General features: G+C 44.7%; 3 protein-coding genes across 3 annotated transcripts in view; all 3 read left to right on the top strand.

Annotated features, from left to right (window-relative positions):
- Positions 1–3,024, top strand: part of JAGN1 (jagunal homolog 1) — a 29,389-nt gene extending 26,365 nt beyond the window's left edge. Inside the window, exon 3 of the mRNA XM_082265513.1 lies at positions 2,293–3,024. Coding sequence (XP_082121639.1) covers positions 2,293–2,755 — 463 coding nt within the window. The 3' untranslated portion in view covers positions 2,756–3,024. The remainder of the gene's footprint in view (positions 1–2,292) is intronic.
- Positions 3,025–68,802: 65,778 nt separating this feature from the next.
- Positions 68,803–190,005, top strand: IL17RE (interleukin 17 receptor E). The gene is made up of 16 exons (XM_082265784.1): positions 68,803–69,163; positions 128,654–128,669; positions 134,060–134,197; positions 144,975–145,081; positions 150,279–150,402; positions 152,972–153,108; positions 159,750–159,812; positions 162,480–162,546; positions 164,343–164,512; positions 169,756–169,803; positions 174,333–174,378; positions 177,210–177,364; positions 178,923–178,982; positions 181,676–181,730; positions 187,625–187,732; positions 189,292–190,005. The coding sequence occupies exons 1-16, from the start codon at positions 69,035–69,037 to the stop codon at positions 189,957–189,959; spliced, it is 2,091 nt and encodes a 696-aa protein (XP_082121910.1). The 5' UTR covers positions 68,803–69,034; the 3' UTR covers positions 189,960–190,005.
- A 30,812-nt stretch (positions 190,006–220,817) lies between these two features.
- IL17RC (interleukin 17 receptor C) overlaps positions 220,818–288,358 on the top strand; it is a 126,822-nt gene continuing 59,281 nt past the window's right edge. The window contains exons 1-2 of the mRNA XM_082265783.1: positions 220,818–220,980; positions 285,587–285,608. Of these exons, the coding sequence (XP_082121909.1) occupies positions 220,858–220,980; positions 285,587–285,608 (145 nt within the window). The 5' untranslated portion in view covers positions 220,818–220,857. The remainder of the gene's footprint in view (positions 220,981–285,586; positions 285,609–288,358) is intronic.

Below are 288,358 nucleotides of genomic sequence, written 5' to 3'. Positions count from 1 at the left end.
ATCGGGGTGCAGGCCAGTCACGTTCCTCCACCCCGAACTCGCTCATCCATATCTTTATGGACCTTGCTTTGTCCACTGGTCCAAATCATTTGATGGAGGGGGGATTATGGTGTGGGGTTGTTTTTCAGGGGTTGGGCTTGGCCCCTTTGTTCCAGTGAAGGGAACTCTTAAGGCGTCGGCATACCAAGACATTTTGGACAATTTCAGGCTCCCAACTTTGTGGGAACAGTTTGGGGATGGCCCCTTCCTGTTCCAACATGACTGCGCACCAGTGCACAAAGCAAGGTCCATAAAGACATGGATGAGCGAGTTTGGGGTGGAGGAACTTGATTGGCCTGCACATAATCGTGACCACAACCCCAGAGAACACCTTTTGGATGATTCAGAACGGAGACTGCGAGCCAGGCCTTCTCGTCCATCAGTGCATGACCTCACAAATGTGCTTCTGGAAGAATGGTCAAACATTCCCATAGACACACTCCTAAGGCTTCATGCACACAGGGCGTTAGCAGTGGCTCTGCAGCTCGTTTTTTCTAACGCCAGGAAAAAGCAGCGGTAAAAACGTGCTTTTAGTAGCTTTTTCCATTGGCGTTAATGCACGTTTAGTCACGTTGGCTTTTAGCAGCGTTTTTCTGCCTCTAATCAAAATCAATGGTTGCCTACGAACCATCTTTGATAGGGCTTTCAGCTCATTGATTTGAATAGAAGTCCCATCCAAGTCGGATCAGGATGATCCGACTTGCGGTGTGAATTGCGATCTGAGGATCTTGAGGGGGAACTCCATGCAAAAATGGGGAAAAAAATGGTGCGGGAATCACCCCCAGGTTCCAAACCAGGCCCTTCGAGTCTGGTATGGATTTTGAGGGGAGCCCCACGCAAAAAAATGGCGTGGGGTCCCCCCCCAAATCCATACCAGACCCTTATCCAAGCATGCAGTCCGGAAAGTTGAGGGGACAGAAATATTGCCTCTTCCTCTACTCCTTAGTTAACAAGCATGTAACTTTTGATGTCTTTATAAAAAAAATTAAATAAAAACACCAGGTTTTGCTACCATATTCACCTTCAGTGCAGAGCTGTCGTCCCCCCCCCCCCCCCCCCCAACAGTGATATTTTTTCTCCACTAGATGTCCCTGGTCTTCCTGGTTCAATATCAGGTCAGATCCAAGCACTTATGCTGCTTATGTATAGTGGTGTATTAATGAATATTTTTATTTGTGTCTTTTATCTCTGCCTGAAGTTCAGCTTTAGAGTCCATTCACACTGCCGTGACTTGTGAGGCGACTTGTGTGCCCTCAAGTCGCCCCAAGTCGCTTGACATAACAAAAGCAATGTTAATCAATCAGTACCGTCTTAATTGGCACTACTGAAGTTGCTCCGACTTCAGAAAAGGGTCCTGTACTACTTTGAGGCGACTTGTATCCGACTTGTCCCATAGACTTCAATGGGAGTCGCCTCCTTATCTTATTTGAAGTGACTTGTTATCCGACTTTTTCCATTAAAATGGTCCTGAACCAGAAAAAAAGATAATTTTTCTTAGAATTTTTAGTAGCGCAGGAATGGGGCTCCACTCCACCTGGGCGTTTTTGTTGCAGGCGTTTATCAGGCATTTTTTGGGCGTCTTTGTAGGCAGGTATGACTTTTTTTGGGATTTAGTGTCTGGGGGGGTCTAAAAAGTGTACCTGTGAAGTTTCAGCTCTGTAGCATGTCCAGAACAAGAAAAAAGGATAATTTTTCTTAGAATTTTTAGTAGCGCAGGGATGGGGCTCCGCTCCACCTGGGCATTTTTGTTGCAGGCGTTTATCGGGCATTTTTTGGGCGTCTTTGGAGGCAGGCATGACATCTAAACTTCTGTATAGGGGTATATACACACACACACATATATGTATATATACACATACACACATTTAGGTGTGAAAGGAGAAATTATCTTTTTTTCTGGTTCTGGACATGCTACAGAGCTGAAACTTCACAGGTACACTTTTTAGACCCCCCAGACACTTAAGAAATCTCATTTTTTTTTTTTTCAATAATTTTTTCAATAATTGGCTCTCTATCAAAAACGACAATTTTTAAGTTTTTTTTTGTGTGATTGAGCATGACCCAGAACCATCATATTCTGATTGGCTAAATACAAAGTCGTAAAAAGTCGTCTATCATACAAGTTGCGCTGAAGTCGCGCTAACAAGTCGCCCCGTATGAGGCGACTTTCTGGTCGCGGCAGTGTGAATGGGGTCTTAAAATGCTAATGTGCTTCTGTCATAGTCTCTGATGGATTGTCTCTTCTTTTTTTAGTGTGTCTCTGAAGAATGAAATTAAGAAGCTGATCTACGCCCACATTCTCATCTGGGTCCTGATAGCTGCACAGATCGGCGTGGCCCATATGAAGTTGGTGTCGCACAGTTTGGTGGCCATGCCATACCAGTGGGAGTACCCGTACATGCTCAGCATCATCCCATCTCTATTGGGCCTGTTCTCTTTTCCTCGTAACAACATCAGCTACTTGGTCATCTCCATGATCAGCGCCGGCCTCTTCTGCATCGCACCCCTCATCTATGGCAGCATGGAGATGTTCCCCATGGCCCAGCAGCTCTACCGACATGGCAAGGCCTACCGATTCATCTTTGGCTTCTCCGCCGTGTCCGTCTTATACTTGGTAATGGTGGTGGCTGTGCAGGTTCATGGCTGGCAAATCTATTACAGCAAGAAGTTGCTGGACTCTTGGTTCACCAGCACTCAGGAGAAGAAGAAGAAGTAGCCAATGAGGGTGCGGGATGGGACAGTAGGGAGAGACCTGACTCTGCTGAGGTGCATGATGTCCACTTGTACATGACTGATCCAAGCTAAGGGGGGACATGCTATAAGGAGGCCTATTAAAAATTGCATTCACTTCTGCCAAGGCTGCACAGAACGGACTCAGACGTCCATAAAGGGAATCATTTGTGTTCGTGCCACCATCTGTCTGTGAGCTTTCTGTGTTCTTTTAAAAGAATGTACATGATGAAATAAATTATCTTCTTGTATGAAGCTTCAGTGAATATACTTGTAAACAAAATGTTATATGTTGACTCAGTAATGTGCCATGTTTGTGTTACAGCCCTCAGATCATTAGGTTTCATGCAGGAGGTGAGGGCTGCCTGTTGCTGTAGGGGAGGTGCAGAGCTTCAAGAGGGTCAAATCAGTCCGGTAGTCTTTATGTACAGATTAGCTGATCAGACAGATGAATAAAACCACCACCGACACTCCACCAACCACACTGCCTCTTACCATCCGGCTGACATCATTAGAGCATCTTGTATATCCCACATCAGGCTCATCCGGTCTCCTTAATCCCAGGTCACACTCTCATGGATAGGTGGTATCTCCAAAAACTCCAAAGGAGGACAGCCAGAATCCCAAAGGAGAACACTCAGAAAAAGCCTAGAGATAAGAGAATGGCTCATAGAGTAGTATTTTTTTTTTAAAAAAAATTATTAATAAGCAGCTGATAAACTCACATAGTTGTTAAAGTGGCAGATCTGGGCGCCATTTGCTGTGGGGTGCTTGCTTTAAAGAATTTACAATTGTAGAGAATCTTCACATAAAGCTGTTCTGACCGCTCTGTAATCTGAGGGTCATAATCCTCTGGTAAGCCTTCACTTCACACAAGGGTGGTGTGCACTGGTGTGGCTTCAGGGGTCACTTTCTGGACTTAGGTTTAAGGCCCCTTTCACACAGGTGGACCGTTCAGATCCGCCTGTTTGTTTTTTTGGCGGATCTGAACGGTCCCCCCATGCATTCCTATGGGGCGTCGGATGTCAGCGGAGACATGTCCGCTGACATGCGACCGGATCAGTCAAATCTGGACGGATGGAAATCCTATTTTCTATCCGTCCAGCGGATCGGATCGGATGAGAACGGACCGATGTTTTCCGTTCCCATCCGATTTCCCCCATAGAGATGCATGGGAAACTGTGTCTCTGCACACAACGCAGAGACACAGCTGTCATCCTCCTGCTCAGCAGGGGATCGGCGGCTCGATCCCCCGCTGAGAAAAACGGAATGCGTCCGACGGACGGATAGTGTGAAAGGGGCCTAAGTCATTGAGAAGATTGGAAACTTTTTAAAATTGGGACTTTTTTTCACATTCATTTCTTGGTTTTATTTACAGTATGTATATATTCGTTTAAAGTGTTGTTCCAGCCTTTTCCATGTTTATTAAAAGTCAGTAGCTACAAAAAGTGTAGCTGCTGACTTTTATTAAACACACACTCCCCTGTCCTATGAACCAGCGATGCAGCCGGCGGAAGCCTCGCTCCTCTCCCTCTCCTCTCGGCGACGCCGGCATCACTAGTGTGGGCACCCGGCTATGACAGCTTGCAGCTTCACAGCCGGGTGCGCATTGTGTGAGTTGCGCTACGCGTCTTGATTGGCCGGCAATCTTCTGGGACCTCTGACATGTTCAAGATGATTTCAGGGAGGGAGGGGGAGAGGAGAACTTCTGCTCGGGGCGCCACGGCACTCAGAGTGGAAGTGGGTGCAGGTACCTGTCAAAACCCCCCAAAAAAAAAAAGACATGCCAAATGTGGCATGTCAGGGGGTTAGGACTACTCAAAGCTTTGGGTGGAGCTCCACTTTAAATCTCACTGGATAACGGTTGTTATTTAATATTATGATTTTTTTTAAAGATTTTTAACCACTTGCCGACCGTCCACAGTAGATTTACTGCGGCAGTCAGCCCCTCACAGGCAAAGCGACGTAGGACTAAGTCGCTAGCCTGTGAGGCTCTAGGGGGGCGAGTGCGCGCCGCCGCAGGCGCGCTCCTGCCCCCGCTTGCTCCTACACATCCCCGTGCGTGTGACCGACGGACCCGATGTCCGCCGGTCACTCGCGATCGTCCGATGCAGAGGGAGAAAGGCAGGCGGCTGATGTAAACAAAGCCACCTGTCATTCTCCCCTGTGTAAGAACAGAGGTCATAAGGTCCTGCTGTGTAGGATTGTATGTCTCTGTTGTTACACCACTAGCCACGCCCATTTACAGTTAGAAGCACGCCCCTAGGGACACACTTAACCCCTGGATGTCTAATAAAGTTAACCCCTTCCCTGCCAGTGCCATTTTTACAGTAACAGTGCATATGTATAGCACTGATTACTGTAGTAATGTCACTGGTACCCCCAAAAGTGTCAAAAATGTCAGTCAAGGGTCCGATCTGTCTGCCCCAATGTCGCAGTCCCGCAAAAAAAAACGCAGATCGCCGCCATTACTCGTTTAAAAAAACAAAAAAAACAAAAATGACAAAAATAATTGTATGTGTGTGGGTGGTTCCTGCGCTATCAAGGGGGGTGGTTTTGATCCCTTCCGACTGCTGCACCACTAGACTGGTACCAGAACCCAGTAGGTAAATCTAAGTATGGGGGTGTGTGGCGCGCTTTCAGAAGTGTAAAATTAAATAAATAAATATTTGCTGTGATTAAATATGTGATAAATAAATATTGTGTTGTATTCTCTCAATTCCTTATTCTCGTGAAGGAGGAGCAAGCCAAAATAACCGGAAGTGACGTTACGGACCGGAGCCAAGTTTCTCCAAAAGCTACGCAGAGTTAGACTACGCTCATACCAAGTGGAAATATTGTAAGTGCAATGATATGTTTTATTAATAAAGTGGTTTTAAAGAAATACTGCACCATGATGGCACTTTATGTTTAAATGAGCCCTGAGGTCGCGCTAGGAGACTAGGACCCCTAAGGACCATAATACACCGAGGCGAACCCAGAGAAGGATTTCGGGATAAGGACTAGGAAGCCGCAGGCAGCGAATCCAGGCTTACCAACACCAAATCGGGGGTTCATGACATACATTCAGGCGATTTAATCACTGTATGAAGGTGAGAGTTTTGTACACCTAGAGGTGACACCTGGTGGAGGATTGAGGCACAGCACCTTTATTGCACAGAAGCACTTTAAGATATAAGTTGAAGATACACAAGAGAAATTTATATATAATTATTTAAAGTGGAAAGAAAGCACGAGCACTTATTTGAAGACTGCATTATTGACTTTATTGATTCATTGAACATTTTTGAAGATTGATAACACCCAGTTTGATTTAAAGAATTTATTGTATTATGAAATTTATTGGATCGAAGCACCTTATAATCAAGAATATTTGATTTTAACACTCTGATGATTGATTGTACCTCATTTTAGTTGTTTATATATTTTTGAAAATCACGAGAATAAGGAATTGAGAGAATACAACACAATATTTATTTATCACATATTTAATCACAGCAAATATTTATTTATTTATTTAATTTTACACTTCTGAAAGCGCGCCACACACCCCCATACTTAGTTTTAAAAATGACAAAAATCTTTCCCTTAGTTAGTAAACGCAATAATTTTTGCGCAAACCAATCAAAATACGCTTATTGCGATTTTTTTTTTTTTTTTTTTTTTTTTTACCAAACATATGTAGCAGAAAACAAATTGGCCTAAAATGTTAAATTTTGATTTTTACATTTTTTGGGGAATTTCATATAAAAAAATTTGAAAAATATTATTTTTGCAAAATTTACGCTCTTTTTTTTGTTTATAGCGCAAAAAGTAAAAATCGCACAGGTGATCAAATACCACCAAAAGAAAGCTCTGTTTGTGGGGAAAACAAGAACGTCAATTTCTTTTAGGTACAGCATCGCACAACTGCGCAATTGTCCGTTAAAGTCACGCAGTGCCGAATCGCAAAATAGGGCCTGGTCAGGAAGGGGGTAAAATCTTCCGGGGCTTAAGTGGTTAAAGCTTTGGGTGGAGCTCCACTTTAAATCTCACTGGATAATGGTTGTGTTTTAATAATATGATTTTTTTTTAAGATTATTAATATAATTTTTTTTATTAAGCTGAGCCATTGTTACTGGATAATATCTGAGATTGCATTGGTATTTATACATGTAGCACCCTCCTAGATAGGTGCTAGGTTAAAAGCATTATTATGCTCCATCTGCTTATCAGGGGAGCCTGATCTGTTAAGTTGCCTGTTGCATGTCTCCAGGTGTGAGTCACTTGGTCTGAGGGAGTGTCCCCACTGTATCCAATAGGTGAACCTGTTGGACAGTGGAGGAAACCTAGCCATGGCAAACGGGCTTTTGTGACAGTCCCAGTGGGAGGACACAACCGCAGTGCATCCTGGGATTGCTCATAAAAGCCAAGGGCACATGTGGCAGGGCGTCTTTGGCAGGAAGCAGAGTCCCAGGAGGAGGGTGACGGCTGTCTCTCCTTCTGTATGCTGAGGAAAGTGGTTACAAGCAGTCGGCCTAGTGAACCAGGTGTGGAGCTGAGCCTTGAGGGTCCTGGAAAAGCTGACGGTGGAGCTGTGGACAGATCTACGTGGGAAAAACAGTGTCCGTGAGTACCAGGGGACTTGTGAAGGGGTCTGCCCAGGAAGGGGGACCACTCCAGTGAGGTCAGTGGACAGAAGGTCAGCTCGCACAAGCAGTGATAGTAAAGGGGGTGCCAAATTGAACCCTGAAGTATAGAGTAAAAAGGGGTGTCAAGTGGAACCCTGAAGAGTAATCTACCAATTAATTCGCCTTTCTTATACTTCACTTCAGGAGCAAGGTGAAGCAGCGGCCTTGCCGCACTCAACATAGATTGAAGTCCTAAAAGTTGTGCATAGTTATCAAGTTGGAGTATCCCACTCATCCTTTCTACTATCCCAAGTTCTAAAACAAAAACCACAAAAACCAAATCCCCTGGACTGTTTTCTGACTTAGCCGAACACCTATAGTACTAAGAATTTACAAGTCGTTGCTATGGGTAACCCAGGGGAATCCGCTTCAAGCAGCTCTTAAGGGAGTAGTGCTACATACATTTCGCAATTGATTATAACTTTTTATGCACTGCACTTTTTTATACATTAATTGGTGTGCCTAGTGTCAAGGTATTGTGTCAGCTGCAGGTTTTTATATAGTGGACTAGCGCGGATTATTTTTCCTTTTTAACACAAATTCTCTATTAATAGGTAAAGGGTAAGTTCACCTGATTACAGAAAATGAACTTACACCCTCCCCGCCCCACCCCAGTCCCTGCTGCACTTACCTGGGTGGGCGATTAGCCATGCAGCGGTCTAGGGATTTGAAATCCCTGTTTTTCTTGCCGGTCTTTCCTTGGGGCTTTTGGGGCAGATCCGAGCAATTCCCATTGATCACAGTTGTCATGTGCCAGCACGTGACCAATTGGAATCGCTCTGATCTGTACTGGAAGCCCAAAGGAAAAAACGGGGAAGAAGAGCGGGGCTTTGAGATCCCTGGACTGTTGCACTGGCTGTAGAGCTTCACGATTCTGGATAAAATGAGAATCACAATGGAACAAAGGAATAATCACGCTTGGAATAAAGATCACAATTCTCTCATGATTCTTGGGCAAGTTCACCTTTTCACAAAAAAAATGAGAAGTTGAACTAACGCCGTACACCCTCCGTACCCGCTGGGTCCTCACTGTACTTACCTCCGAGGGCTATTCATTGTCAGTGCCCATACAGCCAGTTAGAGCTGTATGATTAATCGTTAAAAAATCGTGATCTCGATTCAACCCCCCCCCCCCCTCACAATCTTAACCACTTCCGGACCAGCCACTGTGTATTTTTGTCGCTACTTTGACGTTAGCTGCCATAGCCCTGGTATTTTTCTACACGGCTGGCGATCCTTCACACATTTTCACATTTCACTCTCTCTGGATGAACTGCAGAGATCTACAGCTGAGGTGGGAGACTCTGTCCATAGGACAACAATCAGTCGTATACTGCACAAATTTGGCCTTTATGGAAGAGTGGCAAGAAGAAAGCCATTTCTTAAAGATATCCATAAAAAGTGTCGTTTAAAGTTTGCCACAAGCCACCTGGGAGACACACCAAACATGTGGAAGAAGGTGCTCTGGTCAGATGAAACCAAAATCGAAGTTTTTGGCAACAATGCAAAATGTTATGTTTGGCGTAAAAGCAACACAGCTCATCACCCTGAACACACCATCCCCACTGTCAAACATTGTGGTGGCAGCATCATGGTTTGGGCCTGCTTTTCTTCAGCAGTGACAGGGAAGATGGTTAAAACTGATGGGAAGATGGATGGAGCCAAATACAGGACCATTCTGGAAGAAAACCTGATGGAGTCTGCAAAAGACCTGAGACTGGGATGGAGATTTGTCTTCCAACAAGACAATGATCCAAAACATAAAGCAAAATCTACAATGGAATGGTTCACAAATAAACATATCCAGGTGTTAGAATGGCCAAGTCAAAGTCCAGACCTGAATCCAATCGAGAATCTGTGGAAAGAACTGAAAACTGCTGTTCACAAACGCTCTCCATCCAACCTCACTGAGCTCGAGCTGTTTTGCAAGGAGGAATGGGCAAAAATTTCAGTCTCTCAATGTGCAAAACAGATAGAGACATACCCCAAGCAAGTTACAACTGTAATCGCAGCAAAATGTGGCACTTCAAAGTATTAACTTAAGGGGGCTGAATAATTTTGCACGCCCAATTTTTCAGTTTTTTATTTGTTAAAAAAGTTTGAAACATCCAATAATTTTTGTACCACTTCATGATTGTGTTTTTTTTTTTTATATCTATACATAATTGCTTTGCTTTTTGTTTCTATTGGAAAACTGAATGGGTATTTTTACAAGGTGATTGTTTACATACACTTTTATTTCACCGGGTGATCCTGCCAGCAACACACTTCCTGCCCTAGGGTGACAACGCTCACTCACTGTACTTTATCTATGGAGGAGCGGCATTATCCCTCTAGGACAGGACTATGGAAAACCTTTCCCTTTTCTCATTTCCACAACATAGGGAGGTGTTCTGTAGTTCTCAGAGATGAGAACTGGGCAGTGCTGATAATACTGCAGAAAGGACCTGAACTTTTGGCAGGATTAACTATTTTATTTTATTTTTTTTAACCACTTTAAGACCGGAAGATTTTGCTGCTCAATGACCAGGCCACTTTTTTCAACTTGGCACTGCGTGACTTTAACTGACAATTGATGATGATCAGGGAAGAGAGGCAGCGGGAGCGAGCCTCTGGCGGCGCGCGCGCGCCGCCAAGATCACTAGGAGTCCAGCAACGTAGGTCTAGGTCCCTGGACCCAGGGGAGCCGACCTGCCGCAGTAATATTACTGTGAGCAGTCGACAAGTTGTTAAACTGATATAAAAAAAATTTTTTTTATGGTATGTGAACAGACTAAAAGGGAGCAAACAAGAGATGTTGATTATTGGGCTTAAATACATCTTAAATATAGAACACTGAAGCACATGTAAAGAGAAAGTAGGTCAGTACGACACTTTATTTCCCCTTTATTGGGGCTGACCCAGTTCTCTGAGCGCTGCTTTTACTGCCGAGATTTCATATGAGGCTTAAACCAGCAAAAATTTGCTCCCTACGCAGGTTCTTTTTTTATTAGAAATAATGCCTGTAGACTTTTATTTCTTTTACTCATTTATATAACACAGCCCACCATCCAAACCTGTCCCTGACTCACAAAGGAGTTCAGAGAGTCTCATGTCCCCACATGTATGTACAACCTTCCGGTTGAAGTCAAATAACACGCTGTTTTCCGAATGTAGTCGGAAAGTGGAGTACCTTGGGGTGCATCGCATGGGGGAGATATGCAAATCCATGCTGATGGTAAAATCGGTGGGAAGTAAAGCCGGTACTCCAGAGCAACCACTAAAGTGCCTACAGGCATTGGTTGTCGCAGGTCAGAAGGACCCAGGGGCAGAGAGGCTCGCTCCTGCTGCCTCTCTTCGCTGATCGTCGGGGAAAGTGTGAGAAGATCCGCCTGCTTATTTAAACAAAGCAGGCGGATCTTCTCTGTGACAGACAGGGAGAGATCACAGCATCACTTTCGGCCCAGGGGGCGAGTACAAACCAGAGGTCCATGGTGCAGCGACTTGGCCCCCCACCCACTCTCCCTCATCCCCTCTCCCACTCTCCCAATCCTCCTCCTGACTCCCATTCCAAGCTGAAGCCCTGCTCCAGATACTCTCTACTTACTGGCTATATCCGGGTTCCCAACCTGGCCAGCAGGGGAAGGTTGGGGGGAGCTGGGACAGCTTGGTTAGGGCTGGCCGGGGCAGAAGAGTCTCGAATGGAGCATGGAACTGACTTCTGCTCAGACACAGTTTACACCATCCATGCCTGGGGGGGGGAGGAGGGTTTGTACTTTGTCCTTGTCTTCAACCCACACTCAGTAGGTCAGTGGTAGGGAGTTTTTACTTCTCTTCACCAGGAATTATTTAGACATGTCTGCGGCAGAAGCAGTGCAGCCTTTTTATGGGGCATCAGAGTGGCCCAGGGGGCAATTGCCCCCCTGCTCCCTGCCCCAGTCCTCCCCTAGAAGGACCCAATCCCAAATTGGTGGGATCTCGCAGTAAGGGCTCGTTGACACGTGCCTTGATCTCTGAGAAGCAATCTGCGTTCAAATCACTCTTCAGAGAGCAATTGACAGGCATTGAGGAGATGTTATACTGCCTTCATCGCCTGCCCTTGAATCCCGCACTGGTGTGCCACAACCAAATTCATTGCACTGGGTTGCAGGAGCTTGCAACGCTTGCTGAAAGCAACAGGGGGAATATGGTTGGGTGGGAGGGAAGCCTATCATCAAATACTGGCACGATCCCCTACAGGTGAAGTGTATTGAAAGGGGGTGTAACAAGGGCATTTCTCAGCTGGAACTTGGTGGAACTCAGTTCCACCACCTCTGGCTCAGGCCCTCTGCTCCCTGCTCACCACTATCACTTGATCTGATCTCCTGAATGGCTTACTACTGAGTGCAGGATGGGGACAAGGGATATGCAGATGCCCGGGCATAGTGTGGATGTCTACACCCCTACTGGATGATCTCCCTGCAAGTGAGAGAGGTCGGAGATCATCCAGCTTAATAAAGGAATAAAAGTAAGACATTTGCAAGATGGTGGAGCTTTAACCACTTGCCAACCACCCCACGCAGATTTACTGCGGCAGGGCGGCTCGGCTGCACGTAATCACGTAGATCTGTGTGATTATGTGCATGTGGTCTAAGCGGCGCGCGTGCGTAGCACCGGAGCTGCGCTCCCGCTGTGATTAGACACAGTGGGAGCCAGATCACGGGAGGAGCGGGATCGATCGCCTCCGGCCTCCCGCGTTCTTCAGGGAAACTGACAGAAGAGCCGCCTGCCTATGTAAACAAAGCAGGCGGTTCTTCTGTCAGACAGGCACACTGAGATCGTGTGTTTCATCTAAGCTGAAACACCGATCTCTGTGTGCCTGTCACAGAGCCCTCCCCCCACCACCACACTTAACCCCTTGATCATCCCCAGTATTAACCCCTTCCCTGCCAGTGTCATTTATACAGTAACAGTGCATATTATTTAGCACTGATTACTGTAGTAATGTCACTGGTCCCCAAAAAGTGTCAAAAATGTCAGTTAGGGGTCCGATCTTTCTGCCGCAATTTTCATTCATTTTTATTTCATTTTCAATTTTTAATTTATTTTATTTTTATCTCCGTTCCCCTCTTTTTTCCAGACTTTCCTCCCCCCCCCCCTTTCTCCTTCCCCTTCCTTTCCTCCCCCTCCATTAACCCACCCCATTGCTTCCCTCATTTTGGGCTCCTTCCTTTCCATTCCATGTCATTGCAACATACTACATCAAACTATTCTGTTAACGGTTCATGTCATTGCAAAAATTCTTATCTTTACAGAACTGTTTTAATGGACTTGGCTATTAGCTGGGCGCGTTTTGTTTTGCTTTTGGATCAATCACTGATTGCCAGAGTATTTATATATACAAAAAATGATTGCGACCTGTGTGCCCAACATACTGTTATAATGATTATAAGTGATTCTTTGTTTTTCCTTTTTGTTGTCTTGTATGTATTGTATTGCATATTTATCAGGGCTTACAATTCATAATTGTTCATAATGATATTTTTCTCTCCCTCTTGCTCTTGTCACCGGCCACTGACCCGGATGGGGGCGGGATTACTTCTCCCACGGCGGGCAATAAATATAAATAAAAAATGAATCTACATTTTATTGATACAAAATTTAAAAGCATATATGATATCATATTCATCAGCATAAATAATATACGACCATTCTGTGCAAACAATGCATAGGGAAGAATTTATGGATCGTGGATCGACGTGTTTCGTCCAAAGCATGCGGGGGAGGGGTTGACTTCTTCAGTATCCAGTTTGCAACATTAGTAAATCTGATAACTTCTGGGAAGATTAGAAGTATATACATCAGCCATTCACCATGCCTGATAAAAAAAAAAAGATATCCAACAAGGAAATATGTGTTTAGGATCATATGAGTAAATGTTAAAAACAAACAGAAAAAAAGAGTCGCCCACATGTATGCATCATCAATGATCTAGAGATAATGGGACTCAAATAGGTGAAAAAGTATGTGGAAAGCTAAGAAAATCCATACAAATGTGACAAAAAAAACCCCCAAATGCACAAGATAGGACCAAAAAAAGGGGGACAATAAGAAAAAGGTCAACTCTATTCCAAAACTTCTTCAAAAGTGACACAAACACCACCGTAATGGCGGATCACATGTGCAGCGCTATGTGGCAATGCCACATACAAGGGGAAAAATCCCTGCCGCGGCCACAAAGCAAAGCATTGTGGCTACGGCATGTTTACACCCCCATCCGCTGCCTCTGTGGTTAAAAGAAGTAGCTGCTGGGGGGAGGTAAAAGCATGGGTCAACTGCGGGTTGAGCCCCTCCCCCCCATCCTCACATGTTAATGAGCTTTGGTGGCCAGAAGTTGTTAAAAACAGGTGGTTAAGACATGTCTTTACCACCCCCCGGCAATTGTGAAATTACAACTGGGCAGGAAAAGGTGGCTATAATCCTACATACATACATACTTGTACGTCAGCCCACATTGGTGGCTCCTGCGCTAGTCACACAGCGCCCGCACCCGTGAGCTCGGTGCGCCACGCAGATCAGCTGTGACAGCAGAGAGAATGGTGGCTGCAGCCTGTCACAGTGCATGTACACTCACAGACTGCAGTGTCAGCCTGCCCCAGTGTCCCTGATCTCTGCCACAAGTCTAGTAATAATAAACAATGCAGCCAGTCCGTGTCACCAATCCCAGTGTCACCAGTACTCATAGTACCACCGCCATACACCATACCAACGCTCTGATCACCGCTATAATTAACCTCTTCAGCTCAAAGAGGTTTAACTCCCTTCCTGACCAGCCCATTTTTCGAGATACGGCACTGTGTTACTGTAAAGCGGAGTTCCAGCCTAACACACTCACCTGTCCAACGGTCCAGCGATGCGGCCGCCCGAAGCCTCGCTCTTCTCCCTCTCTGTTTTGCGGTGCCGGCATCACTGGTGTGGGTACCCAGCTGTGACAGTTGTTGGCTTCACAGCCGGGTACGCACTGCGCATGCGGAGTTGCGCTACGCGTCATGATTGGCCGGCAATTTTCTGGGACCTCTGACATGTCCCAGAAGATTGCATGGAGGGAGGGGGAGAGGAGAACTTCCGCTCAGGGCGCCGCAGCGCTCTGAACGGAAGTGGGAGCGGGTACCTGTCAAAACTAGGTACCCCCCCCTCCCCCCCAAAAAATGACATGCCAAATGTCAGGGGGTTAGAACTACCTAAAGCGGAAGTTCCACTTTTGGGTGGAACTCCGCTTAACTGACAATTGCACGGTTGCGCGACGCTGTACCCAAATACAATTGATGTCTTTTTTCCCCACAAATAGAGCTTTCTTTTGGTGGTATTTGTGGATTTAATTTTTTTTGCGCTATAAACAAAAAAGAGCGACAAATTTGAGAGAAAAAAAAAACAATATTTTTATACTTTCTGTTATAAAACATGTCCAATAAATTTTTTAAAAAAAAAAATCAAATTTCTTCATCAATTTAGGGCCAATATGTATTCTGCCAAATATATTTGGTAAAAAAAAAGAAATCCCTATAAGCGTATATTGATTGGTTTGTGCAAAATTTATAGCGTCTATAAACTATAGGATGTTTTTATGAAATTTGTATTTAGGCTACATTCACACCTGAGCGTAGCGTTTTCGCGCGTTTTTTACAGCGATTTTACCGCGATTTTTACCGCGATTTACAGGCGTTTTTTGTGCAGGCGTTTTTATATTGAATAGAAACCAATGGAAAACGCCTGTAATCTGCCCAAAAAGAAGCTCATGTACTTTTTTGAGCGTTGGGCGTTTTGCTTACAGCGTCAAAACGCTCAGATGTGAACAGGGGCCATTGAAATGAATAGGATTTGTCTTGTTGGGCGTTTTGAGAGCTGATCCTAGAGCAGAAAAACTCCCCAAAAACGCCTACATGTGAACGGAGCCTTACTTGTATTTTTTTTTACCAGTTATGGCGGCGATCAGCAACTTATAGTGGGACTTCGACATTGCGGCGGACAAATCGGACAATAAGTGACACTTTTGACACTTTTTTGAGGACCAGTGACACTAATACAGTCATCATTGCTAAAGAATATGCACTGTAACTGTACTAATGACACTGGCAAGGAAAGAGGTTAATATCAGTGACAATCAAAGGTTTAAATGTGTCCCCTGGGAGTGCTTTCTAACTGTGTGTGTGGGGGGGGTGCTTGTACTGTATGAAGACAGAGATCCATGTTCTTGCTTAGCAGAAACACAAGATCTCTGTCTTCTGTCACAGAGCAGCGATCTGCATTGTTTACATAGCCAGACCGCCGTTCTGTCTGCCTCGGGAATGATTGGCGATTTGGCGGGTCCAGGCGGCGCCCCTGCCAGACCCAGGAAACGAAATCATGTACAGGTACGTGATTTCACGCTGAAGGGCCGCCCTGCTGCAGTATATATGCATGGGTTGGTCGGGAAGCTGTTAAATTCACCAAAAGAAAGCTCTATCTGTCTCAAAAAATATGATAAAAATGTAATTTGGGTACAAGGTTGCATGCCTGAGTAATTGTCACTCAAAGTGTGACAGCGCTAAAAGCTGAAAACTGGTCTGGACTGGAAGGGGTGAAAGTGTCCAGGCTTGAAGTTGTTAAAAACATATTACCCCGTCAGCTCCGGAAGGTTTTACCCCCTTAATGACCAGGCCATTTTTTGTGATTTGGCACTGCGTTACTTTAACGATAAATTGAGCGGTCATGCGACACTGTACCCAAATACAATTGATGTCCTTTTTTTTCTCCCGCAAATAGAGCTTTCTTTTGGTGGCATTTGATCACCTCTGCGGTTTTTAGATTTTGCGCTATAAACAAAAAAAGAGCGACAATTTTGAAAAAAAAAAAGCCATATTTTTTACTTTCTACTATAAAACAAATTTAAGAAATCACATTTTTTTATCAGTTTAGGCCAATTTGTATTCTGCTACATATTTTTGGTAAAAAAAATCCCAAAAAGCGTATTTCAATTGGTTTGTGCAAAAGTTTTAGCGTTTACAAACTATGGGATAGATTTTTGGAATTTTTATTTATTTTTTTGTTTTTATTAGTAATGGCCGCGATCAGCGATTTTTAGTGGGACTGCGACATTGTGGCGGACAGATCAGACCCCTAACTGATATTTTCGACACTTTTTGGGGACCAGTGACACTAATACAGTAATGAGTACTAAATATTATGCACTGTTACTGTATAAATGACACTGGCAGGGAAGGGGTTAACACTGAGGGTGATCAAAGGGGTTAATGTATGCCTAAATGTGCTTGCTGACTGTGTGGGGGAAGGGTTCTGTGACAGGCACGGAGAGATTGAAGTTTCAGCTTGGCTGAAAGTGCTGATCTCTCTCTGCCTGTGTGACAGAAGACTCGCCTGCCTTGTTTACATAAGCAGGCAGGTCTTCTGTCAGTTTATCTGAGGATCGCGGGAGGAAGGTTACGATCGCCCGCGGCCCGCCAACACCTCGTGCACGAAATCACATAGTACTACGTGATTTTGCGCAGCCGAGCCGCCCTGCCTCAGTAATACTACGGTGGGCGGTCCTCAAGAGGTTAAAAAATTAACCACTTGCTGATTGCCCTACAGCACGTTTACTGCTACAGGGCGGCAGCTGCGCGCAGGTTCATGTATATAATGTAGGTGATTGTGCACTTCCGCCTGCAGAGGGTGTGCACGCGCTGTCGGCGTGCTGCTTCTGCTGTAATTCTGCTGTAATTATTTACAGCAGAAGCCTATCTGCAAGTGCCGGGCACTCGATGTCCCCTGGCACTTGCCGATCGTCGGGCAGAGACTCAGAACGGAGCCAAACAAGGCAGAGTTCCATTCTGACAGAGGAAAAGAGATAGATTCTGTGTTTCTGCAAATCAGGGACTCAAATCAATCTCTTCCCCTAGTAAAAGCAAGCAGCACATATAGTAAGTGCAAAAACACTGGCTAGGCACACATTTAACCCTTTGATTGCCCTAGATGTTTAACCTCTTCCTAGACAGTGCCAGTGCATATTTTTAGCACTGATCACTGTATTAGTGTCATTGGTTCCCGCAAAGTTTCAGATGGGTCAGTTAGTGTTCAACTGTCCGCCGCAATATCGCAGTCCCGCTAGTATAAAAAAAATAATTCCAGTATATATCCCATAGTTTGTAGATGCTATAACGTTAATCTAAGCCATTCAATAAACCAAAATATATATATATATATATATATACTGTATATATACACACACACATATATAAAATTTATATTATTATATATATTTAAAACATTTTTATTGGATATTTTTTTATAGCAGAAAGTATAAAATTATTGTTTTATTTTTTTTCAAAAAATGTTATTTGTATACAGTGTCGCATTCCTGCGCAATGGGGGGGGGGGGGGGGGATTAGAGAGCACCAAGTTGGAAAGCTACTTACCTAATACTGAATTTGGCCAAAAACAACAAAAAAAATCTCTTTCTCTAAAATACTGAAAATCACCTTTTAACCACCTGTTGACTGCGCACAGTATATTTACTGCGGCAGTCAGCCCCGGCCAGGCAGAGTGACGTAGGTCTACGTCGCTCGCCTGTCACCGGGTTTTGAGATAATAGCGGGCGAGCGTGTGCCCACTGAGGCGCGCGCCCGCTGAGGCTCGTTCACAGAGGAGTGCGGGCGTGTGACCGGCGGACCCGATGTCCGCCGGTCACACTACGATCGTCGGTACAGCGGGAGAAAGGGGGGGTCCTTTAAAGTCACTCAGGAAAAAATCGCAAAAAACCCCCTGGTCAGGAAGGGGGTAAAATCTTCCGGGGCTTAAGTGGTTAATAAAGATAGAATTCATTGTAAAAGAGACATTTCTGTGGTTATATGTGGGACGTACGGCTGCCCTTTAAATAACGCTTGGCGTGCAGAAAGATTACATTTGTCTGCATGAAACTTGCCGAATCTAAAAGGAAATACGTCTGATTATACATAGAAAAATTCTGCACTTTTCCACAAACCTTTGAGTTTTTCTTGATATTCTTACTATGATTTTAATATATATGATTTTCATGTCCTGGCAAACCTCTATTGTATATACAGGAAACCAGAAAAAAAAAAAAACCTGTCTTCGTTTTATACAGAGCGTGCCGCGTCTGGCGAGTATGACACAGATAAACGACCAACGATTAACTCTTTTGGTGCTCGAGAAGTTGACAAAATCTACTTAAAAGGACCTTTATATTTTCACAGATTAGCTGACGAGATACACTATATTACCAAAAGTATTGGGACGCCTGCCTTTACACGCACATGAACTTTAATGGCATCCAAGTCTTAGTCCGTAGGGTTCAATATTGAGTTGGCCCACCCTTTGCAGCTATAACAGCTTCAACTCTTCTGGGAAGGCTGTCCACAAGGTTTAGGAGTGTGTCTATGGGAATGTTTGACCATTCTTCCAGAAACGCATTTGTGAGGTCAGGCACTGATGTTGTACAGGAAGGCCTCCGCTCTAATTCATCCCAAAGGTTTTCTAGCGGGTTGAGGTCAGGACTCTGTGCAAGCTGGTCAAGTTCCTTCACCCCAAACTCACTCATCCATGTATTTATGGACCTTGCTTTGTGCACTGGTGCGCAGTCATTTGGCAAAGGGGGGATTATGGTGTGGGGTTGTTTTTTAGGGGTTGGGCTTGGCCCCTTAGTTCCAGTGAAGGGAGCTCCTAAGGCGTCAGCATTCCAAGACATTTTGGACAATTTCATGCTCCCAACATCCATAAAGACATGGATGAGCAAGCTTGGGGTGGTAGAACTTGACTGGCCTGCACAATCAAGGGTGAATAGTTGGGTGAATTGATGGAGGGATGGAAGGATGAATAGTTGGGTGAATTGATGGAGGGATGGAAGGATGAATAGTTGGGTGAATTGATGGAGGGATGAAAGGATGAATAGTTGGGTGAATTGATGGAGAATGGAAGGATGAATAGTTATGTGAATTGATGGAGGGATGGAAGGATGAATAGTTGGGTGAATTGATGGTGGATGGAAGGATGAATAGTTGGGTGAATTGATGGTGGATGGAAGGATGAATAGTTGGGTGAATTGATGGAGAATGGAAGGATGAATAGTTGGGTGAATTGATGGAGAATGGAAGGATGAATAGTTATGTGAATTGATGGAGGAATGGAAGGATGAATAGTTGGGTGAATCGATGGAGGGATGGAAGAATGAATGGTTGGATGAATTGATGGAGGGATGGAAGAATGAATAGTTGGGTGAATTGATGGAGGGATGGAAGGAGGAATAGTTGGATGAATTAATGGAGGGATGGATGGATGGATGAATAGAGGGCTATGATGTGCATGGAAGGGGCTGAGCTAGGGAATTGGCTAGTCGCTTTTTTTGGGTGGTAGAACTTGACTGGCCTGCACAGTCAAGGGTGAATAGTTGGGTGAATTGATGGAGGGATGGAAGGATGAATAGTTGGGTGAATTGATGGATGGATGGAAGGATGAATAGTTGGGGGAATTGATGGAGGGATGGAAGGATGAATAGTTGGGGGAATTGATGGAGGGATGGAAGGATGAATAGTTGGGTGAATTGATGGAGGGATGGAAGGATGAATAGTTGGATGAATTGATGGAGAATGGAAGGATGAATAGTTGGGTGAATTGATGGAGAATGGAAGAATGAATAGTTATGTAAATTGATGGCAGAATGAATAGTTGGGTGAATTGATGGAGGGATGGAAGGATGAATAGTTGGGTGAATTGATGGTGGATGGAAGGATGAATAGTTGGGTGAATTGATGGAGAATGGAAGGATGAATAGTTGGGTGAATTGATGGAGAATGGAAGGATGAATAGTTGCGTGAATTGACGGAGAATGGAAGGATGAATAGTTGGGTGAATTGATGGAGAATGGAAGGATGAATAGTTGGGTGAATTGATGGAGAATGGAAGGATGAATAGTTATGTGAATTGATGGAGGGATGGAAGGATGAATAGTTGGGTGAATTGATGGCGAATGGAAGGATGAATAGTTGGGTGAATTGATGGAGAATGGAAGGATGAATAGTTATGTGAATTGATGGAGGGATGGAAGGATGAATAGTTGGGTGAATTGATGGAGGGATGGAAGAATGAATAGTTGGGTGAATTGATGGAGGGATGGAAGGAGGAATAGTTGGATGAATTAATGGAGGGATGGATGGATGAATAGAGGGCTATGATGTACATGGAAGGGGCTGAGCTAGGGAAATGGCTAGTCACTTTTTTTGGGTGGTAGAACTTGACTGGCCTGCACAGTCAAGGGTGAATAGTTGGGCGAATTGATGGAGGGATGGAAGGATGAATAGTTGGGCGAATTGATGGAGGGATGGAAGGATGAATAGTTGGGTGAATTGATGGAGGGATGGAAGGATGAATAGTTGGGTGAATTGATGGAGGGATGGAAGGATGAATAGTTGGGTGAATTGATGGAGGGATGGAAGGATGAATAGTTGGGTGAATTGATGGAGAATGGAAGGATGAATAGTTGGGTGAATTGATGGAGAATGGAAGGATGAATAGTTATGTGAATTGATGGAGAATGGAAGGATGAATAGTTATGTAAATTGATGGAAGGATGAATAGTTGGGTGAATTGATGGTGGATGGAAGAATGAATAGTTGGGTGAATTGATGGAGAATGGAAGGATGAATAGTTGGGTGAATTGACGGAGAATGGAAGGATGAATAGTTGGGTGAATTGATGGAGAATGGAAGGATGAATAGTTGGGTGAATTGATGGAGAATGGAAGGATGAATAGTTATGTGAATTGATGGAGAATGGAAGGATGAATAGTTATGTGAATTGATGGAGAATGGAAGGATGAATAGTTGGGTGAATTGATGGAGAATGGAAGGATGAATAGTTATGTGAATTGATGGAGAATGGAAGGATGAATAGTTATGTGAATTGATGGAGAATGGAAGGATGAATAGTTATGTGAATTGATGGAGGGATGGAAGAATGAATAGTTGGATGAATTGATGGAGGGATGGAAGAATGTGAATAGTTGGGTGAATTGATGGAGGGATGGAAGGAGGAATAGTTGGGTGAATTGATGGAGGGATGGAAGGAGGAATAGTTGGATGAATTAATGGAGGGATGGAAGGATGAATAGTTGGGTGAATCGATGGAGGGATGGAAGAATGAATAGTTGGGTGAATTGATGGAGGGATGGAAGAATGAATAGTTGGATGAATTAATGGAGGGATGGATGGAAGGATGAATAGAGGGCTATGATGTGCATGGAAGGGGCTGAGCTAGGGAATTGGCTAGTCGCTTTTTTTTTTTTTTCAAGTAGTTGATAGTAAATAAAATATAATTAAAGGAAAAGAAAAATGCTGCAAGTAAGTATGTAAAATACTTGATTTCTCAGTGATCTTACCTGTAATTAATAAAAGAGAAGTACAACCAAAGCTCTTTTGCTCATACTTCTCTTGTGGCTCACTGTTGACATCACAGAGCCGTTCCTGACTCTGCAAGGATCCTGACCATAATCCACCCAGATGCCTAAGCAGCAGCTGGCTCAGCCTCTCAGCATTCCTTGGAGAGCCTAAACCAGATTCCCCCCCCCCCCCCCTTCACAGCCCGACACTCCATTGATCACTGGAGGTGCAGAACAAAGAGCCGGTGACTTACAGTTCAAAGCGGAGAGGAGAACTGAGTGATCAGAGGTCATGAGATTACTCAGTTCTCTGTGTTAGAGCAGGCAGGGTACATCTGCAGCATTAAATTGATGCTGCAGCAGCAGGAGGTAAGAACTGTATATGTGGTTGTTTTCTTACTTTTCTCACATTTCTCTAAGTTGGTGACAGGGCCTCTTTATCTTTTATTGCCCTTTTAGCTGCGTGTGCCACTCATATCTTTAGATCTGTACACTGGCATCTGGGCTCACTTACATCACATGTGGGTGGGTGACGTTTTGCAATTTTGGTTGGGGAGGTTTGGGGAAAACCCTTGTCTATCACCTTCTGTTCGCTGTGGCATGTGGGTGACATAATGGCTGAGGTGGCTTCCTTTCCTCTGACTGTGCCAGCTCCGGGTCTACACCGTAATCTCTACAATATCACAGGATCTAATGGCTGCCGTGACCACCTAGAGCAGGGGTCTGCAAACTTTTTAAACAGGGGGCCAGTTCACTGTCCCACAGACACTGTTGGGGGCCAGACTATAGTTTGAAAAAATATAAACAAATTCCTATGCACATATTTTATTTGTAATGCACAAAAAACAGTACAATATTTAATACCATGGCCTCAGGAAGTGCAAGCAGTGCAGACAAGTCCCTGTATGAACCCTTCAGAGCTGAAGAGACCTGATTTACCCCCCCCCCCCCCCCCACTAGTGAATGACTACAAGTCCCAGCATGAACCCACAAGCTCTAAGGGGTCATATTCCTAAATCTCAGGGGCTCATGCTGGGACTTCACTAGTTGGGGGGCTGTCATGTCCTCAGCTCTGAGTGGTTCATGCTGGGACTAGTAGTCCTTCACTTTTGGGGGGTGGTTAAATTCTTAGATTTCAGAGGGTCATGTTGGGACTTGTAGTCCTTCACTAGTTAGGAGGGGGTGTCACGTCCTCAGCTCTGAGGGGTTCATGCTGGAACTTGCAGTCCTTCACTTTTAGGAAAATCATACCTCCCAAAATTAATGGACTTCAAGTCCCAGCATGAACCACTGAGATCTAAGGATCAATGCAGCGTCACCAGTGCCCATCAGAGCAGCCTCAGCAGTGCTCATCAATGCAGCCTCAGCAGTGTCCATCAATGCAGCTTGATCAGTGCCCATCAATGGAGCCTCACCAGTGCCCATCAATGGAGCCTCACCAGTGCCCATCAGAGCAGCATCATTAGTGCTCATCAATGCAGCCTCAGCAGTGTCCATCAATGGAGCCTCACCAGTGCCTATCAGTGCAGTCTGATCAGTGCCCTTTAGCTCAGCTTCATCAGTGCCCATCAATGCAGCCTCACCAGTTGGTCCTGCAGGCCGCTGGCCTGTAAGTTTTGCTGGGAGCTAGCCATGGCCTGTGGGTCCTGCTGACCTGTAAGTTCTGCTGGGAGCTAGCCATGGCCTGTGGGTCCTGCTGGCTGCTGGCCTGTAGGTTCTGCTGGAAATTGGCCATGGCCTGTGGATCCTGCTGGAAACTGGCCATGGCCTGTGGATCCTGCTAAAAACTGGCCATGGCCTGTGGATCCTGCTAAAAACTGGCCATGGCCTATGGGTCCTGCTGGCCATGGCCAGCTCCCAGCTTGGGGTGCAGCACCAAAACCATGGCCAGCTCCCAGCAGGACCTACGGGCCAGCAGGACTCAGTGGCCAGCAGGACCCATAGGCCATAACCAGCTCCCAGCAGGATCCACAGGCCATGGCCAGCTCCCAGCAGGATCTACAAGCCATGGCCAGCTACCAACAGGATCTACAAAACATGACCAGCTCCCAGCAGGACCAACAGGCCATGGTCAGAAGGACCCACAGGCCATGGTCAGCAGGACCCACAGGCCATGGTCAGCAGGACCCACAGGCCATGGTCAGCAGGACCCACAGGCCATGGTCAGCAGGACCCACAGGCCATGGTCAGCAGGACCCACAGGCCATGGTCAGCAGGACCCACAGGCCATGGCCAGCAGGACCCACAGGCCATGGCCAGCTCCCAGCAGGACCAACAGGCCATCGCCAGCTCCCAGCAGGACCAACAGGCCATGGCCAGCAGGATCTACGGGCCAGCAGGACTCAGTGGCCAGCAGGACCCATAGGCCATGACCAGATTCCAGCAGGATCCACAGGCCATGGCCAGCTCCCAGCAGGATCTACAAGCCATGGCCAGCTACCAACAGGATCTACAAAACATGACCAGCTCCCAGCAGGACCAACAGGCCATGGCCAGCAGGACCCACAGGCCATGGTCAGCAGGACCCACAGGCCATGGTCAGCAGGACCCACAGGCCATGGTCAGCAGGACCCACAGGCCATGGTCAGCAGGACCCACAGGCCATGGCCAGCAGGACCCACAGGCCATGGCCAGCTCCCGGCAGGACCCACAGGCCATGGCCAGCTCCCGGCAGGACCCACAGGCCATGGCCAGCTCCCGGCAGGACCCACAGGCCATGGCCAGCTCCCAGCAGGACCAACAGGCCATCGCCAGCTCCCAGCAGGACCAACGGGCCATGGCCAGCAGGACCAACGGGCCATGGCCAGCAGGACCAACAGGCCATAGCAAGCACAGGACCTGACAGCCAGACAGTGTTGGGGATTATTTCATGTTACTGGGTGGGCAGGGCACTGGGGCAGGGTAAATGGGGTGTATGTGGGGGGGTGAGATGGGATGTGGGGGTGTCAGGGTGCCTCACCTCAGTGATGCCGATGACAGCTCAGCAGGTCCTTGCTCGGCTGGGGGTGATGACCACTTCAGGCTTTAGCCAGTGCCCAGCCAGAGCCAGTAACAAGCGACCCCTGGCAGGCTGGCGCTCCCTGCCTCCAGTCCACAGACTCTCGGTCCAAAGTAAGCTGCTCTCACTCTTTCTAAAAACTTCATGCTGCACTGTTGCAGCCATCCAGCGATGAGCCTGAGCGGGTCATGTGATGTGCGTAACCTGTTCCCTATTGCGCCGTGTGCCCCGCCTCTGCGTGCCTTCAAAGTCTTCGGGAGTTGTAGTTTCTTGCTGCGTGCCCCTGCTCAGTTCTCCACACCCACCGCCACAAGGAACTTGAGTGCGGTCAGGACTACAACTCCCAGAATGCAGCGCGGCAGTAACACAGCCAATTGGCAGCCGCCGCAGACGATTTCCTGCACACAGAAAAAAAAAAAGTAATGTCAGCAGACAGCAGCCGTGGAAATCTCCACCCTGCCCTGCAGCCCAACCCCTGGTTCTGCAATTGCTGGTGGGCCGGGTTCACACCATAGAAACGCAGTCCGGATACGTTCCAGATGCTTTTCTGCATGCGCATTTTTGATGCAGTCCAATGCATTTTTTACCCTCTCTTTTCTCTTAACCTAGCATTATTCCCGAGTGTGGCTCGGGGTTAATTTTCAGTACCAAAAGCGATAACCCGGAGCCACACTCAGTATTACCCCAGAATCACACTCACCTTCCCTGCGATCCCCCGCCGTCCTCCTCATCATCCTCTCCGTCGTCCTCCAGCCGTCCTCCCGCTGTCCTCTCGCTCTGCAGATGCCGGCACCTGTCTTCCGGTTCCCTTCCCTGTGAGCGTTGCGACACAGGGGGTGGAACCGGCAGCAAATTCATGCTTGTGGAATTTGGGAAATATATCACATGATTCTTCAGAATTTCCAATGGAGCGATGTGCCAGAAAGAGACTTCAGAATTGTCGCTGTCGTCACGTTCCGTACCCGATGACAAATTGTCCCACGAATCGCTATCGCTCAGTTCCTCAAGTAACTCAATTTCGCTGTGTCTGTTTTCCAGTTCGTCTAAAAGCGCTTTTGCGCAGAAAGAACACTTTTTGGACACCATGGTCGTTCTCTATTTTCCAGGCACAAAGAACTGGAAAAGCACAGGCAGGGCAATACTGCGGTGAAATGGGATGATACAGTGTAATCTGTTAGGATAACAGCTTTGTATCATTTCATTTGGTGTATTTACATTTTTGAAATTGCCGCCGGTTCCACCCCCCTGTGTCGCAACGCTCGCAGGGAAGGGAACCGAAAGACAGGTGCCGGCATCGGCCGAGCACACAGCGGGAGGACAGCGGGAGGACGGCTGGAGGACGGCGGGGGAGGACAGCGGGGAGGACGGCGGGGAAGGACAGCGGAAGGACGGCGGAGGAGGACGGCGGGGGATCGCAGGGGAAGGTGAGTTTTAAAATATAAAACAACAGATTTCCATGCAAAACAATGTACCGCTTTAAGCACAGAAATCTGCACATAATCACCGCCAAGGAGGTAAAGGGCCAGTTCACACCAGTGCGGTAATTTCCAGTGCATTCCAATTCCAGAAAAAAAACTAGAACATGTTGCATTTCTTCTGCATTGATCTGTACTGGAACGCGGTAAAACGCATAAAAAAATGCACCGGAAACCAACCAAAATGCATCAAAAACGCACCAGAACACACATGTACTTATTTAAGGTATAGAAAAATGAGGGGGGAAAAAATGCACTGAAACGCGTCAAAAACACATCACAAACACACCAAAATGCATCAAAAACACACCAGAATGCATAAAAATGTGTCAAAAACATGCATGCAAAATGTGTTTCTATGGTGTGAGCTGGCCCTAAAGGTGAAGAAAAAAGAGGGGGAAAAAATGCACCTGAATGCGCCAAAAACGCATCAAAAACGCACTGGAATGCATAAAAAATGTGCATACAAAAAAGCCTCTGGAACGTATCCGGACTGCGTTTCTATGGTGTAAACTGACCCTAAATAATGATATATGTTTTTCAGTGCGTTTTTGGTGCGTTCGAGTGTGCTTTTGATTTTACAGCGTTCCAGTACAGTCCAGTACAGGAAAAATGCAGCTTGTGCTACTTTCTTTCTGGAACTGGAATGCCCTGAAACTGCCCGCACTGGTGTGAACTATGCCATTGAAAACCATATAACCTACTTTCCATGCGTTTTTGATGCAGAAAAAAGCACTGGACTGCATGTGGTGAGAACCGGCCCTTAAAGTGGCTAGCGGCAGATCTAATGGAAATTGAATAATCAGATTGTATAGCATGTGGTCAGTTTAAAGCTGACCATACACGGTTCAAATCCTGCTGGTCCTGCTGAACCAGCTGAGATTTGAACTGTTAATGGGAAAACTGAATGTACCATGTTGATCGACCGATCAACTTGGGTACAACCAGCCTGCTGGATTCTCTTGCGATTATCGCTAGCTAGCGGCTATAGCCACTGTCTTCTTCCAGCCGGGACGGCTCCCCCTCCCCCCACCTTTGGGAGAAGACAAGAAGAAGAAATTTGCTCTGTGCATGGCTTGCCTAGGAGATTCTGTCATTTTCCTGTGTTAGGCTTGCTTCACACCTACAGGTGTTTTTTCCCTATATAACAAAGCCCACAAGGACGTTTAATCATGTGAACCACACAGTTGCTGAAACATAAAAAAAAAAAAAAAATGTCAAATTCTCGTCCACTGTGCGGAAGGGTGAATGTACTCTTCTTTATTAAAATATTGTGATCCCCGCCCTATGTAGTGTGTGGAATGCAGTGCCGGGACAAGGTCACCCAGTACCCAGGGTAAAGATGCCAAACTGCGCCCCCCCCTTCCTTTAGGGCTAGTTTCAGGGCACCCCCATCCCTGCAATAAACCATTGCGCCCAGGGCAGCCGTCCCTCCTGCCCACCCCTTGTCCCGGCTCTGGTGGAATGCATTTTCCAGGACTGCTGCTGAAATGTAAGGTGTATATTCTTCTTGGGTATTTTTATGTGTGTACCCAGCGCTGTCTAACCAATAAGTGCTTAATATGGATCTCTGTTCATTATTTGTGCAGAAACTTAATATTTAAATCAACAATTCATAATACTTTTTAAAAATTAAAGTGCAATCACTGCAAAAACTGTGCATGAACAAAAAGTCCTTTAACCACTTCAGCCCCGGAAGTTTTTAACCCCTTAATGACCAGGCCATTTTTTGCGATTCGGCACTGCGTTACTTATAACTGACAATTGCGCAGTCGTGCGACGCTGTACCCTAATACAATTGCTGTCCTTTATTTCTCCCACAAATAGAGCTTTCTTTTGGTGGTATTTGATCACCTCTGCGGTTTTTATTTCTTGCGCTATAAACAAAAAAAGAGCGACAATTCTGGAAAAAACAATATTTTTTACTTTCTGCTATATGACATTCCCAATAAAAAAAATTTTTAAAATCTAATGTTTTCACCATTTTAGTCAAATTTGTATTCTGCTACATATTTTTGGTAAAAAAAATCCCAATAAGCGTATTTTGATTGGTTTGCGCAAAAGTTGCTGCGTCTACAAACTAAGGGAAAGATTTATGTCATTTTTATTTTTTTATTTTTTTTTACTAGTAATGGTGGCGATCTGCGATTTTTAGCGATACTGCGACAGATTGGACCCCTAACTGACATTTTTGACACTTTTTGGGGGACCAGTGACATTACTACAGTAATCAGTGCTAAATAATATGCACTGTTACTGTACTGATGACACTGGCAGGGAAGGGGTTAACATTAGGGGTGATCAAGGGGGTTAGGTGTGCTCCTAAGGTATGCTTTCTAACTGGGGGGGGGGGGGGGGGACTTGATCACAGGCAGAGAGAAATCTGTGTCTCAGCTTAGCTTAGCTGAGACACAGGATCTCCCTCTGCCTGTGTGACAGCTGAGCCGTCTGCCTTGTTTACATAGGCAGACAGAGCTTCTGTCTCTCTGGCTGACGATCGTGGGAGGCCGACGGCGATCGTGCCCGCCCCTCCCGCGGTCCGGCTCCCGCTGTGTCTAATCACAGGGGGAGCGCGGCTCTGGGGGCGCGCGCCCATCCCCTGGAGCCTTAAAGGCATATCACATACATATAAGAGAATATGCGCAGGAGGGCCGCCCTGCCACAGTATATCTGCGGCGGGCGGTCCTTAAGTGGTTAAAGTGCTGGTTTTCTTATTCTTTCAGTGTCAGTATGTTCCATCAAGTGCCGTGGTGTGATGGGTTAAATGCCTGTGTTTCAGAAATAATCCTCCAGTGGCAAAAAATTTTTTTTTCTTTCTTTTGTGACTCCGGCAGGTAGGTCAGAGAACCTCCTATGAGCAGTGGCGGCTGGTGCTCAAAATTTTTTGGGGCGCGCAAACAGAAAAATCTAATAGGCATTGCTTTTCAGCAAAAAACACAGCAAAAAGTTGCATGACTTTGAGGTCACAAAAGTGTGAAAGGGGCCTTCAGTAATCAAAGTATAGTGTGCCCCCATTCAATGGAGTTACCACAGCATGCCCCCATTCAATGCAGAGTTAGCACAGCATGCCCCCATTCAATGAAGAGTTACCACAGCGTGCCCCCATTCAATGCAGAGTTACCACAGCGTGCCCCCATTCAATGCAGAGTTACCACAGCGTGCCCCCCATTCAATGCAGAGTAACCACAGCGTGCCCCCATTCAATGCAGAGTTACCACAGCGTGCCCCCATTCAATGCAGAGTTAGCACAGCGTACCCCCATTCAATGCAGTTACCACAGCGTGCCCCCATTCAATGCAGTTACCACAGCGTGCCCCCATTCAATGCAGTTACCACAGCGTGCCCCCATCAATGCAGAGTTACCACTGCGTGCCCCCATCAATGCAGAGTTACCACAGCATGCATGCCACCATCAATGCAGTTACCACAGCGTGCCCCCATTCAATGCAGAGTTACCACAGCATGCCCCCATTCAATGCAGAGTTACCACAGCGTGCCCCCATTCAATGCAGAGTTACCACAGCGTGCCCCCATTCAATGCAGAGTTAGCACAGCGTGCAGAGAGACCAGTGCACTTACCTGATGCAGCGGCGGCTTCTCATCAGTCCTCCGCATCTCCCGAGTCCTCCTCCTCCTCCTTGGCCAATCGCAAAATTTCGCCTTTTGGCCAATCAGGAAATGGGTCTCGGATCCGCTGCCTGATTGGCCGGGAGGAGGATCCGTGTGACAATAGCAAATATTCATTCCCTATTGTCACACAATGGGTGGGCTCGGGGCGCACTGCTCTGCGCCCCAGGTCCACCCTTTTCTGAAGCCTATTAGAGCCTTTGGCTCAAATCACATGCTTCAGAAGAAAAAAAAACCCCATTGAACTCCATGCGTCTGGCGCCCCGCATGCAGATTAGGGGGCCGGACGCATGGATGGGAGGGCGACGCCCCTGCGCCCCCAACGCACCGGCTGCCACTGCTTATGAGTGTAGGGAGATGGAATCAGGAGAAATCCATAGTGTAATTCCATTATTATTATTAAAAAAAACATATAAAAGCCAATTGCGCACTTACAAAACTCTCCTCTTGCATGTGAGCATGTAATGACGCTGTTCTGGAATTCAAAAGTCGCTGGGGGATTCTGGTATCTGATTTTATATTTATATGGTTAACTCCTCCTACTACACCCATCACTACTTCCTCCTTTACCTATTACACCAATACTTACTCCTTCCCGTTTGCTCGATTATTTCCCTCCCATCTGCAGTCACTTTCTCACCACACTGCGTGACTACATTGTATGGATTTTCTTTTGCGTCACTATTAGTTATTTCTGTAATGTACTCTTGTTTATGTTAGAGCGTGCATACAGGACAGACAAGGACAACATACCGGTTTCCTTGGACCCAAGAAAGTCATCAGTACATTCATCCTTTCTTTTAGAATAGTAATTATTTACAATTCTATCCCTTAGGCCCTGTTCACACCTGAGCGGATTTCAGCTCGTAAAACGCTAATCTCTGAAGTTCCAAAACACTCAACAAGCGAAATTCTATTCATTTCAATGGCCCCTGTTCACACATGTCATCTGAGGCACAACGCCTGAAGCTCAAAAAAGTACATGAGCTTCTTTTTTGTCAGATAACAAGCGTTTTTGGTCAGATAGCAATGCTTGCCTCCAAACACCTGCGAAAAATGCCCAAAAAAGGCCTGAAAAACGCCTAAAAAAACCACCCAAAAAAATGTTTGAAAAACGCATTAAAATAGGCCTTAAAACAATACGCTCAGTTGTGAATAGAGCCATTGGCTGAATGGAGCCTTAGGCTTCGTTCACATCTAGGCATTTTTGGGCGATTTTCTGCTCTAAACTTCAGCTCTAAAAACGCCCAACAAGACAAATCCCATTCCAATATATCGGGGAAAGTGCATATTGGCCCTCGATATATCGGCTTTGCCGATAATCGGTTGATCCCTAGTATAAAGGTCCTTTGCACATGGTAGTGCATGCATCTCTGTACAGATCCCAGCTTTGATATCTGTGCTCGTTCAGTTTTTGTGTCTGCAAGAGTCCTGTGTTGGATCAATGGGCAGCCAGATGAAAACAGACTTGTGTCTGTTAATATCAGGTTATCTTTGATCCTTCGCGCTTAGGTACGTGAAAACGGAAGAGGATCCTTTCAGTTTTTTATTTCCAGACCTAGATGGACTCGGAATTAGGCGAGTGTAAACCAGAGGCGTAACTAGGGTGTCCAGCGCCCTTGGCGAGGAGCTGCATTGGAGCCCCCCCCCACCCAGAGAAAGAGAGAGACAGAGGGGGAAGACCTGACAGAGAGATTGGGTGACAGAGAGAAAGGGGGGGGTGACATAGAGAGGGGGGTAACAGAGAGAGAGAATTGGTGACCGAGAGAGAGAGAGAGAAGGGGTGACAGTGAGAGAGGAGGGAGAGAGAGGGGATGACAGGGAGAGAGAGGAGGGGTGACAGGGAGAGAAAGAGAGAGAGGGGGGGATAACAGGGAGAGAGAAAGGGGGATAACAGGGAGAGAGAGGGGTGACAGAAATAGAGAGGGGGGTGACAGGGAGAGAGAGAGAGAGGGGATGACAGCGAGAGAGAGAGAGGGGGTGACAGGGAGAGAGAGAGAGGGGGGTGACGGAGAGAGAGAGAGAGGGGGTGACAGGGAGAGAGAGAGAGGGGGTGACAGGGAGAGAGAGAGGGGTGACAGGGAGGGGGGTGACAGGGAGAGAGAGAGGGGGTGATAGGGAGAGAGAGTGAGAGGTGACAGAGAGAGAGAGAGGGGGTGACAGGGTGAGAGAGAGGGGAGGTGACAGAGAGAGAGAGGGGGGGTGACAGAGAGAGAGAGGGGTGACAGGGAGAGAGAGAGAGAGAGAGGGGGTGACATAGAGAGAGAGAGAGGGGGTGACAGGGAGAGAGAGAGGGGAGGTGACAGAGAGAGAGGGGGTGACAGGGAGAGAGAGAGGGGGTGACGGAGAGAGAGAGGGGGTGACAGGGAGAGAGAGAGAGGGGGTGACAGGGAGAGAGAGAGAGAGAGAGAGAGAGGGTGACAGAGAGAGAGAGGGGTGACAGGGAGAGAGAGAGAGGGGGTGACATAGAGAGAGAGAGAGAGAGAGAGAGGGGAGGTGACAGAGAGAGAGAGAGAGGGGGTGACGGAGAGAGAGAGGGGGTGACAGGGAGAGAGAGAGAGGGGTGACAGAAAGAGAGAGAGAGGGGTGACAGGGAGAGAGAGAGGGGGGGTGACAGGGAGAGAGAGAGAGAGAGGGTGACAGGGAGAGAGAGAGGGGGTGACAGGGAGAGAGAGGGGGGGTTATAGGGACAGAGAGAGCCAACCCCACGGTACGCCCCTGGTGTAAACACATCCACCTGTCCATAGACTTGAATCGAGGTTCTGATCAGGTCTGCTTGAAAACTGACAGGTGGTCCATGATCAGAAAGCCGATGTGATGATAGGAAGGTTATCCTCACCTTAAGACCATCCCCTCTAACGCGTTTCACCTAATAGTGCTTAGTTGTAGAGTCTTTATGACTAATCCCTTTTGTGTAAAACGCTTTACAGGGGGTGGTCCTAGGTGGGTACTGTCATTGCCATGCTTATGGAGGTCTTACACAATAAACTTGGATTCCAGTAACCGATCCAGTTTGAGATGGCCCTTTCTTTCCACGTTAAGTATGTGAGCGGGGACGGCTCAGCTTTAACTTCGGCACCTGGATTTTGAGTGACGGCAGAAAAGAGCTCATTGGAGTTGCTGAGAGCAGAGAGTCGCTTGTTTGCTGTAAACGCAGATGACTTAACACAATAAAAAAACAACTACAACTAAAGAAAAGGAACAGTGAAAAGACAAGGATGATTATATAATAATCTCCTTTATTACTCATCTAATCTGGGTATTAGGCCTTTCCGTCAAACTACATCTGGGAACTGTTTTTTTTTTTTTTTTTTTTTTTAAACAGAAGACTGGGAACTGTTTAACCCATTCATTTCAATCTTCTGCATTTTTATTTTAGCAGATCCTCCTGGGAACCAGAATGAGAGGTGTGGTAGTACAAAACGTAAGAGGAGAAGCTCTAAGGAGACAATTACTGAGACTCTCCAAACAATAGGTGCACAGGATATAATCCACAGTCTTTCATTGGTAAATCTCAATCCTGCTAACCTTCTGATATGAATAAAGATTTGGGGTTTTGCCCGAAACAAAAATGAATAGATTTCAAGTGATTCAAGATATGTGTAGCACCCTCCCAGGTAGGTGCTAGTGAGCAGTGGTGGCCGATGCATTGGGGGCGCAGGGGCGCCGCCCCCCCTATCCATCCACTAATCTACATGCAGGGCGCCGGACGCATGGAGTTAAATGGGGTTTGTTTTTTGTTTTTTTCTTCTAATAGGCTTCATAAAAGGGTGGGCTCGGAAAGCAGAGCACTGCTCCCCGAGCCCACCCGGTTGTGTGATAATAGCGAATGAATATTCACTATTGTCACACGGATCCTCCTCCTGGCCAATCAGGAAGCAGGTCCTGAGACCCGTTTCCCGATTGGCCGAAAGGCAAAGCCATGCCATTGGCCACAAGGAGGAAGAGGGAGGACTCGAGGAGACGCAGGGATCTGAGGAGAAGCCATTGCCGCTGCTGCCTGCCTGCCCGTCCTTCATGGTGAGTGAGCCAGCGTATGGTGTACAGGCTGGTGTGGTCCGGAGGGGCGCGGGGATGGCGTGGTCCGTCTGCCTCCCCCCCCCCCCCCCCCCGGCCCATGGAGCACCACCCACCACTGCTAGTGAGAAAGTATAGTTTGAGCTTTGTCTGCTTACCAGAGGGATTGCATGTAATTCTATATTGCTCTTTGCCTACCAGAGAACAGAATCTGTTAGTGAGGTCTGCTCATTGTGCACAGATGCAACTCATTCTGTCTTGAGAGCGTTTCACACTGGTCCAACAGGGAGGCATGTTGAACAGTGGGAGGAAACCTGAGGAATGGGAGCATTTTGATACAGTCCTGATGATTGGCAGAGGGAAAGTGCCTCTGTGCATGCTAGGATACTGTATAAAAGCCAAGAGCACATGTGCTTGAGGTCTTTCATCTAGATAGGGGAGTCCCAGAGAGAGGGGGGCAGCTGCCTAATCCTCTGTAGAGGTGCCATGCGGCCTCAGGGGGTTGTCCTGAGGGCCTGGAGTAGCAGTGAGGAACTGAACTCAGAGGTCCAGAGAAGCTGACTGAGAGGGGAGACACTGGAGGATCTGTCTCTGCAGTACAGTGAGTATGGGATCTCTTGTCAAGGGGCCTGACCTGAGGGGGGCCACCCCTGCTCCTAGGATAGTGAGTGGACGGGTGTCGGTTGAAAGGGGATGCTAGAGAGAGTGTCCTGAAGATAATAATGCCATAAATGCGTTGTCCTGACGACAGCCTTCTAAAAGATTGCTACACAGAACATTGTTGCTATCCCCTGGTGTCCCGACACGCACCGCATTCTGTGACCACAGCGGCCGTGAGATCTGGTGCGCCGTCCGGAAGCTTTGGCTACCCATCCTCCCAGGATTGTCCAGGGCATCTTTGGCTGCCATATACATCCCTGGCTTTTTGTACCTTATTGCATCCTTGCCTGCAAAATACATCCCTGGCTTTTCCACATGCCAGTAGTCCATCATTGCGGTTTTTCACCATATCCTTTATACAGCATCTGCTTTTCTCCATCTGGGAGAACGAATGGTTTTACCTGGGAAGACGATCTCCTCTCTCCCCTCCAGAACCTGCTTGATGAATGGTATGTAATTTCAGCTTTTCAAGTCACGTCTATGTGGGATTATTGCAACGTGTGATTGACACTTAGGCCCCTTTCACACATGCTGTCCGTTTGTCCGTTTTTCATCCATCCGTTGACGAATGAAAAACGGACATCAATGCATTCCTATGGAAAAATGGATGTAAATGGTCATTCATTTAGTTCAGTTTTCATCCGCTTCCGTCAACATCTGTTTTTTTTTTTTTTGAACGGATGAAAGCCCTATTTTTTCATCCGTTAAAAAAGTGGATCGGATGAAAAACAGATGACAATGGATGAAACGGATGAAAAATGGATGACAACGGATGAAAACGGATGAAAAACGGATGACAGCAGATGACAACGGATGACAGCAGATGACAACGGATGACAGCAGATGACAACGGATGACAACGGATGACAACGGATGCAAAACAGATGACAATGGATGACAACAGGTGAAAACGGATGAAAACATATGAAAAACGGATGACAATGGATGAAAGTTGGATGAAAATGGATGACAACAGATGGCAACGGATGACAACGGATGACAACGGATGAAACGGATGAAAAATGGATGAAAAACGGATGACAACGGATGAAAACAGATGACAACAGATGACAACGGATGACAACAGATGACAACGGATGAAAACAGATGACAACAGATGAAAATGGATGACAACGGATGAAAACGGATGACAACAGATGACAACGGATGACAACGGATGACAACGGATGAAAACAGATGACAACGGATGACAACAGATGACAACGGATGACAGCAGATGACAACAGATGACAACGGATGACAACGGATGACAACGGTTGCAAAACAGATGACAACGGATGACAACAGGTGAAAACGGATGTAAACATATGAAAAACGGATGACAATGGATGAAAGTTGGATGAAAACGGATGACAACAGACGGCAACGGATGAAAAACGCATGACAATGTATAAAAGATGGGTGAAAACAGATGACAATGGATGAAAACGGATGACAACAGATGACAACGGATGAAAACAAATGCAAAACAGATGACAAAGGATAACAACAGATGACAACAGATGAAAAACGGATGAAAACGGATGACAAAAGGATGAAAAACTGATGTTGACTGAAAAAAACGTGACTGAAGTGATGAAGTATGTGTAAGGGGCCTAACACGGTCCAGTCTGTTCACATAGGAGCCTTTTTATATTTTTTAAGTTTGTTTATGGACCAATAAACATTTTATATATTTGCATTAACTGTGGTTTTGGTCTTTCACCCATGTGGAACTACAATTACCAGCCACCAGCTTTCACAACACTGGTTTGTGGCTGTACAGACTCATAGAACCCCTCAGCGCTTTCATTGAGGATCTTTGTGGTTGAAGTGTTATGCTTGGGCATCATAATTGGTGCTCAGGGTTTCACCTCTCAGCTGCGAGGGATTTTTTGCACAGCGCCTGAATTGTCTATTTTGTAATTTAAATGTGATTTGAACAGGAATACGGTGCGATTTCTGTCCAAATCACATGTGGTTTCCTGCACCGCATCAGTGTGAACCCAAGCTGAAGTCACTATGACAAGCCTGGACTCGCACAGGAGCTGTGCGGGAATCCGCATTCCTGTTCAAATCACATGCGTTTCTTTGCAGTGCGATTTGAATCGATTTATTTTGTATGGGTTCAAATCGCACCGCACGAAAAAAGAATCAGTTTTAGGTATCGGAGCATTTGCACCGATACCGGTATCAGTGCAACACTAGAATAAACTCCACAGTCAAGTACGTTTAATTCATTTGCTGCCGGACCCATTTAAAAAAAAAAAACTTGTTCAATACAAGGTAAAACGCATTTTTAGGGCCTGAAGATTAATTAAATCCTCCAAATATTATATATTTTCTGAAAGCAATGAGCATAAAAATAAAACCGTGACAGTTTCTTTTTTCATTTTACACAATATTGCTGTTGCTTGTGAAATCTTCTGAAAAAAAACACACTCAAATTAGTTGTACTGCACACAAGCGAAACGTAATACCCATTTTTTGGGTAAAATATAAAAGATGTGGTTGTGCCTAGTAAACAGATACCAAATATGTCAACCTGCTGATGTACAGAGCCTTGAAAAAGTATTCATACCCCTTGAAATTTATACATTTTGTCATGTTACAATCAAAAATGTAAATGTATTTTATTGGGATTTTATGTGATAGACCAACGCAAAGTGGCACATAATTGTGAAGTGGAAGGAAAATGATAAATGGTTTTCAAAAATGTTTACAAATAAATATCTGAAAAGTGTGGGATGTATTTGTATTCAGCCCCCTTTACTCTTATACCCCTAACTAAAATCTAGTGGAACCAATTGCCTTTAGAAGTCACCTAATTAGTGAATACAGTCCACCTGTGTGTAATTTAATCTTTGTATAAATACAGCTGTTCTGTGAAGCCCTCAGAGGTTTGTTCGTGAACAAACAGCATCATGAAGGCCAAGGAACACACCAGACAGGTCAGGAATAACGTTAAGGAGAAGTTTAAAGCAGGGCTAGGTTATAAAAAAATCTCCCAAGCTTTGAACTTCTCACGGAGCACTGTTCAATCCATCATCTGAACATGGAAAGAGTATGGCACAACTGCAAACCTACCAAGACATGGCCGTCCACCTACACTGACAAGCCGGGCAAGGAGAGCGTTCATCAGGAAAGGAGCCAAGAGGCCCATGGTAACTCTGGAGGAGCTACAGAGATCCACAGCTCAGGTGGGAGAATCTGTCCACAGGACAACTATTAGTCGTTCAATCCACAAATCTGCCCTTTATGGAAGAGTGGCAAGAAGAAAGCCATTGTTGAAAGTAAGCCATAAGAAGTCTCGTTTGCAGTGTGTTAGAAGCCATGTGGGGGACACAGCAAACATGTGGAAGAAGGTGCTCTGGTCAGAGGAGACCAAAATTGAACCTTTTGGCCTAAAAGCAAAATGCTATGTGTGGCGGAAAACTAACACTATCACCCTGAACACACCATCTCCACTGACTGTGAAACATGGTGATGGAAGCATCAGGTTGTGGGGATGCATTTCTTCAGCAGGGACAGGGAAGTTGGTCAGAGTTGATGAGAAGATGTATGAAGCCAAATACAGGGCAATCTTAGAAGAAAACCTGTTAAAGTCTGCAAAAGACTTGAGACTGGGGTTTTAGAAGTTCACCTTCCAGCAGGGCAACGACCCTAAACATACAGCCACAGCTACAATGGAATGGTTTACATCAAAGCATATTCATGTGTTAGAATGGCCCAGTCAAAGCCCAGACCTAAATCCAATTGAGAATCTGTGACAAGACTTGAAAATTGCTGTTCACAGACGCTCTCCATCCAATCTGACAGAGCTTGAGCTATTTTGGAAAGAAGAATGGGAAAAAATGTCCCTCTCTAGATGTGCAAAGCTGGTAGAGACATCCCCAAAAAGACTTGCAGCTGTAATTGCAGTAAAAGGCGGTTCTACAAAGTATTGACTCAGGAGGAGGGGGGTGGGGGGGGTGAATACAAATGTACACCACACTTTTCACATATTTATTTGTAAAGAATTTTGAAAACCATTTATCATTTTCCTTCCACTTTACAATTATGGGCCACTTTGTTTTGGCCTATCACATAAAATCCCAATAAGATATATTGATGTTTTTGTTGTAAAAAAAAAAGAAAAAATAATGAATTAATGAAAAAATGTGGAAAATCTCAAGGGGTGTGAATACTTTTCCAAGGCATTGTATCCAATTTAATATTAATATACAGTATAAGTGGATACATCCACTTACTCCAAAGGGTTAATTGATAAATAATTAAAGGAGTATTGATATGTTGAACATACAGTGGCATTTAGTGTCCTCGGTACTATACAATTTACCTATGATGCAGAAGGATCAAATTTACCTGCCAGGAAAACTTGTTGTTTTGAATATGTTCAAACATAGCAAAGTCATTGGATAAGATATTATATCCCCTAATCTGCAAAACTTAACCTTACATTAGGGATACAGGTCATTTTTAAAAAAATAAAATGCATACATTTGCAATCCCAGCTGAGCCAAATTTTGGTCACCTAAAATGTAGCAAGTCTCTATACATTCAGTAATCCAGAAATAAAATTGAGATGTATACTGATACACAGACTGTTTTTTTTTTTGTTATAGAACTTTGAGCGCCGGTTCACACTGCAGCGACGCTACTTCACACCGCGACAAGCCGGGGTCAAGTCCAGGAGTGGGTAGTACTCCAATCCGGGGGTCGGATCCAGAAGTGGGTAGTCTGCCAAAGGCGTATCCTCTGTCAAAGCCGGGTCAAAAGCCAGGAGAGTCGTCAGCCGTTGGCAGGTCGAGAGCTAGGAGAGTCGTCAGCCGATGCCGGGTCGAGAACCAGGAGAGTTGTCAGCTGATGCCGAGTTGAAAGCCAGAAGAGTTTTCAGCCGATGCTGGGTCGAGAGCCAGGAGAGTCGTCAGCCAATGCCCGATCGAGAGCCAGGAGAGTCGTCAGCCGTTGCCAGGTCGAGAGCCAGGAGAGTCGCAAGTCCGATGCTGGGTCGAAAGCCAAGAGAGTTGTCAGCTGATGCAGAGTCGAAAGCCAGGAGAGTTTTCAGCCGATGCCGGGTCAAGAGCCAGGAGAGTCGTCAGCAGATGCCGGGTCGAGAGCCAGGAAAGTCATCAGCCAAGTCAGGTTATGCATGGAGGAAAACAGAGAACAAACGACTGCTAGCAGAGATGCACCTTGGAACACAAACACAAGGGCAATGATTGCAACCCTGCAGGTGATAGATATAGTCAGGTGTGTGACATCATCAATGTGCGACGCCCAGGCAGCAGGAAGTGATGATGCAATCAGAGTCTATAAGAGGCAGCAGTCTGCACATGTCAAAGATGGATGCCAACAGGAGGAAAAGGTAAGACCTTGACAGAGCCAGAGCCAGCTGTCAATCAGGCACCTGGGGGCTCCCAACAATATGGTTGTGATCGTTCCAGAGCCTAGGGTGGCTCTCCGGCATCAGTTGATAGCGACCTTTAGCCTGCTGTTGGCTGATTCTGAGCCGCAGGAGGACAAAAGTAAGTGCACTCCTGTGACCCACAAGAGAAGTATGACCACAAAAAGGCCTTGGCCATGCTTCTCTTTTTAAGTATGGTTTTGAAAACAACCATTTTTGGAGACATTTTTCATCTACAATTGAGTGGAGCAGCGATAGGATGTCACTCCTTCTCCATGCCAGTGCTTTTATGAACATGGTAAAAAAGAAGTACGTCTATACAAAAGTTGGTTTTCAGGAACAGTCATCCTTGGCTGAGATTTATTGATGACATTTTTATGGTATGGATGGGTGACCTGGCTTTTCTAAATTAATTTAATCAGGTGCTGAATAGCTGCTCTAATGCGCTAAAATTCAATATAGAATGCAGCGCACATAGTGGTATTTTCTTGAACACTAAAATGTGTTATCAACAAAATAAAATCCAGAGTGATCTACACATCAAACCTACATATAGAAGTCAGATTACAGTAGTTTCCTTCCACAAACAGTATTCAGATCAATACCTAAGAGTCAGATTGAAAGAGTAGATCAGATTGTTATTGATTTAGAAACTAAACTAACATGAATCATGGAAAGGTGAGACAGATGAAGCATAGGGGTTACCCCAGTGATATGCGTAACAAAGAAAATAATGAGTTTTTGAGACAACAAGATAGATAAGATAACAGAGGAACAAGAAAAATTGATTTTTTTTTCAATTGTTTATAAACATTGCTGCACACTTAAAGGGATTGTAAGGTTTCACGTATACATAAATGACAAAAAGTGAAATATAAATCAGTGCAACCAAATCCAAAACCAAGTGACTGAAATCAATACCAACCAATTGATACACTAAAAAGAACCATGAATAAAACAGCGGCTGCTGACACCAAATATGTTTTCACTACATACACTAATCAGGTATAATATCAAAACAGTACTGCACCACTTAACCACTTAAGCCCCGGAGGATTTGGCTGCTAAAAGACCAGGGGATATTTTGCGATTCAGCGCTGCGTGACTTTAATGGACAATTGCGCGGTCGTGCGACGCTGTACCTAAACGAATTTGACGTCCTTTTTTTCCCACAAACAGAGCTTTCTTTTGGTGGTATTTGATCACCTGTGCGATTTTTTGATCACGCGCTATAAACAAAAAAAGAGCGTCAATTTTGCAAAAATAACAATATTTTTCACATTTTTTTATATGAAATTCCCCAAAAAAAAAAGTAAAAATCAAAATTTTTTAACATTTTCGGCCAATTTGTTTTATGCTACATATGTTTGGTAAAAAAAATCGCAAAAAGCGTATTTTGATTGGTTTGCGCAAAAGTTATCGCGTTTACTAACAAAGGGAAAGATTTTTGTCATTTTTGTTGTTTTTTTTTAACGCGTAATGGCGGCAATCTGCGATTTTTTTTAGCGGTACTGCGACATTGGGGCGGACAGATCGGACCCTTGACTGACATTTTTGACACTTTTGGGGTTACCAGTGACATTTCTACAGTAATCAGTGCTATATATATGCACTGTTACTGTAAAATTACACTGGCAGTGAAGCGGTTAACTTTATTTGAGAGGGAGGGGCTGTGTGTGTCCCTAGGGGCGTGATTCTAACTGTGATTGGCTGTGGCTTGAGCTGTAGGAACACTGATCAACGGTCCTACATAGTAGAACCGTATGATCAGTGTTTCTACACAGGGGAGAATGACAGGCGGCTTGTTTACACAAGCCGCCTGCCTTTCTCCCTCTCCCCCGACGATCGCAGAGTGAGCGGCGGACATCGGGTCCGCCGGTCACACGCGCGGGGGTGTCCGTGACTTCGCGGGAGCGGGAGCGCGCCGCCGGCAGCGTGCGCTCGCTCCCCAGAGCCTCACAGGCTAGTGACGTATATATACGTCACTTTGCCTGTGAGGGGCTGACCGCCGCAGTATATCTACTTGCGGCGGTCGGCAAGCGGTTAACCAAGTACAAATGTGCAAAAAAAAGTGCATATGTAAAAATGGTATTTCTCACAGCTTTTTATAATATTTCTATGATATCACTTTTTTTTAGATATATCACCATTTTAACATATGCACTTTTTTATGCACATTTGTACTTGCTTAAGTGGCGCAGCACTATTTTGATATTATTCAGGTATACATAGCCTACCATGATTTTACTGCGATTTTTGACACGTTTTGTGTCTGGCGGTCAAAACGCTCCTATCCTGAAAGTGATTCTTCCACGTTCCGGAGAGGGAGGTTGAAGCTCCGCTAACCACAGCAGCTCCTAAACGATTCTAAAAGCCTATGTGTACATGAACATAGGCTTTTATGGAGTTGAGGATCCCTGGACAGGTAAGTGTCCTTATATTAAAAGTCAGCAGTTGCAATATTTTTTGGGGAGCCTGGAACTCCACTTTAAGGTAAAAAAAAACCCTTTTACTTTTACAAACACGGATTAATGAGTTTCAGATACCACCTTTGTAACCTTTCACAGAGGAAGAACAATAAGGGATAGAATAATAAAGAGATACTATTGCAAAAGAAAGGAAGAACATACTATTACATTTCTTGGGTCCAAGGAAACTGGGATGTTGTCCTTTTCTGTCTGTAGCACTGCCCCCTAGGGAGCTGCTGAGAATTACACTTCTTGGGTTCCCCTGGGTTACCATTATCAACTGAAAGCAGAAATCCGGCTTTCTTGGCAAGTTCTTGGCTCAGACAATGAACAGTCCAGGAAATTTGTTTTTTTGTATTTTATTTTAGAACTTGGATGGGAGAAGGGAATGAGTGGAATACTCCAACTTGAACAATGCCCAATTCCTGAGGACAACTGACTGTAGAATGCAGCAAGGCCGCTGCTTCGCCTTGCAACTGAAGTGAAGATAAAGAATATGTACTCTCACTTAGATTACTCTTCAGGGTCTAACTTAGCACCCCCTTTCTCACTGACTGTGTGCGCTGACCTTCTGTCTAATGACACCCTCCTGGAGTGGTCCCCTTCCTGGGCAGATCCCCTGGCAAGCTTCCCAGTACTCACGGACACTGTTTTTCCCTGGGTCGCTCTGACTCCAATTCCCTTGTCAGCATCCACTGGACCTCCTGGCTCAGCACCACACTTCTGGTCCACAAGGCCGACCGCCTGTGACTACCTTCCTCAGCAGCAGGAGGAGAGACAGCCATCACCCTCCTCCTGGGACTTGGCTTCCCGCCCAAAGACACCCTGTCACATATGCCCGTGGCTTTTATAACATATCCCAGGATGCACCACTGTTTTGCCTACCCACTGGGATAGTCATAAAAGCCTGTGTGTCACTGGCTGGGTTTCCTCCACTGTCCAAAGGGCTTCCCTATTGGAAACAGTGGGGACACTCCCTCAGACCAGATGAATCACACATAGACACATGCAACAGCCATAACTACTGATCAGGCTCCCCTGTGAAGCAGGCAGAGCAAACTGTACTTTTCCTAGCACCTACCTAGGAGGGTGCTACATGTCTTATATCCACTGCTCTAACATGAGCAAGAAGAGTACATTCACCCATCTGCACAGTGGACAAGGATATAAAATTACATTTTTGAGCAGCTATGTGGGAGCAATCAAAGACCGCTGATCATTCAGTTCTTGGTCTTCACTGAGCAGAGAGCTGGTGACTGTCAGTCACCAGCTCTCTGCTCTGCCCCTCCAGTGCTCACTGGAGCATCAGGCTGTAAAAGTCAGGATTATTCCAGAGCCTGGACCGGCTGAGTGACGTCAGCCGACAGCGGGCCACAGTGAGTGAAGAACTAAGTGCACTCATGTGACCCATAGGAGAGGTACAGCCAAAAGAGCTTTGGCCATACTTACCTTTTATATGTCCTTGTCAAAAAAATTATCAAAACATTAAATCCGTTACAAACCCTTACATGCTGTATGCCAGGGGGCTTCAAACTATGGCCCTCCAGTTGTTCAGGAACTACAATTCCCATCATGCCTAGTCATGTCTGTGAATGTCAGAGTTTTACAATGCCTCATCGCATGTGTAGTTCTGCAACAGCTGGAGGGTTGTAGTTTGAGGATCCCTGCTGTATACTAAGTGAAAAGACTGTGTAAAACATATCCTCCTCAAATAAAAAAAAAAAAAAACATACCTTTCTGCATAAGTTGTACCTGTCTGTTTGTAGTCTTCTCTTCTTTACCTCCGTTCAAACTCCAGAATTTAAAAAGCTTGTCTGAGCTGCTTTCTTGTTCAGATAAACATTTAAAAGAGAATGACTTAATGTAAAAGTGATTTTGTTAATGCACTCAAAACTATTTTGCATGTCTAGTATATAATTACATTATATATCCAAAAGTTTTTAGACACCTGCCTTTACACAAACATGACCTTTAGAGCCGGTTCACATTAGCGCGACTTGTCAGGCGACTTGTCAGCCTGACAAGTCGCGCTCCCTCGCGGTCCATTGACCGCTACAGGACCCGTTCTAATAGGAGCGACACAAGTCGCTCCGACTTAGAAAAAGGGTCCTGTACTATTTCGGGGCGACCTCGGAGCATCTTGCATAGACTTCCATTATGTGAAGTCCCTGCAAGTCGCTCCGAAGTCGTAGTGCAATGTAATGCACAAGTCGCCCCTGAAGTAGTAAGGAGTCGTGTCGCCTCAGTGTAAACTGACTCTGACTGGCATCCCAGTCGTAGTCCGTAGGGTTCAATAATGAGTTGGCCCACCCTTGGCAGTTATAACAGCTTCAACTCTTCTGGGAAGGCTGTCCACAAGGTTTAGGAGTGTGTCTATGGGAATGTTTGACAATTCTTTCAGAAGCCCATTTGTGAGGTCAGGAACTGATGTTTGATGAGAAGGATTTGCTCGTAGTCTCCGCCCTAATTAGTTCCAAAGCTGTTCTATCGGGTTGATGTCAGGACTCTGTGGAGGTCAGGACTCTGTGAAGGCCAGTCAAGTTCCTCCACCCCAAACTCGCTCATCCATGTGTTTATGGACCTTGCTTTGTGCACTGGTGTGCAGTCATGTTGGAACAGGAAGGGGTTTTCCTCAAACTGTTCCCACAAAGTTCAAATTGTCCAAAATGTCTTGGTATGCTGATGTCATAAGAGTTTCCTTCACTAGAACTAAGGGGCCAAGCCCAACCCCTGAAAAACAACCCCACACTATAATCCCCCTTCCAACAAATGATTCGGACCAGTACACAAAGCAAGTTCCATAAAGACATGGATGAGCGAGTTTGAGGAGGAGGAACTTGGCTGGCCTACACATAGTCCTGACCTCAACCCGATAGAACACCTTTGGGATGAATTAGAGTTGAGTAGAGACTGCGAGCCAGGCCTTCTCGTCCACATCAGTACCTGACCTTACAAATTAACTTCTGGAAGAATGGTCAAAAATTCCCATAGACACACTCCTAAACCTTGTCGACAGCCTTCCTTGGGTGGGCCAACTCAATACTGAACCCTACAGACTAAGACTGGGATGCCATTAAAGTTAATGTGTGTGTAAAGGCAGGCGTCCCAATACTTTTGGTGATATAGTGTAATTATATACTAAACATGTGAAATAGTTTTGAGTGCATTAAGATTTTTACATTAAGCCAATCTCTTTTACATGTTTATCTGAACAAGAAAAAGAAAAGAAAATCGTAATCGGTCTCCCTTAAATGCCCTTTACATAATTCTGTTTCAAAGAATTTAAAGAGCCCAGAGAAGCACACACTCTGTGCTCTTTAGACTTGCACACAGAGTCATGGCATTATCATAGAGACTGGTGATTTAGCAAATAATCAGAAAAGAATTTATGAACTTTTTGTTATGTGTTTAGCTCTGGGTTGTTTTTCATATTTATTTTATTATTTACATACCCATTGTACTCACATGAGCTCCCTGGGGACAGCTGAAGGTTTGTCACACCTCAGATGTCATATATTTAATAAGTTGCGAAATGAGATCCTGCTCAGGGCTGTTACTTTGAACCAGGCACTTGTCTTGGGCAGCTTGGTAAAAGGGGCAACCTTTGCTTTTCTTATTTTGCAGTCATTGGTGTTCAGCGATATTCACTTGCATTGACTGTTGCATCCTGCCCTGGTCAGAGCCAAAGGATTCCATCTTATCTCCTTTACTCTTGATTTAGTGATCTCTTTCCTCACTTTGTGTATGCCCCCGACCCTGTCCACATTTTTAAACTTTGCTGGTTGTCATGAGTGATGTTTACAAACAAAATGGCAGTTGAGGTTATCCCAAAAAAACTGCCACTGATGTCCTTTTCTTCTTAGAATGCAGGTTGTCTGGCTGACATTCCTATCCAATGAACAGAAAAACAGTGGAGAGAAGAGAGTGTCTTAGGCTCCATGTACACGGGACGCTGGAAATGGCCGTTTAGGAGCAGTTGGGCGTTTTTTTCAGAAGCCCCTGAACCCATCTACATGTTATCTTATCTGTCCATGTACACAGGGTCGTTTACAGTCATTTGCAGGCAGTTGCGTTCAGGGACTGTTTTTAGAACGCAATTATTTGCGTTCGAACGAATGCTTCCCAGCGTTTCAAACGCACAAACGCGTCAGAACGCGTCCGAACGCGTCCGAACGCGATGACCCGCGTTTAGCGTTCGCGTTTTTCCATTTTAAAGGGGAATAATTTTTTTGACCTCTAGGAACGGTTCTAAACACAAACGCCCGCAAACGCTGCTAAACGCCCGCTAAACGCGGGTACAAACGCGACCGAACGGACGTTTCAAACGTCCTAAAAATTTCAGCATTCAAAGGGACTTTTAACAACGTCCCGTGTACATGGAGCCTTAGATGTGTTTGAACTTGAAAGTCAAGTTTGTGTGTTTGATGATTACTAAAATTTCAGCAAGCATCCAACATGTTTCGGGAAATCATCATCCAAATTCATCAGGGCTTATAAGGATAAGAAAGACCAGATAACTGGACCAAAATCCATTCACACTCAAAGTGGAATTTGTTAGATAAGTGATAGCTCACTCTTTGGGCTGTTACACTAGCGACCTGAATGAGCCCTTACGTGTTCCACAAATTCTGTTTGGAATTCAAACAGATTTTGGTATAGTTATCCAACTCTTTGTTATCCTTATAAACCCTAATGAAGATTAAAAAAACCCAAAATGCATTGGATACTTGCAATAAAGTTGTGATGAAAAGTGAAAAGGAACTTGACTTTTTAACCAGCGCTCTCTCTTCTGCCTTGTTTTTTTGCTCATTGTATAGAAGTCCTATCAGGGCCCTATGGTCTGTAGAGAGCTGCCCCTGTCTCAAATCTTTAACACCTAGATAGACTAGAATTACTGACAATAAACAAGTATGCAAGTCATGAGCTCTAACTTCACTGGCTGCATGATTGTTCTGTGCCAGTTGCTCAGAAAGTACTAAAGCCAGTGACGGCCAATCATCTATCATTTTCAGCATTCCAATATTTTGTCTGTGAAGGTTATAATTTATCCAGCTAATGGTATATCTAGTAGTATGATAGCCCTGATACTGTCATTCAGACGAAACATGTTGGGCGGAACTTAATGATCCGGGAAAAAGAGAGAGAGAAACACTGCGGACTGCCGGCTCGTAACTTGAGATGTGCTTTTTGCTATACATGCAGTGGAGCCCTTGTGACTGGCGGTCAGGTAGCTTTCTAAACTTTGTGAACCAAAATTTATGTCAAAATGTTCTGCCCCCAGTGTAGAAACCTTGAGTGACGAAACAAATATATATATACTGTATAATAGAAAATAGCAGCAGTCACTGGTACCTAAATACTATACCTTTAAAACATGAAAATAAAATTTGTGTTGTACTATACCTCTAGGCCAGTGTTTCTCAACCTTTTTTCAGCCATGGCACCCTTTAAAATTATGGACAATCTTGAGGCATCCCATTCTAAAATGTAAAAAACTAAACTAATTGTAAAAGGACGGCAAACCCACGCTGTGTTTGTGGGCTTCCATCAGTATACGGCTTCCTCCCAGTCTTGAACATAGATATCAGATATTACAGCCGCCCCCATACACAACTAGCCGTAACTTAGCTTGTATAAATCTGCAACAACCTTTAATGAGCAGACTCAAACACAATATATACCGAACAGGACATCCCCCTCCTGATCAGATTACCCAACCAGGTCAGGTGCCTGATTACATTATCATATGCTGATTAAATTGTGTACAGAAATATAATTAACATATCTAAGGAAAAACCAACACAAACAGTATTCTACTTTCCCCTCAGCAACTAACAGATGACATTGAGTTAGTTAACTTGAGTTAATTAACTAGCAGACTTGATGTCATTAAGCTAACAAAATACAATACACATTATTATAAGTGTTAACATATCCCCACAGTGGACAATAGGTGAGTAAATCAGTATAATCAACAATGTGTGGAAGACAGGTGGTTGAGCTGATGACATTAGCATCTGCTATGAGTCTGATTGTGTGGAGCAGTCCCCTATTGGCAATAGGCAGCTAGGCCTTTAACATGGATCCTAGGCCTAGAGTCCCAGAGTCTTCATCTATTCCTTCAGGTATATTGTTGATAAATATTACTGTCCCATTTAAAGTAACCCAAACCATATTCTCAGTGTCAATTAAGTAGCTGTCCCTCATTTTCTCGGTCCCCCTGTGCCCCTAATAGACACAGGGTGACTTACACATAAGAGGGGCCTAGGGAGCTGAGAGAGGGATTTCTCAACCTCTCGAAGGTAAGCTGGCTCCACGGGCCCTCCAACCAAAGTGACTCCCGTCACACTAATAGTTTTACATAACAAATCAACATCCACGCATATAGGACCCCCAACTTTAAAGGTGATTTATTCTTACAAAGCAAATAGACCTTTGTACACTGGTAGTGACTAGTATTCCAATGTTTCTCTTCTCTCCCTCATTCAGCTAATGTTACATCAGTGCTGATGGAGAGGGGCAAACAAGGATGCTGTGCAGGCGCCCAATGTCCTCCTTATCAACCAGTGATTGGTTGTTAGGATGCTGTCAGCTAGAAGGTTATTTTTGGACAATTTTTAGGCATTTTTCTAAGGCACCCCTGAAGAAACCTGAAGGCACCCTGGCTGAAAAAGGCTGCTCTAGACCATGCCTCATTGTATCATCAGTCTCTATGATGAAACACATAAGATGAAGCATTAGCAGTGACGTCATCATGCATGCAGGTGGATCGGAGCTGGACAGTTTTATCTGATGTTTGTTTTTATTGAGGTTTGTAAGTACCCAATTTAATGAATAAAACAGGAGATTTAAGTTTTTATTGGAGTCACATTTTGGTGCATATTGCACTGGCACTGTTTATTCATCAGTGGACCGACTTCTAAAATATGTTTGTTCATTCATCTAATGTTTCCATAACTTTCTAGATTTATTGGTTATGATTACGGTTTATGGTCTAGAGCAGTGGTCCCCAAACTTTGGCCTTTTGCTTGTCTTTATCCGGCCCTTAGGGTACTTTTCCTTCCACTGACACCAATGATGGGGCACTATTCCTCCCACTGACACCAATGGTGGGGACCTATTCCCCCCCCCCCCCCCAATAACAAAGATGCCTTGTTTACTCCCACTGACACCAGAACAATTTTTACTCCCAATGCCCACAGTCCAGCCCCCTTAAAGCGTTTGTTACTCCAACACTTCATAATCCTGATATGTGCCTGCTGTACCATGTACTTGTATGAGAAACTATCCTGTTCTCTTTGCATTCCTTCTTTTATGTGAAATCCCTGGTGTTACTGCTAGTCCCTCTGCTTTCCTAGTAAAAAACTTACCACACTAAGCAGGGGAACACACCGTAGTCAATTATGAAGCAATGCTGGGAACTCAGTATGCTCTCCTCCAAAGACCAGACTTGTCTTGACATGCCCCCATTGCACAGCCATTTACTGGGAAGCACAGTGTACTGCTATTTCTCCCCCCCCCCCCCCACTCTTATGCAGCTAAGAAAAGAGGGAATGTGATCACTTATAAAAAAAGGGAACTCATAGTTGCCAACATTTGAAAAAAATTTCCAGGGACACTTTGCAGCACAGCTATCAATTACTTACCACACCCACTTCCCTGAAGCTCCGCCCACTCCACATAATTAATCTCCGCCTACTTACCATCAGATCATAGGGTTTACTCAATAAAGAGAGAATTACAGGAAATTGAAAAGGGAATTTCAAACTTAAGGCCAAAGTAGCAGAGTTGGAATAATTCTCCCATTCAGCTGCACTACTTCTGCCTAACGTTTAAAATTCTCATCACAATTCCCTGCAATTCTAAAGTGTGAAATGTGCTCAGGTGTGACCATAGAAAAAATGGAATATGGAAATATAAATAAAGTGCAAGGTGTAAATAAGTACCTTGCCGGCACAATGTAAATTACCCGGGACAGGATCCTATTTGCCGGGACTGTCCCTGCAAAAACAGGACAGTTGGCAAGTATGGGAGCTGAGTGGCTTGGAGCTGTTGTTGGTGCTGGCTGAGTCCATTACCCCTGTTGATGGTCTGTTAAAAGCTTAATCTATTAACCTTTGAAAGCATACATCTGTGACCATAAATCTGCTTTGGTTCTTGTCTTCCTGCTGGTTTGATCTTTGTAGCGAGGGTCAAAAGAAAGGTGAACGCACACCTAACGTTAATCGGTGGAGGCTTTATATCGCCATATTTTTCCAGATGGAGTTCGGACTTATCACAGTTTGACACAGACCTTTGCTTCTTTTACTTTTTTCATTTCTTGATCACTTTTTTCATTTTTTATGACAATTTTTTGCATAAGTCACTATCATTTTGTTGTATATTGGTTAGGTTTGTGATTTTTATTGATTTTTGATACACATAAGAGAGTGCAGCACTTCACATGCTTTTTTTATATCTAGTAATAGTTAGTCACGTTCAACCAGACTTGCTATGTAAGGTTGAAGATGTTTTGCAGCCTCTTCTTCGGTTCTAATGAATTCCAGGAAGATATCCCCAACGTTTCTGTTCACACAGGTAGAACCAACACCTCAACCAACCACCAGAGAACCAGATGTTATTGTCCAAGACCATGATGCTAGGCGTGAAAGTCTTCCAAATGTAATGCAATTTTAACATCTCTTCTCTCCTCATCTCTTTTTTAACATCTCTACCCCGATTTACTAACAACGATTTACAATTTACACCTTCAGCCATGTAAACTTGAAGGATCAACACCTATGCAGACTTCCTAGCATTTAGGTTGGGATTATGTAACTAGAACAGGGTGGTTCCGCACCTTTTACTCTTCCCATTCTGTTCTTGGACAAACAACATCTACACATTCCATGGTGATTGGAGGAAGGTTTTGGTGCTACCTGTGTAGATACTGTATAATGCTGGGGTATCTTACTGACACTCCTTAGAACTGAAGAAGTGTCTTGGATTAGCTACTAAACGCCTTCAACAATACAGAACAAGTCCAGTTGAATGTGACTAACTACTACTAGCTGTAGAAATCCTAATATATTAGAAATCATACAATAACTACGGGTCAGTTGTAACCGTGCTGCAAATGGTGGCATGCAATAGACATGTCAGGATTAGAGATGAGTGAACTTTTGGGCAAAATTTCACCATATTGGCAAATTGCTTTAGCATTAATGGGGGAAAATGTTTGATGTTTTTAAGGGAACAATGGACTTTAAGTGGCTCCTAAAGGGCTGTACATACGGGCCAAATATCGGGTGGCATCGGCCGGTACAATAGAAACAGTCTATACACCTTTAGCCCATGTGTATGGCAGCCAGTCCGACAGAAGCCAGACATTTGGCCGGCATGACCGAAAAAGGTCTGCCGATAGGCATCAATGGCTGAGAGCGCTGGCCGGTGTGTTCTGGCGGTGGGGCTGTCCCCCTGTCAGAACAGAATAGCACAGGAGGGGGGATCGCTGTACTAACATTGGATCGTTAGTACAGCAGCTCCTCCTGAGCTCTTTAGTTTTTTTTTTAGTTCAGGCTCGGTTCACATATATGCGATGCGGGAAGGCTGCGAATTCACAGCCTTTTCCCGCATCGCACACGCACCCCCGGCAGTTCACACTGCCATATGCGATACGCTGGGGGTGTCAATGTAATCTTAACGACACCCCCAGTTTGATCGCATATCGCAGTGCGATTGTGCAGTTCGCACAGGATCGGATCGCACAAGTGTGAACCGCTGTGCGATCCGATCCTGATGCGGCAGCAAAAATGCCTCCTGTGCGTGTTTGCTGCGGGTGCGATGCGAATTTAGCCATACAAACTGTATGGCTAAACTCGCACCGCACAGCTGATCGCATGTAATGCCATTACATGCGAACCACGCACACGCACAAGTGTGAACCGGGGCTCAGGCCGCTGGGTTGAACGAAAATAACTGTTGGTGTGTACCAGGATTAAGGGTTCACATATGTGCCGCTGCGGTTTGCAGTCCGGGGTCCGGTGCGTTCCTGTTCATCAGTTTGGGTGCCACTCAGGTGCAAATTTTTGCCTGAATTCCAAGAATGCACAGGACACCTTTTGAAACGGCAATGCAGCCACCCCGGACATCTGTGAAGCGCCTCCATTGAGAGGCGGTCACATTTATATGTCATGCAAATAGGATGCTGTTTAAAACGCATCCAATTCGCATATATGTGTGAACCCAACCTAAGGGTTTCTGGAGCTTGTTTTAGCTGGACCTGATTTAGTTCCAAAAATAATGGCTCCCCATTAGCATTAATATTTAAGAAATATTTATATTAAGAAAACAGCCAGTGAAAAGTAAAATAAACAATGTAAGCGCCGGTTCACATACACGCGACGCTACTTCCCGGGGCGACCTCCGAGATCGCGGTGCGAGCAGCGCGCCGCGACCTCGGAGCGGCCGCCACAGACTTCATAACATTGAAGTCTATGGCGGTCGCCTCCTGGTCGCCCCAAAGAAGCTCCGGACCCTTTTTCTAAGTCGGAGCGACTTGTGTCGCTCCTATTAGAACGGGTCCGCAGCTTCCCTATGGGAGGCGACCTGCGGCGACCTGTGAGGCGACCAGGTCGCCTCACAGGTCGCCTTAGTGTGAACGGGGGCTAAGTGACAGCAAAGTAATAACTAGCACATACAAACAAACAAAAAATAAAAGCAAATACACATAACAATACACAAATTAAAAGACTCAAAATATACCCAACACATCCTCTAAATCAGTGGTCTCCAAACTTTGGCCCACAGGCTGGATGTGACCCATTGCTTGCCTTTATCCGGCCCTTGGGGCACTATTTCTCCCACTGACACCAACAATAAGACACTATTCCTTCCACTGACACCAACAGAGGGGCACTATTCCACCCACTGACACCAGTGATGGGGCACTACCCATATGAAAGAAAAATATATTTCCAATATATTTAGAGAAAACATTTTAGAAATATATTGAATATGGCCAAAATTGTAGTATTTCAAATATATTTCCAATATATTTGGAAAAATAAATCAAGAATGTTTGTTTTTTTAAAATATATTTTAAATATATTTTGCTTCCATGTGGGTATTCCTTTAACTGATAAAATTATGGAGCATTACTCCTCCGACTGACACCAGAGATGGGGCACTATTCCTCCCAGTGATACCAATGATGGGGCGCTATTCCTCCTACTATAATGAGTCACTATTCCTTCCGCTAATACCAAGGATCGAGGACTATTCTCCCCACTGACACTAACAATGTGGCACTATTCCTTCCACTGACACCAATGATGGGGTACTGTTCCTCCCACGGACATCAATAATGGGGCACTATTCCTCCAACTGACACCAATGATGGGGCACTGTTCCTCCCAGTGATACCAATGATGGAGCGCTATTCCTCCCAGTGACACCAATGATGGGGCACTATTCCTTCCACTACAATGAGTCACTATTCCTTCCACTAATACCAAGGATGGAGGACTATTCTCCCCACTGACACTAACGATGTGGCACTATCCTTTCCACTGACACCAATGATGTGGCACTGTTCCTCCCACGGACATCAATAATGGGGCACTATTCCTCCAACTGACACCAATGATAGGGCGCTATTCCTCCAACTGACACCAATGATGGGGCACTGTTTCTCCCACGGATGCCAATGATGGGGCACTATTCCTCCCACTGACACCAATGATGGGGCACTGTTTCTCCCACGGATGCCAATGATGGGGCGCTATTCCTCCAACTGACACCAATGATGGGGCACTGTTTCTCCCACGGATGCCAATGATGGGGCACTGTTCCTCCCACGGACATCAATAATGGGGCACTATTTATTCCACTGACACCAATGATGGGGCACTACTCCGTCCACTGACACCAATGATGGGGCACTATTCCTCCCATGGACATCAATGATGGGGCACCATTCCTTCCAGTTACCAGTGATGGGACAGGAGTCCTATTTTTTTTTACTACTACTGACCACCAAGACTGAAGCATTGTTTACTCCCATGACGCTAGGGCATTTTCTACTCCCATAGACCACAGTCTTTCTCCCCTAAAGTCTGAAGGCCAACTGCTCAGAGAGAGAAATTAAGAGATTCTGCTTTTGTGAAATTTTTCTGACGGCCAAATTTCGCTGAAATCACTTAGATTTTTTCTACTGTGCACAAATGGAGTAGAGGTGTAGTTATACCCCTGGACCTTGAAGAACTCAATTTGGAGTTTGACTCTTTAATTGACTCCCTGTGGTCGCAGTACGGTCGTACCAAGAAAAATTCTCAACAGTGGAATCGATGAAGTTATATTGCCGTCTGTACAGTTATAGGAAACTGTGGGAGGAATTCTCTTTCAAAGCTTTCACCTCCTGCCTGTCTCCAAGGCTGAGAGAATTTACTGTCTGAGAAACAATCAGCCTCCATCCTCCAAGTCTTCAGAACTAAAACTCATCAGCAACAAAAAAATCGAAAACATTTTTTTTTTTGTGGTGTCTATAAAGTTTACATCATTGTTTTGACTCCTGAGAGCTCATCTATTGTGTATGGTAATGACAGACGCGGTTGCTATGAATATTTCAAAGGGTCTGTCATAACACCCACTCAGCAAAAAAAAAAAAAAAGGGAAAATTGTGTCAAAGTTGTGAAAGCACCAAGAAGGGGTTTCCGAAATGACACAGATGACACCGCATTGACTACCCGTACATTGTGGGAAAATACCCCTGATTAAACAATGGCAATGTTTGCTTCTGTAAACCTCAGGTGACTTGTTTAACCAGTTCTGGACCGGAAGGATTTGCCCCCCTAATGACCAGGCCATTTTTTGCGATTCAGCACTGCATTACTTATACAAAAAATTGCGCAGACGTGCAAAACTGTACCGAAATAAAACTGATTTCCTTTTTTTTTCCCACAAATAGAGCTTTCTTTTGGTGGTATTTGATCAACTGTGCGATTTTTATTTTTTGCGCTATAAACAAAAAAAGCGACAATTCTGGAAAAAAAAAAAAATATATATATATATATACTGTATATATTTTTCACATTTTGCTATATAACATTCCCCAAAAAAAATGTAAAAATCAAAATTTTTTAGGCCAATTTGTATTCTGCTACATATTTTTGGTAAAAAAAAAAAAATTGCAATAAGCGCATTTTGATTGGTTTGCGCGTTTACAAACTAGGGGAAAGATTTGTCATTTTTATTTATTACTAGTAATGGCGGCGATCTGCGATTTACAGTGGGACTGCGACTCTGCGGCAGACAGATCAGACCCCTAGCTGACATTTCTGACACTTTTGGGGGGACCAGTGACATTACTACAGTAATCAGTGCTAAAAATATGCACTGTTACTGTAATAATGACATTGGCAGGGAAGGGGTTAACCTAGGGGCGATCAAAGAGGTAAGTGTGAGTCTAGAGGAGTGTTTACTAACTGTGAGGGGGATGGGCTTGTGAAATTATCATAGAGACCTGTGATCCTATACAGAGGCGTAACAAGAACCTTCAGGGCCTCGGTGCAAGAAACCTTGCAGGGCCCCCCGGAAACCTGGCCGGTGCCCTTCTCTTCAAGCCTGGGGCTCCTCCCACTGATCCTGGGGCCCTTCACTCTTGTTGTGGGGCCCTTTATTACGGTCCCGCAGTGGGACCCTTTCACAAGTTCTGCAGATGGCCCAGTGGGGGGGGGGGGGGGACCAAGGGAGCACACAGGGGCCCAGAGACGACAGAACACAAGTGAACTGGATAGGAGGAGTGGCAGGGGCAGCATACAGAGGAACCAATCTCCTCCATTTTCCTCCTGCAGCTACAGGAGGAAAAAGGAGGACAGTGATTTCTCTACATGCTGCCCCCGCCTCCCCTCCTATCCAGGTATACAGTGGAGCTGCACGGGCCCCCTGGAGCATGGGGCCCGGTTGCAGTTGCAACCCCTGTAGTTACGCCCCTGATCCTATATAGAAGGATCACAGGCACTCTGTGATCATTTCAGAGAGAAGAACGGTCTGCTGTGTTTGCAACAGCTGACCGTCGTTCTCTCTTTTAGCGGGGAGCCATCGCGGGTGCCCTGTGGCAATCACGGCCACTGACCCCGGGGATCGGCATCCCTGCTGCCTAGTGGGGGGTGGGAGTGCGCCAGCAGTGCCCCCCTCAGCACCACGCACCTGATCGATGTAGGGCTATGCCGGTCTGCGCGGGAGAGCCAGCCTGCCGCAGTAAATTTGCGGCGGGCGGTAAGCAAGGTGTTAAAGTTTATCCCTCACCTAAACTTTTTGTTTAAGATAGAATAAAGAATGCTTAAAGCTGAACTCCAGCCTTCCCTTCAGTCTTGCACAGTTTTTCAGATTCTTCTCCTGGACTGAAATTTTGTATTGTAATTTCACTGCACTCTGTGAGCTTCTCACAATGTGCATTAGAAGGTGAAGCAAGTTAGAGAGAACCTGCTTCATTTCCTGGTTGAAGGACAGTCCCAGCCAGACTGTCCCTGTCCAAAGGATAAATGACTACTGCGCTTAAGGAGTTTTCTTAGGGTGGGTATCCTGAGAATGCGATTCAGGTTTAACCACTTTGCCGCTGCTCACTAGAGCTCTACTGCGGCAAAGTGGCTCGATAACGTCTGGCGATGTAGACCTACGTCGCCAGACATTCCCCTCTCTCGGCGGCGCGCGCGCGCCACCGGAGGCTCGCGCGCGCCACCGGAGGCTCGCTCCCGCTGTATTCAGTCACATCGGGAGTCGGGCCAGGGGAGGAGCGGCGGCGATCGCCGCCGCTCTTCCCCGATCGTCGGGGAATCGAGTCTGGAGATCTGCCCGCTTGTGTAAACACAAGCGGGCGGATCTCCTAAGTGACAGGCAGGGTCAGATTGCAGGGTTCAGCATAGCTGAACCTGCGATCTGTCCTTTGTCACTCAGTCCCCTCCCCCCACACACGTCAATAAGCACCAGGCATACATTAACCCCTTGATCACCAATAAAAATTAACCCCTTCCCCGCCAGTGTCATTTTTACAGTAACAGTGCATATTTATAGCACTGATTACTGCAGTAATGTCACTGGTACCCCCAAAAGTGTCAAAAATGTTAGTCAGGGGTCCGATCTGTCCACCGCAATGTCGCAGTCCCGCCAAAAAAAATCGCAGATCGCCGCCATTACTCGTTAAAAAAACACCAAAAACGACAGAAATCTTTCCCTTAGTTAGTAAACGCAATAACTTTTGCGCAAACCAATCAAAATACGCTTATTGCGATTTTTTTACCAAAAATATGTAGCAGAAAAGAAATTGGCCTAAAATGATAAAAACATTTTGATTTTTACATTTTTTTGGGGGGGGAATTTCATATAAAAAAATGTGAAAAATATTGTTATTTTTTCAAAATTGTCGCTCTTTTTTTGTTTATAGCGCAAAAAGTAAAAATCGCACAGGTGATCAAATACCACCAAAAGAAAGCTCTGTTTGTGGGAAAAAAAGGACGTAAATTTTGTATGGGTACAGCGTTGCATGACCGCGCAATTGTCAGTTAAAGTCGCACAGTGCCGAATCGCAAAAAGTGGCCCAGACGTAAGACAGCAAAATCCTCCGGTGGTAAAGTGGTTCATGGACGTTGTCCCAGCTGTGCTGCCACTCTCAACAGGTCGTGGTAACCCAAACAGACTCTAGAAAAGGAACGAACAGAGGGCGCACCAGCCTAGCGCATTATCTTTAAAACAATTTATTAAAATGAAATAATATACACATTATACTCACAAAACAAATGTAAAACACGGGCAAGCATGTGCAATAAAGGACCACCAAGAATCTCCACTGAGCATCCTCTGCCGATGCAGGCCGTGGTGGGATGTGGACCTCCAAAAAAACGCTTTCACGTTTCGGAGTGTCACCCCTTCGTCAGAGCCCTGGCCTGCCCCTTTCATTGGATTCCAGCTTTACCAATCATAGAGGCTCAACATCATATGTGGTCATTGCCTAGGGTGGTCTGTATTCAAATTTAGCTTCCTAGGAACCCCACTTCTCTAGACTGACATCCACTGATCAAGGTGCTTTGATATTTGCTTAACTCGTCCTAGGAGTTGGCCCACTGCTTGGATTTGTGCTCCATTGAGAACTTCTGTACGAGTTATTCTGCAGTGGTGCCGAATTCAAATAATGACAGGATGCTGAGGGAGAAGAACCCCTTGGTTCTGTTAGGGGAGGGCTGATTTGGGGCTGCAGACTGAAACCATGTTTCATGTGAGCCAGGTACACAAAGGCCAAATGTCAGGAGACAACAGCAGGTAAAAAATAAAAATGTCTAAAATTCGGCCCATGTGTATGCTGTTCTGCCAGCTTCTGTTGACCGTGCATGCTGGAAAACCAGCAGCCGACCGATTCCCGATCAGAGCTCTCAGAGTGTTCTGGCTGAGGGGCCGTCCCCATGTTGGAACACAACAGCTCAGCGGGGGAGATCGCTGAACTAACCTCGCATTGTTAGTACAGCGGTTCCAACCAGAGCTGTCAGTTGTTTGGTTGCACGAAAAAAAAAAAACTGTTAGTATGTACCTGGATTAAAGCAGCCATTCTCAACCAGGGCAGCATACTCAAAGAGGCACTGGGAACGTTTAGACTTGCAAATAAAGTCAGATTCCTAAAAAAATTCAACACTTCTTAACCAGGGTTCCATAGAACCCTAGGGTTCCTCCATAGGTTGCTGGGGTGTTCCTTGAATTGTGGATAATTGATCTCGCATTTGATGGCTTCTGCACAGTTCCAGGGCCAACGCCACTAGAACTTTTGGCTAAGTTTAAGTGTAGTATCTGTTCTTATCAGTTGGTATGGACCTTGATGGTTAGTATCGGCAGGGGCTGAAATGAACCGGGGCGCCCTGGGCGTAACTGGGGGACCGGGAAGTAGGCACTGTCAGAGAAAGCCGGATGGGTCCGCTGCCTTCTGATTTGAATGGGTCCGTGTCTACCAGTTTGAAGGGAGCGAGAAAGCCGGCTTGTCCAACCGGTTAGTACTGCTCCTGGATGTGATTGGTAAGGAATGGCGGATGGCGGTAGGAGAGCCTTTCCTCCTGGGTTGAATCTGGCCTTGCAAAAGGCTTGTCCCCAGTTGAAGGCAGGTTCTCCCTAAGCTGTCTAAAGTTCTGATGCCTCCTGGTAGGATGGGCTACACTGGGTCTGGCCGGGGGCCGAGACCGAAAAAGCCTGTGGTGTACGTGCCCCTGGGGTGGCAGCCCAGGGGTGCCTTAATTCTCACTGGTGAGGGGCAGCTCGCCTTGAGTTTTTCGGCACCTTGGTCACTGCACCACACACACCTTTTCCACACCTGCCTCTTGGGACAGGCCTTTTGGCTCGGACCAGAGGAATTTTCTATTCCGGCCGGAAGGCCTGCCTTGGTACCTCACATGGCACCATAGCACTTACCCCACTTACCCTTCCCCCACTTCTTTGTTTGTGTGTGTTTTTTTTTTCTTTGTTGTTTTGTCACTGCACTATCACTTTTTTTCCTGCACGATTTGTAGGGTGTGGGTCCTTGGGTCCAGCCTTGAGAGTCTTGGGAGGGGGTAGATATAGCCTTCTGGCTTAGTTCGCCCTCTCTCATGGGGTCTCCCTTCGGGGGAGCCCCACCTAGTACTTGGGGTGGGCTGTTTCGGCAGTCCCCCTGGAGAACGGGATTTGTCTGGTTCCGGCCAGACAGACCATAGGAAGTACCTTAGTCCCTGTCAGGAGTCTTGCGCCCCGGGGGATTGAGGTTAGGGTCCTACCTCTTCGGAGGGAAGACTATTTCACACACCCTGTGCACTTTTTGTGTTTCTCATGTTTGCGTGTGTGCACTTTTTTATGCACCGGGTGTTAGTCTGAGTGTGTTTCACACACCACGGGCTAAAAAAAAAAATAAAAAAATCTGTTTTTATCAGAGTCAAGTAGTGGTGCTTGCCATCATTCTGGCCTTTTGATAGGAATAGCTGGCTGTATAGTACCTCTGCTGGTATTATGGGGTCCTAAAGAGCCTTCCCAATAGGTGAGGAATTTGAATGAGCATGCATCACGTAAGGTGTGGGTTGGTAGCACTCCCTTGGTGTGGAGGGTTCCTTGGTCTGGCCATGGGCTTGAAAGGCAGAGAACCTGTAGTCAGGGCTGCTGTTAGAAATCGCGAGGCCCCGTACAGACTACCTGGCAGGGCCCCCCAAGAAAATATTAAAGATATATTTAGCTAAAAAATTAGCTAAAATTACAACAAAATCACTATTATCAGACACAAATATAACACAACTCACATAATCCCTGCTAAATCTAAAAAAAAAAAACTACTATAAAAAAGAAGATGAGATGAGAAAAATATACAGGCTGGGCAGTTGGAGCTCAGAGATCAGAGAGACAGAGAGAGAGAAACAAAGTTACAATTTACAAATAAACTCCTGTGCAGAGATAACATTAGAGCCAGTGCTGGGAGGGGGGCCCACACAAGAGAGGGGGATTAGTGAGAGACCACTGTCTCTTTCTCAACAGATAAAAGCTGATAGCAGGGAGAGGGACAGATCAGATTCAGGTGCTGGAGAAAGATTTCTGTAATTGTTGTCCATCACTAATCCCCTCTCTGTGTGGGCCCCCCTGTGTGCTTGGGCCCCCTACAAGAGGGCTGGTGGTCCCCCCCTATCAGCGGCCCTGACTGTAGTGTCAGTGCCCCCTGGGAGTTGGTCACTTGGGTGTGGGAAGCCCATAGTGAGAATGAGCACAAGGCCACGTCACCTGTTGCTTTTGTTTGCACAGAGCCAGAGTAGAGTCCAACTTCTTTGAGAGGTGGAATAGAGACCTTACAGGTGTTTTTGTGGAATAGAGACCTTACAGGTGTTTTTGTTCATGTACACCACCGCGGGTTAAAAATAAAAAGGGCATGACACCAATGTTTTTCTTTATTAGCAATCTGTAAGAGTGGCATTCTAACCACCACTTTGGGGTGGGAATTGTTCCCAATGACCACCAATGTAAGAAGCATTCTCCTAATGAACCCACATTAAACTATGAAAATTATTTCAAAGGTCCCAAGATAAAAAGTTTGAGAAAGGCTGCTCTAAAAGCGAATTCACATGGGTGACCAGGAGACAGTAAAAACAGGTGGCTGAACTGTGGTTTTACTGCTTCCCAACCGACCACTTAATCAAGGACATACAGCCACTCGGGAACATACACCTGCAGTAACTGAGAAAAAAATCGAACCCCCTGTCGTGTATGACCGTGGGGCCACCCCACAACTACAATGCAACTGCAATGCTTTTCAGGTTTAAAAAAGGCAATGAGGAGGCGAAGTAAAACCTCCCTACTGCCTGTCAAATGGCAAGGACTGCCTGGAATATGGGTGTATATGTAAATTAGTCTGAAAAATGTCTTATCTAATGACTTTACAAATTACGTGTTGGGACCTGTGTAGCATCAAGAGTCTTTTTGGAATTAAATTTAGGATCAGAATGAAGGTAAGGGTATGATATGGTGCATGACACCGGGCTTTATCAGGAGCAAATGCAGGTTTGGCTGGAGAAAGTTTGCCCATCTGACCTACTAATTTATCTAAACAGATTTGTCCTAACATAGTCCTAAACTGTCAGCGTTCCAAGAACATGCTATCATCACAGACTGGATAATCATCTGTCCCACATTTTCTCTTGGGCTGCAATAAATATATATTTTCTTTGTAGGACTGGTGATAAAGACTAGACAGGTGAAAGTTCAAACCCAGTTGTTCTATATCTGAAGACAAATCCCTCTGTGCTTCTTGCACTTACGGTCATCTCAATACATTTAATGCAAGGCTCTGCATAAATAAACCTATTCAATGTTGGCGAGCTCCCTGATGGGGAGATTTATACCTATTTCTTGTCTTTTTTTATTGGTCAGAAAGAACAGGAAGTGAGTGGAAATCTCCTGAAATGGGACATGCAGTGCTGGGATATAGGTAGTTGAGGGGGGGAGCGCACATACATTATATTGCCAAAAGTATTGGGACACCCCTTCAAATAATTGGATTCAGGTGTTCCAATCACCTCCATGGCCACAGGTGTATGGAATTAAGCACCTAGGCATGCAGACTGCTTCTACAAACATTTGTGAAAGAATGGGTCACTCTTAGGAGCATAGTGGATTCAAGCGTGGCATCGTGATATAGGATGCCACCTGTTCAATAAGTCCATCTGTGAAATTTCCTTGCTAGCTACTAAATATTCCATGGTCAACTGTTAGTGGTATTATAACAAAGTGGAAGCAACTGGGAACAACAGCAACTCAGCCGCGAAGTGGTAAGCCACCTAAAATGATAAAACGGGGTCAGCGCATGCTGAAGAGCACAGTGCACAGAAGTTTACAGAGTCAATAGCTACAGACATCCAAACTTCATGTAGCCTTCATAATAGCACAACGACAGTGTGTAGAGAGCTCCATGGAATGGGTTTCCATGCTTGAGCAGCTTCATCCAAGCCTTACATCACCATGCAATGAAAAGCGTTGGATGCTGTGGAGTAAAGCACGCAGTCAAAGGACTTCAGAGCAATGGAGACGTGTTCTCTGGAGGGACAAATCAGGCTTCTCTGTCTGGAAATCCAATGGACGTGTCTGGGTTTGGCGGTTGCCAGAAAACCGGTACTTTCCTGACTGCATTGTGCCAAGTATAAAGTTTGGTGGAGGGGGGGTTATGGTGTGGGGTTGTTTTTCAGGGGATGAGCTTGGCCCCTTAGTTCCAGTAAAGGGAACTCTTAAGGTGTCAGCATACCAAGACTTTTTGGACGATTTCATGTTCCCAACTTTGTGGGAACAGTTTGGGGATAGCCCCTTCCTGTTTCAACATGACTGCGCAGCAGTGCACAAAGCAAGGTCCATAAAGACATGGATGAGCAAGTTTAGGTTGAAGGAACTTGACTGGCCTGCACAGACTCCTGACCTCAACCCTAAAGAAAATCTTTGGGATGAATTAGAGCGGAGACTATGAGCCAGGCCTTCTCGTCCACATTAGTGCCTGACCTCACAAATGCGCTTCTTGAAGAACAGTCAAAAATTACCATAGACACATTCCTATACCTTGTGGACAGCCTTCCCAGAAGAGTTGAAGCTGTTATAGCTGCAAAGGGTGGGCCAACTCAATATTGAACCCAACAGACTAAGACTGGGATGCCATTAAAGTTCTTGTGCATGTAAAGGCAGGCGTCCCAATACTTTTGACATTATAGTGTACCTCGGAATGTTTTCATGTGAAAGGTGGCAGGAGGGGCATGAGGTGAGCCTAGTACCAATGCTCCGTCCCCCAGATCCGATGTTGCTGATTCTGCTCCTCACAAAGGATGTCAGCAAATCTTCCAAACCTTCCTGCAATTTTAATCCGAGCCAATGATCAGCCTGGGAAAACAGCAGAGCCTTCCTTTGTCCCACAACGTGCTCCCTGCTTCAATATCAATCCCTGCACTGTGCTGCTGAATTGTGGGAGGAGGAGTTCTATGTGCCAGAGGACATTTAGTCCCTGGAGTCTACTGCTAGCAGGCTCTCTGATGGAGGTGTACTGACAGCTCTGCAACCAAGTCAGTACACCTCAGTTCAGGCAGCTTGCAGCGGTATCATTGACTCCAAATACACTAAACCCCTATCCCAAACTTTAGACACATTACCAGCATTACTAATTACTGCAGGAGAGGGTGGTGGCTTCAGGATCAGGAGTGTTGGATCCAGAAGAAGAGCTCTAAGAGCCGGTTCACACTACTCCGACTTGGGACACGACTTGTGTGCCCTCAAGTCGTCCCAAGTCTCGTCATCACAACTTCAATGTAAATGAATAATAGCCCTCTTAATATGCACTACTGAAGTCGCTCCGACTTTAGAAAAGGTTCCTGTACGTGCCGGTTCACACTAGGTCACTCCGACTCTGGGGGCGACCTGTGAAGTCGCGTGCACCGCGACTTCGGCGCGACTTGCACGGACTTCATATAATGAATGTCTATGCAAGTCGCTCCGAGGTCGCCCGAAGTAGTACAGGACCCTTTTTCTAAGTTGGAGCAACTTGTGTCGCTCCTATTAGAACAGGTCCTGTAGCACTGCATGGACCGCGACATACCGCGACTTGTCGGCCTGACAAGTCGCTTGACAAGTCGCGGTAATGTGAATGGACACTAAGAGTCTCGTGAGCAGAACATGCCTCTTCTTCAATTTAATGGCAACATTAGCGAGGCCCCCCCCCGGTCACAACTCCTCCCTCCAACCCCCTTCCATTACAGTCAATCCAAGCCACTGACCCGATAGGGGGGCTGGGGCTGAGCCGTGCTGTGTGTGTCTGTGGACCGAGCCTCAAAGTTGCTTCCTATGGCGGCATTTGGCAGGGGGAGGAGCCAGGAGTGCCGGCGGGGGAACCCTATAAGAGAAGGGTTGGGGCTGCTCTGTGCAAAACCATTCCACAGAGCAGGAAAGTATGACATGTTAATTATTAAAAAACATTTGTCTATAATCATTTAAAATTATTTAAATTTTTAAAATAATTTAAAATGTTCTTATTTTTTTTTTTCTTTTGAATTTCTCAATAAAAAAAATATCTAAAAATAAATGGATATATAATCTTATAGGAAGATTTTTAAGCTCTTCCCGTTGGCTTGCTAATGGTCCAGTGGAACTGTGCTACATTCCTATTGTCAGGGCAGCTGATAAGGCAGTACAGCCAGCCCTCCTGTACTGGGCCCGGGCATCATCCGTTCAAAAGGGGGGCCCAGGCAGCTATACTGTCTTATTGCAGTCACTGTTACTCTTCTGCCTCCTGCAGTGCTGCCAGCTTCTCTTCCTCTTTCTCTCTCTGGCTGCACTGTAGGGGGATTGGTCCTAGCATATGTGCCCCTTCCATCTGCTGCCCCGACCCCCCTGTGTGCCCCTTTCCCCTCTACTCTCCCACCGGCAGTTACTGCGGGCACAAAGGGAGATGTTCCCGGATAGAGAGTGAGGCAAGGGGGCTAGTAAATACATCATTTCCTGGCCCATTCCTTTCCTGAATGAGCACAGTGAGCAATCCGTACCAATAACTCCTGTGTCCATTCATCACTGAAGCATAGTAAATTGTGTAAACTATACTTCAGTTTGTGAATGAGCAGGAAGCCTCAGAGTGTTTCATATTTATTATTCTAAGCTGCTGAGGCTGCAAAGAAAGGGCCTGATAAATCTATGTCCTCTGTCATTTTTGGCCAGGAAGGGGGGGGGGAGGGGCCCAGGAAGGGGGGGGGGGCTGTCAGGTAGGCTGTATGGGGGTCCCATGATTTCAAACAGCAGCCCTGCCTATTGTCATAGGAGGTACTCAGTCATCTGTTATTTTGATTTTATCTTCATCAAAGCAGAGTGGAGTGCTCCGGGCATGATACACACTAAACGTGACATTATTAGCCCTAAGTTCTGTGTCGTACTCTCAGTCTCATCATAAACATTTTTTGCATTGTCTTTTGGGGAGTGGGTGAAAATATTTATTTTCTTTTACGTCTTAGTTTTAAAATCTGCGTCACCTGTGCCAAAACCTTTTATTTAAAACGTATAGATTAAGTCCCGGTTTACACTGGGGCAACTTGTCAGGTGACTTAGCCGCCTGACAAGTCACGTTCCATTCAGTGCACTGGAGCCATTCTAATCGGAGCGACTCAAGTCGCTCTGACTTAGAAAAAGGTTCCTGCACTACTTGGGGGCGTCTTCGGAGTGGCTTGCATTGACTTCTATTAGAGAAGTCGTTTGCAAGTCACGCTGAAGTCGCGCTACACAGGGCAGCTTCGGAGTTGGGCGACTTTGAAGCCGCCCCAGTGTGAACCGAGCTTAAAAGTCTGTCTGCCCCACAGGATGTTACTATTTTGGTACATATGTATCAGTTGAAGCACCTGGCAGCTTCCTCTTCCTCTCGGGATTCCAAAGGTGACATCCCCCGCGGGATGGATGGCTGGCCGGCCAGCCGGCCGCGTAGCCAGCATTCTTACCTCCTCCTTCCCGGATGGCTGAGTGGCTGTAATTCTCCTCCGGCCGGACGTCTCCTCCCTCTTCCTGGCAAATGGCCAGTAAAATTGCTTCTCTTTTCAACCAATCGGCAAAGGGGACCCGTTTCCTGATTGGCTGGGAGGAGAATCAGTGTGATAGTGAATATTTATGCGTTATTGTCATACAACTGGGTGGGCTCAGGGTGCAGTGCTCTGCGCCCCGAGCTCGCCCTTTTTTGGAGCCTATTAGAGCCTCTGGCTCTAATCATGTGCTTAAAAAAAAAAAAAAAAACCCTATTGGAATTCATGCATCCGGTGCCCTGCATGTAGATTGGGGGGCCAGATGCATGGATGGGGGGAGTCCGCCACTTGCTTAAAGGGAATTATAAGAGATTAATGGAAACTGCCTTTACTGACCGTTCCTTTTGCAAAATGCTGGATCCCTGGCTGCCATTGTGATGCTTTGATTTTATTGTTGCCTAAAGCTGGTCATACATGGTTAGTTTTTTTTTTCATTCGGCCACAAACGAGATGTATGTAGGAATCCCCAACCACTGGGAGATTCTATTGTATTGTCTTGCTGGAAAAAACACAAAAATTGTCATACGGAAAAATTGCCATACCTAAAATAGCGTAAATTTTCTTTCATTTAGCGCTCGTAGTAAAGAGCAGGCTGCTAGGTAAATTTAGTTTAGCTCTCCTGTAATCAATGAAGCAAGGGTTTGATTATTTAGGGCTTTTCAATGTCTCAAAGGCTCCTGCTCTGTTACTTCCCCCTTTTTTCTAGAGGATATCAGAATCATAGTGGGAGAAAGGACTGAGCATGCAGCCTGAGTATTCATGGAAATCTAGCAAATCCCTGGGAAGGCGTGCCCAGTAGGTGGCTGGAGGTCCCAAAAATAGTGGAAGGCCTGGGCAGCAGTGTTTAGTGTTCTTGGGTCCAGTGCTGCAGGAGGAGACCCATGTGAGGGGGCTCTGCCACCTGGTGCTGGAGCCTTGAGGAAAAAATTAAGGACCCAACTAGGCTTCTCTGAGGGGCCTATGACCAAATTGGGTCTGGAGAGGCTCACTGGAGAGAGCAAGGACGATATTGGTGATAAGGGTCAAGCTGTCCTATGGTGGCATAAGTCTACAGCTCCCTGACCCTGATGGATATTGGCACGATAATCCTGTGGCTATGTGAGTAGATGTTCCCAGTGCTGAAGAATAATGATTGCGTGTAGCTTTTAACTCTAGAAGTACAGGTCACCAAAAGCATAGGAGATCCTTTGGATCATTTTGTTTGTACAGTGCAGCCAGAAATTAAGGAGCCCTCAAGTTTTTCAGTTTTGCAGTTCATTGGGATATCTCATGTTCCCTACCCCTTATCTGGAACCCCCTAGACCAGTGATGGCGGACTTTGGCAACCTAGATGTTTTGGAACTACATTTCCCATGATGCTCTACTACACTGCGGAGTTTATAAGCATCGTGGGAAATGTAGTTCCAAAACATCTTGGGTGCCAAGGTTCGGCATCACAGCCCTAGATTGTTCTTTGGAGCCAGTGGAAGAGTGCTGAAAATGCAGGGTGCCTGGCTGTTTGTGCTCTAAGGGGGAAATTGAACCAAATTCATCAGTGGCTCCTACTTGGGTGCTGCAGTTTTCCAGCTCCTGGGGAGCCACAGGTGGTGCGTGCACCTGGCCGTAGAAGTGCATGGCTGTACATGCTGCCTTGTACTCGTGTAAATGCTGATGCTCTTTTGCACTGACGTTTACTCGCACATGTGCGTATGACATTTTTCCCAAATGCGGAAGTTTTACACATGGGAAGTTAAACGCAGGTGCAGGAGGGCATTTACAGGAGTACAAGCGCGAACAACGATGCATGTCTAATATCTGCCAGGTTTTTGTGCCACCTTCTGCTCCGTGGGCATGGGAAATGCCAGGAGTTTTACGGTCCCTTGCACCTGTCAACATCAGAATTAGTGTAAAGTCAGAACTCCTGATGTGATACTTATTTTAGAACGTGACTTGGAAAATATTGCAGACAGAGAATGAGCATGACGGCTATGCTTTTATAGTAGGTGGTCAGAAATGGCAGTTCAGGAATTTCTCCTGTGACAGGTTCTCATGGCAGCGGAATTCTGAGACAGCAGCATATCATTGCTCAGATAGGTGTGAGTCAGAGCAATGCTTTCCTGCCATGGTGCTCTGCAGGCAGGTGGGCCCCCAGCCGTAGGCGGCTCCCCGTCCCCTGCAGGTAAGAGTCATCTCTGGGAGAGGCTTACACCAGGAAATCTACTTTGTACTCACGCAGCACAGAAATACAAGTGGGTGGAAATATTCTGACTATGAGTAAAGGAGGAGCAGGCCCTTGAGGTGGAGTTATCACAGCAGCCAGAAAAAAAACTAAGTAGGTTAAAGTCAGAAGGGAGGTGACAGGGATGGAGCTACACAGGTGACAGAGAGAAAAATGTGGCCTGGCCAGCTATAGCCAGATATCTTGTACAAATCACCTGCAGAGAGCGTACAGGTGATGTCTTCTCCAACATGGAGCTGGATGTATACCTCCAGGTGGGATAATTGTACTTCGTCATGAGCTAACCTTGGAATCCATGGGGAGTCTGGGATCTGGAACCTGTCCACTGCTGGTCATCGTAGCCCTGCACCTACTACTCCTGCGGAGCCCATGTCAGGGGTTAGCAGGATTTGAAGATTCGCCAAGACAAATCAAGGCCAACTTTGTAAGAAATTTTTTTATTGCTTTAATATTTTGCTAATATTGAGAGAGATACTGAGACAGTTATGATGAGATAGACAAAGACAGGGGAAGAGAGAGAGAAAAAAAGAAAGAAAGAAAGAAAGAAAGAAAGAAAGAAAGAAAGAAAGAAAGAAAGAAAGAAAGAAAGAAAGAAAGAAAGAAAGAAAGAAAGAAAGAGGGGAGAAAGAAAGTGAGAAAGAAAGAAAGAAAAAAAGAGGAGAGAAAGAAAGAAAGAAATAAAGAAAGGGAGAAAGAAAGAAAGAAAGAAAGAAAGAATGGAAGAAAGAAAAAGAAAGAAAGAAAGAAAGGGGGGGAGAAAGAAAGGGAGAAAGAAAGAAAGAAAGAAAGAAAGAAAGAAAGAAAGAAAGAAAGAAAGAAAGAAAGAAGGGGAGAAAGAAAAAGAAAGAAAGAGGGGGGGAAGAAAAAGAAAGAAAGAAAGGGGGGAGAAAGAAAGAAAGAGGGGGAGAAAGAAAGAAAGAAAGAAAGAAGGGGAGAAAGAAAAAGAAAGAAAGAGGGGGGGGGGGGGGAAGAAAGAAAGAAAGAGGGGGAGAAAGAAAGAAAGAAAGAAAGAAAGAAAGAAAGAAAGAAAGAAAGAAAGAAAGAAAGAAAGGAACTGTTACTAATCCGCATTACATGTACAGTAAAGCTGCTTTCACACTGCTTCTTTGCAAAAAGGTAGTAAACACACATATGCGTTTTTGCTACATTTCCGGTGCGTTTTTCGGTTGCCTGCACCTGTGAAAAAGGACATAAGGACAAAAAAAGCATAGTTGAGTTTTGATGTGTTTTCAATGCATTTCAATGGGGATGTGCGTTTTTTTTACCGCACCAAAAATGCAAGACTTTTAAAAATGCAACTAACCCGCAGTTGACTGTTGTGAAAAGTTCCATAGGACTTAATGGTCATGGATTTTTTGTAAGGTAAAAACTGAGGAAACTGATCAGTGTGAAAGGGCCCTAAAAGCGAACAGTTGCACAAATATGGAGCATTGTGCTATCAATAAAAGTTAATTGCTACTACATGGTACACTACATTGTCCAGTAGAAGTAGCGATCGATAATGCCTAGCAACTAATTTATGGGCAATAATGGACAAATTTAGTAGCGTGATTTCCTTAGTAAAGATCATCCACAGACACCCAGCTGGATGGAGGAGAAAGAGGAGAGATAAAGACAGTGGCAATGTGGCAAGGGGGGAGAGAGAATGAGAAATAGAGAGAGGGGTAAATGGGGAAATAGAAATGGAGGGATAGAGAGAGCAACAGAAGGAGAGAAAGAGTGTAAAATAGAGATGGAGAGATATAGAGATGTGGAGAGAGAGGAAGAGAGATAAAGATGGAGGGATACAGAGACTGATAGAGAGAGAGAGAGAAAGTAGAGGTGGGAAAATAAAAGGGGAGACAAGGAGAATTAGAGATGATGGAGTTATACAGGGAGAGACAGTGACAGAGATGGAAAATATGAGAAAGAAATAATGACATAGAGATAGAGGGATAGAAAAAGGGAGAGAAAAACAGATAAAGGGAAAGAGAGAAATAGAGATGAATCAGGAGAGAGAGAGAGGGGTGCAAAGGAAGCAAAGATGATAGAGAGAGAAATAGATGTAGAGAGAGAGAGATACGATAAAGAGAGAAACAAACATGTACAGAGAAAGTAAGAAAAAGGAGAAAAATAGAGAGATGGAATGAGAAACAGAAATGTGGAGCAGGAAATAGAGATTTGGATAGAGAGAGAGGAAGAGGGATGGGAACAGGAGAGAAAAAGAGATGTAGGCAATGGCATATAAAGAAACAGTGATGAAGGGAGAAAGAAATAGAGAAGAATCAGGAGAGAAAGAAAGAGAGTGAGAAAGAGAAATTAAGAGAAAAAAAGATGCGGAGAGATAGAAAATATTGAAGATGTGGAGAGAAAAATAGAGAGAGAGAGAGAGAGAGGGATGGCAAAAGGAGGAAAAAAGAGATGTGATAGAAAAGAAAAAAAGAAGAGAGAGAGAGAGAGAGAGAGAGAGGAAAGTAGAGAAAAAGAGATGGAGAGACAGAAAAAACAGAGAAGAAGGTGAGATAGAGAAAGAAAAGCAGGAAAGAGAAATGGGAAAAAAGAGAAAAAAGGGAAAAAAGAGATAAAGAGATGGAGAGAGAAAAGAAGAGTGTGTGTGTGTATATATATATATATATATATATATATATATATATATATATATATATATATATATATATATATATATATTATTATTATGTAAAATGGATTATTGAACTGGACAAATAATAACATACATTTTACAATTAGCAGTCACCTTCCATGGCTTCATTGTGTGCGAATACAAACTTTAGTGGGATTTGTTTATTAATTATATAATATTGTTATAATATATGTATATAATATTAATTATCTCAATATGTAGCGTGTTCATAGATTCAATGCTGTTTGCATTTTCTTGACATGCATCTGTTAAGGATAAATTAAGGACACCTGTTTCTGTGTATTCCCTGAAACCCCTGATAGAGCAAATCATATAAATACTAATAATAATAATTTGGGACGCCTGTCTCAATGTTGATTCATCCTGGAACCTTGGACAGGAATGTCAGTTGATAATGTTGACAAACCCTGAATCTTTTTGTTATAAATATCTGGATCTCCTATTAGTGATAAAAGACTGAATTACTGATGCTGGTGACAGATTTGATTGTAAGCTCTGGCAGTGCCAGGACCTTGGCCTTTATTTGTGTAATAATAATGATTACCAATTCTGTAAAGGTGTTTAGTTATTGTTATATGTTGTTTCCTTTGTGGCATTGAAGTTGTATACAAGCAAACCTTTGTGTGATATTGTGCTTTGTGATGTGATGGATCTTTATTAAGTTTTATGGTGGTGTGGGCGATCATTTGCATTTCATCTATAGGAGCCAATATAACTATAACTATAACTATATATATATATATATATATACACTTTTACAACACCTGTCATAAGGAAATTCTGGCTAATGGCAGCTTGAGTCATATAAAGAATAGCCTGGGTAGGACAGTTTATAGTCTGAACGTGCCTGGTGTCCCCGGTTGTCTGACTTCGCTGAGATTTCTGGATTTGTTCTTATTCAACCACAAAACAAATTTTCTTTACATTATCTCAGTTTTTATTATCTATATGGCTTTTTTTTAGGATAAGTATATAGAAAAATGTTTTATGACTTCTTTAGCAAACGTTCCACTAAGTGGACCTGTCATTAGATATATTTTCTTGATTTTAAAGAGGAACTTCAGTACCTCATAATTTAAAAGTCTGGGATGTGCACAGAAGGTCTCTGCCTGGCCGTTGGGACCCAACAGAGACCTGCAGCACATTTGCGCATGGGGTTTCCCGCACATTTTCTAAAGTTACTTATATAACGCCATCAATTTTACATATATATTATACAAACACATCAATCAGTCCCTGCCCTCAAGGAGCTTACAATCTAAGGTTCCTAACTCATTTATACATACACATACTAGGCCCAATTTGGACAGGAGGCAATTAACCTTTCAGCATGTCTTTGGAGTGTGGGAGGAAACCCATCCAGGCACAGGGAGAACATGCAAATTCTGTGCAGGTAGTGCCACGGTTTGGATTCAAACTGATGACTCTAATGCTGCTGGGTGGAAGGGCTAACCACTTAGCAACTCCCAAGCACATGCTCCCCGCACATGCAAACACCCTCAGATCCTGGACCTCAAATCTGCATTGTTTTTGCCCATGTGTGGGAAACCTTCGGCACATGCATTTCTCATCACATTTCTCCATCAGCTCCCAAAACCCTGTGGCACCTCTGCACATGTGCAGAATCGACACTGTCAGAGTGCCTGCCGAGTGCAACATCATTCTCTCCAAGTGCTCCCCTGCAGCACAAAAGTATTGGAAAGACAAAAAAAAAAAATACATATCGTAATGTAATTGTAGAAGTGGGAGGAGCCAGGTTCAAATAAATTACTTTATTGGGTGAAGGTCCCCTTTAAGTGCATGAAGGCTAAGTAATGTGTAAGTAGAAAAAGAAAAAGCAAGCGAGGAGAGCCGCAAAAAAGAGGCAGCACCTCCGAGCTAACCCTTTAGAAAACGAGGGACTTTAAATGTGCCAGAGACAAAAAACTATACTCTATAAAAATTGATATTTATTTAGAATCTTTAAAAACTTAGCGCCATCTTTAAAAATATATCAAAAAATGATACTGATTGAATTTAAATAATACATGACATAATGATACGTCATTCTACAATCAAACGTTTGGAATCGATGCGTTTCGTAAAGAGTAGCTTCTTCAGGATTCCAGCTTGAAGATGGCCAACTAAAAAGAACAACAACAAAAATGCATAATATATACAAACAGTTTAATAAAGAACACAAAGAATAAAACATTGTACATGAATAAACAAATAGGATAAAGAAGAAAGGGAACAGGGGAAAAAAATTACATGTATACAGAAAAAATGCATATATATATATATATATATATATATATATATATATATATACACACACAAATATATATATGCATGTATATACATATCCTCATCCGGGGGGACCCAAAAACCAAACAGAAGGGGGACAAATCCTGAGGGGGGAGGGGGGGGGGACATAAAACAAATGAAGGGGCCACAGATTGGGCATCCAAGGGAGCATTCCAAGGCACTTAGGCCCCTTTCACACTTGTGTGACCTGACAGTCGCGCGACTTTGACACAATTTTGCCGCACTACTTTATTGCATTTTGAAGCAATGCCTGTATAATCTTGAAGTCTATGGACCTCAATTCGCATCAAAGTCAGACCAAAGTAGTGCAGGGACTACTTTGAAGTCGCTGCGACTTAAAGTCGCACAGATATGAAGGATACTCATTGGAAATCATGGAGTACGACTTGTTATGGGACTTTGCAGTCCCAAGTCGCAGGACAAGTCGCACAAGTGTGAATCTAATTCACCTAAATCATCATGAGTTAGCAAAATGGTTTCTGACAATATAAGGAGAACTATGGAAACTCCCTAGGATACCATCTGGGAGGCATTCCTGTGAAATCACATCAATTTATCATAAAATCATTTATGGAGGCTCTTCCTGATTAGATTTCTGCCCCACGGTTTTAGATGGGGCGTTTAAAAATAAGGTTAGTGCCTGTGATATTCATTCTAACAACAAACATTTACAGGTATATTTGTGCGATTTCTGTGGACATATACAGTATATGTATGTATTATGTATATACTATGTTTCGGTTTTAGACTCAATTGGTTACCTATTTTTGGACATAGTGCTTGACCCATTGCGCCCCCTGTGGGACAGCCATTTATTGTACATCTGTAGTTTTCTGATAACTCATGATGATTTAGGTGAGTTAGTGCGTTGGTATGCTCGCTTGGATGTCCCATCTGTGGCCTCCTTCATTTGTTTTATGTCCCCCATGAGGATTTGTTCCCCTTCTCTTTGGTTTTTGGATCTCCTCAGATTAGGATATGTATATACATGTGTATATATCAGAGGTGGGGGACTCGAGTCACATGACTTGACTTGACTTAAGTCAGACTTAAGTCACCAGTTTGAAGACTTGAGACTTGCTTTACTAAAATTAATAAAAGACTCGACTTGACTTTGACTTGGTATTCATGACTTGTGTCTTGACTTTGACTTGAGACACATGACTCGAAATTACTTTACTTTAAGTTATTAAATATTAGCATTTTCTCAAGATGTGTTAAAGCAAAATGAATGTGTCTGTTATGTTTCTGACACCACAGTCACTTAAAACACCTCAGTGTGTTCTGATTTGTAGGACACTGGCTGTTAAAAAATGGAAATACTTAACATGTTTTATTAAATAAGGATTTTGAGCTGTTTGGGCATTCAAAGTTTCTTTAATATGCCAAGAAAAAAGCACTAAGCAGTTTTGTTAATGTTGAAAAGCAAAACCTTTCCTGATCACTGACCTTTAACTGATTTAAATGTGAAAATTGGGGTAGATCAGTATTTTGACTTGATTTGTGACTTGACCAAAATAAATGACTTGACTTGACTTGCTTAAATTCTGGCAGGGACTTGACTTGCTTGCTTTTCGCCACAGTAACTTGGGACTTGCTTGAGACTTGAAGGTTAAAGCGGAGTTCCGGCCGCAAAATCGTTACTTTACATTTTGTGGCATCCGCTTCCTTATTGTAACCTGAAAAAGAATTGGATATTCCCGATTTTTTATTTTTTTTTTACTTACCTTGTTTCAGTAGAAAATATACTCACCTTTCCTTCCACTTCCTCCCTGTGTGGTCGCGACCTGCGCCGTCACTTTCTGTCCCGCAATGCGTCCTGGGAGCTCTTACTCATCACTCCCAGAAGTCAATGGGCAGTGACGTAGGCGGCTGACCGCTCCTCTCATCGCGTTATTTGCAAAAAGGAAATGACGCGATGATATGGAAACCGATCGCATAGTACTGCGCATGCGCGAGATTTTGCACCGCATTCTGCATACACAACCAGAAAGAAGGGAAGACATCTATAGACTGTGGCTTCGTATAACCCCAGCAAAGATGGCCACGCTCAGCAAAAGATTTTAAAAGTAAGAATTTCTGATGAATAAAAACATATAAAACAATTAACTACCGGATTAGCGTATATATTAAGGGCTAAGGATCACTATTTGGGCAGTATTTCTCAACCTTTTCAACACAGGGGAACCCTTGAAATAACTTTTCAGTCCCAGGGAACCCCTGCTAAAAACGACTATATCTACAACTCATGATACCAGTGGTGGCCCCTCCATTGGGTGGCAGAGGGGCACCACCCCCCTATCCGTGTGTCCGGCCCTCTCATCTACATGCACGGCGCCGGACGCATGGATTCCAATGGGGGGTTTTTTTTTTTTTTTGGTTTGAAGCACGTGATTAGAGCCAGAGGCTATAATAGGCTTCAAAAAAGGGTAGGCTCAGGGCGCAGAGCACTGCGCCCTGAGCCCACCCAGTTGTGTGACAATAGAGAATGAATATTCGCTATTGTCACACAGATTCTCCTCCTGGCCAATCAGGAAGCAGGTCCTGAGACGCGTTTCCTGATTGGCCGAAAGGATAAGCCACGCTATTGGCCAAGGAGGAGGAGGAGGGAGGAGACGCAGGGAAGCCCGACCCACGGAGGAGAATGATGGGGAAGCCGCCGCTGCCTGCCCTCCACATGTTAGTCCAGGGTGAGTGAGTCGGCGACCAAGGAGGGGGGGGGGGGTATGGTGTGCGGACTGGAGCTGGTGTGGTCCGGGGGGGCGGGTGTGTGGTTCGTTTGACGCCCCCCCGGCCCATGGAGCACCAGCTGCCACTGCATGGTACATTGGTATGATGATCAGTGGGAAGAATGCTCCTTACACGTGAGGTCATTGGGAAGAATTGCCCCCTTACAGAGAGCTAAAAAGATCAATGGTGTCAGTAGGAACTTATCTGAGAGGCAGAGATTGCTCATTGCTCAAGGAACCTCTAGCAACCTCTGGAGGAACCCTGGTTAAGAAACCTTGGTCTAGAAAATGATAATGGTGCATAATGAAAACCTGTAGCTTTGTGTAACTAAAAGGCCTCATCCACCTGCTGGCTTGTATACAATTATTGATACATTTTTAGGCATTTTGCCAAGGCACCCTTGAAGAAACTTCATTTTGCCTGGGCACCCTGGTTGAAAAAGTCTGCTGTAGAGCACTATAATGATACTTTTGTGTATAGTATTTTGATGAATTTTTCACATGTGTTTGATTGTTTATTAAGTAATATTGGAGCTTGCACTGCTGACCATATAGTCATATTTCTTCTGTGGTAACCCAATTGACATCACACGACTGCTAGTGGCTTGCAGCAGCCTTAATATGTATAATATATGTAAATTTTAATTTAATTTAATTTTATATTGCAAATTCCATCAATATTTTTTTGGCGTGAGTGTATTTATAGAAAACACTAATGGCCCCACAAGTCTAGAACAGTGGTCAGAACAGTTGGGGCCGGAAGTGGCCCTTTGCTTGCCTTTATCTAGACCTTGGGCGCTATTCTTCCCACTGAGGCCAATGATGGAGCGCCATTCCTCCCATTAAAACCAGTGATGGGGTATTGCTTTCTGCTTACCCCTTGCTTATTAGGGCATTTTCTACTTCTACAAGCCACAGTCTGGCTCCCCTAAAGTGTGGAATGTAGTAAACTGGCCCATTGTTTAAAAAGTTTGGAGACCTCTGGCGGTGTTCTGCAAACTGTGGCCCAGGGGCCGGATTTTGCCCTTTGCTTACCTTTATCCGGCCCTTGGGGAACTATTCCTCTAACTGACAGGAGATACTATGCTGCCAACTGACACCAAAAATGGAGCAACATTTCTCCCACTGACACCAATGATGGGACACCATTCCTCCCCCTAATACTAAATGCGGGGATGTTTACTCCCACTGATGCCAGGAAAATTTATATCTCCGCTGGCCACAGTGCGGCCCCCCCTAAAGTCTCATGGACAATTAACCGACACTTTGTATAGAATGTTTTCAGACCCCTGGTTTACAGGAATCAGACAAAGCATTTAACACTGACAGGGGTGACTACAATGATCAGCTTTTATGTATTTATCTAAAACCTTTATCCCAAAAATGTTGCTGTAACTGATTATAAAGTGTGAGCTGGAGTTTGGCTTTAATTTGTTAGTGTATTTAAATCTGCTAGTCCATCTAACACTCTCCTCCGTCTCAGGCTGACAATTCTGCAGTCTGCTGTGCCCCCTGTGCTCCTTTATCCAGAGTGGGAAGGGTGCTCTAATACAGGAGGTGTGTTACTGGTCAGATCACCAGGTGAAAACAGAGGAGAAAAAAGCCTAAAAAAAGAAAATTAATGCAATCACCACATCTAATGATTGGTAAGCTGAAATATATTAAATTTTTGGTTTTAGGTTATGTGGTGACTGCATTCAATTTTTTTAAGCTTTTTTTTTCTTTATATTTACCTGGGGATTTGGCCAATAACACACTTCCTGTCTTAGGGTGTCTCCATTTTATATGAAGGAGCTATGGAGACAATCTATTCCTGGGCGGGCAAAGGGGTGGTAACCTAGAATTAGCAGTGTGCCCTGGGCATGGGACCCCCAGGCTGACTTGCAGAACCATCTCTTCCAGGGCGACCCAACCTGGTTTAGCTGCAGTGCAGGGACAAGGTCATCTAGAGCCCGGGGTAAACATGCCAAACTGTGCCCTCCCCAAGATGTATGAGCATTATGTGTCAGTAAAAATCACCCCCACAAAAAAAACTGAGCACTTATCTGAACGCTCACCCCCTAAGCATAAATCCCCCCTCCTCCCAGTAGAAATCCACCCCACTGCTGAAATTCCTCCCCTCCCAGCACAAATTTCCCCCTCCCATCCCCCAAATCTCCCAGCTTAAATGCCTCCCACCTGAAAAAAATTACCCCTCCCATCTCAAATTTTCTACCACTAAAATTTCCCCTCCTAGTACACATCCCCCCCCCCCCCACTCCAAATCCCCCACTCCCAGCACAAATACCCCCTTGATCCCCCTCCTAGCACAAATCTTCTTCCTTCCATCCCCCCTCCCAACACAAATCCTCCTAAATCACCACTCTTAGCATCCCCCTAGATTTCCCCTCCTAGAACAATACATCCCCTCTGTTGTTCCCCACCCTGCCCCCATGAGCACACATTTTTGTTCCAGGAAATGTCCCCATATAGAGGTGGAAGGAAGAATAATTCCACACAAAGAAATACTTATCTACTATTTACTGAGTTAATAATAGCAAGGACATTTACACACGTCAGCTATCCCTTGAAGGTGGAAACCCACAGCTTGAAGTTACAAACAGTTTAGCTTAGAGATGTGGAATGAGAAGAGAGAGACCCATTGCCTCCAGAAGGTAGAGTCATATACCCCATGGAGAAATCCCAAAAATCCATAAAGTTCTTATGCTGCTCTAAGGGTTCAATATTGAGTTGGCCCACCCTTTGCAGCTATAACAGCTTCAGCTCTTCTAGGAAGGCTGTCCACAAGGTTTAGGAGTGTCTATGGGAACGTTTGACCATCCATGTCTTTATGGACCTTGCTTTGTGCACTGGTCCAGATCATTTGGTGGAGGGGGGATTATGGTGTGGGGTTGTTCTTCAGGGATTGGGCTTGGCCCCTTAGTTCCAGTGAAGGGAACTCTGAGACCCCATTCACACTGGGGCGACTCTACTTGCCGGGGCGACCTCACAGGTTGCGGTGCGCAGCTCGCACTGTGACCTCGGAGTGGCCGGCACAGACTTCATATCATTGAAGTCAATGCAGGTCGCTCCAGGTTGCCCCAAAGAAGCTCCGGACCCTTTTTCTAAGTTGGAGCGACTTGTGTCGCTCCTATTAGAACGGGTCCACAGCTACTCTATGGCAGGCGACCTATGGCGACCTGTCAGGCGACCAGGTCGCCTGACAGGTCGCCCCAGTGTGAACGGAGTCTTAAGTTGTCAGAATACCAAGATATTTTAGACAATTTCATCCTTCCAACTTTGTGGGAACAGTTTGGGGATGTCCCCTTCCTGTTCCAACATGACTGCGCACCACCACTTGAAAGATAAAGGGCCCTTTCACACGGGCGTTCCGCATGTCCGTATATCATCCTATTTTTTTGGAACGGAACAGAACCCTATTTTTGTTCCGTTTAAAAAACGGAACGGATGCAAAATCGGATGTCAGCGGTGTCATCCGCTGACATCCGCAATGCCCATAGACTTACATTATGTCCGTATATCATTAGCAAACGGATGGGATGATATGCGGACATACGGAGCGGATGACACAAAAAAAAAAAGTGCCGGAGCGGATCGCAATGCGGTCCGCTCCGTGTGAAAGAGCCCAAAGAGTGCATTTTTTACACAGCTATATAGATCAGACCACAATTAGGGACAAATGAGGAGGAAAAGAGGGACGGAGGGACTTTGTTCTAAATCAGGAACAATTGAGAGCTATGTGTAAACCCAACATTTCATATTTCTGATATGTGCCTACTGTAGCATGTACTTGATTGAAAAAGTACTCTGTTCTCTCTGTATTGCTTCCTTTGTGTGAAATCCCTGGTGTTCCTGCCAGTTCCTCTACTTTGCTATTAAAAACTGACCACACTAAGCATGAGAGCACACCCTGGTCAGTTCTCTAGCTGTGCTCTCATCCAATGATCAGACTTATCCTGGCACCCTTCCTCCCCTCTGCACAGCCTTTCACTGGGAAGTTCAATGTACTGCAGTTTCTCCTCCCACAGCTCTTATGGAGCTGAGAACAGAAGGAATGTGAAGGTATATATAATGTTTTTTATATGCATACACAAATGTTTTGCCTTTAATTTCTATTTTAAACTGAATTGGTTGTTTTACAAGGTGAGGGTTTACAGTCTCTTTAATGCACCACATGTGACTGCGTGACACAACACTCATTAATGCAACACGTAAGAATGGGAAAGTGTAGATGGGCTCCAAAACAAATAAGCTGTATCAGACTTTCCCTTCTAATGTCTACTTTCTTTACTTACCCAAAGACTTCAGTACTTTATGAGCCTCTAAGGGCTCCCTTTCTCTCTTCTCTCTCTCTCTATCTCTCTCTCCCCCCCTCTCTCTTTCTTCCTCTCTCTTACTACCCCCTCTCTCTTACTACCCCCTCTCTCTCCCCCTCTCTCTCTCTCCTTCTCTCTCTCTCCCCCTCTCTCTTTCTCTTCACCCCCCCTCTCTCTTTCTCTTCACCCCCCCTCTCTCTCCCCCTCTCTCTCCCCCTCTCTCTCTCTCCATCTCCCTTTCTCTCTCTCCCTCCCTCTCTCTCTATCCCCCCTCTCTCTCTCTCCCCTTCTCTCTCTCCATCTCCCTTTCTCTCTCTCCCTCCCTCTCTCCCTATCCCCCTCTCTCTCTCCCCCTCTCTCTCTCCGTCTCCCTTTCTCTCTCTCCCTCCCTTTCTCCCTACCCCCTCTCTCTTTTCCCCCTTTCTCCCCCTCTCTCTCTCCCTCCCCCTCTCTCTTTTTTCCTCTCTCTTACTACCCCCTCTCTCTTACTACCCCCTCTCTCTCCCCCTCTCTCTCCCCCCTCTCTCTCCCCCTCTCTCTCTCTCTCCCTCTCTCTTTCTCTTCACCCCCCTCTCTCTCCCCCTCTCCCCCCCTCTCTCTCCCCCTCTCTCCCTCTCTCTCTCCATCTCCCTTTCTCTCTCTCCCTCCCTTTCTCCCTACCCCCTCTCTCTTTCTCCCCTTTCTCCCCCTCTCTCTCTCCCTCTTTCCCCCTCTCTCGCTCTCTCACCACCCCCCCTCTCTCTTCCCCCTCTCTCTATAGGCAAGGTAGGCGCAGGCCTAGAGTGCACGTCAGTCAGGGGCGCTACCAGTGGCGTAGCATGGGGGGACAGGTGGGTTCCAGGAGTTTTGGGAGTCCAGGTTCGGTGGCGCAGCAGGCGACTGGGCATCCATCTCCACTCCACGCTGCGGGTATTTGGCGAGAGGCGGAGGGCATTAAGTCATGGAGTCCAGGTCCAGTGGTGGGGAGCTCCCCTAGCATTCGCTACTTGCTAGGGTAGAGTCAGGGGTGGAGCCAGGGGGGCAGCAAAATGAGGTCTCGCCTAGCGTGTCAAAAATCCTTGCACCAGCGCCGCTTGCAGGCAACAGCATGTGGTAAAAATTGTGTTTTCCCACATTTTACATATTCCTCTTTAAAAATGGGCATAAACAGGGGTTACCTCGTTTACACGTGACAAGCATTTGACGCCTAAACTACATTCCTGAATGCGATTTTCCTGTGAATGAGACCTAACCTGGAACAGTCATGCAGCCATTAAATTTGCAGGGAAGTCAGAGCTCCTGCTTTGTATGCTTATTGCAGGTCAGTGACATTATTGGGCAGTATTGAAGCCGCTGGATCACCAAAACCTTAAACAAGGGTTGTCTTCCATAGCCAGAGCCATCATCAGCCCAATGTATGCCAGGACTGTCATAAGAGGAAGAATCTAAAACTAAGAGAATCATGGAACCTGCTTTTGCTGTCCTTGCCTTGAAAATGCAAGGTGTCTGGCTGCCATGTTCTCCTAGGTCAGCTATTATGAATTCTGCCGGGCAAATAAGGGGGGGAGGGGTGATTGGTGGTATTTAAAAATTCCAGTTTAAAATTCCATTTAAGGGCCAGACTCATAGCCAGTATATTATGCTTCAAAGATAAGCAATGGGCCTAGATAGAAGCTCAGATGTCTTTGCCAAGGATACTCCCTAAAAAACATCCAAAAACAACTGACTTTCCCTTTTTATTATTAACACTTTTTAAAAAGCTGGAATCACTTGATTAAAACTATGACTATTTCAACCTATGCAGGTCCAAAGACCCCAATTTTGGGTAACTCAGATTTTCCATCAGGACAACTTAGACAGGGACTGTTCGCGTGGACCCTAAGGGAAATACTAGAGGGTTCAGAACAAGTACACATAAATTGGCTGGAGTAATTCCAATTTAGGAATTTTTATAAGAACTTATTAAAGAAGGGGCCAATACATGGACCTCTTACACCTTTTCAAAACATATGCTTGGGGTCGCAGGCTCCTTCTCGCCCAGTCTCAACCATTTATGCTCTACTGCTATCTGCCTTAACACCAAGAGTTCCATACTACATGGCTGATTGGGAACAGGAATTGGGGAGTTCAATCTCACAGGAAGACACTAGAAACACTTTCATGTGAAAAAAAAAAAACTTTAAAACTAGACATGTGCAATTAGTTTTGTTCCGAATGTAAATTTGGACGAAGTTCCTCGTTTCTAATGAATTTCCGTGATTTGGACATTCAGATGCTCATGAATGTCCAAGGTGCCAAAGTGCCGACGTCCGGGGGTTTCTGGAAGTGCCCAACTGAACCGAATTGCTGAAGTTCTGAAGTTGGTAGTATGGAATTGTCGAACTGAACTGAATTGCCGAAGTTCCAGAAAAGTGGTAAAACAAGAGAGAGGAAGGGAAATTACGTGAATGATGACAGGAATATGACCAATAAGCTAATTACTTTTGTAATGCTTGCTTGCCCAATCCGGTTTCACTATTCCCTGTCCAATGAAATGAGCACATTTTTGTGATTAATGTTAGAGGACAGGCAATTTATGGTGATTTTGTCACTGACACTTGGCCAATGAAGGCATACAGAGTCATTGAGGTGGGATAATAATAAATCAGGCTGTCAGGGTGTTGGCTTGCATTCATGTGACCACACGGCAGACTAGTTGTGATAGCACAAAAAGACTGAGAGAACAACATTCCATTTACTTTACTTGTTGTAGAGAGTGAGATTTGCCTTTTTTTTCTTCTGTTTGTTTGCACACAAATTGCTTTATCTCTGCTCTCACACTCTGCTCAGTCTCTCTCTCTGCTCAGTCTCTCTCTCTCTCTGCTCAGTCTCTCTCTCTCTGCTCAGTCTCTCTCTCTCTGCTCAGTCTCTCTCTCTCTCTCTGCTCAGTCTCTCTCTCTCTGCTCAGTCTCTCTCTCTCTCTCTGCTCAGTCTCTCTCTCTCTCTCTCTCTCTGCTCAGTATCTCTCTGCTCTCACACTCTGCTCAGTCCCTCTCTCTGCTCAGTCTCTCTCTCTCTGCTCAGTCTCTCTCTCTCTCTCTGCTCAGTCTCTCTCTCTCTCTCTCTCTGCTCAGTCCCTCTTTCTCTCTGCTCAGTCCCTCTCTCTGCTCAGTCCCTCTCTCTGCTCAGTCTCTCTCTCTGCTCATTCTCTCTCTCTCTGCTCAGTCTCTCTCTCTCTCTGCTCAGTCTCTCTCTCTGCTCAGTCCCTCTCTCTGCTCAGTCCCTCTCTCTGCTCAGTCTCTCTCTCTCTGCTCAGTCTCTCTCTCTCTCTGCTCAGTCTCTCTCTCTGCTCAGTCCCTCTCTCTGCTCAGTCCCTCTCTCTGCTCAGTCTCTCTCTCTCTGCTCAGTCTCTCTCTCTCTGCTCAGTCTCTCTCTCTCTGCTCAGTCCCTCTCTCTGCTCAGTCCCTCTCTCTGCTCAGTCCCTCTCTCTGCTCAGTCTCTCTCTCTCTCTCTCTGCTCAGTCTCTCTCTCTGCTCAGTCCCTCTCTCTGCTCAGTCTCTCTCTCTCTCTCTCTCTCTCTCTCTCTGCTCAGTCTCTCTCTCTGCTCAGTCCCTCTCTCTCTCTGCTCAGTCTCTCTCTCTCTCTCTCTCTCTCTGCTCAGTCTCTCTCTCTGCTCAGTCCCTCTCTCTCTCTGCTCAGTCTCTCTCTCTCTCTCTCTGCTCAGTCTCTCTCTCTGCTCAGTCCCTCTCTCTCTCTGCTCAGTCTCTCTCTCTCTCTCTCTCTGCTCAGTCTCTCTCTCTCTCTCTCTGCTCAGTCCTTCTCTCTCTCTCTCTGCTCAGTCCTTCTCTCTCTCTCTCTGCTCAGTCTCTCTCACACTCTGCTCAGTCCCTCTCTCTCTCTCTGCTCAGTCCCTCTCTCTCTCTCTGCTCAGTCCCTCTCTCTCTCTGCTCAGTCCCTCTCTCTCTCTGCTCAGTCTCTCTCTCTGCTCAGTCCCTCTCTCTCTGCTCAGTCTCTCTCTCTCTCTCTCTCTGCTCAGTCTCTCTCTCTCTGCTCAGTCTCTCTCTCTCTGCTCAGTCCCTCTCTCTCTCTGCTCAGTCTCTCTCTCTCTCTCTGCTCAGTCTCTCTCTCTCTGCTCAGTCTCTCTCTCTGCTCAGTCCCTCTCTCTGCTCAGTCTCTCTCTCTCTGCTCAGTCTCTCTCTCTCTCTCTCTGCTCAGTCTCTCTCTCTCTCTCTCTCTCTCTCTCTGCTCAGTCTCTCTCTCTCTCTCTCTCTCTCTCTCTCTGCTGAGTCTCTCTCTCCCTCTCTCTGCTCAGTCCCTCTCTCTCTGCTCAGTCTCTCTCTCTCTGCTCAGTCCCTCTCTCTCTGCTCAGTCCCTCTCTCTCTGCTCAGTCTCTCTCTGCTCAGTCCCTCTCTCTCTGCTCAGTCTCTCTCTGCTCAGTCCCTCTCTCTCTGCTCAGTCTCTCTCTGCTCAGTCCCTCTCTCTCTGCTCAGTCTCTCTCTGCTCAGTCTGTCTCTCTCTCTCTCTCTCTCTCTCTCTCTGCTCAGTCTCTCTCTCTGCTCAGTCTCTCTCTCTGCTCAGTCCCTCTCTCTCTGCTTAGTCCCTCTCTCTCTGCTTAGTCTCTCTCTCTCTCTCTCTCTCTCTCTCTGCTCAATCTCTCTCTCTCTCTCTCTCTGCTCAGTCTCTCTCTCTCTCTCTCTCTGCTCAGTCTCTCTCTCTCTCTGCCCAGTCTCTCTCTCTCTCTGCTCAGTCTCTCTCTCTCTGCTCAGTCCCTCTCTCTCTCTCTGCTCAGTCTCTCTCTCTCTCTCTGTTCACTCTCTCTCTCTCTCTGCTCAGTCTCTCTCTCTGCTCAGTCTCTCTCTCTTTGCTCAGTCTCTCTCTCTCTCTGCTCAGTCTCTCTCTCTGCTCAGTCTCTCTCTCTCTCTGCTCAGTCTCTCTCTCTGCTCAGTCCCCCCCTCTCTCTCTGCTCAGCCCCTCTCTCTCTGCTTAGTCTCTCTCTCTCTCTGCTCAATCTCTCTCTCTCTCTCTCTCTGCTCAGTCTCTCTCCTTCTCTGCTCAGTCTCTCTCTCTCTGCTCAGTCTCTCTCTTTCTGCTCAGTCTCTCTTTCTGCTCAGTCTCTCTTTCTGCTCAGTCTCTCTCTCTCTGCTCAGTCTCTCTCTCTCTGCTCAGTCCCTCTCTCTCTCTCTCTGCTCAGTCTCTCTCTCTCTCTCTCTGTTCACTCTCTCTCTCTCTGCTCAGTCTCTCTCTCTCTGCTCAGTCTCTCTCTCTCTGCTCAGTCCCTCTCTCTCTCTGCTCAGTCTCTCTCTTTGCTCAATCTCTCTCTCTCTCTGCTCAGTCTCTCTCTCTGCTCAATCTCTCTCTCTGCTCAGTCCCTCTCTCTCTCTGCTCAGTCCCTCTCTCTCTCTCTCTGCTCAGTCTCTCTCTTTCTCTCTCTCTCTCTGTTCACTCTCTCTCTCTCTGCTCAGTCTCTCTCTCTCTCTTTGCTCAGTCTCTCTCTTTCTGCTCAGCCTCTCTCTCTGCTAAGTCTCTCTCTCTCTGCTCAATCTCTCTCTCTGCTCAGCCTCTCTCTCTCTCTCTGCTCAGTCTCTCTTTCTGCTCAGTCTCTCTCTCTCTGCTCAGTCCCTCTCTCTCTCTCTGCTCAGTCTCTCTCTCTCTGCTCAGTCTCTCTCTCTCTCTCTCTCTGCTCAGTCTCTCTCTCTCTCTGCTCAGTCTCTCTCTCTCTGCTCACTGCTCCTTAACTCTCCACAAAGATGGTGTCATACATAGGCGTGCGCACAGGGTGTGCCAGGTGTGCCTGGGCAAGCCATAATCACCCCATGTGGTGCATATTTCCACTGTTTAAATTCCTGATATTTCACCAAATACAAAAAAGTCTACTTTTTTTCTGCTAAAAAAAAATGTAAAAAATTACAGAAAAAATAAAATGGTAAAAAATACCCTAGTGACACCATCCACTGCTCTACTGACACTGTCAGTATATATACACATGCACACACACACACACACGCATACAGTATATGTTTGAGTTTTGGGGTGCACACCCTAATGCAATAGGCTGTGCACGCCTATGGTGTCATAGGGGTGGGATTATACAGTGTTGCATGCTGGTAGTGCTCCCTAATAGACTGCACTATCTGTGCAGTGAAAATAATAAATATCATCCATTTTGTAGATTGTATATATACTAAACACTACTAATAACTAAACCCTTAACACTTATTTAGGATTAAGTGGTCTGGGTGCTGCTGTGGTCCACTATGCAATGTAAAATATTGCTGTTTAAGAAAAAAAACACACAAATGTTTATTTTTCAAAACACTCAAGACATTCCGAAGCACCGGAGTTCCGAAGCACCGGAGTTCCGAAGCACCGGAGTCCTGAAACGCTAAAGTCCCGAAGTGAAACGGATGCCATTGATCCGAATTGCCGAAGCAGGCAAATTTTTTACTTACACGAATTTCCAAACTGAACCAAATTTTTTGCCCATGCACATCCCTACTTTAAACTAATATCAAGATGGTAACAATATCCGGTTAGACTGCACAGAAAATTTCCTCAAAAGTCAAAAATCTGCTAAAGATGTCATACACACTTGGGCACATTGCTCCATTTGTGGTGGACATGCGCAACTTCCTGTGTCACCTGCCTGCTCATTGGACTGGTGGCTCATCATCGTCACAGAATGGCTAGACAGGTGATGCAGGAAGAACAGCAAAACTTTGAGAGTAAAGCCCCGTACACACGTACCGAATGTCGGCCGAACGATCGGCCGTCTTTTGTCCGTTGCTGTCCTGTCGGCTGAAAAGTGCAAAAGACTGCACACGAATTTTGTCGGCCAACAACGGCCGACTGCAGAAGTGATGTCATGTGATGGTTAACTTTCTGTGTGTTTTTTCTTTTCTGAGCATGCCCAGTCTTGCTAATCTGCTGTTTGTCGGCCGAATTCTGTACTGACTGGCGAACAATCGGCCGTTGAACAAAAATTTTCATGCCTGCACAACCGATTCTGTTCGGCCAAAAATGCGCTGTCGGCTGTCGGAAGCATCATACTAACAAGCCTACAATCGGCCGATCGGTCGTCGGCCGAATATTTACGGCCGACAATCGGTACGTGTGTACGGGGCTTAAGACCCGGTTCAGACATATCCAATGTCAGACGTCGCATTTGATTCGCAGCGCACTGCTCTGAAAGTCACATGCGATGTCTGTGCGTTGCCAATTTAGCCATACACATTGTACCTTTGGACCAAAGTCGCACAGGACCATTTTTTTGGTCCGCACCAGAATCGCAGTGCGAAGTCTCAGTTCGGACATGAATCGGATCGCATGGTTGTGGACATTACTGCGATCCGATTCATGTCCAAACTGACAGTTCGCACTGCGATATACAAGTTGATCTGGGGGTATCGTTAACCTTGTATTGACACCCCCAGTGATTCGCATATGGCAGTGTGAACTGCCTGCGAGTTGAGTGCGATGTGGGAACCCGCAGTGGATTCGCAGGGTTCCCGCATCGTATATGTGTGAACCGGGATTTTTTTTTTGTAAAATGTTTGTTTAGCTGTTTGGCTGGAATTTTGTTTCATTGCAACATTTTATGTCAGTGTGAATACTTAATAACAGCTGGATGGATCTGATATTGATAAAACAGGAGCCTCGCTACAAGATATTATGACATCTCAGGTTGTGTTTATAGAACAAAAGAAACCTCCAACACACAGGACTATTATAGGCAATATCGGACAATAAGCAAAAAAGAGAAAAAACCTGTGTATAAATATATAAAAAAAGTATAAATTTTTTTTAAACACAACAATAAAATTGTCCAAAGGACATAGGGAGTCAGGGACATAGAAATTCAGACTAAGCCCCGGTTCACACTTGTGCGTGTGCGGGGTTCGCATGTAATGTCGGAGCGCACTGCTCCGACATTACATGCGATCGACTGTGCGGTGCGAGTTTAGCCATACAGTTTGTATGGCTAAATTCGCACCGCAGCCGCACCAAACACGCACAGGACCCTTTTTGGCAGCCGCATCAGGATCGGATCGCACAGCGGTTCACACTTGTGCGATCCGATCCTGTGCGAACTGCACGATCGCACTGCGATATGTGATCAAACTGGGGGTGTCGTTAACATTACATTGACACCCCCAGGGTATCGCATATGGCAGTGTGAACTGCCGGGGGTGCGTGTGCGATGCGGGAACAGGCTGCGGATTCGCAGCCTTCCCGCATCGCATAAATGTGAACCGAGGCTAAAGCCCCGTACACACGTAACGATTGTCGGCCGTAAATATTCGGCCGCCGAACGATCGGCCGATTGTTGGCTTGTTAGTATGATGCTTCCGACAACCGACTCTGACTTTTCGGCCGAACAGAATCGGGTGTGCAGGCATTAAAATTTTTGTTGGCCAACACCAGAATGGCCGATTGTTCGCCAGTCAGTACAGAATTCGACCGACAAACAGCCGATCAGCAAGACTGGGCATGCTCAGAAAAGAAAAAACACACGGAAAGTTAACCATCACATGACATCACTTCTGCAGTCGGCTGTTGTTGGCCGACAAAATTCATGTGCAGTCTTTTGCAGTTTTCAGCCGACAGGACAGCACCGGATAAAAGACGGCCGATCGTTCGGCCGACATTCGGTACGTGTATACGGGGCTTTAGGCCCCGTTCACATACAAGCGACGCTACCTCGGAGCGGCCGCCACGGACTTCATAACATTGAAGTCTATGGCGGTCGCCTCCTGGTCGCCCCAAAGAAGCTGCGGACCCTTTTTCTAAGTCGGAGCGACTTGTGTCGCTCCTATTAGAACGGGTCCGCAGCTTCCCTATGGGAGGCGACCTACGGCGACCTGTGAGGCGACCAGGTCGCCTCACAGGTCGCCTTAGTGGGAACGGGGACTTAGGCATACAGGCGGTCCCTGGGTTACAAACAAGATAGGGACTGTAGGTTTGTTCTTGAGTCAAATTTGTAAGTCGGAACAGGTACATTTTTTAAGTGTAGCTCCAGCCAAGAGAATAATTTTTTAGTTTTTTGGATAGCATAGAGAAGGGTTAACACAAAAAAAAAAAAAAGAAGAGGTGAAGGGGAGAATGCTAAGAAAAGAAGAAATTGCAAATTTATTAGGCTTATAAATGTGTGGACATAACAACCAGCATTAATTCTCCCAGCCCCCTGATTGGAACCCATCCAAAAAGGGCCTAAATGATATGGCCTCATTGAGACCCAGCAATGTGGTGGCATTAAGCTTGAAGATCCACCGGAGCTCACATTAAAGGAAGGTCTTGTTCCAGTCCCCTCCACGTGAGCTCAGAAGGCTGGGAGAATTACATAGTTACATAGTTAGTGAGGTTGAAAAAAGACATCAGTCCATCCAGTTCAACTAGGGATGCACCGAAATGAAATTCTTGGCCGAAGCCGAAGCCGAATAATAATGAAATGCTTGGCCGAAGGCCGAAGGCCGAATACCGAACGCGGTGTTTCGCATTTTTTCCATTTATTTTGCCAATTTTTAGGGGGCACACTGATGGGCACATTTTATGTTAGGCGGCACGCTGATGGGCACATTTTATGTTAGGGGGCACTCTGATGGGCAAAACAAAACATTTAAATCAGCGTTGCTCTTAACATAAAATATGCCCATTAGCGTGCCCCTTAAAATAAAATATGCCCATCAGAGTGTCCCTTAACATAAAATATGCTCATCAGAGTGCCCCTTAACATAAAATATGCTCATCAGCATGTCCCTTAGCATAAAATAAGGGGCACGCTGATGGCCACATTTTATGTCAAGGGAGCACTCTGTTGGGCACATTTTTTTTCTTTTTTTTTTTTTTTAATGGGCACCTTATAGGGCACTATAATGTAATGAGCATGGCAAGTGGCAACAACATATGGCAGTCTGCACACTAATGCTTGTGCAGCTGCCAGCTACCGTATTCCCCCCCAAATGTGCTCAGCTCCACATCACATACCTGAACTGCAGCCAGAGCCAAAAGCCGCGAACAGGGGGGCGGGGCGTGGACCTAGTGTGAAGGAGCCGCAGTCAGGAGCAGGGGGCGGGACGCGCGCGTGACGTCACACCCCCTACTCGCGGCCGGACAGGACACCGGCGGCGTGTGAGAAGGGAGCCGCGAGCCGCAATGAGGAAGGTGAGCGGTCAGAGCGGAAGCTGACATTGTTCGGCTCAAAATTATTCGGCCTTTTGACTTATTCGGCCGAACGCCGAAAGTGCTATTTTCGGCCGAATAATGTTCGGCCGCCGAATATTCGGTGCATCCCTAAGTTCAACCTATGATGTGTGTGTGTGTTTGCTGTTAACTGTACATTGTATACCCCTGTATGTTGTGGTCTTTAAGGTGCCCATCTAATAATTTTTTGAAACTATCGATGCCCCCTGCTGATACGACTGTTTGCGGAAGAGAATTCAACATCCTTACTGCTCTGACAGTGAAGAACCCCTTACGTACTTTAAGGTTAAACCGCCTTTTCTCTAGTTTTAGTGAGTGGCCACGTGTCTTATTGTATTCCCTTACTCTAAAAAGTTTGTTCCTTATGCTCGGGTCGCCAGTACAGTATTTGTACATTGATATCATATCCCCCTCAATCGTCTCTTCTCCAGAGAGAATAGGTTCAGTGCTTGTAGTCTTTCCTCATAGCTGATGCCCTCCATTCCCCTAATTATTTTTGTTGCCCTTCTCTGGACTCTCTCCAGTTCCAGCACATCCTTCCTGAGGACCGGTGCCCAGAACTGGACAGCATACTCCAGATGTGGCCGGACCAGAATCTTGTAGAGTGGGAGAATAATCTCTTTATTTCTGGAGTGAATCCCCTTTTTTATACATCCCAGTATTCTGTTGGCTTTGGTTGCAGCGGCTTGGCATTGCATGCCACTGCCAAGCCTGTTTTCTACCAGTACCCCCAGGTCCTTTTCCATCCTAGACTCACCCAGAGGTTCCCCCCCTAGTGAGTAGCTTGCTTTCTGGTTTTTGGCACCCAAGTGCATTACTTTACATTTTTCAACATTAAACCTCATCTGCCATGTAGTTGCCCACCCCATTATTTTGTTCAGGTCCGCTTGCAAGGTTTCCACATCCTGCATAGAAGATATTGGCATGCTTAGTTTAGTATCATCCGCAAATACTGAGATTGTACTAGATATCCCCTCCTCTAGATCATTTATGAATAAATTAAACAGGATTGGTCCCAGGACAGAACCTTGGGGGACCCCACTTTCCACACCCGCCCAATCCGAGTACTCCCCATTTATCATCACCCTCTGGACTCTCCCCTGGAACCAGTTCTCTATCCAGGTACTCAACCCATGGTCCATACCTACCTTCCTTAGTTTGTACAGTAAGCGTTTGTGGGGGAACGGTGTCAAAGGCCTTTGCAAAGTCCAGATACACCACATCCACAGGCTTACCTTTATCTAGGTGGCAGCTCACTTCATCGTAGAAGTTTAATAGATTGGTTTGGCAAGAATGATTTTTCATGAATCCATGCTGAGTACTACTAATAATATCGTTTTCATTACTAAAGTCTTGTATGTGGTCCCTTAACATCCCCTCCAAAATCTTGCAGACTACTGATGTTAGGCTGACCGGCCTATAGTTACCCGGGATATATCTCGGCCCTCTTTTAAATATTGGTACCACGTTGGCTTTTTTCCAATCAGCTGGCACCATACCCGTCTGTAAACTATCCTTAAAATTAATGCTGGTTGTTATGTCCACAAGGCCCAGCCTTTACCATGACTTCTTTAGAATATGAGTTGTTCTGTGTACCCCTTGACCCAGCCTTGACCATGACTTTTGCAGAACATGAATTGTCCTGAGCACCCCTACATCCAACCCCAGCCATGACTTGTATAGAACATGAGTTGCTCTGTCTACCCCTTAACCCGGCATTGACCATACCTTTTTAGAACATGAGTTACCCTGTCTCCCCCTCTGCCCTGCTCTGACCATGACTTTATTTTAGAACATAAGTTACCCTGTCCACCCCTTGGCCTGACTCTAATTATGACTTTTACAGAAGACAAGTTGCGCTGTTTGGCCTTGAACATGACTCTGATAGAACATGAGTTTCCATGTCTACCCCTTGACCCAGGCTAGACTATTACTTTTTTAATACATGAGTTGTCCTGTCTTCCCTTCCACCCAGCTCTTACCATGATTTTTATAGAACATACCTTGTCTACCCGTCCGCTTTGCCCCCGACCATGACTTTTTTAGAACATAAGTTGCTCTGTCTACCCCTGGCCTGGCCTGACCATGACTTTTGTAGATAATGTGTTGCCCTGTCTATCCCTTGGCCCGGGATTGACCATACCTTTTTTAGAACATGAGATGCCCGGTCTCCCCCTCCACCTAGCTCTGACCATTACTTTTTTTAGCACATAAGTTTCTCTGTCTACCCCTTGGCCTAACCCAGATCATGACTTGTTTAGAACATGAATTGGCCTGTGCAACCCTACCCCCAACCCCAGCCATGACTTGTATAGCATATGAGTTGCCCTGTCTACAGAGGCAGACTGGCAACTTTCAGCCCAGAGGGCAAGTACAAACCAGAGGCCCATGATGCAGCGCCTTGGCCCCGCTTCCACTCTTCCTCTTCCTGTCCTCCTCCTGACCCCCATTCCAGGCTGAAGCCCTGCTGCAGGTACTCTCTACTCACTAGCTGAATCCAGGTTCCCAATTGGCCAGCAGGGGGTGGTTGGGGGGGCCGGGGACAGCTCGGTTATGGCTGGCCAGGGGAGAAGAGTCTCCAGTGGGGCATGGAATCATTCTCTGCTCAGACACAGTTTACATCATCCATGCTGGGGGGGGGAGGCCTGCGCTCTGTCCTTGTCTTCATCCTGCACTCAGTAGGTCAGTGGCAGAGATTTTTACGTCTCTTCACCATGAATCCTTTCGGCATGTCTGTGGCAGAAGCTGTGAAGCCTGTTTACAGGACATCAGAGGGGCCCAGGGGGCAATTGCCCCCCTGCCCCCTGGCCCAGTCCTCCCCTGCCTGTCTACCTCTCAGTCCAGCCGTGACCATTACTTTTTTGAACATGAGTTGCCCTGTTTACCCCTTGGTTCAAGCCAACCTTGACTTTTATAGAACATTAATTGTCCTGTGTACCCCTTGGACCGGCGCCGACTGAGACTTTTATTGAACATCAGTTGCCCTGACCCCTCAGCCTGGTCTCAACCATGTCTTCTATAGAACATGAGCTGTCCCCAAAGCCTGGACCTGACCATGACTTTTATAGAACATGAGTTGCCCTCTCTACCCCAAAGCCCAGACTTGACTGTGACTTTTACTGAACATGAATTGCTCTGTCTACCGCTCAGCCCAACCATAGCTTCCCATTGTTGTTTTTCTTAAAGTGCGGTCAAACCAGTTCAAAGTTTTTGACATTTTACAAAAGGCCAACAAAAACTTGTTCTTCTGCTCCCCTCTGGTAGAAATACTTTCCTAATCTTTTCACGAGCAAGAAAAAAGCCGATTTGCATTTTTGCTGTTCCTGGTTAACATTTCCTGTGAAATATTATATTACATTTTGCATTGCTGGAAACATGACCGGGGGGTTAACCTCAATGTGATCATGTTTTACACCAGATTTTATCACTGGGTTGACTTTTTGTGTTAAAAGAACTGCAAAACCTCGTATTCAAATGATGTGTGAGTTACTGTAGAAAAAATGTACAAAACAATAGGACTCAAAATATTTAAAATATAAATGTGACCTGGGGTGTTTCCAGTCTGGTATATGTAAAGCAAGATACTGTAAACTGTCACAGTGACAGGGGTGCAAGGAGCAGGAGCAATCTGCTAGAGATTCTAATCCTTAGTGCCTTCGGGGGCGACCTGTGAAGTCGCGTGCACCGCGACTTTGGCGCGACTTGCACGGACTTCATATAATGAATGTCTATGCAAGTCGCTCCGAGGTCGCCCCGAAGTAGTACAGGAACCTTTTTCTAAGTCGGAGCGACTTGTGTCGCTCCTATTAGAACGGGTCCTGTAGCACTGCATGGACCGCGACGGACCGCGGCTTGTCAGGCTGTCAAGTCGCCTGACAAGTCGCAGTAGTGTGAATGGACAGTAAAAGTGTCACTAAACCCACATCATAAAAAAAACTATTATTACATGCTGTTCATATTACTCAGTCACTATGAGATTCCTTTTCCGTATTCTATATAAAAACTGGTTGATCTTTCTGCTCTCTTTCTCCCCCTGCTGTTCATGTCCCTAATGCAGTTAGGGATTTTGCAGAGCACTGTTGGCAGCTCTGCACATGCTCAGTTTTTAGTGAGTTTCTATGCTAAGCATTTCCTCCCTTTCACATCTGAGCAGCCCATGTGACACATGTGGGCGTATACACAATGGTAAATGACAGCCCACTCCCTTTCTCCTCCTCCATGCCCACTAACCAGCTAAACACAATGGGGGCAGGATATTACATGTAGATTAATGGAGGCTTCACCTCCCTCTTATTCTAAAACACAGGCTGGAGGGGCATGACGCAGCTTTAGACTGGCAGAAATCCGCCCGCACCATGGTATTGCCAAAAATAAACATTTTATCTCAAATATAAATTTGTGTGACAATTTAAAACAGTTTTTTGATATTATTCTTCTTCTTCTTCTTATTATATAGGATTTATATAACAACGACAGTTTACGCAGTGCTTTACAACTTGAGGGTAGACAGTACAAATACAATACACTTTAATACAGTAGGAATCAGAGGGCCCTGCTCGTTAGAGCTTACAATCTAATATTAATGATTTATTTTTACTCAGTGTCCCAAAGACTGTTTTTTTTTTATATGTATTTTTTTTTTAACATGTGACCAGCAGCAGAGGACTAGAAGCTCCTCCTGCTTATGTTTCCCTGCAGACGGGCTGGGAGAGAGCTAGGTCATGGGACAACTGTTAATCGATAAGGAAAAAGGTACTTGTATGTTTTTTTTTTTTTTAAATTAAAATAATTACGGTGTCATCATCCATATACTGTACAGAAATAGAAAGGATAATGTAAATTAAACAGTGTGTGTTTAGTATCACTTTAATCATACTATTAAAAAAAAGATATATATTTATTATATTTAAAGCCAAAACTTTTTTGTTAAGGTTTTAGATACAATTGTTAAATTACATTTTTTTTTTTTTGTTTCAAATTTTATCTTTATTTATTTAAGTTCAGTTACATATACATTCTATTCATTACATTCCATCTTTTACATTTTTTTTTTTTTTTTTGGACCTCTTGTCTAAGGTGCCAGCAGACCTTATCCTGACACTGCACCACATGGTCACATTTACAGCCAGATAGCAGCCTGTGTTAATGACATTCCATTATTATCTTTTTGAGCTCCTGTTTGTTTTGCTATGCATAATCTATTTGGCAGCCGTCCCAGTGGAGCGATGATGATGTCGCAGCGCTGGACAAGGACAACCCTCGTGGTTTGATCTTTATAAATCCTTGCATAGAAGAACGCAGTCCATAATTGCTTCTTTATGTCACATTTCACATTCATTTACAAAGGTTGACATTTATTGTGCAGAGTTAAAGCATAACTCCAGCCAAAATGTTTTTGATTTTATTTTTCAGCATTGGGTTGGGTAAGAACATCTGCCAGGTCTTTATTGCCAACTGAGTCTCTATTGAGACCCCCGGTCAAGTCGTCGCTTAACAAAACTAAAAAACTGAATTAACAAATCTAAATGGAACTAAACAATTTTTTCATCACGCACATGTCTAGTATTTAGTAAAGAGGCATGGCGAGTTTTTTTGAAGTTGTCATTTTTTTTGTCACAGTTTTTTGGAAAATAAAGAAAATTAATAAAACTTTTTTTTTTTTTTTTTTTTTAAATATTGTCACCAGAGCAGTACAGCATCGCCATAAGATGATTGTGGCAGAGATCAGGGACACTGACTGGTAATAGTATGTAAAAATTAAACAATTTTTTCCCCCCAAAATTTTTATTTTATTTTATTTATCGTAGTGACACTGTACTGCTCTTTTTTTGCACTATGATTGCTTATTAAAGTGATGATCACTGTTTAAGCAATACTTTTAATTGCTTCTGTTCTTGTGCCATTATGTAATATTGTGATAGTTGTGATTGGCCACAGCTATCACATGGTACAGGTCCCATTTGATGGGCCCTGTACCATGTGATCACTGTGACCAATCACATAAATCACAATAGGGTGGGCATGAGCGGGAGGACATCATATGACATCTACCCGAGATAACGGAGCCGCCGCCTGTCCATAATATTACAAGAGGCCAGGCGGTAGGTGGTTAAAGAGACCCTATCCCAGACCATTCATTCCAACAACAATCTTCCTATAAGATTATATGTGTGTGTAAACTATATTAGTCATATTATTTACCTGTACAAGTCCTCTTATATAGATATTCAAAAGACCTCAGACTCCTGCTGGGTGCCGCCATCTAGGATGTGATCCCAGCAGCGGCAGCCCCAGCAGACTCAGAGCTGTCACTGTATTGTATTCCTCTTTACTCCTCCCCTGGAGGCTACATAAAAGGGTATGTGGGAGGTAAGGGGAGGGGGGAGGAGCTGGGCCAACGCAGACAGTGATTAGATGCTCCAAGAAGTGGAAAAGGCTATGACATGCAAGTAGGGAGGGGACTGAGGGAATTGACTCTTACTAGGGTAGTCAAATTATCAAGCAAGAAACATTGTAAGTGAAACAATAATAATCTATAAATAAAAAACAGAAAAAACAAAAAAAACACTGCAAGTAAACATTTGGGTCTGGTTCACACTGTTGCGATTTCAGATGCAACTTGGGTCGCACAGAATCATATGACAAGAGAAATCACATTGCTATCAATGATGCCTGTTCACATCAATGCAACACAACTGCATTGTAACTTTGAGGAAGGGTTAACTATTCTCCTACTCCTCCAGAAATGACAGTTGTATAAAAATCGAGTCAAAAATGCACCAAGACATATACTGACATTGCACTACATAATCGCATTGGAAATCAGATGAAATCGCAGTTGCAGAAGTGCGAACCAAAATACTTTCCTGTGGTTTTATCAGCTATTTTTTTTATCTGATGGGGTTCTATTTAAAGCAGCAACCCAAAGCTAGAAATCAGTTTTTTTCTTTGCTGTGGTCAGATTTATTCTCATTGACTTCTTCAATTTGCATACAATCACCACATTCAAAAAATAAACAAAAAGGCTATTGGGGGAATGTCCTAAATCCCTGACAACCCTTTTCTGGCGCCATGACCCTAATAAGATTCAGAAATCCCTGCTGCCCGCTTCGGTTACTGACATGCTTCAGGTAGTTCTTAACAGCAAATTAAAAAATAATTACATTGAGTTTGTAGATAAGCAAACTGGGGGTATTTAGGACTAACTTTAAATTGGAGTACAGAGACAGGAAATGTGCCCGTCTCTGTACGCTGTAAGGAAGAGCAGCCACCACCTCCTCATCTGTCACTGGTTGTTAGGAATGCTGTCTGCTTCACTAACAACCAGTGATGCTGACAGTGGGAGGAGCCTGATGAGGAAGTTGAGGGACTTGTTCCTTCCCCATCAGGTCAGCTTTCTCCTTGTGATTAATAGCAGGCAGTAGGTGGATTTTATAGACTGGGGATCTCCAAACTGTGGCCCAGGGGTCTGAGGTGGCCCTCTGCTTGTCTTTATCCAGCCCTTAGGGAACAATTCTTCCCTCTGATAAAAACACCATTCTCCCCACTGACACCAATAGTTGGGCATCATTTCTGCCACTTACATCAACAATAGGTCATTATTCCTCCCACTGACACCAACTATGGGGTGCCATTCCCACCACTGATACCAATGATGGGGCACTATTCCTCCCACTGACACCAACGACGGGGCTCCATTCCACCCACTGATACCAATGATGGGGCGTCATTCCTCCCACTGACACCAAAGATGGGGCTCCATTCCTCCCACTGACACCAAAGATGGGGTGCCATTCCTCCCACTGACACCAAAGATGGGGTGCCATTCCTCCCACTGACTCCAAAGATGGGGCGCGATTCCTCCCACTGACACCAAAGATTGGGTGCCATTCCTCCCACTGACACCAAAGATGGGATGCCATTCCTCCCACTGACACCAAAGATTGGATGCCATTCCTCCCACTGACACCAAAGATGGGGCACTATTCCTCCCACTGACACCAATGACGGGGCACTTTTCCTCCCACTGACACCAATGATGGGGTGCCATTCTCCTGACTGACACCAATAATGGGGCGCCATTCCTCCCACTGACACCAATGATGGGGGGCTGTTCCCCCCACTGACACCAATGATAGGGAGGGGCTATTTCTCCTACTGACATCAGGAAATTTTTTACTTACACTAGCTACAGTTTGACCCCCTAAAGTCTGAAGGACAGTAAACTGTTTGGAGACCCCTGCTATAGACAATAGCAGGCTGTCTATTGGCTAAGGATCCACCTACTGTCTGCGGTCAATCACAAGGGGAGAGGACATGATGGGGAACTAGAGTCTGTGAATCCCCATCAGGCTCCGCCCTCATGTCAAATCGCATGCCAAATAAGAGCCTTTTGCCCGCAATGGCACCGTCCGAATCAGTGCAACGTCGACTTTGCAGCGCCGAACCGATTCCCAAAGATAGTTCCTGCACTACTTTTGGCGACTTCTGAAGATTTTCAATAGACATCTGTGCATGAACCCCTACACATGTCTCTTAAATCGCCCCCCGAAATCAGACTGAAATGCTGGGTTAAAATTGTGCGAGTTCAGCTGAACATGCACGATTTTAAATGTGGGTTTAGGGACTTTTTTAGATGCACAACAGTATTTTTTGGGCTTTTTGGTTCAATAGACTTCAATAGAGAAGCTTCAGAAAACCATGTAGTGCGTTTTTACCTGGATTTTGCCGCAATTTGCGTTTTTAAATCTGCCCAACGACAAAAAAAAAAACCATAAAAAACGCAAAATGCAAATTGCGGTAAAATACGTGGAAAGCACAGAAAAAATCACTACAGAAAGACTCAAAAGCAACATGCAGAGGTGTGAATCGAGCCTAAGGTCATATCGTGCAATTTGGGCTACTCATCATTTCCAGGGATCATAGTGGAAGGGCTGTGAAGTGACCCCGTAAAATGAAAAGGTGATCAAATACCATCAAAAGAAAGCTCTATTCGTGGGGAAAAAAAGGATATCAATTTTATTTGGGTACAGCGTCGCACTACCGTGCAATTTTCCGTTAAAGTAACACAGTGCCGAATTGCAAAAAATGGCCTGGTCATTAAAGGGGTAAAACCTTCCGGTCCGGAACTAGTTAAAGACCGGCATTAAACTGGAGTGCAGCGCTGTGAAGGATACAGTGCTTTGCAAAAGTATTCAGCCCCCTTGAACTTTGTGACCTTTGGCCACATTTCAGGCTTCAAACTTAAAGATATAAAACTGTAATTTTTTGTGAAGAATCAACAACAAGTGGGACACAATCATGAAGTGGAACGAAATTTATTGGATATTTCAAACTTTAATAACAAATAAAAAACTGAAAAATTGGGCGTGCAAAATTATTCAGCCCCCTTAAGTTAATACTTTGTAGCGCCACCTTTTGCTGCGATTACAGCTGTAAGTCGCTTGGGGTATGTCTCTATCAGATTTGCACATCGAGAGACTGAAAATTTTGCCCATTCCTCCTTGCAAAAAAACAGCTCGAGCTCAGTGAGGTTGGATGGAGAGCAGCAGTTTTCAGTTCTTTCCACAGATTCTCGATTGGATTCAGGTCTGGACTTTGACTTGGCCATTCTAACACCTGGATATGTTTATTTGTGAACCATTCCATTGTAGATTTTGCTTTATGTCTTGGATCATTGTCTTGTTGGAAGACAAATCTCCGTCCCAGTCTCAGGTCTTTTGCAGACTCCATCAGGTTTTCTTCCAGAATGGTCCTGTATTTGGCTCCATCCATCTTCCCATCAATTTTAACCATCTTCCCTGTCCCTGCTGAAGAAAAGCAGGCCCAAACCATGATGCTGCCACCACCATGTTTGACAGTGGGGATGGTGTGTTCAGGGTGATGAGCTGAGTTGCTTTTACGCCAAACATAACTTTCTGCGTTGTTGCCAAAAAGTTTGATTTTGGTTTCATCTGAGCAGAGCACCTTCTTCCACATGTTTGGTGTCTCCCAGGTGGCTTGTGTCAAACTTTAAATGACATTTATTATGGATATCTTTAAGAAATGGCTTTCTTCTTGCCACTCTTCCATAAAGGCCAGATTTGTGCAGTATACGACTGATTGTCCTATGGACAGAGTCTCCCACCTCAGCTGTAGATCTCTGCAGTTCATCCAGAGTGATCATGGGCCTCTTGGCTGCATCTCTGATCAGTCTTCTCCTTGTGTGAGCTGAAAGTTTAGAGGGACGGCCAGGTCTTCGTAGATTTGCAGTGGTCTGATACTCCTTCCATTTCAATATTATCGCTTGCACAGTGCTCCTTGGGATGTATAAAGCTTGGGAAATCTTTTTGTATCCAAATCCGGCTTTAAACTTCTCCACAACAGTATCTCGGACCTGCCTGGTGTGTTCCTTGTTCTTCATGATGCTCTCTGCGCTTTAAACGGACCTCTGAGACTATCACAGTGCAGGTGCATTTATACGGAGACTTGATTACACACAGGTGGATTCTATTTATCATCATTAGTCATTTAGGTCAACATTGGATCATTCAGAGATCCTCACTGAACTTCTGGAGAGAGTTTGCTGCACTGAAAGTAAAGGGGCTGAATAATTTTGCACGCCCAATTTTTCAGTTTTTTATTTGTTAAAAAAGTTTAAAATATCCAATAAATTTCATTCCACTTCATGATTGTGTCCCACTTGTTGTTGATTCTTCACAAAAAATTACAGTTTTCTATCTTTATGTTTGAAGCCTGAAATGTGGCAAAAGGTCGAAAAGTTCAAGGGGGCCGAATACTTTTGCAATGCACTGTATACTACATGCGGGTGCAGATATGGGAACTGCCATTTCTGACTTGTATTGCAAGGTTCAAGCTCAGGAGAGATGGGTGTGGAGCTCTTAAAAGCAGTCAGGATTCTTGTAACTTTGAAGAACCATTTATGTTTTGATCTTAGGAACTTAGTGTGCTCAGTGCTCTGTGTGTCCACCCAGGGGGCCGAATACTTTCGCAAGGCACTGTACATAAAGAAAAGAAGGGATTGGACCATGTAGTGATGGTCAGGCAGCTTTGAGGCCCCTTTCACACTTGTGCGACCTGAAAGTCGTGTGATTTTTTCCTCGATTTTGACTGGACTTGAAGCAATGCCTGTGTAATCTGGAGGTCTATGGAGCTCAAGTCGCATCAAAGTCAGACCAAAGTAGTGCAGGGACTTCTTTGAAGTCGCTATGACTTGAAGTTGCCCAGATATGAACGGTACTCATTGGAAATCATGGGGTAAGACTTGTAATGGGACTTTGAAGCCCCAAGTCGCAGGACAAGTCGCACAATTGTGAAAGAGGCCTGAGGTTCTGGGTGAAGCTGAGATCTGTCTTCTAGCAGGATGTCAGGCTTTGTCTGTTCCCAGCACATCCACCCAGCCACTTCTTAGAATTGTACGGCTGAGTCGCAGGTTTGTGGTGAGAAAAGTTTGTGCCCCAGATTTCAGGCGTACATCTGGTAATAATCTGATCAGATATCGGGGGAAGAGGAAGGAGTGCGGGTACCGGCGTCTGTTACCTAGAAATCCTCCACAGTGTACATCAGGGGGTTCAAAGGTCTATTTTCAGCAATGAGCGAATCGCTTCACCGATCAGGAATTTGTTCCTTACAGCGGTATTTAACCCAAAACCAAAAGTGTCATATAATGCTGCTTACCGGTCATTAGATGTGGGGGCTGCATTACTTTTCATCTCTTTAGGCTTTTTTCACCTGGTGATCTGGCAGTAACACACCTCCTGAATTAGAACCCCCCCTCTGGATTAAGGAGCACAGGGGGCACAGCAGACAGCAGCATTGACAGTCTGGGGGGGGGGGGGAGTGTTAGATGTACTAGCAGATTTAAATACACTAACAAATCGAACTCAAACTCCAGCTAATGCTTTATAATCACAAGTTACAGCAAACAGTTTTTGTTCTTTTTGGGATAAAGTTTTTACATAGCTGACCATTGCAAGCACCCCTACCAGCGGTAAATGGTCCCATGCCTGTAAACTGGTACATCTGGAAAAGACTTGCCAGCTGGATCACCAGATGGAAACAGAAGAAATAAAGCCTAAATAGAAAACTAGCGCAGCCATCACATCTAAGAATTGGTAAGCTGCAATGTAATAAATGTTTGCTTTTGGGTTTATTGCTGCTTTAAACACTTGGCAACCGCCCTCCTGCAATGCACTGCGGGTAAACGGCTGCTGTAGGCAAACGTTGCACCCGTGTGTTTCCCGCCTATTTTCAGGTTTAGGGCGCACGCATTCGCACCCCCTGCCCGGCTCCCGCTGGGATTGTACAGAGGGTGCCTGTCAGCAAATCCCGGCCAATGACTCACAGCCGGGATCTGCTCATCAGCTGTGTGCGATCACAGCCCAGAGCTCTGTGCAGGTAAACAACACAGAGCTCTGTATAGAGGGAGCGATCTGTCAGTTTCTCATCCCTGAAAAAAAGCAGCACACATTTAACCCCTTGATCGCCATAGATGTTAACCCCTTCCCAGCCAGTGTCATTAGTACAGTGACAGGGTATATTATTAGCACTGATCACTGTATTAGTGTCACTGGTGATGTCAGTGTCAGTTAGGCAATTCCCCACCTAGTGTCAGTTAGTGTCAGATATCCGCCGCACTATTGCAGTCCCATTATAATTCGCTGATTGCTGCCAGTAGTACTGTAGTATAAGAAAAAAAAAATTCCAGTATATATCCCTTAGTTTGTAGACGCTACAACATTCACGCAAACCAATCAATATACGTTTATTCTATAAAGAAATTTGATTTTTAAAATTTTTTTAATTGGATATGTTTTATAGCAGAAAAATATTGTTTATAGCAGTAAAATTACATATACTGTACAAATATATATATATATATATATATATATATATATATATATATATATATATATATATATATTTTTTTTTTTTTTTTTTTTTCTTTCTTTTTTTTCTAAATTTTAGGTACTTTTTCATTCATATCACAAAAAATAAAAAAACAGCGGTGATCAAACATCACCAAAAGAAAGCTCTGTTTGTGTAAAACATGACTTCGCGATTGGCAGTTAAAGTAGCACAGTGCTAAAAAAAAATGGCCTGGTCATGAAGGGGGGAAAATCTTCCAGAGCTGAAGTAGTAAATAAATGTAAGAGTCCAACCTGCAGGGAATTATTTTAGATTAATACATTTTAGATTGTAAGCTCTCGTGAGCAAGGACTTCCTAGTCCTCCTGTATTGAATTGTATTGTAACTGTTCCATCTCCTTTTATTCTGTAATATTGATGATGATTGCATGGATTTCTGAATTGCACAATTCTCAACAGATGACGCAGATCTAAATACAAATATTTAAAGGGTAACTCCACTTTTGTGGGGGAAAAAAAATAGAAAATAAAGAAAAAACAATATAGCGTATACAATTGAGACACAAATCATATTGTAATTGAATGTTATTAAAAATGACCTTTCCTTTTCAATCTGCAGCTGTTGTAATTTTCTGAAAATGCAATTCAATATGGCCGCCTGGAGGTGTTCTGTACACAGAATGTATACTGACCACACCCCAGAAACATCATTTCCTGCTTGTGTGATTGGCTCACCAATTTTCCCAGAAGTCTGCCTAAGATACAAGTCAGATTTCTGGCATCCCCTGCAACAGAAATGTAATTTTTGGTGAGATAATCCCAATAGGAACACGTCCTAAGGGATGCAGGCCCAGCAGCTTTCCTCATTAGAGCCCTGCAGCTGCCACAGCTGATAGATAATTATGAAACCACACCCATTACACCCACTCAGCACAAAGGAACAAACAATTATTTCTTCAGAATAACAAAAGGTAGGAATCTGCAACAAAGTTTGTTAACCGCTTTCCGACCGCCGCGCGACTATTTACTGCGGCGGTCAGCCCCTCACAGGCAAAGCGACGTAGTACTACGTCGCTAGCCTGTGAGGGTCTAGGGAGCGAGCGCGTGCCGCCGGAGGTGCGCTCCCGCTCCCGCGCGGTCACGGACCACCCCGTGCGTGTGACCGGCAGACCCGATGTCCGCAGGTCACTCGCGATCGTCCGTTAGAGCGGGAGAAAGGCAGGCGGCTAATGTAAACAAGCCACCTGTCATTCTCCCCTGTGTAGGAATAGTGATCATACGGTTCTACTATGTAGGACCGTTGATCACTGTTCCTACACCTCAAGCCACAGCCAATCACAGTTAGAATCACGCCCCTAGGGACACACATAACCCCTCCCTCTCAAAAAAAAAGTTAACCCCTTCACTGCCAGTGTCATTTTACAGTAACAGTGCATATGTATAGCACTGATTACTGTAGTAATGTCACTGGTAACCCTAAAAGTGTCAAAAATGTAAGTCAAGGGTCCGATCTGTCCGCCGCAATGTCACAGTCCCGCAAAAAAAATTGCAGATTGCCGCCATTACTCGTTAAAAAAAAAACAACAAAAATGACAAAAAACTTTCCCTTTGTTAGTAAACGCGATAACTTTTGCGCAAACCAATCAAAATACGCTTTTTGCGATTTTTTTTTTTTACCAAACATATGTAGCATAAAACAAATTGGCCAAAAATGTTAAAAAATTTTGATTTTTACATTTTTTTTGTGGAATTTCATATAAAAAAATGTGAAAAATATTGTTGTTTTTGCAAAATTTACGCTCTTTTTTTGTTTATAGCGCATGATCATAAAACCGCACAGGTGATCAAATACCACCAAAAGAAAGCTCTGTTTGTGGGAAAAAAAGGACGTCAAATTCGTTTAGGTACAGCGTCGCACAACCGCGCAATTGTCCATTAAAGTCACGCAGTGCCGAATCGCAAAATAGGCCCTGGTCAGGAAGGGGGTAAAATCTTCCGGGGCTTAAGTGGTTAAAATCCTTGTAATGTACAGAGATCACCCAGAGGGGAATGTTTTTTTCTCAACAAAAGTGGAGTTACGGTTTAAGCAAAGTAGAATGTGCAAATTGCAGATTGTCGTGATCAGATCATCAATATTTATATAATTCACTGACATTATCTGACATCTAACAACAAGAAGCCAGAAACTCTGTATCATCTGTATAATTAACCAGTTCTAGACCACACAGATATACTCCAGCAGGGCGGCCCTCCTGCGGGAAATGATGTACCTGTACGTCTGGGGGCACGCGTGCGCCGCCAGTGACCTGCTCCCACTGTGAGTGGACACAGCAGGAGCCAATCAGCGGGTCTGGCTGACCTTATGTTCGCTGGCACCCGGCGATCGTTTGTGAGAGAGGCAGAACCATGGTCTGTCAGAGGGGAAGATGGAGATCCTGTGTTCCTGCTAAGTTTGGTGTGTATTGCTAGAGAGTTTTTTTTTTTCTTGTGAGAGTGCATGTGATCAGCACAGGGCCAATCACTAAGGCTCCATTCACATATAGGAGTTTCGGAACCATTGCAAGTCGCGGGACGCCTGAGCGATTCCCGTGACTTGCACCCCAAACGCAGGCGCGATTTTGCCACAATTGTTGCCCGACGAATCGCGGTAAAATCGCACAAACAGAATCGCGGGACGCCTGACACCTAAAAGAAGTTCTTGTACTTTGTCGGGCGACAATCGCGGTAAAATTAGGCAAACAGATTTGCGGGACGCCTGACACCCAAAAGAAGTTCTTGTACTTTGTCGGGCGACAATCACGGTAAAATCGCACAAACAGAATCGCGGGACGCCTGACACCCAAAAGAAGTTCTTGTACTTTGTCGGGCGACAATCACGGTAAAATTACGCAAACAGAATCGCGGGATGCCTGACACCCAAAAGAAGTTCTTGTACTTCGTGGGGCAACAATGGCGCAAACAAATTTGCGGGACGCCTGACACCCAAAAGAAGTTCTTGTACTCCTTTTGGGTGTCAGGTGTCCCACGATTCTTTTTGCGCAATTTTACCACGATTCGTCGGACGACGCGTCGCGTTTGGGGTGCTATTGCAAGTTACGGGAATCGCTCGGGTGTCCCGCGACTTGCAATGGTTTGGAATCGTGGTCAGAATCGCGGCAATTCTGCCCGCCTATATGTGAATGGAGCCTTAGGTTCCATGGTGAGTATAACAAGCGTGCTTTACTGCATATACAGACTGATTTTACTGTTGTGGGTTTAGAAACACCTTAATGCGCTCACGTGATGCTGAGCCTCTATGATTGGAAGGGCCAGGAATAGTCAAGCTGGGGGGGGGGGGGGGGCTAAATGATACTGGATGTCCTCCAGCCAGGAAATGGGGCAGGTTCTATTTGATTTGCTGAAGCTTCTTATGGTCATGTTGGAAGGAAAGAGGGGAGGGGCCAGAGGTGACGCTTATCCCAGATTACTAGCGATCTGACCAATCATAGTCCAGAGAGCAATCTGCTGTGAATGTGGAGCTACCATATGAGTGAGACTGTTACTGGCGGTAGGGTTGGGTGGAGTCAGCCGGGTAAAGTCCTAATTATCATCTAGAGTACAACATGTCAATAAAATATGGTGGAATCCTGGTATTACACAAGAGTCTATTTACAGCAATTAAATGATTGGGCCTAACCTGCTTGAACCTGCTTGTTATGTCTTTAATTACTTTCTTCTTCCCTGTGGGAGGAACATGCAAAAGACTTTTCCCAGAAATGTGCGCCCATCCGTTTTCCATATTACAAACATCAGATTTCCCTAAGGAGATTCCATACACACCGACAAGGGTGTAGCTAATGACATCTAGTATGAACATCATCCTAAGGGTCAACTCCGGGCAAACAGCTAACTAACCCTCCCCACTACAAACTCCGATCAGCCATAATATTCTGACTACTAATAGGTGAAGTGAATATCATTGCTTATCTTGTTCTGATGGCACCCGAAAGTGGGCGGGATATACAGCGAGGGGAAAAAAGTATTTGATCCCAATGAAAATAATCAGTCTATAATTTTATTGGTCGGTTTATTTGAACAGTGAGAGACAGAATAACAAAAATATCCAGAAAAGCGCATTTCAAAAACGTAAATTGATTTGCATTTTAATGAGTAAAATAAGTATTTGACCCCTTTGCAGAACATGACTTGGCACTTGGTGGTAAAACTCTTGTTGGCAATCACAGAGGTCAGACGTTTCTTGTAATTGGCCACCAGGTTTGCACACATCTCATCTCATCTTCTTTCCCACTCCTCTACACGTCATTAGGGTTTCCAGGCTGATGTTTATTAACTCGAACCTTCAGCTCCCTCCACATATTTTCTATGGGATTAAGGTCTGGTGACTGGCTAGGCCACTCCAGGGCCTTAATGTGCTTCTTCTTAAACCACTTCTTTGTTGCCTTGGCGGTATGTTTTGGGTCATTATCATCCTGGAATACCCATACACTACCCATTTTCAATGCCCTGGCTAAGAGAAGGAGGTTCTCAGCCAAGATTTGATGGTAGATGGCCCCGTCCATCATCCCTTAGATGCGATGAAGTTGTCCTGTCCCCTTAGCAGAAAAACACCCCCAATGCATAATATTTCCACCTCCCACCTCCATGTTTAAGGGGGAGATGGTGTTCTTGGGGTCCTCCTCCTCCAAACACGGCGAGTTGAGTTGATGCCAAAGAGCTCGATTTTGATCTCATCTTACCACAACACTTTCACCCAGTTCTCCTTTGAATCATTCAGATGTTCTTTAGTAACCTTCAGATGGGCCTGTACATGTACTTTCTTGGGCAGGGGGACCTTGCAGGCGCTGCAGGATTTGAGTCCTTCACAGCATAGAGTGTTACCAATTAATTTCTTGGTGACAATGGTCCCAGCTGCCTTGAAAATATTGACAAGATTTTCCCGTGTAGCACTGGGCTCTGTTCTCATGATCATTCAAACGAGGGGAGATCTTGCATGGAGCCCCAGACCGAGGGAGATTGACCATTATTTTGTGTTTCTTCCATTTGCGAATAATCGCACCAACTGTTGTCACCCTCTCACTAAGCTGCTTGGCGATGGTCTTGTAGCCCATTCCAGCCTTGTGTAAGTCTACAATCTTGTCCCTAACATTCTTGGCCATGGTGGAGAGATTGGAATCTGATTGATTGATTGATAGATTGCTTCTGTGGACAGGTGTCATTTATAAAAGTAACAAGCTGAGATTGAGAGCACTCCCTGTAAGAGAGTGCTCCTAATATCAGTTTGTCACCTGTGTAGAAGACAGCTGGGAGCCAGAAATCTTGCTTGATTGCTAGTGTTGAAAGCAGAAAAAATGTGCAAGCATAGGGATTTAAGCGACTATGACAAGGACCTATTGTAATGGCTGTACAACTGTGTCAGTACATTTCCAATACTGCAGCTGTTGTTCCCGCAGAGGTTGTGCTGCGGGAAGAACATAAGAACAGTTTGTATGGCTGAATTCGCATCGCACAGACATGGCATGTGATCTGCACAGCAATACGGTGCGAATCACATGCGATGCCTGGCATCGCACCAGTGTGAACCGGCCCTCAGTGTTTTTGTTCCCATGTCCATGACCACATTGAGGAGATTTTCCCTTACTTTCTGTCACTGTGACACCCATACAAAACTGGGGAGCAGTTGTCAGCGACAAGAAAGCAGAGACAGCAATAAAACATTGCTAGAAGATCGAACCCTTCCAGGCAAAAATATTTTTGACTTAAGAGAAATTGCGGGATGATGTCCCTTAACCACTTACCGCATACTGACGTACCCGTACGTCGGCAGACTTTGCGGGGTTATACCGGGATGATGCCTCTAGCTAGAGGCATCATCCCGGTACCGTGGTTTGAAGCCAACGGTCGGCTTTCCGTCGGTAACGACCGATGCGGCTTGGGAGCCGCTCGATCGTTACCCGGGTGAGCGGGAGGGGACGTCCCCCCCCCTCTCCCGCCGCCTTCCTTGGCTTTGCTCGGGGCTCCCGTCCCAGCGGGAGCCCCGAGCACCCAGCCGGCACGTCCGCCGGCTAGATGGAGTCCCGATGAATGCCGGAAACGGCATTGATCGGGTCTCCGATGACGTAACCCGGAGGCGGCGTCCATGACGTCACTTCCGGGTTACTGTGCTGCAAAAGGCGGCAGATTTGAAAAGCGGCTGTATGCAAAAATGCCGTTTTTGGCGTTTTGCATACAGGGAAGTGTAGTGGAGGGGTCTTTTAGACCCTAGATCCCTCCATAAAGAGTACCTGTCACTACATATTGGTGTCACAAGGGATGTTTACATTGCTTGTGACAGCAATAAAAGTGATCAGATTTTTTTTCTTTTAAAAAACCTGTAATAAAGTTAAAAAAAAAGAAAAAATAAATAGGAAAAAAAAAAAAAATGTAGCCGCCCCCGTCACCGTTAGCTCGCGCACAAAAAAAAACGTATACGCAAGTCGAGCCGCGAATGAAATCGCTGTTCAAACCACACATGTGAGGTATCGCCGCGATCGCCAGAGCGAGAGCAATAATTAAAAAAAAAGAGCTACACTCTAACTCTAAACTGGTAACCGTTAAATAAATTTAAAGCGTCGCAGATTGAGATCTCTATTGACCGTAGTTTGTCGCCATCCCACGGGGGGGCGCAATTTTAAACCATAACATGTTGGGTATCTATTTACTCGGCATGACATCATCTTTCACAATATACAAAAAAAATGGGCTAACTTTACTGTTTAGTATTTTTTAAATGCAGTGAAATGTGATTTTTCTAATTTTTTCCCAAAAAAATGGCGTTTTAAAGACCGCTGCGCAAATACCGCGTGACAAAAAATTTTGCAATGACCGAAATTTTATTCTCCAGAGTCTTTGCTAAAAAAATATATTTAATGTTTGGGGGTTCTAAGTAGTTTTCTAGGAAAAAATACTGGTTATAACTTCTAAACAAAAAGTGTCCGAAATAGGGCTGGGGCTTAAAGCGGAGTTCCACCCAAAAGTGGAACTTCCGCTTTAGGGAGTCCTGACCCCCCGACATGCCACATTTGGCATGTCATTTTTTGGGGGGGGGAGCGGGTACCTAGTTTTGACAGGTACCCGCTCCCACTTCCGCTCGGAGCGCCGCGGCGCCCTGAGCGGAAGTTCTCCTCTCCCCCTCCCTCCCTGCAATCTTCTGGGACACGTCAGAGGTCCCAGAAGATTGCCGGCCAATCACGGCGCGCAGCGCGACTCGCGCATGCGCAGTGGGTACCCGGCTGTGAAGCCGCAAACTGTAACAGCCGGGTGCCCACAGCAGTGATGCCGGCACCGAGGGAGAGGATCGAGGCTTCCGGCGGCCGCATCGCTGGACCGTTGGACAGGTGAGTAAATGGCTGGAACTCCGCTTTAAGTGGTTAAAGGGGAACACATGGTTAGGTAAAGTTGATCCAGGGAATTAGGGCTGCTGTTAAAAATCACAGGGCTCTGTACAGCATACCTGGCAGGGCCCCCCCAATATTTTAAGACAATATTTTCAATAAAAATACACTAAAATCATTATTAGCAGACACAAACCTAAGAGAGAACCTGTGTGAATTAGCCCTTTTTATTTGTTTTTTACATTTAATAAAAAAAAATAAATAAATAAAAAAATCAAAAAAATTAGATTATATAGATGGGGGGAGAAACTGGCTTTCAGCTGCTGCAGAGAGCCGCATAGGGCTTCCTTCTATACTTGCCCCCCTGCCTGACTGCACCTATTCCCTGTGCTGTTGGGTCCCCTGTGTGCCCGGGCCCTCTACAGGAGGACTGGTGCCCCCCCCCCCTTTTAGCGGCCCTGCAGAGAATATCTGATTACCTCTTGGAGGATCAGGAAGGAGTTTTTTCACCTGCTGGAGCAAATTGGATCGTACTTTGCTGGGGTTTTTTTCCTTCCTCTGGATCAACTATGCATGTATAGGATTGTCATTTTTTCTCTCTTTTATTGGTTGAGCCAGATGGACTTGTATCTTTTTTCAACCTGACTAACTATGTAACTTTGTAACATGGTTAGAAAAACCAGACAGAGGTGCTAACCCTTCCCAGTTCCATTTGAAACACAATAATATTTTTGGACTGGAGTTTGTACCGGGAAATAGATCTGGGCAACCTATATTTATTTCATAAACAGAGTGTGATGGGTGTATAATTATGTTTAGTGATTTCAGATGATTGATTTATTGCTGCGATAATTGAAGTTATACAACGGTATGGGGAGAAAAGCTGTCTCAATAATAAGGAAATAGTCTGGGATCTGGGTTTGAGTTGCACGTCAAATTTTCCTTCCTTATAGAAGATAAATGAGTGTGTCCCCATAGGAACTAGCAAATGTTAGGTTGTCTGGTGTCATGAAACTGGACTCATTTAAAGATAAATGCACAATTACAATACAAATATAAGAGCTGCTTTACCTTTCAAAGGATTTGTAGTTCTATTCATCTAATCCTGGGATTTACACAGCCCTGCTGCACAGAAATCCCCAGTCTGATCATTATATGCTGCAGTTTCACTTACACTTACAGGTTTGCTCCACATTCCCACCCAGTGACTGGACAATGAAAGAAGATGCAGCACTCTGATGAGCTCATCTGCTCTCTCCTCCTATCAGCATGCTTCTTGTATAGCAGCACCCTGGATTTGCTTTTTGTGCTGCTTCTCCTTCTCCCAGTCTGAGCTTTGCTTTTGCAGTTGGCTGCAAGAGGCTCATACCAAGGCAAATTAAGGTATTGACAGTGCTTGGAGAAAAAAAATACAATCAGGGCCTATTTCTATGTGTGTAGAGGTGCAATTATTTGTAGAGTTAGGCCCCTTTCACACTTATGCGACCTAAAAGTTGCGCGACATTCCCATAGACACCCTCCTAAACCTTGAGGACAACCTTCCCAAAAGAGTTGAAGCCGTTATAGCTGCAAAGGGTGGGACAACTCAATATTGAACTCTACAGACTAAGACTGGGATGCTATTAAAGTTCAGGTGCCTGTAAAGGCAGGCGTCCTAATACTTTTGACTATATATAGTGTATGTACCGAAGTTAATTTAAAAGTGGGCACAACTTTTTTATTAGCTTACATAGGATGCAAAGTTTACATTTTGGTAGAGTAACTCTTCCTCTATAGTAACTTCTCGCTGTATAGTAACTTCTTTATAGTAAGAACAATGTCTTGTCATTGGTGACTCATGTTGACTCATGTTATCGGTGTCATCTCTCTGTACACAATAGCCTTCTGTGGATGTCAAACAGCCTGCACTGCTCCTTCGTCAAGAACTCAATGACAGCACATTGCTTCTGCATCAAATCCATTCTTTAAAGCGGTAGTATCCCGCTTTTTGACACTTTTACCTACAGGTAAGCCTATAATGAGGCTTACCTGTAGGTACAAATAATATCTCCTAAACCGCCATGGTTTAGGAGATATTTACAGTGCATGCAGCCGCTCTCGCGAGCGACGCATGCGCTCTGAAGGTCCGGGGGGACCTTCAATTAATTTTCCCGGGAGCTTGCCGGAAAATCACTCCCGCGCGCATGCGCGGGAGTGACGTCATCGCGGCTCCGGCCAATCATCGCGCCGGAGCAGTCTCTTCCGGCCAATCACCGCGCCGGAGCCGCCGAACCCGGAAGAGATGGCGAGGGAATATTGGCAGCGATGTCCGGGGGTCCGTGTGGGGGCTTCGTTCTAAGGTAAGTTACACATAATGGGCTAGTATGCGATGCATACTAGCCCATTATGCCTTTGTCTTGCAGGTTTTTTTTTTTTTTGTTTTTTTTCCTAGGGTTTACAACCGCTTTAACTGCAATGAAAAAGAAGAAGAAAAGTTAATATAGAGCACATGTGTCAAACACACAGCCTGTGAGACAAATCCAGCTGGCCAGGCCATTTCATGTGGCCCTCGTACCCCTCTCCTGCAGCAACCCCCCCCCCCCTCCTCTCTGCCCCACCTTGCCTCTGCAGTTGGCAGCAGAGAGGAGGACAGAACCCATCCTACAGATCCTATGCCTCTCTGTGCAGCTGCACCACACGCTCGTCACCGGCTCCCCTGATCTCAGCATTTAGCAGACTCTGGCAGCTGACTGCAGCCCTCCTCTGGTCCTCCTCCAGACCCTGCTGCTTCCCAGCTTTCCCAGTTTCTTCCCTGCAGCAGTAAAAGGAAGTTAAGGGGGGGGGGGGGAATGTAAGGGACTCTTGATTTCTGATGGTGAAGGGGCTCTTGGCATTTGATGCAAGGGGGGGAGGGGGGTGCTCTGTACATCTAATCCTACAGATACAACCGGTCCTTTGAGGGCAACCATAAAGCTGATGCGGCCCGTGATAAAATTTAGTTTGACACTCCTGATATAGAGGAAAAGTTATTCTACTAACATGTGAAATTTGAATGACCGATTTAAGTTAATTAAAAAGTTATGCCCACTTTTGCATTACATTTGTTATAGCTCTAATATACACAGTATAGAGTACATCTAATTTGTGTTTTAAAGTTTTATGTTCTATGGTCGAACAGCGATGTGCTGATTGTTATGTGTGTTGGAACACATGGACCTTGCACTGCCATCTAGGTGGATTTGACTGATGAGGGTGAGCTGGATAACACTTCAATCCTGGCTGGACTGTATTTTTCCCCTCAGAACAATATCAAAATAAACTGAGAAATGTATTGGAGTTATCACTTTCCCTGCCATACAATACTTAAATTAAGTTCCCATGTAGGCAATTTTATTAACTGTTGCATCATCCTTTTTGCTAAAGCAAACATGGAAAAGTACACATCTTTGTATTTCTCAAGGAAACCAAAATATTCCATCTGCAATAAAAAGGAGCTGCCACCTGTTATCTTAGGGAGGGAAGCTTTGCACAAGGTTGTAGGGTGTCTGCTGGTATTTGTGCCCATTCAGCCCAAAAAATATTTGTGAGGTCAAGTACGAGTGATGGATGAGAAGTCCTAAGTCCCAATCAGTGTTCCAATTCATCCCAATAGTATTCAGTAAGGTTGAGGTTCAGTAGTATTGAGTCTCAGTAGTGGGGTCCAGGTGTTTAGTGAGGTTGAGTCTTAGTAGGGTTGAAATGTTCAGTAGGGTTGAGGTGTTTAGTAGGACTGAGTCTCAATAGGGTTGAGGTTCAGTTGGGTTGAGGGATATAGTAGGGTTGAGTCTCAGTAAAGTTGAGGTATTCAGTAAGCTTGAGCTTCAGAAGGTATGCATTTCAGTAGGTTTGAAGTGTTCAGTGGAGTTCAAGTGTTCAGTAGGGTTGAGACATTCATAAGGTTTTGGGTGTTCAGTAAGGTTAAGTCTCAGTAGGGTTGAGGTATTTAGTAGGGTTGAGGTATTCAGTAGGGCTGGGGTGTTCAGCAGGGATGAGGCTTAGTAGAGTTGAGTCTTAGTAGCGTTGACGTGTTCTTTAGGGTTGAGGTTCAGTAGGGATGAGTTTCAGGTGTTCAGTAGGGTTGATATGTTCGGATGGGTTGAGGTGTTCAGTAAGGTTGAGGTCTTCAGTAGGATTGAGGTATTTAGTAAGGTTGTGTCTCAGTAGGGTTGAGGTGTTTAGTAGGGTTGAGATGTTCAGTAGGATTGAGGTGTTCAGTAGGGTTGAGGTGTTCAGTAGGGTTGAGGTGTTTAGTAGGGTTGAGGTGTTTAGTAGGACTGAGGTGTTCAGTAAGGTTGAGGTGTTCAGTAGGGTTGAGGTGTTCAGTAGGGTTGAGATGTTCAGTAGGGTTGAGATGTTTAGTAGGGTTGAGATGTTCAATAGGGTTGAGGTGTTCAGTAGGGTTGAGATGTTCAGTAGGGTTGAGATGTTTAGTAGGGTTGAGATGTTCAATAGGGTTGAGATGTTCAATAGGGTTGAGGTGTTCAGTAGGGTTGAGGTGTTCAGTAGGGTTGAGATGTTCAGTAGGGTTGAGATGTTCAATAGGGTTGAGATGTTCAATAGGGTTGAGGTGTTCAGTAGGGTTGAGGTGTTCAGTAGGGTTGAGGTGTTCAGTAGGGTTGAGGTGTTCAGTAGGGTTGAGGTGTTTAGTAGGGTTGAGGTGTTTAGTAGGGTTGAGGTGTTTAGTAGGGTTGAGGTGTTTAGTAGGGTTGAGGTGTTTAGTAGGGTTGAGGTGTTTAGTAGGGTTGAGGTGTTTAGTAGGGTTGAGGTGTTCAGTAGGACTGAGGTGTTCAGTAAGGTTGAGTCTCAGTAGGGTTGAGATGTTCATTAGGACTGAGGTGTTCAGTAAAGTTGAGATGTTCAGTAAGGTTGAGGTATTTAGTAAGGTTGTGTCTCGGTAGGGTTGAGATGTTCAGTAGGATTGAGGTGTTTAGTAGCACCGAGGTGTTCAGTAAGGCTGAGTCTCAGTAGGGTTGAGGTGTTCAGTAAGGTTGAGGTATTTAGTAAGGTTGTGTCTCAGTCGGGTTGAGATGTTCAGTAGGGTTGAGATGTTTATTAGGACTGAGGTGTTCAGTAAGGTTGAGGTATTTAGTAAGGTTGTGTCTCGGTAGGGTTGAGATTTTCAGTAGGATTGAGGTGTTTAGTAGGGTTGAGGTGTTTAGTAGGACTGAGGTGTTCAGTAAGGCTGAGTCTCAGTAGGGTTGAGATGTTCAGTAAGGTTCAGGTATTTAGTAAGGTTGTGTCTCGGTCGGGTTGAGATGTTCAGTAGGGTTGAGATGTTCATTAGGACTGAGGTGTTCAGTAAGGTTGAGATGTTCAGTAAGGTTGAGGTATTTAGTAAGGTTGTGTCTCGGTAGGGTTGAGGTGTTCAGTAGGGTTGAGGTGTTCAGTAGGGTTAAAGGTGTTCAGTAAGGTTGAGGTGTTCTGTTCAGTAGGATTGAGGTATTTAGTAAGGTTGTGTCTCAGTCGGGTTGAGATGTTTAGTAGGGTTGAGGTGTTTAGTAGGGTTGAGGTGTTTAGTAGGGTTGAGGTGTTTAGTAGGGCTGAGGTGTTTAGTAGGGCTGAGGTGTTTAGTAGGGCTGAGGTGTTTAGTAGGGCTGAGGTGTTCAGTAAGGTTGAGTCTCAGTAGGGTTGAGGTGTTCAGTAAGGTTGAGGTGTTCAGTAAGGTTGTGTCTCAGTCGGGTTGAGATGTTCAGTAAGGTTGTGTCTCAGTCGGGTTGAGGTGTTCAGTAAGGTTGTGTCTCAGTCGGGTTGAGGTGTTCAGTAAGGTTGTGTCTCAGTCGGGTTGAGGTGTTCAGTAAGGTTGTGTCTCAGTCGGGTTGAGGTGTTCAGTAAGGTTGTGTCTCAGTCGGGTTGAGATGTTCAGTAAGGTTGTGTCTCAGTCGGGTTGAGGTGTTCAGTAAGGTTGTGTCTCAGTAGGGTTGAGGTGTTCAGTAAGGTTGTGTCTCAGTCGGGTTGAGGTGTTCAGTAAGGTTGTGTCTCAGTCGGGTTGAGATGTTCAGTAAGGTTGTGTCTCAGTCGGGTTGAGGTGTTCAGTAAGGTTGTGTCTCAGTAGGGTTGAGGTGTTCAGTAAGGTTGTGTCTCAGTCGGGTTGAGGTGTTCAGTAAGGTTGTGTCTCAGTAGGGTTGAGGTGTTCAGTAAGGTTGTGTCTCAGTAGGGTTGAGGTGTTCAGTAAGGTTGTGTCTCAGTCGGGTTGAGATGTTCAGTAAGGTTGTGTCTCAGTCGGGTTGAGGTGTTCAGTAAGGTTGTGTCTCAGTAGGGTTGAGGTGTTCAGTAAGGTTGAGATGTTCATTAGGACTGAGGTGTTCAGTAAGGTTGAGATGTTCAGTAAGGTTGAGGTATTTAGTAAGGTTGTGTCTCAGTAGGGTTGAGATGTTCAGTAGGGTTGAGATGTTCAGTAGGGTTGAGGTGTTCAGTAGGGTTGAGTTTGAAAGAACCCAAGTGGCTTTGGGCAAGTCACTTGAGTTCCTACACAGCAAACTTATCAAACCATGTCTTTATGGAGCTGGCATTGTGTACAGGGGCTGGAACAGGGAAAGGGCTTTACCTTTATCCAAAGGTTACCAGAAGGTTGTCAACAAACAAAATTATTTTTAACATTTACAGTACCCTTCAGTGGAAACGCCTGTCTTTGGTGGCTGGGGGTTCCTCAGATCACAGCTCATAAGAAAATATCTGCAGGTATTATAGCCTCCAATGTTTGATTTTTCAAAGAACAGGAATGTGATCACAATCTCTTAGAATATGCAGAATAATATATTGTCTGGTAGTCAACGCTAAATGTAGTCATTTTGGAATGCCTGGCTTTAGTTATAAAGCTTGAAGGTTTAGTATCTGTCTATAGAGTGACAATTCAAATTACATTTGAGAAAATTCAAATTCCTCTAACTGTACAGGACAATTATTAACTTGAACTAACAACCTGAAGTCAGTTCCATGCCAACTTTTTAACTTTTGACACAGAAATTTATTTTATACCTCAGCTTTACGTCATTTGCAAAAGCTAACAAACATTGAGGCTCGGAGAAAAGACCTTCCAAAACAAATATGGGCTCTCGTCCCGGTTCCACATACAGAACCTGCCAATTAGCTGGGCAGCCGAGACAAACATGCAGTTGTGCCACTTTGTGCCAGTAGTAATGATATTTCCTGAACCGGGTTGGAAGTATTGGCAAGGAATGTTCTGGTTTTTTTTTTCTCTTTGACCTCCAAAATGAACATATCGAAGTCAGGATTAGGGGGATTAATTGTTCAAACAGTCCCAGTTATGTCTCATAAATAATTAGGAAAATTACCAAATTTGTTGAGGTCAACTCTTGATTTAGCTCACTGAGCAGCTTTGCCAAAATTTGCATGAAACAAATCCTACCCTTTTTGTCATTATTTGGAGGTTATTTATTTTTTTGTGTGTGTGTGTGTGGGGGGGGGGGGGGGGGCGGTGCATGTTTAGTGTCCATTCGTCGCGGTCCATGCAGTGCTACAGGGCCTGGTCTAATAGGAGCGACACAAGTCGCTCCGACTTAGAAAAAGGGTCCTGTACTACTTCGGGGCGACCTCGGAGCGACTTGCATAGACATTCATTATATGAAGTCCGTGCAAGTCGCGCCGAAGTCGCGGTGCACGCGACTTCACAGGTCACCCCTGAAGTCGGAGCGACCTAGTGTGAACCGAGACTTAGTGTATTTTATTTAATTTCATTTAGCGTTCTTTCTATTCTTATTACCTTTCTGTGTATTTGGAGATTTGTGCACTGTTGAAATGTTTTTTTTTTTTTCAACTGTTTTCACTGTTTGTATTTTTTCTTTCAGTAAAAAGAATAAAAAAATAATTAAAATTTTGAGGATAGTGAGGGTCATTTTTGGACAAAAGAAAAAGCTGAAAAGCGCTTTTGTAACCCTTGGATACCTTTTTATAGCCCACTGCACCCTTACAAACCACCTTAATTTCACCTTCCTGATTGACTCTTACTCATATGGCAAAATGGTAATTTTTCAAAGAAAACAAATACACAGTGGCGGCTGGTGCATTGGGGGAGCAGGGGCGTCGCCCCCCCCCCTGTCAATGCGTCCGGCCCCCTAATCTACATGCGGGACTTCAATGGCACTTTTTTTTTTTTTACAAATGTGATTGGAGCCAGAGGCTCTAATAGGCTAAAAAAAAAAAAGTTGCGTGACAATAGCGAATGAAAATTTGCTATTGTTACACGGATCCTCCTCTTGGTCGATCAGGAAGCTGGTCTTGAGACCCATTTCCCGATTGGCCAAACGGAGCAGATATCCAGGCAGGGTGAGTGAGCCGGGGGGAGGTCCTATCTTCTGTCCTGTCCGGTGTCCTGTCCCCTGTGGTCCTGGGGGGGTGGGTATGGTGTGCGGCCTGGTGTGGTCCGGGGGGGGTGGTATGGTGCGGTCGGTCTGCCGCCCCCCCCCCTCCGGCCCATGGAGCATCAGTCGCCACTGCAAATACATTAGTAGAATTTGAATGAACAATCTTAAGAAAATTCATAAGGAAAGTCTCAGTATGTTTTAATGTTGTTCAAAAGTACTTCAAGATTTTGTTTGCTTTTAAAATTAAATTTTGGAATGAATGGACTTCACCAAACGAAAACCACGTGCACGTATACAAAAATTTCCATCCTGCTTCTTTAAATTTTCTCATCTGGTGTTACATTCACACCAAAAATTAGGACTGGTGCAAATTGTAGAGGTAGTTCCTGCTGCGGCTCTCATTGGTTGGGTGCGGCCGCCGACCCCATTCACTATAATGATAGGTCGACCCGACATTATAAAGAACAGAGGTAGCGGCCACACCTACCCAATGAGAGCCGCAAAAGAAATCTCTAGTTCCCCCACCGCTCCTGTGTGTGTGTTTGTATAGAAAGGGATTAAAGTGCCATCTAGTGGGCAGTTTAAAAAAAGTTAGAACTCACAGTACATATCTGGCCACATGCAAAATAATCGACATAGGTGTCGCGGTCCGCCGATGATAACAAATCAGGGGTGCTGGAGGTGCTCACAGGGCTGGAGGAGATGTGGAGGCGGTCCGCCCTCAAGCTGACATCACTTCCGCCCTATTCCCTCGGTGTGCCGGTGTAACGTTAGATTTCCATACCCTCGTCACTTCCTGTCCGAAACAGCTGAGCAGCGTAACAGTGCGCCTGCTCAGAGCCCCGAAAACAGCATAGAACAGCTGTGAAGTTTAGAAGTGCGCATGCTCGGAGGGTATGAAATTATTACGGAAGTGTGTATAATTTTATACTTGCGGCGGGTACATAAAAACAGTTTGGCTGCAACATCAATCATCTCCTCTGCTATCCCTGTCACCTCCCTGATGTCGTCTAGTAAATATAAAAGCGGCGGCGGGTGTATGAATTCGATATGACGGAGATCTCGTCTCCGTGATGCGCTTTTATATTTATTAGCCGAGAGCAGGGAAGTGAGAGGGGAAGGATTGGAGCTGATTTATGTTGCAGAGGAGCTGTTTTTTTGTAACCGCGGCAAGTGTAAGTACCATGAGAAATCCATACCCTCCGTAGGTGAACCGGAAGTGACGAGGGTATGGTTTTTTCACGGAACACCGGAACCTGTCCTCCAGCCCTGTGAGCACCTCCAGCAGCCCTGATTTGTTATCATCGGTGGACCGGGACACCTATGTAGATTATTTTGCATGTGGCCAGATATGTACTGTGAGCTCTAACATCTGCCCACTAGATGGCGGTTTAATCATTTTCTGTACACACACACAGGAGAAGTGGGGGAGTCGGGCCACATTCCTGTTCACATCGCATGCAATTCTTTGCAGTGCGATTTGCGCCAATTCTTTTGTATTTACAGATAGTATCGGTACTCAGTATCAGCGAGTACTTGATCGAAAATATCGGTACTCGTACTCACTGATAGAATACCTGTATCGGTGCAACCTCTAGTTATTAGTGTTAATTTCATTGACGAAAATATTTTGAAAAGTATTGCATGCACTCGTTTCTCCATGTTCTGGTGCAATTTCAGCCCATTCAAATGAACAGGTTGCAAAATTGCACTGCACTGGAATGTGCAGGAATCACAGAGTGCTGCGTTTCTGTGCGATCCAGCCCCTAAATGACAAAATAATGATAAAATCACCAAAACTACAGTAATGAGATCTCTGGAAATACAGACTGTGCACAGGTTACCCTTTGTACTCTTGGTGAATGAATAGCTAAAAACTGAGCATTTATCTTCCAAATCTATTAATGCAGCGACTTGTCATCGCAATGTAGAGGTAATCTCCTATAAATAAAATGAGTCACCCAGCCAGATTAACCCGGCATTAAGATATTTCACCCATTAACCAAAAGACGTAATTATACCTTCCATGCAGCAATCATTTTTTTCTTGGTACGCCCAGAATATATCACTCATCATACGGCACACATCACACGGCACAATGTATCACACATCACATCTGTTTTTTTTTTTTTTTTTTTTTTTTTTTTAGTATTTAACAATGTCTGGATTTGCAAGAAAGCAAATCACTGGTGAAGCGTATTCATCTGTATTGTATTGTAGGGTTTGTCATTTTTGCTTTAAAGATTTTGGTCACTTATTTGTAAGGGACTGCATTTGGAAAGGGGGGGGGGGGGTAGGGGCTGTTTTGTGGGGTATAGGAACCAAAAGACAAACAAACAATAAAAAAAAAAAATAGTAATAACTTTATTAAATATAAAAAGTAGAAAATATTATATAGACTGTTATCTTCTTCCATAACTCACCACTGGACCGGTCCACCAAACACCCGCTGTCTGTCCTCAGTCCTCCTGTCACTCCTGTGTCTGCTGCACTCACCGCCCCCTAGAGGATCCAGCCTGCCCTGCGTGAGATGGGAGTGTGCTGATGTCTGACGTCATTGCGCACACCACAGTCACGCGAGGGGCGTTCCCTGGAGGAGATGCTCCGCCTCCTCATACCCATCAGTTTACCTGGCGGCAGTATGAGATGGGGAAAAGCCGCCCATAACGAGCCGCAAACTGAGGACACACAAAACTGCTGGAGAAAAAATCTTGGGAATCAATTTGCTGCCCCTCTCGAAGTTCTGCCTGGGTCCATGGTAGGGCCGGCCAGAGTCCACCTTAGATAATGGTCTCCCCCTTACTTTAGAGTTTTTCCTTACATCAAGGTCCCCATCAGAGTCCACCTTACATCAGAGTCTCCAAAAAACTCTCTCTTTACTACAAAGTCACTCCTTACATCAAGGTCCCCTTCAAAATCACCTTTACATCAGAGTCTCCAACAAAGTCCCTCCTTACATCAAAGGCTCTCCTTACATCAGGGTCCCCATTAGTGTCCCCCTTGCATCAGAGACTCCAGCAAAGTCCCCCCCCTTACATCAGAGTCTCCAACAAAGTCCCTCCTTACATCAAAGGCTCTCCTTACATCAGGGTCCCCATTAGTGTCCCCCCTTGCATCAGAGACTCCAGCAAAGTCCCTCCTTACATCAAGGGCTCTCCTTACATCAGGGTCCCCATTAGTGTCCCCCCTTACATCAGAGACTCCAGCAAAGTCCCCCCCCCTTACATCATAGTCTCCAACAAAGTCCTTCCTTACATCAAAGTTTCTCCTTACATCATGGTCCCCATCAGAGTCCCTCTTAGATAATGCTCTCCTTTAGAGTCCCCCCTACTTTAGAGTCTTTCCTTACATCAGATTCCCCATTAGAGTCCCCTCTTACATCAGAGACTCCAACAAAGCCCCGCCTCACATCAAAGTCTCTCTTGACATCAAGGTCTGCATCAGAGTCCGCCTTACATCAGAGTCCCCCTTATATCAGAGTCTCCAACAAAGTCCCCCTTAGATAATGGTCTCCTTAAGAGTCCCCCCTTACATCAGAGACTCCAACAAAGTCCCCCCTTACATCAAAGTCTCACCTTACATCAAGGCCCATAGCAGAGTCCCCCCTACATCAGAGTCCCCCTTACATCTGAGTTTCCAACACAGTCCCCCTTAGATAATGGTGTCCTTAAGAGTCCCCCCTTACATCAGAGACTCCAACAAAGCCCCCCTTAGATAATGGTCTCCTTAAAAGTCCCCCCTTACATCAGAGACTCCAAAAAAGCCCCCCCCTTACATCAAAGTCTCACCTTACATCAAGGCCCATAGCAGAGTCCCCCTTACATCTGAGTCCTAGAAGTCCTTACATCAGGTTGAAACAGAGACTTTCAATTTCTGCTGATCTGAATCCTCAATCTCTGCATACGGGATAGGCCAATGACCCCAGCTGCCGCCCACATAAATTCCTGTAGTAGACGGATGTGGCCGTGGGGCTTAGTTTGGAGACTCCTGGTGTAAATAGCGGCTCTGATATCCTTTCCTTACACAAAACTAGCCAATGTTTAGCTAAAAGCTTTTCAATCAATTTGAATTGACAACTAAAATTCGTGATGAAAGCAAACTCCCACCTTAGGGCCCTTTCACACGGGCTTTCCGATCCGATCTGCTTGTCAGTTTTTCAGGCGGACCTGATCGGATGCTTCATGCACCTCTATGGGGCAGCGGATGTTAGTGGTGACATCTCCACTGACACCTGCTGCCATCCGATCCGATCCTGTCCGTGAAATCCAGATGGACGGTGATCCTATTTTCCATCCGCCTGGAAGATCGGATAGTATCGGATGAAAAAGGACAGGCGGTCCGTCCTCATCCGATCTCCATAGAGGACAGCGGGGATTTGACAGCTCCGTCCCTGCACACAGAGCGGAGACAGAGCTGTCATCCGCCTGCTCAGTGGGGATCTGCGGATCGATCCCCGCTGAGCAAAACTGAGTCCGTCGGGCGCATTGCTCGTGTGAAAGGAGCATTACTGTTTTCCTTCGCTCTCAGCTGTATTCACCGATCGTTTCTTCCTGTCCATAGACAGCAGTGCCCCTTCCCCCTTCATTTCTGAGAATCTTCATCACTGATCAGTTATTTCTCACACACCTGCAATGATTAATTACACCAAAGTCCCAAACAAATCTACTGACCAGAACGGAATTTTGCAAAACAGCTCCATTAACAGCAACCCAGAGACAGCGGCCGTGCCTGAAAAAAGGACAAAGAATGGGCGCAGTCTATAGAAAACTAGAAGAAAGAAAGGCGAGGTGGTTTTGTTAACCGCTTCTGGACCGGAAGATTTTCCCCCTTAATGACCAGGCCATATTTTGCAATTTGGCACTCCGTTATTTTAATGGACAATTGCGCTGTCGTGCGACGCTGTACCTAAATAAAATTGATGTTTTTTATTTCCCCACAAATAGAGATTTCTTTTGGTGGTATTTGATCACGTGTGCGATTTTTATTTTTTGCGCTATAAACAAAAAAATTGCGACAATTCTAAAAAAAAAAAAAAAAAAAAACAATATTTTTCACATTCTGCTTTATAACATTCCCAATAAAAAAAATTTAAATATGAAATTTTTTTTACATTTTAGGCCAATTCGTTTTCTGCTACATATTTTTGGTAAAAAAAAAAACTCAATAGGCGTATTTTGATTGGTTTGCGCGAAAGTTATAGCGTCTACTAACTACGGGAAAGATTTATGTCATTTTTATTGTTTTTTTTTTTTACTAGTAATGGCGGCAATCTGCGATTTTTTTTTTTTTTGCGGGACTGCGACATTTTGGCGGACAGATCGGACCCCTGACTGACATTTTTGATACTTTTGGAAGTACCGGTGACATTACTACAGTAATCAGTGCTAAAATTATGCACTGTTACTGGAATAATGTCACTGGCAGGGAAGGGGTTAACACTGTGGGTGATCAAGGGGTTAAATGTGTACCTAGGGGCGTGTTTCTAACTGTATGGGGGCGGGGCTTGTGAAATGACCATAGAGACATGTGATCCTATATAAAAGGAACACAGGAGCTCTGTGATCATTCCAGAGAGAAGAACGGTCAGTTGTGTTTACAATAGCTGACCGTTCGTTCTTCTCTCTCAGCAGGGAGCGATCGCGGGTGTCGGGTGGCAATCGGAGCTGCCAGCCCCATGCATCGGACTCCCCACTGATGAGTGGGGGCGGGAGGGCGCCGCCGGCGGCATGCGCTAGCCCCCTAGCTGCAGGCACACGACCAACGTATACCTACGTCGGTTCGCTGCAGCGGGCGGTCCTGAAGTTTTTAAGAAAGAGAATAAATCTGCACTAAAAGATAAAAATGTACACTAATAGGCGGCTGCCGCTGTTCATCACAACGTGAAGAAATATGTAAAATAGGAAACAGTGCAAACCCAAAATCAATATTCAAACCTTTAGCAATAGATATAAAATGTGCCTAAAAACGTAAAGTGCTAAAACGCGTAAACAAATATGGTAAATCCACCTTGCATGAAAACATTCAGTGCAAAAAACATACACATCCAATGTGCAAATAAGAGTCCAACGTATTGGGGCAAGCAAGTAACCAGTGAAAGTCCTCAGTAGAAAAAGGAAAAAAGTGCTTGCGTGCTAAAAATGAAGTTCATAATGTGACAAGCATGTAGCCAGTGAGGTGATGTTGTTGTCACTGAGAAGCTCCGGGGACATTTGTTGTGGAGATCATTCTTCTTTATGGGTATTTTGAGTCTTCTGTGTGCCATGGGGATTGTATACACAGCACGTCACACACATAAAAAGAGAAAAGAGACTTTCATGGTAATAAACATCTCAGTCATATATCCATAAAAAAAACTTTTATAGAGAAATTCTTTTTATTCGAGAAAATAAAATCAGAACATCCACTACAAACATATACTAAAAACAGAATATACACTATATTACCAAAAGTATTGGGACGCCTGCCTTTACATGCACATGAACTTCAATGGCTTCCCAGTCTTAAGCCCCGTACACACGTACCGATCGTCGGCATACAAATGTTCGTCTTTTCTCCCCGGGATGTCGGTGTCTGTTGAAAAGTGCAAAGACAGCACAAGGACAGCACAAGAATTTTGTCTGCAGACTTCAGCTGACTGCAGAAGTGATGTCATGTAATGGTTAACTTTCCCTGTGTTTTTAATTTTCTGAGCATGCCCAGTCTTGCAAATCTGCGGTCTGTCGGCCGAATTCTGTACTGACAGGCGAACAATCGTCCGTTCTGGTGTCCGCAGACAAAAATTTTCATGTTTGCACGAAAGACTTTTGTCCGCGGATTGTGCGCAGACATCTGTCGGAGGCACCATACTAACACGCGTACAATCGGCAGATCTTTCGTCCGCCGACGTTTGTATGCCGACGATCGGTACGTGTGTAAGGGCCTTCAGTCCGTAGGGTTCAATATTGATTTGGCCCACCCTTTGCAGCTATAACAACTTCAACTCTTCTGGGAAGTCTGTCCACAAGGTTTAGGAGTGTGTCTATGGTGTTCAATATTTTGCGATCAGCAACTTGTAGCAGGACTGCAATATTGCAGCGGACATTCTGACACTTTTTGGGACACTTTTTGCTAAAAATATGCACTGTCACTGTACTAATGATACTGTATGGGAAGGAGTTGACATCAGGGGCAATGAAAGGGTTAATTGTGTGCCTAGGAAGTGATTTTGTGTACAGTGGGGGAGGTGCTTTTACTAGGGGAAGGCATAGATCCGTGTCCCTGCTTTACAGGAGCACAGGATTCATGCCTTTCCCAGTGACAGAACGGCGATCTGCCTTGTTTACATAGGCAGATTGCTGTTCTCCCTAAGCCCCGGTTCACACTTGTGCGTGTGCGGGGTTCGCATGTAATGTCGTAGCGCACTGCTCCGACATTACATGTGATCGGCTGTGCGGTGCGAGTTTAGCCATACAGTTTGTATGGCTAAATTCGCACCGCAGCCGCACCAAACACGCACAGGGACACTTTTTGGCAGCCGCATCAGGATCGGATCGCACAGCGGTTCACACTTGTGCGATCCGATCCTGTGCGAACTGCACGATCGCACTGCGATATGCGATCAAACTGGGGGTGTCGTTAAGATTACATTGACACCCCCAGCGTATCGCATATGGCAGTGTGAACTGCCGGGGGTGCATGTGCGATGCGGGAACAGGCTGCGGATTCGCATCGCATTAATGTGAACCAAGGCTCAACCCCGAAAGATTTGGCAGGTTCAATCACAGTGGGAGGGGGACCCTGGTGGCACGCCTGCACGTAAGTGAAGGATCACATACTAGGTACATGATCCAGTGCAGCAGTGCCACTTTGCCACTGTGTATGTAAGTTATACAGTCGGCAACTGGTTAAAGTAATTGTAACCCCCTACATATACCCAGTGAAGTGACAGGCCTCAGGTGATACACTGGTGAAACAAATCCTCCTACATAAATTGTACCTGTTAATCTGCAGTCTGCTCTTCTCTACAGCCATTCAAAACTCAGAATTTATAAAGCTTGCTTGAGCTGTCAGAAGAAAGGGGGCGGAGAGCTGAAATCACACTCTGCAGAGTTCAGTGGGGAGAGCTCTGAGAGCTGATTGGAGAGAAGGAACACACCCCCTTTAAACAGCACACAGGAACAGAGCTGAGGCTGTCAATCACAGGCTGTGTGCTGGATCTCCCTCCCCTGTCACCATTTTTCTCTTGGTGTCAGGAAAACTTTTCAGAAGTGATTCATGTTGATAACAAAGGAAAGAAACAGCAGGCAGAAATTACACTTAGTGCACTTTTAGAGAAAATTACACGCTATAGATAGAGGTAGATAGAGGTTTACAACCACTTTTAAGGTCCTTTCACACGAGCGATGACGAGTGGACTCCGTTTTACTCAGCAGGGATTGATCCGCCGATCCCCGCTGAGCAGGCTGATGACAGGTCTGTATCTGCTTACTTTGCAGAGACAGACCTGTCAGATCCCTGCTCTCCTCTATGTGAGATCGGATGATAATGGACCGCCTGTCCGTTTTCATCTGATCTGATCCGATCCTCCAAATGGATGGAAAATAGGGTTTCCACCCATCTGGATTTCACAGACAGGATCAGATCGGATAGCAGCGGGTTTCATCTGACATGTCACCGCTGACACCCGCTGCTCCAAAGAGGTGCATGGAGCATCCGATGAGGTCTGCCTGAAAAACTGACAGGGGGATCGGAAAGCCTGTGTGAAAGGGGCCTAACTCAGATACACTGTAACCTTAATGAGTTTCACCATTGATACAAAAGGAACATAGAGTCAGATTTAGTACAATGTATCCGATTTCTCCTATAAGAAAGGAGGGGGTGGGGAGAAACCATTACAAAGGTGATCAATGCGTCTAATAAATGCACACTTTAAAAATGTACAAATCAACCATTGTTATCAGGCTAGAAAAAAGGGGCAAAAAGCCTGAAAAAGAAAAATGCACCCACCACATCTAAAGACTAATAAGCTAAAATATATTACATCTGTGTTCTTGGGTTCAGATACATTTTTACACTTTGATGCAAATGTATTCTAAAACCAGAGTCTGACAATTTGAATTTTTTTAAAAATATATTTAACTTCAGGATACAATTTTAAATTTGATTTTTTTTCTGTGTGTCTAACTGCTTTTCATTTTTCTCCTTTATTACAGGCATACAGACGAATAGGTAAGTGTTTATTTTTATTATTTTATATTACAGTCATGAACATGTCTTTTGATTGCAGGTTTATTAATCAGGGGCGTAACTACAGGGGTTGCAATTGCAACCGGGCCCCATGCTCCAGGGGGCCTGTACGGCTCCCCTGTACACCTGGATAGGGGGGGGGGCAGCATGTAGGGAAATCACTGTCATTTTTCCTCCTGTAGCTGTAGGAGGAAAATGGAGGAGATTGGTTCCTCTGTATGCTGCCCCCGCCACTCCTCCTATCCAGTTCACTTGTGTTCTGCTGTCTATGGGCCCCTGTGTGCTCCCTTGGTCCCCCCTCACTGTGCTCCCTCCCCTCTCTTGCCGGCTGCTGCAGGGGATGTGTCACAATAGAGAACAAGGAAGGGGTCGGTAAATATGTAATTTACCAGCTCCTTCCTTTTCTGAATGGACAGAGTCATAGTCAGTGACATTGCAAAAAAAAAAATAATACAATTAAAATACTAAAAAATAAAAACTACTGACACCAGTGGCTGAACTTCCAGGATCACAAAGGTCACACTTGCGACCGGGCCCTGGCATTCCAGCACTGTGGGGAGGCCCCAAGATGGCAGGAAGGGGCCCACTTCAGAACTTGTGAAAGGTTCCCGCTGTGGGACCGTAATAAAGGGCCTCGCAACAAGAGTAAAGGGCCCCAGGATCAGTGGGAAGAGCCCCAGACTTGAAGGAAAGGGCCCCGTCCAGGGGTCTGGGGGGACCTTCATGGTTTCTTGCACTGGGGCCCTGAAGGTTCTAGTTACGCCTCTGTCATTAATTATTGTGTGTATCAAACCATTAGTGTCATGCCTAACTGGCCCTGGATTGTAATCTCAAACTATCCAGTTCTGGTCACCAATCCTCAGAAGGGATGTACTGGAACTGGAGAGAGTGCAGAGGAGGGAAACTAAACTAATTAGGGGATTGGAGGACCTTAATTATGAGGAGCGTTTGCAAACGCTTGATTTATTCTCCCTGGAGAAGAGACACCTGAGAGGGGACATGATAGCGATTTACAAATACCTCAATGGCGATCCCAGCATAGGAAAAAAACAATTTAGTTTCAAGGAGTGTAAGAGGACAGGTGGCCACACATTGAGATTAGAGGAGAGGTGGTTTAACCTTAAGCTACGTAAGGGGCTTTTCACTGTAAGGGTGGTAAGATTGTGGAACTCTCTTCCACAATTGGTGGTAACTGCGGGGAGTATGGCTACTATTAAAAGACTCTGGGACGTGCATCTCAAAGATCATTGCATTCAGGGTTATGGGAAATGATCACGTCACTGACACACACCTACACAGGTTGAACTGGATGGACTGTTGTGTATTTAACCTCAACTACTATGTAACTATGTATATAACTATCCTAACGAAGCAGCAAAAACTTTTCTGAAAAGAAGCCCAAGGATGAACAAATATAATATATACTACATGCGGGTGCAGATATGGGAACTGCCATTTCTGACTTGTATTGCAAGGTTCAAGCTCAGGAGAGATGGGTGTGGAGCTCTTAAAAGCAGTCAGGATTCTTGTAACTTTGAAGAACCATTTATGTCTTGGTCTTAGGAACTTAGTGTGCTCAGTGCTCTGTGTGTCCACCCATTTCACAAGTAGTCATGGACTATTTGCTTATCACATAGTAAGCCCCTAATGATCCAGTTACCAACTCGACTCAAACTAATATAGTCTCAAAGCCCTGAAGAAAAAGGTTCCTCAAAACGTTTGAACTGTATAGGGCAGTGATGGTGAACCTTGGCACCCCAGATGTTTTGGAACTACATTTCCCATGATGCTCAGGCACTCTGCAGTGTAGTTGAGCATCATGGGAAATGTAGTTCCAAAACATCTGGGGTGCCAAGGTTCGCCATGACTGATATAGGGTGTAGCCTTGTTAGATTTTTGCTTCAGATGAATTCATGGTTTCTTGAATGCTACAAACATCTTGACTTTTGTGGTGGTTCTCATTAACCAGAACCCAAACCCAAACTTAAGCCCCGTACACACGTACCGATTGTCGGCTGAACGATCGGCCGTCTTTTGTCCGGTGCTGTCCTGTCGGCTGAAAAGTGCAAAAGACTGCACACAAATTTTGTCGGCCAACAACAGCCGACTGCAGAAGTGATGTCATGTGATGGTTAACTTTCCCTGTGTTTTTTCTTTTCTGAGCATGCCCAGTCTTGCTAATCTGCTGTTTGTCGGCCGAATTCTGTACTGACTGGCGAACAATCGGCCGTTCTGTTGTCGGCGTACAAAAATTTTAATGCCTGCACGACAGATTCTGTTCGGCCGAAAATGCGCTGTCGGCTGTATCATACTAACAAGCCTACAATCGGCCGATCGGTCGTCGGCCGAATATTTACGGCCGACAATCGGTACGTGTGTACGGGGCATTACCCTCGATGGATCTGCTCTGTTGGCGGACCTTCCAAAGTGTTGCTCAGTCTGTGATTGTGTGTCAACCCAATTCACATGTAGACTTGAACTTATAGCTTTTTACATTGTAAGCCCCTGATAATTAAAGACATAAAAGATCCAGTTACCAATTGCACTCAAACTAATATATTCTCAGAGCTCTGAAGGATTCCCAAAACCCCTGAAATGTGTTGGGTGTAACTTTGTTAGCTTTTTTTTTTTTTAAATAAATAAATGGTTTCTTCAAAGCTGCAAATATCAAGACTACTTTTTACTGTGGTTCTCATCCACCAACATCCAAACGTAAACATAAAAGGATCCATTCTATTGGTGGTCCTTCCCAAGTCCTGAGCAGTCCGTGATTGTGTGTCAACCATTTTTGCATGTAATCTCAGATTGGTTGCTTATATCATTTTAAGCCCCTAATGATTCAAGATATAAATGATCCAGTTACCAACTAGACTCAAACGAATATATTCCCAGAACTCTGAAAAAGGAGGTTCCTCAAAACCCTCAAAATTGAAAGCACCCGTGTTCACCATTTCAGATAGTATAACAGGTTCTTCTAAGTTGCAAACATCTTGACTACTTTATACCGACATCCAAACTTACCTATGAAGGAGCCACTCTGTTGATGGCCCAATTGTTGAGCAGCCCTGGAGAACCCTCCCATACAGTGTAATCTACAGATTTTGAAAACTTCCAAAATTTTTTATGGGACACTCAAAACTACTTTGCTTCCCAGGTTCAGTGGCACCCCTATTCTATGCAGATATCAGGCTCTGCGTTCCTGGTATTTATTGCCCCTTTAAGACCCTTCTACTGTTAGTGGAATTTAACCACACCCACTTTTTGATGCGGTTTTGGAGGGTGTGTGTGGGAGGAAAGGGGAGCCGTTAACGTTAACCACAGACTGGCGTATCGGAATCGCGGGATGCCTGTCGCCCCAAAAGAAGTTCTTGTAGGCGTCCCGCGGTTCTGCTTGCGCAATTTTATCACAATTGTTGTCCGATGAATCGCGGTAAAATCGTGCAAACAATATCGCGTCGCGCTTGAGGTGCCATTGCAAGTCACGGGAATCGCACGGGCGTCCTGCGATTTGCAAAGATTCGGAATCATGGGCAGAATCGATCCGATCCGATACGCCAGTATGTGAAAGGAGCCTAGAGGTTGTGATACTTATGGGTACAATTGTAAAGCAATCTAATCATCTAATGACACGCAGATTTGTAATTTGTGGGTTTATTTAGATTTTATGCGACCAGAAGAAAAAAGTTTGCATTTTGTTATATAATTACTTTTGTTTAAGTTACTTTGATAATTAGGAATGTTTAAGCGCCGGTTCACATAGGAGCGACGCTACTTTCAGGGGCGACCTCCGAGATCGCGGTGCGAGCAGCGCGCCGCGACCTCAGAGCGGCCGCCACGGACTTCATAACATTGAAGTCTATGGCGGTCGCCTCCTGGTCGCCCCAAAGAAGCTCCGGACCCTTTTTCTAGGTCGGAGCAACTTGTGTCGCTCCTATTAGAACGGGTCCGCAGCTTTCCTATGGGAGGCGACCTGCGGCGACCTGTGAGGCGACCAGGTCCCCTCACAGGTCGCCCTAGTGTGAACCGGGGCTAAGTCCCATGTTTTGGCTATGGTTATGAGCGCTTCTGTTAGCTATAGGCCTTTCTGCTAGTTGTTGTCTATAAGGGCCGATTCACACCACATGCAGTCCAGTGTGTTTTTTTCTGCATCAAAAACACATGGATGATAGGTTATATGGTTTCCAATGGCCTAGTTCAAACCAGTGCGTTACAGGTCCAGAAAAAATAGAACATGCATTTTTTTCTGCACTGTACTGTACTGGTACAAAGTAAAACACCAAAAATGCACCAGAACGCACATGCCCTTATTTAACCACTTCCCAACCAGGCCAATTCTGACACTAAAACAGCGCTTGCAGAAATGCATCCAGACCAGTGGCGGCTGGTGCTCGGTAATTCGGGGGAGGGGGGGCGGCAAACCAATGCGCACCCCCCCCCCCCCCCCCGGGTCGGTCGGGTCAGTCAGTCAGTCAGTCAAGCAGCACATTCCCTTGTCTGCCTCCTTACCTTCTCCTTCCTCCTGTCCAAACTGGGTGCTGAATGGCTGAGCCACTGTCCTCCTCCTCCAGCCATGTCTCTTCTGCCTCTTCCTGGCCACTAGCCTGTAAGTTCGAAGTTCGCTTCTCCTTTTGGCCAATTGGGAAAGGGGTCTTACAACCCTCTTCCTGATTGGCTGGGAGCAGAGTCAGTGTGACAATAGCGAATATTCATTCACTATTGTCACACAACTGGGTAAGCTCAGGGTGCAGTGCTCTGCGCCCGAGCCCACCCCTTTTTGAAGCCTATTAGAGCCTCTGGCTCTAATCACATGCTTAAAAAAAAAAAATCCCCCTATTGGAATCCATTCGTCCAGCGCCCTGCATGTAGATTAGGGGGCTGGATGCATGGATGGGGGGGCGGCGTCCCTGTTCCCCCCAATGGATGGGCCACCCCTGATCCAGACTGTGGTGTGAACTGGCCCTAAGGACCCATTAACATCTAGCAACACTCCCCCATCACATTTTTTTAAAAATTAATATTCTGGCCAATGGAATGAATGAACGCCCCAACGCTTGACGAACCTAAACACACCTAGATGTGTTCACATTTTCCTCCCCTGGATTCCTTTGCGTGTGCACGTCCTATGTGCATGATAGTTGTCAATGGAAGTGGAAGATTTACCCCCCAACACCCTGGATTCCAATCACTTTATGTCTTTATGTTAGTGGTCACCAGTCCAGGACACACAGGGAGGTTGAACCTTCTTATCAGGGACACCAACATCAGTAAAACCCTGCCAGAGGGTCTAACCCACCCAAATCCATCCATGGCTCTAGATACACCTTCATGATTTTTTCAGTGATGTTCGATCCTCTGTTTTTTTTTTTCAACAGACTCTCCATTCTTTCCTATAACAAAGTCTGAGAATTTGACGTCTCCCTGGAACCTTCCCCGAAATGCCCTCAACGTCTCCACCGTCCTGTGGGACAACAAGCCCTGCGTACAGATCGCTGTTTCACTCAATGTGTCAGGTAATTCGATGTAATGTTCTGAACCCTTTAAGGGAAATACGTTTTAAGTAAATGACGGACACTTGTTTATATTTCAAAAAATAATGGAGCGAACATGCAGCTTCCCATAGTGGACTTTTATCACCACCAGAGTCTGCTGGATGATTCTACTCATCAACATCCACCTAGCTTTGAAAATGCAGCTCAAGGTGGAGTAATCCTTTAAATTTGGCTTGAAAAGCTTGAAGATAGTAATAAACCCATCTAAGCAGCTGGCCACAGATGGACCAGAATTTGGACAGTTCAGCAGGGAACAGCTGAATTATGATCCATCTACAGTGCATCCCGAAAGTATTCACAGCGCTTCACTTTTTCCACATTTAGCTATGTTACAGCCTTATTCCAAAATTGATTCAATTTATTATTTTCCTCAAAAGTCTACAAACAATACCCTATAATGACAACATGAGAGAAGTTTATTTGAAATCTTTGAAAATATTGTAATATTATTAAAAATAGAAAATGAAAAAAATCCCATTTACATAAATATTCACAGCCTTTGCCAAAATTAAGCTCAGGTGCATCCTGTTTCCACTGATCCTCCTTGAGATGTTTCTTCAACTTGATTGGAGTCCACCCGAGGTAAATACAGTTGATTGGACATGATTTGGAAAGGCACACACCTGTCTATATAAGGTCCCACAGTTAATAGTGCATGTCAGAGCACAAACCAAACCATGAAGTCCAAGAAATTGTCTGTAGACCTCCAAGACAGGGTTGTATGGAGGCACAGATCTGGGGAAGGGTACAGAAACATTTCTGCAGCATGGAAGGTCCCAATGAGCTCAGTGGCCTCCATCATCTGTAAATGGAAGAAGTTTGGAACCACCAGGACTCTTTCTAGAGCGGGCTGCCTGGCCAAACTGAGCGATCGGGGGAGAAGGGCCTTAGTCAGGGAGGTGACCAAGAACCTGATGGTCACTCTGACAGAGCTCCAGTGCTTCTCTGTTGAGAGAGGAGAACCTTCCAGAAGAACAACCATCTCTGCAGAACTCCACCAATCAGGCCTGTATGGTAGAGCGGCCAGAGAGAAGGCACTCCTCAGTAAAAGGCACATGACAGCCTGCCTGGAGTTTGCCAAAAGGCACCTGAAGGACTCTCAGACCATGAGAAACAAAATTCTCTGGTCTGATGAAACAAAGATTGAACTCTTTGCCCTAAATGGCAAGCGTCATGTCTGGAGGAAACCAGGCACCGCTCATCACCTTGTCAATACCATCCCTACAGTGAAGCATGGTGGTGGCAGTATCGTGCTGTGGGGATGTTTTTCAGTGGCAGGAACTGGGAGACTAGTCAGGATTGAAGGAAAGATGAATGCAGCAATGTACAGAGACCTCCTTGATGAAAACCTGCTCCAGAGCGCTCTGGACTTCAGACTGGGGTGAAGGTTCATCTTCCAACAGGAGAACAACCCTAAGCACACAGCCAAGATAACAAAGGAGTGGCTATGGGACAACTCTGTAAATGTCCTTCAGTGGCCCACCCAGAGCCCATACTTGAACATCTCTGGAGAGATCTGAAAATGGCTGTGCACCAACTCCCCATCCAACCTGATGGAGCTTGAGAGGTCCTGCAAGGAAGAATGGGAGAAAATGCCCAAAAAACGACATGCCAAGCTTGTAGCATCATACTCAAAAAGACTTGAGGCTGTAATTGCCAAAGGTGCTTCAAAAAAGTATTGAGCAAAGGCTTATGTACATTTTTTTCTGTTTTTTAATTTTTAATATATTTGCAAAGATTTCAAACAAACTTCTTTCACGTTGTCATTATGGGGTATTGTTTGTAGAATTTAATCCATTTTGGAATAAGGCTGTAACATAAAAAAGTGAAGCTCTGTGAATACTTCCCAAATGCACTGTATGGCCATTCTCGTTTAACAGAAGTCAATATAATAATCAACTTTTGTTGAACAGGACTGTTTGGAAAGTTTTCATTGGATTAGCAGCTGCAGCCAATCAGCCGCAACACTGATCTGTGTATTCTGGCAGAGGAGGAGTCTCCACTGTCAGAATACAATGGCATAGCATGGAGGATTCCTTCATCTACCTCGCTTGTGTGGATATCCATTCATTATAATTTGATCAGCCCTGTGGCTAATTGAGAAAAACAAATCATCTATGGCCAGCCCCTATTCTTTATGTATCTATGCTTGATTCCCCCATTAACAAAGTCAGTGTTGATGGGGAAATCTCTCCCGTGGAGCTACCGTGTTCTCCCGGTGGGGAGCCTTCCTGGCTGGCAGAACACAGTGATTATTGCTGGTGGCTATAGCAGCCAGCAGTAATTCCGTGCTAAAAATCTGACAGTGTGGTTGTACCCAAGTCAATTGATGGATCGACTTGGGTACATTCCACCTGCCCATAGATAGAACCGGCTGAGAATTGATCCATCTATGGATGGCTTTAGTAAGTAATTGGTTACAATTTCTTTATCATTCTCTCTAGCGTTCTCCAGAACTGTTACATTGTATCTCTTGTTGCAAAAACATACAGTATGTGTATGCTCCTTTCCTATGCTTCTCAGCGCCATCTAGTGGTCACATTGTGATATTTTACTACCAATGCTTTAATTAAGGCCCCTTTCACACTTGTATGACCTGAAAGTCGCACGACTTTGATGCGACTTAAGCAATGCCTGTGTAATCTTGAGGTCTATGGACCTTAAGTCGCATCAAAGTTGGACCAGGGCAGGGACTACTTTGAAGTTGCTGCGACTTGAAGTAGCGCAGATATGAATGGTACTCATTGGAAATCATGGGGTATGACTTGTCATGGGACTGTGCAGTCCCAAGTCACAGGACAAGTCGCACAAGAGAGAAAGGGGCCTAAAGGGTAACTCCACTTTCATGTGGGAAAAAAAAGCAAATATAAAAAAAATAATATAGCGTAAACAATTGCGACTCATGTCATATTGTATTTGAATGTTATTAAAAATTACCTTTCCTTTTAAATCTGCAGCCGCTGTAATTTTCTGTAAAATGCAATATGACAACCTGGAGCTGTTCTGTACACAGAATGTATACTGACCACACCCCAGAAACATAAATTCCTGCTTGTGTGATTGGCTCACTGATTTTCCCAGAAGTCTGCCTAAGGTACAAGTCAGATTTCAGGCATCCTCTGCAACAAAAAGGTCATTTTTGGTGAGATACCCCAATAGGAAATCACATCTAAAGGGATGCAGACCTGGCCACTTTCCTCAATAGAGCCCTGCGGGTGCAGCAGATGGTTGATACTTATGAAACCCAAGCCATTACATACCTCCCAACTTTTTGAGATGGGAACAAGGGACACCTATTAGCAAAAGTATGAAGACATAGAATACACCCTGGTACAAGTTACCGTGATAATAGAAAGAGAAAGAAAGGTGTATTGTCTACCTACATAAGCATTGGTACAAATTACCGTGATAAAAATTCTCCTTTAAAGGAGAATAAAAAAAAAAATAAATGATTAGTTAAACACACTAACATAAATTTTAGTGCACACAAACAAAATATATTGCCCAATGTTTTGCCAGAAAGATGAGTTTGTGCTGAGTAAATAGATACCTGTAGGCAGGTGCAGTCTACCTTCTTCACTGCAGGTGGCGCTTGTCGCAACGGTCCTGCAGCTGGAGAGGAAATCAAGAGGAACACTAGTTCCTCTATGGTTTCCTGGGTCACTGGGAAAGCAATCTGGTTGAATGCTGTCACCCCATATGACTCTGGCAGCCATCTTGGGTCAGGAACAGCCTATTTAACGTCCTGTCTCCCAGGTTTTGTGTGCATTTATGAGTTGGTAGAGTCCTTTTTATACCAGTTTACATAGTGGCAGGGCCTCACACTGTCACAGTATATATGCCTATTTGATTACCATACCTCAAACATTTTGAGATGGGATTTACAGTCAAGTCCATAAATATTGGGAGATCAACACAATTCTAATCTTTTTGGCTCTATACACCACCACAATGGATTTGAAATGAAACAAACAATATGTGCTTTAACTGCAGACTTTCAGCTTTAATTTGAGGGTATTTACATCCAAATCAGGTGAATGGTGTAGGAATTACAACAGTTTGTATATGTGCCTCCCACTTTTTAAGGGACCAAAAGTAATGGGAAGGATTAACAATCATAAATCAAACTTTCACTTTTTAGTACTTGGTTGCAAATCCTTTGCAGTCAATTAGAGCCTGAAGTCTGGAAAACATAGACATCACCAGACGCTGGGTTTCATCCCTGGTGATGCTCTGCCAAGCCTCTACTGCAATTGTCTTCAGTTCCTGCTTGTTTCCCTTCAGTTTTGTCTTCAGCAAGTGAAATGCATGCTCAATCGGATTCAGGTCAGGTGATTGACTTGGCCATTGCATAACATTCCACTTCTTTCCCTTAAAAAACTCTTTGGTTGCTTTCGCAGTATGCTTTGGGTCATTGTCCATCTGCACTGTGAAGCGCCGTCCAATGAGTTCTGAAGCATTTGGCTGAATATGAGCAGATAATATTGCCCGAAACACTTCAGAATTCATCCAGTCACATCAATAAATACAAGAGAACCAGTTCCATTGGCAGCCATACATGCCCACGCCATGACACTACCACCACCATGCTTCACTGATGAGGTGGTATGCTTTGGATCATGAGCAGTTCCTTTCCTTCTACATACTCTTCTCTTCCCATCACTCTGGTACAAGTTGATCTTGGTCTCATCTGTCCATAGGATGTTGTTCCAGAACTGTGAAGGCTTTTTTAGATGTTGTTTGGCAAACTCTAATCTGGCCTTCCTGCTTTTGAGGCTCACCAATGGTTTACGTCTTGTGGTGAACCCTCTGTATTCACTCTGGTGAAGTCTTCTCTTGATTGTTGACTTTGACACACATACACCTACCTCCTGGAGAGTGTTCTTGATCTGGCCAACTGTTGTGAAGGATGTTTTCTTCACCAGGGAAAGAATTCTTCGGTCATCCACCACAATTGTTTTCCGTGGTCTTCCGGGTCTTTTGGTGTTGCTGAGCTCACCGATGCCTTCTTTCTTTTAAAGGATGTTCCAAACAGTTGATTTGGCCACATCAAATGTTTTTGCTATCTCTCTGATGGGTTTGTTTTGTTTTTTTCAGCCTAATGATGGCTTGCTTCACTGATAGTGACATCTCTTTGGATCTCATATTGAGAGTTGACAGCAACAGATTTCAAATGCAAATAGCACACTTGAAATTAACTCTGGACCTTTTATCTGCTCCATGTAAATGGGATAATGAGGGAATAACACACACCTGGCCATGGAACAGCTGAGCAGCCAATTGTCCCATTACTTTTGGTCCCTTAAAAAGTGGGAGGGACATATACAAACTGTTGTAATTCCTACACCGTTCACCTGATTTGGATGTAAATACCCTCAAATTAAAGCTGAAAGTCTGCAGTTAAAGCACAGCTTTTTCATTTCAAAACCATTGTGGTAGTGTATAGAGCCAAAAAGATTAGAATTGTGTCGATGTCTCAATATTTATGGACCTGACTATATTTTCTCAATCAGCCCCTCCCCCACAGTTATTACCTCTTTTATCTCTTGAGCCTCCCTCTTAGATTGTAAGCTCTAACGAGCAGGGCTCTCTGATTCCTACTGTATTAAAGTGTATTGTATTTGTACTGTCTACCCTCAAGTTGTAAAGCGCTATGTAAACTGTCGGCGCTATAAAAATCCTATATAATAATAATAATAGTAATAATAATAATAATAATGAGGGACACCTTTTAGCAAAAGTATGTAAGCATAAGACACCCCCCCTGTCACGCCCCCTTAAAGGAGAATTACACCAAAAAAAAAAAAAAAAATTAGGTAAACCCACAAGTGCTTTTCCTTTCTACTGGCTTTTGAAGCAATTTAGAAATTGGATGAAAGGTTTAGCACTGGGAAACACATTTTGAAACATAAATAATGAATTTTATATACAGTACAACTCTATAGATCAGACCAAAATGAGGGACAAATGAGGAGGAAAGAGGGACAGAGGGACTTTCTTCCAAATCAGGGACAGACCTTCAAATCAGGGACAGTTGGGATCTATGCCTTTAGATTCATTATGCACATGGACACAGACAAACACACAGGTATTTCTTCAGAATAACAAAAGGTAGGAATCTGCAACAAAGTTTGTTACAATCCTTGTAATATACAGAGATCACGCAGAGGGGAATGATTTTTTTCTCAACAAAAGTGGAGTTACTCTTTAAATGGTGCAATGAGTTAGTTGCAATGGACAGACTCCTCCTATACAGGGGTGCAGTTTAGCTTCTTATAGTTTTCCTGCTTACAAGAACGAAGCTGAAAGGTTCAAATATTGCCAAGTCTGCAGTCACAAGGTGCACTGATACTCTGGAGGAACTCGCTGTCTATTGTCCTACTTTTTTTTTGTACTTCCTCTACGTCATAATCTTAAGTGTACACACCAGACAATAGAAATCTTTTAGCGCAGCTTGTTACACCATTTTATGGCTCGGCAAAAAGTACATTTCCTTAAAGCTGGGCTCCAGGGCATGTTTCCGTCTTGCACACAGACTCCTCTCCTATACTGAAATGGCTTACTCTGATATCACTGCACACTGTGAGCTTCTCACAATGTGCATCAGAAGCTGCAGCTATTCAGATCCTTCCTCACTTCCTCATCCAGCAGCATCTAACCCTTTCCTTCCCTGCCTGACTGTCCCTGGCCTACACCTTTCTTTAATTGTATTCCAGTCCCAGGGCCAGTACAAGGGGTGGGTAGAAGAGACAGCTGCCCGTGACACTGTGGTATCATGTGAGGTATGGGGCACCACAAGGAGATTGGACGGGAGACCCGGGCAGAGCGGCGGGAGGTGGGGGGGCGTAACGCCCCCTCCTGCAGCTTGTGATCAGTACCATCTTAAGGGCATTAAAGGGCCCCGGGCAATGCAGTGCACTGGGGCCCCGCCTTCACAATCACCCACGAGAATAAAAATTAAAATTATGGATAAGGCGATATTTATTGGTACAGCAGTGCCAGGCTAATGACAGCTTCCAAGTTGGGCGGCTGGGCCCAGTGAGCACACACACGGATGGGAGTCAGACCCGACTATCCTGTGTGCGCCTGTTCCCGTGGAGGCAGACAGGCATTCCTGCAGTTGTGGGCTCCCCCTCCACGGCCCAAGTGGCCTGACAGCAGCACAGGGCCGACAGGTGCTTGACACCTGCTAAATTCGGCAGGCGGGATGCACACAGGAATCGAGACTAAAGCTTGGCTGGGGCTGGGGCGCTGGGCAAGTGGGGCCCCTGGGCAACTGCCCAGCATGCCAATTCGGTAAGATGGCCCTGGCCCTGCTTGTGATAATGGCTTTTTAGCTGCATAGGTTGTTATCACATGAAAGCTGACCATCCGCTCTAAAAAATGGTAGCAGGGTGATGCTTCTAGCTGCAGACATCCCCTGGTACAACCACTTCCTAAAAATGTACAGGTACGTGATTTTGCGTGAAGTGGTTAAGAACCCGGCTACCCCTGGAATGGGCAGGATGGGCAAAGTCAGCGTCACTGATCTCAAAGTTCCCCCACCTGGAATTTTTGCAAACTTTAAAGTAGATCTGAACCCTTGACTAGAGAACAATTAATGTGCTAAAGCACTGCAAATCATCTTTTCTTCCTTTTTTTTTTTTACATCTCAGTGCTGCAGATCTCCTCCAGTCTCTTTCAGCCACTGCATGCACTCATTCAGTATTGACTGCACATCATTGCTCCAGGCCGTCTTCCTGATTATGACCATTCCTGTTCAATCTGTGTCGGTGCAGCTACTTGTAATCTCCACCAGGGGGCTCATGTGATCAAATGACAACACAAGAGCACAATCGAGAGACAGTTGTCACTCTATAACAGGAAGTGTCTAAACTTCATGGTAGACTCAGCAGGTATTATTTTAATAAAACGAAAAGACCGAAAACATTTTATGAAATGACAATAACATGTAAATGTGTTATAAGTTTGAAGTGTTTGAGTTTAGGGGTGCTTTCATTTTTTATTCAGTTTTTTAACGCATTTTTCATTCATTTCAACGGGGGGTTGGTGGGGGATGCGTTTTTGGTGCAGTTCTGAAAAGCCTGCCATAGAAGCAGCATGCAGGACTTTTCAAAAGGCACTGCAGTACATTAATGTGAAGAGTTCCATAGAATTTAAAGGGAAATATTTTATTATGGTTTTCTTGTGTTTTTAGCAAGGTAAAAACGCAGCAAAAACACATCAGTGTGAAGGGGCCCTAAATCTACAGAATGCCTTGTTCATGTGTATGAAAAGAGCAGAGCATCCTAAATCAACTGGCGTTGACATTTTTGTACAAAATCAATTGCACATCTAAATTGTGAGCTATTACACCAGTTTTAAACCAGTTAGACTGGAAGGGAATGTTTTGAACTTCTTTCTGACACTATTGTCATTGATTTCACAACTCTTTGTTTTTTGTTTCACCAGTCCACATTTGTACTGCATAGTAATTGATTGTAGAAATGTCTTTCCCATGTAAATGTAGAAAGTCTTAACAATGGTTCAATCACCAAATATTGTGACAGTGATAGTGACAATCATAGTACAAATGTCCATCCAATGACTTCTACAGTGAGGGAAAGATGAGCAACACTGTCACCTAGTGGTCTAGTATGTAAAGACCTCTCCCTCCTCTTCTCTTCTCTTCTCTTCTCTTCTCTTCTCTTCTCTTCTCTTCTCTTCTCTTCTCTTCTCTTCTCTTCTCTTCTCTTCTCTTCTCTTCTCTCTTTCTTCACTCTCCATCTCTCCACCTTTTTTTTCACACATTTCTCTTTTCTTCTCCTTTGTCTTTCACTCTCTCCCTCCCCCTGTTATCTATTCTATCTCTCCTCCCATTCTCTCTCTCTCTCTTCCCTTTCTCCCCATCTTCTCTCTCTCTCTTCTCCCCCCCATCCTCTCTCTCTCCGCCCTCTTCTCTCCCCCCCCATCCTCTCTCTCCACATCCCCCCCATTCTCTCTCTCTCTTCTCCCCACCTTCTCTCTCCCTCCCCCCATCTTCTCTCTCCCCCTCCTCTCTCTTCTCTCCCCCCATCCTCTCTCTTCTCTTCCCCCATCCCCCCTCTCTTCTCTCCCCCCATCCCCCCTCTCTTCTCTCCCCCCCCCCTCCATCCTCTCTTCTCTCTCTCCCCATCTTCTCTCTTTCTCTCCCATCCTCTCTTCTCTTCCCCCCATCCCCCCTCTCTCTCCCCCATCCTCTCTTCTCTTCCCCCCATTCCCCCTTTCTTCTCCCCCCCTCCATCCTCTCTTCTCTCTCTCCCCATCTTCTCTCTTTCTCTCCCATCCTCTCTCCCCCCATGATCTCTCCCCCCCGCCCCCATCCTCTTTCTTCTCTCTCCCATCATCTTCTCTCTCTCTCTCTCTCTCTCTCTCTCTCTCTCTCCCATCATCTTCTCTCTCTCCTTCCCCCATCTTCTCTCTCCTTCCCCCATCTTCTCTCTCCTTCCCCCATCTTCTCTCTCTCCTTCCCCCATCTTCTCTCTCTCCTTCCCCCATCTTCTCTCTCTCTCTCTCTCTCTCTCTCTCCCATCATCTTCTCTCTCTCCTTCCCCCATCTTCTCTCTCCTTCCCCCGTCTTCTCTCTCTCTCCCTCCCCTATCCTCTCTCTTCTTTCTCCCCCATCTTCTCTTTCTCCCCCCCCCCATCCTTTCTCTTTTCTCTTTCTCACCACTAAGCTTTAGCATGTTAATGTCATGTTAGAAATGTTTTTTAGTCTTAGAAATGTGCAGCTTTCATTAAAGCTGACCTCCAGGGAAAGCAAGTTCCAGGGCTCCTCTCTACTCCCCCATGCCCTGACCGTGGACTGTTCCTCGGCGTCTTCGTGTCCTGCCAAGGGCTCTTGGCTCTACATTGGTCTTGATGACGTCAGAGGACATGTGACCACCAGAACATGGGACATAAGAGGCTGCGGGGACCAGTCTTACAGCCGGAGCAGAGGATCGGGTAAGTAATATTGTTTTTTTTGGTACATTAGACCTAAAAAAACATTTAACCCTTGCAGTGCGGGGACAGCCCTGGTGCAAGGGAGAATGTTTACTTTCCTCATAGTTCAACTTTAATAAAAATTATTCCTGGTGACCCAGCCCTGAAGGTCCTTGTGCTGGCACGTCTTATTATACAGTGCCAACTGTCTCCCTCACGGTTATGACTAAGCGAACATAGTTTGGTGAAACGCGTCAACTGTTTTTTACCCTCCTGTCCCTGGTTTGTCATTTTGGATTTTATGGATTTTCAATAAAAAGTTTTTATCATCTACTATCACTCTCAAGTTGGTGTGTGGTTGCCTTCTTCTAATTGGCCAACTGTCTCCCTACTGCGTCCTACAAGCTTTTAAGCTGATGCTCTTTGTGCAAGCAAGGTCCACCAATATCATTTTCAGGAAGCTGGTCCAGAGCAATGATGTGCAGCTGACCGTGGAATGAATGCATGTAGAAAGGAAGTGGCTGAAAGAGCCAGGAGGAGATCAGCAGCACTGAGATGGGGAAAAAGAATGAAATAGTGAAAACAGTATTTAAAAAATCAACATGGCTTTTGTTTATGAACCACAATGCTTTATCAAACTAAATGTCACTCACTTCGGATTTAGACTATAAAAAACAAGACTTTTTTTTTTTAAAATGTGCTTCTTCGTCTTTATTGTATCCTTTTTGTTTTCTGTATTAATCCTTTGAAAAATTGAAAAATAAGCAGCATTACAGCTTTATCTGTTTTGTTGCAGGACTCCCCAGGTTCCGCGGCTTTGACATCAGGCTTCTGGAAATCAGCAATAACCGGTTTCATTCAATCAGAATTTTAAAAAGAAAAACTTCTCTGGTTGGGGACTTGGTGAGTGCCATTGTATATCTGCATCATATAAAAATCACATGCAGCTTCCATCTGCTACAGAATAGCAGGGTATGCGGGTTTATTCAATAAGAGCGATACTGGAGCCTAGAGTAACCAATCAGAAACTTTCTTTCTTTTTCTGATTGCTTTTAGTTGATAAAAGGTTACATATCATTCTTCAGTTTATTGTATAATGTAAACATTGTTAAGGTACAAAGTGGTTTTAGGTTTCCTAGATACACTCTGGTTACTGTGATATGTTGAGATGTATCTGCATTAAAGTGTAACTCCGGCCAAAATGTTTTTTTGTTCAACCAGCTGCTGTCCGCCCCATAGCAGTTTTACTGTGCAGAATCATACATCAGTACATAATTATATATATACAGTGCCTTGCGAAAGTATTCGGCCCCCTTGAACTTTGCGACCTTTTGCCACATTTCAGGCTTCAAACATAAAGATATAAAACTGTAATTTTTTTTGTGAAGAATCAACAAGTGGGACACAATCATGAAGTGGAATGAAATTTATTGGATATTTCAAACTTTTTTAACAAATAAAAAACTGAAAAAATGGGGCGTTACAAAATTATTCAGCCCCCTTAAGTTAATACTTTGTAGCGCCACCTTTTGCTGCGATTACAGCTGTAAGTCGCTTGGGGTATGTCTCTATCAGTTTTGCACATAAAGAGACTGAAATTTTTGCCCTTTCCTCCTTGCAAAACAGCTCGAGCTCAGTGAGGTTGGATGGAGAGCGTTTGTGAACAGCAGTTTTCAGTTCTTTCCACAGATTCTCGATTGGATTCAGGTCTGGACTTTGACTTGGCCATTCTAACACCTGGATATGTTTATTTGTGAACCATTCCATTGTAGATTTTGCTTTATGTTTTGGATCATTGTCTTGTTGGAAGACAAATCTCCATCCCAGTCTCAGGTCTTTTGCAAACTCCATCAGGTTTTCTTCCAGAATGGTCCTGTATTTGGCTCCATCCATCTTCCCATCAATTTTAACCATCTTCCCTGTCCCCGCTGAAGAAAAGCAGGCCCAAACCATGATGCTGCCACCAACTTGTTTGACAGTGGGGATGGTGTGTTCAGGGTGATGAGCTGTGTTTCTTTTACGCCAAGCATAACGTTTTGCATTGTTGCCAAAAAATTCGATTTTGGTTTCATCTGACCAGAGCACCTTCTTCCACATGTTTGGTGTCTCCCAGGTGGCTTGTGGCAAACTTTAAACAACACTTTTTATGGATATCTTTAAGAAATGGCTTTCTTCTTGCCACTCTTCCAAAAAGGCCAGATTTGTGCAGTATACAACTGATTGCTGTCCTATGGACAGAGTCTCCCACCTCAGCTGTAGATCTCTGCAGTTCATCCAGAGAGATCATGGGCCTCTTGGCTGCATCTCTGATCAGTCTTCTCCTTGTATGAGCTGAAAGTTTAGAGGGACGGCCAGGTCTTCGTAGATTTGCAGTGGTCTGATACTCCTTCCATTTCAATATTATCACTTGCACAGTGCTCCTTGGGATGTTTAAAGCTTGGGAAATCTTTTTGTATCCAAATCTGGCTTTAAACTTCTCCACAACAGTATCGGACCTGCCTGGTGTGTTCCTTATTCTTCATGATGCTCTCTGCACTTTAAACTGACCTCTGAGACTATCACAGTGCAGGTGCATTTATACGGAGACTTGATTACACACAGGTGGATTCTATTTATCATCATTAGTCATTTAGGTCAACATTGGATCATTCAGAGATCCTCACTGAACTTCTGGAGAGGGTTTGCTGCACTGAAAGTAAAGGGGCTGAATAATTTTGCACGCCCAATTTTTCAGTTTTTTATTTCTTAACAAAGTTTGAAATATCCAATAAATTTCGTTCCACTTCATGATTGTGTCCCACTTGTTGTTGATTCTTCACAAAAAATTACAGTTTTATATCTTTATGTTTGAAGCCTGAAATGTGGCAAAAGGTCGCAAAGTTCAAGGGGGCCGAAAACTTTTGCAAGGCCCTGTACAGGGCCGATCCTAGGCGGGTTCGGGGGGTGCCCCACGCCCAGGCGCCGCGTGAGGGGGGGGGGGCGCACATAACCCTAAAAATCTCCCGCAAGTCGCGGGAGTCTCTCACTGCAGCAGTGAGAGAACGGAGCCTCTACATACTGTACACCGTGACTGTCTGCCTGCTTGGCTGTTGCCGCCTCTTCACTGCCATCTAGCGGCGACGCGGGGTAATTTCCGTCGGCACACTGCTGCACTTTTCTCCATTGCCAAGGAGAATGCGGCAGTTCCGGTGTGATCCTGCAGTAAAATCCCGGGACCGAGCGGAGGATCCCCCCGGAGCTAGGGGCCAGGATAGATGAGCTCTCCTCCCCTCCATCAGTTATTGTAGTATCCCCTTCAAGCTGGCCATAGAATCTGATAAGTTGAAATTCTGCTGCTTCATCAGGGAATGGCCAATTTTCTGGGAGCGTGATAGGGGGGGTGGGGGGGGGGGGAGGCCAGGCAATAGGGGCAATTGACACCGCACACAGTGGTTAGGATGTGCCTAGGCACACCTGGCACACCCCCTGTGCATGCCTATAAATATACTCCTATAGTGTTCACTCCCTCTTGTCTAATAGTTTTCAGGGCACAGCAGAACTTGGTCACTCATTCTCAGTGCCAAGGCAGCATGTCTCTTTTAAAAGTGAAACATACCACAGTCACATAAAAAGGAGGACCCTCTTCTCTTTGTATGTTATTTTTTTTTAAATGTCCTCTGTGGCAGTGACTGGCTCTCCATCATGTCCTTTGTTTGACAATTCCTTTCCTATTAGCCTTGAAATTTTCCAGAATTGACTTTCAAGATTTTCCCCTATAGATTTAAAAAAGTGGGGCTGAGTACTTCTCTGCCATGGATAACAGGCTTCCTGTCAGGGCAGCCATCAGAAATGATGGGGTCCTTTACACAGCTATAGGCCTGGGTCCCCCCAGGCCTGACCACCAACATTCCCCACGGCCCTCCCTGTGGCCCTCCCACAGAATCCTTCAGTGCACCCACTTTTATTTTAAAATTCTTACACCTTTATATATCCTCCATCCACCTCTAGTCCCATCTCCTCCCTCCCATGTCCTACTTCTTCATCACATGTCCTCCTTCTCTTCCAGTCTCATCTCCTCTATCCCATGTTCTCCTCATGCTCATTCACATAGGTGTTGTGGCCTATACAGTGTGAATTAGTGGCTATTGCTGTGTCCAGGCCGGCTATGTTACCCTATGGGGACGCAGCAGCAGTACGAACACACCTGCAGGTCGTAATTTGATAGGTGTGTGGATGCAGGTGGAAGGCCCTAAGCACAGACAGTATGCATTCAGGGCCTCTCACCTTCACACCTGAGAATTTAGGAACTGTGGCTGTATTTATACAGCCATTGCATCCTCATAGAGTAACAGGTGGCTCCAGCAAACTTCTCATTCACACTTTATGGTCAGAGAACCAGTTTGAACAAGACCTTACATTTTGTAAATTTTTTCATCATTTTTGAAAATTATTTTTGTACAATTTCTTAAAAATAATATTTTTTTAACAATGTTTAAAAAATATTTTTTTCACAATATATTTTTTACATTTTAAAATAGTTTTTTTTTTTTTACAACTCTGTTGAGGAAGGGGGGGGTCCTTTGGTGAGATATCAGGGGTCTAAACAGACCCCTGATATCTCACCTTTGAGACAGAGAAAGGATTTGAGGACACATTCTTCAATTCCATTTTTTGTAGCCTTAGCTGCACTGTAGAAGAACGAACAGGAGACAGAGGCTCCTGTTCATTCATAAACTGAAGCATAGTAAACACAGTTTACTATACTTAGTTATCAGTAGACACAGGAGCGATCAGTACCGATCGCACACTATGTCCATTCATTCACTAAAGGAAGGGGCCTGTAAATGACATATTTACTGGCCCCTTTCACTACTCTCCATCCTGACAGATGCTCCTGTGTACCCACAGCCACTGGAGGGACAGGGAAGCCGGCAGAGCTGTTGGCGGCCCAGGCACACGGCAGGGGGGCGCCATAAATATTTCTGCACCCAGGCGTCTGTTACCCTAGGATCGGCCCTGGCACTGTATATATACACAGTGTGAGTATCAGCGCTGCTCTAAAATAGATGAATAAATTAATCTTCCAAGTGATAAATATATAAAGTGGCAAGTGCCAAATAAATTATCAACAATTGATAAATAGCAATAAATATGAATAAATAAATAATCAACAATTCATGAATGACATTAAGTAGTAGAAAATATGCAGAGTATATAGCGGTCCTTATGGTGATATAGACACAAATAATATGATTGAAGTGCCAGTGCTGGAAATCAGGGTAACTTTTAGAAAGAAATATTGATTATTTATTTATTTACATTCATTTTAGTATGAATTATTGATTATTTATTTATTCATTGACATTCACATTACTGGGAAGAAATATTTATTTGTAACTAAGAGCAGCGCTGATATTTATATCATTTAAATATATATATATATATATATATATATATATATATATATATATGATTCTGCACTTCCGCCGGCTGGCCACTTCTGCTGTGATTGTTCACAGCGGAAGCCGATCTGTGGGTGACGGGCACTGGATGTCCACTGGCATCTGCTGATCGTTAGGAACGCACACTGTTTAATGTGGGCTATGTATTTTGGTGTTTTTAAAGGAAACGCACACTAGTATCTAATTTTATATATGTTAAATAAATACATTTGATGGTTTTATATTATTCGATTTGTGCTCCTTTCTGGCCTGTACAGTCCAACAGAATGTTTCTCCCTTTTTCCTGACATATGTAGCGATCAGTACAGATCACTTACTGTGTTCATTCAGAAAAGAAAGACTGGGTAATGAAATGTTTACCAGCCCCTTCCCTGCTGAGAAGAGAGGAGGAAAGCTGGCAGCACTGCAGGGGGAATCGGCACCGCACAGTCTGATTAGGGTGTGCCCAGGCACACCCAGCACACCCTGTGCACACACCTATGGGCATACATTAACAGTGGAGGAGGGGATGCAGTTCTGCATCCTTGCCCTGGATGCTAATGGACCTGTCCCAGTACTGGGTCTAGTGATTTTTATTTTAGGTTTAAGAACAGAGTTTGTGTTCTCCTGATAAGTCTCCATCCATTACTAACCCCATACAATCTCTTTTCTACATGTAGTGGCGGTTACAGTTCCACTGCTGGACAGTTGCACCCGGGCAGAAAATATCTGTTTCACTTTTACCCAATCCAGATTATGGCAAAACGATAACGAAAATAGTACATATCCCGCATTATAACAAAGGTAAGGTTAAAGCATGTTTGATCCTATTCACATCTTTATAACATATTTGCTGCATGTCCTTTCTTTGCTCTTTGGAGAAATTCCTAACGTTGCAGTGCTGTTTTACCTATCATTACTTTTCACTTGAAATATACGTATAACATATTAGTTGGTAGGTTAAATAAAGATGCCAGTTCATCCACTTACAGTAAAACTATAGTCAGGTTTTTTTTTTTCACCATCTGTGTCCCACTGCAGAGCTTTCCCTTTACTTCCTGCCCCATAGCCAAAACAGGAAGTGTCAGGAATCCCTGCAAATAAAGGAAATTCCTCTGAGACCCCCAGGCCACCATTCCTAGTGTCCCCATTGGAAGATTTCCCCTCTGTTACTTTTCTGGGGTCAATTAAAAATTTGGGATTTTCTTTTACTTTCATTTTGAATGATAATGGTAAACAGGACAAATAGAGAGGGTGAATCTCCTTAACGGGGGCACAGACAACAATAAAAAAGGGGAAATGTTCTAATCTCTCTCCACTCTATCAAAAACTAAAAAAAAAAAAGTTTTGCCTTTAGTTATACTTTAATATTCCTGTACATTGTGTTCACTGACACCACCAACTGTGGAAGGGATTTCCACATCCTTATTGCTCTACCTGTAAAGAACCCCTTACACAGTTTAAGATTGAACCACTTCCCCTCCAACTTCTTTGTGTACTGTATATTGGGATCGTATCCCCTCTTAAGTGCTTCTTCTCCAGGGAGAACACGTTTGATTGTTATAGTTGTTCCTCTTAACTAAGGGTCCTCCAGCCCCCTTATTAGCTTTGTTGTCCTTCTCTGGACTCTTTTCTGTCCAGGTACATACAATCTCATCCATCCCAAAATACTTTAATTTGTACATTAATCGTTTATGGGGTACTGTATTAAATGCCCTAGTGAAATCTAGCTACACCACAGGCCTTCCTCTATACAAACTACAGCTCACCTCATAGAATATTAAAAGATTGGTCTGCCAAGAATGATCTTTTATAAATCCACACTGGTTAGTTCTATTGATATGGGTTTCATAAGCAGATTCTTGGAAATGGCCCCTTATCATCCCTTCCAATAGTGTACATACTATTGATGTTAGGCTAACTGTTCTGCAGTTTCTTGGCATATATCTTAGTCCTTTTATTGAATATCAGTGCCACATTTGCTTTTTGCCAATCAGCTGGTACCATTGCAGTCAGTGAGCTGTACTTAAAAATTAGAAACAAGGGTCTGGCTATATTGTGTATAATAAGTTCTTTGAAAACTCTTTGGTGTAAGCCAAATATCTGATTTAATTATTTATTTTTACTCTCCTCTGCAAAGTGTCTGTCATAATATATTTTTAGTTCCCTTTTGGGCTTCTCAGCCCCTATATTTTAAAAATTAGCTGTTAGGACCCGGGCTTTAACCTGGGACCTCCACTGTGGCTGGCAATGACTCTGCTTGCTGAGCCATCTGGAATGCTGGACAGTTCCCTGGACAGTTCCCTGGACAAATTCTTCGAATGATCCTACAGTGAATTTTAATTGCCTTGAACTTTGAACCCATTGCTCCTCCCATGATTTAAGCTGTCTCTGCACTTCCTGGTTGCCAGAATATTGTGCCTTCTCTAGCCAATATCTCGCTTGTCTCTCCTGCTGCCGTCCGTATCTTCGCTACCAATCGTTACCGACAATTGGCTTGTTCATCGACTTTGCTTCTGCTTATCCCAACCTGCAACTACTCGTTACCGACCTTGGCTATTCCTTGACTATGCTTCTGCTTGATCCCCACCTGCTATATCTGTTATTGGACCCTAGCTTGCTCACCTCCTGGTGGGGTGATCCTGAGGACCATGGCCTGCTGCTAAAACGCAGCAAAATCCATCTCCACCATCAGGAGCTCTGGTGAACACCGGTTAGTACTTAGATTCCACACCTCAGGTGAGCCTGGGTCATCTGCCTGGGTGACCTGCCTGTGTTCCTATCCTGCGGGTTCCTGTGTGAGCTTCCACTGCTATAGCTACTGGTCTTCGAGCCTGATCCCTGATCATGACATTAGCATTTAATATCATGCAGTATGGGGTGCAGCTTCCTAAAGTTGGCTCTTTTAAAATCTGGTGTTCTTGTCCTACCCTCATGTCTCCTTTTCCAATAATTTATGGCAAACTTAATGACTCTGTGATCGCTGTTTCCTAAGTTATTTCTTCCCTCCATATAAGTAATGGAAGCTATCCCTACTTTTCCCTTTGCAGTGCTTTCATGGATATCCTTACTTTTCCCATTGCTGTGTTGTCTTAGCTATCCTTACTTTTTAATATACTTCTGCTTGCCTCTGTAATCAATATATATGGGAAAGACATATGTACAGTATGTGCATAGTACAAGACGGCTGCTGGAATAACCCTACCCTGATTGTACATCCAGTTGTGCACAGTGTAGCTCCCAGCAAGCTCAAAGGAGAAGGAGTGTATGTAGGAGTGTATGTATAAACATTGTAAGCAAATGTACATTTGTCCAGTAAACCCGAGTAAAATCTCACACTGTTTACCTCTTCCTATTTTCTGACCTCAAATAGCGCCGCAGTTCCATTATCAGCACATTGTGGAGGAGAAGAGATTTGTGGTGTCCATGCCTGACAGCCAAAATGCTTATGCACGCCTGTGCCACAAACTTTTTGCATGCGAAGATCTGGAGCACAGCGACAAGCAGTTGGTAAATAAACCTCTTCTTTCTGGACAGGGCGCCTAGAACCACGTGTGTGTGTGGGGGGGGGGGGGGGTTACCTGATTAGCTATTCTATTAGATAACATGAGTTATGCTAATCAAAAATGAATACTCCTCTTACGGAAGCAGGGCCGGGACAAGGGGTGGGGGGAAGGGCGGCTGATCTGGGCACTGAGAGGGGGAATTTGGGGGCACTCAAGTATTTGCAGATTCTTAACACACAGCAAACAAGCTTTAAAACAAGCTCTTGCTGACCACTGTAGCTGCGGGCACTGTGGAACAATGAATTCTTAAAGTTCACAGTAAAAGCGCTGAAGTCCTGAAAACTGTCCTCTCAGGAGGTAAGAGTTGTTCTAGGAGGAGAAATGTGGGGAGGTGTGCTAGGAGTGTGGTGATTTGGGAGGAGGAAGGGGGGATTTGTGTTGAGAGGGGAGATGGGAGAAGAGGATTTGTGCTAGGATAGGGGATTTAGGGGGTTTGTGCCAGAAAAGGTCAAATATTGGGGGGGGGGGGGTGGAAGGAATTTGTGCTGGGAGGGGATTTGTGCTAATAGGGAGGATTGGGGACATTTGTTCTAGGAGGGGAAATGGGGGGGGGGGTGTATTAGGATGGGGGATTTGGGGAGTGGCATTTGTGCTGGCGCAGGGGGAGGATTTGGAGTGGGGGGAGAGCATATGTGATTGTAGGGGAAATTTTGAAGGGTAGAGGATTTGTACTAGGAGAGGGGATTTTTTTTTTTTTTTTTTTTGGAGGGGAGGGGGAGGAATTGTGCTGGAAGCATGTGTGGAATGAGAGGATTTAAGCTAAGTATGTAGATTAGCGCTCTGTTTTTTTTGGGGGGGGGGGGTGGATTTTGGCATGTTCTCCCTGGGCTCTAGATGACCTTGCCCCAGCACTGTCTGGGAGAGTGTAATTAATGTCTGTGTTGGCCCAGCTCTAACACCCCTCCCTTCAACTCCCTATATAAGGGAAAACCAGTTCATTTTTCTGAAATATATTATTTAATAATATGAAATTAAAGTGATCCTGCCTATTTAAGGCAAAGCAACAGGTTCAAAAGGTTTTCTTTTTTTTGTGTTTATCTAATAGACAACTTCTTAAAAAAAAAAAAAAAAAAAAAAAACAGAAAACCCTCCCCAGTCCCCTAATCTTACCTAGAACCCTCCACTCGGGTGTTTACTTACCTATTCCTGATGGCATCACTCTTTGATCTTTGGGTCCAAAAACCTCTCTGCTGCTGCCCTACAGCTGCTCCCCATGGACTTGAATGCGGCCATACCCCCATTGTCCCTACTATGGCCCCATTGAAGTCAATGGAAAGTTACTGCCCAAGTGTGGGCAGCGCTAGAAAAGATTTTGGGCGCAAGGCTGTACACCTCGGAAAGGGGAGCTGCCCTCAGGAAGATATAATTAAGCACTTAGGCGGGGGAGATGTTTCTTGGTTGGTTTAGGCTAGGGGACAAGGATGGGCTAGGATAGGTTGAATGCAGTTTTTCATTTTTAAAAGGTTAAGTTGTATTTTAAAACCCATCAATACTAACTCGCCTTCAACACAGTTAGCTTACCCGCTTGTAGGCGGGGCCTAATCAGTGTACATGAAGATTGAGAGGAATCACCACTTCCTTATGGGAACATTGTTTATATATTGTAGATTATAGTAACAATAACACATACCTGTAGGTTGTAGACCAGTGGTTTCCAAGCTGCGGCCCGCGGCCAGATGCGGCCCTTTACTTGCACCGACAGCATAACCTAAGGTTATGCTGTCGGTTGCAGATCTGAATGGCAACATTTATGCCCTGAAGAATGCCAAGTCTCTGTTTCCCCAAAACTCATTGGCTTTAACATGTTCTGCTACCAATAAAACGACAATCTTTTGATCTAAGTGGGATTCTTATTGCAGATTTTGGGCGCTCCTTTACCCGACTACCAATAGAAACTTTGGAAACGACCACTAGACCATACAGTGCCTTGCGAAAGTATTCGGCCCCCTTTGCGACCTTTTGCCACATTTCAGGCTTCAAACATAAAGATATAAAACTGTAATTTTTTTGTGAAGAATCAACAACAAGTGGGACACAATCATGAAGTGGAACAAAATTTATTGGTTATTTCAAACTTTGTTAACAAATAAAAAACTGAAAATTGGGTGTGCAAAATTATTCATCCCCTTTACTTTCAGTACAGCAAACTCTCTCCAGAAGTTCAGTGAGGATCTCTGAATGATCCAATGTTGACCTAAATGACTAATGATGATAAATAGAATCCACCTGTGTGTAATCAAGTCTCCGAATAAGTGCACCTGCACTGTGATAGTCTCAGAGGTCCGTTTAAAGCGCAGAGAGCATCATGAAGAACAAGGAACACACCAGGCAGGTCCGAGATACTGTTGTGGAGAAGTTTAAAGCTGGATTTGGATACAAAAATATTTCCCAAGCTTTAAACATCCCAAGGAGCACTGTGCAAGTGATAATATTGAAATGGAAGGAGTATCAGACCACTGCAAATCTACGAAGACCTGGCCGTCCCTCTAAACTTTCAGCTCATACAAGGAGAAGACTGATCAGAGATGCAGCCAAGAGGCCCATGATCACTCTGGATGAACTGCAGAGATCTACAGCTGAGGTGGGAGACTCTGTCCATAGGACAACAATCAGTTGTATACTGCACAAATCTGGCCTTTATGGAAGAGTGGCAAGAAGAAAGCCATTTCTTAAAGATATCCATAAATAGTGTTATTTAAAGTTTGCCACAAGCCACCTGGGAGACACCAAACATGTGGAAGAAGGTGCTCTGGTCAGATGAAACACAAATTGTACTTTTTGGCAACAATGCAAAACGTTATGTTTGGCGTAAAAGCAACACAGCTCATCACCCTGAACACACCATCCCCACTGTCAAACATGGTGGTAGCAGCATCATGGTTTGGGCCTGCTTTTCTTCAGCAGGGACAGGGAAGATGGTTAAAATTGATGGGAAGATGGATGGAGCCAAATACAGGACCATTCTGGAAGAAAACCTGATGGAGTCTGCAAAAGACCTGAGACTGGGACGGAGATTTGTCTTCCAACAAGACAATGATCCAAAACATAAAGCAAAATCTACAATGGAATGGTTCACAAATAAACATATCCAGGTGTTAGAATGGCCAAGTCAAAGTCCAGACCTGAATCCAATTGAGAATCTGTGGAAATAACTGAAAACTGCTGTTCACAAACGCTCTCCATCCAACCTCACTGAGCTCGAGCTGTTTTGCAAGGAGGAATGGGCAAAAATGTCAGTCTCTCGATGTGCAAAACTGATAGAGACATACCCCAAGCGACTTACAGCTGTAATCGAAGCAAAAGGTGGCGCTACAAAGTATTAACTTAAGGGGGCTGAATAATTTTGCACGCCCAATTTTTCAGTTTTTTTATTTGTTAAAAAAGTTTGAAATATCCAATAGATTTCGTTCCACTTTATGACTGTGTTCCACTTGTTGTTGATTCTTCACAAAAAATTACAGTTTTATATCTTTATGTTTGATGCCTGAAATGTGGCAAAAGGTCGCAAAGTTCAAGGGGGGCCGAATAATTTCGCAAGGCACTGTATCTTAAGGTAGCAGCCAAGACCCCTTAACAAGGGTCCACTGCCTTTTTTCATCCAGTCGGGCCAGATTGATTGGGAGTTAATTTCCCCAAGTGGCCCTCTCTCACCTACCACCCACCCATAGACCCTTATCGAGCAGCAGTTCAGCACAGCCATCGACTTTTCAAATTAATTCCTCTGCAGTAAGAGAACCTGGAAGCGCTCAACTCTGAGTACACTGTGGCTGGATAAGGAGCAGATCCGGGAGTTTCTGTCCCGAACTGCTTCAGGAGATTGCAGGGGAGGTCTTATAGGTCTACATGAATGTTTCTACCAAACGTACTAGCTGGATGAAAGAACTGCAGCAAGCAGCGGGGGAGCAGGCATTCAACACACCCATACAGGTTGAATACCTGCAGTGTTTGGGGATCAGTAATGCGGTGCGGTTTAAAGACATGGAGCACTGGAAAGGTAAGCATATTCTTTTACAGGGTGGTCTTAGTCAGGGCCGGTGCAAGAATTTTTGCTGCCCTAGGCAATATAAAAATTGCTTCCCCCCCAATATGCTCTCCCATCCCCCATCCTAAGTTGCTGAAGGGGTTAAAACCAATGACGGCTGGTGCTCCATCGGTCTGGGGGGGGGGGGGGGGGAGACGGACCTGGCCACTAACCCCCTTCCACTCCGGAGTCCATTACCCCCTATCCCCCCCCCCCCCCCCCAGGCGCCAGTGCACTTACCTTGTTCCCCTGGACGGTGACGGCTTCCCCTCAGTCTCCTCCATGTCCCCTCTCGGCAGCCGTCTCCTCCCTCCTCCTCTGCCAATAGGATGCCTTCTCCTTTGACCAACTGGGAAACAGGTCTCAGGACCCGCTTCCTGATTGGCTGGGAGGAGAATCAGTGTGGCAATAGTAAATATTCTTTTGCTATTGTTACACAACTGGGTGGGCTCAGAGCACAGTGCTCTGCACCCAGAGCCCACCCTTTTTTGAAGCCTATTAGAGCCTCTGGCTCTAATCACGTGCTTCAAAAAAAAAAAAACCCTCATTGGAATCCATGCATCCGGTGCCCTGCATGTAGATTAGGGGGCCAGACGCATGGATAGGGGGCCGGCCGCCACTGGTTAAAACCCCTTCAGTGACTTACCTTAAGTCACTTACCTCGGGTCAGGCTCCGCCGGTGCCCCCTGCTAAGTTGCGCCCTAGGCGGCTGCCTAAGCCGCCTTACTGATAGCGCCCTGGTCTTAGTTGAGTTTGGACCCTTTAGTTGACAGGGTAATTTTTAGGCCTCATGCACACTGGACATTTTTACAGCTGCTGTTTTTGGCATCAGATGTTTTTTTCTGTAGCCAGTAAACTCCCCAGCATGGTATTCCATGTGTCCATGCACACATGGGCTGTTATCAGCAGTTTTGGGAAGGGATGTTTTCTGGCTGGGAGAAACCCTCAGAACTAGTGTGTTTTAAGAGGTGTTTTTCAGCTGTAAAAACGCTCCAACGCTGATAAAAGTTTAGAAAACGCTGAAAAATGCCAATTCTGCGTTTATCAATGTTTTTGCGCCATAAGCTTTTGCGGGAATATAGTTTTGCTAAAAAAAAGCTAAAAAATGCTACAGCTGAAAAAAGCTAAAAAACGCCTTCTACAGCTACAGCTTTCTACTGAGATTTTGATAACGTCCAGTGTGCATGAGGCCGAACGAGCAAGTAAAGTCTGCTATTTATTTATTTATTTTTTTACCTGCAAAGTAAGTCCCCGTTCACACTGGGGCGACCTGTGAGGCGACCTGGTCGCCTCACAGGTCGCCGTAGGTCGCCTTCCATAGGGAAGCTGCGGACTCGTTCTAATAGGAGCGACACAAGTCGCTCCGACTTAGAAAAAGGGTCCGGAGCTTCTTTGGGGCGACCTGGAGCGACCGTCATAGACTTCAATGTTATGAAGTCTGTGCCGGCCGCTCCGAGGTCGCGGCACGCTGCTCGCACCGCGACCTCGGAGGTCGCCCTGGGAAGTCGGATCGCCCCAGTGTGAACGGGGCCTAAAGGCATAATGTGCTAGTATGCATTGCATAATAAAACATTATGTGACAATTACCTCGTTGTCCCCTCTTGAGGCCGCATCCATCTTCACCCGTCTTCCTTCCAGGTCCGCGGACATCCACTGTGCTACTGGCCGAAGCCGTGTGAAGTCACTCATGCATGTGCACAGGAGCCGCCGGTCACGGCACAGGGCTTTGAAGCAGTGCCATCTTAAGAGCATTAAAGGGCCCCAGGCAATGCAGTGCACTGGGGCCCCACCTACACAATCACCCACGGGAATAAAAATGCAAATTATGGATAAGGCGATATTTATTGGTACAGCAGTGCCAGGCTAATGACAACTTCCAAGTTCGGTGGCTGGGACTGGTGAACACACACGGACGGGAGTCAGACTCCACTGTCCTGTGTGTGCCTGTTCCCGTGGGGGTGGACAGACATTCCTGCAGTTGTGGGCTCCCCCTCCATGGCCCAAGTGGCCTGACAGCAGCGCAGGGCCGACAGGCGCTTGCCACCTGCTAAGTTTGGCTGTGGGATGCACACGGGAATCAGGACTATTGCTTGGCTGGGGATGGGTTGCTGGGTAGGTGCCCCCCCGGGCAAGTGGCCCATTCGGTAAGATGACCCTGCTCTGAAGAAATGGCACGGACGGCCGTTCCTTCAGGGCGCATGCTCGATGACGTCATTGGTGCAGTATACAGTAATTGGTGCAGTATACAGTAAATATCTCCTAAATGGTGCAAGTTTAGGAGATATTTACAGTACCTCTCTTATTATAGGCTTACCTATAGGTACTAATAATCAATTTATTATGGAAAAAAAAATAATAATCAATGAGAGTTTACAATCACTTTAGGAGTAATAGGGAAGCTGAAATGTGTACCCTTCTTGCAGGAAACACTATCCAAGGCTCCCTCCACTGAAGCCAAAAATGAACTTAGCGATGTGTGTATGTGCTGCTGAGAGTGCGCTGTGTGTGTTTGCTGATAGTTTTATCTCATAATCATAGTAATCTTTTTACTATTTGTTTTGCAGTTCAATTCTTCGCACAATGTTTCCTTATCATACGACACTTTACTTCCCTGTTTATGTATTGAGGTGAGCACAGTTCCTTTATAATAGTTATTCCATTGCTTGTTGCTGTTTTGGCTTATTGCACATTACTCTATGTATTACATAACAGCTATTAATTATTGTCTCTATTGATTGCGCATCAAGATTTTGCTGTGCCTGCGATCTGTAGGGTTATCACCTCATCCCTTTAAACCAGGACACACATTAATTACACAGGTTCTGTGGCTGATTAAGGTGGTAATTAAAGCGGAGTTCCGGGCTCAAAATTAACTTTGGCCCATCTGCTTGCTGTGAATGCCCAGAAAAACAAATGGATGCTCCCGAATTTTTTTTTTTCTTTACTTACCTTGTTTTTGAAGAAAGTATACTCACCTTCCTTCTACTTCCTCCCTCTTTGGCCGCGGCCCGTGCCGTCTCTTCCTGTTTGCGATGACTCCTGGGAGCTGAACGTCATCGCTCCCAGGAGTCAATGCGCCTGCACCGGCCACGCTCATCAGTTCCAGTGCAGGCTCGTCATTCCCTGCTAAACAGCTTCTGGGCATGCCGGGATGACGCTCCTGCCCCGGAAGTGATGAGCGGGGTCGGTGCAGGGCATTCTGGGACGAAGAGGACACGGAAGAGGACGTAGAAGAGATGGCAGCGCTGGAGAAGAAGTTTTTAAGGTAAGTATTTCTTCTAAAAGGTAAGTGCGACCCGGGTCAGTTCAGAGGCTCTCCATTGTGGAATGTACTAGCCCTGACTGTCCCGGGGGTATTTTTATCTAAATTTCACCCCTGAGGCCGGAACTCCGCTTTAAACTTACTTAGTGCCTGATGTGCATTATATCAGCCTCAGAACCTGTGTGATTAAGGCCCTTTTCACACATGCGGACTGTTCAGATCCGCCTGTCAGTTTTTCAGGCGCATCTGAACGGATGCCCCATGCATCTCTATGGGGCAGCAGATGTCATCCAAAGACATCCGATCCAGTCCGTCAAATCCGGGCGGATAAAAACCCTATTTTCCATCCGTCTGGCGTATCGGATCAGATTAGAACGGACAGGCGGTCTGTTCTCATCCGATTCCCCCCATAGAGGACAGCGGGGATCTGACACCTCCCTCTCCGCACACAGAGCAGAGACAGAGCTATCATCCTCCTGCTCAGCAGGGATCAGCGGATCGATCCCCCGCTGAGCAGAAAACGGAACGGACAGGTGAGAAAGGGGCCTAATGTGTGTTCTGGTTTAAAGAAATGAGATGGCAACCCTAGCGATTTGGCACATCTGACCCAGCAATCTGCTTTTCAAAAGTCCTCACTGCAGATTGCCGGCTGTGTCACGGTTCACACTGCTGCAACCTGTCACATGACAAATCAAAACACATTTCAATGGATGCTGTCTTAATTGCTGAGACTAAAAAAAAAAGTTTCTGCACTACTTTTCTGCATCTTTAGCGCACCATGAGTGCCATAGACTGCAATGATAAAATTACAAAAGTAGCAAGGAAGTAGCAAGGAAGTCGTATCTTTTGTCTTACCAATGCAACTTAGGCTGTGAGATGTTCAAAGCTTGGGATATTTTTTTATATCCTAACCCTGCTTTAAACTTCTCCACAACTTTATCCCTGACCTGCCTGGTGTGTTCCTTGGCCTTCATGATGCTGTTTGTTCACTTAAGCTGGATACACACTATACAACTTTTGTTGTTCGATTTCCTTCAGATATACCTTCAACTATGTAGTGCAAGGGCCTGCCTGATTGCATACAAATTAAAAGTGTTTAGATTTGACCTCATATTATATGGTTTTGGTAAATCTAAAGGGAAAAATCTAAAGACAATTGTATAGTGTGTATGGTCCATTAGGCTGGCCATACATTATACAAATTTCTTACAATTTTCTTTAGATTTATCTTTAACTATGAAGTACAAAAGCCTGCATAATTCGATACAATTGAAGGTGTTGTTTAATTTTGACCTCATATTATATGGTTTTTGGTAAATATAACAGAAAATTGTACAAGAAAATTGAACATATTATGGCCAAGCCTCAGGTTCTCTAACAAACCTCTGAAGGTTTCACAGAACAGCTGTATTTATACTGAGAATAAATTACACACAGGTTGACCCTATTTACTAATTAGGTGACTTCTGAAGGCAGTTGGTTCCACTAGATTTTAGTTAGGGGTATCAGAGTAAAGGGGGCTGAATACAAATCCACGCCGTACTTTTCAGATATTTATTTGTAAAGAAATTTGAAAACCATTTATCATCCACTGCACAATTATGTGCTGGTCTATCTCATACAATCCCAATAAAATACATTGATGTTTTTGATTGTAACATAAATTGATGGTGCTGTATAGGTACCTATAATAAATAGACAGTATTTAATAAAAAGAGATCCAAATGCACTCACAGAGCATATACCATGTACTCATAAACTCACATCAAATGAACAGTCTCATGATTTCACAGATTGAATGGGTTCCAGTCTGTCTATGTCAACCTCTGGGGAGGGTGCCTGCATCATCAGACTCCAACCTATGTGATCTCTAGCACAAAGGACTTTATCAGGAGCACGGAACTGATGGAGTACCCATTGCTAAGGTACCCAGTGATGGGGTACCCAATGTTAGCCTGCTGGAGAAGTCTTGCCTGTATATGTGTTGGATGGTCCGATTTTGTATTTTGATTCATGTAAATTTTTTTTCCAGGTATTTTATGCACAACAAAATAGTAGACGGAATCAAAAGTGTCCATTTATAGAGCAGCCGGAGCCTTGTAAGTAATGCCCTGCCTGCGACTAACAGGAATACCTACCATTTAAATGCTGTGGAGTCTATTTATAAAACATTCAATGGACGAATGTCAGAAACATTTTTGCAAGCTGTCTTAAATTACACTGTATGTCTTTGAATATGTCTTTGAATAGATTAACTCCTGTTAGCTCCATCTAGTGGCCAAAAATGCAGTATCATTTTCTGAAATACAGGCGATTCCCCCCGGGTTACAAACAACATAGGGTCTGTAGGTTTATTCTTAAGTCAAATTTGTTTGTAAGTCAGAACAGGTACATTTGTCAAAATAATCATTTTTAAGTTTTTTGGATAGCATAGGGAAGGGTTAACAGTTTACCAGTTTTTTTTTTTTTGCTGTCTGTACCCCTGTTCAAAAGATTTCACCTCCCTTTCTGTCAGTGGCTGTCCATCCATTGGGGGCGCAGGGGCGCCGCCCCCCCCCCATCCATGCATTCGGCCCCCTAATCTACATGCAGGGCGCCAGACGCATGGATTCCAGTGGGGTTTTTTTTTTTTTTAAAGCAAGTGATTAAAGCCAGAGGCTCTAATAGGCTTCAAAAAAAGGGTGGGCTTGGGGCGCAGAGCACTGCGCCCTAAGCCCACCCATTTGTGTGACAATAGCGAATGAATATTCGCTATTGTCACACGGATCCTCCTCCTGGCCAATCAGGAAGCGGGTCCTGAGACCTGTTTCCTACTTGGCCGAAAGGAGAAACCATGCAATTAGCCAAGGAGGAGGAGGAGGGAGGAGATGCAGAAGACTGAAGAGGAATCCACCACCTCCACCGCCGCTGGTGCCTGCCTGCCCTCCACATGTCCAGGGTGAGTGAGCTGGCGACCAGGGGGGGGGTATAGTGTGCAGGCTGGTGTGGGGGGGGGGTGTATGATGTGGTCTCAACCCCCCCGGCCCGTGGAGCACCAGCCGCCACTGCTTTCTGTCCCTATGACAACTGGATTTTGAAAAATTTGGGTTGTTGTGGAAACCAGGATTAGGGATAAAGCTTCAGTGGAGACACCTTTTTCACATGAGTACTTTTACAGGAGTGAATTTCCCCTCCCCTCCTAGGGGGGAGATTTCCTCTCACTTCCTGTTGTCTCTCTCCGTTTGTAAGTAGGAGTCGTTTGTAAGTCGGATGTTTGTAACCCGCGGACTGCCTGTACCTTAATGGGAAAATGTACCATATTTTAGCCACTACATGGAGCTACAGAAGTTAAAGCATATCTTCCCAGCATCTGAGCACCACAAACCAAAAACACTTGTGTCGCTCCTATTAGAACGGATCCTGTAGCGGTCAATGGACTGCGAGGGAGTGCGACTTGTCAGGCTGACAAGTCGCCTGACAAGTCGCGCTAGTGTGAACCGGCTCTTAGTTTAATTAGCCTAAATGTTTCTGACATTCGTGCAACATATTTTTTTTAAACAGACCGCTGTGTGTATAAAACATTCATTGGATGAACGTCAGAAACATCTCTGCAACCTGAACTCAATTTCATTGTACATTTTGGAACAGATTAGCTCTTGTATCATCAGCTCCATCTAGTGGCCAAGTGCAGTATAATTTTCTGAAATACCCTAATGAGAAAACATACCACATTTTGACCACTGGGTGGAGCTGATGCTACAGGAGTTAATCTATTTGAAAACATACAGTGACATTTAGTTTAGTTAGCACAAATGTTTCCAAAATTCGTACATTAAATGTTTAAAAAATAGATCCCTGTGTGTCTGTTATTTTATTATGTTCCCTGCTGAGTTCAATAAAACGTATCTTCTTCCAGATTTTGCAGATCTTATGAGAGTGTCTGCAAAGAAGATAACGTTTATAGCCAACACCATGGCGGTTCAATATGATAGTCCTTGCCAGAAAATACCCAGCGTTTTTCTATGCAGAAAGAACAACAGAAGCTGCACGACGGTCCATGATGCCGCCATAAAATCACATGAAATGGTGAGTTCAGATTAGACTGATGTGGGTGATTTTTGACATCTCTTGTCAACTTTTACAGGAAATGAATATTCAGGAGAGCCAAGTATACATGTTTTGGATCCGCCAGTAATGCACATGTATTTTGACAGTAGTGCCTACATAATAAACAGTCCATGTGTAGCACTACTCCCATGGGAGAACTGGAAGGAGGGATGGCGCATAGCGATGATATATGAGACAAATACCTCTGGATAAGGAACAGTCAGTAAATAATAATGATTGAAAAGTCTATTAAAAATGTCAATAAATGCACAAACCAACCACCGGTCTATTGGTCCTCGGCATCACATTTGGGCGCTGTGGGGGTCCCGCTCGGTCTAATAAATACCACTTGGCCAAATCCTGGAAGGGACAGGGAGTGGATCCAGGTGAAACACATAGACAGAGAAGGAAGACCGCCCGGCGTGTGTGTCTAGTCCTTCTTCCAGTTCTCCCACTGGATGAGTTGCGGGATTTGGCAGCATTGCGTTTGGTATTTATTTAAAATAATCTCCTGCAGGGGCGTAACTACAGGGGTTGCAGGGGTTGCAATCGCTACCGGGCCCCATGCTCCAGGGGGCCCGGTAGCAAACCAGTGGGTGAACTTCCAGGATCGCAAAGGTCACACTTGCAACTGGACCCTGGCATTGCACCACTGTGGGGAGGCCCCAAGATTGCAGGAAGGGGGCCCACAAGATTACAGGAAGGGGGCCCACTGCACAACTTGTGAAAGAATCCTGCTGCGGGACCGTAATAAAAGGCCATGCAACAAGTGTAAAGAGCCCCAGGATTAGTGGGAAGAGCCCTGGGCTTGAAGGTAAGGGCCCCGGCCAGGGGTCTGGGGGGCCCTTCATGGTTTCTTGCATCAGGGCCCTGAAGGTTCTAGTTACGCCTCTGATCTCCTGTGATTGCCCCCATTACCATACCCTTGTGGGTTATGGCTCCAGTTTTCCCCCCATAGGTGGCCGTCCGGAGGACCAGCACCAGGACATTTTTTTTTTGTTGTTTACTCCCATGGGAGCTGCTGAGTGTGGGTTCCCCTGGGTTACCTTTAACAACAGTAGAGCAATCAGACATGTTTCCAAGTGTTTTTACCTTGGACAAGGACTAGTCCAGTTTCTTTGTTTTTTTTAGGATTTATTGAGAACTTGGGTAGGAGAAGGGATGAGTGGGATACTCCAATTGAACAATGCACAAAACGAGGCAGGGACAGTACAGAAATGCTGATTGACGCTGGTTAACGCTAACTGACCCTGGTTAACGCTATGTGGAGCTAGTCATGGCTAGGCCACTTACTTTAATTCACCTTTGACTGTGAAAGAGTCTGTTTGAGCTTCCTAAGGTACTCCTTTCCTGAGGTAGCTGAATTGTAGTATTGACTGCACTGCTGAGCAACTCCAGGGCCCTTCCTGGCGCCCCTTTTACCCCCTAATCTTCAGGGCTTTAACTTGGCAACCCCTTTACTGTAACACTCTGGGTTAGCTGACTCTCTGATCCCCTTGACCTCTCTGGAGTGGTCCCCTCTCTTAGGCAGACCCCTGGGCAGATCTTGAGTACTACTGGTTTTTCAGAAGTCCTCTGCCCAGCAGCTCCACTGGTCAGCACACACCGGATCCTCTGCAGCCCAGCTCAACCCCTGGTCCCTAGGCCGACCGCCTGGACCACCTTCCTCAACTCTGCCGGAGGAGAGACAGCCGTCCACCTCCTTTCCTGAGGTAGCTGAATTGTAGTATTGACTGCACTGCTGAACAACTTCAGGGCCCTTCCTGGTGCCCCCTTTACCCCCTAATCTTCAGGGCATTAACTTGGCACCCCCTTTACAGAAACACTCTGGGTTAGCTGGCTCCCTGATCCCCTTTACCTCTCTGGAGTGGTTCCCCTTTCTTAGGCAGACCCCTGGGCAGATGCTTGAGTACTCACGATACTGTTTTTCCAGAAGTCCTCTGCCCATCAGCTCCACTCAGTCAGCACACACCGGATCCTCTGCAGCCCAGCTCCACTCCTGGTCCCTAGGCCCGATGGCCTGGACCACCTTCCTCAACTCTGCTGGAGGAGAGACAGCCGTCCACCTCCTCCTGGGACTTTGCTCCCTGCCAAAAGACGCCCTGTCACATGTCCCCTCAGGATTTATTTCCAATCCAAATGAGCACCCACTGGGACAGTCATAAAACCTGGTGTTCTATTGGCTAGGTTTCCTCCACTGTCCAACAAGGTCCCTCATTGGATAGAGCGGGGAGACTCCCCTAACTCAACAGATCACACCTGGAAGCATGTGACAGGCTAACAGATCACACCTGGAAGCATGTGACAGGCTAACAGATCACACCTGGAAGCATGTGACAGGCTAACAGATCACACCTGGAAGCATGTGACAGGCTAACAGATCAGACCCTCCTGATAAGCAGAACAGGGCCATAACTATGCTTTACCTAGCACCAGTGGCGTAGCGTGGGGGGTGCAGGGGGGGCGGGCCGCACCGGGCGCAACATCTGGGGGGGCGCATCCGCAGTGTCACTCTGTCTGTCTGACTATGACATACACAGTTCACACACTGTCTGTGGCTGCCTCCATCTTTAGGCTGGGAGATGTCCAGCGCGGCTGCCCTATGGCTGAAAATGGCGGGTCAGGGCGGGGAGGGGCTGGACTGTGCCTCACCTGTCCATTGGTGTAGGGTGGGGTGGCATTGCAAACCAAGCCCTGCATATTCTACCTCTCCTCACTGCTCAGTCAGTTTAGCAGTGAGTGAGTCAGCAGCCTGGCGCTGTCACAGAGTGAACATTGAAAGGGGGCACGCTGGTCTCTCTGCATTGAAAGGGGGCACGCTGGTCACTCTGCATTGAAAGGGAGCACACTGGTCACTCTGCATTGAAAGGGAGCACACTGGTCATTCTGCATTGAAAGGGGGCACGCTGGTCACTCTGCATTGAAAGGGAGCACACTGGTCATTCTACATTGAAAGGGGGCACGCTGGTCACTCTGCATTGAAAGGGGGCACGCTGGTCATTCTGCATTGAAAGGGGGCACGCTGGTCATTCTGCATTGAAAGGGGGCACGCTGGTCATTCTGCATTGGAAGGGGGCACGCTGGTCTCTCTGCATTGAATGGGGGCACGCTGGTCATTCTGCATTGAAAGGGGGCACGCTGGTCATTCTGCATTGAAAGGGGGCACACTGGTCTCTCTGCATTGAAAGGGGGCACACTGGTCTCTCTGCATTGAAAGGGGGCACGCTGGTCATTCTGCATTGAAAGGGGGCACGCTGTTCTCTCTGCATTGAATGGGGGCACGCTGGTCATTCTGCATTGAAAGGGGGCACGCTGGTCTCTCTGCATTGAAAGGGGGCACGCTGGTCTCTCTGCATTGAAAGGGGGCACGCTGGTCATTCTGCATTGAAAGGGGGCACGCTGGTCTCTCTGCATTGAAAGGGGGCACGCTGGTCATTCTGCATTGAAAGGGGGCACGCTGGTCTCTCTGCATTGAAAGGGGGCACGCTGGTCATTCTGCATTGAAAGGGGACACGCTGGTCTCTCTGCATTGAAAGGGGGCACGCTGGACATTCAAACTTGTATTTAGATGCATTTTACTTTAATTACATCAGTATTTTCATAACAGACAATACATGTGCTTAGGGGATAAGGGTTTCTTTAACTAATCTAGTGGAAGAGACTCGAGTGCTAAAATCCCGCGGGTTAGGGGGCGCAAATTACTTGCCTTGCCCCGGGTGCTGACAACCCACGCTACGCCACTGCCTAGCACCTACCTAGGAGGGTGCTACACATGTATATCTGTGGCCATCTTAACCCCTACCCATCCAGCCCCAGTGTCCCTTTAATAGGGTCTGTATGCCCCAGGGGAAGGGGACGAATGGCTGATCACATGACCACTGTCATGGGCGTCCACAGAACTTTTTCTGTGCATTTTAAGGTTAGCCATGCTCCGCCCCTTTTCAACAATGTCATGAAGTGGAGAGGCTTCGCCATTATCACATAAAGCGCAGGCATTTAAAGAAACCTGATGCAAAAGAAAAGCTGGCCCTGTTTGTTTTGGGTTCGTGCAGTCGGCGCATGCATGCACGTGACGTCAGTACGTGCTGTGACCTCACGTGCCGTGCCTCTGTGCACGGGGCCACTATTCTCCTCAATTTTCTTGCCCCGGGCTCCCCCTCTCCTGGAATGATAACATTGGGGCCTGGGGCTGAAGACAGTGGTCTGCGCAGCTGCTGATGTCAGTCACTGCACAAGCCGCAACTCATGAATATTTATTTTTAAAGGGGAAAAAATAAGCCGATTTATACCAGTTTTCAGACTGATGATCGCCGCTCACGTGACCCGCCACCTCTCTCCTCCTCTCTGCATCTCCTCCTCCCCCCCTCCCAACGGATGTCAGCAGGGAATCCTCGGCCCCGCCCGCTGCAGGCAGCTGTCAGACAGAAAGAGGAGAGAGCTGGCGGGTCACGTGAGCGGCAATCGGCACTCTGAAAACTGGTAAACAACGGATTATTTTTTTAAAACACATACACAGGGGCGCACAGGATTAATAAACAGACCAGGCATTATATTATAAAGTGGCTTAACAATCAATTTAAAGGGGAAGTTGAGATTCCATGGGGGGGGGGGCACTTGCCCCCCCATGCGGACGCCGATGACCACTGTGATTGGCTGTCACAGTGGTCACATGATCAGGAATTTGTCCTGCCAACTCCAAATTATTAGCGTAGACTGAGCTGTCTTTGCGGGCACGATCACTGTGCTGGGATCCTGCTGGGAGTATGCATATATGTGATGAGCAATAAAGCCCACCAAAGGTGTGTGCACAGGGTGTGAAAGGCGTGCCTGGGCACTCCCTAATCACCCTGTGTGGCGTAGATTCCCCGTGTACAGTCACTAGACATATAATTGTACAGTATATAGTGGAGATTAAACCCTCACTTGAATGGATTGTGCAAGCATTGTTCTTTATGTATAACAATCGTTATCTGAATATAGTAGCAAAATATCGCTCGTATTGCGCCTTACCTTCTGACACTCATATGAGAATTACTATGAGCACAAAATGTATTTATTTTTTTATCTTGAAAAAATTCAGGTGCTGATGGGAGATTTTTTTGGGGGGGAATTGGGACACAGATCTAGAATTAGAACCAGAAAATATCAAGTTACTTTGTTCCATATTCAGTTGTCCTAAGGTGCTGATAGTAAATATTTTATGTTGAATTATTTTATTCCAGACATATTCCATTTCCAACATCGACAGAGACCCCAACCTATGTTTTAAGGTAAGAGCTTGCTTGGCCAGGTGATATAGACCTGCCTTAAAGAGATCCGGTCATCACTCTAAAAAATTGCATGTAACAGCACAAAAAAATCACAGATCCCAAATACTTTACTTTAAATACTGCGTTTTTCCTTTCCCTAAATTATTTTTTGTTGACTTGCAATGAGCCTTTGAACTTCCTAGAAATGTTGACTACTCCGGGAAGAGTCAGTTCTCTAGCACAACACCCAGGGCCGCTGTACAGCCAGGGCCGTCTTTAATATTGATTGGACCCTGGGCAAATATTTTCTCCAAAATCCACTTATTACCTATTTGCAGGCAGTGGGGGCTCAAGGGGCAGCTGCTTTGGGCCCTACAACAACGACTGGGCCCTGGGCAGTTGCCCCTTTTGCCCTGTGTTAAAGACGGCCCTGTGTACAGCCTACCTAGCAGGGCCGTGGGCCACCCCCCCCCCCTTTCCAAATATATCAAGACAATATTTTTACTAAAAATACACTAAAATCATTATTAGTGGACACCTGGGGGAATTAGCCCTCTAGTTGTTTTTTACGTTTTAAGAAGAAAAATTATATATTTTTTTATAAATGTTAAAAAAAATTTACTATTTTATATTACAATTTTTTAAAACTTTTAAAAAACGTTTTTTATTACAATGTTTCATTTTTTTTTTTTTTTTACAATCTGTTATCAGCACAGTAAAAGGGGGCATACAGGGAGGGCATAGTTTCCAATGCTTAAAAAAAAATTTCCAGGGACACTTTGCAGCACAGCTATCAATTACCACACCCACTTCACTGAAGCTCCGCCCACTCTGCATAATTAATCTAGTAGCAGAGTTGGAATAATTCTCCCATTCAGCTGCACTACTTCTGAGTAACATTTACGGGCAGCCTGATTAACAGGCGCTTCCAGGGACAATATAAATTACCTGGGACAGGCTCCTATTTGCAGGGACTGTCCCAGGAAAAAAGGGACAGTTGGCAAGTATGGGAGGGGGGAATCAGAAGCAGGCACAATAGGGAAGGGGATCGGTGTTGGAGATGCAATTACAGGAATGATGCCCTGCGTCTCTCCCTGCAGCAACTGGAAGCTGGCAGGAGAGGGAGAAACTGGCTTTCAGCTGCTGCAGAGAGCCGCACAAGGCTTCCTTCTGTAATTGCCCCTCCGTCTGACTGCACAGATTCTCCGTGCTGTTGGGGCCCTTTTGTGTGCCCGGGCCCCCTACAGGAGGACTGGTAGTCCCCCCATATCAGTGGCCCTGACAACACCCTCCTTCTTTGCACATGATAAGCTCTATTCTTTTTTGAGAGTGTCTAATTACTGTTTGTGCTGACCCAGCTCCTCTGTCCCTCCTCTCCCCACAGCTGGGGGAGGAGTGAAGGGGAATACGATAGAGTGAAAGCTCTGAGTCTCCTGGGGCAGCTGACATCACCTCCAAGATGGCGGCACCCCGCAGTAGTCTTGGGGGTTTTGAGGTCTACACAAGGTAGGACAGAAAAAACACCATTTGCAGCAGATGCGATGCGATCTGAGCCATACAAAATGTATGGCTCAGATCACACTGCATAGACATCGCATGTGATTTGCACAGTAATGCATTGCGATTCCTGTGGGAATCACATGCAGTGTTTGCAATGCACAAGTGTGCACCCAGGTTCAGATTTTAGGGGGGCAAACTAGGGGGTTTCAGGTGGACTGGAACCCCGACAGATGATTCAAAACCCGGACTGAATCCTGGACAGGTGGCAACTCTAACTGTAGGTCAGGGGCGGGGAACCTTTTTTCTGCCAAGGGCCATTTGGGTATTTATAAAATCATTTGGGGGCCGTACAAAATGATCACCTTAAAAATTAGCCTGTTATATTTGGTCAAACATTTAATTAACTCACCCCTAATGTGATGGCTGCAACTGCTTCTCTTTGGTGAGGTGTATGATGTTAGCTGGTATTGATGATGTTGCTACTCGCAACAGGTTTTCCAGGTTTGCGTCGGTCAGTCTGGAGCGCAGTCGACTTTTTTGTGGTGGTAAGTTTTGAAAAGAACTGCTGGCGGGTACTGCTGGTGGGTATAGCTGGCTGGTACTGCTGGTGGGTACAGCTGGCTGGTACTGCTGTGGGTACTGCTGGCTCAGGCTGGTACTGCTGGCTTGTACTGTGCTGTGAGTACTGCTGGCTGGTACTGCTGGCTCAGGCTTGTGGGCACTGCTGGCTGGTACTGCTGTGGGTACTGCTGGCTCAGGCTGGTACTGCTGTGGGTACTGCTGACTCATGCTGGTACTGTGCTGTGGGTACTGCTGGCTCAGGCTGGTACTGCTGGCTGGTATTGCTGTGGGTACTTCTGGCTCAGGCTGGTACTGCTGGCTGGTACTGTGCTGTAGGTACTGCTGGCTGGTACTGCTTTAGGTGCTGCTGACTCTGGCTGGTACCGCTGTGTGTACTGCTGGTTCTGGCTGGTACCGCTGTGTGTACTGCTGGTTCTGGCTGGTACTGCTGTGAGTACTGCTGGCTCTGGCTGGTACTGCTGTGAGTTCTGCTGGCTCTGGCTGGTACTGCTGGTTCTGGCTGGTACTGCTGGTTCTGGCTGGTACTGCTGGCTCTGGCTGGAAGAGGTGATGTTTCCTGTATTGGTCACAGGCAGAGTGCATTTGATATCACTCTGCCTGTGACTCACTCAGACTGTCATAACAGAGCAGGAACTATACAGGAAGCATCAGCTCCATTCTGACAGATCAGCTGAGAGACACAGACTCAGCTGCATGGGGGGCCGGACCAAATGACTTCGGGGGCCGCATACGGCCCCCGAACTGTAGGTTCCCCACCCCTGCTGTAGGTGGTTGGGATGCATTGTGAAAGCAGTATCTGGCAGAGCAGACAGAAAGATGTGGCCTGGTAGAAGGAAGGCTGTGGTCTGCTACTTCTCCACCACCAATCTGGAGAGTGCATGCGGAGAGGTGCTCGCTGTGAGTACCCCCCATATGAGGGGCTGCACCCAGGGCAACTGCCTGTCCTGCCCCTCCTTTGTCCAGGCTCGACCTTCCCTCAAGAAGCTTACAGTCTTTTATACACTCACATACCGGGACCAGTTAACCTACCAGCATGTCTTTAGAATGTGAAAGGAAACCCATGAGAGCACAAGGAGAACATGCAAACTCTATGCAGATAGTGTCCTCAAATAGTGTGTTGGGATCTGAATGGAAGACCCCAGTGCTGCAAGGCTAGTGTGCTAACTGCTACACCAATGTGCTAATATTAGAACTGTGGATGGAGAAGACGAGGCATTTTTGGCTAACAAAAGTCTTTATCTATCAGCACGTAAAAAGTAGTCAACAGAGCAGAGAACAGAATCGGCAGCCTGTGGTGGTTTTTCATGAGACTTCTTCAAGATGAATGAAGCTTACTTTGAAAAGATGTGGTGGCATCCATTTGAAATGCCCAAGGATAAGCCAAAAAAATGCCTGCTACAAAAACGCCAGGTGTGTTGTTGCAGGTGTTTTTTTGGGGCATTTTTTGGGCGTCTTTGGAGGCAGGCATAACATCTGAACTTCTGTATAGGGGTATATATACACACACACTTATATGTATTTATACACATACACACATATAGGTGTGATAGGAGCGAATTCCTATGGCTATTAATCATTTCATTAGCGCAGCCATAGGGTTCTGCTACTTTCACACCTATATATGTGTATGTGTATATATGAATACATGTGTGTGCATATATACCCCTACACAGAAGTTCAGATGTCATGCCTGCCTCCAAACACGTCCACAAAAAGCCCAATAAAACGCCTGCAACAAATGGCCGGGTGTGAAAGGAGTGGAGCCACTGCTCTACTGCAATTCTAATACAAACGATCTTTTTTCTATGGAGGTCACCCTGAAATGGAAGGGTTTGGTCACCCTGCCATAGCAGTCAGAGTCAGTTAACCCTACACTACACTACGGTCCCCTGACACTTAACACTTTCCCTACAGAAACTAGATTATTAAATCTAACTATAGTGGAAAATAGCACCCTAACTACACTAGATATCCCTTTCCTAACTAATAATTGCTAAATGACACTTTTGAAACGGGAGTAACAGAACTGCTTCCACTCTCTTCCACAGCCCCAGTATTAAAGTGCTAGAGATTTGGCAGGGCTATCTTATATACTGGGGGGCGTATTCACTACTGATTGGCCTCTGGACCCCCTAGTCACTCCAATCACATTCCTAGCATCCTCCTGCCCCCTCAATTGGCTTTTACTGATGGTTCTGGTCCAATCACAGGCTTTTAAAGCCCAGTTCCTGTCCCATTGCATTTTGGTCAGTTCTGGTTGCCGAATTCCGAACTTTTTCAGCAAAAAGTTCGAAATTCGGCCGAATTTCGAACAGTCAATGTTCTGGTCGAACCAATGGTAGACCAGAACCGTTCGATCATCCCTAGTCAATAGCATGGTCATCTCTTCCTGAGTGCACTAGTTTTGTTAAATGTATTATGAAACTTGTTTTTTATATTCATTTGTGTTTTTTTTTTTTTTTTTTCAGTTCACATTAGGTTATCACACCTATGTCAAATGTCCTAACAACAGCGGTAAGTTCATTAAATGGTATTACATAAAAACGTTTTCTATATGGCCAAAAGTATAATGGTGGACACCATTACTATTGAGTTGTTCCTAGTGAAGGGTACTACAGCCTGCAAAGACATTTTAGACAATTACAAGCTTCCAACCTTATGGTAACAGTTTGGGGAAGGTCCTTGGGGTTTTATGCATTACTATGCCCCTGTGTACAAAGCCATCTCCACAAAGACAGGGTTTGACCAGGTTGGGGTGGAGTAACTTGATTGGCCTGCACAGCAGTGTTAATTTTGGCAGCAAATCTCAATTTAGTCTTAGTCTTAGCATTTTATTGCATTTTAGTTTTAGTCCCATTTTAGTCTTTAATGGCATTTTAGTTTTAGTCCCATTTTAGTCTTCTGCAAGTGTTTTAGTTTTAGTCGTATTTAGTCGACTAAAACTCATTTTAGTCATCTATAATCGAATGGGTGTAGTTCAATTGTAATTTGTAATGCATTATTTAAGCATTTCTCTACAATTTCCAAACTCATTATGTACTACTGCTGGTCCTGGAGTGAAAAATCTTGAGCATGCACCAGTGTTAATTTTGGCATCACATTTCGATTTAGTTTTAGTTATAGTCTTTTGACTAAAATGCTATTTTAGTTTTAGTCGTATTTTAGTCATCTGAATTGTTTTAGTCGTATTTTAGTTCGACTAAAATTGTGTTCATTTAGTCGACGAAAACGTTTTAGTCGGTTTTAGTCGACGAAATTAACACTGCTGCACAGAGCCCTGACCTCAACCCTCCTGAACACCACTATGATGAATTTGAACACGGTTGTGATCCGATCTTCTTATCCAACATCAGTCCCTGACTTTACAAATGTTCTTTTGGCTAATTGAGTACAAATTCCCACAGACACCCTCTAAAACCTTGTATAGAATGCTCACAGAAGAGTAGAGCATATTCAGCTCCAAAGACGGGGCAACTCCAAATTATTGCCGGTCCTCTTCTTTTCTGGTGCCTGTCTATCTCCTGAACAATGGGCGAAATCCCCATAGATTTAGGCACTGGGAAGAAGAGGAGCAGCAACCTGGAAGTAAACATCAGAGCCGGACATGGCTGGGCAGGGTATCAAGACTAAGTATGGAGCATCGGGTAGTGGAAAGTTGGATTAGATCAGTTCTGGTAGGTAGCACAAATGGTTGGAAAAAAAGTTTTCAAACATTTTCTTACCCCTTTGCTGTATTACAGTAGGCATGAAGGCTTATGCCTACTTTTGCTACCCATGTATACTAAGGGGTGTATTTATTAAAAATGTGAAAAGCTGTTTGTCCATTAAAGCCGCATGTAAATGTGTTCTTTGAGAATGGGGCAAAATCGAATGCCTTCAAGTTATATTCTCTGCAGAAAATGTTATGCATTGAAAAACAAGACTCAATGGGGGAAATACCGCATTATGGCCACTAGATGGTGTTGTGTATCATAGACCATAACTATGGCCTTCATCTCCATCTAGTGGCCATAAAGCAGTATTTTCCCTTTTCACATTGCTTTTTTTTTAATGAATCTACAGAGCCTATAACTTGAGAACATTTGATTTTGCTTCATTTGCCACATAATGAATTTACATGCAGTTTTAATTGATTTTTTTTTTTTTTTTTACACACCCACATATACACATGGTAGGAGATAGGGGTTGGAACAAATTTTGCACCATTTATTTCAGAAGCCACAATTTTGACCAAGAACATTTGCAGTGGAAGTGGTTCTAAAGGCTAGACATTTTTTTTTTTTTTTTTTTTACCTTACCCTGCATTAGGGTAAAAAATGTCCAACTAGTTGTATCACCCCTTCATCTCTCTTTATACTTACCTGAGTCCTATCTTGATCCAATGCTGGGCTTGTCACTGGCTCAGAGATGGCAGTACTTACCTGAGTCCTATGTTGATCCAATGCTGGGCTTGTAACAGGCTCAGAGATGGCAGTACTTACCCGAGTCCTATGTTGATCCAATGCTGGGCTTGTCACTGGCTCAGAGACAGCAGTACTTACCTGAGTCCTATCTTGATCCAATGCTGGGCTTGTAACAGGCTCTGAGACGGCAGTGGGAGCCATTGGCTCCTGCTGCTGTCAATCAAATACTGCGAGGTGGGACCACGGGCCGGCGCCAAGCCATGCTGTGTGTGTCAATGGAAGCACACAGCGTGGCTCAGGATCAAGCCCGAAGGTGTGCCACCCTAGGGAGCAGTTTCCTAGGGTGGCACACAGAGAAGAGGGGGAGCCAAGAACGCTGGCATGGGACCCCAGAAGAGGCGGTTCAGGGCCGCTTGCACAGAGCAGGTAGATATAACATGTTTATTATTTCAATTAAAAAAAAAATACCTTTTACAACATCTTTAATCTCTAATAAAGTGGCATAAATCAATTGGTCACAGTTTACCCTGTAACTGTATTGAATTGTATTGTAACTGTATTGTCTTCCCTTATATTGTAAAGCGCTGCGCAAACTGTCGGAGCTATATAAATCCTGTATAATAATAATAATAATTGGGGCTTTTGTGGCCCCACGTGTGATCTGATTAAATCCTTCCCCATCTCTTATTATCTGCCAGCACTTGTTATTAAATTCATTTTATCAAATAAAACAGGCTTTATTTTCTGATTGCCAGCATCTGTCTGCTGTCTCCCTGCCAGACATTCATGATGGAATAATGAACTATTTGTACTCAAAGGGCTGGAAAGTTTTAAAAAATACATTCATTTATAAAATGAGGAAATATCATCTTAATTGTGGTCCTGTATTATAGTGGAAGGGCAAGTAAAATAAAAATGATGTTTTGTCCTCTGTATTTGCAGATCGGGTCTGGAAAGTGGATGTTAAATTCAACCTCTTTGATGTCCTTCTGAAAATCTCCTCGGAGGTCCCGGCCAGTTTCAGTGGGGCGATCTGCTACCAAAACCAGAGTACCAACATCTGCCACATCGAGTCGCCAGTATATAATTTTTCAGAGGTGAGCAAAAAGAAATTTAAATTTAATGACAAAATATTTAGTTTATTTGGAAGTGCACTGAGGGGGCCTATGTAAAAAAAAAAAAAAAAAAAAAAACCTCACTGTGTGGATGTTTTCGGCTTTAGCACAGATGCAGTGAATGATTGCTGTATTGTTTGTAATACGATGATCTCCTATGAATATCAGCTCCATCTAGTGGCCATAATGCAGTATTTTTCTGAAGAACCTCAATTAAAAAATAAAAATACAGCATTATGGCCTCTAGATGGAGCTAAAGATCATAGAAGATAATCATATTACAAACAATATGGTGATCATTTCTTGTGCAAATGCTGAAATATTTTTTTTTTACGCAGACTCTAAAGCTGTTCTGATGTACCTCCAACTGAATTCTTTTTTGGGGAAGCATTAGCGCACCTCTCAGGTTTTCAATGCTGTCCAAGTCCTCATTTGTTATTAACATTAAAGGATAGTAAGTGGGCTGATTCTCCACAACAGGGCCACAGGCAATAATAAAAACCCTACAGAAGTTCAAACCCATACCCCACTTGATACTAACTCCAGCCAATCTTTTAAAATGTATTTATTATAGGTACTTATATAGCGCTGTCAATTTATGCAGAGCTTTTACATATTTTTTATATGTTCACAGCAGTCGCTGCCCTCAAGGAAATCAAAAAAGAGAGAAAACCTATTCAAGGAGCTTACAATCTAAGGTCCCTAACTCACATTCATAGATACACATACTAGGGCCAATTAACCTTCCATCATGTCATTGGAGTGTGGGAAGAAATCCACGCTGCCAGGCAGAAGTGCTGACCACTTTGCCACTGCGCGGCTGTAGAGTGGGGAAGAGTTACATTTTTTTACCTGCCTGTGATCTCTTGGCCCCACGCAGACTCTTCACCAAACATTCTTTTTTTCTGTGTATGTGCATTCTTTTAAAAAAAAAATAAATAAATAAAATTGATATAAATCTTTCCTCTAGTTTGTAGACGCGATAACTTTTGCGCAAACCAATCAAAATACGCTTATTGGGATTTTTTTTTACCAAGGATATGTTGCAGAATACAAATTGGCCTGAAAGGATGAAAAAATTAGATTTTTTTTGGGAATGTCATATAGCAGAAAGTGAAAAATATATTTTTTTTTTCAAAATTGTCGCTCTTTTTTTGTTTATAGCGCAATAAATAAAAATCGCACAGGTGATCAAATACCACCAAAAGAAAGCCCTTTTTGTGGGATATTGGACCAATGTATCTATGGGTTTGATTTATTAAAACTGGAGGGTGCAAAATATGGCGCAGTTGGGCATGGTAGCCAATCAGCTTCTAACTTCAAGAGAAACTGCAGTCTGCTCACATAATTTGTCATAAAAACATATTTGCCATTCTGAAGCTTCAACGTCACATGACGGCGCAATTGTCAGTTAAAGTAACGCAGTGCCGAATCGCAAAAAATGGCCTGGTCATTAAGTGGGTAAAACCTCCTGGGGCTGAAGTGGTTAAAAATCTACTTTTTTTTTTTTTATATTGAGGTGATTTATTTTATCTTTCAGAAGCAATCCAAAATGATGCAGCGCTCCCTCCCGTGGCCTGGCATCGGTCGGTGTATCAAGGTAGGAACTGTCTCTATCTGCCTTTGTCTAATCTTTGCAGATAAAGAACAAATATAAATACAATTCTCCCCAGAGTATATATACAGTCTATATCTATCCAAACATTGTCAGTATTATTTATCTTTACGCCTTTTTATTGGGGATCCCAATCATCTGTTGTACACCAGGCTAGCAGCCGCAGCGCTGTAAGATACCAAGGAGCCGGATCGACATAAAGAGGAGCTCCAGGCTCCTTCAGAGAAAAAATAAAAGTCAACAACTACTAATACTGTAGCTGCTGACTTTTTATTATTAGGACACTTACCTGACCACGAATCTAGTGATGTCTTCACCCGAACCAAATGTTTTAGGCATTCACTCAGCTGTCACAAACAATCCTGTATTTTACCTAATACATTTTGTTCCTATGATCGTCAGCTCCATCTAGTGGCCATGGTTCAGGGTTTTCCTGATTGAGGTATTTCAGGAGAGTACCACATTACGGCCACTAGATGGCGCTGAAGGAAATTAATGCATTAGTCAAAATACAGCGCTGTAAGGTGCCAAGGAGCCGGATCGACATAAAGAGGAGCTCCGGGCTCATTCAGAAAAAAATGTAAAAGTCAGCAACTACTCATACTGTAGCTGCCGACTTTTATTATAAGGGCACTTACCTGACCACGAATCTAGTGATGTCTTCACCCCAGCTGATTTTTTAAACAGCCCCCAGGGTGCTGCCGCCATTTAATGTAAGAGAAACCAGCAGTTAAACCTTGCGGCTCCACAGCCAGTTCCCTACTGCGCATGTGCAAAGCGCGCTGCGCTTCGTGAGTGGCTTGGCGGCAGGGGAAAGAGGGGGGCCAAACTTATTGGTGATTTCGCCATGCCAAGATCAGCTGGAAGAGGGAGCAGCTACCTGTCAAAACCAGGTACCCACTCCCCTATCCTCCTCGAAAGGTACCCAAGGAGGCGGGGGGGGGGGGGTGGGTGGGAGAGGAGGCAAAGAAGTGGAGCTCCGCTTTAAGCTGGCCTTTCAGTGTACAATTTTTAAACAATTTCCTTTAGGCCTCTTTCACACGGGCGCACCGCCCGACGGAGTCCATTCTGCTCAGCAGGGGATCGATTCGCCGATCCCCGCTGAGCAGGCGGATGACAGCTCCGTCTCCGCTCTGTGTGCAGAGACAGAGCTGTCAGATCCCCGCTGTCCTCTATGGGGAGATCAGATGAGAACGAACCGCCTGTCCGTTCTCATCCGATCCCATCCAATCCGATCCTCCAGATGGATGGAAAATAGGGTTTCTATCCGTCTGAATTTCACGGACCGGATCGGAGAGCAGCGGGTGTCAGCGGACATCCGCTTCCCCATAGGGATGCATGGAACATCCGATCAGGTCCGTCTGAAAAACTGACAGGCGGATCGGATCGCCCGTGTGAAAGGGGCCTTAGCTGTGTAGTGCAAGGGCCCACCTGATTGGATACAAGTTTTGACCTCATATTATATTGTTCTTGGTAAAATCTAAAGGAAAATTGTACAAGAAAGTTGTATAACGTATGGCCAGCCTAAAGCCGGCTTTATATCAATAGACTTTTGTTCAAACGTTCGGAACAATCGTTCGTCAGAGCATTCAATCTTGCCATCATTGAGTCAACTAATTTTGTTTGAAAGACCTTAAAAATTAAATTAAAGCTAAAAATTAAAATTTTTTATAATGGTGATCCCAATCATTTGTTGTACGCCAGACTGGCAGCAGCAGCGCTGGACCGACTAAAGCTGACCATACACCAGAAGACTAAAAGTGGTTCTAAAGGTCCAAGATTTTTACCTTCATGCATTATGCATGAAGGTAAAAAAACCTTTTGTGTGCTGCTCCCCCCCCCCCAGCTCCCCTAATACTTACCTGAGCCACATCACAATCCAGCAATGTGCATGAGAGCCTCGGCTCTCCAGGAACTCTCACTCCTCATTGGCTGAGGCAGCAATAGGAGCCGTTGGCTCCTACTGCTGTCAATCACAGTCAGTGAACCAATAAGGAGAGAGAGGGGCGGAGCCGAGCCACGACTCTGTGAGTGATTAGACACCCAGAGCAGCAGCTCGGGAGCGTGCCTGCAGAGGTGCCCCAAGAGCCACCTGCTTGCTCTGGGGGCACTCAGCAGGGGGGATGGGCCAGGAGCGCCATGGGGGGATCCGAGAATAGAAGGATCCGGGCTGCTGTGTGGAAAACCACTGCACAGATCAGGTAAGTATGACTTTTTTTTTTTCTTTAATGGGAACCTTTAATATTACTTTAAAAAGGAGTCCTAGGTAAAAAAAAAGACACAGCTGGGATCTATTTATAACATTTTGCTGTGCAAATGTTTTAAGCATTCACTCAGCTGTCACAAACAATCCTGTATTTTGCCTAATACATTTTGCTCCTATGATCGTCGGCTCCATCTAGTGGCCATGGTTCAGGGTCTTCCTGATTGAGGTATTTCAGGAGAGTACCACATTATGGCCACTAGATGGCGCTGATGGAAATAAATTCATTATTCAAAATACAGGATTATTCATGACAGCTGAGCGAATGCTTAAGACGAAACATGGAGAATTTTTTTTTTTTTTTTTTAATACAAAGACTCCAATTGCGTTATGGAAGGAAACAGAGAAACAGCGCCAAGCGTTTTCTAGTGATTATAAAATTGTAATATGTTGGTTATTTTGTCTTTCCGCACAGGTGTGGCGATCTGATGTTCGTTTTGCCCACGCACGTCTTATCTGTTCATTTGATTGTGAGTATGACTGCTTCTGTTCTGGATTAAGAACTTCTTTTGCCAAGCATCCATTTTTTAGACCCCGAGGGGGTGAGGTTTAACCTCATGGGTGGGGCTTCTCCAAATATGGTAATAGGAGGTTTTTATTTTCCCCAGTCCTCTACTCCAGGGATCTATTGTCCTTGCTGGGCACATACATACATACAATAAATGAGATTACTGACTTGGCAGCAGTGGTGATTAAATGGCCACGCCACATAGAAGCCATTTAACAGACACCAACATTGGTCAAACTTTATTTGCAGTGATCACAGCTTTATAAGAGGTTATTGAGCATAACATTCTATACGCTATTTATAAATGTTTTTTTACATTTTCGACACAGGGGAGAAGAAATTGAACCTTTGTCACCCTTTTATTGCTGTCAGTGTGCCTGTTGGGGAGATTTACCTTCACTTCCTTTCCCAGTTACTGGGTGTCACAAGAACAAGAAGTGATGGGATATCTGTCTGATGGGGGCAGGGAAAAGCAGCAGAAGTACATTTATTTAGTAGAGTGGAGTAGCTTATCGCTTCCTATCTTGGTGACAGCTGTGCTCATTTTTTGTCCTGGTGTCACTGGGACAGGAAGTGATAGTAAATCTCCCCAATGGGGACACAGCATTAAAAACCTGGGCGATATTTTGAATCCTACCTGCAGCATAGAAAACTAAAAAACTTTCACCTTGAGTTAGGCTCTCAGTTCATCATTAATGCTAAGGAATGTGTCAGTGTTATATATACTGGTATTTATTACGTCTTCAGAAGTTCACTATACTTGGTCTAAGAATGTCTAAGGCTTGGCTCACATCGCTACGTGTTGGGAGTGCGTGCAAAATCACATGAACTGCCATCATGCAGAGAAAGGCACTTCACTTTAGCAAAAGCATGAGGGTGCCATTAATTTTTAAAGGAACCCCCAGGCATTTGCAAACGCATGTGTGCCAATTGGCATGGTGCAACAGCACAATGTGGTTTGGTGCGGTGCGTTTTTCACAGGCTTCTTTTCCGCATTTCTCATGCGTAGGCAGGGGCTGACTGGCAACTTTCGGTCCAGGGGGGCAAGTAAAATCCAGAGGTCCATGGTGCAGCAACTCGACCCCCCTCCTACTCTCCCTCTACCTGACCTCCTTCCGACCCCCATTCCAGGCTATAGCTCCACTCCAGGTACTCTTTATCCACCAGCCAAATCCGGGTTCCCGACCTGGCCAGCAGGGGGCGGTTGGGGGGAGCTCAGACAGCTCTGGTGAGGCTGGTCGGGGGAGAGTCTCCAGTAGGGCATGGAACCGGCCTCTGCTCAGACACAGTTTACACCATTAATGCTGGGGGGGGGGGGGAAGGGGAGCTGCGCTCTATCCTTGTCTTCAACCCGCACTCAGTAGGTCAGCAGCAGGGATTTTTTACCTCTCTTCACCAGGAATAATTTAGGCAATTGCCCCCCTGCCCCCTGGCCCAGTCCTCCCCTGTGCATAGGGAAGTCTGTTGAAATGAATGGGCATCCCTACATACAACTTGTGGGAAGGTGCTGAAAACATGCGGAAAAAAAAAAACACCTGCTTGCCAGGGCACGCCTTAACCAGTTCTGGACCGGAAGGATTTGCCCCCTTAATGACCAGGCCATTTTTTGCGATACGGCACTGCGTTACTTTAACTGACAATTGCGCGGTCGTGCGACGCTGTACCCAAAATTAAATGTATGTCCTTTTTTTTCTTTTTCATTTGGTGGTATTTGATCACCTGTGCGATTTTTATTTTTTGCGCTATAAACAAAAATTGCGACAATTCTGGAAAAAAAAAACTGTATTTTTCACTTTCTGCTATATAACATTCCCAAAAAATAAAATAAAAATCAATATTTATTAGCCTTTTAGGCCAATTTGTTTTCTGCTACATATTTTTGGTAAAAAAAAAATCGCAATATTGATTGGTTTGCGCAAAAGTTATCGCGTCTACAATACAAACTAGGGGAAAGATTTATGTCATTTTTTTTTAGCGGGACTGCGACATTGCGGCGGACAGATTAGACCCCTAACTGACATTTTTGATAATTTGGGGGGATCAGTGACATTACTACAGTAATCAGTGTTAAATATATGCACTGTTACTGTAATAATGACAATGGCAGGAAAGGGGATAACCCAGGGGTGATCAAAGGGTTAAGTATGAGTTTAGGGGGTGTTTTCTAACTGTATGGGGGAGGGACTTGTGAAATGATCATAGAGACCTGTGATCCTATATAGAAGGATCACATTCACTCTGTGATCATTTCAGAGAGAAGAACGGTCGCCTGTGTTTACAACAGCTGACCATACTTCTTTCTCAGCGGGGAGCGATCGCGGGTCCCCGGCGCCAATCGGAGCTGATGAGCTGGGGCGGGGGCGGGCCGGTCCCATGGATCAGCATCCCCGCTGCCTAGTGGAGGCGGGAGTACGCTCGCCCCCCCAGCACCACTCCCGCGAACCAATGTACCAGTACGTCGATTCACGCAGCTGAGCCAGCCTGCTGCAGTATACATGCGGTGATTGGTCAGCAAGTGGTTAAACCCTGGTTCACATCAGTACGATTTGTCATGTGATTTAATAGTTCCAAATCGCATGAAAAGCCGCACCCCATTGTCAGCAATGGAACCATTCAAATTGCAGCGACTCATGCCACAGTGACTTTGAAAAAGTTTCTGATTTTTTTTTTTTTTTTTTACTATTTCATTGCGATTTGCATAGACTTCTGTTAAACGAAGTTGCAAGCCGCAATTAAATCGGATGTGCAAATATCGCACTGATCTGCGGATTTGAAATCGCACTGAAGTAGAGTTCTGTAAACCAAGTGCCAGGCCTTGTTTGCACCTGTAACAGTGTTCACCACTTTCTGAAGAATGGTCTGGGGTTGATGGCTTTTCTGTGGCAGGTGGCTACAAGATGATATACAGTACAGTGTCTTGAAAAAGTATTCACACCCCTTGAAATTTTCCCAATTTTGTCATGTTACAACCAAAATCATAAATGTATTTTATTGGGATTTTATGTGACAGACCAACACAAAGTGGCACATAATTGTGAAGTAGAAGGAAAATGATAAATGGTTTTCAAATTTTTTTACAGATAAATATGTGAAAAGTGTGGTGTGCATTTGTATTTACCCCCCTTTACTCTGATACCCCTAACTAAAATCTAGTGGAGCCAATTATCTTCATAACTCACCTAATTAGTAAACAGAATCCACCTGTGTGTAATTTAATCTCAGTATAAATACAGCTGTTCTGTGAAGCCCTTTTTTGTTAGAGAACCTTAGTGAACAAACTGCATCATGAAGGCCAAGGAACACACCAGACAGGTCAGGGATAAAGTTATGGAGACGTTTAAAGCAGGGTTAGGTTATAAAAAAATATCCCAAGCTTTGAACATCTCACGGAGCGCTGTTCAATCCATCATCTGAAAATGGAAAGAGTATGGCACAACTGCAAACTGTAACGCTCCGGCGTTTATTTGTGTGGTGTGGATTTGCAGCTGCGGAAGTTACACTCAGTAGTCATGTAGAGATGTGTTGAACTACCATATCCAACTCTCAAGACTCATCATTGTGCATCAGCCTGTCTCAGCAAGCACATACACAAACACAGATACTCATTAAAGATGTTCCTGGAGTGATATGTTTATATGTGAAAGTATAGAGGTGATACTGAGGGGACAGGCGTGGATAGTGATAGCAATGGTAAGAGGTAACAGATGGTGATAGTAAGCACTTAGGATAGCACTCATGTACAGGTAACAGGTGGTAGTGAAGAGCAGATGAAGTGTACAGGAGATGCTAGGCTAGTGCAGTGACAAGATGGTAATAGGCTCAAGAGCTTGCAATCTAAGTAGCGGTGCAGATGTTAGATGTAACAGTATAGTTCTTAGAGTAGCAATAGTCTTTAGTAAGCAGAGTAGTAGTGAAAGTAGATTAGGAAGGTATTCCCCTGTGGGGTACTTATCACTGGTAGGTTTGTAAGGAGAGGGTTCCGGCGGTGAGGTAATGATCTTGTAGCGAGATACAAGATGTTGTAGCAAGTCTTCGGTCAATCCAGGTATTAGGGAATAGCTGGAGGATTCGGCAGCGTTAGGTAATGCTGTAGCAAGCGGTTTGCACGAACACATGTGAGTGAATGCCGGCGGTTGAAATAGCCGCTCAGAGCGGCACTCACTGATGAGGTCATGGAATTTAAAGGGACAGGTACTAGATGCGTTCCACCTATCTATATGGTGGAACGTAATGTACAAATAATAGGCTGGAAGGGTACCGCAGGTACCAGGATCTTACACAAACCTACCAAGACATGGCCGTCCACCTAAACTGACAGGCCGGGCAAGGAGAGCATTAATCAGAGAATCAGCCAAGAGGCCCATGGTAACTCTGGAGGAGTTGCAGAGATCTACAGCTCAGGTGGAAGAATCTGTCCACAGGACAACTATTAGTCGTTCAATCCACAAATCTGACCCTTATGGAAGAGTGACAAGAAGAAAGCCATTGTTATAGGAAAGCCATAATAAGTCTTTTTGTAGTTTGCGAGAAGCTGTGTGGTTGACACAGCAAACATGTGGAAGAAGGTGCTCTGGTCAGAGACCAAAGTTGAACTTTTTGGCCTAAAAGCAAAATGCTATGTGTGTAGCAGAAAACTAGCACTGCACATCACCCTGAACACACCATCCCCACCGTGAAACATGGTGGTGGCAGCATCATGTTGTGGAGATGCTTTTCTTCAGAAGAAAACCTGTTAGAGTCTGCAAAAGACTTGAGACTGGGGCTGAGGTTCACCTTCCAGCAGGACAACGACCCTAAACATACAGTCAGAGCTACAATGGAATGGTTTAGATCAAAGCATATTTATGTGTTCGAATGGTCCAGTCACAGTCCAGACCTAAATCCAATTGAGAATCTGTGACAAGACTTGAAAATTGCTGTTCACAGACGCTCTTCTTTCAATCTGACAGAGCTTGAGCTATTTTGCAAAGAAGAATGGGCAAAAATGTCCCTCTCTAGATGTGCAAAGCTGGTAGAGACATCCCCAAAAAGACTTGCAGCTGTAATTGCATGGAAAGGCAGTTCTACAAAGTATTGAATCAGGGGGGTGAATACAAATGTACACCACACTTTTCACATATTTATTTGGAAACAATTTTGGAAACCATTTATCATTTTTTTTCCACTTCACAATTATGTGCCACTTTGTGTTGGTCTATCACATAAAATCCCAATAAAATACTGTACATTTACCTTTTTGATTGTAACATGACAAAATGTGGAAAATTTCAAGGGGTATGAATACTTTTTCAAGGCACTGTACTTCTGCCTGGATGTTGTAGCAGAACCACAATGCAACAACGGGGTCGGTTGCAGTGTGGCCACATTCATTTGTGCAGGTCGCATTGGCGGCAATATATATGACCTGTAGTATGATTTGTGACGCACTGCGACTACAGCAGTGTAAACCAGCGTGTCATCCTGCAGCTGGGTGGTCACGAGCCAGGAAAATCATAGTTCAACCCCCTATTTTTACTGCCCATTTAAATGCGACCCAAATCTTCTGTTCTGGCCCTTGCTGTCTCTTACCTTATTACCAGACAGCAAAATTACAATAAATAGTAAGAATGGGTGATCATTGAGGGGGGGGGGGGGCTAGGCTGCAGAAATCTGCCATCATCCTCCCAAACTGTTCCTCGTGGGTTGGACTTGAGCTGTTGTAAATGGGCGTACTCTCCTAACAACCAATAAGAATTAATCTTTTGAAATCAGAAAAAGTACCCGTGATTGTTTTAATTCTTCCTGTTGACTTTCAGAAATTAAGCTCGGGTTGTGGCGCTCAGGGCCCTGGTTTAATCATATTCTTTCCCTTGGCAGATTCGCACAAACACCTCGGCCTGATCGCGCTTGTTGCGTTGCTGGTGGTCTTCACTCTGACGTTATTCTGCTTCCTCGCCTTCCGCAGGATATGGAAGATATTCACAGGTAAGAGAACAATCTAGCTTGTCGCATTCCTGACATGCACGGAATGTAGACCAGTTAAACAATACTGGATGACCTCCCGGGAGAATTTGTAACACAGGTTACCTGGTTTATTTAGTGTTTATTTCTGCTTTTTATGGATAAGTTTAAGCCGGACTGGCGGGTTGAAAGAATTTTAACAATGTGTACTTTGTGCACTCCTTTCATTGTTTATGGCAGTTCTGTTTTGCTTGTTCCTGTATACTACCTCTTGGCTGCCCGTGTAGATGGTAGTAGGTTCATAAGGCCACATGAGAGACTAAAGGGAAAGAATTGCGCCATACCACATAGGGCGAGGTTTCTATTATGTAAGCGTGCCCCAGGCCAATTTTTTTTATTCGATAGGTACCCCGCCTGTTAGGGACAGCACTAGTGATAGGGAAAGGTTCCTGATGAGGAGGGAAAGTGTAGAGTCGCAACTCCTTTGGACATCTTCCCATTTGGGGCACTGGACAGCCAGGCCGCATTCCGCTTTCCTAACAGATGCTGTCAACCCGGCTGAAATCTGTCATCTTCACATTTTTGGGATTCGTGAGTGGACCCGGTTGGGCAGGCATCCCTCCCAGTTGTGGTGAACTGTCGTTGCTGTACTTCAATACAAGTTTCCTATAGTGCTTGTCCGTGTGAGTTACTGCCGCTGCACATGCTGCACCCCACCTACACATGCATTGGGTAATCTTGGGCGCAGCAGCATGTTTCAGTGGGCCGGGTACAAAAAGTGACACCTTGCCCCCAATGAAATCAAGACTAAGAGACAGAGTAAGCAGTGCCTTATGGCGCTTTTCCACTACATGGAACCGAACGGTTCGGCTCGCTTTTGTGCTTTTCCACTGCTGGTACCGCATGGTATGGTGTAGGAACGGTTTGGTACGGTACGGCGGCGCTTTTCCACTGCATGGAACCGAACGGTACGGCTCTCAAAAACAGTACCACCTCGATTGTGGTACCCGGTACCATATCCAACAATCCTTTGCATGCAGTCACTACTAGCCACTGATTGGTCAGAGAATCCCACCCACCCCGTTGTTATCCCACCCACTTAACTTTAGTACTACTTTAGTGGAAAAGCAAACCATACCGTACCGTACCGAACCGTTCCAACACCGTACCATGCGATACCAGCAGTGGAAAAGCAAACCGGGCCAAGCAGGGCCGAGTAGAGCCGAGCCGGTACTTTCAGTGGAAAAGTGCCATTATATGATCTCAGACTGTACATACAGAGGGTCAAGACACAAGAGAACCTAGGCATAGAAGAGCATTTCTTTTTTTCCTGCGGAATTTTGGACAAAGAATAAATCATTTACAGCTTAGGCACAATCAACCTTTTTAGATGTCCCCTATAAGATAGTATATCTTCACTCTCTGAGTTCAGATCTACTTTAAATATTCCCTGCATGTGTTTGAAATGTGTATATACTGTAGCTACTAGAATTGAGCAGCCCTTTTAGTTGGGGGCAAAATTTTGCTCTATGACCCCGCAAGTTCTAATCATACTAACAAATGTGTGTTTATCCTCTGCACAGCTCCACTTTGGAGAAGAACCATCCTGCTTGTGTATTCTCCAGATTCCTCAGAATATAAGACTCTCATCTGTGCCTTTGCTGACTTTCTTCAAAGCATCCTTGGCTGCGAGGTCATCTTGGATATGTGGGATATGAACACGGTTAGCCAGATTGGGATGTTACCCTGGTTTTATCAAAAGAGAGAGCTAGTGAGTCAAAGGAAAGGCAAAGTGATGATTGTGTGGACCACACGGACTAAGTCTATGTATCAGCAGTGGAGGAACCGCCAGCTGAACAGTTTTGCGTGGAAAGACCCAGCTAACTTGTTTGGAGCTGCAATGTCTTGCCTAAGTAAAGATCTGGGAGGAGAAGAGGAGAGCGGAAAGTTGAAGGAGTACTCCATAGTCTACTTTGAAGGCCTTTGTGAAAAGAAAGACATTCCTAAAAACCTGAGGAAGATCTCAAAGTATCGTCTTTTTAAGGACCTCTACAGACTGGTCATCAAGCTGCAGGACACTACTTGCCTAGCTTCTCAATGCCTGATCAAGGCAGTTGCCAAGTACCTCATGAAAAAGCTAATTCGCTTGGAAGAGAGCCAGGACCTACAAAACCACATAGAACTTTGTAAGAAAAGACTATATGAAGAGGTGAGCACTGAGAAGAACAAGATGGAGTCAACAGGCCTTTGAGCCCTCAGGAATTATCTCATTTTTATTCTTGGAAACTAGACCTTCTCTCTAAAGGCCCGTACACACAAGTCGAAATTCGGCCGGGAATTTTCGTCCGACGACCGATCTTCCGATTTTCGGCTTGTTAGTATGGTGCTCTCGACAACCGACTCCAACTTTTCGGCCGAAAAAATTCTGGTGTGCAGGCTATAAAATTTTTGTCCGCCGTCAAAAGACGTCCGATTTTCGTGCAGTCAGTACAAATTTCGACGGGGAAAAATCTTATCAGCAAGACTGGGCATGCTCAGAGATGAAAGAACACAAATAAAGCAATCCAACACATGACATCACTTCTGAAGTAGAATTTTGTCGGGCGACAAATTTGTGTGCAGTCTAGAGCACATTCCAACCAACAAAACACCACTCTGGACAAAAAACGAACGACCGGTCGGCGGAAATTCGTTGCGTGTGTACGAAGCTTTAGTGTTATAGGGGGACACGTATTCCTTGGGAATGGATTGACATCTGTCAACTTTGGAAGGACTGTATTAAAAATCCATTTCACAGAAGACTGTAATTTCCTTTTTTTTAAAGGGGAAGTCATTGTTTTGAATCACTTGCTGGCCTCCGATATGCATCAGGGACGTTTGTGGCAGTTTCCCTGCAATAATTTCTGTGTCCACTCCTTCTCAGACATCCCCTTTTGTGACTTGGTCAGTTATAAAAGTGGTTTAGAGAATCCATCAGGTGTGCTCTGTAATTGCTCTGGAAGTTGGGTGCAGGGCTTGACAAATTTGCCTGAAATCTAGCAGCCAGCTAAAAAAGTTAGGAGCCAGTTTTTTTTTTTTTTAACAAACAACCAAGCTTTATTTCCAAAAAAAATAACATACTAAATTTACACATAAAGACGACTAGAAGCCCACTCTCCTCTATAGGGCAATCGGATGGAAATAGACTGTCTGTCTGTTTCCATCCGATGCCATCTGATCTGATCCACGGGATGGATAGAAAATAGAACCACCATCTGTCTGTTTTTGGCGGAGACGATCAGATGGTGGCATTTTACCGCTCCATAGAAGAGACTGAAGGGTCCAATCAGGTCTGCCTGAAAAACTCACAGGCGGACCTGATCAGACAGCCCATGTGAAAGGGGCCTTCGGCTGTGTGGCTGTGGCATGGCGATGAGGAAAAAAAAAATATATATATATATATATATATATATATATATATATATATATAATTTTTTTTTTTTTTTTTATAATAATTGAAAAAAAAAAGAAAAATAATTATTATTATTTTTTTTTAATATATAAAAAAAAAAAATAATAATAATAACCCCACTCCCTGTCCACTTACCTTTGCCACTCCCTGTCCACTTACCTTTAAGCAAAGGTAAGTGGACAGGGAGATGAAGCCTGCAAAAACTTCCCTCTCATCTCCTCTTGGGAAGGTGATGGGCAGGCATTGAGGACAGGCAGGGGAAACAGAGCCATTAGTGACTGCTTGTCAAACTCCCGGCCACCACAAGAGGGCGCCAGTTACCCGTTCTCTCACTGAAGAAGGCCGAAAAGCCACAGCCTCAATTATCGGATGGCGCGGTAGTCCGTGCACTCGGGGTGTGGGTGGGGGGGGGGGCGCAAAAGGGACAGGACACCTCCTGCAGTGCACCCCAGGCACCAGGTCGCTAATTCTAGTTGCCAATGTGACCTGGCGCCCGGGGTTTGTCGAGCCCTGGTTGGGTGTACCTGAAATTGTGGTTGGAATATCTCACCATGGAAGTCCATGCATGGGGGCTCAACCTGTGGCCCTCCAGCCTTTCATAAGGGAATTGCAAGACTGACAGTAACAAGCATGACTCCCAAAAGCTGAGGCATGATGGGAGTTGTAGTTCCACAACAGCTGGAGGGCCATAGGTTGAGCACTCAAGGGCTATTAGAAGCCAGCATCTGATTCTGCTTGTCAACAACCATACTGAATGTAAAATTCTCTGGCATTTAATGTGAAGATTGACAGGGTGCACATAGTGAACAAAAGATAAGCCTTGAAGGAACCAAAAATATGTATAATTGTCATGTAAAGTGTGAAGCCATGTGATTTAGTGATATATTTCTTAAAGGGCAACTATCATTAAAAACTTTGATATCAAGCTTGTATCTTTAAAATATAATCTTTGCGTTATTACATGTATGATTAATGATCTGCGGTGGAACTCTTTTGACAGAGAGGTTCAGACATGGCATTTCCTGCTGTCTCCTGAATGCCTGTTTTTTTTTTTTTTTTGACAGCCGAACAGACTAATAGGGAACACCAAGCCACAACTGTGAAAATAGAAGGGAAAACACAAGGGGGCACCAGATTAAGTGCAATATAAAATTACTTTGGTTTATTAAAAAATGACAATGGGCAACATTTAAAAAAAAACCAAGGTGATTTTAATACTGCGTTTACTCTGGCGCCCCCTTGTGTTTTCCATTCTATTTCCACAGAGTCTCGCCTTCGTTCTAAGGGATGCTGCCGTTGTTTCAATTGCCTGTTTTTATTAAATCATATATACACTATTTTGCCCAAAAAACTGGGATGCCTGCCTTTACATGGATACATTAACTTTAACCACTTTCAGACCGGAGGATTTTGCTGCTTAATGACCCGAACCTATTTTGCGATTCGGCACTGCGTAAATTTACCGGACAATTGCGCGGTCGTGCGACACTGTACCCAATGGAAATTGATGTCTTTTTTTCCCCCACAAATAGCGCTTTCTTTTGGTGGTATTTGATTACCTGTGTGATTTTTTATTTTTTTTATTTTTTTCTCTATAAACAAAAAAAGAGCGACAATTTTGAAAAAAAAAAAAAAAAAATTTTTTTTCACATTCTGCTATATAACATTCCCCCCAAAAAATGTAAAAATCTAATTTTTTTAACATTTTAGGCCAATTTGTTTTCTGCTACATATTTTTGGTAAAAAAAAATCGCAATAAGCGTATTTTGATTGGTTTGCGCAAAAGCTGTTGCGTTTACTAACTACGGCAAAGATTTATGTAATTTTTATTTTTTTATTTATTTTTTTTTACTAGTAATGGTGGCGATCTGCAAATTTTTTTTATTTTTTTGCGGGACTGCGACATTGCGGCAGACAGATCGGACCCCTAACTGACATTTTTGGGGGGACCAGTGACATTACTACAGTAATCAGTGCTAAACAAATGCACTGTTACTGTAATAATGCCATTGGCAGGGAAGGGGTTAATACTATGGGTGATCAAGGGGTTAAATGTAAGCCTAGGGGAGTGATTCTAACTGTGGGGGGGTTGGGCTTGTGAGATGACCATAGAGACATGCGATCCTATATAGCAGGATCGCATGGTCTCTGTGATCATCTCAGGAAGAAGGACAGATGGCTGTGTTTACATCAGCCGTCCGTCCTTCTCTGTCAGTGGGGAGAGATCGCTGGTGTCAGGTGGCCATGGGAGCCGCCTGACACTCGCGCCAACTTTCCCGTTGACGAGCGGGGGCGGGAGTGCGCCGCCAGCGGCACACGCTCGCCCCCTAGCTCCTCCCAGGCTAGCGCCGTACATGTACGGGACTTTGCCTGGGAAAGCCAGCCTGCAGCAGTACATCTGCGGCGGCTGGTCATTATGTGGTTAATGGCATCCCAGTCTTAGTCCGTAGGGTTCAATATTGAGTTGTCCCACCCTTTGCTGCTATAACAGCTTCAACTCTTCTGGGAAGGCTGTCCACAAGATTTAGGAGTGTGTCTATGGGGATGTTTGACCATTCTTCCTGAATTGGGTTGTGGTCAGGACTCTGTGCAGGCCAGTCAAGTTCCTCCACCCCAAAGTCGCTCATCCATGTCTTTATGGACCTTGTTTTGTGCACTGGTGCGAAGTCATGTTGGAACAGGAAGGGGCCATCCCCAAACTGTTCCCACAAAGTTGGGAGCACGAAATTGTCCAAAATGTCTTGGTATACTGACGCCTTAAGAGTTCCCTTCACTGAAAAGAATATTACTGGAATAGAAAGAGTATTCTAGATTTCTTCAGCACAATGTGAGCCTAGCATTTGGCTTATGGTTGCAACAGGGCCCCATTGCTTTTAATATGTCATGTTCAGTAACATCTTGTGTACACCCCTGTCTGGCTACCTTTGCAGAGGTAATAAAATGTCTCAACTGCCTATTTTTACTGCCCCCCCCCCCCAACCACACGTGTAAACTAATGCCCCGTACACACTTGCAGATTATCTGCAGACTTTTGTCTGCAGACTTACCAAAACCATATAATATGAGGTCAAACCTAAACACTTTCAATTTGTATGCAATCCGGCAGGCCCTTGCACTACATAGAAAAGGTAAGTCTGCAGACAAAAGTCTTCAGATAATCTGCATGTGTGTATGGGGCATAAGCCTAAGGGCTCTTTCACACGGGCGCTCCGCTGTTTTTCTCCGCTGCGGGACTTTTTTTTTTTCACGGAGCGGATGGCATTTGTGTCATCCGCTCCGTATGTCCGTATATCATCCCATCCGTTTGCGGATGATATACGGACATAATGTAAGTCTATGGGCATTGCGGATGTCAGCGGATGACACCGCTGACATCCGATTTTCCTTCCTTTCCGTTTTTTGAACGGTGGAAAAATAGGGTTCTGTTCCGTTCCAAAAAACGGAACAGAACTGAAAGGAAGAAAATCGGATGTCAGCGGATGGTATTCCGCTGACATCCGCAATGCCATTGACTTACATTATGTCCGTAAATCATCTGCAAAAAGTAGGATGATTTGCGGACATACGGAAAGCCCGTGTGAAAGGGCCCTAAGAAATATTTTAATATCTCTTAACCACGTCTAATAGCCAGTGTAACAATTTAATTATTGCCATCTGACAGTTGTTATTTAGCACTACTGCTGTGAACACCTGATCTAATTTGTGGACTTCGAACCAAGGCAAGATCCTCAAGCAGCTGGTCAACAGGTTTGTCTGTTTGCTCATGTCCTGGATAGAGGACTCTCTACTTGACTTAAATCTGACATTCAGTTCATTTATTTATTAATTTCAGGCACTTATATACCGAAGACAATTTACCTAGCGCTTCAGGTACTGTACATTTTGGATTATTTTTGCTATCACTGTACCATTCTCATATCCTCACATTGTTCAAAATCTGCTTTTAAAACTCCTGGCACAATAGCTATCAAAATCCAGTAAAGCCTCGTACACACGCAACGATTGTTGGCCGACCGATCGGCCGTCTTTTGTCCAGTGTTGTTGTGTGGGTTGAAATGTGCTCTAGACTGCACACAAATTATTTCGGCCAACAACAACCAACTTCAGAAGTGATGTCATGTGATGGCTAACTTTCCGTGTGTTTTTTCTTCTCTGAGCATGCCCAGTCTTGCTCATCAGATTTTTGTCTGCCGAAATCTGTACTGACTGACGAACCACCTGCCGTTCTGTTGACGGCCAACAAAAATTTTATAGCCTGCACACCAGATTTTTTTCGCAGTCGGTTGTCGGAAGCATCATACTAACAAGCCGACAATCGGACGTTGGCCGAAAATTCACGGCCAACAATCGTTGCGTGTGTACGAGGCTTTAATCAAACTGTAGTAAGCAGATCAGCCATAGAATATTATGGTGAGTAGCTATCAATGGCATTGAAATAAAGAGAAAACTCCAGTGTAATCTTAAGATTACATGAACAGATCATGATTATATTGTATGGTTCTAATTTATTGTGTGAGTGCCTACATCTAAGGATGACCATAGAGTTTTTATTTTTTTTTATTAGCTAGAGGGCCTGATTGGCGAGAGCCACTGAAAGTTTTCCAACAGTCCTGTTTACCTGAAGTCGATCGTTCAGTCGAACTTCTGTGAAATAAGGAATGGCCATAAATGGATTGAAATTCATCTGGTCCTAGCTGAATCGGTCACATTTTGATCTATCCATGACCAGCTTTACTGGACACAGTACTCTTACACTGCCTCCATGTCAAATCTCAATCCAAATAAGCACTGCTGACCGGCTCCAAGAGCCCAGGGTACTCCCTTAGGCCCCTTTCACACAGGCGGACCGTTCAGATCCGCCTGTCCGTTTTTTTGGCGGATCTGAACGGTCCCCCCATGCATCTCTATGGGGCATCGGATGTCAGTGGAGACATGTCCGCTGACACCCGATCCGACCCGATCCGTCAAATCTGGACGGATGGAAACCCTATTTTCCATCCGTCCAGCGGATCGGATGGGATCGGATGAGAACGGACCGACGGTCCCTTCCCATCCGATTCCCCCATAGAGATCTATGGGGCTGTGACAGCTGTCATTCTCCTGCTCAGCGGGGGATAGGCGGTTCGATCCCCCACTGAGAAAAGCGGAGTCCGTTTGACGGACATCCTGTGTGAAAGGAGCCTTAAAGTAGACCTGTCCTTTGTATGTAATAAGCAATGTAACAGGTACACTTTACAAAAGAGAACAAAAGCAGGCTTTATTTATGTTCCCCATCCCTCCCTGCCAATGTGAAATTTACATGGGGCTAGCCACACTCGTCCTGCTCTCACGTGATGGAAATGGCAATGTGGCACTTGGACACCATGAACTTAATTGTGGGGAAAGCAAGGGGAGTGTCATGTGTTACCACATAGCTGGAGTACCAGGTATTGCTCAGGCAGAGGAGAGAATTGCATCCTTACAGTCCCATCCTCCTAGGATGATTTTGTACTTTGCCCATACTAGGTAAAATAACAGGTTCACTCTACAGGTGGGACTATAGAAGCCTGTCCCGTACCTTGGTCGGAGAGCTGAGTTGAGGAGAGCGCTTCTACTTGCGGCTTTGGTCAGAGTACCCCTGAGTGTAGGAACAGGGGCACAGGGCACTCAGGTAGCAGTGGTCTCTGGACTGTAGTTAGCAACCTGCAAGAAAGCACTCGGGAACAGGACCTTGAAAACTTGGAACAGAGACTTCGAGGCCACACAGTCAGAGGTAGATACAAGTACCAGTTGAGATCAAGGACGTGGTCAGTTGGCAAGCCAGGGTCAGCACAGATGGACAGCCAGGATGAAGTCAGTAGCCAGTCCAGAGTCATACACAAGTAGCAGGAGTAAGTGTAGTCAAACAGTAGGCCAAGGTTAATACCAGGAAGACAGCAGAGCATGGTCAGAGGCAAGCTGAGGTCAGAGTCCAGAATGCACAAAGCAAAGTCAGGAGCAGGCCAGGTCAGCAACGGGATATCAGACAACAGGAGTAGGAACGCAGGAGCTGCATATTGTAAAGAACTTTTCAATCAGATGGCTAGATGGACTCCATACGAATATTCGGGGACACACACGAGGGTAGAGTCAAAGGATGTTCGCTTATTTTAGGAAATGTCCCGAGCATATATACAGTTAGAATAACAGAGGTTGATTTCGCGATAAGGGGTTTGGTTTCAATATGATTCACGATCACATGATACTTTTTTTGGCATACTACACAAGTTTAAACTGTTCCAATAACAGACTAGAACGATCAAGATGTTCCTATGTACAACTATTTCTGCAGAGTCAGAAATATTTGAACAAACAAGATGTTATGACTATAAGTGCCGGTTCACACTAGGGCGACCTGTGAGGCGACCTGGTCGCCTCACAGGTCGCCGCAGGTCGCCTCCCATAGGGAAGCTACGGACCCGTTCTAATAGGAGCGACACAAGTCGCTCCGACCTAGAAAAAGGGTCCGGAGCTTCTTTGGGGCGACCCGGGGGTGACCGCCATAGACTTCAATGTTATGAAGTCCGTGGCGGCCGCTCCGAGGTCGTGGCGCGCTGCTCGCACCGCGACCTCGGAGGTCGCCACCCAAAGTAGCGTCGCTGCAATGTGAACCGGCGCTAAATGAAGCACACTTGCAGGAATATTAGAGAAGAATGAAAACACCATTAACCCTTCAATCCCCTCTTTATCATGAATATGATAAATCCCATTAAATCACTTGGGCAACAGACTTGTCCAAGCCTGATCATCAGCCTTTTTAATCATTCTATTAATCCCTTCTCTTGATAGTGCATACCAAATAACAACTATACAGGACAAGTATAACCAAAAAAATAACACAGACAGCAAGTGGGTAGAAAAGGTTCCCACCACCTCACTTCCTGTGGGTGACCACCCTGTAAACACATCATACCATGAATGGTGGGTATCCTGTGACAACTGAGTGGTGGCTGCTGCAAGTTTGCCCCTCATAATGGTTGTTTTTACAATTGCCTGATGTACATCTATAATTGGACCTATGGGCAGTGAAAAATCCCCTTTTGGGAGTGCATGGGCTTATTTGTTTTGTCATAGTCCTCAAAACACACAGGCCTGAATGGGCCTAATGCCCCATACACACGTGCAGATTATCTGCAGACTTTTGTCTGTAGACTTACCAAAACCATATAATATGAGGTCAAACCTAAACACTTTCAATTTGTATGCAATCCGGCAGGCCATTGCACTACATAGAAAAGGTAAGTCTGCAGACAAAAGTCTGCAGATAATCGACACGTGTGTATGGGGCATAAGAGCCCATTACACAGGGGCGACACGACTTGCTGGGGCGACCTGTGAAGTCGCGGTGCACAGTGTGCACCGCGACCTCGGCGGGACATGCAAAAACTTCATATAATTGAAGTCAATGCAAGTCGCCTCCAGGTCGCCCCAAAGTAGTACAGGACCCTTTTTCTAAGTCGGAGCGACTTGTGTCGCTCCTATTATAACGGGTCCTGTGCTAATCAATGGCAGGCGACCCACCGCGACTTGTCAGGCGACCAAGTCGCCTGACAAGTCACGCTAGTGTGAATGGGGTCTAAGTCCTCTGGATGATACCTCCATGTTGGCAGAAAGATCAACAAAATCAAAAGACTAAAGCCCCGTACACACACGCAGATCGTCGTCATACAAATGTTCGTCTTTTCTCCCCAGGATGTCGGTGTCTGTTGAAAAGTGCAAAGACAGAACAAGGACAGCACAAGAATTTTGTCTGCAGACTTCAGCTGACTGCAGAAGTGATGTCATGTAATGGTTAACTTTCCCTGTGTTTTTTATTTTCTGAGCATGCCCAGTCTTGCAAATCTGCGGTCTGTCGGCCGAATTCTGTACTGACAGGCGAACAATCGTCCGTTCTGGTGTCCGCAGACAAAAATTTTCATGTTTGCAAGAAAGACTTTTGTCCGCGGATTGTGCGCAGACATCTGTCGGAGGCACCATACTAACACGCGTACAATCGGCAGATCTTTCGTCCGCCGACGTTTGTATGCCGACGATCGGTACGTGTGTACGGGCCTTTAGTCCACACAGTGCTTTCCCAGAAATCTGGGGAGACAGAAGCCAGGACATCTTCTGTATCCTCTTTCGGCTTGTCTGGTACTTTAAAGCGGAGTTCCACCCTGGGAATTTTTTTTAAATAAAAATACCCCCGGGACAGTCAGGGCTAGTGGATTCCACAATGGCTAGCCTCTGATCTGTCCCGGGTCGCACTTACCTGCAAGAAGAAATACTTACCTTGAAAATGTATTGTCCAGCGCTGCCATCTCAGGTGTGGGCAGCTTGAAGCCAGCGCGATCCTCTTCTGTGTTCTCTTCCGTCTTCTTCGGTCCCACGATGCACTGCACCGGCCCCGCCGTCACTTCCGGTGCCACAGCGTCATCCCTGCACAGCATTTGGGCATGCCCAGAAGCTGTTTAGCAAGGTATGACGGCACTTGCACCAGAACTGACGTCGGGGCCGGTGCAGGCGCATTGATTCTTGGGAGCGATGACGTTCAGCTCCCAGGAATCATTGCAAAGCCAGGAAGTGACGACTCTCCGTGGCCGCCGAGGGGAGGAAGAGGAAGTAAGGTAAGTATATTTTCTTCTAAACAAGGTATGTAAAAAAAAAAAAAAAAATTGCGATTATCCATTTGTTTTTCATGGATCCTTCGGGGACTCTGTTCAGTCAGGACTGCTGTTCTGGTCACTACGATCACCGTCTGTGGTCCAAAGGGGAATCCAGATCCCTTGACCTTATTTAGTTGTCTTACAACGACTACATCTCCAGGTTGGAAAGGGTGTGTTGGTTTCTGTGAAGGAAATGGAAAACAGACACATCACCGTAGATGCCATTCAAAGTCCGAATCAACCTAGTACAATAACGTGCTTGAAATTCACCGGTCATGATTACAAGAGGACCTTTTGCCCAAGGTGTTGGAAATGTTTTTTTTTGGAAAAAAAAAAAAAGGAAATGGTTTCCCCATTAAAATTCAATTCATTTTTTCATTTTTGGCAGGTGTCATCCTTATTTCTGCTAATACTCTAATACTGCTGGAATAGTGTCTTCCCAATTGTTTAAAAGTCCCTCCTGTTACAATTTTATCCTTGATCGTCCTGTTCATTCTTTCCACTATACCCGAACTCTGAGAATGATATGGAATGTGAAAATTCCACTGAATCTGCAAGAATTTTACAAATTCCCGGCAGACCTCGGAGACAAATGCTGGCCCATTATCAGCAATCACTAGGGGACAACCCCACCTAGGGATTAATTATTTCCTTAACCATGACTTTTAACATTCTGTTTGGGAAACAGATTAAAAAATAACTATGATCACATTGTTATTCATTAGATTAATTACCCCGCACATATTGCAATGATATATGTGTAGTCATATCATGGGGTGACCTTGCCAGTTATTACTAATGTCTCATCCCAGTACATTCCTTTTATGAGAAAGAGCATATCGTTCTCTCACTTTCTTTTAACTTATTTCCCTGCTTAACCGGTTGCCGACTGCGCACAGTATATTTACTGCGGCAGTCAGCCCCGGCCAGGCAGAGTGACGTAGATCTACGTCGCTCGCCTGTCACTGGGATTTGAGCCAATAGCAGGCGAGCGCTCGCCCGCTGAGGCGCGCGCCCGCCTCGGCTCGTTCAGGGAGGAATGCGGGCGTGTGACCGGCGGACCCGATGTCCGCCGGTCACACTACGATCGTCGGTACAGCGGGAGAAAGGCAGAGCGGCTTATGTAAACAAGCTGCCTGTCATTCTCCCCTGTGTAAAAATGGAGATCAGACGGTTCTACTATGTAGAACCGTTGATCTCTGTTCTTACACCAGTAGCCATGTCCCACTACAGTTAGAATCACGCCCCTAGGACACACTTAACCCCTCCCTGTCCAATACAGTTAACCCCTTCCCTGCCAGGGTAGGCAGTAGCACTGATTACTGCAGTAATGTCACTGGTAACCCCAAAAGTGTCAAAAATGTCAGTCAAGGGTCCGATCTGTCCGCCGCAATGTCGCAGTACCGCAAAAAAAATTGCAGATCGCCGCCATTACTCGTTAAAAAAAAAAACACCAAAAATGACAAAAATCTTTCCCTTTGTTAGTAAACGCGATAACTTTTGCGCAAACCAATCAAAATATGCTTTTTCCGATTTTTTTTTTTTTTTACCAAACATATGTAGCATAAAACAATTTGGCCGAAAATGTTAAAAAAATTTGATTTTTACATTTTTTGGGGGGGAATTTCATATAAAAAAAGTGAAAAATATTGTTATTTTTACAAAAATTACGCTTTTTTTTTGTTTATAGCGCATGATCAAAAATCGCACAGGTGATCAAATACCACCAAAAGAAAGCTCTGTTTGTGGGGAAAAAAGGAAGTGAAATTTGTTTAGGTACAGCGTCGCACGACCGCGCAATTGTCCGTTAAAGTCACGCAGTAAAAAAATCGCAAAAAACCCCGTGGTCAGGAAGGGGGTAAAATCTTCCGGGGCTTAAGTGGTAAAGGTAATTTTACCTCCCTAAAATTTGCTTTCCTTCCAACTCTTATGTTCTACTCAGTGTACATGACTTATAAACACAGAGGCACTATGTTTGGAGATCTCTGATCATACTGTCATAAGGGGGTTGCAAGGGTGGTAGGGCAAGAAAACAGGGCTGTGTAAGGACAGCCTTCTTTGCTGTTTTATCAGCCAGGGCATTGCCCCTGGAGACAAAATCTCTCCCAAGTGTATCATAGTTGCCAACATTTAAAAAAAATTTCCAGGGACATTTTGCAGCACAGCTATCAATTACTTATCACACCCACTTCCCTGAAGCTCCGCCCAATCTGCATAATTAATCTCGCCTATTTATCAGATTATATAGTTTACTCAATATAGAGAATTGGAGGAAATTAAAAAGGGAATTTCAAACTTAAGGGCACAGTAGCAGAGTTGGAATAATTCTCCCATTCAGCTGCACTACTTCTGCGTCATATTTATGGGCAGCCTGATTAACAGGCACTTCCAGGGACAATATAAATTACCTGGGACAGGCTCCTATTTGCAGGGACTGTCCCAGGGCAAAAAGGTTGAAAAGTTCAAGGGGGCCGAATACTTTCGCAAGGCACTGTGTATAACATTCCCAAAAAAAAAAAATTTAAAAATCAAAATCTTTTAACATTTTAGGCCAATTCGTTTTCTGCTACATATTTTTGGTAAAAAAAAAATCGCAATAAGCGTATTTTGATTGGTTTGCGCAAAAATTATCGCGTTTACTAACTACGGGAAAGATTTATGTCATTTTTATTGTTTATTTTTTTTTACTAGTAATGGCGGCGATCTACGATTTTTTGCGGGGCTGCGACATTGCGGCGGACAGATCGGACCCCTAACTGACATTTTTGACACTTCTGGGGGGACCAGTGACATTACTACAGTAATCAGTGCTATAAATATGCACTGTTACTGTACTAATGACACTGGCAGGGAAGAGGTTAACACTGTTGGTGATCAAGGGGTTAAATGTATGCCTCATGCTTACTGACGTGTGTGGGAGAGGGGGGTTGTTCTGTGAACCAGACAGAGATCGCAGGTTCAGCTATGCTGAATCCTGTATCTCTCCCTGTCTGTCACTGAGAAGATCCGCCTGCTGTGTTTACATAAGCAGGCGGATCTTCTCACACTTTCCCTGACGATCGGGGAAGAGAGGCGGTGATCGCCGCCTCTCCTCCTCCAGCCCGACTCCCACTGTGTCTAAACAGCTAGGAGTCCAGCGACGTAGGTCTACGTCGCTGGACCCAGGGGAGCCGCTGTGCTGCAGTAGCAGCACATTGAGCGGTCGGCAAGTGGTTAAAGTGGAACTTTAGACCAAAAATAAAAAAGGGGTGAACAGACAGGAATTTTAATGCAGAATATACATGCTTTGTCTCATCTGCATTAAGGTTTAGTGTGGTGTACAGGTTCTCGTTAACCTCTTAGCGATCGCCCCACGCACATATACTGCGACAGGGCGGCCGCTCTGTGTCAGATCACGTACCTAGTACATGATCTGACAATTCCGGGTTTTGGCCACACGGGCGCTGCCGGCGACCCATTCCCGCTGTCATTGGACGCAGCAGGAGCCAATCAGCAGGTTCCGGCAGATGCAATGTCCGCCGGGACCCGCCGATCGTTCGGGAGACAAGCAGAACGGCGATCTGCCTATATAAACAAGGCAGACCGCCGTTCTGTGAGAGACAAAAGTACCGATCCTGTGTTTCTGAACAGGAACACAGATATTTACCTTCCCCCAGTCAAAGCACCTCCCACACAGTTAGGAAGCACTCCCAGGGAACACATTTAACCCTTTGATCGCCCCTGATGTTAGCCCCTTCCCTCACAGTGTCATTAGTACAGGGACAGTGTATATTTTTGTATCACTGATCACTGAATTTATATCACTGGTCCCCAAAAAGTGTCAACTAGGTGTCCGATTTGTCCGCCACATTATCGCAGTCCCGATATAAGTCGCTTATCGCCGCCATTACTAGTAAAAAAATTAAAATATCCCATGGTTTATAGACATATAACTTTTATGCAAATCAATGAATATGTGCTTATTTGGATTGTTTTTTTTTTTTTTTTTTACCAAAAATACGTAGCAGAACACATATTGTCCTTAATTGATTAAGAAATTACATTGTTTACTATTTTTTATTGGATGTGTATATATTTTTCTTTCTCAAATTTGATGGTCTTTTTTTGTTTATAGTGCAAAAAATAAAAACCGGAAAGTTGATCAAATACCACAAAAATAAATCTCTATTTTTGGGTACAGTGGCGCATGGCTGCGCAATTGTCAGTTTAAGTAACGCAGTACCATATTGCAAAAAATGGCCTGGTCATGAAGGGGGAATAAACCCTCCGGAGCTGTAGTGGTTAAGGGACTGTAAAATTACGATGAAGCACAAATTAATGATTCCACTTCAAAGATAAACTGACAAGCCTGCTGTGTAAACCAGACATGGAATGTATACAGCCCTTTTATTGATCCAATAACTTTTCTACAAGGACAAGATGAGCTCTTATCAAAGCAAAATAGATTTTGTTTTCAGTTTGCTAAATAAATGCTCACCAAAAAAAAGTCTACTTGGCTTGCTAGCCAAGTAAGCAGTCTCAGGCCCCGTTCACACTGGGGCGATCCGACTTCCCGGGGCGACCTCCGAGGTCGCGGTGCGAGCAGCGCGCCGCGACCTCGGAGCGGCCGGCACGGACTTCATAACATTGAAGTCTATGACGGTCGCTCCGGGTCGCCCCAAAGAAGTTCCGGACCCTTTTTCTAAGTCGGAGCGACTTGTGTCGCTCCTATTAGAACGGGTCCACAGCTTCTCTATGGCAGGCGACCTACGGCGACCTGTCAGGCGACCAGGTCGCGTCACAGGTCGCCCCAGTGTGAACATTACTTTCAGTGTCATTTGTTTTTTTTTGTATTTTTTACTGCATTAGCGATTGTTAGAAAATATTTTTTTTTTTTGCAATTTTTAAGAGCAGGTTTAATGGACAAGCAGCATAATGTTTAAAGGGTTGCTCGAAGAGGAAACATTTGCGTAAAATCTGGATATTTTTAGGTGCTTTAGAAATATATACCTCTAAAATAGTTTTTATATTTAAAATGTCATTTTTATTATTATTCATTTGTTATAATTGTACTGTACATACAATTAAATAATAATTATTAATATTTATAGTAAACATTATTATTATTATATTAAAATAATTTTAACTAAATACATAAAGATGTATGCCAGTAAGAATCCCTCTTTCAACAACTGCCACCCTTCACCCTTGGTGATAAATGGGGGGAAGGCCTCTTCAAGATGCATTTTGCAAATTGCTTCCTCAGGAGGTCTTAGAAGGCTTTATAGAGTGCCAATACTCCCCCAAGGTAATCATAGATCAAAGACAGAAGCAATATAGCCCAACCCAACCCAACCTCCCCCAATCATAAAGAAGGTCAACTAAGGACAGAGGCGTAACTAGAATCTTCAGGGCCCCAGTGCAAGAAACCATAAGGGGCCCCCCCCCCCGGACCTGTGGCCAGGGCCCTTCTCTTCAAGCCTGGGGCTCTTCCCACTGATCCTGGGGCCCTTTACTCTTGTTGCGGGGCCCTTTCACATGTTCTGCAGTGGGCCCCCTTCCTGCCATCTTGGGGCCTCCCCACAGTGGTGGAATGTCAGGGCCCGGTTGCAAGTGTGACCTTTGCGATCCTGAACGTTCACCCACTGGTGTCAGTAGTTTTTATGGTGGTGGGTGGGACGAATGCCCTTTACATTGTTGGTGGATGGGAAGAATGCCCTTTAACGTGGTTGTAAACCCCTACATATACCCAGTGAAGTGACTCGCCTACAGAGGTGATACACACAAATTAAACCAATCTCTCTACCTACATTGTACCTGTCTATCTGCAGTCTTCTCTTCTCTTCTCTACATCTGTTCAAAGTGCTGAATTAAAAAACTAGTCTGAGAATTCAGAAAAAAGTAGGCAGAGAGCTGAAGTTACACTCTACAGAGCTCAGTGAGGAGAGCTCTAAGAGCTGATTGGAGGGAAGGAACACACCCACATTCAGACAGTACACAGGAACAGAGCTGAGGCTGTCAATCAGGTGGAGATCCCTCCCCTGTCACCATTTCTCTCTTGGTGTAAGGTACTTGTCAGAAGTGACTCATGCTGACAGCAGAGAAACAAAGCAGCAGACAAAAGTGATACTTAGTGCTCTTAACTGAGTACACAATATAGAGGGATATGCTTTGTTCATATTTCATGTCTGAGTTTACAACCACTTAAGGTAGTGGTCAGAGGGAAGAATGCCCCTTACAGTGGTGGTCAGAGTGCCACACCTACAGACAGCTAAAAATATCATCAATGTCATGGTGCCGGCTCCGCCAAGTGGCATTGGCCCTGGAGCCATGCAAACACCATTAAATGGGAAGTGGATCAACCAAGCCTGAGGTTCCACTAAACCCTGTTTGAGAATGGCGGCTTTAGTATATACAAACTACAGCAAATTGTTAAATTGATATTGGAGTAATTCTGTGAAGTTCCATGGAACTCAATACAAGATCAAAATCTAGCATCTGATAGTTTGTAACAATTTGGATTTATAAAGTAATTTCTGAATGTGGAAGTAATTTACTAAAAAAAACTGTGCCTCAAAGCAGGAATGTTTGTTAAATCTGTTAATTTCAAGGAACTGATCCTTCTACAGTATGGCTATATTATAGCCATGATGATGGCAGCACAGATCCCTTAAACACATTGCTTTGTTTTCTATGAATACATTTCTTTACAACCAACAACATTATACCTTATCAATTCTCATTATAAGGAGAAAGTAGCCCCTTGATTGGAATAACGTCATTAATGTAGAAGATGATCCATGCTATGATCAGCACACAGGGAGGGTATGGTGTATTATATTGAAGTATTCTCAGGAACGCACGTCCCCATACACCTTGTTGTATTAGTGAGACAGTCATAAAATGTTCTGCATTCCCACATAACTGACTCTGTAGGACAAAGGTTGTATAGAAGTGGAAAAAAGAAGCTACTGCTCCTGCGCTTCAGAAATTGCCTTGCGGCTGATTAAAAGCATATGTCTCCACTGATGTGACTGTCGCCACATCGTCTGTGCTGCCACTTCCAACAGGTCAGGAAAAACCCAAATGAAACTCCAAAAAGAAAGAAACAGAGGGCGCACCAGCCTAGCGCATTACCTTTGCGATAATTTATTATAAAAAGCAATATATACACATCATACTCACAACAGGATAAAATGTCAAGCCAAATATGTGTGCAAAGTTCACCAGATGCTCCACTCAGCATGGTCTGTTGATTAATCACAGTTGTGGAATGATTACATCCAAATAGAGTTGACGCGTTTCGAGGGGTATCTCATCTTCTTCGGAGCTGGATTTGGAATGCAGGTAGCTGGTCTTTATATACTCACAAAATCATGTGACCTCTAGTGCAAGCCCCTCCCACAATGGAAGGGCTAATGAGATTAAAAAAAAAATTATATATATATAAAATTTATTTTCATACATCATGGGACACAGAGACATAAATCATAACATATGGGTTATATAGCTACCTACAGGTGAAGGACACCGGCAACCAATCAGAAAGGATGTCCCCCCTATATAACCCCTCCCTCACAGGAAGTACCTCAGTTTTTTCGCCAGTGTCTAAAGGTGATGGTGACGGTGGAGAGTCTCTCCACATTTTTCTTCAAAGAAGAAAGAAGATATGCTATATACCCCAATCAAAGATCACCAAATCTAAGGGGTTAGCTATCAGATCAATCTAAAACAGTCAATGGACTAAAAAGATGGTATCTGAGCCTTGGGAAATTTGAGCAGTCAGTCGGGCTTTGAAATACTGGATGCCCAGACTTCGGGGTCACCCTATCAGGGTGAAATCTGACAATGCCACGGACGTGGCTTATATTAACCATCAAGGAGGCACAAGGAGTCAGTCAGTCCAGAAAGAGGTTGATATCATCTTATCCTGGGCAGAGAGGTTTGTGCCATGCCTACCAGCAGTTTTTATTCCAGGAATACAGAACTGGCAGGCAGATTTTCTGAGCCATCGACAGATGTTTCCAGGGGAATAGACCTTACATCGCGAGTTGTTTCAATCAATCTGCCTACGCTGGGGGGGTCCCAGGCGTAGAACTGTTGGCATCCAGGTTCAACAACAAGTTGAAGAGATTTGTGTCCAGGATCAGGGATCCACTCGCAGTCGGAGTGGATGCTTTGGTGACTCTTTGGGAGGAGTATTCCCTGATTTATGCCTTTCCTCTGGTGCAGCTGATACTGTGTCTGTTGCGCAGGATCCAGCTGGAGGAGAAACCACTGATCCTGATAGCTCCGGCATGGCCGCAGAGGGTTTGGTATGCACAAAACCAAAGGTTGGCAGTGACAAGGACTTGGGCTCTTCCAGACTTCTGTACAGTCTATCAGTGCCGGTACAAGGCCATCCAGCGCCCAGGGCAAGGATTCCAAACTGCGCCCCCATTCCCTTAGGTTTAGGGTCAAGGTGCCCCCCCAACCCTGCAATAAACCATTGCGCCCAGGGCAACCGCCCCTCCTGCCCACCCCTTGTCCTGGCCCTGCAGTCTATATATTTGACGGCTTGGCTATTGAAGCTTTAATCTTGAGGGAGCAGGGTGTATCTGGCCCTGCAGTTTATACCCTGATAAATGCTAGGGAACCAGTCTCTAGAAACATTTATTACAGGGTCTGGAAATCCTACATTACCTGGTGTGAAGCCAGGAAATGGCATCCCCGCAAATATAGTTACATAGTTAGTGAGGTTGAAAAAAAGACACCAGTCCATCCAGTTCAACCTATGATGTGTGTGTGTGTTTGCTGTTAACCGTACATTGTATACCCCTGTATGTTGTGGTCTTTAAGGTGCCCATCTAATAGTTTTTTTGAAACTATCGATGCTCCCTGCAGATACGACTGTTTGCGGAAGAGAATTCCACATCCTTACCGCTCTTACAGTGAAGAACCCCCTGCGTATTTTAAGGTTAAACCGCCTTTCCTCTAGTTTTAGTGAGTGGCCACGTGTCTTATTGTATTCCCTTTCTATGAATAGGTTTTTCCATATGCTAGGGTTTCCAGTACAATATTTGTACATTGATATCATATCCCCCCTCAATCGTCTCTTCTGCAGAGAGAATAAGTTCAGTGCTTGTAGTCTTTCGTCATAGCTGATGTCCTCCATTCCCCTAATTATTTTTGTTGCCCTTCTCTGGACTCTTTCCAGTTCCAGCACATCCTTCCTGAGGACCGGTGCCCAGAACTGGACAGCATACTCCAGATGTGGCCGGACCAGAGTCTTGTAGAGTGGGAGAATAATCTCTTTATTTCTGGAGTGAATCCCCTTTTTTATACATCCCAGTATTCTGTTGGCTTTGCTTGCTGCGGCTTGGAATGGCATGCCACTGCCAAGCCTGTTGTCTACCAGTACCCCCAGGTCCCTTTCCATCTTAGACTCACCCAAAGGTTCCCCCCCTAGTAGGTAGCTTGCTATCTGGTTTCTGGCACCCAGGTATATAATCGGGAGAATTCTAACTTTCCTTCAAGCAGGATATGAAATTAGCCTTGAGCACTATTAAAGGGCAAATTTCAGCCTTATCGGTTTTCTTTCAAGAACCGATCGCTTCCCATTCATTGGTTCAGACCTTCGCCTGGGGAATGTTACGTTTGCTTCCACCTGTGAAGCCACCATTAGGTCCCTGGGACTTAAATTTGGTGCTGGCAGTTTTACACAGACAGTCTTTTGAACCTCTAGGGCAGGTTCCCCTGGTTCTTCTGACCAGGAAACTGATCATTTTGATTGTGATAACTTCGGCTAGAAAGGTATCGGAACTAGCAGCTCTTTCTTGTAAAGAGCCATTCTTGGTTTTTCATCAAGATAGGGTGATTCTACATCCACATTCCACACACAGGTTTTTTTGCTCAAGGTGGCATCCGCATTTCATTTGAATCAGGACATTATACTACCTTTCTTATTTTTTTCCAGATCCTCACTCAAAGGAGGAAAAGTTATTGCATTCTCTTGATGTAATGTGTGCTCTTAAGTTATACTTAGAAACATCAGCTCTGATTCATAAGACCGAGAGCTTGTTTGTGCTGCCAGAAGGGCCCAGGTAGGGGTTGGCAGCATCTAAGTCTACAATTTCTTATTGGATTTGCCAGGTTATTTCCCAGGCGTATGGTTTAGTAGGGAAGGTTCCACCTTTTTCATGTAAAGGCACATTCTACCAGAGGAGTAGGTGCCTCTTGGGCACATCGCCATCAAGCCTTTATGGTTCAGATTTGCAAGGCTGCGACCTGGTCGTCGGTGCATAAGTTCACTCGTTTCTATCGAGTGGATGTTGGGACCCAGGAGGAATCTGCATTTGGCCGCAGTGTTCTACAAGCAGCGGTGTAATCCTTTTTGTGGTCGGATGGCGGTACTTTTTGGTGTCTCCCTCACATCAGACGCATTGCTTTGGGATATTTCATATGATATAATTTATGGCTCTGTGTCCTGTGATGTATGAAAAGAAAAATCGATTTTTTAAAACAGACTTACCTGTAAAATTCATTTCTTGAAGTACATCACGGGACACAGAGGTCCCACCCCTCTTCTATGGGGCCTTTATTGCTCGCTACAAAACTGAGGTACTTCCTGTGTGGGAGAGGTTATATAGGGGGACATCCTTTCTGATTGGTTGCCAGTGTCCTTCACGTGTAGGTGGCTATATAACCCATATGTTATTATTTATGGCTCTGTGTCCCGTGATGTTCTTCAAGAAATGGTAAGTCTGTATTAAAAAAATAATTTTCTGCTGCAATAGGCCTTACATCACAAAGCATTATGTCAGAAAAAGGTTGCATGTCTTACTAAAAATCCTATTGGCACTATTGTTGAGAGGAATGAAAACTATACGCCAATACGGACAGTGACTAGCCGCCTGTTGGGCGTCAGACTGCCAAGGGTGAAGATCCAGAAACGTTCTCTTTTACACAGTTTCTGATATCTCCTCCCCCTGTCAGTTTGTCAGTGATAGCTTTTATTCCAAAAATTCTCATACCCATGGGATCCTCTTTATGTTTTTCTTTAAAATGCCGGGGGGCCTTATATTATATCTTTTTTAACCGGTTGCCGACTGCTCACAGTATATTTACTGCGGCAGTCAGCCCTGGCCAGGCAGAGTGACGTAGGTCTACGTCGTTCGCCTGTCACTCCTTTTAGAGCCAATAGTGGGCGGGCGCGCGCCCGCCTCGGCTCGATCACAGAGGAGTGCGGGCGTGTGACCGGCGGACCCGATGTCCGCCGGTCACACTACGATCGCCGGTACAGCGGGAGAAAGACAGAGCGACTTATGTAAACAAGCCGCCTGTCATTCTCCCCTGTGTAAAAATGAAGATCAGACGGTTCTACTATGTAGAACCGTTGATCTTTGTTTTTACACTAGGAGACCTGTCCCCCTACAGTTAGAATCACGCCCCTAGGACACACTTAACCCTTCCCTGTCCAATACAGTTAACCCCTTCCCTGCCAGTGTCATTTTTGCAGTAACAGTGCATATATATAGCACTGATTACTGAGGTAATGTCACTGGTACCCCCAAAAGTGTCAAAAATGTCAGTCAAGGGTCCGATCTGTCCGCCGCAATGTCGCAGTACCGCAAAAAAATCTCAGATCGCCGCCATTACTCGTTAAAAAAAAAACACCAAAAATGACAAAAATCTTTCCCTTTGTTAGTAAACGCGATAACTTTTGCGCAAACCAATCAAAATACGCTTTTTGCGATTTTTTTTTTTTTTTTTTTTTTTTTTTTTTTTACCAAACATATGTAGCGTAAAACAATTTGGCAGAAAATGTTAAAAAATTTTGATTTTTACATTTTTTTGGGGGGGAATTTCATATAAAAAAAAGTGAAAAATATTGTTATTTTTGCAAAAATTACGCTATTTTTTTGTTTATAGCGCATGATCAAAAAATCACACAGGTGATCAAATACCACCAAAAGAAAGCTCTGTTTGTGGGAAAAAAAAGACGTGAAATTCATTTAGGTACAGCGTCGCACGACCGCGCAATTGTCCGTCAAAGTCACGCAGTAAAAAATCGCAAAAAACCCCCTGGTCAGGAAGGGGGTAAAATCCTCCGGGGCTTAAGTGGTTAAGGGTATCCCAGTGTTTATGGAAAATCCACTGCAATTGTCAGGCCTTGTTATTGAACTAGGTACAGAAATTAACATGTTGTGTTCCATGCTCCCTAGGGACCTGACTACTCTCTCTATCTTTCTTATTGTGGATGGTATTGTGGGTATTTGAACTCTCAAATAGGAGTGGGCATTTGTTGTATGCCTCTTAAATGTGGGTATCCAAATAGCCTTTATCCTCAAATTTCCTTTCCGTTCCATATAATCTTGTTTGAGAGTGCAAGTACGCTTGAGTCTACAAAATTGCCCAAAAGGTACATTTTTTGTCCAACGCGGGTGGTGATTGCTGTTGGCATGCAGTTGTGAATTACCTGTGCTGGGCTTAAAATGCGTGTTAGAAAGAATGGACCCATCTGACTCCGACCTCAGCTCTAGATCTAAAAATACCAAAGAGTAAAACGAATGCCATATGGGTTGTTCTGGCAATGGTCCAAAAAGCCCTCAAGTTGAGCATCAGTACCAACCCATATGATCAGAACATCATCAATATACCTGGCATATAGGACCATGTTCACACCAAACGGGTTATGGGACCAGATGTATTGATGTTCTCAATAGCCCATGAAAAGGTTTGCATAGCTAGGAGCGAACCTGGCCCCCATAGCAGTGCCCTGCGTCTGTCTATAGTGCTTTCCCATAAATGAGAAGTGGTTGTGAGTTAGGGAATATTGAATAATATCATGTAGGAATTGGGCTTGTTTGTAGTGGAATTGTTGCTCTTTACATATGAAATGTTGTATAGCTAATAAACCAAACTCATGTTTATTAGAATTATACAACGATGTCACATCTAATGAGAGCCATCAGTACCCTTCCTGCCATGTATAATTATATAATATATCCAACATATGCCCGGAATCCTTGACATAAGATGGAAGGTTCTGAACTAGATCCTGTAAGTGATAGTCAATGTAGCAGCCAAGATTGCTAGTAAGGCTCTTGATTGGGTCTTCCGGGGGGATTTCTATCATCCTTATGGATCTTGTGCAGCTACGGATCAATCCTAGTGATGCCACTGGATATAAAATATATAAATTAATGCAACTTTCTATACAACATGAAATGACATTTATTTACATACAGGCAGTGTAAGTACCTGAATTTGACTTGATATTGGCCTCTTGCAGACCCTGTATAGCAGAGCTCAGTGTGAGAAGGAAGAAGCAGCACAAGTAGCCAATCAGTTGTGCTGCCGTTTAAGAACTTGCTGATAGGAGAGAGAAGAGTGACAGAGAGATTAATTTATTAGTCTGCTATCTTTCCTTTCACTATCTGTTTGCAAGGTCGGGTGGGGAGAAGACCTGTAAGTGTAAGGACTCATGTGTGGCATCCCTTGCTTTCCCATCTGCAGTGGATCACTTTTCAGAAGGCGTTTGACTGGCCATGAGGAGGCTATATGCAATATGTTGCCTCCTCGCTGGCTGTTTTAATCTTCAAAAGGTTAAAACAACGCACTGCAATTATGTACATCACACCCACCTAAATGAGTCCAGTTAGATGATGGTAACGCTACCCTGAGTGGCTGCATCTCCTTCTTTAAAAACTGCGATAAACCGCCTGAATTTATCTGCCTGACCCCAACGGCCCATATGAACAAGCCCTTACTGAACTGCTGCAGATGAAGAGCAAAATCAGACCTTCTTTACCTTTTTGTATCACTTGACCGTCCGCCCTAGATTGTAAGCTCTAATGACCAGGGCCCTTTGATTCCTCCTGTGTTAGTTTGTATTGTAACTGTAGTGTCTGCCCTAACATCGCAAAGAGCTGCGCAACCCGTTGGCGCTATATAAATCCTGTATAATAATCATAATAATAATAATAATAATAATCTTCTGCCCTGCCAGTCAGGACTGCGCTGTGTAGCACAGCTGTGTAAATCTCAGGACTGGAAGGACAGAAATACTAATCCTTTGGCAGCAAAAAACAGCTCCTTTTATATTTATTTCATCTGTGTATTTAGCGGTTTGCCTGTCCTTGACTTTAAAACACTTTCAAATGGGATGTATATTATTAAAAGATAAATAATAATAATGTGCAAAGTTCTTGATTTATAGCAACTCAATTCCACCTTCTACCAATCAGAACAGTGGGAGATAATGACTGCCTGCTGGCTCTGGGTTACTGCACTCATTGGATGGCTTTTTACCTTCCTAAAGCTGAACTCCAGGATAAGAAAATACGATCTAAGTACATTCGTCTTGTGTATTCTTCCTTGAATCTTGGTGTGTTTTGTGTATTTCTTACACATCTGTGCAGTAATTCAGTGTGAGACTTCCTGTAATACAGACCAGTCACTGCTGCTCTCTCTCCTTGTGCAGGGTGACTGGTCTTGTCTCCGCCCCTTCCTGTAGTTTTCTGTTGGCAGCCTGTATTGGTTGGAGCCTGCTGCGCCCCTCCCACAGCTCTTCTCTCTGTTCTTGTGCAGGGTGACTGGTCTTGTCTCCGCCCACGCCTGTCATTTTTTGCAGGCAACCTGTAGTGGGTGGAGCCTGGTGCGCCCCTCCCACAGCTCTGCTCCCTGCACAGGCTATGTATACCACAATGATGATGTCCTATCAAGGCGATATCTGGGTTTGCATAGGCATTTGCTGCACAAAATATGGATTTATATCCTTTGTGGCTATTGAGGAAATATTACTATCAAAAGTTTTTGTACCCAGAGCTCAGCTTTAAATAAATCATCTTTTTTATCATTTTTTTTAAATCTGAAATTCATAATATAAATGCTGCTGAACCTGACAATAGGAACTGGATTCCTTACAGAGTGCACACTTGGCTGGAAAATCAGGTTGTTATAGAAAATCTCAGGAATGGATAGACAGATCTCTCTCTCCTTGTGCAGGGTGACTGGTCTTGTCTCCGCCCACTCCTGTAGTTTTCTGCAGGCAGCCTGTAGTGGGTGGAGCCTGCTGCGCTCCTCCCACTGCTCTGTTCCTTCTCCTTGTGCAGGGTGACTGCTCTTGTCTCCGCCCACTCCTGTAGTTTTCTGCAGGCAGCCTGTAGTAGATGGAGCTTGCTGTGCCACTCCCACAGCTCTGTTTCCTCTCCTTGTGCAGGGTGACTGGTCTTGTCTCCGCCCACTCCTGTAGTTTTCTGCAGGCAGCTTGTAGTATGTGGAGCCTGCTGCACCCCTCCCACAGCTCTGTTCCCTCCTTGCACAGAGTGATTGGTCTTGTCTCAGCCCACTCCTGTAGTTTTCTGCAGACAGCCTGTAATAGGGGGAGCTTGCTGCGTCACTCCCACAGCTCTGTTCCCTCTCCTTGTGCAGGGTGACTGGTCTTATCTCCGCCCACTCCTGTAGTTTTCTGCAGGCAGCCTGTAGTGGGTGGAGCCTGCTGTGCCCCTCCCACAGCTCTGTTCCCTCTCCTTGTGCAGGGTGACTAGTCTTGTCTCCGCCCACTCCTGTAGTTTTCTGCAGACAGCCTGTATTATGTGGAGCTTGCTGCGCCCCTCCCACAGCTGTTATCTCCGCCCACTCCTGTAGTTTTCTGCAGGCAGCCTGTAGTATGTGGAGCTTGCTGCACCCCTCCCACAGCTCTGTTCCCTCTCCTTGTGCAGGGTGACGGTCTTGTCTCCGCCCACTCCTGTAATTTTCTGCAGGCAGCCTGTAGTGGGTGGAGCCTGCTGCGCCTCTCCCACAGCTCTGTTCCCTCTCCTTGTGCAGGGTGACGGTCTTGTCTCCGCCCACTCCTGTAGTTTTCTGCAGGCAGCCTGTAGTATGTGGAGCTTGCTGCGCCTCTCCCACAGCTCTGTTCCCTCTCCTTGTGCAGGGTGACGGTCTTGTCTCCGCCCACTCCTGTAATTTTCTGCAGGCAGCCTGTAGTGGGTGGAGCCTGCTGCGCCTCTCCCACAGCTCTGTTCCCTCTCCTTGTGCAGGGTGACGGTCTTGTCTCCGCCCACTCCTGTAGTTTTCTGCAGGCAGCCTGTAGTATGTGGAGCTTGCTGCGCCTCTCCCACAGCTCTGTTCCCTCTCCTTGTGCAGGGTGACGGTCTTGTCTCCGCCCACTCCTGTAATTTTCTGCAGGCAGCCTGTAGTGGGTGGAGCCTGCTGCGCCTCTCCCACAGCTCTGTTCCCTCTCCTTGTGCAGGGTGACGGTCTTGTCTCCGCCCACTCCTGTAGTTTTCTGCAGGCAGCCTGTAGTATGTGGAGCTTGCTGCGCTCCTCCTACAGCTCTGATCTCTGCACAGGTTATGTACAGTGCAGTGATGAATGATGTCATTGCTACTTTTACAAGGTGATATCTGGGTTTGCACAGGAATTTGCTGCACAAAAATTGTCTTTCTATCCTTTTTTGATGAATATATTTCAATGAAAGATTTTGTGCCCGGAGTTCAGCTTTAAATAAAGTATCTTTTTATCCGGCATGGATGATATAAATGCTGCTGAACCTGACAATAGGAACTGGATTCCTTACAGAGTGCACACTGGGCTGGAAAATCAGGTTTTTATAGACCATCGAAAGATATTTACCAATACAAAGTTTCATGTGGGTGTTGGGCAGGTGCAGCGGGCTCATTGGCTTATAGGGTAAAGTGGGGGTGACTAATGGCTCAAAGATCCCAGGTATGCTAACTAAGTGGGTGGAAGAGTCTCGCTGCTGGCTGTTGTATGCGAGTGGCTGCGGCACCCATGGCTGCCCCAAGATGCAGTCTCTGTATGGCCTATAATCTTATAGTCGATGTTTTACCACTTCAGCTCTGGAAGATTTTACCCCCCTTCATGACCAGGCCATTTTTTGCGATACGGCACTGCGTTACTTTAACTGACAATTGCGCAGTCATGCGACGCTGTACCCAAAAAAAAAATGTATGTCTTTCTTCCCACCAATATAGCTTTCTTTTGGTGGTATTTGATCACCTGTGCGGTTTTTATTTTTGCACTATAAACAAAAAAAGACCAAAAATTAAAAAAAAAAAAAAAAAAAAAAAAATATATATATATATATATATATATATATATATATATATATATATATATATATATATATATATATATATATATATATATATATATATATATATATTATTTATTTATTTATTTATTTTTTTTTTACTGTCTGCTATAAAACATATCTAATAAATAAAATTGAATTTCTTCATCAATTTAGGCCAATATGTATTCTGCTAAATATTTTTGGAAACCCCCCCCCCCCCAATAAGCGTATTAGACATGTTCATGACTAAATATTTTTTTTAGTTTCATTTAGATCTGTTAATCTACTTATTTAGCTTAGTTAATTTTGATTAATTCATTCAATTCGGAATTCGTTTTATGTCTTTTTCCAATTTTCTTTGAATTTTACCATTTTTTTTTTATTAGAAACATTCAAATCAATACATTTTGAATCAGTCGAATCAAGAACTTTTTAGATTTAGTTTTTTTTTCGATTCAAAATGTGGCAAAGTGAACAAACAAAAGAAAAATCCTTATCAAATTATTACAATGACTCTTTAACCACATCTGACCCGGAAGGATTTGCCCTCTTAACGACCAGGCCATTTTTTGCGAATCGGCACTGCTTTATTTTAACTGACAATTGCACGGTCGTGTGACACTGTACCTAAATAAAATTGATATCCTTTTTTCCCACAAATAGAGCTTTCTTTTGGTGGTATTTGATCACCTGTGCGATTTTAATTTTTTGCGCTATAAACAAAAAAAGAGCAACAATTCTGAAAAAAAAAACCAATATTTTTTCACTTTCTGCTATATAACAAAAAAAAATTTAAATATTTTAATTTTTTCATCCTTTTAGACCAATATGTATTCTGCTACATATTTTTGGCATAAAAAAAAATCCAAATAAGCGTATTTTTATTGGTTTGTGCAAAAGTTATTGCGGACCCCTAACTGACATATTTGACACTTTTGGGGGGGACCAGTGACATTCCTACAGTAATCAGTGCTAAATAATATGCACTGTTACTGTTACAAGAAAGGGGTTAACCCAGGGGCGATCAAAGGGTTAAGTGTAAGCCTAGGGGAGTGTTTTCTAACTGTAGGGGGACGGACGTCTGGAGTCAACACAGAGACCTGTGATCCTAATTAGAAGATCATTTCAGAGAGAACAACGGTCTGCTGGGTTTACAACAGCAGACAGTCATTCTCTCTCAGCAGGGAGCGATCGCGGGTGCCCGGTGGCAATCAGTGCCGCCGGTCCCGTGGATCGGCATCCCTGCTGCCTAGTGGGGGCAGGAGCGTGCCACCAGCGGCATGCGCTCACCCCCAGGAGCACTACCGTGGATCACCGTACAGGATTCGGAAAAACTGCTTAAATCACCTTTGGCTTAACAAAAACAATATTATTTGGAAATGGTACTCTAATAACACACACAGTCTTTGATTTCAGAAATATGTTTACAGTTTAAACTCAACTGGAATTCAAGGTAAAAATGGATTTGAATTTCCGAAATTCAGGCAAATTTCATTTCATTATTCGGAGCATTCGGTAATCTTCATTTATCCTGCAATTCGGGTATTCGGACATACCCGAATCTCCGAATAACTAAAAATCTGTCCGAATATGTATTCAGAACGAAACCAACCGCACATGGTTGTTTTGCACAAAAGTTATAGCGTCTACAAACTATGGGATAGATTTAAGGATTTATTTATTTTTTTACTAGTGATGGCGGCGATCAGCGACTTATAGCGAGACTGAGACAATTGCAGCGGACAAATCTGACACTAATTGACACTCTTTGGGGACCAGTGACACCAATACAGTGATCAGTGCTAAAAAAAAAAAGCACCGTCACTGTATAAATTACACTGGCAGAGAAGGGGTTATTATCAGCGGCGATCAAAGGGTTAATTGTGCTCCTAGGGGGTGATTTTTAACTGTGGGGGGGGGAGAAGCACTAGAGGAAAACCTATGCCTCGTTTCCACTGAGTGGTACGGTTCGGTACAGTTGAGTACGGCTCGGTTCGGTACAGTTCAGTACGGTTCGGTACAGTCCAGTACGGTTTGGTTCGGTACAGTTCAGTACAGTTCAGTTCAGTACAGTTCAGTACGGCTCGGTTCCTTACAGTCCAGTACGGTTCGGTACAGTCCAGTACGGTTCAGTTCGGTACAGTCCAGTACGCCTCAGGTTCTGTACAGTTCAGTTCGGTACAGTTCAGTACAGTTCAATTCGGTACAGTTCAGTACGGCTCGGATCGGGACAGTTCAGTATGGTTCGGTTCGGTACAGTCCAGTTCGGTACAGTTTAGTACAGTTCGGTTCTGTACAGTCCAGTACGGTTTGGTCCGGTACAGTTCAGTTCGGTACAGTTCAGTACGGTTCAGTTTGGTACAGTTGAGCACGGCTCGGTTCGGTACAGCCCAGCACGGTTCGGTTCGGTACAGTCGAGTACGGCTCGGTACAGTTCGGTTCTGTGCAGTTCGGTATGGTTTGGTACAGTTCAGTACGGTTCGGTTCGGTACAGTTCAGTATGGTTCGGTACAGTCCAGTACGGTTCGGTACAGTTCGGTTTGGTACAGTTCAGTATGGTTCGGTACAGTTCAGTACGGTTTGGAACGGTACACCTTGATCAGGTTTGCGTTTCCACCGCCAATAGTACCTCAGCAAAAACAGTACCTCAAAAGTGTAGCTCCACCCTGTTGGTACGGTACTAATGTGCTTGGTACCCCAACAAAAGGGTCCCAAAAAAGTGGTACGGTACGGTTCAGAATTAGGGTACCATTCACAACTTTTGACAATGGAAACGGCAAAAATTGTGTACCGTACCGCTCAGTGGAAATGAGGCATAAGATCCGTGTTTCTGCTTTGCAGCAACACAAGATCTCCATTTACCTTTGTGACAGAACGGCGGTCTGCCATGTTTACATGTCGTTCTGCCACCTCCTCCAAATGATCAGTGGGTCTTGGTGGCGATCGCTGCTGCCGGACCTGCTGATTGGCTCGCGCTGTGTCAAATCAGATCTCCTGCGCGCCCCAGATCTCATGCACAAAATCACGTACAGGTACGTGATTTTGCGCTGCCGAGCCGCCCTGCTGCAGTATATACCGGAAGTGGTTAAGTCTGTCCTTATTTTACATAGGTTTGGTAATTCTAAATGAAATTGCACAGAGATTGTACAATTAGATTGGATGGTGTATGGCCAGCTTTATAGAGATCTTCCTATCAGCCCTAAACAAGGGACAGATTGATCTGATCCAACACAGGGACTGTCCCTGCAGGAGAATGACAGTAAGAGGCTGAGAATAATGACAGTTGGCATGCAGCGCAGTGCTGCACCTCCCATGTGTCAGTGAGTCAGTGTGTTGTACTGTGTCCCAGCAGTTGGAGGTGTTTCTCCCTCCAGGAGGGTGTGGAGGAGGGAGAGGCGGGTCCCAGCAATAGGGAACTGATCATTACAACTCAGGACGGAGAGCAGTGCTGCTGTTGGACCCTGAACAGCACATAGCAGCCCCCCCCCCCCCCCCAATTCATTCAAGGGGCCACAACACTCCTCCAGCCACAAGGCACCTGGGATCTGCTGGACTGACAGCTTGTCATGAGCCTAGAACAAGAGGGATAGAGATCTGATAGGATCTGATTGGGATTAATTAGGACGTTGGACATCTCCACTGGGATCTCTTGTAGCCCATCTAGTGGACCCTCTATGCTGGGAACGTAGAGGCATTTGAGTCATTCCAATCAGTGGGCTTTTTTTTGGATACAAAGTTTTCAATGGGATTTTCCTGCCTGTACTCTGATCTCCCTGGCCGGGTGACAAGGACACGGCTGACAGGATGTGATCAGGGTTACCCCTGGGGCCCCTTATAAGTGGGTCCCCTCCACATCTCCTGGATTTCAGAAGAACTTGTTACATTTATTCATTTTATAGAAACTTCTTTCCTACTTGGATAGAAACTTTTCATTGGGGTTTTCCTGCCTTTGATCTGAACAGCCAGGCAGGTGACAATGACACGGGTGACGTTCTTCAGCGTCCTTCTGGTTCAAATCTTACTGTATGGACTCAGTACCCAGGACAGGGGGGCACTCCGGACTCTACCCAATGATGAGGGTGCCATCAGCTGCAGTGGGGTAAGTGATACCTATGGATGGAAGACTAGAGGGATCTTTATCCCAAAACCAAAAATGTCATATATTGCAGTTTACACATGGCTGCTCACATCCATGCGATCCGATTCTGGCAGTCACACTGAGCTGTCCTAGTGTGTCGTTAATTTAACATTGACCCAATCATTCGATGTGGTGGCTGCATTCGTTTTTTTTTTTTTTTTTTATTGTAGGCTTATTTCCCCTCGGTTTTTACCTGGTGATCTGGCCAGTAGCACACCTCATGTATTAGAATGTCCCCACTCTGGATGAAGGAGCACAGGGGACATCTTTGGACAGCTGCATTGTTAGTCTGGGGGGAGGGGAGTGTTAGATGGACTAGCAGATTTAGATACACTAACAAATTGGAGCCAAACTCAAACTAATATTTTATAATCAGTTACAGTATCAGGTTTTTTTTTTTTTTGGGGATAAAGGTTTTACATGAATAAATAAAAGCTGATCATTGTAAGAACCTCTGTCAGTGGTAAATGGTTTAAACATCAGGGGTCTCCAAACTTCCTAAACAGAGGGCCATCCTAATGTACCGGACCACGGTCAGTGGAAATGGAAAATGTCCTGGCATCAGTGGGAGTAAACAATGGCCTATATTTGGTATTAGGGGAGATATTAGTGCCCCATTGTTGGTGTCACTGGGAGTAATAGTGCCCCACTGCTGGTGTCAGTGCATAAATTATTACTCCACTGTTGATGTCAGTGGAAGGAATAGTACCCCATCATTGGTATCAGTGGGAGGAATAGTACCCCATCATTGGCGTCAGTGCCCACTGATACCCCATCATTGGTATCAGTGGGAGGAATAGTGTCCCATCATTGGTGTTAGTGGGAAGAATAGTGCCCCATCATTGGTGTCAGTGGGAGGAATAGTGCTCCATCATTGGTGTCAGTGGGAAGAATAGTGCCCAAACATTGGTGTAAGTGGGAGGAATAGTGCCCCATCATTTGTGTCAGTGGGAGGAATAGTGCCCCATCATTGGTGTCAGTGGGAGGAATAGTGCCCCATCATTGGTGTTACTGGGAGGAATAGTGCCCCACTGTTGGTGTCTGTGCAAAATTATTACCCCATTGTTGATGTGAGTCAGGGAAATAGTGCCCCATTGTTGGTGTCAGTGGGAGGAATAGTGCCCCATCATTAGTATCAGTGAGCGGAATAGTGCCCCATCATTGGTGTCAGTGGTAGGAATAGTGCCCCATCATTGGTGTCAGTGGGAGGAATAGTGCCCCATCATTGGTGTCAGTGGGAGGAATGGTGCCCCATCATTGGTGTCAGTGCATACATTATTGCACCATTGTTGATGTCAGTGGGGGGGTGGGGGAATAGTGCCCTAAAGGCCAGATAAGGGCATGCAAAGAGACGCATTTGGCCCCTTGGCCACAGTTTGGAGACCACTGATTTACATTATTCGTTTGAAAAACAACAGACTTACTGGCCAGATCTTTAAGTGACAAAAGAAAGGCTAAAACAGAAAAGGAATGCAGCCATCACATCTAAGAATATCTAAGCTGTGATAAAATAAAGTTTTGCTTTTGGGTTTTCTACTGCTTAAGCCTAGGTTCACACCGCAGCAATGCGGCACATCTCATGTGATTCGCACAGGAACTGCACTTCATTTCTGTGCAAATCACATGCGATGTCTGTGTGGTGCGATTTAAACCATTTATTTTGTATGCTCAAATCACACCAAAATGTTTCAGGACCCTTTTTTCTTTTTTTTTTGCTGTACTGGAATCGGAACGCATGGGTGTTCACATCCATGTGATCCGATTCAGGCAATCACATTGTGTTTTGCGAGCTGTCCTAGTGGGTCGTTAATTTAACATTGACACCTGCAGCAGATAGCATGAACACTGTGGGATTTCAATGCAGTGCAGGAAACGAACAGGATTCACTGCATTCCCCGCATCGCATATATGAGAACCGAGGCTTAAGGTGACCATACATAGGTAGATTTTTATTTGAACATTCATAGAACAATCGTTTAGAACATTCGATCTTGCCATCTTGGAGTCAACTAATTTTGCTTGAAAGCCTTCACAATTGTGGCCAGACCTGCTATTTGAATAGAAGCCGGTTTCATTTCAATATGTGCGATTCCTGAGCGAAGCCTACATTCACAGTTAGAATTTTGTTTGTTCGAGAGTTTTTATTCTGTTCCTTCAAAATGTATGGTCGCTATGGTTGAAAATGAAGATTGGTTTCCTCTGCCAACCATTAGAAAATCAAGCAAAAGTTCAGAATTTGAAAAATTTTACGTAAATTTCACAGGACAGCTTTGGGCTCTGTGTTCACTATGCAGAGGCGATGAAGCGTGCGCGCATGTGCGTTCCCGCGTTTCGTGTGTAGGGCAGCCCATTCTTGTCAATGGGTTGCCCTATGTGCAAGAAAAGCTCAAAAGAAGTCCATGACCCTTTTGCAAAATCATGCTCCCTCAACTGCATGATGCTGCAGCACGTTGCAAAATGCGCACGTTGGCAGATGCGTGGGGTAAGAATTAATGGCATTGTCGCACCTCTTCCAAAGGGCAGTACGTTTCTCTGCCTGTCGGGACAGGTGTAAAGGTAGTGTTAGATGACAAGATTGACTTCTACGGCTTCCACATATTGTCCCTGGAAAGTGTCTGTAGATAAAGTGGTTGAAGGGTCCTAGTTAGCAGGTGCCCCTTATTGCCAGAGGCTGATTCAGTTGCCAGAGGCTGGTTCAGCTTGTGAAACTGTCCCTGGAAATGTAACTTGACAAGTACAGATCCACCAAAGATTTTTACTATGGAGAACCCAGAGCTGGTTAAAAAAAAGTCTACATTCCCTAATCTAAATCTTATTCATGGGCATCCACATGGGGGGAGGCAAGGGGGGGAAAAGTGCCCCCCCCCCCGGAATCTCAACTTCCCCTTTAAATTGGTTGTTAAGCCACTTTATACTATCCTGTGTGGTCTGTTTAATAATCCTGTGTGCCCGTGCCCATGTGTATGTGTTTTAAAAAAATAACCCGTTCTTTACCAGTTTCGGAGCGCCGATTGCCGCTCACGTGACCCGTCGCCTCTCTCTGTCTGAAAGCTGCCTGCAGCGGGCGGTGCTGAGGATTCCATGCTGACGTCAGTCGGGAGGGAAGGAGGAGAGGCCGAGAGGAGGAGAGAGGCAGCAGGTCATGTGAGCGGCGATCAGCGCTCTGAAAACTGGTAAAGAGCGGCTTATTTTCCCCCTTTAAAAACAAATATTTGCGAGTCACGGCTTGTGTGGTGACTGACATCAGCAGCTGTGCGGACCACTGTCCTCAGTCCCAGGCCCAGGAGAGGGGGAGCGCGGGCCAAGAAAATTGAGATTTGTGGCCCCGAGGCATGGCACGTGATGTCACAACACGTACTGATGTCATGTGCATGCATGCGCCGCCTGCTCAAACCCAAAACAGAGAGGGTCAGCTTTGCTTTTGCATCAGGTTTCTCAAACCTTTGAATGACTGTACTTTATGTGATAATGACTAAGTCCCTCCCCTTCATGACATTGTTGAAAGTGGGCGGAGCATGGCTGACTCTAAAATGATGCCCCCCCCCCTGGAAAATTTCTGCGGACGCCCATGATCTCATGGGGTTGATTTACTAAAACTGGAAAATGCAAAATCTGGTGCAGCTGTGCATGGTAGCCAATCAGCTTCAAACTTCAGCTTGTTAAAATAAGCTTTGAAAAAAAAAAAACTGGAAGCTGATTGGCTTCTATGCAGAGCTGCGCCAGATTTTGTACTCTTCAATTTTAGTAAATCAACCCCACAAGCCTATTTATAAAAAAAAAAGAAACAGCTGTAAGCATGTGACAAACATTGGCACTGCCATCTATTGTTTAATACGATTATTTCCTATGATCATCAGCGTCATCTGGTGGCCACATTGCAGTATTTTTGTTAAAAGCTCTCAATCAAGAAAATACCGTATAATGGCCACTTGATGGAGCTGCGATCCATTGGAAATAATCATATTAAACAAAATACAGTGATTTTTCGTTGTGGTTGTACAAATGTTTGTCATGTTTGTATATTTTCTAAATAGGCTCCTTAAAGTGCATCTCTAGGCAAAACTTTTTTTTTTTTTTTAAGTTTTGGCTAGAACTGGGAAGTGTTTAACATTGGTCCTTAACCTCCAGCTGTTACGGAACTATAAGTCCCATGTGGCATTGCAAGCCACTGACAGTTACAACCATGGCTTCCAAAGGCAGAGGCATGAAGGGACTTGTAGTTCCACAACAGCTGGAGGGCTACAGGTTAAGCACCCATGGGTTAGACCCTTTGTCAAATTTCAATACTGTTTGTGTCCCCATTGAGGAGATTCGCCTTTCTATTTGTACTGGTGGCCAGTGTCACCTAGAAAGAAAGTTATGGGAATTCTCAAATGGTAGAATTGTCATCAAGAGTGGTGTCTTCAAGGTGGTCATACAGGTTCCAATTTGGTGGAACAGTAGAACTTGCAACTCTATTTTTTATTGAAACTTCTAATCATTTGAAGGCATTAAATGGTGGTTCCCATGGACCGCAAGGGGTTATGGGTGAACCTGGTTGACTGAAAATTGTCACGTGAATGGCCAGTTCAAAGTACAAGCCAGACTGGTAGGTATCCTGTTGTTGGTGTCAATTCATCAGCAAAAGGATCTCTTAAAAGACCACTTGTTCTTGTATGGTCGTTCTGATGCTGGAAATGTTGCAGAACCACATGGTTATGTTGGGTCCCCTAAGGCAGGGACTCAACCTAAGCTCCTGGTATAGACAGGGAGCAACACTGTAGGAGGTGAGTGTTCTTGTTGCTTTCTTAGCAATTCTGTCAACAGCAGGTTGTCACCAACAAGACAATGACAGGTATGACATGGGCCTAACCCATCCCTCTCCTGAACCATAAAACATAACCTAACCCTCAGGTATATTCTTTGACACTTAGCCTGCCACTGATACCCAACCTAACCCTACAATATTACCCTTACCCTAACCTGACCCTACAGTATGACCCTTACCCTAATCTGACCCTAAAATATGACCCTTACCCTAACCTGACCCTACAATATGACCCTTACCCTAACCTGACCCTACAGTATGACCCTTACCCTAACCTGACCCTACAGTATGACCCTTACCCTAACCTGACCCTACAATATGACCCTTACCCTAACCTGACCATACAATATGACCCTTACCCTAACCTGACCCTACAGTATGACCCTTACCCTAACCTGACCCTACAGTATGACACTTACCTTAACCTGACCCTACAATAAGACCCTTACCCTAACCTGACCCTACAGTATGACCCTTACCCTAACCTGACCCTACAATATGACCCTTACCCTAACCTGACCCTACAGTATGACCCTTACCTTAACCTGACCCTACAATAAGACCCTTAACCTAACCTGACCCTACAGTATGACCCTTACCCTAACCTGACCCTACAATATGACCCTTGCCCTAACCTGACCCTACAGTATAACCCTTACCCTAACCTGACCCTACAATATGACCCTTACCCTAACCTGACCCTACAGTATGACCCTTACCCTAACCTGACCCTACAGTATGACCCTTACCCTAACCTGACCCTACAGTATGACCCTTACCCTAACCTGACCCTACAATATGACCCTTTGTTTTTTTCTGGGTGTTTGTACGCACGTTTTACAGCGTTTCTGTACAGTGTTTTTAAAGTGTTTTTGAGCTTTGGCAGATTTTTATTAATCGATAGAGGAAAAATATCATCCGTTTCATGATTTGCTGTTATGTTTTAAAGCTTTTCAGCGTTTTAGTCCCATTTTATTTATTATTTATTTATGAATATTATTATTAATGTATTCATTTTTTTTTGCATTTTTTTTTTTGTTAGGGGGTTGGGCCTGGGTTCACACTATTGCGAACACCAATGTTGCATGTGATTCGCACCGCATTGCTGTGCAGATTACATGTGATGTCTGTGCGATGCAAATTCTGCCATACAGTTTGTATGGCTGAACTCACCTCCCATTCGCATATAAATGCTGCAGGAACTTTTTCTTTCCCGCACTACAATCAGATCACATGGGCGTTCACACCTTTGCGATCCGATTCCTGTCCGAATTCACAGTTCGCATTGCGATCTGTGAACCGATCTAGGGGTGTCATTAACTTTGTATTGACACTCGCAGCGCTTCGCAGAGAGCAGTGTGTGGTACACTGGAATCGTGCTGGTTACCGCATCGCAATAGTGTGAACCCGGGCTGGGGTTTAGAGTTAGGTTTATGGTTTTAGGTTAGGGGTTAGGATTAGGGTTTGAGGTTAGGGTTCATTTAATTTTATTCATAACTTTATTATTATTATTTTTTATTGTTGTTATTATTATTTTATTCATCATTTTTATTTAATAATTATTACTACTTATTGTATTTAAGCAGAAAAATTCTCAAACACGTGCAACAAAATGTGTGGAAATGCACTTGTATAGAGAAAAAAAAGCTCTTAAAAAAAAACACCAATCTGCCTGATTTGAGCTACAAAAAAGGCTTAAAAACGTTCTTGAACTTAACCACTTAAGGACCAGGCCTATTACTGACACTTGCTGTTTAAAAGTTAAAATCAGTATTTTTTGCTAGAAAACTATTTAGAACCCTCAAACATTATACATATATTTTTTTTTAGCAGAGACCCTAGAAAATAAAATGGAGATTGTTGCAATACTTTATGTCACACCGTAATTGCACAGCGGTCTTACAAACGCAATTTTTTGGAAAAAATACACTTTTTTGAAAAAAATAAGAAAACAGCTTCTGCTTCTGTGTATTTTTTCCAAATTGGGGGGTTTTTCTAGCAAAAAATACAGATTTTACCTTGTAAACAACAAAAGTCAGAAATAGGCCTGGTCCTTAAGTGGTTAATTCCAGTGACAGACTGTGCTCCATGGATGTCATTTTTTTGATTTTGTCCATGTGACGGCACTCACCATCACTGAGAGTGAATGGACACGGAGAAAATGGTTTGGATAACTTCAAATAGGAGAGTAATATTTATCAACAATATCTCTCAAGAAATGTGAAGATCTAATCCCATTTTACACTGTGAGACCTATAGCCTGTTGCCATAAAGTTTGTGACTCCTAAATAATCAAAGCAATGCTTTGATGTGTATTCCATGTACTTCAATGTAGGAGACGGACAGACTGTCACTGGCAGTCTTTTCCTATTGTCTGTCTATCAAGGTGTGATGTGGATTGTGTTAAGTCTGTCTGTTCCATTGTTAAATGTTAATTATCTCACATTGTTTCTGTCCAGATCGCTAGATAATTAGTTCAGGTTAATTATATTTCTGTATACAATTTCATCTGCATAGGATAATGTAATCAGGCAACCCCTGACCTGTGTGTGGTAATCTGATATATAAATTCGGTGTGACTGTTCAATAAAGAGAGAGTTAAGTTGTCGGCTAGCTTTGTATGAGGGCGGCTGGGAAAATCTGATATCTATGTTCATGACTGTGAGGAAGCCGTATACTGACGGAAGTCCACAAGTACAGTGTGGGTTGAGGTTCCGTTACAGTCCAGAGTTCCACTTTAAGGACATAAGTGTAGCAGAGTGAAAGCATTGTGCAGGTTCCGCCCGGGGAGGAGAACATCATCTACATTCCTGGATAATAAGTGTTATCTAGAGCAAAGGAACAAGCGTTCACATTTTAAGCCGATGACAAACTTTTTTGGCAAGTGCCTATATTATCATTAGACATCAGGTGATGCTGATTGCGTCTGACACATTTACTGAATTTTCACAACTTAAAGTGGAACTGCAGACAAATTCTAAATGCATGTGAAGGATGACATCACACTTCTGCACTGCTCTAATGCACATGATTGTTGCGTCTGACAGCCCATTCATTTTGTGTGGGCTACCAATGCACCCTACGCAGTCCAAACTGCACATACCGTTTTTCGGGAACACAATGCAGAGTAATGCAGTGCGGTGCGGTGTTTTAGTGCTCATTTACATGACTCATATCGCCCTTCACTGAAAAGCGTTTTAGGGTGGATTGCTTTTCAAAAGGTGTTTGGCTGGTGGTGAGGAAGTGATATTTCACTTCCTTACTGCCTATTTTAAGCCCAAAATGTGGATACACTGTGCAGCCCCATTCACTTAAATGAGTCATTTTTGGCAGCGGTACCACCTGTCGGATGCAAAGTGCCATTTAAATTTCCCCTTGGCTGTAAAACAGAGCTTTGTACACTCATCATGTGTACAGCCCTGAGCGGCTGCATTGCTGTGTTTATGTGGGTGATAGTGTAGGGGTGGAGGGCAGTAAACCCTTCGGCTCAGCTGCTTGCTTGTGCTGATCTCCATGTAAATAAGCCTTTATTACATTGGGGTGCCATTCGAAATGGCAACACAATGCAATAATGCATGGGTGTTAACGTATTGCAAAAGTTTGTCTTAATAACCAACTGAACTTTCAGTTTAAATGAGTTACATTTGCAAGAAAAAAACAAATGATGACCTAGTCTAACTCTACGATATAATCCTTAGTCTAATCTGACCCTACAATATGACCCTTAGCCTAACCTGATCCTACAATATAACCCTTAGCCTAACCTGACCCTACAATATAACCCTTAGCCTAACCGGACCCTACAATATAACCCTTAGCCTAACCTGACTTCACTTATGACCCTTAGCCTTACTTGACCCTACAATATGACCCTTAGCCTAACCTGATCAAAAATATGACCCTTAGCCTAACCTGACTCTACAATATGATCCTTAGCCTAAATTGACCCTACAATATGATCCTTAGCCTAACCTGACCCTACAATATGATCCTTAGCCTAAAATGACCCTACAATATGATCCTTAGCCTAACCTTACAATATGACCCTTAGCCTAAACTGACACTACAGTATGACCCTTAGGCTAACATGACCCTACAATATGACCCTTAGCCTAACCTGACCCTATAATATGACCCTTAGCCTAACCTTACAATATGACCATTAGCCTAACCAAACCCTTCAATATGACCCTTAGCCTAACCTTACAATATGACCCTTAGCCTAACCTTACAATAGGACCCTTAGCCTAACCTTACAATATGACCCTTAGCCTAACTTGACCCTACAATATGACCCTTAGCCTAACCTAATCCTACAATATGACCCTTAGCCTAACCTGACCCTACAATATGGTACCCAATAATACCAAACGGAACCTTTAGTTTAAATTCGCTAAATAAGTTACATTTTGCAAAAAAACAAAAACAAATGATGTGCAAAACCTGAGGGGGGGTTGTCCTAACTTTAAGAAGACAGAGAGCTGATTGGTGGGAAGAGACACCCCCCCCCCCCCCCCTTCCTTCACACAGCACACAGGAACGGAGCTGACTCCCCTGGAGTTTGGAGACCATTGATCTACAGTATGTGTACATTGTATAAATGTACAACCTGATGTAAGGGGGAAATCTAATGGGCAACCTGATGTAAGGGCGGACTCTGATGGGGATTCTGATGTAAGAGGGAACTCTGATGGGGACTCTGATGTTAGGGTGAACTCTGATGGGGACCCTGATGTAAGGGGGAACTTTGATGGGGACCCTGATGTATGGGGGAACTCTGATGGGGACCCTGATGTATGGGGGAACTCTGATGGGGACCCTGATGTAAGGGGGAACTCTGATGGGGTCCCTGAAGTAAGGGGGGACTCTGATGGGGTCCCTGAAGTAAGGGGGAACTCTGATGAGAACTCTGATGTAAGGGGGAACTCTGATGGGGATTCTGATGTACGTGGGAACTCTGATGGGGACCCTGATGTAAGTGGGGAACTCTGATGGGGACCCTGATGTAAGGGGGAACTCTTATGGGGACCCTGATGTAAGGGGGAACTCTTATGGGGACCCTGATGTAAGGGGGAACTCTGATGGGGACCCTGATGTAAGGGGGAATTCTGATGGAGATCCTGATGTAAGGGGGAACTCTGATGGGGACCTTGATGTAAGATGGATTCTGATGGGGACCCTGATGTTAGGGTGAAATCTGATGGGGACCCTGATGTAAGGGGGAACTCTGATGGGGACCCTGATGTAAGGGGGAACTCTGATGGGGACCCTGATTTTAGGGGGACCTCTGATGGAGAACCTGATGTAAGGGGGAACTCTGATGGGGACCCTGATGTAAGGGGAAACTGTGATGGGGGACCCTGATGTAAGGGGGAACTCTGATGGGGACCCTGATGTAAGGTGAACTCTGATGGAGACCCTGATGTTAGGGGGAACTTTGATGGAGACCCTGATGTAAGGGGAAACTCTGATGGGCACCCTGATGTAAGGGGAAACTCTGATGGAGATGATGATGTAAGGCGGGAATTCTTATGGGGACTTTGATATAAGGGGGGACTCCAAAAATAATTTTTTCGACCTGACAATAAGTGTAAAATTTATGATGTGGCCCTTGTGCTGAAAAGCCTGGAGACCATCGATCTACAGTATTTGTACATTGTATAAAATCAGAAGAGAAATGTATCAAACATGAGGAAAGGAATGCTGTAGTATGTGATCCCTATTGCATACTGGAGACATTAGATATATAGATCACTTGTTTACCGCACATTACACAACTGGTTTCTCAATGCATGCTTTTTAATGTAAATGTCTGTGTGTGCCGCCACCAGAAAGGTTGTTATCATTATCATTAATAAATTAGAACATAGATCACTTTTTGGCATTCATATGATTCCAAATTATCGGCTTCCTGGAATCAGTGCCATTAATCTCACTTTGATAGTAATTATCGCTGTGAAAGAATAATTTGTCCGCATTGGTTTTACCAATGGGTTCTATGTAAATTGGAGGGTTGGGGTTATTGGAAAAATTATAGTGACCAAACACAACATATTAATTTATGTACAGTGTTGGGACAATGGCATCTGGAGCCCGGGGCCAACATTCGCAACTGCACCCCCCCCCCCCCCCCCCGCCATGTATGAGCATTATGTGTCAGCAAAAATCACTCCACAGAGTGCTAATCTGCATGCTTACCAAGGTTCCCCATCACTGCCCTAGGCATTCAGAAATGTTTAAAGGGACACCAGATGTTTGGGAAGGAGTTAAAATGTTATCAATTTTCAGTATTGATAACTGTGCACCAGTAATGATAATGATCTATAAACATGTACGCCAGGGTAAATTCCATAGGATCAAAATATTATATTTCTGCTTGATCTATTTTTGTCAAAAATATGTGCTTAATTATTTTCACAGGTATTTATATGGTACTGACAATGCGTGCTCTACATTCTGTACATTCAAACCAGTCCCTGCCCTCAAGGAGCTTACAATTTAAACTGGAACTAAAGTCTTCATACTTACCTGTCCAATGGTCCTGTGCAGGAAGGGCTGGCCCAAGACATGCTGCCCCCCACCCCCCCCCCCAAAAAAATAAAAAAAATAAATTACGCCCACCAAAAGGCCCTGTTAGAAGACGCGAATTGGCTAATACGCATGTGCGAATTAGCGCCTGGATAATACGCATTAGCTAACGTGCGTGACCCCACGCACATGATGCGTTCTCACGTTCTCACACGTTGACCCGGACGTTTGGCGCCAAAGGAGGCCTATTTAAAGGCAGCTGGTGCATTTGCACTTTGCTGTGTTGTCTTCAGCTCTCCTGTGTTCTGAACCTGCTTCCTGTTTGATTCCTGTCTACCTGTTGACCCTTGGCTCGTCCCTGACCTCGCTTGTTTGCTGCCTGTCCTGATCCCGGCTCGTTTTGACTACTCTTCTGGATTCTCCTTGTCGGCTCATCCATCTTCGGACCTTGACCGGTTACCCCCTGGTGGGGCGACCCTGGGGACCGCGACCTGGTATCTACCTGCAGCCAAATCCATCCTCACCATCAGAGGCTCTGGTGAAGACCGGTGGGTGCTTAGACCCCGCACCTCAGGCTAGCCTGTGCTACTCACCTCGGGTTTCCATCCAAGCTCCGCCCACCGGCAATGGTAAGCCTTCTCAGCACGACAGGCTTCCACCTGCCTTATAACAGGCCCCCACATCCATTATTTTATATCTTGATAATTGAAACTAAAATGAAGTTTATCAGGTTTGCATGCAACAGCTCCTTGTCTATATGCAAAATCATATGACATACCATTTTGTTCAATTTCAAATTTTGTTTGTCTGAATGTCTGACGTCATTGCGCACACCACAATCATATGAGGGACGTTCCCTGGAGGAGATGCTCCGCCTCCTCATACTCATCAGTTTGCACTACGGGCGGCAGTATGAGATGGGAAATGCCGCCCGTAATGCGCCTCAAACTGAGGAAATACAAAACTGCTGGAAAAAAAAATCTTGGGAGTCAAATTGCTTCCCCTCTCAAAGTGCCGCCTGGGTCCAATGGACCCAGCAGGGCCCATGGTAGGGCCGGCCCTGTGTACAGGCATTCAGAGACCGGCCCAGCAATGTAAGTTGAGATGCGCATGTGCAGCTTAGTTACAGTGCCAGAGACAACAGCGAGCAGGCAGGTAGGGGCATATAATTGCAGAAGAGAGTGCATGTCTCTTCTGCCATAAAAACCTGCTTGCTTACAGTTTTTACAATGGAACTTTAGTTCCCTGTGACGGTCCCTATCTCACATAGGAAGTTGTACAGGTGCATCTCATAAAATTAGAATATTATCAAAAAGTATATGTAAATGTATTTCAGTAATTCAATTCAAGAAGTGAAACTCAGATATTTTATACAGATGTGTTACACACAGAGTGATATATTTCAAGCATTTCTTTCTTTTAATTTTGATGATTATGGCTTACAGAGAGTGAAAACCCAAAATTCAGTATCTCATAAAATTAGAATATTACATAAGACTAATAAAAAAAAGGATTTTTAATACGGAAATGTTGGCTTACTGAAAAGTATGTCCATGTACAGTATAGTATGCACTCAATGCTTGGTCAGGGCTCCTTTTGCATGAATTACTGTATCAATGCGGCGTGGCATAGAGAATTTCCTGGTAGTGGGCTGTGCTGACTTTGGACTTGATAAAACACAGTGGACCAACACCAGCAGATGACATGTCTCCCCAAATCATCACTGACTGTGGAAACTTCACTCTGGACCTCATGCAACTTGGATTCTGTGCCTCTCCACTCCTCCTCCAGACTCTGGGATCTTGATTTCCAAATGTAATGCAACATTTTCCACAGTCCGTGATGATTTGGGGAACCATGTCATCTGCTGGCCATAAGTCAGTGCAGCCCTCTACCAGGAAATTCTAGAGCACTGTCAGAATGTTTATACTGCTCTGATATAACAGTGTCTATTTATGTAAATAAGTACAGATCTGTAAGTTAGGAGATTATCAACTTATTTCCATAAATCAACAAAATGCAAGATCGTTTTAAAGTGGAGTTCCACTCATTTTTGGAACTTTAGATCTATGTAATCCCCTTTAAAACGGCTTTTACCAATGGAAACTTTTTTTTTTTTTTTTTTTGCTAGTAAATACCTTAATTTCTGCTTTATTCCTCCTCACCTCACTTCCGGGTCCGATCGGCGATGACGTCATTCGGCGATTTGCAGTGTCTGCTGGGATGTATTCTATTCCAGAAATCTCGCAGTAGCTGAGCTGTAGTGAGCCGTGCCTGCCCCGCCTCCTCTCATTAAGTTGTATTGTATGAATGTATTAAGGCTGTTCTCTGCCCCGCCTCCGCCCCGCCTCCTCTCTTTGGTTGTATTGTATGAATGTATTAAGGCTGTTCTCTGCCCCGCCTCCGCCCCGCCTCCTCTCATTGGTTGTATTGTATGAATGTATTAAGGCCGTTCTCTGCCCCGCCTCCGCCCCGCCTCCTCTCTTTGAGTTGTATTGTATGAATACAACTCAATGAGAGGAGGCGGGCAGAGGAGGCGGGGCGGAGGCGGGGCAGAGAACGGCCTTAATACATTCATACAATACAACCAATGAGAGGAGGCGGGGCGGAGGCGGGGCAGAGAACAGCCTTAATACATTCATACAATACAACCAATGAGAGGAGGCAGGGCAGGCACGGCTCACTACAGCTCAGCTACTGCGAGATTTCTGGAATAGAATACATCCCAGCAGACACTGCGAATCGCCGAATGACGTAATCGCCGATCGGACCCGGAAGTGAGGAGAGGAGGAATAAAGCAGAAATTAAGGTATTTACTAGCAAAAAAAAAAAAAAAAAAGTTTCCATTGGTAAAAGCCGTTTTAAAGGGGATTACATACAGCTATGTATTCCAACCTATTAAAAATGGGTGGAACTCCGCTTTAAGTGACACTAAACTGAAGATAAGGATCAATACAAAACTGTGTAAAAATATATATATTTATTGAATACTACAGTGCAAGAAAAAACTGGTAAAGAAAGATAATTTAACCATAAATACTATGAAATATTCATTACGTGATCAACGAATGTTAGCCACAAACATTGGAATAAGTATATCTGACATAGGTATATATATATATATATATATATATATATATATATTAACCATAGGTTGTCTCATATGGTTAATAGTATTGTCTAGAAGAATACATCATTTAAGAAAATCGAATAAAGATAACACTATTCCGTTATCTGTTTGGATGAAGAGAGAGACACATGCTCAGATTTAAAAGGAAAGGAACTACTCTCTTATAAAAAGAGGACAGGACATATTTTTTTCTCTTTCTTTCTCCTGACCTTCTTCCCAGATATGTCTAAGGTTGTTCACCTGAATACTGGGAAGAAGGGGGGGGGGGGGTATATCAGGATTATTGGGGAGATTATATAAAAGAAAAATGGAAATATGTCATATTCTGTTTTAAATAGAAATTTTGAGCAGTGGCGTCCATGTTGTAGAAGGTCACTGAAAGTTCAAACCTCCTTTGAATACATGTCTTGGGAATAAATATTCTTATATATATTTCCTACTGTAGACTGTTTTCACTAAGATTGGTATATGCTTTTAAAAAGAAATTAATCGATTAAAAAGAACTTGTTACATATTGATTTGTGGAAATAAGCTGAGATTCTCCTACTTTACAGATCTTTGCTTATTTACATAAATGGAGACACTGTTATATCAGAGCAGTATAAATATTCTGACAGCACTTCATGCTTCCCTCTGCTGACCAGCTTTATTAAGATGCTGACTTGGCACCTGCCCACACTGCCAAAAGTACCAATACCTGGTTTAATGATCATGGTATCACTGTGCTTGATTGGCCAGAAAACTGGCCTGACCTAAACCCCATAGAGAATCTGTGGGGTATTGTCAAGAGGAAGATTAGAGACACCAGACACAACAAAGAAGATGAGCTGAAGGCCACTATCAAAGCAACCTGGGCTTCCATAACACATCAGCAGTGCCACAGGGTGATCGCCTCCATGCCACGACGCATTGCTGTAGGACTATATGTAAAAGGAGCCCTGACCAAGTATTAGGTGCATACTATACACATGGACATACTTTTCAGTAAGCCAATATTTCTGTATTAGAAATCTTTTATTTTTTTATAGGTCTTATGGAATATTCTAATTTTTTGAGAGACTGGATTTTGGGCTTTCACTAGCTGTAAGCCATAATCATCAAAATTAATAGAAAAAAATGCTTGAAATATATCACTCTGCATCCATATAAATTATGAGTTTCACTTTTTGAATTGAATTACTGAAATTACTTTTTGATGATATTCTAATTTTATGAGATGCACCTGTACATACACATACTGGGGCCAGTTTAGACAGGAGCCAAGAATATGGTAGGAAACCCATTCAACCTCAGAGAAAACATTCAAACTCCATGCAGATAGTGTTCTGGTTGAGATTTGAGGACCTGAGGACCCTTGACCTGCAAGACAGAAGAGCTAACCACTAAGTCACAGCTGATTATGCTTTTGATATTGAAACTCTACACACCCAGACCATCCACGCTGACTTTAGGGCCATTGTTGGACATCATTTGACAAATGCAGCGTGCTTTGGACATCAGTTTAGGATGCTTCTGAAATCATTCAGAACTCATTGCAGGTGGATTTGACCGGCTTCAGGATGCTTTTTTTTATTCCTATAGATAGACCCAGGGCTTTTTTTCTCAGAGTAGGTACAGGAACTCCCCCCTTCTGAGTCACAACTTGTCTCCGCCCCCTACCCACCCCCAAGCACATCCCTTGGTCTCACCCCCTACCCACCTCCCAGTATCGCTCCTTTTAGAGAACACAGAACCAAGTATCATTCTGTGGTGTATTGAACTTGTTAACCACTTTACCACCGGAGGATTTTGCTGTCTTCCGTCCAGGCCACTTTTTGCGATTCGGCGCTGTGCGACTTCAACTGACAATTGCGCGGTCGTGCGACGCCGTACCCAAACGAAATTTACGTCCTTTTTTTCTGATAAACAGAGCTTTCTTTTGGTGGTATTTGATCACCTGTGCGATTTTTACTTTTTGCGCTATAAACAAAAAAAGAGCGTTTATTTTGAAAAAATAACAATATTTTTAACATTTTTTTATATGAAATTCCCCCCAAAAAAGATGTAAAAACCAATTTTTTAAAAATTTTTGGCCAATTTGTTTTCTGCTACCTATGTTTGGTAAAAAAAATTACAATAAGCGTATTTTGATTGGTTTGCGCAAAAGTTATTGCGTTTACTAACAAAGGGAAAGATTTCTGTCATTTTTGGTGTTTTTTTTTTTAACGCGTAATGGCGGCGATCTGCGATTTTTTTTGTGGGACTGCGACATTGCGGCGGACAGATCGGACCCTTGACTGACATTTTTGACACTTTTGGGGGTACCAGTGACATTACTACAGTAATCAGTGCTATATATATGCACTGTTACTGTAAAAATGACACTGGCAGGGAAGGGGTTAATTTTATTGGAGAGGGAGGGGTTAATGTATGCCTGGTGCTTACTGACGTGTAGGGGGGGAGGGGCCTGAGTGAGTCATGGACAGATCGGATGTCCAGCTATGCTGAACAGTCCGATCTGTCACTCCCTGTCACTATGGAGATCCGCCCGGCGATCGGGGCAGAGCAGCGGCGATCGCCGCTGCTCCTCCCCTGGCCCGACTCCCGCTGTGAATGAAAACAGCGGGAGCGCCGCCCAGAAGGGGGAGTGTCCAGTCACGTTAATACTACGTGGCTGGACGATAACGAACCACTTTGCCGCAGTACTATTACCGTACTCGGTCGGCAAGTGGTTAATTATAACAAGAAAAGCAGCACAATAGATCCCCTGCAGCCAGCAACAATATACCCCAGAAACAAGAGATCACCTATACAACAATACCCCTACCCCCCACCCCCACAACAAAATACCACCCCAGCAGCAATAGATCCACCCCAAAGACAATAGACCACCAGGAACAGCATTAAATTCTCCAGCAGCCAGCAACAATAGACCTCTCTCTCAACAGTAGATCCCTTCTAGCAACAACTGACTCCCCAGAAATATAAGTTCCCATCCAGCAAAAATAGATCTTCCTCCAGCAACAATAGACCCCCATGCAAAAATGGATCCCCACTGGCGACAATAGATCTCCCAGTGGCCATCATCAATAGACTGTCCAGCACACCCCAGCACCCCTTGCACTTAAATAAATTCAGTGTTGGAGGTGCCGGAACTGCGTTCCTCCGCGTTCCCCCTGAAAAAAGGCCCTGGATAGACTCATATGGGGAATTTAATTGTTCTGAAGCAAACAAAACCTGGTTGACCAAACAAAATGGTGCAAACGCTACACACCAAGCTCAGTTATAACACCTTTACTGGTGATCACCCCACCTGGTATCCTCACTCTTCAATATGTTCGACCTTTATACTAAATGTGTCAGTGGGTGAGGATCACGTGTAGTGTTATCATTGGACTTTTCCACGTGAACTGAAGATGTTTTAGCTGAACCTGGTATACGGCATTTGCTCCATATTTTTTTGGTGGGCTGTGGGCAAAGACGTGCTCCTTAGCTGTACCAGACCTGAGGTGGAAATTGGAAATCCAAGCGCAGGCTTTTGGAGCAGTATTGTGTTTTTTTGGTTTGGTGATAAAAGTGACAAATCTCATTGGCACCAAGAAACGAGGGAGACCTTTGTCCTCCCTATATGTAATAGCGAGCTCACACGTGATTTTTATAGCAATATGGGGTTTTGAATGTTCCATAGTTATATAATTTTATTACCCACTGGATGACTTAGTGTTGGAAGCTGCTACATAGATTCAGCTCAGACAGCCATCTGAAACGACCACAGTGATTTATACCTCGAAATTTATTACAGTATTTTATAGCAATGACAATTTACATGGTGCTTTAAAATATATTGTACATGTATGTCACTCCCTGCCCTCAAGAGGTTTACAGTCTAAGGTACCTACGTCACATACATACATTGACATACTAGGACCAATTTAAACAGAAGTCAAGACTGAACCCACTCTCTTTGGAATGTGGGAGGAAATCCATGCAAGTACAGGGAGAACATGAAAACTCCATGCAGGTAGTGTCAGAGTCAGGATTTGAACTGATGACACCAGTGCTGCAAGGCATGGGTGCAAACATGTTAACAGTGCTGCCAAAGTGGGTTAGTATTTAAATGTACATCTCAGAGCAGTGGTCTCCAAACTGTGGCCCAGGGGCCAGATGTGGCTCTTTGCTTGCCTTTATTCGGCCCTTGGAGCATGATTCTTCGCTCTGATATGAGGCACCAATCCTTCCACTGACACCAACAAGGAGGCACTATTCCTCCCACAGACACAAACAATGGGGTACTATTCCTTCCACTGACACCAACAATAGAGTACTTTTTCTCCCACTGACACTAACAGTGGGGCAGTATTCCTCCCACTGACACCAACAATCCGGCACTATTCCTTCCACTGACCAAAAATGGGGCACTATTCCTTCCACTGACCAAAAATGGGATACTAATCCACTAATACCAAAAATGGAGTACTATTCCTTCCACTCACATCAACAATGGGGTACTTTTTCTCCCACTGACACTAAGTGGGGCAGTATTCCTCCCACTGACACCAACAATCCGGCACTATTCCTTCCACTGATACCAACAATAGGGCACTATTCCTTCCACTGATACCAACAATAGGGCACTATTCCTTCCACTGATACCAACAATAGGGCACTATTCCTTCCACTGATACCAACAATAGGGCACTATTCCTTCCACTGACACCAATATTGGGGTACTATTTCTTCCACTGGTACCAACAATGGAGTTCTATTCCTTCCACTGGTACCAACAATGGGGGTACTATTACTACCGCTAAAAGCAAAAATTGGGTACTTTCCCCCCCACTTATGCCAACAATGGGGCACTATTCCTTCCAAATGAATGGATGAATGGCACTGCAACGCATCAACGTATGCAACACATGCATTCCCTCAATGCACAGATGTTAGTGGGCCCCAAACAATACTGTGCCTTGTCTACTATCACTACTGAAAGCCAACACCCCTTCGACCTATTCACCCCACTGACACCAACAATTGGGACAAACATAAAGTACACTATATTGTCAAAAATATTGGGACACCTGTCTTAACACGCACATGAATTTTAATGGAATCCCAGTCTTAGTCCGTAGGGTTTAACACTGAGTTGGCCCACCCTTTGCAGCTATAACAGCTTAAACTCTTCTGGGAAGGCTGTCCACAAGGTTTAGGAGTGTGTCTATGGGAATGTTTGACCATTCTTCCAGAAGCGCATTTGTGAGATCAGGCACTGATGTGGAGGAGAAGGCCTGGCTCGCAGTCTCCGCCCTAATTCATCCAAAAGGTGTTCTATCGGGTTGAGGTCATTCGGTGGAGAGTGGATTATGGTGCAGGGTTGTTTTTCAGAGGTTGGGCTTTGCTCTTAGTTCCAGTGAAGGGAACTCTTAAGGCGTCAGCATACCAAGACATTTTGGACCATTTCATACTCTCAACTTTGTGGGAACAGTTTGGGGATGGCCCCTTCCTGTTCCAACATGACTGCACACCAGTGCACAAAGCAAGGTCCATAAAGACATGGATGAGTGAGTTTGGGGTGGAGGAACGTGACTGGCCTGCACAGAGTCCTGACCTCAAACTGATAGAACACCTTTGGGATGAATTCGAGCGGAAACTGTGAGCCAGGCCTTCTCTCTAACATCAGTGTCTGACCTCACAAATGCGTTTCTGGAATAATGGTCAAACATTCCCATAGACACACTCCTAAACCTTGTGGACAGCCTTCCCAGAAGAGTTGAAGCTGTTATAGCTGCAAAGGGTGGGCCAACTCAATATTGAACCCTACGGACTAAGACTGGGGTGCCATTAGAGTTCATGTGTGTGTAAAGGCAGGCGTCTCAATACTTTTGGCAAAATCGTGTGTGTATGTGTGTGTGTATATACAGTATATATATATATATATATATATATATATATATATATATATATATATATATATATATATATATATAAATATATTATTATTTTTTTTTTTATTATACTCAGTATATTGACTTTAGAATGTTGGCTCTCCTTGTACCACCTTCAACGTTGATTGCACATTGATGAATCATGCTTTGTATTTGAGAATATATTTTTGTAACATGAGTCAATGGTGACTTTAAAAATATCACTTGTCAGGTGTAATGAAGCAACGGCGGCCAAGTGTATCAAACGTCCATACCAGGGAATACTCAGCTGTGTGTACACTGTTTATATCATACATGTCCTTTGAATGTCTAGCCTACCTTAAATAACACTGGGATTGGCTGCAGAAATATTGAGTGTTTGGATTACCCTATCTAACCTGCATGACGCATGTGAAAGGGTAATTGTGGTAGCATTGGGCAACACAAGCACTTTTTCTTGCAGATTGAGGCCTGAGATCTAATCTCATGCAGGAATGAATAAAGCAAAAAAATTCTCTTTGACATATCAGGAAAAAAAAATGCTCATTTGCTCACGCGTTTTATCGACATTTGCTATATGCCAAAAGCACATGTACATCCATTAAAGCAGAACTTTAGCAAAAATAATATGAAAATGAATAGTCCATAAAAAATGAAATAAAACCAGCTTTTGTTGCAATAATCAACTTCAATTCAGAGCTTTCCTCTGCAGTATTTTTTTTTCTGCTGCTAGTTGTTCTCAGTATGATGGCCAGCATCATTCAACCAATTTTCATCTGAGCCCAGGTCATTCTGGACTACTCCACAGCCTGTGACTGGATAGAATGCTCCTTACCAGTACATAAACTGATTGGCTTCTCAGGGCCGGTGCTACCACTAGGCAAACTAGGTGGCCGCCTAGGGCGCACTGCCACCCCTAGGGCGCAGCCATGGCCAGTGCCCCATTCCTCTCCTGTCACCTCCTCATCCCCAGGGGAGGTCACCTCTAGAGAGGGGGGCACTTTGTATATGAAGGGGTGTGCAGGGTTAAAGGGGGGCAGTGTGTATAGGAAGGGAGGCGTAGGGTTAAAGGGGGGCAGTGTGTGCAGGAAGGGGGTGTAGCATTAAAGAAGGGCAGTGTGTGAAGGAAGGGGGAAGGGGCAGTGTGGACAAGAAGGGGTGTGTAGGGTAAAGGGGGGCACTTTGTATATGAAGGGATGTGTAGGGTTAAAGGAGGGCAGTGTGTATATGAAGGGGGTGTAGGGTTAAAAGGGGGGGCAGTGTGTAAATGAAGGGGGTGTAGGGTTAAAGGGCGGTAGTGTGTGCAGGAAGGGGAGAGTAGGGTTAAAAGGGGGAAAGGGGGGGGCTTTATGTACAGGAAGGGGTGCAACGTGTACAGTTTTTTTTTTTGGGGGGGTGCATGGAGTTGGTCTTGCCTAGAGTGCAAAATAGTCTAGCACCGACTCTGTGGCTTCTTGTGCTGCTTCTTCCTTTCACACTCCAGCCCTGCTGTACAGGGACTGCATGAGGCAGATACCTGGTCACATTTAGTTACTTACACTGCTTGCATTTAAAAAAAACTATATTTATGACGTATTACTGATTACAGAGATGCATTAATTTGTGTCTTTTATATCTGCCTACAATTCACTGTTGAAACCTAATTCCATCCATATGTTATTTTTGGTTTTGGATATACTAAAGAAGAGTTAGGACCCTTTCTCACGGGGCAGATCCGCTCGGCGGACTCCGCTAGCTTAGCGGGCATCGCTCTGATGATCCCCGCTGAGCAAGCGGATGGCAGGTCGGTCTGCGCTCACTGTGCAGAGGCGGACCTGTCAGAGTCCCGCTCTCCTCTATGGGGAAATCTGATGAAAATTAACAGCATGTCCATTTTCATCCGATCCGACCCACTGGACAGATGGCGAACATATCGCCACCCGTCTGTTTTAAGTGTAGCACCCTCATAGATAGGTGCTAGGTAAAAGCCTAGTTTTTTTTTTTTTTGGCTCTTCCTGCTCATCAGGAGAGTCTGATTGTTAGTTTTGCCTGTTACATGTGTCCATGTGTGATTCACTCGGTCTGAGGGAGTGTCCCCACTGTATCCAATAGGGGAGCCTGTTGGGCAGTGGAGGAAACCCAGCCAGTGACACACAGGCTTTTGTGACAGTCCTAGTGGGAGGGCACAACCGCAGTGCATTCTGGCATTTTACATAAAAGCCAAGGGCACATGTGACAGGGCATCTTTGGTGGGAAGCAGAGTCCCAGGAGGAGGGTGATGGCTGTCTCTCCTCCTGTCAGCAAGAAAAGTGGCCACAGGCAGTCGGCCTGGTGAGCCAGGGTGTGGTGCTGAGCCAAGAGGTCCAGGATACTGACGGTGGAGTTGAAGGCAGAAGCTACCTGAGGAAAAACAGTGTCCATGAGTACCCGGGAGCTTGCCAGGGGTCTGTCCAGGATAGGGACCACTCCAGTAGGGTCAGAGGACAAGAGCTAGCACACGGTCAGTGAGAAAGGGGGTGCCAAGTTAGACCCTTAAGAGTAATTCACAGAATAGTTCCCCCGTCATATCTTCACTTAAGTGGCAAAGTGAAGCAGCGGCCTTGCCGCACTTAATGTAGTGAAAAGTCCTCAAAATATGTGCATAGTTGTCAAGTTGGAGTATCCCACTCATCCATTCTCCTATCCAAGTTCCTAAATAAATACCAAAAGAAAAGAAATCCCCTGGACTGTTCAAGTGTTAAAGTGCCAAGATTTAACAGACTGTTGCTATGGGTAACCCAGGGGAATCCAATTTAAGCAGCTCCCATGGGGGCAGTGCTACATAAGCAAATCTTGTCGGATCAGATGACAGACGGGTGTCAGCGGACACATCTCCACTGACATCCACCTCTCCATAGAGTAGAACTGGTGGCCCGATCAGGCAGGCCTGATCGGTCTGATCGTGTGAAAGGGGCCTTATAAGGTCTCTAAAATCTCTGTTGCAGTCTGTGACCCCAACGGAATGACTTTCCCCCATTTCCTATCCCTGTAGCACCTGGAGAGCTGATTGTAATAAAGATTGATTAAACAATCGTTTTTATTTGATTGCTTACATTTATGATAAATTGATTGTGTTTTCAATCACAATCCTTACCCCCTTTAATGGACATGTACCAGGGTTGAAACTATGTACCATGGGGCCCCAGAGCAAAACTATCAGGGCCCATTCAGACATTTTGATGGTGTTGCGTTGTGTTACTGCAAGCTTTATAGGGCCCCTTACTTCTCTTATATCCACCTCTAAGTTAATTTCTCTACTGATACAGTTCAAATAGAGCAATCTTCTCAACCTATTTACCCCTAAAAACCTTTGAAAAAGTTTTAAGGTCTCAGGGAACACCTGCAAAAATTACCTAATCAAAATTAGTGAATGCACCCTTACAGGGGTGGTCAGAATGCCACAACTACTACTAGACAGTCAAGTGAAATTTGACCTGGAACTATCTGGGTACGATCATACAGGAGGTCAGACAGCCACAGCTCAAGCAACCCCTATCAACCTCTGAGGCATCCTTTGGTCAAGGAAACCCTATCAACTTCTGGAGGAACCTTGAGTCAAGGAACTCCTAACAACCTCTGGAAAAACCTTCGGTCAAAGAAACCCTATCAACCTATGGAGGAACCTTTGGTCAAAGAACCCCTAGCAACATCTGGAGGAACCTTTGGTCAAATAACCCCTAGCAACCTCTGGAGGAACCTTTGGTCAAAGAACCCCTAGCAACCTCTGGAGGAGCCTTAGGTCAAGGAACCCCTAGCAACATCTGGAGGAACCTTAGGTCAAAGAACCCCTAGCAACATCTGGAGGAACCTTAGGTCAAAGAACCCCTGGCAACCTCTGGAGGAACCTTCGGTCAAAGAAACCCTAGCAACCTCTGGAGGAACCTTCGGTCAAAGAACCCCTAGCAACCTATGGAGGAACCTTAGGTCAAGGAATTCCTAGCAACCTCTGGAGGAACCTTAGGTCAAGGAATTCCTAGCAACCTCTGGAGGAACCTTAGGTCAAAGAACTCCTAGCAACCTCTGGAGGAACCTTAGGTCAAAGAACCCCTAGCAACCTCTGGAGAAACCTTAGGTCAGGGTACCCCTGGCAACCTCTGGAGGAACCTTAGGTCAAGGAACCCCTGGCAACCTCTAGAGGATCCTTAGGTCAAGAAATTCCTAGCAACCTCTGGAGAAACCTTAGGTCAGGGTACTCCTGGCAACCTCTGGAGGAACCTTAGGTCAAGGAACCCCTGGCAACCTCTAGAAGATCCTTAGGTCAAGGAATTCCTAGCAACCTCTGGAGAAACCTTAGGTCAGGGTACCCCTGGCAACCTCTGGGGGATCCTTAGGTCAAGGAACCCCTAGCAACCTCTGGCGAAAACCTTAGGTCTAAGAACCCCTAGATACCTTTGGAAGAACCTTAGGATTCCACAGAACCATGGTTGAGAATGGCTGATATAGAGGTTACTGAATTTCATGTACACGCATTTGTAAAAAGTTATTTCTCCCCAGATTAATCATTGTCAAACCAGAAAAATCTAGGCTCCCTGTGTTTCCAGGTCCCCATTGCAGTCACAAGGTTTACTATGTCTACAGTCACACCCCGAGTATGTATGTTGTTCATCTCTGGGCTGAGTATACTGTCCAGTTGACAGTTTCCAAGCAGGTGCAGTATTTAGGAACTTGGTGCCAATAAATCAATCATCTCCCTTAGCATATCTGTCACTGTGGCTTTTCCATTTAAATGTCCAGGTGTTTACATGTCAGCATCCACTGATAACGCATACAATATAGCTGGAAAGTCCTGTCTATACATACAATAATAATTCACTCTCTGCTTTCATAAAAGGGGAAGTTCTTCAATGCAGTTGGTGTTTAATGTTGCTGGACCCCTGTAACAGACCTGGATCTATTGCAGGTGCGGTCTGAGTCCTTGGATTGGAAAGAGGAAGGACAAATAGGAGAAAAATATAATTATGGCTATATCAATTTCTCAAGTTTTCATAGAATACCTAATCTGAAATAAAACATCTCCGATTTATCATTAAAGATAAATTGTCTACCCAAAGCTGATATTTCACTTTTTGGAAGTCTTGGGGAGTTAAAACACATGACAGACTGCTAAAGCCCCTTTGAACAGGTTTGTCTAAGCCTTGGTTCCTCTAATGGCACTTTTCCACTGCAAGTACCGGCTCGGCTCTACTCGGCCCTGCTTGGCCCGGTTTGCTTTTCCACTGCTGGTACCACATGGTACGGTGTTGGAACGGTTCGGTACGGTATAGGTTTGCTTTTCCACTAAAGTAGTACTAAAGTTAAGTGGGTGGGATAACAACGGGGTGGGTGGGATTCTCTGACCAATCAGTGGCTAGAAGTGACTGCATGCAAAGGATTGTGGGATATGGTACCAGTTATGGTACCTGTTGGAACCACAATCGAGTAGGTACTGTTTTTTCAGAGCTGTACCATTCGGTTCCATGCAGTGGAAAAGCGCCGCCGTACCGTACCATACCGAACCGTTCCAACACTATACCATGCGGTACCAGCAGTGGAAAAGCACAAAAGCGTGCCGAGCCGTTCGGTTCCATGCAGTGGAGAAGCGCCATAAGGGCACATATACTTTAGTTTAGAAGTGTTAGTAACCCAAGGCCATAACTTGTGGCTCACTATTTCACAGTTTAGTGTTATAGAGAAACTTTCTGCGCAAGAGGCTACCCTCATCCTGGTTCAATGTCTTGGGGCCATTGTAAGGCTTGGGACCTGCCAAATACAAAGTCCCATGGCTACCGGGCTATTTTCAGGAGGCAATACATTTCACTATTCCATACTGTACTTAGGTCTTCCCCACAACAAATCAACTACCCCATTCCCTTCTTTACCCAGACATTGGCTACACTGTTGACTTCTCAGAAAGAATTTGAGACCAGTCCAGCCTATACAATGACGGAAAATGTTTACTTTGCAACTTGCACAATGTTTACTTCTTTAATGACTTCTCAAAACCATAATTCTTTCCCAATTACCAGGGTAGAAAACAACATTTCCCATAGCAAGGTTTAGGACACATAATGTTTGTCCTCAGGGCCGCTGATAAGGGGGTAGCACCTGTCTTTCTGTAGGGGCTCAGGTCCCAAAAATTCAACAGGAGGGGCACAGAGCAGGAGGATTGGCTGAAATTACTGGAACCAATCCCCACCTGGCCATCCCTGTGGTAACAATGCTTCAGTTCGTGAATGAACAAGGAGTCTCTGTACAGAGTGCTTTCTGTTCATTCACTATGCAGCTAAGGCTGCAGAGATAGGGTTGAGGAACCTGTGTCCTCAATCTCTTTCTCTGTCTCAAAAGTGTCTCAAAAGTGAGATGTTAGGTGTCTGTTTAGACCTCTGATATTTCACCTACCCCAACCGGACTGTAAAAAAAAAAAAAAAAAAACATAATTAAGGGCTCATTCTCATAGGTATTCTTGTCGCATAAATGAGTGGTTTGTTCAAATGGCCATCTGTTGGATCACTGTTCTGTCAGCTAGGGTGTACGGGGCCCCATGATTTCTAACAGCAGCCCTGTTTGTCCTTATCTTCAAAGGGCCACTGTCACCAGGAGGAGAGTCACAATACTCACATGTGGCTTACAGTCTCTAGTCCTGTTTGTCAGCAAATAATAACTCTTCCTTTCCTAGCTAGCAGCAATCTAATGATTTTGCTGTGGAGGTACTGTTCTTTTTTGTCTATCAAGGGCAGCTACTCAGCCGGAACCCTTACTCCTCCCCCCAATAGGTCTTATATTCACCTAGGGAGCAGAGCAGATTGAGATGATGACACCCTAACAGCATCTAAGCCATAAAAGGGACCTACACCTTGTTACATGCTCATTACATCTCTTGGGGACTCTTTTGGCAAGATCTCTTTAAGTTCCTGGACCTGCATACTTTAAGGTGTTCACACTTTCCATGCTGGAATTTTTATTTCTATTGCGGATAATATAACAGGAGGAGCTGGAAGACACAAAGGTGGGCTGGAACACCCAAAACTCTCAAGTGGCAGAAACAGAGTTGGGAATTATGGAAGGGAGATCTTGATTTTGGGGTATCCCAGCTATATAAGAAGCTAATAGCTGACTCAATATAGTATTTTTACATAGATTGACCCTTTAAAATATCAATTAATCAGTGATAAAAGAAGACCTGAAACAGGATATTGGCCCAGGATAAATTCACGTTGTTGGGATCATTTCTTGGTGGGTTCCAAATAAAATCCATTGCTTCCTCTTTATTTAAAGGTCAAACTTGGTTGTTGCCACAATACAATGCAATGCACATGGCTCTGTGTAGCCAAAAATTGATAATACTTACCTGTGATTAACCATTGGCTTTATAACAAGTTCCAATAAATATAAATTGTAATGTAGCTCTAAGGGACCTATTATATTAATCACAGTAATTATGCTTGTTAAAGATGATCTAAAGCCTAACTAAATTACATTAAAGCCCCGTACACACGTACCGATTGTCGGCCGTAAATATTCGGCTGACGACCGATCGGCCGATTGTAGGCTTGTTAGTATGATGCTTCCAACAGCCGACAGCGCATTTTCGGCCGAACAGAATCTGTCGTGCAGGCATTACAATTTTTGTTGGCCAACACCAGAACGGCCGATTGTTCGCCAGTCAGTACAGAATTCGGCCGACAAACAGCCGATTAGCACGACTAGGCATGCTCAGAAAAGAAAACAGACATGGAAAGTTAACCATCACATGACATCACTTCTGCAGTCGGCTGTTGTTGGCCGACAAAATTCATGTGCAGTCTTTTGCAGTTTTCAGCCGACAGGACAGCAACGGACAAAAGACGGCCGATCGTTCGGCCGACAATCGGTACGTGTGTACGGGGCTTTAGTTCGTTAAAGCACTAGGTAAGTAAACAATTTCCATTTTTGTTTCTTTTTTTTTTTATATTCAAAAATATTAGTTTTTTCGCTTTTTTGCATCTTGTTGTTGCTGATCTTTTCAGGACAGCATTGGCTGCGTGCCATTGCTTTTGAATTGATTCCTGATAGCAATGGAGCATGCCTGCTCAATATGTTTCAGCATGGCCGCCTGTAATATTCACCAGTACCTCATGTGACAGTGTGACAACTGAAGAGCTCAATTGGTAGATAGTTGTCACCCTGTAACAGGAAGTACCTGAAAAAGAACCTTCATGGCAGGATCTCCATGTCAGTGCTGGGACAAGTGAAAATGCCAAAGTGCACCCCCTCAAGGAGCTGTGAACTTCTTCAGCAGCATAGGTTGAAGGTTCTTCCCTTCTTGTGCCCTCCACTTGCTGAAGCAATCAAGGCAAATACCTCTTCTGCTTCCACCATAGCCTGGTCCTGCACCATTCTTTTATTAAAAAAATGCAGATTTAAAAAGACAGAAAAAATGATGAGCATGGTAAAGCTTATCTGAGATTTTGCTGATTTAGGTTTATAATGTGTAAGGCCCCTTTCACACAGGCTTTCCAATCCGGTCCGCCTGTCAGTTTTTCAGGCGGACCTGATCGGATGCTCCATATACCTCTATAGAGCAGGGGATGTCAGCGGTGACATCTGCGCTGACACCCGTTGCTATCGGATCCGATCCTGTCCGTGAAATCCAGATGGATGGAAACCCTATTTTCCATCCATCTGGAGGATCGGATGAAAACGGAGAGGGCGGTCCGTTTTCATCCGAATTCCCATAGAGGAGAGCGGGGATTTGACAGCTCCGCCTCTGCAAAAAAAGCGGAGACGGAGCTGTCATCCGCCGATCCCCGCTGAGAAAAACGGAGTCTGCTGGGCGGACCACCCCTGTGAAAGGACCCCTAGATTTCTAAGCCTAGCACACACGATGAGGTTATCTAACGAATCATCATTCGTTTTTTGTTTTTTTTTGCATGCTAGCCTCCATATCGAAAACGAATAGCTTACTAAAGTACGAAAATTCTCGTATGACAGAATAAAAATTCAGAAGTGATGTAATGTGTTTGTATTGTATTTTCGGACAAAAAAAATCGTACGATCTGGCATCGTTCGAGAACATTTTTCGTGTTAGTACCTCCGGAAAAGTTCGGACGAAAACTGTGTACGCACGATCAGATTATCTTAAAATCGCATCAAAAGTGGTATTTTTTGTATAATATGCTAATCGTGTGTATGGGGTTTAAAGGTTAGGAGTGTGCCCTCTTTGATGATGGCATCTGGCTGGCATCCCAGTGTGCACACCATGCCAGGTAAAGGAGGAGAGAAGAGGCAGGATTTAGCACACTACCCTCATTCATGGTCTTCTGTTTGGCATAAGTGAGACCCTGGTAATATGGCATCATTCAGATGCTGGTCATATGGTATAATAAGCTGGGCCAGCACATTTTTGACTCTTTCTTTATTTTCCTGCACTGTACCTCACTCTAATATCTCTGGGCAAAGGTGACAAGCCCACATTTCAGTATTAGATGCAATCTGTTTCCTTGCAACCAATTTCACAAGAGGCCTGACTGATTTCCTGTCTCTTAGCCCCATCTCTGCTGGCGTGTACGGCCTTATCTGACTATGCGCTAAATAAATATGTTTTTAATTAAACGGGGAAGACTCTCGGCTGTATAAAGGGCTGTTATTAGCCACTGTGATAATGAGATCTTGATAATTGCATTAGAAAAAAAGAAAAGCACACACAAGAAGATTTCATCTTTCAGCTCTGTAAATAAAGGGCAATGTTTATTATAGGGCAGAGGGTCAATGATGTATCTTAACCCCTTTTTTAGATTGTAAGCTCTAACGAGCAGGGCCCTCTGATTCCTTTTGTTTCAAATTGTATTGTAACTGTAATGTCTGCCCTCATTTTGTTAAGCGCAAACTGTTGGCGCTATATAAATCCTGTATAATAATAATTAACGCCGACGTAACGCAAATTTGCGTCCTTTGCTTTTCGCTTTCAAGGTATTGTAGCAGGACGATATGCAGCTGCAGGCGTTACCCCCAGTATCATTTTTTAGAGCGGACGGTCGACTTTCTTGTGATCAGGGCTGGTGCAAGGATTTTTGATACCCTAAGCCAGTGATGGCGAACCCTTGGCATGCGTGCCATGTAGAGCCCTCTCCGTGGGCACACGAGCTATAGTTTTCTAATCCTCTCTGGGCACACAAAAGCTCCACGCACTTCACTAATAGGACAAAGCGCCCAGTGTCCATGCACTGTCCTGGCACCACCTGCCTCCTCCAGATCACCCACAGCACTTTGACTCCCAGCACAACTCTTTTGGAAAAAACGCTGCGGGACTGACTCACAGACAGGCAAGAAGGGCGGCCAATCAACTCCCACGGTCGCAGGATGAACAGCCAATCGACTAGCACAGTGGGAGAAGTAGGCGTTTGTTTGCCCGGGGGTTGCCGAATGCAGCTGCTTCGTTCCATTGGTGAGGAAGCCCAGAGATGAGTCTGGAGCTGCTGGTAATGAGCTGTGCCATGTGACCGTGTTCTGTGCTATGGTGATAGAAGGAGAGGTGTGTGTGGGCAGAGGGAGCATGATGAGCAGGCCGTAGATAATTTTTTTTCCTGGGGGGGGGGGTTCAGCCTTGAGTACCCAGAGAACAATAATTATCACGCCTGCCACGCTGTGACTAATTGAGGTGTGTAAATATATACAGTATATACAGGGCCCCCAGCAGGCACATCTGTTAGTGAAGCAAATAGTAAACATGGCTACAATGTAAAGCAGGCCCTGCCTGTCAGCCTCGTGGATGAGACAGGTGGTCTTCCCAGTGGCAGTGCGGCTCCCGCAGCTGATAGGCTACACTAGCCTAGCTGCTGTGAAATTGACCAATGCTCTGGGGGGGGGGGGGTTGGACCCCTCTGACCCCCCCTTATCTACGCCCCTGATGATGGGCTACATGATTGTCACTGCTCCACTGCCGTACCACGGGTGGGGGGGGGGATAAGGTGGTGAGCTGCAGAGGGGGCACCCGATGTGTGATGGAGAGGAAAGTGTGCCATGAGCTGTATGGAGGGGTGGGATGCATGGTGAGGAGGTGTGCTAAGAGTTACATGACGATGTTTAATGTGTAGCTCACTGATGTGATATGGCCGGGCAACAGAGAGTTGTGAGCTGAAGGGTGATACATAATATGTGCTAGAAGTTTATAGTGTGATGGAGATGTGTGATGTGCTGCATGGTGATGGATGTTGGCACTTTGAAATAAATAAGTTGGTTTTGTGTCGCAGTTTGGGCACTAAAAGGTTCACCATCACTGCCCTAGGCGAAAGCTAATTTTGCTGCCCCACTTGTTCCGCCCCAGACTCTATCCCCTTTGCCCTGCATTTGTATATGGCAAAAAACTTAGACATAAGGCCCCACTCACACCCATCAGCTTAAGGTGACCACATCTCTAAACTGCCTAAAAATATGTTTTAAATAAATATTTCCTACTTTTTTTAGCTGTTTTGTGGAACACTAATATACAATATCTTGAGAGTCTTACCCCTTTGTTAGGACAGACAGTGAGAACATCTAGTTAACAGGTGATAATGAGATGTGCCAGCACAGTACAGATAGGGTTAATTATGGCAAACACTACTCGCCAGGCCACAATTTAACATTACATAGCAAGCAGAATTTTTAGAATAAAAGCATTTAAAAAGATAAGCTGCAATTTACAGATATTTTTTTAGTTATGCAATTTAATATAAATTGGGCATTATCTCCAATAGGCTGCAAAAATGGGAATAGAGCCAACGGTCCCTTGCACACAGGTCCATCCAGCTGCAGTGCATCTCTCCTGGTGTTTTTAGTGCATCCCAGAGGGACAGGTGCAGCACCTAGCCCAGATGCAAGGCTCTGTGCGTTAAGGGATGAAGGTCCAGAACGTAGGTCAGAGGTCTTCTTCTCTGAACACAAAGTGCCCTAAACGTCGGTACCACTCGGAACAACATTCAGCTTTGTCCTGCGGCAGCGTGCCATAGACTTTGACAAGCTGTCTACAGCGGGGCTGGATGCTGTACATGTCCCTCCCGATGCACTAAAATACTGGAAGGGACACACTGCAGCTGGATGGCTCTGTGTACAAAAGGCCTTAAGGGTATCTAAAGTCGAATTTAGGCTGACTTCAGAATACTGATCCATTAGGGAAGTAGTGTGGCATGCTTGTAAAAATGTTTGGTTGGAGTAGCTACAGTATGTTAGGTTAGGTGCATTGTGGGTGGGGTAGTCAGCAGGTCTCCATTGACTTTTACTGAGGACTCTGCTGATGTCAGTGCATGGTCACTATCTCCATTTTGCTTCTTGGTGATAAAATGGTAGGAGCTGATAGACTGTTCAGATGTTTTCTGATATATAAGATATTGTGATGTTTCTATACCAGTGGTCTCCAAACTGCAGCCCGGGGGCCTGGATATGGTCCAATGTTTGCCTTTATCCAGCTCTTGGACCGCTTTTCCTCCCACTAATACAAGACACTATTCCTCCCACTGGCACCCATTGTTGGTGGGCAGAATTCCTGCTACTGACCTCAACCACGGGGGACTATCCCTTCCATTGGCCCCAGTGAAGAAGCTATTCCTGCCACTAAGACCAACAATGGGGCAATATTCCTCCCACTGATACCAATAATGGGTCACTAGTCCCCCAATAATATAAGGTTTGCCCCCTCATCCCTTTAAACCCGAACACATATTAATTACACTGGTTCTGTGACTGATTAGGATGATAATTGAACTCACTTAGTGCTTTCTGTGCAATAAATTAGCCTCAGAACCTGTGTAATTATTATGTGTTCAGTTTTAAAGGGATGGGGTGGCAACCCTACACTAATAGCAATGATGGGGCACTATTCCTCCCACTGACACCAGTGATGGGGCACTATTCCTCCCACTGATATCAATGATAGGGCACTATTCCTTCCACTGAAACCAATGATGGGGCACTATTCCTCCCACTGACACTATTGATGGGGCACAATTCCTTCCACTGACACCAATGATGGGGCACTATTCCTCCCATTGATACCAATATTGGGGCATTATTCCTCCCACTGATACCAATGATGGGGCACTATTCTTTCCACTGACACCAATGATGGGACACTATTCCTCCCACTGATAGCAATATTGGGGCACTATTCCTCCAACATATAGCAATGATGGGGCACTATTTCTTTCACTGACACCAATGATGGGACACTATTCTTCTCATTGACACCAGTGATGGGACACTAGTCCCCCACTGACACCAATGATGGGGCACTATTCCTCCCACTGACACCAATGATGGGACACTATTCGTCCCACTGACACTAATGATGGGGCACTATTCCTCCCACTGTCACCAATGATGGGGCACTATTCCTCCCACTGACACCAATGATGGGGCACTATTCCTCCCACTGTCACCAATGATGGGGCACAATTCCTCCCACTGATACCAATGATGGGGCACAATTCCTCCCACTGATACCAATGATGGGGCACTACTCCTCCCACTGTCACCAATAATGGGGCACTATTCCTCCCACTGTCACCAATGATGGGACAGTATTCCTGCCACTGACACCAGTGATGGGACAGTATTCCTCCCATTGATACCAAAGATGCATTGTTTGCTCCTATTGTCCCCAGGACAATTTCCACTCCTAATGGTCACAGTTTGGCCCTCCAAAGTCTGATGGACAGTAAACTGGCCCTTTGTTTAGAAAGTTTGGAGACCCTTGCTCTATCATTCTAAACATTGAGCTGCACAACATGATGAGTGCACACCTTAGGGCACCCTTTCTCAACCTTTATACCCCAAAGTAAATCCTAAAACTGTTTTCTGGTCTCGGGAAACCCTTTTATTTGCTCTCCCACTGGTAAAATTGCCAAATCACTGAGAGACAATGGGAATAATGCCCCTTGTGTTGGTGGTAAGCAGGAGGAATACAACCCTTGCCGTGGTGATCAGAATAGCCAATCCTTCAAACAGCTAAAAAGATAATTGGTGTCATGCTAGCAAGTGGTGTTGGTCCTGGAACTATGTAGGTACCATCAAATGGAAGGTCAATCAGCCACAGCTCAGGGAACCCCTAGCAACCTCTGGAGGAACCCTAAAGTTCTATAGAACCCTGGCGGAGAAGGCTGTCCTAAAGTGTCTTGTTATGGAAGAGGAGCAGTTGGGTACCTCTGACATGGAAGCTGGACAAGCAGAAACATGCTGTATTATGTATTGTTTGTCTTTGTCTCCTCGCTTATCTAATAGAGGTTTCAGGAGGCAGCAGACTTTGACACCCTGCTCTGGAAGTGTCACAGTGATATGTTCTTTTTTTTTTTCTCATAGCTCCCAACTATTCCTCATTTGATAGGGTTGTCCCTCTGACATCTGATCACTGTTTTAGCTTGAGGGGGAAAGCAGCTGTCAGGGGATGGTAAAACTGCGGCTCAACCGCCTGTTTTTACCACTGCCCTAAAGTTAAATATGGCGGTGTCTTTAAAATTAGCTGGTTCATATAAGTGCATTTGAAGATACTAGCTTCAAGCTGAGTTTTGATGACAGGTGTGATAAAGCACTGCCATAAAACCCAAAGGAAAAATAAATACCTGGCCAGTCTGATTTACTGACCATAAATAGCAAAGTGCACTGGCAGCAGTTTCACTGTTTGAGGACAGCTTGAAAACCCGTCTGACCTGCTGGTATGTTTCAACACAAGTTGTCAGACTAGTGTGCTGTAACCAAGGACGCAGTCCCAGCGCGGAGGGCAGACCGCAAATAAACATGAACCTCGGGGCGTCTTCTTGGCCCATAATTGGGGCGGCACAGTAGTGTAGTGGTTAGCACCTTCACCACCTGCCTGAACTTATATGGGACACTACCTGTGTGGATTTCCTCCAGGCACTCCAGTTTTCTCCCACACTCCAAAGACATGCTGGTGGGTTAATTGGCTCCTGTCTAAATTAGCCCTAGTATGTGTGTGTATGAATGTGAGTTAGGGACCATAGATTGTAAGCTCCTTGAGGGTAGGGGCCGATGTGAATGTACAATGTTTATGTAAAGCAAAGCATAAATTGACAACGCTATATAAGTACCTGAAATAAGTAAAAATATCAACACGTCAAGAATATGACGTGTTGGGGTAACAAACTCTTTAAGCTTTATACTTGACGTCACTGAGGGTCGTACAGAGTGAAAATTCAAGTGAAAATTGTTAAGTTGCGCAGATTTTCCATTACCAGCATCTTTTTACTGGAATTTGCTGACTTTCACAGAATTTCACCGGGGAGAGGATGAGCTCAGATTTCATGCGATTCCCACACTTCTCAGACTGTTTGGGATCCAAATAGTTTTGTTTTCCGTGAAGCGTCGCCTGAGTCAAACACAACATTCTAAAAAAGCTTCCCGACAGCTCCCTGACTTTCTCTTTTACTCTTCATGTGCCGATAATCTTCAATCTAAAACACATCCTGTGTAGGAGAATAATTAAAAAAAGGATCAAATGACTGGATGTTTAACCACTTTAGCTCCGGAAGGTTTTACCCCCTTAATGACCAGGCCATTTTTTGCGATTCAGCACTGCGTTACTTTAACAAAAAATTGCGCGGTCGTGCGACGCTTTACCCAAATACAATTGATGTCCTTTTTTCCCTTTTTTCTTTTGGTGGTATTTGATCATTTCTGCGGTTTTTAGATTTTGCGCTATAAACAAAAAAAGAGCGACAATTTTGAAAAAAAAACACTGTATATTTTTTACTTTCTGCTATAAAACATTCCCAATAACAAAATCTAAAAAATATTTTTTTTCTATCAGTTTAGGCCAATTTGTATTCTGCTACATATTTTTGGTAAAAAAAAAAATCCCAAAAAGCGTATATTAATTGGTTTGCGCAAAAGTTATAGCGTTTACAAACTGCTGGATAGATTTATGTTTTTTTTTTTAAATTAGTAATGGCGGCGATTAGCAATTTTTATCGGGACTGCGACATTGCGGCAGACCAGACCTAAGTTTATTTTTATTGATTTGCGCAAAAGTTATAGCGTTTACATACTACGGGATCAGTGTTAATTTTGGCAGCAAATTTCAATTTAGTTTTAGTCTTAGTCTTAGGACTAAAATGGCATTTTAGTTTTAGTCCCATTTTAGTCTTCTGCAAGTGTTTTAGTTTTAGTCGTATTTAGTCGACTAAAACTCCAGTACATTTTAGTCGACTAAAACGTCCTAAATTTTAGTCCACTAAAACTCATTTTAGTCATCTATAATCGAATGGGTGTAGCTCAATTGTAATTTGTAATGCATTATTTAAGCATTTCTCTACAATTTCCAAACTCATTATATACTACTGCTGGTCCTGGAGTGAAAAAACTAATATGTTATTATTTATGGTATTAAGCTTTGAGCATGCACCAATTTTGGCAGCAAATTTCGATTTAGTTTTAGTTATAGTCTTTTGACTAAAATGCCATTTTAGTTTTAGTCGTATTTTAGTCATCTGAATTGTTTTAGTTTTAGTCCTATTTTAGTCGACTAAAATTGTGTTAATTTAGTCGACTAAAACGTTTTAGTCAGTTTTAGTCGACAAAATTAACACTGTACGGGATAGATTTTTGGACTTTTTATTTTCTTTTTTGTTTTTATTAGTAATGGCAGCGATTTTTAGCGAGACTGCGGCGGACAGATCGGACCCCTAACTGACATTTTTGACACTTTTTGGGGACCGGTGACATTAATACAGTGATCAGTGCTAAAAAAAAAATGCACTGTTACTGTATACCTGACACTGGCAGGGAAGGGGTTAACACTGGGGGTGATCAAAGGGGTTAATGTATGCCTAACTGTGCTTACTAACTGTGTGGGGGAAGGGCTCTGTGACAGGCACAGAGAGATCGGGGTTTCAGTTTAGCTGAAACTTCTGACCTTTCTCTGCCTGTGTGACAGAAGACTCGCCTGCTTTGTTTACATAAGCAGGCGGGTCTTCTGTCAGTTTCTGTGATGTTTGCGGGAGGCCGGCGGCAATCGCTCCTGCGGCCCGCCTCCCGCTGTGTCTAATCACAGGGCGCGCCGAGACCGCGTGCACGAAATCACATAGATATACATGATTTTTTGCAGCCGAGCCACCCTGCCACGGTATACCTGCGGTGGGCAACTGGTTAAAGCAAAGACAGACTCACGTTTCTAAACGTCAAAACCACTGTTTTAGTGTATTATCTCTTTGGGTTTTTTCCCCCCAAAGAATGCAAAGTGTTCTCTGATTGGATGAGGTGGAGAGGCAGGGCGGTGACATCATACCTCATCCAATCTGGGTATGCTTTGCAATAATCGAGAAAATGTAGGGCATTCTCCAAAGTGGGCAACCTAGGGCAGCAGGACTGGCATGGGGTCTGAAATCAAGTGGAGATCAATGGAGTAGCAGAGTCTTCTACAGTGATTTCCAGCTTCCTCAGGGATCCCACAATGCATCATTCCATTGTTCTAAGCTTGACCAATGAGTTCCCTCAGTTCATGCCTGGTGCAACCATTGTCAGCAGAACAATATGTAAAGGAAAATCACTCAAACCGAGTCCTGGACGACAGTAAAAACATATCATAATTTGTAACCCTTTTCCTATTTATCGAAAAAACTAAAAAAAAATTTGTGTTGATGCACTTCAGGTTTTCCTCTGCTCAGAAGATATAACGGCTGTACGACTTAAGCCCCGTACACACGCCTCGAAAATTGGCAGGGAATTTTCATCCGACGACCGATCTGCCGATTTTCGGCTTGTTAGTATGATGCTTCCGACAACCGACTCCGACTTTTCGGCCGAAAAAAAATCTGGTGTGCAGGCTATAAAATTTTTGTTGGCTGTCAAAACACGTCCGATTTTCGTGCAGTCAGTACAGATTTCGACAGGGAAAAATCTGATGAGCAAGACTGGGCATGCTCAGTGAAGAAAGAACACAAAGAAAGCAATCCAACACATGACATCACTTCTGAAGTAGAATTTTGTTGGGCGAGAAAATTTGTGTGCAGTCTAGGCACATTCCAACCAACAAAACACAACTCTGGACAAAAGATGGACGACCGGTCGGCCGATAATCGTTGCGTGTGTACGGGGCTTTACACTACATGGCCAAAAGTTTGTTGGCACCTGACCATCTCAACTATATGAGTTTGTTGGCTATCCCATTGCAAATCTATAGGAAATAATATGGAGTTGGCTCCTTATTTGAGGCTATAACATCCCCCACTCTTCTCTGAAGGCTTTACACAAGATTTTGAGATATTTCTGTGGACATTTGTGCATTTTTCAGCTGCGAAAACGTAATGAGGTTAGACACTGGAGGAGAAGACCTGGCTCATAATCTGCATTCCAGTTCATGGCATGGGTGTTCGGTAGAGGTGAGGTTAGGGCATTGTGGGGGTCACTTATTTTCCTCCACATCAAACTCATCAAACCAAGTCTTTATGGAGCTGGCCTTGTACAAAGGGGCGCAGGTAATGCAGGAACAGAAAAGGGCCTCCTCAAAAATGTTGTCACAAGGTTGAAAGTGCACAGTGGACCTGAGCCAGGAATGGATAAACTGGAGAATATGGATCTGAGCCAAGAATTAATATGCTGGTAAATATGGACCTAAATTTAGGAATGCATAAATTGGAGATTTTGGACCCCGATCTAGCACTGTAAAAGTCAGAGATTATGGATCTGATCTAAGAATGCATAAATCAGAGATTATGGATTTGACCTAGCAATACATAAATCAGAGATTATGGATTTGACCTAGCAATACATACATCAGAGATTATGGATCTGACCAAGCAATACATACATCAAATATTATTGATCTGATCAAGGAATGCATAAATCAGAGATTATGGATTTGACCTAGCAATACATAAATCAGAGATTATGGATCTGACCTAGCAATACATAAATCAGAGATTATGGATCTGACCTAGCAATGCCTAAATCAGAGATTATGGATCTGACCAAGCAATACATACATCAAATATTATTGATCTGATCAAGGAATGCATAAATCAGAGATTATGGATTTGACCTAGCAATACATAAATCAGAGATTATGGATCTGATCTAGGAATGCATAAATCAGAGATTATGGATTTGACCTAGCAATACATAAATCAGAGATTATGGATCTGACCTAGCAATACATTAATCAGAGATTATGGATCTGACCTAGCAATGCATAAATCAAAGATTATGGATCTGACCTAGCAATACATAAATCAGAGATTATGGATCTGACCTAGCAATACATAAATCAGAGATTATGGATCTGACCTAGCAATACATAAATCAGAGATTATGGATCTGACCTAGCAATGCATAAATCAGAGATTATGGATCTGACCTAGCAATACATAAATCAGAGATTATGGATCTGACCTAGCAATACTCTATGGCCTGCCTTAGGAATGTAAATATCAAAGGTCTTGGCCAGTAACAGAACCAGGGTTGCTGTTAGAAATAACGGTGCCCCATACTGCCTATATGACAGGGTCCCTGCTCCACCCCCCCCCAGAAATAACAAAATTATATTTTCACTAAAAATACAAATTTTTTATCGTATGACATATTTACTGGCCCATTCCCCCGTTCTCCATCCTGAAACATCCCCCTGTGTGCCTGCACCAGTTGCTGGCGGGAGAAGAGAGTAGGGAAGCTGGAAATGCTGCAGGGAAAAGGGGTGCACAGGGAGGCCCGGAAAGCAGGGGGAGGGGGGTGGATGCAAGAACTGATTCCCCTGCAGCACAGCTGGAGAAAGGGAGCGGAGAAGTTGGCAACACTGCAGGAGGAGGCAGAAGAGGATCAATGTCTGCAGTAAGGCAGCACAGCTGGAGAGAGGGAGCAGAGGAGAAGTTGGCAGCGCTGCAGGAGGAGGCAGAAGAGGATCGGTGTCTGCAGTAAGGCAGCACAGCTGGAGAGAGGGAGCGGAGGAGAAGTTGACAGCACTGCAGTAGGAGGCAGAAGAGGATTGGTGTCTGCAGTAAGGCAGCACAGCTGGAGAGATGGAGTGGAGGAGAAGTTGGCAGCACTGCAGGAGGAGGAAGCAGAAGAGGATCAATGTCTGCAGTAAGGCAGCACAGCTGGAGAGAGGGAGTGGAGGAGAAGTTGACAGCACTGCAGTAGGAGGCAGAAGAGGATCAATGTCTGCAGTAAGGCAGCACAGCTGGAGAGAGGGAGTGGAGGAGAAGTTGGCAGCGCTGCAGGAGGAGGAAGAAGAGAATTGGTGTCTGCAGTAAGGCAGTACAGCTGGAGAGAGAGAGAGGGAGTGGAGGAGAAGTTGGCAGCACTGCAGGAGGAGGCAGAAGAGGATCGGTGTCTGCAGTAAGGCAGCAAAGCTGGAGAGAGGGAGCGGAGGAGAAGTTGGCAGCACTGCAGGAGGAGGCAGAAGAGGGTCGGTGTCTGCAGTAAGGCAGCACAGCTGGAGAGAGGGAGTGGAGAAGAAGTTGGCAGCGCCGCAGGAGGAGGCAGAAGAGAATTGGTGTCTGCAGTAAGGCAGTAAAGCTGGAGAGAGGGAGTGGAGGAGAAGTTGGCAGCGCTGCAGGAGGAGGCAGAAGAGAATCGGTGTCTGCAGTAAGGCAGTACAGCTGGAGAGAGGGCGTGGAGGAGAAGTTGGCAGCACTGCAGGAGGAGGAGGCAGTAGAGGATCGGTGTCTGCAGTAAGGCAGCACAGCTGGAGAGAGGGAGTGGAGGAGAAGTTGGCAGCGCCGCAGGAGGAGGCAGAAGAGAATTGGTGTCTGCAGTAAGGCAGTAAAGCTGGAGAGAGGGAGTGGAGGAGAAGTTGGCAGCACTGCAGGAGGAGGCAGAAGAGGATCGGTGTCTGCAGTAAGGCAGCACAGCTGGAGAGAGGGAGCGGAGGAGAAGTTGCCCGGGCCCCCCTTTTGAATTAATGGGGTCTGGGCCCAGTACAGGAGGGCTGGCTGTATTGCCTTATCATAAATAGAAAAAACAAAAGTGGTTCCTGTGAAGGCCTCTGAGTCCATAGAAAAAGGGAGAGGGATAGGCCACACAGCTGAAACGTGTCTAATCAGGTACCTATTGATCAATGGTAGGCATATATAGAAAAAAGGGAGGTATCTGTGAATGTAATGGAAGCAGAGGGCTTCTAAAACCTATTCACAGAACCAAAAGTTGATCAAATATAGACCCCAATAATGGCACTGAGATAGCTGGGTAAAGTGGAAATTATAAAAAATATATTTTATTGAAGCACTTATGCCTGGTAGATGAACAAAAGACACACATGAACACAATACATAATAAAACAATAAAAACAAGTACATACAGTGGATAGCATCACAGACAGACCACAATGACAATTGAGTATGAGTGCTGTCGGAAAAAATCAATCAAAAATATAGAGCCACATCCATATGGTAGAAAAACCAATGCCTACAATGTTCCTGAATAGGAGTACCGTATATATGGGTATAGCTGTAACTTGATTAGGCACTATAAGCAACAAACCACCTACAATTGGATAAAGACAGCAAATGAAAGCTGCAAAGAGAAAAAGAAAGTCTCCTGAAATGAATATGGATCCAAAAAATGGGATAAAAATGGTATTCCAATTGCTGCTGGAGTAGGAAATAGGTGCTAGCTGGACGATGAGGACTCCAAATGATCATGATGTCCGTCAGAATATGAACAAACCCAACTACAGGTTGTAGCAATCTTCTCCAATTTAGCATGGACATACACAGAACAATTCCCAAAAGACCGTTTCAGTAATGAGGTTGCCTGTCTCACATGTATAAGGGGGACAGGTGGGAGAGTCCTTAAGTGCTGGCAGTTAGGAGAGATTGTAAACCTTGAGGTCGTGAAATGAATATATAAAGTTTATACCTCCGTGTGTGAATCGGCGGTGACCCGACGGCTTGTGCAGTCTCACAGCGGCGTAATCCCATTCGGCGCTTGCTCCATCTGAGTCTCTGGACAGTGACGGACAGGTCCGTGACGGCCGGTCTCACGTCACATCCGGTAGCGGCGAGCAGCTAATCCGGGAAAGCCGTAGCCAACCCAAAGTTGGGGGGGTCACCGACACACGTCCAGGAGGTTGGTCTTAGTGATGCAGTCCCACTGGCAAGGCTGACGCGTTTCACCGACTAGGTCGGCTTCATCGGAGCCTTATCAGTGGCTCTGAGCTGAGCACTGGTTGGAGACCTTGTATATAACATACTGATGGTGGTTTTGGGAGATACACCTGTACACAGCAGGTGTCCCCAGCTATCATCTCACGTTCACAATACCGCAGTACACATTTTCCTTATTTCTTGCTAAAAGGTGGAGTTCCCCAAATCGTTCTGTAAGCAAACAATAACTGTTGTGCTGTTTAATCTTTAAATGCTCACAAAGAACAGACTGGTCTGAACTGCTAATACAAAGTGCAAACAGAACTTGGGGAATGCGGTAATCGTTACCTGGGAAACTCCCGGCTAACGAAGAACTTGACAAAAGTCAGTTTAGAAATATGACAACTGTCAGATTTTTTTCATTGTTCTCATTGACATGTTGTTTTGTGCCGTAGCCTCGCAAATCCCTCTCTCTACAGTACATATACAGCCTGCGGCATTTTCTCCATTGAAGGTGAAGGAATGCTCAGAGGACTGTGACAGGGAAAGTGAGCTTTTCATTTGTGTCATCAGTCAGAGGTCACCCCTATTGTATTTTTCAAAAGCCGGCCATGGGTCCTTCCAATCTTGACTGGTTCAGCAGCTGGTAATACAGCTAGCAACAGTGGCGGCCCGTCCATTAGGGGCACAGGGGCGCCCCCCCCCCATCTATGCATCTGGCCCCCTAATCTACATGCAGGGCGCCGGATGCATGGATTCCAATGGGGGATTTTTCTTTTTTTTGAAGCACTTTTTTTTCATCATGGAAAAAAAATTACTTTTTTTTTTTCTTTTTTATTGTAGATGTGAGGTCTTTTTGACCCAAGATCTCCCATTTAGTGCCGGTTCACATTTCTGCAATCACAGAGATTGCATGTAATTCGGAGCGCACTGCTCCTAAAATGACATGCGATCTCTGTGCGGTACAAATTCAGCCACACAGTTTGTATGGCTGAATTCGCACCGCAATCGCACCTAACACTTTTTTTGGTCCGCAGCAGAATCGGATCGCATGGTGGTTCACACTAGTGCGTTACGATTCTGTGCGAACTTTCAGATCGCACTGCGATATGCGATCTGATCTGGGGGTGTCGTTAACTTTTAATTGACACCCCCAGCGTATCACATATGGCAGTGTGAACTGCCAGGGGTGCGGATGTGATGCGGGAACACGCAGTATATTCGCAGCGTTCCCGCATCACAGAAATGTGAACCGGCACTAAAGAGGTCATGTCCTGCTTATTTCTATTACAAGAGATGTTTAAATTCCTTGTAATTGGAATAAAACATTTAAAAAAAAAAAAAAAAAAAACAGTGTAAAAATAGAAAATAAAAGATAAAATAAATAGGAATTTTTTTAAAGTTAGCACGCAGAAGCGAACGCATACGCAAACGCATGCGCAAGTTGCGCCCACATATGTAAACGGTGTTCAAACCACAGATGTGAGGTATCACCGCAATCGTTAGAGCGAGAGCAATAATTTGAGCCCTAGACCTCCTCTGTAACTCTAAACTGGTAACCTGTAGAAATTTTTAAATTGTCGCCTATGGGGATTTTTAAGTACCAGCGTTTGTCACCATTCCTCGAGCATGAGCAATTTTGAAGCATGACATGTTGGATATCTATTTACTCGGCATAACATTATCTTTCACATTATAGAAAAAATTGGGTTAACCTTCACTGTTTTCTTAATTTTAAATTAAAAAAAGTTATTTTTTTTCCCAAAAAATTGCATTTGTAAGACCGTTGCACAAATACGGTGTAATAAAAAATATGGCAACGAACTCCATTTCCCTCGCTTGCTTTTATAGAAGTGAAATAAAAGAGAAGAGAGAAAGGTGGAAAGGGGGCAAAGGAAGGAAGAAAGAGGCAAGGGGGGCGAGACGATCTCCATTTTATTCTCTAGGGTCTCTGCTAAAAAAAAAATATATGTTTGGTAATTTTTGAGCAAAAAAAAAAAACGGATTTTAACCGCTTGCCGACTGCTCACAGTATATTTACTGCGGCAGTCAGCCCCTCACAGGCAGAGTGACATAGGTCTACGTCGCTCGCCTGTGAGGCTCTGGGGAGCGAGCGCGCGCCCGCGTGGTCACGGACCCCCCCGCGCGTGTGACCAGCGGACCCGATTTCCGCCGGTCACTCGGCGATCGGCGGGGGAGAGGGAGAATGTCAGGCAGCTTGTGTAAACAAGCCACCTGTCATTCTCCTCGCTGTAAAAACACTGATCACATGGATCTACTATGTAGATCCGTTGATCAGTGTCCTTACAGCTCAAGCCACAGCCAATCACAGTAGAAAGCACGCCCCTAGGGACACACACAGCCCCTCCCCCCCAAATAAAGTTAACCCCTTCACTACCAGTGTATTTTTACAGTAACAGTGCATATATATAGCACTGATTACTGTAGAAATGTCACTGGTAACCCCAAAAGTGTCAAAAATGTCAGTCAAGGGTCCGATCTGTCCGCCCCAATGTCGCAGTACCGCAAAAAAAATCGCAGATCGCCGCCATTACACGTTAAAAAAAAACACCAAAAATGACAGAAATCTTTCCCTTTGTTAGTAAATGCGATAACTTTTGCGCAAACCAATCAAAATACGCTTTTTGCGATTTTTTTTACCAAACATAGGTAGCATAATATATAGAGGGAGATTAACCGCGCTTAAAGAAAATAATATTGAACAGCAGCAACTTCAAGTGTGACCACACCCTGTAGAATATTTGTAAATTAAGTTGCGCTAAGTGTGATAAATGGAGATGTAAAGTCCATAAAGTCCCAATAGTAAATGATGATGACAAAATCCTAGATGTAATCCTGGACCAGACTCCCTTAAGGGTATAGGCTTACCAGATTCAGGTAAGAGAAAAGCAGATGCTCAATGAATCTTGTCACCTTGATAGAAGATCCAGGCCCACGTGAGCGGTAGACTCAATGGTCATTGGATCATGAAAAAAATGTAAAATACGCAATAGCGTAAAACCCAACAAATAGGTAAATATCACCAATGTGACTTGAGAATAACGTGTGTAAAAATTAGACCACCACCAAAGATTCTTATTATCAGTGGGCAAGTGTATATTAAAGAAAATGGTGTGTGTTAAATACCCCTTACCAAATATAAATAAGGGTAGGTGTATATAAACCAATAAATAATTCCAGCTGAAGTTGCCTCTTACCAGACGACTATAATGGATGTGCCAAAGTGAAAAAAACAATGATGAAAGATAGGTGTAGAACCATCACCAGCTAGATGAGCCTCTTACCATGTGAACGAAATCAAAATGTGTAAAATCAGATTCCAATAAGACACCAAGATTCAGTACCGAAAAGGAACCAGTAGGGGTCACCTCTTACCAGATCTTTAGATCAACCACGCTTGTATGATATTAATTGGTTGGGGGTCCGGCAACAGACTCGAGCAACTGATCCTCAGATGTTCCCAATGTTCACCATTCAAAAAGAGAGAGAGAGGCTCCCATAGCGTAAAACAGTAAAATTTATTCCAAAAATAAAAGCAAGAACACTCACAGAAACCAGGATGGAATGAGCAATTGTATACAGCCGCCGGCCGAACGGCTTCGCTCGCCCGCACTCTCTGGTCGCGATCGGATGACGTCAGTACGCCGTGCCCTGACGACGTTTCGTCACAGATGACGTTTTCAAAGGTGCGGACGGCGTACTGACGCCATCTATTTATGCGGGGAGGTAAACAGAGACCGGAAGCGAACGAGCACCGCTCCGCCATCTTGGATGGGGGAAACCAAGAACGGGACGGAAACTCATTCAATATCCAGAGATTGATACCTAAAAAACTATGTATGAAAACAGCATTGAAAGTTTCACATAACCCGCAAATTAATTATACTAAACACATGCTAGTTAACATAATCAAATGTCGAATGGTATACATAAATAACCACATAAATGGATCGAGTATGCCGCCATCTAGAGGTTATGAATAAGTATTGCCAAGCTAAACATCATAGTCACAATATAGCCACAATATCACAATATAGTCACAATAGGACAAGCACTCTTTTTAACCCTCACAATATTATAAAATTATGGAGGGAAAAATTATTGACATTGGTGAGATTTCATCTTATGTCCATTTTTAAGTACAGTAAAACTCAAACATCTGTTGGTTGAAAAACTTAATCTATATGACTATCAATTGGATAAACCAGAACTGTGTAGGGCAATTAAGATACCTCAGATATTAACACTTGCATGCTAATTACATAAATTTGATACTGTTCTCTGACTGTAACAATAAAAAATATTAAAAATATTATAAATAAGAAGGGGAAAAACTAATTAGTTAAAAAAAGGAAAAAGAGAACCCTAATGGAATTGGATTGACTAAGCATTATTTATAAACGCGTTTACCTCAATATCGACATTGAGTCCAAACGGTACATAAGTTTTGACCCGGTGAATCCAGGTCATCTCTAGCTTTGAGATTCCTCTAACTAGAGGTTCACCTCTCCAGTGGGGTACAAATTTATCTATCCCAAGAAATAAGGTATTTCTGGGATTTTTATTGTGGACAAGGGCATAATGTTTGGACACTGAATGCTTAGGAAAACCTTTGAGTATATTTGATATATGTTCATTCAGTCTTACTTGTAGCGGTCTTTTGGTACGTCCTATGTATTGAAGCCCGCATGGGCACTGGAGTAGATAAACAATGCCAGTGCTCATGCAGGAGATAAATGGCTTAATGGCATGAACTCTGCCTGTACTGGTAGATTTGAATTCTTTAACTGTTCTACATTTGTTGGAACTGAAAGAACAGACTCGGCATCTGTTGCATTTGTAGAATCCAGTTAGCTGACTTAAAAAGGTGGGTTTGGGAGCAGGTGGTTCTAAAATATTAGGTGCCACTTTGTCCCTCAAAGTGGGAGCCCCTTTGAATACCACACGTGGTTTGTCAGGCAGGGTACTGCCCAAAATTGGGTCATTGCCAAGAATATGCCAATGACGACCAACTATATTTTTAACACTCATATGTTGGGTTGAGAAAGGGGTAACAAAAGGTAAATCAAATGAGGGGTCTTTGTTATCTACTCTGGACACATTGTTCAATAGTTGCGTTCTATTCAATCTGCTAACCTCCAAAAGGGTTGCATCAAGAAACGTTTTACTATATCCCTTGTCCAGGAACCTTTTAGTGAGAACAAGAGCCTGAGATTGAAACTCCTGAAATTCACTACAATTACGCCTAATACGTAGGTATTGGCCTTTGGGTATAGCCCTCAGCCATGGTGCGTAATGACAGCTATCGACAGGAATATATGAATTCCTGTCGGTTGTTTTAAAATATGTACATGTCGAGAATTGACCATCCTTGATGCTGATGGTGAGGTCAAGGAAATTGACAGAAGACTGGCTACATTCATAATTTAACTGAATACCCCGATCATTAGAGTTTAAGTGTTCCAAAAAAGCTATTAAGTCACTGTGGTGGCCATCCCAGAGGAGGAGCACATCATCTATATACCTAGCCCAAAGCAGTATCTGCGGCCTGCGATGGGAATAGATGACGTGCTCCTCCCACTGGGCCATAAATAAGTTGGCAAGTGACGGGGCATATTTAGCGCCCATGGCCACCCCAGTGACCTGTTGGTAAAATTGCCCATTGTACCAAAAGTAATTATGGTGAGTGGCGAACTCCAGTAGTTCCATAATAAAGGATATCTGAATTGTTGGTAAGTCAGAATCCCTATTAAGGTACATGTTGACTGCATTTAACCCCACATTATGTGGAATAATTGTATAAAGAGAGGAGACATCGGCAGTGACCATCCAAAGATGGTCACTGGGAGTCAAACCCATTAGGAGGCTAATGACGTGTCTCGTATCTTTAATATATGAAGGTGTGGTTTGCACCAATGGCTGCAAATAAGAGTCAATGTACTTCCCCACCCGGGACGTCACAGAGTCGATGCCACTGACAATGGGACGACCCGGGGGGGAAGTCAGACTCTTATGCAATTTAGGTAAGTAATAGATAACCGGAGTGCGAGGGCACTTAGGGATCAAGAATGCTTTTTCTTTTTTGTTTATTATATTTTGATTATATCCTCTCTCCACAATGCCCTCCAAAGTCTTTTTATAAGAAATCTTAGGGTCCTTGGAGAGTGGAACATAAGTTTGATTGTCACCCAAGATACGTTGCATCTCTCGGTTATAATCACTGCGATCAAGTACAACGATCCCACCCCCCTTGTCTGCTGGTCTGATGACCAAATCCTTATTTTCACACAAGGAATCTAATCCTGTTTGTAGGCCAGCAGACAAGGAGGTATTGTGCAGTTTGATCTTGTCAAGATCTCTTAGTACAACATCCCTAAAAACTTTTAATGCTGGAGCTAGGGATCCCGGAGGATTAAATAGTGAAGCATTTGAGAGCCCGGAGTGTTGAATTTCTGAGCTAGTCAAACGATTCTCTTTAATAGGGTTGCTTAATATATATCTTTTAATATTAAGCTTCCTCACAAACTTGTGGACATCCATGTAAGTGTGAAATTTGTCCAGGCGTTTCGGAGGAGCATATTTCAAACCCTTATCTAGTAAAAGTTTTTCAGATTCTGTTAAAACTACCTTACTGAGGTTAAAGACCCCTGCCCCAGCTAAGTTTTTACTTTTTTTAGATTGGATGCGCCTGCCTCCTCTACTTCCTCTTGAGGTTCGGCGGGGCGCTTGGTTCCTTGTGTGGCCCTGGGAAAACCCCAACCTGGATAGCTTTGGCCAGTGGAACTGTGGGGGGTTATGTTATCTGAAACAATCTCCCTAGGGGGCTGAGGTGCACCCTGATTGGGGAGGGGTTGGTTATCATTGGGACCCTCATTGTCTTTTAAAGGGTAAAATCTATTTTGCAATGGGACATTATACTGATAACTGTCCTGTCTAATATCGGATCTGTTTTGCCAGTTAGACTCTCTAATTGGACCCCTACCTCGACCTGCAGGTGGATCATACCAATGCACATCTGATCTGGAAGGGCTATGGTCATACCCGCCATAAGGAGGACGTTGATAACCATAATCCGAACCATGATCCCTATAATGATGAGGAGGTTCTGGGTAGTTATAAGGCCCCCTTCTCCACTGAGGAGTATTGGGGTAACCGGATGGATGGATATAATCTCCTTGATGGTAATTTGGAGTATTACCTTGATTTCGCCCACCATGTTGCCAGTTGGTATTATGACCTTGATTGTTAAACACATTGGTAGGCTTAGGTTGATTATGAGGTTGTTTACCCTTTTTGGGGTTCGGTCCCCTGTGGGGTGATTTGTAAGAAGGGCGTCTAGTATTCTGATGGGGACCCTTCTTTTGTGATTTTTTTGTGTTATTTGCTGTTTGTAAGGGGATAGGTATGGCTCTATTGGTTTGAGCCGTAGAAATCTCCATAACCTCTTCATCAGGATTTAATTCCGCCATCAGCCGTTTTTGCCATTCAAAAACGCTACTCGAGTGATAATCCTGGAGATCCCTATTGAACTTCTTGCGTTTTTTAATTTTCTGATCCCTTTCTTCTTTTTCAAGATTTTTCAAGAGATCAGCTGAGGAAGATTTGTACTCCTCACCTTCCTTATAGGGTGCTAATTTCTCTTTGACTAGTTTGATTTCGTCATCGAGTCTGGAAAGTTTGGCACTCTTTCTACCTGATAGAAAACGCAAGAAGTTCACCCCTGCCTCATTGAAGTATTTATACCAATCCTCCAACTCGACCTCTCCAAGTTGGGGACTTACTTCCCACCTGAGGCTCCTGGGAACCATAGTCTTCTTGATATATGTATCCGAGAAGGCTATGTCCCATTGAGTATGAATTTCTGTTACAAGTAAATTCTTAAGCCTCATGAAGAGCCCACTCACATCTGTTTCCTCAGTAGAGAGGACCTCAAAGACTCCATCTGTATTGAGTGACCTGGAGGCTCGGTATTCAAAAATATCCATTGTTATATGAATATAACTAAAAGCTGCAGTTAAAGGTCAAAAGAAAGAATAGTATATAGAGGGAGATTAACCGCGCTTAAAGAAAATAATATTGAACAGCAGCAACTTCAAGTGTGACCACACCCTGTAGAATATTTGTAAATTAAGTTGCGCTAAGTGTGATAAATGGAGATGTAAAGTCCATAAAGTCCCAATAGTAAATGATGATGACAAAATCCTAGATGTAATCCTGGACCAGACTCCCTTAAGGGTATAGGCTTACCAGATTCAGGTAAGAGAAAAGCAGATGCTCAATGAATCTTGTCACCTTGATAGAAGATCCAGGCCCACGTGAGCGGTAGACTCAATGGTCATTGGATCATGAAAAAAATGTAAAATACGCAATAGCGTAAAACCCAACAAATAGGTAAATATCACCAATGTGACTTGAGAATAACGTGTGTAAAAATTAGACCACCACCAAAGATTCTTATTATCAGTGGGCAAGTGTATATTAAAGAAAATGGTGTGTGTTAAATACCCCTTACCAAATATAAATAAGGGTAGGTGTATATAAACCAATAAATAATTCCAGCTGAAGTTGCCTCTTACCAGACGACTATAATGGATGTGCCAAAGTGAAAAAAACAATGATGAAAGATAGGTGTAGAACCATCACCAGCTAGATGAGCCTCTTACCATGTGAACGAAATCAAAATGTGTAAAATCAGATTCCAATAAGACACCTGTTATTTTTACAGTAACAGTGCATATATATAGCACTGATTACTGTAGAAATGTCACTGGTAACCCCAAAAGTGTCAAAAATGTCAGTCAAGGGTCCGATCTGTCCGCCCCAATGTCGCAGTACCGCAAAAAAAATCGCAGATCGCCGCCATTACACGTTAAAAAAAAACACCAAAAATGACAGAAATCTTTCCCTTTGTTAGTAAATGCGATAACTTTTGCGCAAACCAATCAAAATACGCTTTTTGCGATTTTTTTTACCAAACATAGGTAGCATAAAACAAATTGGCCGAAAATTTTAAAAAATTTTGATTTTTACATTTTTTTTTTGGGGAATTTCATATAAAAAAATGTGAAAAATATTGTTATTTTTGCAAAATGTACGCTCTTTTTTTGTTTATAGCGCAAAAAGTAAAAATCGCACGGGTGATCAAATACCACCAAAAGAAAGCTCTGTTTGTGGGAAAAAAAGGACGCCAAATTCGTTTAGATACAGCGTCGCACGACCGCACAATTGTCTGTTAAAGTCACGCAGTGCCGAATCGCAAAATACCCCCTGGTCGTTTAGCAGGAAAATCCTCCGGGGCTTAAGTGGTTAACATGCAAACAAGTGTCAGAGAAAGGCCCGGTCCAGAAGTGGTTAAAGACATAGGTGTGCGCAGCCTATTGCATTAGGGTGTGCACCCCAAAGTTTAAATACACATGCATGTGTTTGCCTACATGTACATGGCCCCGATACATTACTCTCCCTGCTGGCAAAGTGAAATAGAGCAGAGCAGGTCCGAGGGAGATCTTTCCCATCTCCTCACTGGCAAACAGAGCGATAATGCTATGTGCCCTAGGTGATTAGGGTGTGCCCAGGCACATCCGGCACACCCTGTGCGCACGCCTATGGTTAAAGAAGAAGGTCTGCTCTAACTGTAATATGTCAAACTCAAATTACTGATAAACCAAGTAGAGTTTCTGACTTATCATTGCCTTATTGTTTTCTGTATAGTATTAGTTGTACAATGATCAACAATGAAGACACAAAGATCTGTGTTGGTAGTGGAACTCTGAATTGAAATCTGAGCCCAGAAAGACTCCAGGTGAGAAGGCGCACAATGAGGAGCCGTGAAACCTGCCATTGGCGATCAGTCAAACGTGTGGCATTTAGTTAAATCCGGGGAAAGCCCATTCATGCGTTCATTGTATAATCCAGCAGAACATGGAGACTGGTTTAGGAGAGACTACAATGGCTCTGTTAAGATGCATGTTGCAATATTATCTGCTAGGCCAAAGCAAACACAGAAAATGGACTTTGCTTTATACTCCATATCCAATGTAATTATTGGAGTTGTGACATTATGGCATAGCTGGGAGCTTTCCATATAATCTGACCCTTAGATCCTTCACAATTGGGTGTGACCACCAATGGTTGCACATGGGGGGGTTGCGTACCTCCCAACTATTTGAGATGGGAATGAGGGACATCTATTAGCAAAAGGATGTAGGCATAGGACACCCCCCTGCCACGCCCCCTTAAAGGGGAATTCTCAAAAAAAAAAAAAAAAGATTATTAAAGTATATTCCGCTTTTTACCTTTTACCTACAGGTAAGCCTATAATAAGGCCTTTAATAAGGCTTTCCTGTAGGTAAAATTAATATCTCCTAAACCTGCAAGGTTTAGGAGATATGCACCCTTCATGCAGCCGCTTACACCAGCAGCAAATGCGCTCTGAAAGTCTGGTGGACCTTAAGAGCTCCTTGCCGGAAAGTGAACTCTCGAGAGCATGCGTAGGAGGGACGTCATCGCGGCCTCGGCCACTCACAGCGCCGGAGCCGCCAAACCCAGAAGAGACGCCAAGGGAACATGACAGCTCCCTCAGCGGTGTCCGGGCGGCCGTGTGGGGGCTTCGTTCTAAGGTAAGTATTTCATAATGTGTTACTATGCAATGCATACTAGCACATTATGCCATTGTCCTGCAGGGTTTTTTTTTTTCTCAGGGGTTACTACCGCTTTAACCACTTTCCGACTGCCGCAAGTACATATACTGCGGCGGTCAGCCCCTCACAGGCAAAGTGACGTATATATACGTCACTAGCCTGTGAGGCTCTGAGGACCAAGCGCGCGCCGCCGGAGGTGCGCTCCCGCTCGGTCACGGACCCCCCCGCGCATGTGCCCGGCGAACCCGATGTCCGCCGGGCACTTGTGATCGTCCGTTAGAGCGGGAGAAAGGCAGGCGGCTGATGTAAACAAGCCGCCTGTCATTATCCCCTGTGTAGGAATGGTGCGATTCTACTATGTGGGATCGTTGATCACTGTTCCTACACCTCAAGCCACAGCCAATCACAGTTAGAAGCACACCCCTAGGGACAACACAACCCCTCCCTCTCAAAAAAAGTTAACCCCTTCACTGCCAGTGTCATTTTACAGTAACAGTGCATATTTATAGCACTGATTACTGTAGCAATGTCACTGGTAACCCCAAAAGTGTCAAAAATGTCAGTCAAGGGTCCGATCTGTCCGCCGTAATGTCGTAAAAATCGCAGATCGCCGCCATTACGCGTTAAAAAAAATGACAAAAATCTTTCCCTTTGTTAGTAAACGCAATAACTTTTGCGCAAACCAATCAAAATACGCTTTTTGCAATGTTTTTTTTACCAAAAATATGTAGCATAAAACAAATTGGCCTAAAATGTTAAAAGATTTTGATTGTTACATTTTTTTTTTTGGGGAATTTCATATAAAAAAATGTGAAAAATATTGTTATTTTTGCAAAATTGACGCTCTTTTTTTGTTTATAGCGCATGATCAAAAAATCGCACAGGTGATCAAATACCACCAAAAGAAAGCTCGGTTTGTGGGAAAAAAAGGAAGTCAAATTAGTTAAGGTACAGCGTTGCACGACCGCGCAATTGTCCGTTAAAGTCACGCAGTGCCGAATCGCAAAATAGGCCCTGGTCAGGAAGGGGGTAAAATCTTCCGGGGCTTAAGTGGTTAAAGAAAAGTATGAAAAAAACAAAACAAAGAAACAGACCTCAGGGCAGTAAGCATTATCGCCTATCTGAAAGAGCCCTAAGATGGACTTGGGATATCTCTTGACTCTAGGCTTTAGTTGCTGACAGCTTGTAGGTGTGGTCTTACATAAAAGCCATAAAGTCATAAATCAGGTTTAAAAATTGACCTTGACCCATTATATAGATAATGTGCAGATAGAAAACAGGTGTCCATGCTTCCAATGCCTGTTAATTATCTGCAGGTTCAAGGGTGGCACCATGGATAGTTCCAATGTACAGCACATAACATGCCATAATTATCTATAACAAAACAACAGAGTCAATTCACTGCTTGACGCATCATTTTACCTATGCTATGCAATTTATTACACAACTATCTCTTCAAAATGTTCCATTCACATAAAAGTGTTGCTTAGGTGCACATTCTTTATATCTTCACATGAAATGGATATTTACCAATGAGAAGGTACCCATTAAAATTCTCATGAATCAGTACATAGAGTATGCCAGCCTTTTTCAACCAGTGTGCCCAGGCACCATGGGGATGCCTTGATGTTTCTTCAGGGGTGCCTTGGCAAAATATCTGAAAATTGCCCAAAAATTAGAATAGCTTTTACATTTTAGAATGGGGTGCCTCGAGACTGTATATAATTTTTAAAGGGTGCCTTGACTGAAAAAAGGTTGAGAAACACTGGAGTATGCTATCGCCACCAAAAAAAGGACCCTCCTTATAAAACCTCATAGTTATCACCAATTAGAATCCAGTAGTATTTTAAAGCATTGCACTAGCTAACGCCATCTTTTCAACCTTCTTTACCCTACAGCAGCCTTTCTCAACCTTTTCAACACAGAGGAACCTTTGAAATAAATTTCTGGTCTCGGGGAACCCCTGCTAAAAATTAAAAATCTACAACTCATGACACGTTAGTGTGACAGTCAGTGGGAAGATTGCTTCTTACTCTTGTCATCATTGGGAAGAATTACCCCCTTACAGATCGCTAAAAGGAACGATGGTGTCATTGGGAACTTATCTGGGAGGCAGAAATTGCTCAAGGAACCCCTAGCAACCTCAGGAGGAATCCTGGGGTTCCATGGAATCCTGGTTGAGAAACACTGATCTACAGGAACCCTTGAAATAATTATCAGGCCTTGGTGTACCCATGATAAAACCAAGTGACTGGGGGGGGTCAGTGGGGAAAAATGCTCTTTACATTGGTTGTCAGTTGGAAGAATGCTCCTTCCTCTTGTCATCATTGGGAAGAATTTCCCCCTTACAGATAGCTAAAAGGAACAATGGTTTCATTGGGAACTTATCTGAGAGGCAGAAATTGCCTATTGCTCAGGGAACCCCTAGCAACCTCAGGAGGAACCCTAGGGTTCCATAGAACCCTGGTTGAGAAACCCTGCCCCACAGGAACCCTTGAAATAATTATCAGGCCTCAGGGTACCCATGATAAAACCAAGTGACTGGGGGGGGTCAGTGGGGAAAATGCTATTTACATTGGTGGCTAGTGGGGAAAATGCTCCTTACATTGGTTGTCAGTTGGAAGAATGCTCCTTACATTGATTGTCAGTGGGAAAAAATGCCCTACTTACAGTGGTGGTTGGAAAGCCACCCTTACTGGTAGCCAAAAGGATTGTTGATCATGCCTCTGCCTCTGCCAAGTGGCACTGACCCCAGAACTATGCAGGCACCATCAATTGGGAGGTCAATCAGCCATAGCTCAAGGAACCCCTAGCAACCGAAGGAGGAACCCAAGGGCTCAACAGGACCCTGGTTGAGAATGGCTGCTCCTATGAATTGACCCTATTAGAACCTGTACATAAGAATGGTATAAGGAATAAATATGTGAATGAATGAACTTTTCATGCCCAGACAAACTACAGCGCTCAGCAGTGGTCTGATTAACCAGGCATACCATGGATGGTAATTGTAATAAATCTACCAAATGGATGGATCATACAAACATACAGGTAAAAAAAAAAAAACGAAATGTATGAAATAAGAAATAAGGGATAAAAAATCTGGAAAGTGATTGGTAAATGATAATATTAATGATATATACCAACAGTATTAACCACTTAAGCCCCGGAAGATTTTACCCCCTTCCTGACCAGGGCCTATTTTGCGATTCGGCACTGCGTGACTTTAAAGGACAATTGCGCGGTCGTGCGACGCTGTATCCAAATAAAATTGATGTCCTTTTTTTCCCACAACAGAGCTTTCTTTTGGTGGTATTTGATCACCTGTGCGATTTTTTGATCATGCGCTATAAACAAAAAAAGAGCGACAATTTTGCAAAAATAACAATATTTTTCACGTTTTTTTATATGAAATTCCCCCCAAAAAATGTAAAAATCTAAATTTTTTAACATTTTAGGCCAATTTGTTTTCTGCTACATACGTTTGGTAAAAAAAATCGCAAAAAGCGTATTTTGATTGGTTTGCGCAAAAGTTATCACGTTTACTAACTAAGGGAAAGATTTCTGTCATTTTTGTTGTTTTTATTTTAACGAGTAATGGCGGCGATCTGCAATTTTTTTTTGCGGTACTGCGACATTGCGGCGGAAAGATCGGACCCTTGACTGACATTTTTGACACTTTTGGGGGTACCAGTGACATTACTACAGTAATCAGTGCTATACATATGCACTGTTAGTGTAAAAATGACACTGGCAGGGAAGGAGTTAACTTTATTAGAGAAGGAGGGGTTAAGTGTGTCCCTAGGGGCGTGCTTCTAACTGTGATTGCATGTGGCTTTTCATGTAACAGCAGAGATTAACGTTCCTACATAGCAGGACCGTATGATCTGTGTTGTTACACAGGGGAGAATGACAGGCGGCTTTGTTTACATTAGCCTCCTGCCTTTCTCCCTCTCCACCCGACGATCGCGAGTGACCGGCGAGCGCGCGCTCGCCCCCTATTGGCTCCCAGGCTAGTGACGTACCAGTACGTTACTTTGCCTGGGAGGGGCTGACCGCCGCCGTATATAGTCAAGTGGCAAGTGGTTAAATGTGGTTTGCGTAGGATAGACTAGATCAGGGGTCTTCAAACTATGGTCCTCCAGTTGTTTGGGAACTACAATTCCCATCATGCCTAGTCATGTCTGTGCATATCAGAGTTTTACAATGCCTCATGGGATGTGTAGTTCTGCAACAGCTGGAGGGCCGTGGTTTGAGGATCCCTGGACTAGAGTGTTAAACATAGCTAAAACTAGGAGCTACAGCTAGAAGACCAGAGAGGGCGCTCACTTTTCAACCACTGGAAGAAAACAAAAGAAACAGTGCACCCCCATAGTGTAGCATTAAAAAAAATAAAATAAATGACAAATGAAAAATAGAAATGCAGTCACAAAAGTACATATGTGTAAAGCATGGCATAAAGGTGGCTTGGGAGCCAGAAATGTCTGAGGGGCAGCCAGAGAACCAGCAGCTTTGGCCACCGGCTGGGGATGGAGGAAGCCGCTGTCACTGCAACAGCAAACGTTGTTCAACCCAGGGACTCACATCTGGCAGCCAGTGACCCCTGCTTCCGTGGACTATGAATGCTCGGTGCTCTATGAGTCGCACCTTCAGGCTAGGCTCACATATTCGCATTTGCGTGGGTACGGCAGCCCATTCAAATGGCACCTTTTCAGAAATGCGGCCGCAGGGAAATCGCATTGTCTTTTTGACCATGCAATTGCCCTGGGGTTCCCGCACCCACAAACGCACTGCGCGCTGAAATGCGTGGGGAATGAATGGCAGCCCAGAGCATCTCCTAAGAGCAGTGCAATTTGGAACAGATGCGAATCCCGTACCTGTAGCCACATGAAGTGTTAACCTAGTAATAATCACACATACACTCACTGGCCACTTTATTAGGTACACTATTTACTGTACATCAAAGCAAGAAAAAAATGGCCAAAAGTCTATTATCAATGTCGCTGAAAGACAATCATTCAAGAGAATTCTTCCTTTGAAGTCTGCTGAGAAACCAGCACTCCAGGCTTTATGTACACTACAGCTCCCAAACTTGAGTTTAGGAGCTTTTGAGCATTTTTATGCCAAAGCTCCTAAATTCAACTCTATAAAAGCCTGTGTGTCCATGTACATATAAGCTTTTCAACTCATTTAGGAGCTGCTGCGGTAAGGGCAGGTTCAACCACCCTCTCCTGAACGCCAAAGAATCGCATTCAGGATAGGAATGCTTTGACCGGCGGTCATATTAGTGTACATGAAGCCCTAGTCTCCAGAGACCCCTCACTGTGCTCAATGGTCCTCCCGACAACCTATATACTGTATGTGTACCTTGAGTTTAAGTGAACCATTCACCACCTCATTCAAGTGGGCAAGGGCACAGTACAGAACAATCACATTAGGCCAGAGGTCTCCAAACTTTCTAAACAAAGGGCCAGTTTACTGTCCTTCAGACCCAGAGGCGTAACTAGAGCCTTCAGGGCCCCGATGCAAGAAACCATGAAGGGCCCCCCCCAGATCCCTGGCCGGGGCCCTTCCCTTCAAGCCCAGGGCTCTTCCCACTAATCCTGCGGCTCTTTACTCTCGTTGCATGGCCTTTTATTACGGTCCCGCAGCAGGATCCTTTCACAAGTTCTGCAGTGGGCTCCCTTCCTGCAATCTTTGGGCCTCCCCACAGTGGTGCAATGCCAGGGCCCGGTCGCAAGTGTGACTTTTGCAATCCTGGAAGTTCACCCACTGGTTTGCTACTGGGCCCCCTGGAGCATGGGGCCCGGTAGCAATCGCAACCCCTGCAACCCCTGTAGTTACGCCCCTGTTCAGACCCTAGGAGGGCCAGAACATGGCCTTCGGGAGTACAAAATGTCTCGGTATCAGTGGGAGTAATCAATGCTCTGTCTTGTGTGTGAGTGCGAGGAAATCAATGCCCTGTCTTATGTGTGAGTGAAAGGAAACTTGCCCCATCGCTGCCTCGTTGGGAGAAATTGTGCCCCATCGTTGGTGTCATTGGGAGGAACTGTGCTCCATCGTTGGTGTCATTGGAGGAACTGTGCTCCATCGTTGGTGTCATTGGGAGGAACTGTGCCCCATAATTGGTGTTGTTGGAGGAAATGTGCCCCATTGCTGGTGTTATTGGGAGGAATTGTGCCCTATCTTTGGTGTCATTGGGAGGAATATTGCCCCATTGTTGGTGTCAGTGGATGAGATAATGCCCCAAAGGCCAGATAAAATCAAGCAAAGGGCAGCAGTTTGGAAACCACTGCACTAGTAGCAGTACAGAACAATCACACTAGGCCAGAGGTCTCCAAACTTTCTAAACAAAGGGTCAGTTTACTGACCTTCAGACCCTAGGAGGACCAGAACGTGGCCTTCAGGTGTACAAAATGTCCCGGTATCAGTGGGAGTAATCAGTGCTCTGTCTTGTGTGTGAGTGCGAGGAAATCAATGCCCTGTCTTATGTGTGAGTGCGAGGAACCTTGCCCCATCGCTGCCTTGTTGGGAGAAAATGTGCTCCATCGTTGGTGTCATTGGGAGGAAATGTGCTTCATCGTTGGTGTCATTGGAGGAACTGTGCCCCATCATTGGTGTTGTTGGAGGAACTGTGCCCCATTGCTGGTGTTATTGGTAGGAATTGTGCCCTATCTTTGGTGTTATTGGGAGGAATTGTGCCCCATTTTTGGTGTCAGTAGATGAGATAATGCCCCAAAGGCCAGATAAAATCAAGCAAAGGTCAGCAGTTTGGAAACCACTGCACTAGGCAAACAAACTAGACTTTGGAGGTCACATGAGTTTGAGCATAGTACATACCCCCTAATGTGAGTAGACCTTTGGAAAGTTGGAACTTGGGGAAACAAAGATCAGACTTTAGAGCAAGGATCCTCAAACTACGGCCCTCCAGCTGTTGCAGGACTACACATCCCATGAGGCATTGTAAAACTCTGACATTCACAGACATGACTAGGCATGATGGGAATTGTAGTTCCTGAACAACTGGAGGGCCATAGTTTGAAGACCCCTGCTTTAGAGGAACGTGCTTCATCCATGTGTGTAGGTTGTTGGAAGGGAAAATATCCAAAGCAGTTATTTTTTTTGGGTGGTGGTACAAGGCAGCTGGCCTAGAAAAGGAAAATGTGACACTAATAATAAGTCCAGACCATATGAAAAAAAACTGAAATTCCAAAGAGGAGTCATCGTATTATTCACAGCTCTGGTCCAGTATTGCAGAATTCATTGACCACAGGCTGAGAAATTAGGAAACGTGTCATTTCTCCATCATTTGCATCATCGCCATAAATCATCATAGCTGTAACCGTAAGGTTAATAGGGGATGAGCGCCCAGACCAAAGCAAACACAGATGCTAACAAGATCCTTCCTATTGCACTCGTAAAAAATATCAGATGTCACTTATTCATAAATCCATTTGATGGCTTGGAGAGATTACAACAGATCTACAGTAATTAAATCTGCGATTGGGTACTATACATCCTGTCGTCTCTCTGCAACAACAACAAAAAAGTCAATTTGTGGTCATGAAGAAGAAGAAGAAGCAAAATTAAAATGAAACTACACTGCATTTGATCCCCACAAACCACAAACACAATTTAATTAATTTTAATAATTCAAAGCAAATTCCCCCCCATCCATCTGTGCCTCCATGCTTTATTTTGCTGAGAAATCACTTTTAAAAGCACCCCCTTGCACTTCTGGCCGTGGCCATCCTAAATAAGGGCAGATAATTCATGTAGCATTTACTTCCTGGAATCCATCTGCCCTTAGCTCAGGCATGCACACAGGAGGGTGTGCTTAGCTGAGAAAGGCCCTCCCCTCCTGAAGACTCCTGCGATGTAGGATATAATTTGCCTAGGCCAGAAACGAGCAAGTAACTTAAAAAGTTTGTTACCCTAAAGCACTGGTAACAGAACAGTGTTTGTGCTGTGTAATTTGGTCCCTTTGTATCACCTGACATACCTGGTTGATCCTGCCTGGCTCTGCCCCCCCCCCCCCTCCCCCGTAAACTGACCACGGTTTATCATTGCTGCTGAGCCCTGATATGGTGGTCAGTTTACATACCTCCGACATCCACAGCTCTCCTCTGTCCTCCTCTCCCCCCTCCCCCCGCCTGTCAACTCATACCAGTGCCAATCCCCTCCTCTACTGCTGCTGAAATAACTTTATCATTTTCAGGCAATCCCCAGTGTTAGATGCAGATAGATTTTTGTTGATGTTCGAAACAGTGCAATGTCTCCACTGTATGTGCTTTATTAAAAAAATGCTGTGGTATACTACATTTTCACGTGACCGCCCGCCACTCTCCTACCCTCTTCCCAGCTGACATCAGAGGAGGATTCTCAGCTCCTACCACTGTAGCTGTCAGATCAGGAGAGGGAACGGCGGGCGATCACGTGAGCGGCGCTGTAAAGTAAGGTATACAGGGGCATTTTTTTAATAAAGCACATACAGTGGAGACTCTAATCGCCTTATGACCTTGGATGAACAGAGCGACGTCATGACGTCACTTCCGGTCTAGGGCGAAAGTACACAATTTTTTTCCTTTTCTTTTTTTTAAAGCAAAATATATATATTTTTTTATCTTTTACTTTTAAAGGTAGAGGAGAGATGTGGGGTCTTATTGACCCCAGATGTCTCCATAAAGAGGACCTGTCATCCCTTATTTCTATTACAATTGATGTTTATATTCCTTGTAATAGAAATAAATGTGATAAAAAAAAATGAAAGGGACGGAGTAAAAATAAAAATAGAAAATAAAATAAATAAGAAAAAAAATGTAAGTGCCCCCATCCCTCAGTGCTCTTGCGCAGAAGCAAACACATGTTATGCATGCAAATGTAAACGGTGTTCGCACCACACATGTGAGGTATCGTCGCAAAGGATAGAGTGAGAACAATAATTCTAGTGCTAGACTTCCTCTGTAACTCTAAACAGGTAACCTGTAAAAAAGTTTAGGACGTCGCCTATGGAGATTTTTAAGTATCATAGTTTGTCGGCAATCCACTACTGTGCGTAGTTTTAAAGTGTGACATGTTAGGTATCTATTTACTCAGTGTAACATCATCTTTTATATTTTACCAAAAAAATGGGTTATATATTGTTTTTTTTTAAGTGTATTCTATACAAAAAAATTGCGTTCGAAAGACTGCTGCGCAAATACTTTATCATGAAACATAAAAAATTGCAACGATCGCCATTTTATTCTCTTGGCGATCTGCTAAAAAAAAAAAAAAAAAAAAAGTATGTGTATATGTGTATATATATATATATATATATGTGTGTATGTATATATGTATATGTGTGTGTATGTATATATGTATATATGTATATATATGTATATGTGTATATATGTATATAGTTTGGGGGTTATAAGTAATTTTCTAGCAATAAATACTGATTTAATCTCGTAAACTAAAAGTGCCAGAAAAGACTTGGTTGAAAGAGGATAATACTTTCAGTCGACATATAGCAAATTTTTTTAGAGGTTTACTGTATGTAGTATCTCACAAAAGTTAGTACACCCCTCATATTTTTGTAAATACTTTATAATATCTTTTCATGTGACAACACTTGCTACAATGTAAAGTAGTGAGTGTACGGCTTGTATAACAGTGTAAATTTACTGTCCCCTCAAAATAACTCAACACACAGCCATTAATGTCTAAACTGCTGGCAACAACAGTGAGAACACCCCTAAGTGGAAATGTCCAAATTGGGCCCAATTAGCCATTTTACCTCCCAGTGTCATGTGACTCATTGGTGTTATAAGGTCTCAGGTGTAAATGGGGAGCAGGTTTGTTAAATTTGGTGTTATCGCTCTCACTCTCTCATACTGGTCACTAAAAGCTCAACATGGCACCTTATGGCAAAGAACTCTCCCTGAGGATCTGAAAAAAAAAAAGAAGTGTTGCTTTACATAAATATGGCCTAGGCCAGTGATGGCGAACCTTGGCACTCCAGATGTTTTGGAACTACATTTCCCATGATGCTTACCTACACTGTAGAGTGCATCAGCATCATGGGAAATGTAGTTCCAAAACATCTGGAGTGTTAAGGTTCGCCATCACTGGCCTAGGCTATAAGAAGATTGCCAAGACCCTGAAAATGAGCTGCAGTATGGTGGCCAAGACCATACAGCAATTTAACAGGACAGGTTCCACTCAGAACAGGACTCGCCATGGTCGAGCAAAGAAGTTGAGTGCCTGTACTCAGCATCATATCCAGAGGTTGTCTTTGGGAAATAGACCTATGAGTGCTGCCAGCATTGCTGCAGAGGTTGAAGGGGTGGGGGGTCAGTCTGTCAGTGCTCAGACCATACGCCGCACACTGCATCAGATTGGTCTGCGTGGCTGTCATCTCAGGACACCTCTTCTAAGGATGATGCTCAAGAAAGCCTCCAAACAGTTTGCTGAGGGCAAGCAGACTAAGAACATGGATCACTGAAGACATGTCCTGTGGTTTGAGGAGACCAAGATAAACTAATTTGGTTCAGATGGTGTCAAGCGTGTGTAGCAGCAACCAGGTGAGGAGTACAAAGACAAGTGTGCCCTGCCTACAGTCAAGCATGGTGGTGGGAGTGTCATGGTCTGGGGCTGCATGAGTTCTGCCAGCACTGGGGAGCTACAGTTCATTAAGGGAACCATGAATGCCAACATGTACTGTGACATACTGAAGCAGACCATGATCCCCTCCCTTTGGAGACTGGGCAGCAGGGCAGTATTACGATGACGATTACGATTATGATAACGACTCCAAACACACCTCCAAGATAACCACTGCCTTGCTAAAGAAGCTGAGGGTAAAGGTGATGGACTGGCCAAGCATGTCTCCAGACCTAAACCCTATTGATGTGGGGCATCCTCAAATGCATCTGTGGGGCATCCTAAAATGGAAGGTGGAGGAGCGCAAGGTCTCTAACATCCACCAGCTCTGTGATGTCATCATGGAGGAGTGGAAGAGGACTCCAGTAGCAACCTGTGAAGCTCTGGTGAACTCCATGCCCAAAATTAAGGCAGTGCTGAAAAATAATGGTGGCAACACAAAATATTGAAACTTTGTGCCCAATTTAAATATTGTCACTTAGGGGTGTACTCATTTTTGTTGCCAGCGGTTTAGACATTAATGGCTGTGTGTTGAGTTATTTTGAGAGGACAGCAAATTTACACTGTTATACAAGCTGTACACTCACTACTTTACATTGTAGCAAAGTGTCATTTCTTCAGTGTTGTCACATGAAAAGATATAATAAAATATTTACATAAATGTGAGAGGTGTACTCACTTTTGTGAGATACTGTATATCACATAAAAAAACAGGAACAACTGAGAAGAAAAGTTGAATTTGGGTCCAAAATAGGGACAATTCCTGGAAATAAGGGGTAGTTAGTGATATGTTTGTGTGGGTGAAGATTGCTCCATACAGAAACTGACTGTATTTACTCATTTGCTTTCTTTCTCTATTGCAGGATCTGGTATGTGAACAATCAGGTATGTACTGTTTGGAGCTCCTCTTACACTTCTATTGTTGTTTCTGTTGGCGAAACAAGCAAGGTAACTTCTACCTTCTCAGGGATTACCTTTCTGGCACTCTCATCTTTTGTTGTTATTAGAAGCTAAAAAGGGGATTTCACAAGATACATTCAAGGCTAGAAATATTATTCTCTGGTCCTGCTAAATGTTCTTGAAGAGGGTTTATAAAATGCACATATAATAGATAAGATGTACCCTACATGTATGCAATGGAAACCATATTGCATGCTGACCCATAGCGGTAGTGCTTGGACATACACATACGTTTCGAGGTGAGAAAGTGGGATGTTGTGTAGCCGTTTCTGCCTGGACCCAGGCCCAGGCGCAGTGACAGCGCACTATGGGCATTGGGCCACCCAGGAGAACTATCTTACTCTCCCTTGCATGTTGGGATGCCAATGGGAGACCTGTCCTGGCTTAGCCCGTCCTGGTTCCCCGCTGACAGCTGAATGTAAAAAAAAAACAGCTTGGGGGCCCCCCCAATCAATACCAGGTCGGCAGGTCAGGAAAGGGGGGGCTCCCCCTCCTGAACCATACCAGGCCACATGCCCTCAACATGGGGGGTGCTTTGGGGCAGGGGGGCGGATCTGCCTCCTCCCAAAGCACCTTGTCACCATGTTGATGGGGACAAGGGCCTCTTCCCCCACAACCCTGGCCGGTGGCCAGAGCCCCCCCTGCCCCAAAGCACGCCTCTTATTTCGAGGGCATGTGGCCTGGTATATGTCAGGAGGAGGGGGGCACTCGCCGCCCCCCCCCCCTTTCCTGACCTGCCAGGCTGCATGCTTGGATAAGGGTCTGGTATGGATTTTGGTGTGGGGTTCCCCATAAAATCCATACTAGACCCAAAGGGTTGTTAAGGTGCTTGTTACCCCAACGTTTCATATTCCTGGTATGTGGCTGCTGTGCCATGTTCTTGTATGTGAAAGTATCCTGTTCTCTCTGTATTGCTTCCTTTATGTGAAATCCCTGGTGTTCCTGCCAGTCCCTTTGCTTTCCTAATAAAAACTGACCACACTAAGCAGGGGAGCACACCATGGTCAGTTCTCTAGCTGTGCTGGGATCTGTGTGCTCTCCTCCAATGATCAGACTTGCCCTGACATGCCCCCACTGCACAGGCATTCACTGGGAAGCTCAGTGTACTGTTGCTTCTCCTCCCCCAGCTCTTATGCAACTGAGAACAGAGGGAATGTGATCACTTACAAAAAAAGGTATTTATAATGTATTTTTATATCTATGCAAAAATGTTTTGCCTTTCATTTCTATTTTAAACCGAATAGGTTGTTTACAGTCACTTTAAGGATGCAGCAGCCGACTTGCTGAGCCTGCCCCATAGCCATCACCTATTCTTACATTCAGCTGTCAACGGGAAACCCCGCTGACAGCTGATGACTCATCAGTTGTTAAGGACAAAGCGGCTGGCATGCCGACCCCCTCAGTGCCATCTTAAGAGCATTTAAGGGCTCTGGGCAATGCAGTGCACTGGGGCCCCACCTATACAATCACCCACGAGAATAAAAATGCAAATTATTGATAAGGCGATATTTATTGGTACAGCAGTGCCAGGCTAATGACAGCTTCCAAGTTCGGCGGCTGGGACCGGTGAACAAATGCACAGACGGGAGTCAGACTACACTGTCCTGTGTGTGTCTGTTCCCATGGAGGCGGACAGGCATTCCTACAGTTGTGGGCTCCCCCTCCATTGCCCAAGCGGCCTGACAGAAGCGCAGGGCCGACAGGCGCTTGCCACCTGCTAAGTTCGGCGGCGGGATGCACACGGGAATCAGGACTAATGTTTGGCTGGGCCTGGGTCGCTGGGCAGGTGGGGCTCCCGGGCAACTGCCCAGCGTGCCCATTCGGTAAGATGGCCCTGGACCCGCTCCTTAGCAACCAGCTATTCTTCAAATAGATTTCGGATCGGTCGATCAATTTTCAACTGATTTGAATTCTAATCGTTGAAAAAATTTGAAATTCCCTAGAAAATGGATGTACACAACGAATGTTAAAAAGTCCACATCCCTTTTTTTTTTTTTTTTTGATTTTGTAACAAAAAAGTGACAGAACGGATGAAGAAAAGGGAACGCCCATGTGAAAGGACCCTTACAGAATTAACAACAAAAGTAAAAAAAGTAACAAAAGTAAAAACTCTAATCATCAGAACAAATTAAAGCGGTTGTAAACCCTATTAAAAAAAAAAAAAAAAAAAAACCTGCAAGACAAAGGCATAATGAGCTAGTATGCATCGCATACTAGCCCATTATGTTTAACTTACCTTAAAACGAAGCCCCGACACGGACCCCCGGACATCGATGCGGGCGCTGCCATGATCCCTCGTCGTCTCTTCCGGGTTCGGCGGCTCCGGCGCGCTGATTGGCCGAAAGAGACGGCTCCAGCGCGCTGATTGGCCGGAGCCGCGATGACGTCACTCCTGCGCATGCGCGCGGGAGTGATTTTTCCGGCAAGCTCCCGGCAAGTTAATTGAAGGTCCCCCCGGACCTTCAGAGCGCATGCGCCGCTCTCGCGAGCGGCTGCATGCACTGTAAATATCTCCTAAACCGTGCCGGTTTAGGAGATATTATTTGTACCTACAGGTAAGCCTTATTATAGGCTTACCTGTAGGTAAAAGTGTCAAAAAGCGGGATACTACCGCTTTAATGGACAAAAAAATCTCTGAAGACTTTCATGTTTGGCCCGTTGTCCTTGGCAAGGTG

The sequence above is a fragment of the Pelophylax lessonae genome (genome assembly GCF_965119305.1).
Source record: "Pelophylax lessonae genome assembly, chromosome: 8".
NCBI classification, from domain to species: Eukaryota; Metazoa; Chordata; class Amphibia; order Anura; family Ranidae; genus Pelophylax; species Pelophylax lessonae.
This window is presented reverse-complemented; position numbering and strand designations above follow the sequence as displayed.

Bases quoted from the DNA above. Each gene is read 5' to 3' on its own strand.
- IL17RE (XM_082265784.1), top strand. From the start codon at position 69,035: ATGGGGAGTCTGGGATCTGGAACCTGTCCACTGCTGGTCATCGTAGCC. The intron at 178,983-181,675 runs GTAGGAACTGTC...CTTTCCGCACAG, and splicing joins GCATCGGTCGGTGTATCAAG to GTGTGGCGATCTGATGTTCG. The intron at 181,731-187,624 runs GTGAGTATGACT...TTCCCTTGGCAG, and splicing joins TCTTATCTGTTCATTTGATT to ATTCGCACAAACACCTCGGC.